Source organism: Rattus rattus, chromosome 15 (assembly GCF_011064425.1).
Source record: "Rattus rattus isolate New Zealand chromosome 15, Rrattus_CSIRO_v1, whole genome shotgun sequence".
Lineage (NCBI taxonomy): Eukaryota > Metazoa > Chordata > Mammalia > Rodentia > Muridae > Rattus > Rattus rattus.
The window spans coordinates 8815762-9047721 of record NC_046168.1 but is presented as its reverse complement, the minus strand read 5'-3'; the positions used below and the strand labels follow the sequence as shown (position 1 = coordinate 9047721).

The 231960-nt window shown below is 44.2% G+C and overlaps 1 protein-coding gene and 1 non-coding gene across 2 annotated transcripts; one reads left to right on the top strand and one right to left on the bottom strand.

The window, feature by feature from the left end:
* Positions 1-4189: 4189 nt before the first annotated feature.
* LOC116885074 lies at positions 4190-4291 on the top strand. The gene has a single exon (XR_004385948.1). It is a non-coding gene; the product is annotated as a small nucleolar RNA U13 (small nucleolar RNA).
* Positions 4292-12924: 8633 nt separating this feature from the next.
* LOC116884500 (nucleotide exchange factor SIL1) lies at positions 12925-180975 on the bottom strand. Its single transcript, XM_032885630.1, has 7 exons — positions 180844-180975; positions 126196-126309; positions 108035-108173; positions 41606-41726; positions 34121-34220; positions 18664-18855; positions 12925-13065 (listed from the first exon to the last, which is right to left on the bottom strand). The coding sequence occupies exons 2-7, from the start codon at positions 126298-126300 to the stop codon at positions 12940-12942; spliced, it is 783 nt and encodes a 260-aa protein (XP_032741521.1). The 5' UTR covers positions 126301-126309; positions 180844-180975; the 3' UTR covers positions 12925-12939.
* Positions 180976-231960: the final 50985 nt, after the last annotated feature.

The following is a 231960-nucleotide window of genomic DNA, read 5'->3' as shown; positions in this document are numbered from 1 at the left end:
GAGCCATCTCTCCAGCCCCTTAGTGTTGTTTTTAATGTTTTAAGTGTGCATGTGAGTAGTTAACCAAGCAAATGCATGTGACAAGCAAAGGAGAGCTTTTAGGAGCTGGTTCTTTCCTTCCACCATGGGCTCTGGAGATCAAACCCAGGCCATTGGGTTTCTCCAGCAAATACTTTCACTCCCTCCTGGAACGGTGTGAGCCATTTATTGAGGTGGCCATGTGACGAGGAGCTGAAGGACCTTCTGTCTGACAACCTGTAAAGAACTAAATTCTGCTCACAATCACACGCGCTCAGAGGAAGATGCTTCCCAGTTAGGTACCACATAAGACTCAAGTCCCAGGCGACAGATGCACTGGGCTACAGAAGTGCAAAGGACATATATGTTAAATCATATGTGGACTTCTAACTCACAGAGACCTTGGTGTCATACCTGTCCATTTTTATAGTAATTTGTTAAGTAGTGATTAAAACACAATGACCAAGAATATACATTACAAAAATGTAGGGGCGATGCTCTATTAAGTGACATATAAGTAAGCTCATCAAAAAGTTGCCACAGAAGTATATTCCATGACCATCTGAATAGACGGGGAAGGAAACAAAATTCACTATAAATTGCTAATGAAATTGATACACACACAACACACATTTTATCATACCTATCTAAGCAAATATAAATACATGTGTATATATATATACATATACATATACATATATATATCACACACAATACAATTAATTAAATGCCAGCAGCATGCCTTATCATTAAATACACAGCTATAAATGAAAGCATGTGTTAGGCTCACTATAGTAGAAAGGGGGAAGGCCTGACCTTGTTTTAAGCATTTAAGACTTCAGTAAGGGTTTGATTTTTGCTTATTTGGGTTTTGTCTGTTTCTATCGACAGTCAGCAGCTATTTCCAATAACATTCAGACACACCTACCTTTTGGGAACAAACATGGTATATATCTTTTAATCCTCTCAACAAGGCGGGTGGGTAGCATGGAAAGGTTTGGAGAGAGGAGAGAGGAGAGAGAAGAGAGGTAAGATGCAAAAAATATAATTATATTTTTAAAGTTAAGACTTCAAGTTATTATAGCTATATAATTTTGAAGTTTTAACCTCAAAAAATTTAAAGATTTGCTTTTTATGCATTCCAAATAAGGTCTTGTTACACAGCTCCCTCAAAAAAATCTTCTCAATAGCATAAAAAAGCAACAAAATTTCTCATCCTACAGGTGCTAACACAGAAGGTTAACATCTGAGGTTAGCCTGAACTACATAAACAAGATCCTGTCTCAAAAAAAGAAAAGCAGGAACCATTAGAGCAAAAGCTGAGAAAGAGAAAAGCTACTGAGGTCTGGGAGTCAGAATCACTGAAACTGACTTTGGCTTTGCTCACTTGTGTAGAGAAAAGCAACTATGCCAAAGTCAAGCTGCTTCCCAACGTGGGAATCTTCCCCCCTTTACCCTAGGAGTTTAATGCGTGGGTCCCGTTAACAGGAATCAGAGCAACCACGTAAACAAGAACTGCACACAGAGGCACGAAGAATGGGTGAAAAGCACAGAACCAGACCGGAGTTCAAGTTTCAGTCTAGCCACCATGTTACCTGACATCCCTGAGAACCTGGGATGAGCTGAGAACGTGTTGAGCTGTGGGCTTTGTGTGAGATGGATTATTAATAATTCTAGGTACCTGCCAGGAGATATCAATCTTTTCCAAAAGGAGGAATTTCCTCGCTGGACTCAAATGATTCTATAAACAATGAGTAGGTCATGTGTGGTGGCTCAGGCTATAATACCAATTAAGGAACGGCTGCAAGTTTGAGGCCGCCTTGGGCTATATAGTGAGTTTAAGGTTTCAGGGACAGCCTAAACTATAGATCCAGACTGTCTCAAAACATCAAAAGGACAAAAGCAAGCAAGCAAACAAAACATGAGTAGAAAGGAACAAACAAACACCAGAGGGAAGACACTGCGGTGCAAACAGCAGCTGCACATGGGCTACAGCCAGAGCACAGGCACAAACACTGTCCTCCATACAGGCAGCCCTGCATGCGTGCACAGTGAACATGAGTCTGTGAAACACACACACACACGCACACACACACACACACCAGATTTTAACTAACAGAAACAAAACTTCTAAGATTAGAATTATAAGCCCTTGGCTAAATATTTAATGGACAGATTCCTTAGTAGACTTGACACAGCATGGGGAATGTAGGTAAACAGAAAAATGAGCTACAGAAAATTATCTAGACTTTAGCGGAGATGTGACATAGAAAGAAACTAGGCCACAGATTAGAACCCAGGACAACCAAGTAAGAAAGCCCAACGTACAGTGGGTTGGAGCCCCAGGAATAAGAGAGACAGCAGAGAGTATTTGAGAGATTGCTGAGAACAGTCTGGAAAGATGAAAAAAACAAATTCAGAATGAATAAGTTTAACAAATTTTAAGAAGGAAATATGTCTTAGTCACAATGAAGTCACAACACATATAGTCATACAAAATAATACAAACTTCTGGAGGAACTCTCAAAATTAGATGGAGGAGGAGGCGTGACATTTTTAGAGAAACAAAATGAAGTTTGACACCTCACATATGTGCATCTCTAACACAGTAAGGTACATAATAAATATGTGAACATATATCCACATGGATACATATATGTATAACATGTATATAGGTATTGACTTATGACGGGCTTACATTTCAGCAACCCCCTTCTAAACTTAGAAATGTATTTGTTACCCCTATTCTTCTAAACAAACAGGTAAGTCGGAATGTGAGTGGGGGTGGGGGGTGGGCTTGCTGCTGTACCAGTTCTGTGAGCCAGGGTAAGAAGGATCAGACTTCACAATATGAACTGTGGTCTGCATGAATGCATATTGTTTCTGTACTATCACCAAGTCTTAACATAGTGGAAGGAAGCGGGTTATGTGTTCTCGGAGAACTAAATGCACATTCTTTTTGTGCACATATATTGAGAACATTTACAGAAGAAGAGTATTTATTATATTAGTCAGCTTCACATTACTCTAATGAAATATCTGAGGGAGCCAATTTATAAAGAGAAAAGGAATATTTTTTGATTCATAATTCTAGGGTCCCAGCCCATTGCTCCCAGTTCCTGGTGAGCACAAGTCACACATACTGGAGCAAACCACTAAATTCATAAGCTAGGACGCAGGCATAATCCAATTCCAGGGAATACCTCAATAGCATTACCTCTTAGCGCCCCTCCCCTAGGGGCTATCTCCAAAGAGTGCTATCTTGCAACCCAAGCCTTTCTAAAGACTTTTATTATAGATGGTTGTGAGCCACCATGTGGTTGCTGGGATTTGAACTCAGGACCTCTGGAAGAGCAGTCAGTGCTCTTAACCGCTGAGCCATCTCTCCAGCCCCCGACCCAAGCCTTTCTAATACACAGACCTTTAGGGGGCATTAATCCAAACCACAACAGAAAATTAACCATATAGAAGATCCCCACTTCTTTCAAATGTCTAATAATTAAGGGCACTTTTCTGGCTACAGTCTCAATATTCATAACAAAAATAGTGACTATAAACTTTCCACTATAGGGCCCAGGAGTGAATATGGCGGTTTAAATAGGTATGCCTCCCATACACTCATGTGTCTGAATGCTTGCTCTATCGGGAGTGGTACTATTAGAAAGTGTGGCCTTGTTGGAGGAGGTGTGTCACTGTGGGGGCAGGGCAGGCTTTGAGGTCTCCAATTCACAAGCTCTGTCCAGCGTGGAATCCAGTCTCCTTCTGCTGTCTGTGGATCCAGATACAGACCTCTTGGCTCCTCCAGCAGCAAGTCTGCCTGCATTCTGCCATGCTTCCTAAACCTCTGAAACTGTAAGCCAGCCCCAAATTAAATCTTTTATAACAGTAAAAAAAAAAAAAAAAAAAAAACTTTCCACTATATTTGGAAATTCAGAAATATAATTTCATATGAACCAAAGAAACCACAATTAAAATTTAAATAATTTCAATTGAACAATAATCAAAATGCTACATATGAGATTTTCAATTCAATTAAAGCAATAATTAGCAGGAAACTCCTAGAAATGAAAAATACAGTCATCTAATACTAAAAATTTCATGGCCATGATAAACATATTAAACCCACTCAAGAATCATCCATGAAGACAAAAACAAAGACACTTAGGAAGAGACCCTCTTGCGTTTTCTAAGTGTAATGAGCGGGTTTTCAGCCACTGTGTGAGATGTGTCGCCTCAAATTTTGTCATGATGTCAGCACATTATCCATCTGACATGGGAAAAAGAGAAAAAAAAAGAACACTTGAGAGATGTTAGAAACAGATGGCCTAATATCATCTGCAAATAGAGAATGTGGGGGAGAGCCAATGAACCACATAGTACTGGTAATAAACCAGAAAATTTCCATAGCTCAAGTCTGTGGTTTAAAACAGCACACCGAGAGCCAGAGAGGACAAATTAAAACAAACCATACTTGGACAGATAATGATGAAATTTGCTGACAATTAGATATGAATAAAAACGTTCTAAATGTGAAGCTAACTGCCCCAGAAGGCACAGTTACAAACTGGCAATGTGCTTCTTATATGTTTGTGGGCCAGACTTCAGCGGCCATCCTCAGCTACAGTTATTTAAGATACCTGGCCTACATGAGACACTGCCTCAAAAAATAAAGTGGAGAGCTGGAAGATGGCTCCACAGTGAAGAGCACTTGTCACGTTCAGTCCCCAGCATCACAACTGCGTCACTCCAGTTCTAGGGGTTCCAAAGCCCTCGCCTGACTTCCATGAGCACCAGGCATGCATGTGACACACATATAAATGCAGGCAAAACATGCATGCAGACAAAATAAATCAATTTTTAAAATAAAAATAGAGAACCCCTGAGGTAGAAACAATGATCAAACCCCCAGCGTGCCCCGCCCCCCGCAGGTATAAGAATGAGTACACACATGTGCACAAACATATATATGCCATGTAGTCATTTAAATGAGAATGGTCCTTAGGCTCATATGTTGGAATCCTTAGACCTCACACCTGCTGTAACTTTTCAGAAGATTAGGAGGTGTGGCCTTCTTGGGGGAGCTGTGTCACTAGGATGAACTTGGAGGTTTCAAAAGCCCAGTCACTCTGTTTCTCTGCTTTCAACTTGCAAATCAGTATAAAAGCTTTTAGTGCCTGCTACAGTGCCTGCCTGCCTGCCTGCCTGCCTGCCTGCCTGCCTGCCTGCCTGCCTGCCTGAATGGTCATGGACTCACCCTCTAAAACTATAAGCAAGTCCCCAATGGAATGCCTTCCTTGATATGTTGACTTGGTCATGGTGTGTCTTCACAGCGATAGAAAAGTAACTAAGACATACCACATACACATATCCACACATACAAAGTTTAACTATATGCTGCATAATAAAAGATATGTAGAAAATATAGTATTAATGAAGACTGAAAGAGATAGAAAAGATACACCCAAGAAAATACAAGGTTAGTAGATGTATTAACATCAAACAGACTTTAAGACAAAAGTAACTTCCACAGGGGCCAAGACTTCTAACTAAGGACACAAGGTACAGGCAGGAAGCCCCTAGAACCACATGGGTTACATCTAACAATAATAGCTCAAAACGCAGCCAGGAGATGTGTAATTACAGGAAGAAACTGAAACAGCCATAGTGTCGTGGTCTGGGGTTTCAGAATATAAAAGGAAGGTGGTTTTCACACGAGTGTGTTCCAGAGCTGTCCTGGGTGAAGAACTTCGGCAGGAATATTTCTCTCTGTAGTCAAAGCCGTGTGAACAACTCCTTCTGACTAGAGGACGTCACTTTCTGTTCTCTCATTCAGAAGCCTTAACTTTTTTCTACTGTGACTTTTGAGCTGAAGCTGGCCGTGTGCAGCCACTCGGGGATGGCCATGTCCCTCAGGCACTGTCTACTGCACTGCTCCGTGTTCTGTGCCTACTAGGACTTAAGGTTTATTTGAATTTAGAATTTCTGTACTTTCTTTCAGAGCTATCACATAGAGGTTTGATGTTACTAATTTCCCCTGAAGTTATGCAAGGATACTGTCCTACCATTTCCTGACTACTGAATTGAGCGTGTAAAGAAACATTTAAGTATTTAATCCAGCATTTCCAGGTATTTTGGCTCTTGAAACATTTAGATAGAGAAATCTCCCAGGTCCACTCTGCTTTGTTTTATTACTGTTTTAAATTTTAATTAATTACAAAAATAAAACATACTCAGTAGAAGAAAAATTAAAAAAAAAAAAACGAAATATAGAAAACAAGTTCCTGCTCTTGGTGACCCCCTTCTCTGATTTTCAGTGATTTTAGTTTTTATGCTAGACCATTTATGCTTGAAGCAGTCACACAGACTCACACTCTGTGAAGAGCTACCCATTCTCACTCCCCAAAGATTCAAGTTTGCTGGGGAAGGAATAAAGGAATTGGTGAGCTACGAAGACACCGATGTATTAAAGAGTCAGTTTAGGTGTCCAGGGAGCGAATGCTAATAAAACTGAGGATAAAGAAAAGGATGTTGAGGGTTGGGGCTAAGCAAGAAGAAATTACAAGGAGCTTTCAGTAGTGAGAAGTCTGGGGAGGCAGGGGAACATCGCAGAGGACAGTTCATTAGCAGACAGGACCTCCCTCCCTAGGGCTCAAGGCAGCGGGTGAGGCTCTCAGCTCTCCCCATTTGTCACTTACTGTCACCTGAGGACACTAATCAGCGTGTGAATGCAGCTTAGGAGCTATGGCCATCCAAGTGCCTGCGTCAGTTTGGTTATTACACTAGTCAGTTTATTAGAAACATGACTGAGCACCTCCCTTGTCACTGGAGGAGTGTAAAGAATTAAGAACTGAGGTAAGAAGTCACACTGGTCCTACAGGTCACATCTAAACTTTTATTTAAATGCTGGCAACTCCCATGTCTGACCTCATCCCAATCTCTAGCCTTCTATTTTCTGGGCCTTCAGCCAGTGGGGTAACCTCCTCCTTTCCACAGCCTTATGTTAAAGGGTCAGGGTGTGGTGTCTGAATCACCCACTATTACATCATTAATAATAAACACAGCACTCTCCACTCAGCCCCCATGGTTATCTCTGAGATGTGTGAATGGCTCACTTCCTAGGAGCCACTGCCATTCACTTGTTTCTTCATTTACTCTTCCTGACCATAATTACTTCCTGATTGTTCATTTAATGCCAGGCTCTGTATATATAATAGCAAATTTAAAATGTAAGGAATCCTAGCCTCTCAAGTACTATCCAGTAGGGATATAAATAAGTAACCAAACAACTACAGAATTGCACACTGAGACAAGTACTCTGAAGAAGCAAGAGGAATATAACACACTTTAAAAGGACTGAGAGGCCTGGGCAGAGGTGGCCACACTTTTAATCCCAGCACGCAGGAGCCAGAGGCAAGCAGAAGCAAGTGGATCTCTGTGAGTTTGAGGCCAGCCTACTCTACAAAGAGTTCCAGGACAGCCAGGGCTACAGAGAAACTGTGTCTTGGAAAAACCAACCAACCAAACAACCAAACAGCCAAACAACCAAACCACAACAAACCAAACAAACAAAAAAAGATCTGAGAGAAATTTTGGAAATTTCTCAATATGAATGTAAATTCAGTTACAAGGATCAGTATGATGATTAACTGTGATTTAAAAAAAACATTTAATTACTTTTTACATGAAAGACTGAAAATGAATGTCTCCAAACAGAACTATAGAGTCTCCATGACATCAGAGAGGACACAGGCTCTGTCAGCTTACTGGCTCCTTGTCCTTTCCCTTCTAGCCTCACTGGTACTCACTGCTGTTACTCCAAAATAGAGGCCATAGGGCAAGAAGCAGAGGGGGAGGCCCCCTGAGCTCTCTACTCATAGGAGCAGAACCCTTACAGAACACTTTCTACCAATGCCTCTCCATGTTGTGTCAGTCAGAAGTGGATCACACGCCCATCTCTAAGTCAGTCCATATCCACAGAGAATGGGATTACCGTGCTTGGTTTAGACTATTCATGCTTCATTTCCCAGCACAGAGGTGGGGGGTGGGGGCTTCTTCTCACTCTGGATGAGATACTGAACTTAAAATGTCAAGGTTCTTTAAAGTCAATGAGAAAGAGAAATGGTTTAGTAGAGAAGAATAGTGGAGATAAAAATCCATAAGAGCCGCTCACCACTAGAGAGAGAGAATGAAGGGGGAGACTCAAACACCATTCAAAAGTTTCAACCTGGAGTAACTACAATAACTGTGACAACAATAACTGAAAAGAGAATGTGAGAAGAAACAATAACGAATTTGACTTTTTCCTCATAGAGTGTGAGATTCAAACAGTCTGGTAGAATCCAGTACGAGGACAAGTACTGGACCCAAACGCAGACTTAGGTGACTCACGATTAGAGGACATCTGAATCCACAGGAAGAGGTCATTAGGGGTAGGTACAGAGGCCAAGGCTGGAAGAATCTTGGCGAGTAGCTACAATTGGAAGGCGGTAAAGGGTGATGTTGCGATAGGAGAAAAGGAGGCTGGACATGTAGCTCAGTGCTCAGTAGCAGAGCACATGCCCAGCCTGTGTGAAGCCCTAGACTGCATCTCCAGCACAGGAAAAGGGAGGCAAAATAATCAATCCCAGACAAGAGTCTATAATGACATAACAGCCAAGAAGTATGGTTTCCAAGGGACGTCATGGCTAATATCATTAACTGTTATGGTATTGATGATGGCAATGTACTCTTGGTAATTTTCACGGACGGAGGGACAGAAACCAGATTGTAAATATAGTGGGGTTAGGTACATTGACAGAATGCAACTTGTTATCCTTTTTTCATTCTTTCAAAAAGGTTGGTAAGTCGTACTGGAGGTAGAACAGAGTAAGTGCATATTGAATCCCTTAGTGGACTCGTGTGCACATGCCTCAGGGCACATGGTAAGGCACACAGAGGGTGATGGGAAAGCACACAGGGCACTGGCCACACAGGGACAAGGGTGAGCAGCAGCATGGAGACCTAAGATGAAGACAACTGGGCATCGTGGCACTTGCCTTAATCCCAGCCCTTGGGGGTTGGACTCCTCTGTGAGTGTGGGGCTAGCCTAGTCTACAAAGTGAGTGTGGGGCTAGCCTAGTCTACAAAGTGAGTTCTAGGACAGCCAGTGGTACACAGGGAAACCCTGTCAAAAACAGACAAACAAAAAAACCAACAACAGAGAGAGAGAGAGAGAGAGAGAGAGAGAGAGAGAGAGAGAGAGAGAGAGAGAAACTGAGAGAAGGAGAGAGAGAGGGAGAGGGAGAGATCGAACATTAGAAGATACTGAAATACTGAAAGAAAATAGGAAACAAAACCAGCAGGAAGTGAGAAGAGAAGATGCAGCTTGGCAGAGAAATTCACTGAGGGATGTGATCAAAGAAATCTGGGAATTAAAGGCTAAACACAGAGGTGGGTCATCATAATAAGACACTGGCCAGATACTTAAAAATTAATTGTAAACAGAGCTGGAGTGCTGGATCAGTGGTTAAGAGGGCCCGAGTTTAGTTCTCAGCACCCACTTGATAGCACACAACCATTCTTACTCCAGTTTTGGGGGAGCTAATGCCCTCTTCTGACCTCCTTGGGCGCCAGGCACACATGTGGCACATATATATGCATGCAGGTAAAACACTCATATACATAAAATAATCTAAAAGTAAAAATTGATTGGTAAAACCTTGGGAAGAGCACAGACGAGGACAGCAGAGCACAGGGCGGACGTGTGCAGAACCGCACAGACAACAGCACAGGGCAGACATGTGCAGCACAGCACAGACAACAGCACAGAGCGGACGTGTGCAGCACACATTCATTCTCTCACGAAATGTCTACAAGCCCAGATCTGCGAGGAGCTTGTGAGGTAGATGCCAAGGAAAGCAGTTACAGAGCATACCTTCTCTGTGGCTGATGGTACATGTATATTCCTTCATGTACTACTAAGTTAAGTTTCATCATATCATACACACTATGAACGGTTCAAATAAAAGCATTATGCTTATGTGTATAAATGTATAAAAATTCACACACATGTAAATAAAATACAGGTCATTAAAGACAGATACAAAATGACAAAGGTACGTGGGAAGGGAATGCAAGAACCGCAAACCCGGTGCTCACTGGAGTAAGCACACCAGGTCAGTTCAATGCAAAGGCTTGGTACAGGGAAGAAAGGAAAGAAAAACAGCTGACCAGCTTGCAGAGAAGCAGCAAAACCCGATTACTGAAGGCTGTTATGGCTTCTGAAATCACAAGGCTTTCTAAAACTTCCTTTCTACAAAAGCGAAAAGGACTTGTCTAGGACTCTCAGTAGCTCCGATTGCAGACAGACCCTCATATGTGCCACCACGGGGTGAAATCTGCTCACAGAGAGGCCAATGAAAATAACATGAAGAAAGTAGCAATGAAAATACAAATCTGCTAATGATCAGCATACCGGCGTCTGCATATGACACACAGACCTTCACCTACCTTGTTATGCTTGGGCAATAAACAGCAGAAAATGAGTATGTGTGACCCTCAATTGGGTGTTAATCATGTTTAAGTAAAGGAACAAATTCTATTTCAGTAGCCATGTCAATTCTATTTCTGTCAGACTTTTTCTCATCATGGAATAATTGGTGTTTAACACTGGGGAGGAGAGCCCTTCATCCACAGAAATGTGCATGGAAGGACTTGTTAAGCAATTAACCCAGGTAAGCAAATAGACACTCTCAGGAAGCAGCAACAGCAGGAGAGACATGGTGGGACATAGACAGAATGACAGAGTTTGTACTGTAGGAAGAAATGATACAAGAGCTTCCTTACAGGCAAAACTGATAGGAAAACACAGGCGCTGTTCTGATGAGACAATGATGATGCCACAGTATGATGGGCACGTGCTTACTATATTTTTTTTTTTTTTTTTTGGTTCTTTTTTTCGGAGCTGGGGACCGAACCCAGGGCCTTGCGCTTCCTAGGCAAGCGCTCTACCATTGAGCTAAATCTCCAACCCCTTACTATATGTTTTTATTTGTATTCACCTTTATGAAACGCACTGGACACCTATTATTGTTCCCAGTTCAAAAGACTGCCCACAAGCCCATGATTCCAGGATGCTACTTCTTGAATGCCCTTTGGCAAAGAGCTAGCTCATCTAATCACTGTGACTACACATCTGATGCCTGAAGCAGTTAGGGAGGCGCAGAGCCGATACTTAGGACATCAGAAGTAAGTAATGCATATCAGATGACAGCACCGAAGCCAGCTCTCTGCACAGAAATAGTCTTACTTGTGTCAGGCTTCTCTTTGAATAAAACACTGACATTTTCCTGGTGTTGGGAAGCCTGCTGCCGGCTTCCAAAAGCTCTGGCGCCATACCATGCGGTCGCTGTAACAGCCTTCAGTGAGCTGTCAAAAACCTAGCTAGAACATTCGACTACAGTAGTGTGCTTGCCATCAAAACACTAAACTGTACTATTTTATATTTATCTATTAGAGTTAGTGAGCTGTATGAATGCCAACATGGTCTCACACTAACATAGTCCAGTCATGGAGAGGTCATCAGAATACCACACATGGACGCAGCATCTGGGTGAGGTATGGTTTGCTAAGAATGTCTAAATGCATGCTTCTCAAGTCAGAGTCCCCTTTAACAAGGAATTGGTATGAAGATGCCACTGTTTCTCCAAAATCTATTTCCAGAAGCAATGGCAAGAGAATATGCAGGATATCACATTCATATTGCAAGTAGTTTGGAATAAGACAAAGATTGCAAAAATGAGTCTAGATGAAGGGGTTAGAGTTTGAGTTAGTTCCCTTCCAGCTTGAGAAGCAAAAGTGAACCTGAGTAAGTCCTCAGGCTCTACAACCTTATGAGGGGAGATGAAGCCATAGCTGTGTCCAGCAGCTGGACAGGAGAAACTGGGTGCTTTTTGATAAAGTTTGGCTTTGGAAAGTGAGGTCAAGGGACATGGAGTTGCCCTGGAGGCCAGAGCCCGATCTGTCTACAGCACTACCACAGGACAAGGAGCCTGATGGGTCAAGGCCGGCGTGACAGGGCTTGCTTGCTTGCCTCTTCCTTGGGACAACTGTCCTTCATTTTGCTATGAGAAGAAAGGATCAGACTAAGATTCTAATTAAACAAACGTGAGAATGAGTGAAAACAAAGTCTCATCAAACAAGCTGTGCAGTGGTGTTCAGAGCGGCCTTCCTCCAACCTCAGCACAGCCTATCTGAGCAAGACCGCACGGACCGTTGCCACTCAGAGCAAAATAGAGTAACTGTTTCTATTTTAGAAATACAGATGAGATGGTCTTAGGAGCAGACATTTTGAAATGGACATAATGACAGTATAAAGATATCCTGACCTTTTCAAATGAGTAAAATTACTTGATTCCTACATATTTCTCCACAGCCATTCTTTCAAGAAGCTGTCTACTGCTCATCTTGCCTGGTAAGTTTTCCAGTATGAAACAGACTGAAATACTAAGACTCCATCCAGAGAATGAACTTGATTACATGACTGGTTCCAGCAACCAGGGAAGCCACATCCCCCTCAGAAGGCCTTTCTTGGTCAGATTCAGCACTTAGTCGTTTGATGTGGCTTCACTGTCTGAAGGATCAACTCCAGTAGCTTATTCCCATTTCTCACTACTTACTGCATGTGGCCGGTCCATTTACTCATCTTACTAAAATAGAAACTATGACCCAAGGTCTGCTATTATATATGTGTATGTACACACACACACACACACACACACACACACACACACACACACACACACACTTCTATTTGGAGTAGAAGCTGACTTGCTCTAGCCTCTCCAGCGCCATATTGACCAGTGACTAGAGAGGCACTGTGTGACCTTTCCTCAAGCCGAGTAAGGCAAATGGCTGTAGCCAATGGCAACCCATCCATGCTGCTCACCTGGAGAAGGCGGCCCCCAGCACGAAAGCAGCATACTCCTTCACCAGGGGTTCTGTGCTGTTGAGCCCATTGATCACCACTTGAAGGCCACCAAAGGACAGCAGGTCCTGTGCGTTATCCATCTGCAACGAAGGCATTGCTTAGACAGGACAGTCTTCAGGGAGGGAAGCACTCTCCAGCAGCTATCTTTAATGACTAGCAAATACAAACGTAAAAGACAGGTGAGAAGAGGCAGTGGCCTTCTGAGTAACTAGAAAGGTGTATTAAAACAGCCTAAGTTTTAAAGGAATCTTACATTTGAGAACTTCTCATCCATGCAACGCCATTTATGAGCACCTGCGTGGGAATCCGCGGAAATGGCACCTAGCTCTTGCTCATGCCAAACATGTCTCCGAAAATTCTAATGCGGCGATGAGTCACAAAGCTTACTCCAAACATGCAAGCTGTTAGCACAAAGAATCTGGCATCATGGCACCACTAAACAGTGCCACACATCCCCTGGATGTCCAAACACAACGGAAGCAGTGGAGGGAAAAACCCTGACTTTCAAGTAGAAACCAGGTCCTATAAAAGGAGCCCCGCTGATGGTGTAGGCGTGGCGTGGGAGGGGGTGAGTGCAGAGGTGGGGGGTGTTGGGGATAGAGTGAACTACAAGAGTACTAGGGAGACAAGTAACAATATTATCCTTTATTTGGTAAGGCTGATTGAATCTGAAGACATTTATTTTAAAATCTGTACAAAAGTCAGTTTCCCAAAGGTTTTGGCCTAGGTCTGCTTCACTAATCATGGCTACATCGGCAGTGCTGAGTATTGTTATGATCACATAACTGATAAGTTGAGTGACTTCAATCAGTGAACCCAAGTGATTGTACAAAAGGTCTCATTACAATAAAAATCAATACTAAATAATTACATATATTCTAGTTTGAGATGACTAGTTAAGTTACTATATTTGCATGCATACATGAAAAGTCAGAATCTTACTCTCGCTACCCCCAAAGGTGACCTCTTGCCCTTCTGATACATAGTACAGCAAATCAGGAAGTCTCAGAAGCGAGGGCCCAGCAGCAATGTAATCAGTGCCTACCTCTTTCCTAGAACTCAGAGCTGGTTCCTATCTGACTCTGTCCCTGCTGCTGCCTCCTTACTAGAAAGTCTGTTCTGAGAGAAAAGGCAAGTATAAAACATAGTATCTGGCCTTTTCATGCTTTGGGGTGGGCCTGGCCTATTTTTATCACTTGGACGATCACTGTCATACATTTTGATAGGATGCCTATAAAAGCAGGTTTTCCCATCCTCTGTTCCAGTGACTAGAAGAGCAGAGAGCATAGAGTTAGGTGTTCAATGATTAACCCTTGAGTTGAAGAATAGAAATTTAAATGATTCCCAAAATAAAACCCCACTGTAAATTAAAAACAAGAACAAAAACAAACAAAATAAAACCAATCTATAGTGCCTGTGCCAACACATGGGCCCTGAGAAAATAGGCATCCAGTATGAAGTCTAGCTGCCATGGACCCAAGGTCACAGCTAGGATTTTTCTGTTCCAACCTGTCCCTATGCAAGGATGACTACAGAGCCAAAGCCCAGATAATAAGGGAGACGTAGAATGGGGCACTTTGCTGACACAACTTTCTTCCTCATACAGTTGGCCTTAAAACTTAATTTATACCTTCTTTGTTTCAGGTTTCCAAGATACAAACTCACTTCTCAAAATCCCATCAGTCCACATCTGGGATGGTCGCTTACTAAGACCTGACAGAGCAGCTGGCCTTTCTGTTGACTCCAAAGCGACAACAGAGCCCAGAGCCACCCCGAGGGTCTGTTGTAGATTCTGCACATCTGCACAACAATTCCATGAGCTACGTATGCATCATTGGTATTTCTGCAAACACTCTGAAGGTGTTCCATTATTATTTGACTGGTGATGAGAAAGAAAAGGTTCATTCTGGCCCACTCACATACCAAAAGCTGGGTTCTCCCCAGAGTCACATAGAGGATACCCAGAACTTTTCTCAGGCTGCCTTCAGGATGGGGCAAGAGCCATGGACAGGAGTGTAGGAAGAGGAGGCATCAGGATGGGATGGAGGCAACCAAGCTAGCACTGGGAAAATCCAGAGCCTCCTAGATGATGAGAGAACAGGAATCTGAGAAGGAGAGTTGGGGAAATAATGGAGGAGTCACTGAGGAAAGGAAAAGCAGATTCTCTGCCCAGGGCAGATGGGGGCACACAGAGGCCTTCCTCATAAATAACTCACAAACTGTTTTCTACACACAAGGTTTTGCTTTTCACATATCCCGTTTTAATAATTAAAATATGGCTGCAAGGAATCCTTTGGCAGACCCAGTTCAGGTCCTTGAAGCCCCTGGCTCTTTAGTTCCCTATTCAGTGAAGTTAAGAGTGAGAATAAACTGAAGGTCCTGGCTGGAAAAGTTGTCTGCCTCACAGTTAGCATTACATCACCCAATTCTCCACCACAACTGGAAAGCAGGATGAGCTATGTATTCTGGAATCTCCCTGAGAAATCACAACATACCAGGGCACATTAGTGCACTAGCCCCAGTCAGTGGCCCAGAACACTGAGGAGGACACTTTTGCCAGTGGAGTGGATTTGTCCTTGACCAATGGAATGTTCTGTGGTGACCTCTGGTTGAGTCTGGTGATGACCAAGGAACTGTACAAGTGGGATGGGACGACACCTGAGGATGGCACTGCCAGGTGAGACTGCAGGGGGAAATTTTGCTGCTACTGGGTCATTGGTGGCTTAGCTTTTGTGTAGCCCATTCTCTTCTAGGCATGATAAGCTAGTGATTTTAGCTTTTCTTATGAACTAAAGCAAGACCCTTCAGAAAGCTAAGAACTAAAGATCCACTCAAGTACATTAAAAATGAAAAACATAATAAAAGTTGTCAGCACCAGAACAAGACTGAGCTGGTCAATAACCCCTAGAAGCCTTGATCCTTAATTATCTCTAATGGAAAAGCTAGAGGGTGTCTTTCACCCCCAAAAAAGACTAGGAAGGGGAAAGAAAACTCAGGCTCATTTTTTTCCACCTCGTAAGACGGTTACAGTTTTGCTATTTGGAATCTGAGAAGGAAGAACAGGAAGAGGATGAAGAGCCACCCTGAACCCTTGCAGACAGCACAGATGCACTCACCACAAAACCCCAAAGGAAGAAAAGTTCTCGTTTACAGAGAACAACGTCACTGTGAGGGGTGGGGCTGGGGCACAACACGTGCTTGGTTATGACTTCACAGCTCCTTGGGCCACCATTCCTACAGCTTCCCATCTGCGCTCTCTTCCCACCCAAGCTCCCTACCGTGGTCAGGCTCTCAATGCAACAGTTGGAGGGGCTGTTTTCCCTCACTCCGCCACTGGGCTCTACTCCTGCTTTCTTATGGCCTGTGAGTTTCTACTGTCTCTTCCTTTTCTCTCAGATCCACTCAGAGTCACCTTGTAGTTCCTCAAATATACCACGCTTGCTCCCACCTCCTGCCCTCCAATTTCTCTACTGCTCTTCTTTTTACTTTTTGGTAATTTTATTACCTTTCAAACAAATTATTTGTTAAACCTGCCTATCTGCCTCTGCTAGAAAATAAAGTCCAATTTTGTTCATAAATGCACGTCAAGTGTCTGGGCCTCAGCAGACCCTCCATAGGGTCACTTGTTGAAAAAAATGTTAAATAAATAAATACTTTGCCTTAGTTCTTCTTCTCCTCTAGCTTTTGACCTTCATGCAAAAGGTACCAGTGTTCTATGAGAAGTACACTGGTCAAAAGTCTAAAAGCTTAGAATTTAGGAATAGACTGAACTTTTTACAAATCCTAGTTCTCATTCAGTAGCTGGTTCATTCTCAATAATCACACCATCTCCTTGAGCTCCATCGTCCTCATCTAAAAAGTGGGATCTTGTGATTCCCCCTGACTCGCTGGAGCCCAGGAATGTAAGACCATCCTGGATAACAGCGAGACTCTAACTCAAAACCAAAACCAAACAAAAAGGAAAAAGAGACTAATAGTGGTACCTCCTCAGGCCCAGATGGGATCAATACATACAAAGTCCTTGAAGCAGTAGATCGTCTAGAGTGCTCAATGTTAGTATTAGATGTTTGAATGGTTACTTTCTCACACTAAACTCTGGACCAGGGACAATCACGAAGAGTAAAAGGATATCCCCCGCTTTACCTCTCTGACTCCCCTCTCCCCTCGTCTGAGCTCTAGTTCCTCCAATCTCGTCCAGGCCTTCAACCTTACCAACTCACCTCTGCCCCAGAATCTGTGTGCACTCTGCATGCAAAGTTCCAATACAAGGACCTTTCCTACAGCCCTAACAATAAGTAAACCTTCTTCGAGTTTCTTCCTTTTTTCTTTGTTGTTTGTTTTTGAGACAGGGTCTCTCTGTATATCCCTGGCTGTTCTGGAGCTCACTGTATACACCAGGCTGGCCTCGAATTCACAGAGATCTGCCTGCCTTTCAAGTACTGGGATTAAAGGCATGTGCCATGTCCAGCCTCAAATTAAAATAAATAAAAAAAACAACAATTTTATTATTTTTTGAGAATTTCATACATATATAACATTCTCTGATCACACTAATCCCTTCTTCTTCCCCTAACTACTTTGAAATTTACCCCCACTGCCTCCTAATTCCATATCCTTAAAAACAACAGAACCTACTGAGTCTAATTTGTGCTCCCATGTCTGCATGGGTGTGGGCAGCCTGGTCGACCCACCAGCGAGCATAGCCATAGAGAAACCTTCTCCCCTCCCTCAGCAGCCATCAACTCTCAGTAGCTTCTCAAATGGGGTGGGGCCTGTGAGGCCCTCTCTGTGTAGAGGGACGTTGTACGCCTGACGTTGACCGGCTTGATTTCAGGCCTGCCTTGTAACCACAGCTCCTGTGGGCTCATGAGTGAGAACAGAATCATTATTTGTTCAGAGGACACTGTCACTCCTGTGCTCACTGTCTTCTGGCTCTCATGGTAATTTTGTCCTCTCTTCCACAATGATCCCTGGCCACTGTGGGGAAGGTGAGTGGAACACAGGTAATATGAAGGGGAAAGGGGGTAATGGGGAAAATACTTCTGACTTTGTAAACATGCTGTCATAACTATTCAACTGTACCACTATAGCATGAAAATAATCATAAATACATCAACAAATGGGTGTAACTATCACAATAAAACCTTAGGTACTAATATAGACATTACACCAGATATTGCCCATGTGCAACGCTGCCATCACCTCCTTAAGAGTTCCTCTTCTTCATCTAGCTAACGCCTACTCCTTCCTAAACCTCAGCCTAAGAGGCATCCTATGAGAAGCATCTTTTATTGACTCTAACTAGTCAGCTTGTTCTAAGTTGCCCTGTGACACATCACCCACATCACCCTTTGAAGCCCCTATTATGGTTTAAATTAGCTCACTGTTTGTTAATTTGCTCAATTGTTCATATTTGTTTCCCTTTCCAGACTGTAAGTAACACAAGATTATGGTAATTTTGTCTTAATGTTAAAACAAAACAAAACAGGTTCAAGCAAAGAAGTGGGTTGGGTTGTTCTGTTCTTTAAGAACAGATCTAACTGCCATAGACACTGGTCCACATTAAATGTCTGTCATGGAAAAGAACCACTGACATTGTTTTCTCAGGGTTTAGAGCAGGGTTTCTGTTTGGAGCTATTGATTAAAAAGCTGGGTTTACAGGAAAGGAAATACAGTACCTGATGGACATAGTACTCAAGATCAAAGAGTGCAGCAACCTTCTCTTCTAGGCTAGAGCTGGAGCTGTTGAACTTGTTTATCAGCCGAACCATAATCTGCATGTCGGTCTCAAGAACAACATTCAGCTCATCAAATTCCTTCTTCAGCTCCTCGATGGGGCGGAAGAGCTGCTTTACGGTGGCCTGTCTTGCCTAAAGAGAACAGCAAAGATGTGATTAGTTCAAGAGGATGGAGACCTCTCCCTAGGATCTGATAGTGTACCGTGGATGCCCATCCTTACCGAACTGCCATGCCAAGACTGGGGGTCTAATCTGTTGGGAGTGGAAACACTGACACTTTCCAAGAGACTCAGAGAAAAAGCCACCAACGTCTACCCACATAGGGCTCTTCTCCCAAACCATGCATAGGGCTCTCCCGGGCACTCTTATTCAAGCCTGGGGGGATGGAGGCTTCTTGGTGCAACTACAGAGCTCAGGAAGAACAAGACAGGTTCAACCTCTAGCCTCCCAGGACAGCTGCAGTAGAAGGCGAGGATCCATACCATGGCTCTCTGCCTTCCACAATCAGAGCCCTGGCCTTGCCCTGCCTGGATGGGAAGCCGGGGGAAGGGAACTGTGGGTAAGAGCTGTCAGAACAAGAGCAATTTGCAGATGAAAATTAAATCACTGTCATTTCTGTCACTCCAACCACAGGTGCACAATCTGTTCAACTGTTGAAATGGCTGAATTACTGTATGTACTATACTCAAATCTCAAACAATTTTCTCTCAATCCTCCCTACCCCACACACATATAAAAATCTTTAAAATGAAGTTACGTTGGAGGGGAATAAAAGACTTTAATTGGGTATTTTATACATGTGGCACTTCACTTTCTTCCCAATTTTAGTGGATAGTTCTTATAAAGAGAGTCTGAAAGGTGGCAGTGGTTTATGTAGCTATCTTACAAGAAAGATTAAAAGGCACAGGTATTTATAAAAAGCAGGATGATGAGCAGTTGTCAGCTCCAAATTATTCATCTATTACCTATGGTTTCTCTCCCTGGTCTAAGTATTCTATAGAAACACCAACCAAAGGTATGAATCACCCTCTCTTAAAAAAGATGCTCCAGCAAAGTTATCACATCTTGGAGGTCCACACTTCATCTTTGGGCTAAAACCCTGTAAAATGCTCTTGCAAGTCTCAGGTAGAGGAGTCTGGACAGTGAACAAAGCCAAAGAGGTCTGGGAAGGCTAAGTCACTTCTTAGAGCTAGGGAAACAACAAACATGTGACCTCTCAGGTGATGTCTGTGAGTTCAAGGCCAGCCTGGTCTACACAGTGAGTTCCCAAACAGCCAGAATGACATAGTAAGACCTTGTCTTGGAAAAAGAAAAGTAAAAGAAAAAGAAGAAAACAAGTGACTTTTGCCTCACAAAGATGATGTTTTCTGGCTCTCAAGGGGGCCTGTTAAAGGAAAAGAAAAAAAGGGGGGAAGAAATGTAGTCTGAAATAAGTATAAGCTCACAGGAATTTATAAAAAGAGTGAGAGTGTCATATACTCTTTACCTAGCTTCCCCCAATAATAGCATCTTACATAATGATAGTGTAACATCAACAGCAAGAAAGGACACAGGTTCAGTCGTCTTATAATACGATATAAAACATACCGTGCCACCGTTCACATGCACCGATTTGCATGGATACTGTATGTGTATATGTATTATTCTATACAGCTTTATCCAGGTTGGCGATTTTTGTGGGCACCAGTACGATCAGGCTACAGAGCTGTTCTATCCCTCTGAGGAACCCCCCGTTCAAGCTCTTTATAGCTACATCTTGTGCGCCCACTGAGTCCCATCCCGAAGCCCTGATAACCGCTGGGTTTTTTTTTCCTCCAGCTCTATAATTTTGACATTTGGGGAATGTTATATAATGGAACCACACAGATTGGCTTTTTTAAGATTGGCATTTTCTTCACTAAGCACAATGCCCTTGAGAGCTAACCCAGTCACTGCCGGCATCAAGTGTTCCGTTCTCTGCTGCTGAGTATTCCAGCACACCTGGACAGTAATCATTTCCCTGCTTAAGAACAACCGAGCTGTTTCTACCTGTTGGCTGTCAGGATAGGCCTGCTCAGCAGGAGAGAGGCCTCGGATGGTAAAGAACTCAGCACAGCCTGACAAACTGAGTTTGATCCCTGAACTCAGGGGGAAGCAGGGAGCCGGTTCCTAAAGTTTACACTCAGACCTGTGCATTGTGTCACGTGAACACTGGCGCTCTCTCACATGTCATAGACCATAAGTAAATAAATCCAATGGGCATAAACATGTGAAGCCTCTATGCAGATTTTTGTTTAAGCATATATATCATTTTTCTATGATAAAGCCATATAAGCACAATTGCTGGCTGATATGGTAAATATGTGTTGTTTCACTAAATCTGTCAAACTGTATCCCAGAGAGTAAATACCATTTTACATTCCTATAAACTATGTATACATCTTCACCAGTATTTAGTGCTATCATCATTTTTTTAATCTACTAACACATATTTACTAATATCTCTTTATAGATTAAAGTTGCTAAACAGGTTTTCATGGGATATCTGCCATCCACACAGCATCTTTGGCAAAATGTTTCCTTTCCCTTCCCATTTCTAAGTAGGTTCGTTTTGAACTCTTGGAACTTTGAGGGTTGTTTGTATATGTAGGTAAAAGTCCTGTTTGGCTGAGTATATAATTCAGTGGTGGAGAGGGCACTTGCACAGACATAGCACACAAGGCTCTAGGGTCAGCCCACACCCACTGAAAACATGTATGTGCTTTGTCAAACAGACACAGTCCTTCCTGTGCATGGGTTTCACATGTTAGCTACCACCATATAGTAACTGCAGCCATCCTAACCACAGTACGCTAACTGCAGCCATCCTGAGCACTAATTTTTAGGGCTGAGGATGTAGTTTAGTTAGTAGGGTAGTTGCCCAGCATCCACAGGGCCCTGGGTTTGATTCCCAGTGGCACATAAACTAGATATGGTAGCATATACCAGCAGTCCTAGGACTCAGGAAGTACAGGCAGGAGAATCAAGGTTCAAAGCCACCCCCAGCTACACTTTGAGTTTGAAGCCAAATGAGATACAAAACTAAAACAGGGTTGGAGAATGTAAACATTGTATAGTGGAGGGATGTGGTATGGCTCTGGTCAGGAGGTAGAGGCAGGGAATCTCTGTGAGTTCAAGGCCAGCCTAGGCTACATAGTAAGATGTTGTCTCAATAAAATTGCATATTGCACCCCTATCAAGTGCTCACAAGTGCCCCACACTCCACACTGACACAGACACACAGACTCACACAGAGAGAGCCCCACCACATAATTAAAAATACGTTTGTTTTCAATGACGTACTATATTCTTTGTTAGCTTTGGCAATAACAACTAAAATGAACACAACACACACAAAGCCTCTTGGGAGGTTGAGACCCAGAGTAGGAATTGATGGCTATCTGGGCTACACAGTGTGTTCCATACCACCCTGGACTACAGAGTGAGGAGACAATAACAAAGTTTTAAGAGGGCTGGACTGAGACCGGCAAGATGGCTCAGTGGATAAAGGCCCTTGTCACCAAGTCTGATGACTCAAATTTAGTTCTCAGAGTCTAAGGAATCTACAGGATAGAAAGAGAAAGCCAACTTCCAGTGTAAGTCAGTTGTCTGCTGACCAGTGCACACACGCACACACTCACTCTAAATCAGTGGTTTTCACCCTTCCTGGTGCTGTGACCCTTTAATAAGAGCTCCTCATGTTGTGGTGACCTGACCCCCAACCATAAAATTATTTTGCCACTTAACTGTATTGTGCTGCTGTTACGAATCGTCACCTTAAATATTTGCCATGCAGGTTGTCTGATATGCAACCACTGTGAAAGGGTCATTAGACCCACAAAAGGTCATGACCCACAGGTTGAGAACTGCTACATTAAGTAAATATAGTGTAAAAACTTAAGAAGGGTTGAAGATGTAGCTCAGTGGTACATATGAGGCCTTAGGCTTGATTCTAGTACTAAAAACAAGTTAATAAGACAAATTCATACAGTGATAGAAAGGATAAGTGATACCAGCCAACCCTTCCTGTTAGAGAACCTTAGAAGTGTCACAATACGGACAGCTCACAGGTAAAAGTCTAGGTGCTAAGCCTCCGGGAGGGACCAGCCTCTGCAAGGCAGGAGAGGCACTTGCTTCAGGCCAGGATCTACAGTAAGGAGCCAAGTGGGGTGGAGACTGCTCTGCTCTTTGGTAAGGGTTTTTGGTCTTGTCTTTTTTTAAATCAAGAAATGAAAACTTTAACTTTCAATGTTTGGGGTATTTTAAATTACAGTACTAAGTAAATACTGGTGTTGCTACTTTTTCATTTCTGAATACCTTTATAACACAGGAATTCCAGCTTGAGTGATGCCCTGGGTTCAATTCCCAGCACCATGTACATTGGTGATATTAGCTCGTTCCCATAAGTCCAGCTCTCAGGGGGCAGAAACAGGAGGATCAGGAATTCACTTGGCTACACAGAGTTTGAGGACAGACTGACCTTGTCTCAAAAAACAAACAAAACCCCCAAACTTCTAACATTTCAAAAAACTGCTGGGATATAATAGAAATTGCATGTATATATCTTACCATGTTGAACATTCCAGTTCATGTACACAGTATATCTACTTATTGAAGTTTTTAATTTACCTATCTCATTGTTCATCAACTCCTAGCCTTCAATATAGATGCTGTATTTGCCTTCTTGGCTTTATATTTAAATATTTCACTTTGGGGAGAATAGAAATGAAATTTGTTTTTTATTTCAATTTTCATATATCTATAGCTAGGATATAGAAACACAACTGAATTGTGTTGGTTTTAAATCCTGTGACCTACCAGAATTCACTAGGTCTAGAGGATATTTTGTTTATTAGGTGTTCTCTGAGATTTATACTTAGAAAGTCAATGTCATCTGGACATGAGCAGAGTTGGTTACTTTTTGTTTCTGTTTTCCTTCTCCAGTTTAAATACCTGTTCTTTCTTCTCTTTGTCTTACTGACTTGGCTTGAACTACTTTGAATATGTGGTATATTAGTCAGGTTTCTCTAGAGGAACATAACTTATAGAATGAATCTATCTATATATTTACATATACATAAAATATATATAATATACATGTATTTAAATGTGTATTTTAATATATATTATACATATATAACATATATATATAATACACATATATAAATTAAAAAGGGGATTTATTAGAATGGCTTATAGGCTGTGCTCTGGCAACAGTGGCTACCTATGAACAGGAGTTCCAAGAATCCAGTATTTCAGTTGCTGAGGCTAGATATGTCAGCTGGCCTTCAGTATACACAGGGATCTGGAAGAAGTGGGCTCTAACGCCAGAGAAGGGATGGACTTGCCAGCAAGCATGAGAGCAAGCAGGCAGAGAGAGGGCCAGCTTCCTTCTCCTGTGGCCTTATATGGGATGCCAGCAGAAGGTGTGGCTTAGATTAAAGGTGGATCTTCCTATCTCAAAGATCTACATTACAAGTGGGTCTTCCCACTTCAGATAATTTAAGGGAAAAGTCCCTTATAGGTGTTCCTGGCCATTTGGGTTTTAGTTAATTCCAGATGTAGTCAAGTTGACAACCAGGAGTAGCCATCCCTAGTGGTGAGTGAATATTCTTGCCGAGTTCACTGGCACAGTTAGCCTCTCACTACAAAGTATATTCAATATAGTTTTTTTCTCATCAGTCTCTTTTATCAAGTTGAGGAAGGTTCTATTCCTGGATTTTTCAGTTTTTATCATAAACTGGTATTGGATTTCTGTCACACTCTTAATATCTGAATTGATATATGATGAGGTAATGTTTCTTCTTTAGCTGCTGACTGTGGTTACACTTTTGGGCTTTATGTTTTTGTTTGCTTGTTTCTGATTTTGGGGGACAGAATTGTGTTACATAGTCCAGCTGGCCTCAAATTCACAGCCCTCTGTGCTAGGCTACAGGTATGCACTATCATGCCTAGTCTGACTAGCTTTTGTTACACAGGAAAGAATATTTTTAGGTAGTGTCCCTTTCTGCAGCCCTTGTTGGAACTCCATGTAGATCAAGTTGACCTTGAACTCGGAACTCCCTCTGCTTCTGCCTCATGAGTACTGGGAACACTGCTGTGTGCCACCACCACTCCATGGCTGAATCAACTTTTCCTTCTGTAAGAAACCCCATTCACTCGCAGTGTTTTATTTCTTTTCTAAGTTGCTGATCTTGATTTGTCTCTATCTTATTGGAGATTTTTGCATCTATATTCATGAGGAATATTATTCTGAAGGGTTTCTTTGTTTTGTTTTTTAAATATTTTCTGGTTTAGGTAGAAGTATAATACCAGCCTCATAAAATAGGTGAGGAAATTTCACTTCAGCTTCTGTTTTCTAGATGAGATTGTGCAGAGTTGATGGTAACTACTTTACAATGTTTGGTAGATAGTGCCAGTAAAACTTTTTAAACCTAAGGAATTCTTCTGTAAACCATTCTCATTACAAATCAAATTTCCTTGCTGGCTACAAGCCTCTTCCCAGTGTTTCTATGTAGGGAGCACATACTTGATCCCTCGCACTGCTGGGGACTGGACTGGGAGCGGTAGGCGGCCAATCCACTGTTGTACTGCAAGCTCCATCTTCATTTCTGACATCCTGGTCTCTCCTGCACTTGTGCTCTCCTGCCTCTGCCTCTCAAATGCTGGGGCTGCAGGGTTAGCAGAGCCTCAGCACCTGCATTCGTACCTGTGTTCAGGTCAGTGTGCCTCTGTAATGCAGATGTTTGCAGATGTTCTCTTCTGATTCTTTTATGAGCAGAGAAAATACTCTATAAATTCATTTCCTTAATGTGGTTTAGATACATTGCTAACTCCAGGCACACTCTAGACAGGCAGTGGTGGCACACACTTTTTTTTTTTTTTTTTTTTTTGAGCTGGGGACCGAACCCAGGGCCTTGCGCTTGCTAGGCAAGCGCTCTACCACTGAGCTAAATCCCCTCCAGGCACACTCTAACTTGATGAAAGTTTCTAGTACTCGGCTTTCTCATGTTGTGTGTGTGTGTGTGTGTGTGTGTATTTAAGATTTAAAAAAAAAAAGATTTATTTTATTTAATATATAGGAGTACACTGTAGCTGTCTTCACACACACCAGAAGAGGGCATCAGATCTCATTACAGATGGTTGTGACCACCATGTGGTTGCTGGGAATTGAACTCATGACCTCTGGTAGAGCAGTCAGTGCTCTTAACCACTGAGCCATCTCTCCAGCTCCTCTCATGTTCTTTTCATTCGCTTTTTTAGAAATTCTGGGAAAGGAATGTTGAGGTATCTAAATGTAACTGCAGATTTATTTGTTTCTTCCTTTTAATCCTGTCAGGTTTTGCCTCAAGTATTTGCTGTTGTTGTTTTTCCTGAGACAGGGTTTCTCCGTGTAGTCCTGGCTATCCTGAAACTTACTCTGTAGACCAGGCTGGCCTTGATCAGAGATCCGTCTGCCTCTGCCTCCCGAGTGCTGGGATTAAAGGCGTGGGCCATGACTACCCCCAAGCTGCCTTACTACTTTAGCACAAAACAAAAGTGAAAAACATTAAGATTGCCATGTATCTTAGCAACTTAACCCTTTACCATAATGCAACATTCCTCCTTATCGCTGGGCATTCACTGCTTTTTAACAAGTAATGCTTGTACAATTTACATTCCATTCTTTCATCCAACCTACCCTCCTCTACCATTGTATTTGAGGTTTCTTTTAGGAAGCATATATTTGTGTTGTTAAAATTCCATTAAAAAATAAGATACATACAAAACCAATTCATTTGGTATGTTTTAGTTGGCGATATACTTTTTTTTATTTTTTTTTTCTTCCAGAGCTGGGGACCGAACCCAGGGCCTTGCGCTTGCTAGGCAAGCGCTCTACCACTGAGCCAAATTCCCAACCGGCGATATACTTTCAATTCTCCCGTTTTCAACCCACCTCTTCTGGTATTATATTTGAGTTTTGGGTTTTTTTTGTTTTGTTTGTTTGTTTGTTTGTTTTATAGAACTTATATATTTTGGTTTTAAAAATCCATTTGGTAAACAAACAACAAAAAGAATAAGAAAAAATAATTCACTTAGTAGTGCTTTAATTGCTATAGACTATTCACATTTAACGTAATCATTGAAACATTATATAACTCAAGTCTGCCATTTCTGTTCATCCTGTGGGTGTCTTTTGTTGGTGGTGGTTTGTTTGGGTTTGTAGTCTGGGCTGGCAGCCTGTAGCCCAGGCTGGCTTCCTGTGTCTACCCTCCCCACTCCCTGTCTCTGTTCTTTGATTTTTGTTTACCCTTTGTCCTTCCTATGGCAACATTTTAAAAACAGAACTCCATTTGGTTTATTTATAGTATTTTTGAGTGTGCCTGTCTTTGGTTTCATTTTAATGCTGATTTTCTAAATACTACAATATACCTAAGGAACTAATATGCTACAGGCACCAGATCTTAAACCGAGTGAAATAGAAACTCTGCCTCCAGTCATGTCACCTCCTTCCACCATGTCTTAAGATATTCTCAGTGGGCATCAGGAAATGGATTGGTTGATGTTAATAAATGCTTGCTTTTAGAATAAAACATTTTAATGTTCAAAAAAATAATCTATTTTTCTTGTTTATATTCATTGTTCTTTCTCTCTTCTTGATGTTCCAAGTTTCCTTCTGATCCCTTCCTGCCTGTAGAACACGTTCAGTGTAGATACACTGGCAATAAATTCCTTATTTTCCTTTGGTCCTGAACACTTTCTTCATTTTTCCCTCAATCTATTTTGAATCTACTCAGATTTTATGATTTTTTATTATCTATTTCTACTGACTGATTCTTTTCCCTGAGACTTATAATCTGTTACTGATCTAATCCAGTGAATTTTAAAATTTTATTTATTGTATTTTTCAATTCTAGTCAGCACTTCTTATCTAACTTTCTATGGCTTTGGTTAGTCATAGTAACTATGGCACAAACAAGTTAGATAGGAAATTCAATACAATTCTTTCTTAAAAATATTAATACTTTAATTATATGTATTGAGGGGTATATATACACATATGTATGTATGTATGTATGTATGTATGTGTGTATGTGAGTGTGTATATATGTGTGTATGTATGTATGTGCGTATGTGAGTATGTATATATGTATGTGTGTGTATATGTATGTGAGTATGTATGTATGTGTGTATGTGAGTATGTATGTATGTGTGTATGTATGTATGTGTGTATGTGTGTATGTATGTATGTATGTATGTGTGTATGTGTGTGTATGTATGTGTGTATGTATGTGTGTATGTGTGTATGTATGTGTATGTATGTATGTATGTATGTATGTGTGTATGTGTGTATGTATGTATGTGTGTATGTGTGTATGTATGTGTGTATGTATGTATGTGTGTATGTATGTATGTGAGTATGTATGTATGTGAGTATGTGTGTATGTGAGTATGTATGTATGTATGTGTGCATGTGAGCATGTATGTATACACACATGAATGCAGGTGCCTGTGGACAGCAGAGGTATTAGATCCCTCTGGAGCTGGAGTTACAGGTGGTTGGGAGCTGCCTAATATGCGTGCTGGGAACCAAACTTGGGTTCCTCTGCAAAAGCATGCTTTTTTCTTTTCCTCTTACCCTTCTTTCCAGTCCTCTCATCAAAACAAACAAACAAACAAACAAACAAACAAAACCTCCTCAGAGGTTCCACCTGCACACCAGAGAAGTTTTATTATGGTATACAGGAACTGTTCTGTTTTACCACAGTTGTCTTTAATCTCTTACCTAATTTATAACAAACTTTTATTTCAGGAAAAAACATAGCATATACAGTTCAACATTATCCACAAAAAGTCTTAGAACTTATTCCCCGTGGTAAGAGGTGAACTACTGTAATTCTATGTGGTCTGTGTGGCATTTGAATGAAAATGACCCCCTTAGGCTTAAAGGAAGTGGCACTATTTCAAAGGATTAGGAGGTGTGGCCTCGTTGGGAGAAGTGTGTCACTGGGGGGGTGGGCTTTGGGATTCCAGAAGCCCAAGCCAGGCCCAGTGGTTCTCTTTCTCCTATTGAAGATCAATCAGTATGTAGAGCTCTCAGCTCTTCCAGCATCATGTCTGCCTGCATGCTGCAATGCTTCCCACCATGATGATCATGGACTGAACTCTGAACTGTAAGCCAGCCCAGTTAAATGTTTGCCTTTATAAAAGTTGCCTTGGTCATGGCGTCTGTCCACAGCAATAGAACATTGACTAAGACTCGTGTGTGTGTGTGTGTGTGTGTGTGTAGGCCTACAGGAAATATGACTCCTCCCAGGGACTTAGCAGAGGTGCCCATGGACAGCACTGGTATTAGAGTCAGGTGGCTTGGCAGTGTATAAGAGCACTGACTGCTTGTTACCCCAGCACACGCTCCTCCCACCTTGTCCCCGTGTGTTCCTGAAGGCCTCTCTTTATGTCCCTCTTTCTGCTTTTTTCGGTCCCCCACTCCTGTGCCCTCACCCTTGTGACTCTGCTCCTGTCTGTCTGCTTCTACCCCATCTCCAGGTTCTCACTCCCCTCCCTTTCCCCAAATAAACCTCCATCATACAGGGTCTGTGGAATGGCATGATTTCTCAGGGGAACACCTTGGCATGGGCCCACCAGCTACCCCTGCCCACCACTGCATTATACTTTATAACAGTGTGAATGCTGGTCAGGTTTTTCTGGAGATAAATGATTATGTCCATGACATTTATGCAAATTTTAACTTTTTCAGATCTATTCTGTCCAAACCACTGCCTGCCTTTCACCTTAGGCTGGGAGGGTAAGAGCACTTGGTTGTTATCACTGGCTGCAGGACCTTGCGAATGGAAGAATAGCTCCCCCTATTGGCCTCTACTGACGCCACATTTGTAGGGCAATTGATATGCTTGTTTCTGAAAGTAGCTCCTGCTGTTTGCTCGCTTACCACACTGACCCTACCACAGGGGGCAGCTAATTGTCTGCTGCCACCAGGGTAGGAACTGAAGGACAGATTCTCTATGCAGCCCCAATACTACTACCTCATCAGAGAGAAGTAAAAAGCTAACCAGGGGTGCCAGAAATTATATGCAAGCTCCTCACTGGGTTTCTGCCCACACCGCCCCAGTCACAACCAGACTCTTCACCCAGGGGGAGGTGTAGGCCTGCTCTTACTGGTTCCATTCAGGTGAAGCAGAGTCCTGACTCATAACCGCCATTGTGGTGAGGTGCAAGTTCAGGCTTTCAGTTAATTCCTGCCGACCCTGGAACAGGGATCAGAGTAGAGTGTTGCTGCCACCACCAAGAGGGAGGTAGAATTCTAGACCTTTACCCATCTCCACGGGTAATGAGCATGCAGTACTGGTGGCAGCTGGGGTCCTGAGACTTTGGCAGAACTAGGACAGGCACTGTCAAAGCCTTATCTTTGTAGACTACTCCTTCCCTGGCTAGAAAGAAAAGGCTTCTTTAAATGTCTTAGAATCTGCTGTGTAAGCCAGCGTGCCAGCACATGCCAGTACTTGGCACACGGAGGCAGGGAAGCCACATGTTTGAGTCCAGCCTAGGATACAATGCATTCTAGGTCACCCTAAGCCATGTACCGAGGCCCTGCTGACATTTCACTGCGTGAGATTCTCCAGTGTCCAGGCTAGAATATGTAGGGCTAATAGAAGACACCGACATGTCATTCCTAAAGCTCCCAAAATCCCTGTCCAATCTGCAACTGCTTTATCACCTTTTAGAAATTTCCATACTGGTTATATCTGGGTTTTAGTTATCATTAGTGGGGAAATAGGAAACATGGGCTTGTCACAGAGTTAAAAGTTAAAAAAAGTCATGGCATTTTTTAGACATAAATTTTTTTTACTTATATTTACTTAGTGTGTGTATGTATATGTGTATGTGTACATACATGCATGCCATGGCATATGTATGTGTGCATGTGTACTGGCTGGTTTTGTGTGTCAACTTGACACAGCTGGAGTTATCACAGAGAAAGGAGCCTCCCTTGAGAAAATGCCTCCATGAGACCCAGCCTTAATGCATTTTCTCAACCAGTGATCAAGGGGGGAGGGCCCATTGTGGGCGGTGCCATCTCTGGGTTGATAGTTTTGGGTTCTATAAGAAAGCAAGCTGAGCAAGCCAGGGGAAGCAAGACAGTGCCTAACATTGCCCCATGGCTTCTGCATCAGCTCCTGCCTCCAGGTTCCAGTGCTGACTTCCTTTGGTGATGAACATCAATGTGGACGTGTAAGCTGAATAAACCCTTTCCTCCCCAACTTGCTTCTTGTTCCTGATGTTTTGTGCAGGAACACAAACCCTGATTAAGACAGCATGCTGGCATGTAGATCAGAAGAGAAACTCGCAGAATTGAGCTCAGGTCATCAGACTTAATGGTAAGCACCTTTCTACACTGAGGTATTTAGCCAGTCCTGAGCAACTTTTTTGAGAAGCAAGAAATTTTATCTAAATTAATTAAACTATCAATTCAAGAGAACTGATACCCTCTCTCCTGCAAATTTCATGTCAAATCTGAGAAACACAAAGATATGGTCAATATTTGACAGGATTGGTTTTTTGTGCTCAGAGCAAAAGCATCATTGTGTGTTTACAAGGCATTACACAAGATGGACTTAAAAATTAATTAGTTAAAAGTATGTAAAGGTCTGTAACCAAGAGTAGGAGACATGCTTAAAAAACAAACAAACAAAAAGCCACAGACCTACTTCAAGTTAATGTGCTTGTCTCTGAGCCAATGCTGACAGGGAGCCGAGTCTGTCTAGATCAGTTCCAAGTGAAGGCAGCAGCCCGGGTCCCAGGGCAAAGCCAACAACCTGACTGATTCCAGACTCCTGCATGCAAACAGCCAGGAAAGAGGTGGGCTGGTGGCTCACTCCAGCAGTGCTAAGGTCTTGCTTTTGTGCATTCTGTGGACCCCTTTGCAGAGGGAAACAGATTCTTAAAAACAGCAATGGAAAATTTTCATCTTTGCCTTTCCATTTTTCAAATCTTTTAAAAAATTACTCATGCTTTTCTATGCTAACTAAATTACAAAAAGAAATGTCATTGTCTGAGAAGGAAAATTCAATAGTAATTCCCTAAGAAAATAGAGAAAAGTAAGGTTAAGTGGGTTTTCATCCACAGAAGATATGGAACTTGGAATATTTTCTAAGTTCCTTACAGACCCACATGATGCCCAGATCGAAAGTGACAGTAGGAAAGGTCTAACTCCCTTGTCACAGGCACCAATCTTGAACCTGGCCTCCCATCTGCTGGGTGGCAGGTTTGCTTTTCTTCCCCAGCTCCAGCAACCCTGTGCTGTGTAAGGTAGACTCCTGTGCATAATGACGTTCCATGTGCTGCAGTTGTCCTCCTGCCCCTTCCTCCTTTATGTTTAGACTTCTACATCTTATTGTTTTATGTATATGAGTGTCTCTCCTGTACTTGTGCATGCGTGTACGCCATGTGTGTGCCTGGTGCCCACAGAGGTCAGAGAGGGCACTGAATCCCTTGGGACTGCAGTTACAAAAGGCTGTGAACACCCATGTGGATGCTGGGGATCACACCAGGGTCCTCTGCAAGAGTGACAAGCACTCGTCACCATGGAACAAGTCTCCACCCCACCCTCGCTTCTAACATGCATTCTATGATGGACATGTGATTTTGGTAAGATAACTAGAGACATGAAGGTATTGGTGTGGCTTGGTTATTTGCCGTAGCCTCTATATAGCCCAAGCAGGCCTGGGAACTTATTATGCAGCCCTGGAGAGCCTAGAGCTCGAATCTTGCTGGGTTAGTAGTCTCTAGACTGCTGCGATTATAGCTCTGGGATTACTTATGTAGTCAGCTTGCTTGGTACCTCATATTTCACTAATAAATATCTCCATCTTGACTGCTGTTGGTCCTATGATTCCAGAAGTGTTTTCAGATACATGAGTTCCTGGCTGACTTCTATGTCAAGTTCTACTGATCGATATATTGACTTTTTGACATCTGAGAAGATGGACATTCTGAATTAGTTTGTGATTAGTTTTGTTAAGATGGTATTAAAAGGGTAACAGCTGTCAGCCTTATTGAGTTCTGAGGATAAATATTATTAGGTAACACATATAAAAACTCAAATGTCATAATTTTTGCCTCAGCCTCCTGAGTATTGAGATTACAGGTGTGTGTCATTACATCTGGCTTTAATATGTCTTAAAAAGGTCAACACTAGCTCCACTCTAAAGGTTCATTAGTCTCAGAAACTCTTCTAAAGAATCTAAATGATTCCTAGGACCCACATGGCAGAAAGAGAAAACGGTCCTCTTAAATATTCTCTGTCTGTGCACCGGAGCGTGCACCGCCCACAACCCCACAACATAAATATATAAATGTAGTTTAAAACATGTTTAAATCTACAGGACCGTTTTGAAGTAACATACAATAGCCAAGAACCTAATGCTGCCCTTTTAAGATTCTCCAGTGCTCAAGGGAAAACGGCCAAGAGGCAGATGAGGGCAAAGGGATTGGGAGAGGACAAGAGGGAGGAGAACCTGGGTTACAGAGCAGCTGTCAGAGAAGATTCCGTCAGGACCTCCAGGAGGTGTACACAGAAGTGCTTTGTGACATTGCCTGGTATTTGAACTCACGGCAGTCCACCTCAGTAGTATTTTGTCCTCATTTGAGCTGTATCGGTGTAGAAGTTAGGGCACACATTCTCCTGCTCTCCCTCTCATACCTTAGCCGGTGCAGAGATTTCAGGCTAGGGAAACTGCAGTCATCTTATTGACCCACCCAGATTTTATGCTTAAAAAACTAGAGGCCCCCAAAAGAAAACATTTGCTACATTTAAAAAAGACAAAGATTCAGGCTTCTTCCTCTCTTGTCTGCCTTCTTATCTGAAAAGAACTAAGTTTGTTTTCATTTTATGCAGTGAGTGCTTTATCTGTGAGCATGTCTGTATCACACGTGCGCACGGCCCGCAAACGCCAGAAGGCAGCATCAGACCTCCCGGAAGTGGAGTTAGAAACAGTTGTTGTTGTCAAGTGGGTGTTGAAAGCCAGCCAGCCCCTCACGTTCCAGCAGTATAGTGCTTTAAACCACTGAGCCCTATTAAAAACCAAAACCCGAGATTGGTATTGTATCTCACTGTTAAGGAGGCTCTGGGTAGTAATCTCCTTTGTCCCACAATTCCCCCAGACAAGCAGAACACTGGATCCTAACCGAAACACACACCCAAAAACCAAAACCAGAAATGCTCTGTGCAGTTTTTAAAAATAGTATATAAAGGGTTCTAATTTGTCATAAATAGCTTCTTAAATTAGTTTACAATATTACTACTCCATGCCTACTATAAAAGTTTCCAGGTCCGATCATTCACTCCTGGCAAGAACTAACTAGATAGACCATCACATACCAGTTCATCCTTTGAATTCTCCATCTCTGTCCCCTCCTTGAACTTGGCCAGTGCACTCTTGAGGTCCTGAGAAGTGTATGTGTTGGTGTTGATGTCCAGCCTGTCCACAGAAAAGCTGAGAGTCAGAAGGGGTGTACTTCTCCAAGAAAGACAGTACTTGTTATGGGTGACTGGCACCCAGAGAGAGTAAGCTGGCCAGGCCAGTTCTAACTTTCAGTACACTGTCAAACCTCTGCCTTAGGGCAGCCAGGATCCAACATGTCAACTGTAATTGAAGCCACATGGTTTTTGTTTTGTGTTTCATGAGACAGAAGGCAAAGGCACAGGGCAAGCAGAGGCTGACCCTGGAAAGGGTCAGTGCTAGCAGAGCCCCCAGGAAGCACAGAGTTCAGAAGACACAGGAGTAAGAGGCACCCTCACCTATAATCTTCAAGGAAGCAGAGCAACAGGGGCCTGAGACTTCCAAAATGTTCCAGACTTGATTTGACAAACCAACTTGTTTAGACAAATGAAACGGGTAGACGCACACGTTAAAGCCAATGTTTGAACACAGAGGTGTATCCAATCTAACAATGAAAAGAACTGAGAGACCTAGGAGTAGAACCAACCACCACCTTCTGCAGTCATCGTCCAAGAGGATGGAGCAAAAGAACCAATGTGGCGGTAGTCTCAAGAACCTGCAGAGACTGGAAGGTCTCCTCCCACACCTCCTGGGGCTGACCAGGTTCAGCCAGCATCTTAACCAGTTAGAGGGTCTCTTTAGTGAAGAGGGTTACATCTCAGTTCATTCAAGTGAACAGAGGCAAGAGCATGGGCTGGGCAGACATACATGGGAGTCACTGACACTGAACCGGACTGCAGCTGTGGTTAAGTTAAAGACAGAGCAGGGTTTTGTTTTTGTTTTTGTTTTTCTCATTCACAACTGAGATTGTATTGGGTGAGAGGCAGAGTACACAGGCATTCCAATTCTTTCTCCCAAAACCCCAGACAGGGTTTCTCAGTATAACCAGCCCTGGCTGTCCAGGACTTGCTTTGAAGACCAGGCTGGCCTTGAACTCATAGAGAGTCTCCTGCCTCTGCCTCTCTGCCTCTCTGCTGCAGGGATTAAAGGTATTCACCACCATGCCTGCTGACCTTCCAACCCTTAACACATGTGCCTAAACTCTGAAGAGCCAGGCGCTGGTTCTTCTAACCTAGTCCAATAATGTTCCAGCTACAAACTTGGCAAATTTTTCCTAAGACCTCACACAACAACCAAACACTCATAATCCTCAGTTCCATGGGCTCACAATTTCATGCCACAGACAGTATATTCAAATTTTCCATCATTCACAGCACATTATCACAATTGCTATGAAAATGGATTTATGTGACCAGGGACATTACAGTTCTGAGAGGGCAAGGAGCAAGGAAGGAGTGATTTTTAGTAACGATTCTACTAGAAACATAAGACCATAAATAAATCTTAAAATATTCTAGATACAAATGCACGACTAAGACTCCAAATTATTGTTTTGTATGCTTTGTACTGTAGGATATAAAACTAGACCCCTCTGCGGAATGTTTTGGTGACCCCTGAAACAGTCAGTCACAGCCTCTCCTGACTCAGTATCCTGGTATTTTTGAGTTGTACCATCATCATCATCATTACCATCATCACCATCACCATCACCAAGCAGCAAATAATTTAACCTCTTAGAAAATCATTTACACTTAAAAAATGGGATGAGGTGGGATTCCCTCACCTTTTACAAATGTTTCCAGAGCCACTGAAAACTCATTCACAAATGCGTTGATAAAGGCATCCCTCTGACTGACAGGAACGGAGCAGAACACGGGTGGACACTTCTAGTTGACTGACACGACTAGCACAGCTAGTCGGCTTCTTTTCTAGTCCGGGGCTGACTCCGGTGTCCACTGTCCTCTGGGCATCTTCCACAGGCAGATCTGTAGTTTGCTGCCCAGCCATTGCAGCCTGTATGATCTTTGCTCCCCAATTCCCTAGTTTGTACTTTTTTGTCCAATGATTTATCCCTTCTCACAGCCTTTCTCCCTCCTTCTTGTCCACCTCAGCAGGGGCGAGCATGGCCAACAGCCTTGTGGAGCAGCACTGGGCTCTGCTTTTGCACTCATCCATGCTAACCTTCTTCTTGGACAATGGGGTGAAGGAGGGTGGGAGCTGCACCGCCCAGCTGACACACAGGTGTATGGCCTAGCCTCCACCACACGGAACTCATAGGTGCTGGGAGAACAGGACTGAGCAGACATTTCAAAGGAAAGGGAGGAATGGCTGCCGCCCTGCTCTGTTCCAGGTTCCATCAGCTTAACCTTTATTAGTCAGATGTGTGTTCAGGGCTCTCCTCATTCAGCTTCGTTCATCAAAGAGTCTTTAGGGCTCCAGAGTAAATGTTCCTTTCCTCTAAATCTTAGTTTTCAACTAATTTATTATAGCTAACCATTCCCATTTCCTGAGCACCAACTTATGTGTCAGCGGGTGGCTACTCCTTTAAAGGTGTATTTTGTTCAAATGATTAGCATAAGCTCTCAAAGTAAGAGAGAGATTAGGTTCTCTCTCCACTGCTAAGCACATGAAGAAAACACTGCTCTGTCCCCATCCATGGGAGCTAAGGATTCAGGAGTTGTAAGAGGAATAGATTTCCCTTCCTCCCCTCTCCTCTTCTTCCTCCTCTTCTTCCTCCCCCTCCCCCTCTACTTGTTAAGAAAAACTCTATTTTGCCTTGCATCTAATGCTTGCCCAGCACATGAGAGACAGAGGTCAAAGGTCAACCTGGTCTTCACTGCAAGTTCCAGATCAGGCAAAAACAAAACAAAAGACAGGGTGCCTCACTATCAAAGTCTGGCTAGGCTGGAACACTGTATTAAATAAGGCTGGCCTCTACGCTGCACTTGAAGCTATACTGAATCTTTGCCTCCGAAGGCTGCCTTCTCTTTCATTTTTTTCCTGTTTACATTGCCACTCGCTCTAACGATTCTGCTTACCATGCTGCTAAGACTGCTCTGGTTTTGGTGTTTCTTTGGGGGTTAGAGGGGCAAGGTCTCATATCCCAAGCTGGGCTCAAACATGCCATGAAGCCCTGTGTATGATCCTGAACTTTTAATCCTCCTGGTTTTATGTCGTACTAGCCATGGCCCTGCAACGTCATGCATACAGGCAAGTAGTCTACCAACTGAACAGCACTCCCAGCCCCACAGCTGTCCAGTGTTGCTCATTAAAGTCAGTTACCAACAGCTGATTGATAATCAAACGTCTATGTTCCTCCAACAACCAGCAGCATGCGCACCACCTGTCCTCCCTCCTCTAACTCTGCTGGCAATTTACCATGCTCACCCGACTCCTCGTCTCTTTAATGATTCCTCATCTCCTACCTGAACCCTACGTGCTAGATGCCTCATAGTTAGGTCCTGAACAACCCTCTTTTTTTCTATCTCTAGAGACATTAAAATACTTCCCTGACAGTGATGCCCACACTAAAAGCTTTAGCTCAAACTCCTCCCTTCAAACAGCAGGATCTTATGCAATGACCTGCTAGGGTTAATCTTGATTTTCATGATTAATTTTAAACTTGATTTCATGAAGAAATAACTAGGGATTTATAAAGCATACCTCTGAATGTGTCTGTAAAGGAATTTCTAGTGGCAATTAAATCAGGAGGGCCCTGCCCTAAGGACTTAAATTCTTGATGGATTCATAATACATTTGGGATTGGAGATGGAAGATAGAAGGTAGGTCCTAGTTCAAGACAGAGGGACACTGTGAGGGAGGCATGTCCTAAGAGCTGCTTCTTCCTGCCATGATGGTGCGACACTTCTGAAACTTGGAGCCCAAACAAGAAATTCCTTATTTCTCTCTGTTTGCTCACAGCAAAGGGGAAATTAGCTAGTATATAACTTTCCCACTCTGGTCTCTGATGTTTTTTGCTCAAAACAACAAACTATTTATTTCTGGTACAGGTTTGGTACATGGCATGTATGTGGCACTTAGAGGACACTTTTCAGGGGTTCTCTGGTTCTGTCTTTCCACCATGCTAGCCCTGAGGTAAAACTCAGGTTTTCAGACTTGGCAGGTAGTGCCTTTACCCTCTGAGCCAGCCAGCTAGTCCATCCAAGTGAGTCTCAAATGTTTAACACACACCTCAAACTTACTTAATAAAAAACATGGGGGTGGGGGCTGGAGAGATGGCTCAGAGGTTAAGAGCACTGACTGCTCTTCCAGAGGTCCTGAGTTCAAGTCCCAGCAACCACATGGTGGCTCACAACCATCTGTAATGGGATCCCATGTCCTCTTCTGGTGTGTCTGAAGACAGCTACAGTGTAGTCATATACATAAAATAAATAAATATATCTTTAAAAAAATCATTCATGATACTTATCTCTAAAAACATTTGGCCCAACTGTTACATTTCTATTTCAAAAACAAAACAAAACAAAACAAAAACAAACAAACAAAACAAAAAAATCCCCCACACCTCTAAGCACCCAGAGGCTCAAACTCAAATGAGGCCTTTTTCAAAATCATCTTCACGTCCTTCAGTCTCTACATCCAACTCTTCAGCAAGTCCTTTTAGCTGCATGTCTAAGCTATGTAAATTCTCCTCTGTCCATTATGAAGCCCTGGACTTAGTCAGCACTGTGTCTTGTCCTATCTCCCATGCTGGTGGTCTCTGCTTCTCCCTTCCCTAGTTTCTTTCCAGACATGGCGGTATTTGTTAAGCGATCCTAAGTCGCTCTTGCCTGAAATGCTGTGGTCCATTCTACTACATCACAGGGGAATGAAGACCACCCAGAATGTTCCCTAATGCTCCACACACTGCACCAACCCACACACAGACCTCTCCATTCTCATCTCCTGTGTCTTGAATCATTTCCGAGTTTCTCAAATCTGACAAACCTGGGGTCCCTTTTGTGCCACCTGCCTGAAATGCTGTAATTCCCAGACTTACAAACCAATTCTTAGTAGGATTTAAATTTTCTTTAGCTTTCAGTTCAAATATGTTGATGAGGCCTTCTTCCCAAATCACCCTATCTAACATGGTCTCCTGCAGAGACTCATTACCTTGGCTCATTTCTTCCCTAGGACTTATTATAATTTGTAATGATCTTACTCATATGTTTATTTTCTTGGTTTTCTGCCTGCCAACCTGCACAGGGCCTCCACTCACATTATGGAGGCGACCACTCCATCTGCTTCTTACTGTTTCCCCAGTGCCTGCCACACAGGCATTCAATAGGCCTTGTGAAATGAATTAGTACAGCAGGAAACAGTTTGTCACGGGCACCTCTCTTCACCACTGCACCATACACAGCATGGCAAATGTCCAACCTGAGATGGTACAACTCAGACGCAGCAAAGGCTGTCTTTCCTTCCTCTAATGTAGAAGGAAGTTCAAAGAAGATTCCAAAGCAAAGAGACCTGTTCTATGAAGATTCTGACAGGATGTAGGGTCTCTGCACAGGCTGAGAGCCCACAAGCATCACAGATCTAAGTAGCAATCTAGCCTGCAGGACTAGTGGAAAGCCTTGGTCCCCATCTCTCTCCAGCACACTTGACTCACTGAAATTGGATAGAAAGCTGCAAGCCTTGTCTTCCAAAGCACACCATCAGATAACCAAAATAACCGTGCTGCTCTCTGGACACCGGCTCTTAAAGCCTCGGTTCCCAGGCCACTGCTTCACAGCCAGGGAAATATTGTCAAGTAGAGCTGGGGGAGGGTGGGGAGCTCTGACAGAAAGGGGAATGCCGGCATATCCTAGAGGCCATTCTAGGGCAAAGCGCTCAGAAACAGTCCAAAGGAGAAAACTAAAGAGGAAAAGTGGGGGGGTTGGGGATTTAGCTCAGTGGTAGAGCACTTGCCTAGCAAGCGCAAGGCCCTGGGTTCGGTCCCCAGCTCCGAAAAAAAAGAAAAGAAAAAAAGAGGAAAAGTGGGGACAAGTGTTTCTCCTTATGGTGTCTCTACATCCCACATGGAAGGCTTTTGCTCTCAAGGAGCAAGGACAACCAGCAAGTTCTCCTGCTGTAGATCTGCAGTCAGCAGGGTGGAGATGGCATAGAAAACAACAAACCAACAGCTCAAAATTATTCACGTTCCTAGGTCAGTACTCTTAAGACCCTGGAGGTTGGCTTTTTCATTACAAAATAAGAACTGGACTGCATGTGAGAGAAGAGTATACGTGCACCCATGCCTTCTGGAGGTGGAGTTAGCATGGCTGTGTAACGATATCTGATTATCCTTATAGGACTGGGAGACAGGAACAACTGTACGACTTGGACCACTGCAAGTACAGGCCTAATACAGAGATGGGGAAGAGGAAAGAACTTGCCCAGGTCGGGATGACAACAAATATCTCCATCATAACATAAATTAGAATTTTCTAACTGTAGAACTGTCCAACTTTGCCATGAGGCTTTGTGGGGTGAGTGCCACTTGGTTAAAGGGGCACAGGACCAAAGGTCAGGTGTGGCAAGAAAGAGGGTCTAGACATCCTTGCCAACCATGTCAAGTTTCCTTTCCTCTCATTCAGGAGACACCAAGCCAAAAAAAGCTTGTTAATTCAAGGCAATTAGAGGAAAAATAGAAACTGTTAATTCTCTAAAATCAAATCCCTCAAACTGGTTATTAAAGTTAGGAAACCTATAACCATGTGGGAATGTGGAAGCTTCTCCTCACAAACCACAAGAAAGCTTATTTTAACACTGATTAACATGAGGAAAAGTTAGTCTGAATTAAAGACTTCTAAAGGCAATTTTATTGTTCACCAAGGAAGAACACGGCAAGGCAGCAGGCCTAACAGGCTTGTTTGAATGAATCAGTGAGTCATCTGTAAGCCACGCGTTAATTGTCGGCATTCAAATGGGTGCTCTTAAAAGACTGGGGAAACAGCCTCTCTTCTAAAGAAGGTTAAGCATTCCCCTTATACCCTTTTTTTTTTTTTTTAAAGATTTATTTATTTATTATATATAAGTACACTATAGCTGTTAGACACACCAGAAGAGGGCATCAGATCCCATTACAGATGGTTGTGAGCCACCATGTGGTTGCTGGGATTTGAACTCAGGACCTCAGGAAGAGCAGTCAGTGCTCTTAACCACTGAGCCATCTCTCCAGCCCCCTTATACCCCTTTTAAAGGGATCTATTTTCTCTGCGAAATATTTCTTTCCAAAGATAATGGAAGTAAACTTCCGTAAAACCCTGACAATTTTATCACAAATTCTACACTGTTAAATCTCAAATAATAATCATAATGCACATAGCTGGTCATGCAGCACATGCCTTTATTCCCAGCATTTGGCAGACATAGGCAGATCTCTGACATTGACCAGCCTGGTCTACAGAGTGAGTCCCAGCAGGGCTACACAGAAAAACCCTGTCTCGAAAAAACAAGCCAACAAAACTCGCCACTCAGGAATTTGGGTAGCATCACTAGTGCAGTCACTCGGCCTCCCAGTCCTAAGAGCAACACACTACCTTCTGCCTCTTTTAAATCCTTTCCAATTACTTTGGAATTTGTCTTCTTGTTGGAGTTTCACCTCGTTTACTCCAGTCTGTAGGTTCATTCGCACATGGGATCCTGCAGGAACAGCCTGACCTGAAAGTCAAGAAGAGAAAACTTGTATGGGATTCAGGAACCTTGGTGGGACACGGGTGGAATACCTGGCCAACACGCCAACAGGGGCTAACACGCCAACAGGACTGGGCACTTCCTGGAGATCAGAGTACCATCTCCAGTTTACTTTTTTGACACCCACCCCATCTCTCCTCACTCCCACACTCTATTCACACTGATTCCTTTTACTATAACAGAATCTGTAAGACCCAAAGCAAGGTAGTCAAAGGACCCATAGTCTCGAGATCAACATCTGCTTATTAGAATGTGATAATCATGTCTATTTTGTATCTTCTGTGAATTTGACCAGTAAGCTGTGTTGTTATGTGCACTGGGTAAACAAATGGTATACAACTCCTCGGCTAACCATCAAGGCATTGAGACATTATTCCTTTTCTCTGAAACATCCTTCTTGACCCTCCCTAGACAGTCCCGCAGCATCCAAGACATCCCAGAATTCGTAAGCTTTGAAGTTCATCACACTCCTTTTTAAAACCAGGCTTTTTTGGATCTCTTTTCCCTGATCACAGGAACTGTATGTCTTCTTTTTGGATTTCCACAGCCTGTAAGCTAGAGCTTGGTACATAAAATATGTGGCCAATAATAGTTAAGAATGAGGGAAAGGAAGCCAGGGTACATGCACGCCTCTAGTCCCAGAACTGGGAGGCAGATGAAGGGAGATCTCTGAGTTTAAGACCAGCTTGGTCAGTTCCAGGCTGCACAGAGAAGCCTTGTCTCAAAAAAAAAAATTGAGAATAAATAGGTAAATAAATGAATGAATGAATGAATGAATGAATGAATGGTAAGTAGCTCCTGGAAGGCAGCAAAACACAAAAAGCCAAGGAAACGGGGAGCAGAGCTGAGAGAAACTGAAAAAACGACACCCACTTATCTCAGAGGAACAGAGCATTCGCTGGGAAACAAGTGTCGTGAATGCATGGGCTGTGTGTATGAATGCACAAGAGCACTCAGGGACAGCTTACAAGCAACTGCAATATCGCACAGAACAAACGGAATGCTACATTCACCCATTCAGTCATTCACAGAAAACGCATTTACCAGGCAACTACTGCACAACACACCCGCATGGCAGCTTCTAGGAATATAAAAACAGTATTTTCTAGGAGTAAGAAAATGGCATATATATGTTCTCACCATGTAAGCCTAGAACTCATTATGGATCCCAGGCTGGCCTTGAACTCTTCTTGATTCTCTTGCCTGGGCCTCCTAAGTGCTAGGATTACAGACCTGTACCATAACATCCCACACAGAGATGAATATCAACGGCTGCAGGACTGAACATTTCATAGAAGGAGCGTTTTAGAATCTGGAAATTTTTGAAGCAATTATGATGCTTCTAAAACTGGGAGTGGTAGCATACATCTCTAATTCTGGTAGAAGCATGAGATGGATGAGAACTTTTCTGAAAGAAAGAAAGAAAGAAAGAAAGAAAGAAAGAAAGAAAGAAAGAAAGAAAGAAAGGAAGGAAGGAAGAAAGAAAGAGAGAAAGAGAGAGAGAAAGAAGGAAGGAAGGAAGGAAGGAAGGAAGGAAGGAAGGAAGGAAGGAAGGAAAGAAGGCAGGCAGGCAGGCAGACAGACAGACAGAAAGACAGAAAGACAGAAAAACAGTCCCAACACTTGGACTTTGCCTCTGCTTTCTCTGCAGAGAATAGCTGGCACATTGGCACTGAATTTGATTCAGGAACAGAAAAGGAAAACAGGCATGGTAATAACATCAGTAATGCCAATACTCAGAGCCTGAGGCAGGAGGATTTGGAGTTTGATGATAGCCTGGTTATGCACTGCAGTATGAGGACACCCTGAGCTACATGGTGAAACTTTTAAATAGGTGGTAACAATTTGACAAAAAAATTCCTTATAAGAAAAATGCATAGTACACGCTCTCTCAGGATGACCACATGCACCCAGAGTCTAAAAGAGTGCTGTCCCAGCAAGAGTCGAAGCTTTCTCAGCACTGGTGCAACTATGGTGGGTTCTGAGTTACTGTAGGCACTCTGCCTCCAGCCAAGGTGCTGGGTGTGCCATCACCTGCTGTCACTCCACTGTAGCCAGGAGTGGCTGTGGCTTTGGCTAAAATACACAGAGCCTACAGCTCATCTAATGATCTCCTGACAAAAGTGTGTCCAAGTCAGAGCAGGGAAATCCTTCCCCGGAGGAGCTTTCTAACAAACTTTGGCTGGGATCCACACTGGGGAAAATGAAGGAACCTCATGTGCAAAGGCTTCATCCCAGAAACAGTGCCCATGTCAAGAGAGAGGCTGCACCCACGGGAGTGGTAAGGCTCTGGGGCTCCTGTGCTGCTGCTCTGTCAGGAAGCCTGGTTTCTTTTCCTGGGACAGAGAATTAAAACTGAGGTATCTGTGACGTCATGTACCTGTAATCCCAGAGCTTGTGAGGCATGGGCAGGAGAAATGCCACAAGTCCCAGGCCAGCCCACGCTTCATGGTGAGTTCCTGGTCAGTATAGGTTGCAGAGTAAGACTGTCACAAGGGAAATAAAAACACACAAAAATCCTAATGACCTAAGATGGTTCCAAAGAGGTGGGAGGCTAAATTCTGGCAAAAATAGAGAAGGGGCAACTTCTCTTCTGTTCCTCAGAGGTAATTCTTTAATATTCCTCTCTGGACGTATGAGGGGAGAGGCTACTTTACCCAAAGAGATCTCAGACTAACAAAACAAACACAACCCCTTCCAGATGTGTACTACAGAGATTTGAAATTCACAAAATAGCAGTTTGTTCTCAGCTGTACACAACCCAGACTATCCTGGATTTGCACTCCTCCTTTGCCATCTCCAAAACCTTCTCTGTCCCACCCCCTAATTTTATGAGACAGGTCTCACTATGCAGCTCTGGCTGTTTGGAACTGACCTTGTAGACAAAGCTGACCTCAAGTTCACAGAGATTTTCCTGCTTCTGCCTCTGCCTCTTGAGTGCAGGGGCTAAAAGCATGCAACATCATGCTTGGCTGATAAGTCTAATAATGTGTGTGTGCGTGTGTGTGTGCGTGTGTGTGTGTGTTTTTCAAGGCAAGTTTCTCTGTGTAGCCCCAACTATCTTGGAATTCACTCTGTAGACCAGGCTGGCCTTGAGCTCAAAGATCCACCTGCCTCTGCCTCCCTAATGCTGGGATTAAAGGCATGAGCCACCACTGCCTGGCTAATAAAAATTATTTCAAGGAGAAAGGAAAATAAAAATCCCCAAGAATTAACAACATATTCTTTTCTCCAACTTTCCAGAGTTGCTTTTGTCCAGACTATTATCATCTGGACACTATCTAACTTCCCAACAGCGTCCCCTGCTTGTGTGTGTGTGTGTGTGTGTGTGTGTGTGTGTGTGTGTGTGTGTGTGTGTGTGTGTGTAGAGAAAGAGAGAAAGAGAAAGGGGAAAAGAGAGGGAGAATTAATGAGTATAATCCATGTAACCCTTCCACTTCAAACCTTTTGATGGCTTTCTTTGTTCCTGGGGGTTTCAGGGGGGCGGGGGATATCAATCCTTACCCTAGTCAGTGGGGTCCTTCAGTGACAGCCTCCTCAGTCTTGTCCCCCTTTTCCTTTGCTCCACTCCATGGAAGAGCATGATCCCTCCATCAGAGACCCATCCTCTCTTCGCCTGGAATGCTCTGTCTGGTGTCAGCCTCCATCTCACCCCCCCACCCTAGTTAAGGGCCACTCACTGCCCTGAGCAGCTGATGGCTCATACCCGATCTGTCTGTCCAAATGGTTTCGCAGCACCACCAATCATTTTTTACGGCATGTACCGCAATCCATATTTATCAGTTTTAAACGTTTATCTGGTTAAATGTTCATTGTTTTCTTCCTAGGGATCACCTCATACAGTGAATGCTCAACAATTATTTGTTGAGTAAAAATTTTAATACAGAAAGGGAAATCTTTGTTGATTGACAGATTTTTACTAGAGCAAATAGATTCTTAACAATTAGTCATGTTAAGAGTTATTCTTGGTAGTAAAGAACTCATGCTTATAACAATAGTGATTTTAATTTTTTTCTGATCTTGGTCTCAGACAGAAACAAAGAAAGAGCATGAATGCATAAGCTGCAGACACACCAGGTCAGACTCTGCTAAGATAGCCCTGGAAGAAAATACAATCTTATGAGAATAATTATTTTATTTGGAGAAAATTCCAAAATTGCTCTTTTCACATGAGTCACCACAGGGGGCAAGAGGAAGCACAATAGCATGGACTCAAAATACAGGTTAAGTTCACTTAATCTATGAAACCAGTTGTGGCAGCAGCTGCAGGGGCAACAGAAAATACAGCATTTCAAATGTTTCCACCCTGCTGGGAAAAATGCCAACTTGGAGTGTGATCTGACCTGCATCTCTTAGCTTATGTAAAGGAAGAAAAAATAGCAAACAGATCAACCAAGCACTGGGAAAGAGCAGAGACTCACAAGACAGCCTGAAAAAAGGAGGAGGGCTTGGGACGGAAGATAAGACAAGGGGGAAAAGACTGGGGCTCCAAACCAGTAAAGCCCAAAGCCTACAGTGGCTGTTGACCCACGTTGCCTCGCTGGCGCTAGATTCCAAACCTTAGATGCCAGCCCACAGAGACTTCATTCTAAGAGAGACACCTCATGCTCTGCCTCCCCTGAGACTGTCACTGTTTTCTGTCACAGGCCAGGGCTCAGGCACATGACCCACGCCTTTCTCATCTGTGGCAGACTACAACACTCCAACCGTGTCTGCCCCTTACTACACCATGTGACCCTGCACTTCTTCCTAAATCAGTAACTCAAGGCAGAGTGCAACTTTCCAGTGAACTTGGCTTAGGACATGCTTTGGCTAACAAGAGACTAACACATGTGCCATTTGGAATAGGCTCTTATCCCTTGGGTTTCTATCATCACCATGAGAAATCCTGTCACTGCTAGACCTTTGTCCAAAGCAAATGAGAGACCAGGGAGCCAACATGGATGCAAACTACAGACTGGAGGGAGGTCATACCACGTCTAGCCATAACAAGCCTTGTCAAACTTATCTGCACAAATTTACTTTGAGCTATTTTTAAATTTGTTCAAAAAAAATCGATAGGACAGCACAGTTTCTACATGTTCCAAATGCCCTTTCCCAAAGTTAATATCTTATATAGTCACAAAAAATTAATAATAGTGTTAAGTAATTAAAGACCATTTTCAAACCTTACTAGTATTAACATAATCCAGTTCTAGAAGTTACTGGGTTTTGTTTTATTCTCTTTTCTTTATGTATGTTGTGTGCATGTAGCATATGTATATATGCATGCTCACCAAAGTGTGACTGCATATGTGTAGAAGTCCAAGGTTAATATCGGAATCTTCCTCCCACCTTATTCTTTAAGCCAGGCTCTCGCAAGCCCACAGCTCACAAATAAGGACTGTCCCCTTCGCTAGGTTACTCTGGGAATCCCCTGTGTGTTAGTGACTTTCCTATTGCTATGATAAATCACAACGACCAGAGCAACTTATCAAAGAAAGGCTTATTCAGGCTCTGTGGTTCCAGAGGGATAAGAGTTCCTCCCAGAAGGAAACTGTGGCAGCAGAGAAAGCTACCAACCTCTCACAATTAGAACCACAAAACAGGAACCTGAGAGAGGGAACTCAAAATGGCCCTTTGAAACTTCAAAGCCCAGGTGACATACTTTCTTCAGTGAAGCTTCACTTCCTAATCTTCCTCAAACAGGCACAAATTAGGGACAAGGTATGGAGGACGTGTCATTGACATCTTCACACACAGTTGTCAAGTTCCAAGGCTGGAATTGCAGGGGAGCCACCATGCTCACCCCCATTTATGTGGGTTCTGGAGATCAGAGCTCTGGTTCTCTTGCTTGCAGAGCCATCTCTCCAGCTCAAGAGTAGTAATTATGTTGCTGCTCCAGTTGTTTCATTTTAACAACTAGGAGAACTTCTTCAGTTGGCCCTCACATCATTTTAATAAGTAGCTGCTTCCTCAACACTATTTTCTTTTTCTAGATATTTCTTTACCCAGTACCATAAGTTCCAGGTTTGCCTCATAGTTTCTTTTTCTTGGCCCTCATTCCTTATTGGGGAACAGGGTTTAGAAACCAAAATTAATGACAGAAATGTTCATTCCTACTAGGAGCCATTGCTCCTACATCTCTGAGGAACATGGACCCCTCATCATGTATAAAGTAGTACACACACACACACACACACACACACACACACACACACACACACACACACACACACACTTCTGCTTGTCTGTGTATACGTGCTTTTGAGATAGGGTCTCATGAAGCCCAGCTGAGGATGACTTGAGCTTCTGTGCCTCCTGCCGCCTCCTTCTGAGTGCTGAGGTCACAGATGTGTGCCACCATGTCTGTTTATGTTCTGCTGGGGATGGAACCCCATGCTTCATGCTAGACGAGCGCTCCACCAGCCATTATCTATACATATTTCAAAACTTACAATTTTTTACTGATACTACAGACTCCAATCTAACATAACAGAGCCGTCTGCCTTCTACCTTTTTTATCTATGACTATATTTCCCCACCATGAGAAATCTGGCTCTCACTGTCTATGATAAATTGATAATACATTTAATTCTACAATGTAAAGCAAATAGTTTCAAGACAGCTCAGTGAATAAATGTGCTGGGCCCTAACCCTCACAAACCTGGGTTCAGTCCCTGGGTCCCACATGGTGGAAGAAGAGAACTAACTCCTACAGTTGTCCCCTGACCTCCGTATGAGTCATGGTATATGCACCACACGTCTACATGCATACACACAATAAAATGCTATGAACAAAATCTTATTTTTTATTTTTTATTTTTTATTTTTTTTATTTTTTATTTTTTTTTCCGGAGCTGGGGACCGAACCCAGGGCCTTGCGCTCCCTAGGCAAGGGCTCTACCGCTGAGCTAAATCCCCAACCCCGAACAAAATCTTAATGTCAACCCCTATCTTTGTGAGGAACACATTTACCAAGCACTAGATCCCAGCACTGACGTGCAGCACTTTCGTCTCTGGCTTCACACAGTCAGGTTGTCGTTTCTTCCTGATCCTCTTTGGCATGGCTAAGTCACTAAGTCTGTGACAGGCGGCTCATTTTGGTATTTACATTCCTGCATGTGGTCCCATCCCTCTCCATCCCGCATCCTTTACCTGCTTCTCTGGGAGGTATGTGAAGGGCACGTGAGCTGCTCGTTGTAAGAGTCAGAGCTACATAAAGGACTTACTGTCGCTTTAAGCTACCAAGCTTTCAAGAATTATGTTTGCAGCAGCAACTCACCCCAATGGTTCGGAAACATGGAAATTAAGAACAACTAATAATGATTCGCTTTAGTATTAAAATGTCCTTTTGCAAAATGTGATAATGATGAAGACAGATGGTAGTTGGTTGTTTCTGAACTAGAGTCTTTAACTCAGCAAAGTAAGAGGTAGGCTTTGGTCCACAGAATTTTCTTTTGAAGTTTTTCTGCTCCATGAAGCATCGTGGACTAGAAACTGCCCCTGTACTTGGCCTGCCTTCCTAGAGGTGTTTGAGAATTATTCTCACCATTACTTTTCACGAGTGGACTTGATAGTATCAAAAGTATCTCTCAGTACACTTGTTGAAAATTTTTATTTGCTCAGATAAAGAATGCTGTCCTTGTAATCCCTGTGTAGCAATCAGTTTATCAGATGTAATCTAATGACCGCAAATATTTCCAGGGGCCAGGACAGCCTTTAAGTTCAGAGCTGAGAAACAGTGCCAGCAAGGCAGTTCTGGAAAGGACGAGCGAATAGAGTCAGGAAGCCTGAGACCACGAAGCATCTGGGCAGAGGGATCTGGGAGAAGAGCAGGTAAGAAAAGGTGAACCCAAGGGAAAGGAACAACTGCCTGTGGGGTTAGGCTGGGAAAGAGACGAGTGAGAAGGGCCATCTATCAGAACACAGGGAACAGTAGGGCCTGTCAAGTTTGCACATTTGAAAGCTCAACAAAATATAACTAATAAATAGAATTCAGTCCACAGGTGCCAATTTGTCACCACTGGAAAAGATACATTTCACCCATTAACAAATGTTGCTTGACTCAGTATTTGTTCTAGCCCTTTCTAGGGCCCAGTGATTAAAAATTTGTCCCTCATGGACGCATAACTGCAGGGACCTCCTAGACTATAAGGCTGTGGCATCACCTGGCTGCCCAGCCTCAGCAGACACAGTGCCAGCTAAAAGGGATATTCGCATGCCTGCCTGCTAGCAGATGCTTTGTCATTTGTGGCTTCATGAAGGAAGAGCCTTCATGTTCTGTACGTTCTGTGGGCTCCCGCTAAGAGATTCTCCACTCCAGGGGCAGTTAAACCTGGATACAGAGGCATCAAACTATAAGGGTGGCCCCACTGGCTGCATATCATGAACACTTACAACAATAACAAAATGGAGACCCTCAGCTCAGTATCCTGACCTCAGAATATGCTAACATCAAGATAGAACAACGCCTGGGAGCCACTGCCTGCCCCAATCAGAAGCAGGGACCAAAACCACAAGGACAAGAGCCCTGAAAACCCAGCCTCCAGGCAGCTCCTCAGATGCTGGTCCCCACTGTAACACAAGGCACACATCCACATACTTTAGCAACAAGAGGACACAGGGCCAATCCAGTGAGTCTATCTCCCATCAGCCTGCTTGTGACTTTTGAGTATCCGGGATTCTAGTTGACCTGGCTGAGCCCAATTGAGGCCTGATCAGATAGCTTCCTTCTTGCTCAAGGAACTCACATGCAAGGAGTATCCCCCCATTCCCCGCTCCAACCAGTACAATTGGGCTTTCAACACACCACGTCTACCTGCTGTCATCCAAGGAGTCCCGCTTTCAGTGCCGGTAGTGGGTTGCATCACTTAGTGCAAGGCTGCTGGGTTGTTAAACTCACTTGCTGTGTGTTGTTTCCATTTCACTGGTGTGTGAACAATGACCACCTGTGACAGGACACACACCCCCCCAACCCCCCACCCCCGTGGGCCTGGGACTGTGCTGCCCAGGCATGCATATCTTTGGTGGCCAGGTGAAATTAACCAAATCTCTTTGCAAGCTTATCTATCAAATAAAAAGGAGCTGCTTTCCCTAATGTGTCTCTCTTTGTAGAGAACAAATGAGAGTGTTCAGAAGAAGTAAAATGTACTTCAGGAAAGCAGCCCAAAAGTCCTCAAAAGATAAAGTCAACCCACATGAAACATACTTTTTCTTTTAAGTTCTGCAAGGATTTATTAAGAGTAAAATTTTCTCATTAAATAACTGAATTTCTGAAGAGCAGGGACCAATTACTTGGGCCCACAGCTCGGGTTCAGCTCTAGGGCACACAGTAGGCCTTCTGCACACAGACAGGAAGGAATAGAAAGGCTATGTCATGGGAAGTAACACTGCACGCTTTGCCTGCCACCAACTCTCTAACAAGGGCTGGTCTGCCCTGAGACAGCCCAGGCCTGGTTGCCATGACTACCACAACCCTCTCCTCCTGTCTTTGCCTTTTTATTCAAGCCCCACACAAGCCCTGGCCAGGTCTCTGGCTGCACACAGATGAGCATCTCTGTCTCCAAGGCACTGGACAAGTGACTGAAGAATGTGCACAGACCTCTCGGGCGCTGACCCTAAACTGTAACGTGCTGCTGTTTTTTAAATGACACTTTTTTTTAAAAACAACAAACACTTAATAAGATATTCTGGGTTGTGATTATACTGACACATTTTTTTTGAAGGACTAAACAATGACACACCAAGAAAAGTAAAAAATTTCACCAAAGTGATATTTTTTCTGTAATCTGAGTCATAGAATCTAGACTCTGCATGAGGTCTTATAAGGGCTCTCGGAGGTGGCTTCAGTGTGAGCAGAGCTCGCTCTCTGGGCTGCAGTAAAGCCCCTAAAAGAGCTTTCTCATCAACATTTATGATTTTCCCAGAAAAAAACCTTCAAAATCTTACTGCTATGCCCAAACCAATGTCGCCTTTCCAGTACCATGGCAGACAGATGGTAGCTGGCCTCCAAGCTTTACAATCACAGAATTCAAAGGCAAGCATCTCTATGCTTGGTTGTCAACTTGACCACATCTGGAACTAACTAAACCCAAATTGCTGGGCACACCTATTGAGGAACTTTTAGGTAGCTGGATTATTTGCAGTTGAGAGACCCACCTTAAATCTGGATCATTTGAGGTCAGTAGATTCCTCCTAAATCAGGGCCACACCTTCTCCTGGCAACCTATGTAATGGATGGGGTGAAAAGAAGCTTTTGCTCTTTGCCTGCTTGCCCTCGTTCTGTATTCACTCGCATTAGAGCCTGCTTCTTCTGGATTCCAACCTATACTGAAGAGTGACTGAGACATCCAGCCTCATGGACTGTGGACTTTCTGTTGGGAGACAGCCATTGTTGGACTAGCTGGACCACAGCCTGTAAAGGTGCTCTAATACATTGTGTGTGTGTGTGTGTGTGTGTGTGTGTGTGTGTGTGTGTGTGTGTTCATTCTAACAGTTCTGTTCCTTTAGAGAATCCTCACTAATACAATCTCCAAGGACAAATACTATATAAGTTACTTAGAAAATTTCCTGTTGTGGTTGGGAAAGGCTCCATGGGTAAAGGGCTTGCTGTGCACATATGATCCCCTGAGTTTGGACTCTAGCACTCACATAAAAAGCCGGGAGTGGTGGTGGGCTTCTGAGACCCCAGCATTAGCAGGGGCAGAGAGAGAGGATCCTAGAGGCTCATGGGGGCAGCCAATCTAGCCAAAGAGTAAACTCTAGGTTCAGTGAGAGACTGTCTCAAAAAATGAGGTGGGAAGCAATAGAGGAAGAACTACAGTGTTGGTCTCCTTATGGATACACATGGCACACCCAGCCACAAACACATGGACAATGACAGCAAGAGTCCTGTTAGGACAGAAGAGTCTGAAATAGGCATCACATGGAGGGCTCTGCTCAGTATAAATGAACATAGCAAGACCTCTCTACAACTAGTTCACCAGTGAACATTTCCTGAAGCCTAAGCAAGAGCCTAATGCTTTCTGAACATTCCTTCTATTATGGTCACTGTGTGTGCTCTGGGGCATTTGTGTTGGTACCCACCAAAAAGGACATACCCATCAACAAGACTAATCTAGGCTACTGATGTCTAGTAAATAAATGGGGTGGGGGGAGATAAGGACACCTAAAATCCTGACTCTAATTCCCGAAGGCAATGTCTGAGCATGCTGAAGCATCTGGAGCTCAGCATATAACCTGGGAGAGCTCGAGGAGCAAAAGGTCATCAGGCTATTTTCACAGCCTGCTCAGACACAACAGAACCTCAGCTTGGGGAATGGATATGGAGTGAGAAGGCTGAGCAGCAATCAGGACCAGAAAAACTCAGAGTGCTACCACTGTTCCAATGCCACACAAAGGCATCCGACTCTTAAACACACACAATAATCTCTCATGCATCAGCCCATTTAATAATTTCAGGGGTAAAATAAAGGAGACAGAGATGAAGGAGGCAAAGCCACCCATGGTGCACCTGTGCTTAGACAGCTCACTGCCTGTGTTCTCACCTCTCTCCCCTTTCTTACCTTACAAGACCAGGCAAGCAAGTCTAGCATGGACTGCAGAGCCCCCTAATGTGGGCACATGGGCTTTTACACTCAACAATGGCTACCTAGTTTCCTGGTAGTGTTTGCCATTTACTGCCACATCTCTTTGTAAGACACATTCCTCATCCACTCCTTGTTCCCTCATCTTCACAGTATCCTGAACTTACTCAGACTTCACTGGAGAGAGAGAAGAGAAGGAAAGAGGGAAGGGAGGGGAGGGGAGAGGGAGTGTGGGTTAAGGAGAAAATTAGAAAAAAGGAAAGGAATCGCCCACAGAGCCACAGCAGGGGGAACCACAACTACACCACAAGCACAGCTCGCTCAGTCCTCTAAACCTGCTTCTCAACTATCCAGTAAAATCAAGGTCATGTTAAAAATTCTTACGACTGAACTGCAGCAACAAGCTTCACTTCATAATGAAGGGGTGAAAAACTGACACCCTGAGAGTGAAGGAGTTAAATGTGTCTGTTTCTCGGGGACCTGGGACCTGGGTTTTGCTATTACTCATTTTCCAGAGGAGACTCCTGAAGACTCCACAGTACATGCCTTTCCCACCCAGGCACAATTTCATTAGCAGCTCATTAGCAGGAGTGACACAACCATTTCTGACTCTTGTTTCTCATAATATTTATTGGTTAATTGACACTTTAAACATAGGTTGACTGACAATCAAACAGTATTAAACCTGCTCATTATCAATGTGAGACACAAAGGCTGCATTCTAAACGTGAGTTTTGTCCTCATTTGTTTCCCTAAAGGAGAGATCATAATTGAATGAGAAGGTTAAAAGACCAAAGTGCCAAGGTATGGAGATTTAATTTTGAATCTCTCTCCCCTCTCCACCACATCAGTCCCAGGAGTTCTGCCTTCATAATCGGCACTGTCTGCTCTCTTTATAGCACTTGTTACTTCCATGGCCAAGAGTGGTTCTAGGAATTATTCAAAACAGTATCTGTAATTCCTCTACCACAAAAGAAGCCCCCGAGTCCCTCCGCTTGTGTGTTCTCAGCAGTGCAAAATAAGGAGATCCACAGGGATGATCACAGAGGCAAAGTTCCTAGAGTAGAATTTTTCTCTAGATTATGCACAAAGAATAGGATCCCCTACTCCCAGCTTCCTGGGGTACAAACCAGACTAAGAGGAAAGAAAGGTAGAACAATGGGTGCAGTGTAGAAAAGAGATATAAAAAAGCTGGCTTCAAATCCTTACCCCTTTCCATTGTGGGCACCTTAAATAACCAAATGGGGTCACTAAACTTGGCCTTCCTTCACCTATGAGAGCGTGTATGTGTGTGTATATGTATGTGTATGTGTGTATGTGTGTTTGGGGGTCGGGGGAGTCCCAGTTTGCTTTTTCATCCTAACAGTTTGGACCATGGGTACTGAGAGCTACTAAACAGTGCTAGGCTTTCTTCCCATCTGCACTGCTTGTTTCCCTAGACAGAGCAGCAGCATGGAGCCATGCAGATGACTTGAGCAACTGCTCGCCCGAGGCAGCAAAGGGAATGGTTCATGAAGACGCTGCTCTACCACTTAACAGCTCTAACTGTTAGTCTAACTTTGGACTGATGATCTGTGACCCATCTGCAGAGCAGGCATCATGGTATCAGTTTGACGGCGTTAATAAAGTTCAGCATGGGTGTAAGGAGTATGTGCGGGAGATGGGTATGGCTGACGATAGGAGCTCTCAATATGGCATTTACCTGTTTCTGCTTGGTTTGTCAGGTTTCCCAGCTATGAGGAGAGAACAGTGCCATGATAGATGCTCAAACCTTTAACAGTTCTCAACAAACACCTGCTTAAATTCAGTAGAGTAGAAGTGAAGACATGGTTTTTGTAGTATTTTCATGCCAAACTGCCATATTAAGGCTATGGGAAAATCAATACCAATGAAAGCTACAGGATGTCCAAAACGAGAAGGCAACAAATAAGCCAAGCCAAGACCACATCAGCCTCCTGTGGGCCACCAAACCTAGCTAAACACCGAAGAGGTCAAAGCCAGGAACATAGCTTACATAAAGCTGGGGCGAGGATTCAAATATGAACAAATGCCAACAACAGGAGAGAAGTTTCATGTTTCCAGTAAGCTCAGTTCAACCACAAGCTTAAGGGAGTTTTGTAACAACGAACCAAGGAGATTAGAAAACAGCTGCCCCACGTTGGCTTTCTGCTCGTCACTGGGTAGTGCTGGCAGGGGTCCACCCATGCCTGGGCAAGGAGGCTGGGATATTCTAGTCCAATGGGCACAGAGACAGCAGTCGAACAAGCCTGCTGGTGTACACACTTCTGACAAGCCACCTGTTCCACACCATCAGAGCAGCTGCACAGGTAACTACACCCCCAGTCCTCAGCATCCGGCATGAACTTTGCAGCTGTTGTTTGGTGATGTACACCCCACCTGTTGCGTACTTTTACAAGAATCCATACAGTACACCATGCCACAAGGTGTCATTTCCATGGCACCTTCCTTTGTCCTCCCACTTAAACTCTGCAGGAGAGATGTCAAATCTCTGCAGTGAGCCCAGCATCTTAGGAAAGAGACCCGGGGCAATCATGACACCCAATCCTTACTAAAATGATGTTTTCTCCTTGTACCAACACCTCCAGATACTGCAGTCAAGTGGCAGCCTTGCCAACAGCCCCTCGCTCTTCCTTCCATTCTCTCTGCTGTCCTCTTAAGTACCAATACCCCTGCTAATGTGCAAGAGGATGTCAGCCAACAGTCAGGAAGAAGGGTCATATCTTCCACTCTTTCCTAAAGAGGAACGCAAGTTACTCTCTAAGTACATACATAAGCATGGCTACTTGGGGCTTTGGCAACACCTTGTCAGGAAGGATAAACATTAGTAAAATGCTTTTGGGTATCTGGCAATATTAAATCTATTTGTCCATTTGACTTACAGGTGCCACTTGTAGTTCATAGAATGCAAACATTGATAAAAGTCCACAAAGATATTTTAAAATCAAACAATACTTAAAAAAAAAAAACCCCTAGGAATGAGATACCTGTCAAAAGAGAACAGAGACAAGAGCCATAACAGAGAATGTCCTCTCAAGTTAAATCAGTGAGGAGTAACACTGGATAAAATACAAAGCACAAGGGAAAGAAAGAAAAGAAAAAAGATGTTAGAAAAGGAACAATGAAGATAGGCAAACAAGATCCAACAGGAAGAAGACAATCCAGACAGGAGAATTCCCAAAGCCATACTTCTTAAGAAATCTCACTTCACATGAAATGAGCAATAAACTTTCCTCTAGTTTAAAAAAATTCTAAATTAAGAAAAATATTTAAAACAGCACAATGTATATTTGAGAATAATGCCCAATAAGACATAATCTGGAAATCACTGGACTTTAAAGAAAACAAAAAACAATTGGGGTATTAAAAAGAAAAATAGTTACTTCTAAAGAAAACTAGGTTATCATGAGTGATTTCTGTTTCCTTTTTTGTTTGAACAGCAAAGCTACTGCCAGCAGGAGATGGAGTATTTAAAGAAAGCAAATGAGAGGCAAGCCATTTTTGAGTATAAACACCACAGTTACACACAAGAACACACGTAACATTGTCTCAACGAGCCCGCCTAAGGAATTTATCAGGGAACACAATGCTGTCAGCCAGACTAGGAGTGGAGTTGAGCATTACTTACACTTATTTGTAGAAATGAGATTAAATGAGGGCTAAAAAGAAAGTACATAAACACACACTGACAATTTCAATTCAGTACAGCTGCTTAAGAACAATGTGAATGCACAGACACACACAAGAGGCTTCATACTGTTTTCAATAATCCTATCAGAGGATATTCTCCTCCTTCATAATCGGCACTGTCTGCTCTCTTTATAGCACTTGTTACTTCCATGGCCAAGAGTGGTTCTAGGAATTATTCAAAACAGTATCTGTAATTCCTCTACCACAAAAGAAGCCCCCGAGTCCCTCCGCTTGTGTGTTCTCAGCAGTGCAAAATAAGGAGATCCACAGGGATGATCACAGAGGCAAAGTTCCTAGAGTAGAATTTTTCTCTAGATTATGCACAAAGAATAGGATCCCCTACTCCCAGCTTCCTGGGGTACAAACCAGACTAAGAGGAAAGAAAGGTAGAACAATGGGTGCAGTGTAGAAAAGAGATATAAAAAAGGAGGTTCTTTCTCCTCCTTTTTATTCATCTCCTTCCTTCTTTCATTGATTTAACCCACGGGCTCACATATGCCAAGAATATGATAAGCTACTGAGCTATAGCCTCAGCTCCCAAAGTTCTATTTCCTTACTTAGAAAAGATACTTAATTTTTTTCTCAGAACAAAGGAGGAGATATGGCAAAGGCCATCTAACACTGAAGGCCCTTTGAAAAGCCATATGGAAACACACCACTGTGGAAGCTCCCTAATACACATTTATGAAAGGAATTTAAATGGCATCACCATATAATGGGGAAGACAATGGCCCTTATTAGACAGTGTATGCTACCAATCTCCAGTGCCAGGAATGTGTTACCTCTTACTGACTTGTCAGTCAAAGAGGTCCCATGGATCCCCTGCAAATATCACAGGCTAGAGCCAAGGTTACTGGCTACTCTCCACAACACGGTGGGTAAGACCCTACCGCTAAAAACATAATTTACTTAAGTTATCACATGTGGAGAAATTGAGGTTTTGCCCAACTAGCAGCTTCACTCCTACTGACTAATATTCATGCAGAGCTAGGATGTGCTCTGCATGGTACTGGAGGCAAAAAGTAACCATCACTATCTCAGCTACGAACACCGCCACCCTCAGTAGAGACCTGCAGTAGACACGCTGGGGCTACAGCGTCACAGGTGTTATGGGAGCAAACAACCACTTCAGGAGATGGAACTCATAAATGACATTGCAGAAAGGCCAAGAACCTGAGACTAGATAAGTCCTGGAGTAGGGAACCTACTACTAAACCTAGTAGCATTTTTCAGCTAGGGGAATAGAGCAATAAAATGACTCTAGTCAGGCAGTGGCGGTACATGCCTTTAAGCCTAGCAGGAGGCAGAGGCAGGCGGAGCTCTGTGAGCTCAAGGCCAGTTGGGTCAACAGAGCTACACAAAGAAACCCTATCTCAAAGGGAAAAAAAGACTCCTAATGGCATACCACTATACCCAGTTCAGTATATTGCTCAACCCTCGTCAGAGAGGCTCCTTCTTGCAATAGGTGATAATTAACGTAGGGACTCACAAATGGGCAATGCAGAGAGTGAGTGAAGAGAATAAAGGACTTTGACCACTCAGGCTGAATGAGACATCTGCATCAAATCCCCTCCTCAGGGCTCAGGGTTCTCTTAAGGAGAGGAGGCAGAAAGACTGTAAGAGCCAGAGGTGAGTCCGAGGGGACAGCAGACTCCAGACACAGCAGAGCTGATACACATAGATTTCAGAGACTCACACACGAGACCAAGGAGACAGCATACTCCAGACACAGCAGAGCTGATACACACAGATTTCAGAGACTCTGACACATGAGACCTGTACAAGTTCAAACCAGACAAAACTCCAGCACTAGGGGAGGTAAATAAACACAAGGTCCTACCACAAACCAAGAAGCTATTTGCAACTGATACCTGCTGGGAAGGGGAAAGTCAGTTTTCTCCAATGAAAACTGGGTATATCAACCACCCCAGGGCAGGCCCCATGTCCAGAACTACTTGGCCAATACAAAACAGACTTCATGTTTTGTTTTTTTGGGTTTTTTTTTGTTTTTTGTTTTGTGAAGTTTTTGGTTCATTTCGGTATTCTTTGTTTTAGTGGTTTTTAAAAATGTATTTCTGCTTTGGTTTTTGTTTTGGGGGATTTTTAATTTTTTGTTATGTTTTTGAGAGAGGAAGAAAGAACATAAAATTGGGTAGAGAGGGAAGATGGGGAGGATCTGTGAGGGGATGGCCAGTCTGTCCCTTAAATCTTCAGCAGGGAAGCCAGTGTGAAGGGTAATTTTTCCCCATGCTGGTAGTAGTGTGGTCAGGAGGTGGCAAGATTGGTTGGTCATAGTTTTGTTTTGGAGGCAGGACCCACTGTCCAGCCAAGCTGGCCTGAAGCCCACTGTGTAGATCAGCTGTCCTGGAACTGATTCATGCCTGCCTACATAACCACAGTGCTGGTATGAAAGGCGTATGCCATTACATCTGTTTTGGGGTGTTTTGTTTTGTTTTAGATTGTTTTAATTTATATGTATGAATGTTTTGCATGCATGCATGTGTGTGTCCCATGTGTGTGCCTATTGGATCCCTAGAACCAGGGTTACAGATGGTTGTGAGCAGCTATGTGGATGCTGGAAATTGAACACCAGTCCTCCATAGGACCAACGAGTAGCTGAACAGTGGTGGTGCATGCCCAGTAAAGAGTAGTGGGTAAAAAATATGATTAAAACATACTATATTAAAAAAACAAGTTATATTATATTATATAAAAACAAGTTTCACTATAAGAATTTATAAAAGGAAGGTTTATGGTTCATTAAGCTCAATGCCTTCTTTATACTTTAATAGTTTTATAATAATTAACTAGGGCTTATTATAACTCAATAGTAGAATAGCACAGCATAATATGAGAACATAGGTTCAATTCCTAGTAATACACAAACTTAAATAAAATAGTGTTTTAACAGGATATGCACAAATACGTCTCTGATGAAAAAGATGGACTTATAAGGATTTCTACTTGCAAAATTATGTTTCTATTGTCATGACTTTTTATAGTAACTGTCTATTATTATAATTATTAGAAACTTTTCCTTTAATTTTGAAAGAATTTTATAATGTTAAATTTATGCCCTTTGAATAAATATATAAATGAGTTACTTCAAAAATGCAAATGTATAAAATGTGCCATATTTTTAAAAGAAAATAAAGGAGGGCTGGAGAAATGGCTCAGCGGTTAAGAGTTCCGACTGCTCTTCCAGAGGTCCTGAGTTCAATTCCCAGCAACCACATGGTAGCTCACAACCATCTGTAATGAGGTCTGGTGTGTCTGAAGACAGCTACAGTGTACTCGTATATATTAAATAAATAAATAAATAAATAAATAAATAAATAAATAAATAAATAAATCTTAAAAAAAAAGAAAATAAAGGAAGTAGCTGTCAACCAACCGACCACTTATTTAATCTCTCACCAGGAGAGACTCTCTAATTCTAGAGAACTCAACACCCTCACACATATACATATGTGCAGGCGAAACACCAATGCACATAATTTTACTTTAATTTCAAAAAGATAAACTGCTACAGAAGCCAGGTGGTGGTAGCAACACCTTTAACCCCAGCACTCAGGAGGCAGTTGGATCTCTTGAGTTGGAGGCCAGCCTGGCCTACAGAGCAAGTTCCAGGGCAGCCAGGGCTACACAGAGAAACCCTGTCCCAGAGGGTGGTGGGGATGCTCTTTACCACTTAGTATGTCTCCATGTCTCCAGCTAGGGTTTCTGGTTCTTGAGACAGAGTCAAAGTTGCCCAGATAGGTATTTTAAAAGTAGAAACCTCTTCCCTTCGTCCTCTCTTGCCTTCAGAGCTAAGCAACTCTGGCCTAAATATAATGCTAAGCACCCATTCCTAGCAAACAATAGAAATTCATCAGTGAGAGTCTATGGGAATTGTCCATAAAAGCTCTGGCAGGAGGGTGTTCTGACCAATCTAGCAGAGTCCTGCACACTTGTGCCTTGAGAAAAGGGATATAAGCATGACCGCCTAATCATTTCCAGCCCCAAGAACTTTATTTTTCCATCTGCAACATGAGATGTCTCAAAAAAAAAATTAAAAGGATTATAAGTCCAAAGTGCTCCACAGAGGGAAAGCAATAATCCCAAATGTTTCCAAATGTACAGCAGCCACCGAGACGCACGAACCACAGTGTGCTTAGTTTTTATGTTTGTCCTAACTGCAATATTGAAACTGGTTCCCTCGGGCCGACCTGCTCCTGAGTGCCCTAAGCACTCCCTCCCCCTTCCCCAGCTCTTCAGACACCAGTTACAGCATGCTTCAGAAAATAAAACACACCGTAAGATAATGCCACATAAACGCTGGAGTGTTTACGGGGAATAAATGTCAAGGTAGGGCAGGAATATTTACAGGCTGTGTGGGAGGTGGTGATCCTGTGTGTCAATGCCCTACTATGCTGAACTGGTTTTGGTTTTAGCAAGTGACTAAAAAGTCCCATGTTCATCATTGTCTATGACTATGGTCATCAAAGTGACAGAGGCCACAAGGACCTTATGTGGGCCTAGCTTCCAGGCGTCTGAACTTCACAAGCTCTCCCATTCTAAGGCTCTAGTTTTACAGAACAGACACAGTGGCACATGGAGAGCAGGAGAACTAAAATCTCCAACAGAACTCGATAGAAGCCATTCTCTTAACCTCATGACCTGTCAGAAAATCTAAATCTCAAGTCCTTCTAAGAACCCCAACTTTCAGTTATTCATTTCTGCAAGTTGCTTCAAGTGACAGAAAGGGAGCAGCTAATTTACAGTCCTATTACTTTATTCTGGCCAGCCAGATTTCCAAAGACATCAGCTTACTTCACTTTATATCATACAGAACGCAGTCCTGGAGTCAGCACCAAGACAGCAGCTCACTCTCGGGGCTTTGCTGACATTTATAAATGGATCCTGTTTCTCTCTTGTGTTTTATGTTATCAGCTAAACCTGCCAGCTTAAATTATTGCCTTGTAACAAAATCAGAGTTATCTATTACTCTGGTATGTATACATTTCTGAAGCTTTGTACCTATATCAAGTTCTGCAAGGGTAGAAAACAAGGCCATAAATAAACAAATGGGAAACAGAATGTGTTACCATTACTTCAGCGACAGAAGCTAAAAGTCAAATGCATTATATGGAAAGCCGCTAAAATGGCTGAATGTATATAGACCCTGGGAGCAGCAAAACTCGATACTGATAGTCATTTATACACTGTCCCATCCCACAATCACTCTCTTCAATCCCTGTGTCACACACCTCAGAGGCCTCCATTCACAAGGGTAAAGGATTGTTTTTAGGGTTTGTGACAGGTGGGTGGACAGTAAAAACTGGAAATATGATGTCAGAGTTATAACCAAGCCATCATTTCACCAGCACAGTGAAACAAATTTCCTTATAACTGGTATGGCTAATGGTCACAGTTACTCAAAGACCACTGTGACCCAGCATGAGCAATGACAGCCACCACAAAGAAGAAAAAGTCATTCTTCCTGCCAGGCTAATTCCAACTCCTCACCTCCTTCTGCATTCTACAGAATGCAGGAGGTATTTTCTACATTCTCCTGGGATTTTATGTTGCTTAATATACAATTCCTTTAAGTACAAAAGTCCTTCATTAGTTCTAAATAGCTTCAAAATGATAAAATATAATTGTCATATATTTCAATCCCTTTCTTCCAAATTTTCTATTATCCAATCCCTAAGACTACTTAATCCTTTTTATTTTCTGGGACACTTTCTATGTCCCAGTCTCTTACAGAATTTCATCCTGCTGAACTGTTCCTGTGTAGATCTTGATTCCTATCTAGCAAACGTTCTCTCAAGGAATTTGCTGTTTAATCCTTAGCCTTGCTTAGCAGTGACCACCTGAGCTCAGAGGCTGACATCAACCACACAGTGAGAGGCATTTTCCTCTCTGAATGAACTGCAAAGGCAGAACAGTGTGCACTACCCTGTTCAGAGGTAACAAACCGGCCATGGATGCACTGGAATCTGAGAAAGCAGTCGCCCCTCGGATCCTACTAATCACACCCCATTAGAATCATCCTGGTTGATTCTTCAGGCAATGGTACTGAAAACTACAAGGTCCACCTTGGGAGGTGAAGGCAGAGAGTAAGGAGTGGTGACTGTGAATGTCTTCCTTCTTTCAGACTCACTCTGCACAAACTAAACACAGGGCAAGGGGCACCTGGGAGATGGGGATATTCAGTTCATGGCCCAGTGTCACTTGAACAATGAGAATGTACTTTTCCACACCATCCCGCACTTGCATTTCTGGGTACACATGCATTCTTGTGCTATTATGGGTTACTGTATATTTTTGTGTCTCTAACTCACCACGCCTGAAAGTTTATAAGAGATCAAGTTGTAACTGACAAAAAAAAAGCTTCCCAATATTTCTTTGACATTTCTGAAATAATATAATAAAAATTCAATTATGAAAGTCCTCTTAACCCTCCTGGAATGCCTGTGGACTTGGGTTTCATAAGATATGTCCTGAAAGCCACGTGTCTGCCCAAATGAACCTCTAGATTTCACCAGACTACTCTTCCCTCACCTCTCTGTCACCTCTCTGTCAGAGCAAGTCAGAGCAGCAGGTGAGGCCAGCCCACAGAGGCAGCCCTGTGACGCTGTGGTTCATCTGCTGAGCAGCTTGACAACCTGCATGACAAGTATCACACACGGGGCACACGGAATCCAGGCAGCAAACCTGGCATAGTACTTTCCATTATAACTTTGTTATTTATTTGATTTTGTCTGTTTTCTATATAGGGTCACACGCACTCTGCAGCACAGGTAAACAGGGCAGTCCTCCTGCCATAGCCTCTTGAGTGATGGGACTCAGGCATGAGCTGAAACTCCCAGCTCTCTCATTTTAATTATATTAGAGTGAGCTCTCACTTTTTTGGTAGGCTATCCTTCGATTCCAGAGCTCAAACAATCCTCCTGCCTCAGCCTCCTGAGTAGCAGAGATTATAGGACATTTGGTGACTTTAAACCAAGCAGCAAAATGATGATGATGATGGTGATGATGAAGAGGAAGAAGAGGAGGAGGAGAAGGAGGAGGACGAGGAGGAGGAGGATCAAGCAGCTTTAAAGAAATTCTGCACAGAGAGAGGAGGTTGTGCTCCACACCGGCCAGCAATGAGGGCAGATCAACTTCAGGCATCCAATTTCTAAGCCAGTACTGTTCAACAGAACTTTCTAAAACCACAGCAGTTTTCAGCAGCCACACTGTCTAGTACAGTAGTGCTTGGTCTCCTGTGGCTATTCAGCATTTGGAATGTGACTAACAATATTAAAAGACTACCTTGTGAATTTTTTGTGGCAATTAAATTTAATCAAAATAACCACAAATGGCTAGTGACTACTATATGAGAATGTAACAAATCTTCATTTCATACATCCTGCAGAACTGAAACACTAAGGACCCAGTGATAAAAGAGGCTATAAGAAGATGATGTTTTGGGAGGCAAAGCACAAGCCAGAATCCTGGGGCCTTGCAGTAAATCTCTAAGACTCAAGTCTGGTTTACAGCACTGAGCAAGTGCCTCCTCCTGTGAGTTCCAGCTCAAGAGCTTCCGAGCCAACGCGTAAATAAGAGCAGTGGCTCCCCATAGGCGTCATGGGAGACCAGTGATCCAGTAGAGCCACATCTCTCCTGAGGACAATGATAGGCAATAAAGCCAACCCCAGCTAACTGTCACCAGCACAGACCCACTCCCTGAAACAGAAATGCCCAGGAGGCATCTCCATAAGGAAGGAAGACTGAGTATAACTGAACGCAGACATAGACAGTGGATAAAAACAAGTACAGAATACCCTGCCCTCCCAAATAATTCAGAGAACTTTCTAATGAGGGGCACAGGGACTGACCTGGATTTCTTCAGACCCAGTAGTAGCCAAAAGAACACCACAAAAATTATATTCTAGTGAATAGTTTCTTAGGAGACTAACTAAACCCAAAAGATTCAACAAAGAAAACCACTTTGTAATCACTCTTTTCACATGAAGACGTGATTCCGTCATTTCCGACGTGCGATGGAGTCACAGTCGTCAGGGAGCGAGTGCTGGCTGTGACAGTGTCTTCTAATAATGTCATTTTAAAAAGGTTTATTTTATAAGCAGTGTCTGAATGCATGCAGTGTCCTTAGATGCCCGGAGAGGGTGACGGATGCTCTGGAACTGGAGTTACAGGTGGTCCTGAGCTGCCTCTGCCTGCTGTGGGTTGGGACCTGGACCCAGGTCCTCTGGAAGAACACTCAGCCCTGATCCACCTCTCTGCACTGACTGCTGCTCATCCTCATCTCCTACCTCATAATCCAAGGAAAGAAAGTGAAAGGAATGGGAAAACTTGGGACTTCTAATTTTTCTCATATAGCCATGAGCAAGATTTCTTAGTAAATCTCCAAACTCTGTGCAGAGTTACCATCTCAAACAAAATGGCACGTGTAACTGAAGGCTGAATGAATATGTTTAAAGGTGAAGCTATTAGATGAGAGGAGAGGGAAGATGCCACACCGCTGTACTTGGCAAGAGGCTGTGAATGATTTATTCTTGCTCCAAATAAAACTATGTATAAACATAGAACTTGCTGGATACTATACTATACACATTGGACAAGCCAATGGCAACAGTTAAACAAGTCATTAGACATTTTTATGTGTGCCTGCATAAGTCTGTATACACCACTTCGGTGTGAATGCCCATGAAGGCCAGAAGAGGGTGTCAGACCTGCTGGAACTGGAGTTACAGACAGTGAAGAGCCACCTGATATGGGCGGTAGCACAAACCTGGATCCTCTGTAAAAGCTGTTCTTAACTGCTGAGCTGTCTCTCCAGTCCCAATTATTAGATTTTTGTTTTGTGTTTATACAAGATAGGATTTGTTATGTAGCCCAGGCTGGTCTTGAACTAGTAGTGATCCTCTTATATCAACCTTCCAAGGGCTGGCTGGAGTTACAGACACAACTACCAGCCTAGATTTTTAAAGACTGTATTCTGATAAACATATGCAATGTATACAGTATGTCTTGATTGTATCCAAACCATTTCTCCTTTACTATTTAACACACTTCCATCACTCTCACTTCTTCATCTCCTGGCATCACATCATTTTTTAAAAGTATATAACTTCCTGAGTTCAATTAGTGCCACTCGCATGCACATGGATGTGAGGTCATCCACTGAACATAGGGTGTGGCCACCAAAGGTCACACCATCAGAAGAAAATTGACTCTCTCTTCCCCAGCAGCCATCAGTTGCCAATAGTTCTTCAGCTAGAGGTGGGGCTTAGGACCTCCTCCCTATCCTTGCTGGAATGTGGCTGGCTTGATCTTGTGCGGGTGACCATGGCTGCTATGAGCTCATGAGTACAGTGACAATGGCACATCAGAAGACAGCAGTCCCCTTCATCCTCTGGTTCTTAATTTCTTTCTCAGAATTTACTTAAAAATCCATGAGCTCCTCTTCACACTGCCATATTCCATATATTATGGAGACAGACTGACCATAGCATGTGAGGAGCTGTAGGTTGTCTTGAAATTTTCTATGGTTTTCGAGGCAAGATTTATCTGTGTAGCCTTGACTGTCCTAGAACTTAATAGACCAGGATGGCCATGAATTTAGAGACATCTGCCTGCCCCTGTCTCCCAACTGTCTGGATTAAAGGTAGATGCCCAGCATGTCTTGTTCTTAACCTACTATTCAGTCTCTGTCCCCACCTCAAAAAAAAAAAAAAAACTGACAAAGTGACTATAGTCAAAAGAACAGGTCTCTACATCCATTCTGCTAAGGCAATTCTATATTATACTATCTGCTAAGGCAATTCTATATTATACTATCTGCTAAGACAATTCTATATTATACTATCAGCTAAGACAATTCTATATTATACTATCAGCTAAGACAATTCTATATTATACTATCAGCTAAGGCAATTCTATATTATACTATCTGCTAAAGCAATTCTATATTATACTATCTGCTAAGGCAATTCTATATTATACTATCTGCTAAAGCAATTCTATATTTTACTATCAGCTAAGGCAATTTGATACAATACTTCCCATTTTAAAAGGAGGAATGCTCAGTAGATTTGTGACCCTAAGAAACAAATCTTTAAAATCCCTTCTTGTAAGCCCTGAGATTTTATTAGGGGTCTATAAAAGCATCAGATTACAAAAATAAAATAAATCCCTGCATTTTCTGAAACATTTTCTGATGTTAAAGGCATTGTACAAAACTCATGTCTGTTATAAAAATGTTCTTAAATCAGTTATTACTAGAACCATGAAAAAGCTTCTTTTTTATCAATCAATGTAACTATTGACTGCTTACTGATGATAAATGTATAATTTATTATCTTATTTCCCCCTTTATCTTAGTTATGAGGATACTCAGAATATATCCAAAATGCTACTTATATTTTTTTTTCCAATTCCATTCTTCTGGTTTGGAAATGAAGTGTTCCTCTCATGTGTTGAAAACTTGGTCCCTAGGTATTCAGGGAGGTTCTGGAGACTCTAGGAAGTGGGGCTCAGGTTGAAGTGGCCAGGGTGCAGGGGAAAGGTATGCTCTTAGGGGCTGTAGAATCATGTCCCTACCGCTTTTCCGTCTCTCTTCTTCCTGTCTGCCAGGACATAAGTAGCTTCTGCTACTTGTTCCTCTATCCGGATATTCTGGCTTTCCCAGAATCAACGGAGTCAAGGATTATTGACTAAAACCTCTAACCTTGTGAGCCAAAATCAATCCTTCCTTCCTTCAGATTACATCAGGTAGTTTGTAATATGTACATATGTAAGAAGTCCTCTATATTGTTCTGATCATTAAAAGTGACTTAAAGTCCTTTTTATTAGAAGGCAGCCTCACGGAGAAGTACAGTATAGTACTAACCAATATTTTTACAATATGGGGCTAATAAAGATTCACTAGATTGGTACACTAGACTAAATCCAAAGAAGGTGAAGTGAATTGAGGCAGGCTCTGGGAAGAATGAATGCTACAATTTAGATCTTCACTGTTCCCAGAAAGGCTGAGGACGAAAGCTTAGACTCAAGGTAATGACACTGGGAGTGGGGGAACCTTTAGGATGAAGAAGTCAGGTATCATGGCTCACACCTGTAATCAAGTTACACTGGAGGATGAGGCAGGAGTGCCATGAGTCTAAGGCCAGCCCAAATTCCAGTCAAACATGGACCAAAAAGTGAGACAATATCTCAAGAAACAAGGGGGCTGGGAAAATGCCTCTACTCAAGCCTAACCCAGAACCCACATACAAAAGCTGGGACTGACATCATGCTTGCAATCCTAGCAATAGGAAGGCAGAGCGACAGGCAGTCCCTGCAGATCGGTGGCTCACAGGTAGGTCTAGACTAATTGGAAAGTTGTAGGCCAGTGTGAGATGACTCAAAAGAAGAGGGTTGGGGGCAGGGAGAAGGACAACATTTAGGAAACACCACCCAAGGTGCGCCTCTACACTCCATGTGCACCTGTGTGTGTGTTCCATGACACTAATAAGTACGTGCATACACTAAGCAAAACAAAGACCAATGTCCCATCAAGACAAGAGAGTGACCTAGAAGTATGCCCGTGAAATGTCTGGAGAATACCACACTCAACGTTTCTCAGTCACGAAACGAATGGGTTCTTTACTCCACCTTTATTCCACAAGTGTTTCTATCACCATGTGCTCAGTGCACACCCCAGACAATTGAGCCAACCACCACAGACTAGAACCTGGGACCCCAAGCAAACCTGTGTGTGGTAATTATCTCAGGGGTTTTTAACAGAAAGCTGCCAGCATAGAGTGACTCAGGAACAGTGCGGGTGAAGGGAAGTTCAATTTCATTCTTTCAAAACAGCACATCTGGACTGAATAGAAATTCTAGATAAGACCAATGTAGTTAAGATGGGGGTGGGGTGGCTGCAGAAATGGCTGCTTTTGTAGAGACCTTAGTTCAATCCTAGCACCCACATAGCAGCTCACAACCACCTGTAACTCAAGTTCAAGAGATCCAACACCTCCTTCTGGCATTCATGGGTACCGGACACATGGGTACCAGACACATGGGTACCAGACACATGGGTACCAGACACATGGGTGCCAGACACATGGGTACCAGACACATGGGTACCAGACACATGGGTACCAGACACATGGGTACCAGACACATAGGTACCAGACACATGGGTACCGGACACATGGGTACCAGACACATGGGTACCAGACACATGGGTACCAGACACATGGGTGCCAGACACATGGGTGCCAGACGCATGGGTACCAGACACATGGGTACCAGACACATGGGTACCAGACACATGGGTACCAGACATGCCGACAAAACATAACACCAATCAGACAACCACGTGAATCAGAAAGAAATAGAGGAGGAAGCGGGGGACAACGTGCTCAATAACCTGCCCATGTCTTAATCTTTCCCACAACATGGTGTGCTGCTGTAAAATGGAGCTCCCACAGACCTAGTAAGTGGCTACAAGGACCTTAAAAGACAACTCTGGAAGGGACAGAGGTCACACATGCTAAGAAATGCATCAGTCCAAGCTACTAACACTTAAACCCTTCTCACAGCAGGTGAGAAGACCTTTTTCCAAGGAAAGATGGGAAATGAGCAAAGCAAACACAAGAGAAAGATCATTTGGTCCAAAATGGCATTAAGTGGTCTGCCTAAGACTTGAGAGAGCTCACATCATCCAGCAGGAGCCCTGCAGACAGACACAGTATTTGATGTTTCCCTGTCAGCTTTCAGTCTTGCTTTGGCCCCAGTTTTCCATTCTAAGGCCCTGCTCTTCCCTTTCCAAACAGAAATGTCTTATCTCCTTGCCACTGGGTCTTTAGAATATACATTCGTTGTTTTACTTTATGGAGGCTGACAGTTAAGTGTGCCTTGAGTCTCAGAGAATTTGTAAACAATATAAGAACTGTTAAGGCTTTGGGACTCTTGGATATGGACTGAATAAACTTTACATTGAAATGGACAGGAACCTTTGGAGAGAAAGAGTGTGAAATTATGCTACAAAGAGATGCATATAGGTACACAGTTGGCGAGGGGTAGACTTGTGGTGGGAAACCTTGACTGTCAACTTTATTGGATGGAAAAACACCTAGAATTAGTAAAGCACACATTCATTTTCTTATTTTGCAAGAGGCCTGCCTTGTGGTATATCTGTGTGAGTGTTTCCTGAGAGGATCAACTAAATGGAAGACCAATCCAGAATGTGGGCGGAATGATCCCATAGGCCGGGGCCTGGATGGAATAAAAATAAAAGGAGAAAAAGATTACTTGCTAGCACAGATATTCATATTCACTCACTCATCTATCCATCCATCCATTCATTCATTAATATTCATCCTTTCTCCCTCCTTCTCTCCTCCTGGCCTAGCATTAAGATCTGGACCAACAGTAACACTATTCCTACCATGTCTGGCTGACTGCTCCTCTCCAGTTACTCGGTAACAGTGATGAAAAGGAACTAGCACACCGGAAGTTTATTCCTCCTGGCAATCCTGCAGTATTGAGCCATACATGAATTGCTTCGTCTTGAGGGACTGTTGAATCAAATTAATCTAGTACTGGGTCAGCCTCTAGGCTGCTGTATAGATGCAGATTCACCTCAAGATCAGTAGAAACACACAAGAGGTTTCCAATTATATCCTCATCAATCAATCAATGTGATCCTACTCAGGAAGCTAATAAGAACTAAAGGCTCATCAATCAGCCCCATCAATCACAAAGCTCTAGCCACACAAAGAGCAGAGTCTTCTAACCTATGTGAGCTTGAAGGTCCCACAATACCTGGACATGCCTAGGCATGGCGGAATGCTCAACAAACAAAGGACTTACAAGGACTGCTGGCCTCACGTCCCAGACCGAGTCCAGCAGGGACACAAGAAGCCAAATAGCAGAGACTGTTCCTGACTCAGGAGCAAGGAAAGAGGACAATGGAAACCCATAAGGGACTGTAATCCAAGCACCGACTTCCTTCTTAAAATTGCTCCTCTCGGGGTTGGGGATTTAGCTGGGTTCAGTCCTCAGCTCCGGAAAAAAAAATTGCTCCTCTCTGGTTCTTTGGTAACAGTGATGAAAAGGGACCAGCACACCAGAAAACATCGCACGTGGGAGGAGACAAGCAGAAGCACCTGCTACCACGAACCCAGGGAGAGAACCCTACTTGTTTTACTTGCATTATCTTTCCGGTTACTATAGAACTAGACAATCATTATATTTTTAAAGTATTAAATATCATCCTAAAATCTCTTAATTACTACCTTTCTTCAAGGATAATCATTAACAGAGCATAGTTTTCTAAAAATTTTATCTTTATACATTCATCTACATTTATTAGTACTAACAATTTCTTCAAGAATGAAATTATACACTGCCAGGCAATGTGCTTTATCATTGCCACTTGCCTTGAGCATCACTTCGGCAGCACACATCCCTCTACCTTGTTTTCATACTGCCACGGTATTAACTGCAAGGCAAAGAAGACACATCCATATGCTTTTAACAGGTAGAAATTTCATAAGCTAAGGGGCTAAGAGGTAACTATAGGACAGTCCAGGATAGAATCAGGGGAAACAGAAACCGGTCTGGAACTCCTCAAAACTGAATGAAATGGTGTGCCAGCTAGTTTTATCATCAGCACAACACAAATTGGGAAGAGTTAACCTGAATGGGGGGGGGTGCCTAGATCAGACAGAACTGTGGCCATGTCTATGGGGAATAGTCGGATTACTGATTGAGGTGGAAGGACCACTGTAAGTAGGACTAATTTTCTGGCAGGCAGTTCCGGGCTGTGTAAGAAATCTAACTCTGAGAGAGGGAGCTGGTAAGCAACATTCCTCCATGATTGCTGCCCTAACCTCCCTCAATGGACTGTAAACCTGGACGTGTAAGCAGAATAAACCCTCTCTCCTCCCCTAAGTTGCCTTTGGTCATTGTGTTTATCATGGCAATGGATAAAATGAGGATAGGTGCGCATGCAGGATTATAGGAGTGGGGGAGACAGAGAATATGGGGCTGAGAAGCCACAGCTCAACTCTCTAGGTAGTGGGAAACCACAGGACTCAGAACAAATGGTTCGATGGCAAGTGTGTGAGCTGCACCCATTAGCAGAGAGGTGTGTGCTTAGGAGCCACAGCTGAGAAAGAAGTCACAGGACAAGAGGACAGCACAGGGGAAGTAAGAGATGGGCCACAGCAGAACAAGGTGACTGCTGAGACTGAGAACTTGGAGGAGAGGGGGAGGAACACAACAAAGATTCAAAGTGAGGTACCCGGGAAAATGGTGACATAGTAATTAAACAGGAGCAAGTCTAGAAATACCATATCTGCTTTAAGTCTATCTATAGGTATCAACATAGCAGATATATATATATATATATATATATATATATATATATATATCCCACAAAAATATGGACCGGAGTCCAAGGGCTGAGTCAGAGGCAGGAAACCCAAGTTTGGAAGTCATCTGTATGGCAAAGAGGGCTGGTGCTAGAAGGTACCAGGGCAGAAAGTAAAGAGAAGAGATAATATTCACAACAACCTTGATGTATGACTACACCTAAAAAGAAGGAAGAGGAAAAGGTATCAAGAAAGAGATAAAAATGGATGTCTGAGAAGTAACATGAAGATGCAACTACATACTGACTAGGCTCATGCCTGTAATCCCAGAGGCTAAGGCAGGAAGAGTCCATATTGAACTCCAGGCCTCACAGGGCTACAGAGTAAGGACATGTGTCAAAACACATGCATAAATGCACCTACACATGCACCTAGTTCAGAAATAAGAGTCACAAAAACACCTATAATTTCTCTTCTTTCTCCAATCTTCTAGCCTGAATAACTGCAGTGATTAGGTCTCGATACCATCTAAACCTCAAACTCCCACCCAATAGCCATTGTTTGTTTCCTAGTTCAACATTATCCCTTGATCCACTGTTCAGCAAGTTGAGGAAATGAAGGAGGCTGGCAATATGTCTTGGAAATGAAAGGTACCATGAGGCTGTGTGTGGAAGACCACAAAGACATTGACACAAAATAAGAACCAAGACAGTGGCTGACAGTTATAGACCTAACAGCAAAAACAAGCTAGGAACTGGCAGAGGTGGTAGGTGGATGGGGAGTGGGGACAAGTAGGGAGTAACAATCAATGGAGTGAGAAGGCAGTTACACTGTTTTAAGGCTTGATGATGGAGGGAATGGGAGGTAGGGTCCTGAGGCTTTGTAAAAAAAGAAACAACCAGGTCTCTGACAGTTCTCAAGACAGCAGGAAATAGACAAAAGAGAGAAATCTCAAATAATCAAGAGGAAGAAGACACACAGGGAATGCTAACAGTCCACACCCTCCACTGCCCAGCTACATATGACAGAGCCCTGTTAGCCATCCACTGCCTTCTCTCTCTTCTTCCAAGCCAGCTGAGGCAGTTGGCACCCATGGCTACTATAACTGGAGTAGCTCCACCCCTCCCTGGAATGCTGTCTCTGCTCCCTGTTCTGTCCATCATCCTCCCTTTTCTGGTTGAGCAATTATTAAAATTCCTGTTGAGCTGCTACTGCTAAAGAGCAGGCTGCTCTGAAAAGCTGACACAGAACCTGACCCTCACTTCCTGCTGCTGCTCTCCCACAATAGTCCTTTCATTGACTCAGTCAGCAAATATTTGCTGACTGCTGACTAGGTGCCCTTTCCTTTCTGCCATGTATCTGACAAAGAACAGTGAAATCAAAAACATCATGAAACATTTCAAACTTCAAACCTGGACAGTTGATTGGCTGAGAATAAAGCCTTTCTAATAAGGGAGTTTTCGTTCCCCATGGGAACACATGCCCCTGTCCTCACATGCAATGGCTCAACTCATTCTACCTGAGAAACAGTGTAACTTCTGCACCAGCCCAGCTCGCTCCTATTAGCTCATTTTCTAAGAGAAACTTCAGAGGTAGTGAAGGAAAGAACCCTTCTGAAATCAACTTCCCATGGGTCCCAACCCCGGGCTCTCCAGCTGGGCTCCCGACTACACTGCTGCTGCTAGCACGGCAAATGTATCCAGGCTCCTTCCCAAGGGAAGATTGTGCCAGCTACTTTGTCTGTCTCAACCGTGGTAGAAAGCTACTTTGCACAGGGTCTTGACCTTCTGAGCAAACCAATAATTGGTGACGATGCCAGGAATGGGTATAGCATTTTGGTGAAGTGTAGGTAATCTGAAAGACAATATGTACTCCAGAATATCTCAGTTTGATGGGCAGAAATTCAGACTTACATCAAGTCTGACTTTGCTCAATCCTTCTCTTTCTCCTTTTCTTGAGAGGTTAATCCTTAGTAATTACATGGTAATCCACCATTTGCTTCCAGAGAACCCAACACCCAAATACAGGACACTATTTAAACTTGAGAACCACATATATGCTGTGGTTCTGATTAATGAAGAGCTCTAAGCTCTGGTATGACTGGAACACCACAGAAGAAAGAAGAAGCAACAATAAACACCCATTCTGTGTCTATTCAATATGGGCAGGACTAAAACACCCTTTGCACACTAAAATAAACAGTGGGCCAAGACATCAACAGAATCAGTTACCACCATCAGTTATGACCATGTCCTCCAGTTAGCTCGCTCTACTCACTCACTACTTTATAGTCTTTGCCATTCTGTAGAACCTCTGACTCTAAAGTACACTGAGAGGCACTGAGCAGAGGCCTGTCTTCTGTACATAGAACTGACAGAAAGTAGCAGACAAGAGTCTTCTCAGCTATCTGCGTTCAAATGAATGCAGCCTATGCCTACCTATCCTCTCTCCTCAGGCTTGCGCCTGGCTTTAAGTAGTAGAGTATTTCTGTCAGCATTTACATGTGGTCTCCAGTGCTTCTTATTATTGAAATAAAAGGTTATGCAGAGTCATTAGCAGGTGAATGGACACATAAGTTTCTTCATATAATGGTATATCCATAAAATATTGTTAAGCATAAAGTGAACAAAATATTAATATATATGTTGTATCACGGATGAGTTTTAAAAATATAAATAAGTCACATAACAGAAAGTCAAATGTGACTCCAAATAGCATATGAAATAACCAACCAATAAGTCGTGAGTACAGAAAGAAGCTTGGTGGTCTGCCAGGGAGAGTTGGTTAGAAAGGGAGTAACTGCAACAGGTATGGAATTTGCCTTTGTGATAATGAACATGTTAGCAGCACAGGCCACTATACTTACACACTGAATGCCATCAAAACATGTGGTCTTGTTATAAGTTGATTTTGTTTTAAGTACTCCATCTCAATTTAAGGGGGAAAAAAAGGACAAAGAAAAACCTCCCTGTGCCTTTCTTAGCATCACCTTTTCTTACTTTCCTCCGTTTCTCTTATACCTGCCACTCACCCAGACCCAGACCACTCTACTCAACACCCCAGGACAGCCACTGTGGTTTCTCACTGTCACCGCAAGAGACTTCAGAGGGCCCCTAACACAGACAGCAGAATCTCACCCGGAAAGGGTCTGCCCTGGCTTCTGCACTGCACACCTTAGAGCGGCACAGCACCTACTGGGACACCTGTTCCTGGCCAAGTCCCATTGCCAGGGTACCCTTTCTACCTCACCTTTGAGAGCTGAGATTTCTTAAAAATCATACTTAGCTCTCTTTGGTGCTAATCAAATCTTAATCCGCAAATCCCATCTACACACACAGCATAGCATAGCATAGCACAACATAGCACAGCAAAGCAATAAAACTAGAAAATTTTACAAGCTAAGAAATATATTGCAAAGACTCTATATTCAAAGAGAGTTTGGTTTAGTAATATAGTAGATAGAATGGATCAATGAAACAGAAAAGGAAATTTAAAAACAGACTCAATTGAATATGGAAATTTAGTACAAAATGATAATATATAAAACTTAAGGGAGGATGCTGCCCTTCCAAAGGACCCTGGTTCAATTCCCAGCACCCATTCGGTGGTTCCTGAGTCTCTGTAATCCAGTCCCAGGGAATCCAAAGCCTTCTTGTTTCCTTGGACACCAGGCACACATATGGTGCACAGACACATGTAGGCAAAACATCCATACCCATATAACAAAATGAATAAATAAAATAGAAGAAAGGACTTTTTTAAATGATTTCTCTCTCTCTCTCTCTCTCTCTCTCTCTCTCTCTGTGTGTGTGTGTGTGTGTGTGTGTGTGTGTGTGTGTGTGTGTGTGTGTGTGAAGTGTATGCATGTGAACAGAAGCAATAAGGGTGCCCTTACTCTTCTGATTCCTCTGAAGTAAGGACCATGCTGGACAGGAATTTGTTTTCTCGGCTAGGCTGGAAGTCAGTAAGCCCCAGCATTTGTCCTGTCTGTGACTCCAAAGCTGGCTCACAGGCATGATCAGGATGTCTGCTTGTTAATTAGACGGCACTAGGATCTGAGTTCCCATCCTCATGACTGCATGCAAATGGTCAGACCACAGAGCTATTTTTCCAGTGTTGATCAGTCATCAGCTTTGTCCCCTCCCCCCCCTCCCTCCCTCTTCTTGATTTTTTGTTCTTGTTTTAGACAGGGTTTCTCTGTGTAGCCCTAGCTGTCCTAGAACTCACTCTGTGGACCAGGCTGATCTCAATGTCAGAGACCTAACTGCCTCTGCCTCTGCCAGGATTAAGTGTATGCCGGCCGCTACCACCACCCAGCTTCACTGATCAAGTTTTTAATAAGCAGTGTTAGAATAACTTCATTGTTATATGAAATAGGCAACCTTAATTCCATTCTTTATGTTTGTACAGCAAAAGAAAGCCAAGACAAATCAGGTTTTTAAGTATGAATAATAAAGCCAGGAAAAAACACAGGTGAACTGCTTTACTACCTGGGAATATGCTTAGCTTTACTAATTATGATTTGAAACCCAAAAGTAATTAAAAGTAGATTTGCTTACACAAAATTTAAAAAAGCAAAGATCTTTGGGAAAATATCATAAGCAAAAACAAAGACAAATGACAAGCCAGGTAAAGTATTTAATAACATAGATAAAATTAATAGGTGACATAAGGAACTTAAAGCAACTTTATTACAGATAACCCAACATGAATAGGCATTTCACAGAAAGAGAGACAGTATGTCTTTGTGATTGTTAATATTGATTATGACCGTAAGAGGATCTAGAATTACTAAGAGACAAGCCTGCAAGGGTCTAATGAGGCAGGAAGACGTACCAGCTGTAGATGGTGCTTTCCATGGGATGCAATCTTAGGCTAACACAGCAGAGAAAGTGAGCTGAGCACTTCTGACCTTACTCTCTGCTTCCTGAATGTGGACGCCATGCAACTAACTGCCTCCAGCTCCTGCTGCCTTGGTGGGGAGAGTACAGCAACTGGAATGGTTGGCCAAAATAACTGTCTCCTCCTTCCTTCAGCTGCTTCTGTCAGATGCTTTGTCAGAGCAGTGAGACAATCACTAATACAGCCCTTTAAGAATGGAACGGTAAAATGATACTGCAATGGGATAAGCCTATGGGCTTACTTCAGAAACGCAGGTACTTGGGAGAAAAAGGGGAACAGCTCACAGTGGGGAATTCAAGGACATGTGATGAAATTTTGTGTTTTCCTTTTAACCCAGTATCTGACTTCTAGGAATCGGTTGCAAAGACAAACTGGCAACAACCTAAATAAAGCTTGGAAGTACATTTCCCCCCAGAGCCTCCAAAGGGGAATAAATCCTGGCTGAGTCTTGGTTTCAGAATATGAACTCCTCAGCTACCGAGTACCTGGACTTCTGACCTACATAAACTGAGATAATACACACACGGGGTAGGGTTTGAGGCCACTGTGCTTGTGGTAATTGGTTTCTAGGCTGTAATTAGCACTGTAACTGCCCTGCAGAAAGCACAGGAGTGAGAGTAATGGTTGTGTGTGACCTGCAGCCACTAGGCTGGCCGCAGCAGCGTCAGGCAGGCCTACAGTGCTGTGTGAGGCTTTCCTTGCCTGACGGTCCACTGGAGACGTGGGGGTGGACAGAAGGGGAACAAAGAGTCACAGTGGGGAAGCCCTGGCATGCTGCTCTACAGGTGGCTTCAGAGCATACCCTCACTGCGACTTCCGCTTCACCCTCAAGCATTCCTAAGTCCCACTGCAGTTTTTGTTTATTTTTTTCTATCTCCCTCCTTCTCCTGCCTTCTTTTCTAGACACTCAGACTTCAAACTGGACAGCCTTGAAAAACGAAAAGAAAAAAAAAAAGAAAACAACCTTAACAAAAAGGTAGCCCTTATTTGGTACAAATTTCTTTTTAAGTTTTCCTTTTATATAAGTCTATTTCTGCAGATAATTGAATCCAACTGTGATATTTGAATAGCTTGAGGAAAGTACATTCTATTTTACTTGCAAAGGATGAGAACCCTTGGCCTCTTCTGTAAGATAAACAAAATGGAAGGGCTTGCAAGATGCCCTGCTTATTTCTCTCCAAAAGGAATCAACCCCAGGCCTAGTCCAGTTCCTGTGCCCTGCAGGGAGCAGGCCTTTGTCTAGTGAGCACCAGGTACGAAAGCACAGCACCAAACCCAGAAGGTAAACCAGCTATGTTCCTGAGCCCAAGGAATGTGCAAACAACAGGAGCTAAAAGTGCACTGTGCACTTTATCCTTCACAATGTTGTTGGTGATCGCTTCAAATATATGATGAGATAAATTATGTTCCAGCACAAGAAAAAAGCAGACACTATGAACAGACAAAGCCAGCAGTCCAGAGCTCAGTCCAGGTATCTTCCTGTACCAGCCCACTTCCTTTTCCCAAACATGCACCCATGTCATCCAGCGACCCCCCCTCCCAAACACACACACACACACTAACTGTGTGAGGGACATCACAGGGCCACAGACGCAGCCCTTTCTGTTGCTCATTCATAACAATGCCCTTTTCCTCACTGTCTCAAGGATTGTTAAGTCCATACTTTCAATTAAATATTTATTACTATGTGAGGTATATTTTTTCTAGGTTGCCCTACATTTAGTCCACTTGAGATCAAGTGGTTTTGTCACATCCACACATAGCCCTACATCTTGTCATGGCTGAACTGGAATCAGAAATCCAGTCCTGGATCATCAGTTTAAACCATCGCTGGAGGGACGGAGGTATGCCTCATAAATCAGGAGGAACATTTGCCGCCAGGACATTAGGAAGTGAACCCACCCACGTGCTCCTCTCCCGGCGGGTGAGTGTATTGAAAGCATTTCTGACCTCCCTCCAACAGGACTCAAATTTCTATGCCTAGTAAAATAAAAAGGAAACCAGGGTCATCCCCCAACACTGACAGTGAGAGCAGCTGGAAATCTCAACAGAACAAGGAAGACACAGATACAAACACAACGCTCAGACAGAGGAAGGAAGACGCAGACGCAAACACAATGCTCAGACTGCTGAAGGATGAAAGGATGATGCAGAGGACACCACGCTTTCACCGAAGAACCATATTTATGGAACATATGTTAAAAGCCAAGTATAGTCCTGACTGCTCAACAAGAAAGATGCACTGTCCCCTCAGAGCTGCCACTCTAATGCGGAAACAGATGACAAACAGCTAAAGTAAAATACCAGTGTTAAATCTTCAGTGCTAAGGAGGCGTAAATGTCAGGAGGAGATAAAGACAAGCCAAGACCCCAACTGCTAGGGGTCTCAAAGCCAAGATCTGTTTGAGCTTTGAAACCCAATCTCCAAAAACAAAATCAAAAACTTTTTTTTTCATGAGTGAGCTGGAAATCTGGGCACTGAGACACACTCCTGTAATCCAAACACTTGGGAGGCAAAGGAGGAGGATCAGATAAGCTCAAGACCAGCCCAGTACACATATCAAATTCCAGGTCAGTCAGGGCTACACAGAGAATCTCTGGTCTCCAAAACAAAACACTCATTCTCATTCTCTCTCTCTCTCTCTCTCTCTCTCTCTCTCTCTCTCTCTCTCTCTCTCTCTCTGTCTCTGTCTCTCTCTCTCTGTCTCTGTCTCTCTCTGTCTCTGTCTCTCTCTCTCTCTCTCTCACACACACACACACACACACAAAAGGAGGGGATGAAACTAAGAATATAGCTCATGAAATAAAAGGTGGACATTCCCTACCCTTAAGTGGAGTATAGAGAAGATTCTTATTGTAGATATGAGGGAGAGAACAGGCAGAGAGGCCATCCAGGCTAAATATGGTCTGTAGACTAGACCAAATTATGAGAGGGGTGAGGGAAAGGGAGAGTGAGAGAAGAGCCAATGGCCAAGAGAGGCAGCTTGGGCCAAGAGGCCAAGAAAACACAAGGCAGAAATGGCAAGTTTCTATAGGATTGAGAAGCAGGGGAAGGGGAGCAAAGCTCTAGGGCCAGAGAAGTTTAAGGTAGGAGGCGTGGTGAGAGGAGCTGAGAGGGGCTGAGAGGAACCACAGGGACAGTGAAACTTGTCCCAGGCTTGAGACCCAACACACTGCTACCACCTCACCTTCTTCTGGCCCATGTGTCAGAACTGAGCCAGCAGCGCCAGCACACCACTATTAACTAGACTTAGCCTTGTTCTTTCCTAGTGTCCATCTCAGAATGCACAACACACTCGCATGTTACGGCTTCTCTGGTATATGACAGCTTCTCAACCTTGTGTTGTTTATGACCAGGATTGGGAATGAGGGCTGTTCGTAGCAGGACTCTTGAGCTAGTCTCATTTCTCCTGTTGTGATAAAGCATCCTGACCCACTGGGCAATGATGGTGCATGCCATGCACTTAATCCCAACACTCAAGCCGCTTTGGTCTACAGAGTGAGTTCCAGGCCAGACAAATCTACACAGACCACACACCTCTATCTCAAAGAAAACAAGCAATAACAAGCAAACATTCTATCTAGAGATCAGTTCAAAGTTTATCTACTGGCCAATCTTCATAGGGCTGCCATTAAACCAGGAAACTATGAGAAACTCCAAGAGCTCATCTAGGACAAACATGAAAACCCATCTCAATTTCTAGAATGCCTCACAAAGGCCCTCTTTACAGTACACCAATCTATACACCCAAAACCCAGAGGGTAAACAACTCCTCATGACCTACTTCTTTTCCCAAAGTTTCCCCAACATGAGGATCAAGCATAAGCTCTTGGAGAAAGGATCCCCTAACTCCACAGGCACAAGTCTTGGTGCTGACCTTCAAAGTGTACTGTTGGAGAGATGAGGAAGCCTGTAAACAGAAAACCCAAATGCTGACCAAGTCCAGTCAACCAACTTTGGGGAAGGCCTGGAGTCCCCTGCCACCTAAAACTTAAGGACCACTGGGTTCCTGCTTCAAATCAGTAAAGTCACAGGGTCCAGGCCTGCCCTGGTAAGTCATCCCAGCTGTGTCCAAAGTGCCATCAAGAGGGACAGTGGACTGTTGACTGACAGCACCCCCATGAACTAGATCACCCTCCAGCCATCCTCTTAGACCTGGCCATGGACAATTGAAGAGGCCCAGGATTCTTGGCCCAACCACTGCCATCTCTAATAGGGAGCCCCAGGTAGTCATTACAGTATCAAGGCGACCCATCCTTCCTTTTGGACACAGGGCCACTTGATTGGTTCTGAAAGAGTTTTGAAAACCCACCTCTCTTCATTTCCCTATCACTGGGATAGGAGAAAGCCTTACCAACCTCACCAGATGCCACCACTTTCATTTTTAGGGGTGTTCCTCTCCCCCATTCTTTTCTGGTGTGTCAATGTGTCCTGTCCCCTTATTGGGAAGGGATCTTCTAGCCAAAGTGGGTGCCTCTATTTCCTTTGCTCCCCACATTAGCCTGACCCCCAAGCTCACCACCTACCCTTCTCCTCCCTCCTAGCCACCCAACTACTGATTCCCACACATCATTTTCTTTGCCAGTCTCCCAGATAGATCCCCAAGTCTTGGATACCCCAAACCCCTTTGTTGCCACATGCCATTCCCCTGTGATCAAATTACAGAACCCTTCCTAACACAACACCCAAGCCCAGACCCACTCTTGCTCAGAGCCTCAGGGGACTTAAATCTATCATCTCTGATTCTCTAAGAAAAAACAACTTTGATAACATCTTCTCCCTTTAGTACCCCTATTCTTACAGTTAAAAAGCTCAATGGGACCTACTGCCTGGTTCAAAATCTCAGCTCATCAATTCTGCAGTAGTCCCCGTCTATTCTGTCATAGCTAACTCTTACACTAACCCCTCAGGGATGGACCTCCCCTTTCTCAGTCCTGGACTTCAAGGATGCAATCTTTTCTATTCACCTTGACACCCAGTCACAAAACTGAGTTTTCATCTGGACTGATCCTGACACTCAACTGTCTACCCAACTCATCCGGACTGTCCTACCCCAGGGATTCTGGGATAGCCCACACCTATTTGGCCAGGCCCTGCCTCTGATCTATACTCTTAGTCTATGTCAACTCCTGCTATTCTAAATTTCTTGTCCAGTCGAGGCTATAGAATCTCACTGTCTAAGGTCCAACTGTCTACCTGTCAATTCCCCTCTGGGAATAACCACTACCACAACTCACAAAGCCATAGAAAACACCTAACCCTATCCCTGGAAGTCTCCTCTACTGAAAAGGAGATTTTATCATTCCTTCTAATGCTCCTGGATCCTCTTCTTTTCACTCCTTGCCTGCCCCTGTGTAAGGTGGCCCCTTCTCCCACTCATTACCAAGCCCTTTCAGAAGCTCCAACAGGTCCTCCCTCATCAAGGCCTGACACGAAACCACCCACACCTAAACTATCCTTTCTCCCTTATATAACAGAAAATGAGGGATATACCCTCAGGGACTGTGGTAGTTTGAATATACTTGGCCCATAGGAAATGGCATTGTTCGGAGGTGTGGCCTTTGTAAAGGCAGTGTAGCCTTGTTAGAGGAAGTGTGTCACATGGAGGTGGGGGTCTCATATGTATGCTAAGTCAAGCCAGTGAGTCTGATTCAGGTCTTCTGGCTGCTTTTGGATCCAGATGTAGTCTGCTGGATGCTGCCATGCTTCTCACCATGAGGACAATTGACTGAACCTCTGAATGTGTAAGCCAGCTCCAATTAAATGCTGTCCTTTGTAAGAGTTGCCTTGGTCATGGTCTCTTCACAGCAATGAAACACTAAGGCAGGGTCCTAGGCCACTAACTGGCCCTTCCTTTGCACCCATGGCACACCTGTCAAGAAGAATGAGCCTTACCATCCATGCACTTCAGCAGCTGCTGAGCTCCTTATTCACCAAGTGGGTTACCCACCACTATCTTCTCTCCTCACCTTCTAAGGTATAAAGACTTACAAACTGCTTCTCTCCTGGGTTCCTTCTCCAGTTGGCATTAGAAGAAAATGCCACACTTACTTTTCAATGATGCCTACCCCTCAACATCTAAATAATTCTTCTTCCCTGACCAAAAATAGACCATTCCCATCTCATTCCTGCACTGAACTCTCAAAGGAACTACTGCCCCATCCCTAGAATATACAGGAGACAGGAGGGCACCCTGCCTCGGGCCATCTATACCTGGTAGATAGATGGCAGCTCCTTTTTACACAGTGCCTGAAAAGCAGGCAATGTCATAGCGTCAGAGACTGAGGTGGCTCAGGTACAGCCCTTCGGCCCACACCACTAATAGCTCTCACTTGTGCCTTCCAAATGGCACATGGATAATCCCTAAACATCTACACAGACTCTAGATATGCCTTTCACATCCTCATGTCCCACACTGTCATCTGGAAAGAGCACAGACTCCTTACAACAAAAGGAGGATCAGTAACAAACAGACCAAACACAGCCATGCCAAAAGCCTCCCATCTCCCCCAGGCTATAGAAACTGTGCTCTGCCGGTCCCACAAGACGGAGAATTCCATCATCTCTAAGGGAAATAACTGAGCCAATGAGGTGGCTAGAGCAGCAGCCTTTGGAGGCCTGGATCCATTTTGCCTACGCTAGGGCCTCCTTGTGTTATAGCCACATCTCTACTATCACCCTCTGACACGAAAAGATCCTGTCCTAAGAGCCAAGCCTGTCGTGCTTCAAGGAGCATCTGCAGCCCACCCCTGAGGATTTGCATTTCTTAAGGGCAATTACCGTCTCTTACAAAGTCTGTCAAATGTCAGACCCCCAACTCCAGTTATCACAGCCCCCCTTTTTCTACTCACCAAGTCAGAGACTCTCTCTCAGAACCTATTAGCAACTTGACTTTATCCACTCCTGTCCCTGCAGTCTCTCCCACAACCTCATCAAATAAACTTACCTCCCATTCACCAACTGCCCCAGTCAGTTGCCATAACACCCTACTGCTTTAAGGCATCCAGGACACATTTTACAGGGGCATTTTACACTTTTTACACATTTTTTTTTTACACTCCAGATTTTATTCCCCTCCTGGTCCACACCCCCAACTGTTCCACATCACATACTTCCTCCCCAACCCCACCCCCAGTCTCCACAAGGATGTCTCCGCCCCACCCACCGCACCAGACCTCTAAACTTCTTGGGGCCTCCAGTCTCTTGAGGGTTAGGTGCATCTTCTCTGACTGAACCCAGGCCCAGGAGTCCTCTGCTGTGTATGTGTTGGAGGCCTCATCTTAGCTGGTGTATGCAAACTGGTTGGCGATCCAGTGTCTGAGAGATCTCAGGGGTCCAGGTTAATTCAAACTGCTGGTCCTCCTACAGGGTTGCCATCCTCCTGAGCTTCCTCCAGCTTTTCCCTAATTCAACCAGAGGCAGAGGGGTCAGCAGCTTCTGACCATTGGCTGGGTGCACGTATCTGCATCTGACTCTTTCAGCTGCTTGTTGAGTCTTTGGAGGGCAGTCATGATAGGTCCCTTTTTGTGACTGCCCCATAGCCTCGGCAATGGTGTCAGGTCTTGGGGCCTCCCCTTGAGCTGGATCCCACTTTGAGCCTGTCGCTGGAGGGCCATCACCTATCTTAGACTGCAACAAAACCCTGACTCTTGACATCTCACCTCGGCCCAGTGCCCCACTTGCCTGTAACGCTTCGACTCTGTGGTACTCAAGTCTACCATTGCCTACCTGCTAGCTGGTCAGGAGTTTGTGCGCTAGTATTTCTCTTCCCCAAGTTGGGGATGATAAAATAAAACAAACCAAACCAAACAACACAACTCACCTTGACCCAATTTAGAGGGGAAGGGTTGACTGTAGTCACCCTCAGTGACTCGGCTTCAGGAGTCACCATGGGTAGTATGATTTTCTCCCTATGCGCATGTGCTATGCCCCTTTAGTAAACATAGGCCTTCACAACCTGCTTTCTTTCGTCTTTTTCCTCACTCAGAGGCAGCTTTGTATACCCCTCTCCCTCAATCATCTCTCATGTGAGGTCTGTTGCATGATGTCACTTTGTGGCATTCCTTGGCCACCAACTGCTGTAAAAACAAACAAACAAAAAACAAAAAACAAAAAACAAAAACCTAACATAGTACATGACTGTGGGGAAGTCAAAGTAGGAACTTGAGACAGTAAGAACTTGGCCTCAGTCAGAGCAGAGATGAGTGTACTGTGCACCTGCAGTGCTGGGCCCTAAGACCCCTGGGACAGATGGCTGAGATTTCTATTAGCATTCAGAGTGGATGCTGGACACCAGGCTCACTGAGCACTGCATGTACCTGTTACAGAGCCCTGGTGTCACTGAGCAAACACTTCTCACCCCCATCCCCTACTCAGCACCTGGCTCTACTCTACCCTCCCCTGAGCCTCACATCCCTTCCCCAGCTTCTCTGATTCCTATGTGATCCAGCAGTTCTGCCTGGTGGCTATCATAAGCTCTCTTTGTTCCCCTTGGTTCTTCTTTCTTCTCTTTGTCTGTTTGCCCTCTTTTCCACCCCATCCCCACTTATCACTTCTCTTCCTCTCGTGCTCCCCCCACTCCTTCCCTCCCATGGCCTGGTCTAGCCTGGATTCTTCCAGATGCCTCTTCTGGCCTCTGCAGGAATGTGGCAAACATATGGTGCACAGACATACATGAAGACAAAGCACTATACATATAATTAATTTTAATTTTTTAGAAACTACTGAACTACTTTGGTATGTCTGATACTTATCCATGATTTCTGTTACTGGGTTTGAAAAAGCTTGTCACAGAGAAGTAGAGCATCCTTATTCTATCATAACAGTGATACAGCATGCCTGCCCAACAATACTGCTGATGTTACCATTGGTCTCTTGGTATTCTTGATGCAAATAGTAGTTACCAAGTTTCTAAGGTTGACGGTCACTGTTATTTCCATTCCTCAAACCTATTTGTGGGGAGAGTCATTGGTCCAGCTGACTCAAGAAGATTCAAAGCCCCACCTCCTGGAAGGTAGCATATCATAGATTATTGGGGTTTCCATTTAAAGGATCTTTTATCATTCACTTACTTATTCAACTGTTTGTTGTTTAGATTATAAACATTTACTTTATACTTTGGATTATAATCAATACTGGGTATGGTTTAAGAGTGTCCCTGGTGGGGTAGGAGTGATATGTGGCTTTTATTTCCAGAATTCAGCAGACAGGGAAGCAGAGGCAGGAGGATCACAAGTCTGAGGCCAGTCTAGACTACATAGTAAGTTTCAGACCTGCCTCAGCTACATAGCAAGACCTTATTTAGGAAAAAAAAAAAAAAAAGAGTTCCCCAAAAGCTGGGGATAAGTTGTGAGCCTGGTTCTCAGTAGGAGTGCTAAGAGATGGTGAGCTCTCTAAGAGGCAGGGCAGAGGCTATCATAATCCGGGCTGATTGAGGAGGGAGCTAACACTGTTCTCTTGGGATCCTAGTTAGATGTACTGCTATAGAAGTACAGGATTGACCCTTTCTGTTCCCTGATCTCCTGTCTTACCATAGGGCCTCTCCTACTCACAGCTGCTTCAATCCTTCATGAGGTCTTTGCCAGAACAGAACCTATGTCAACATGCTGCAGTATGTATGTAGAGGTCACAAGACAACATGCAGGAATCAAGTCTCTCCTCCTATCGTGGGGGTCCTGGAAATCAAACTCAAGTCATCAGCTTGGTGGCATTCTTCTTTACCCAGTGAGCCATCTTGCCAGCCTAAGCTTTAGGTAGTTCGCTATAGTAACAGAAAATGGATAGATACAACTACCTTGGTTATTTTGCTCTGAAACTCAATCCAGTTTCTGCTACTAGAAGACATCTTTTCTGAGTGAAGACCTAAAGGAGCTGAGGAAGCCAGGCACAGGGCTATGTAGGGAAGGACTGCTGTGTCTCAAGGTTGGTGAGTTGAGTATGTTCAAAAGACAAGAGAAGGCCAAGTAACTAGAGGACAGGAAATGGAAGGGTATCACCAAATTAAATCAGAGGTAATGGTGAGGGAGAACCCACATCATTGGATGCTGTAGGCCAGTCAAGGGCTAACTCTTTATGTAAGAAAGAACATTAAAGGGTATTTTTCAGCACAGCAAGATACAGCAACTGGCTGAGAACTGACTGTTGACAACAAGGGAAGGAGGAGGACCAGATTGGAGTCTACCATAATAAACAGTAGAGATGATGGTAGCTACTTAGAGTGACGAGAATCAGTCAAATTTGTGATGTATTTTGAAGATAGTTTTCAGGATTTGCTGCAGAAGTTAGAGAAGGAACAGAGAATGGATACAAAACTTCCAATGTAACTGAATGAAGAGTTACCATTAACTGAAATGGGGAAAATTACAGGAATTCAGCTATAGAAACAATAAATTTTAATCACACAGTCATGTAGAAATTGTCTAGTAGGCAGAGAGATCTCGAGCTCAGAGAAGTCAGGCTTAGAGATTTGGGGGTCATCAGCATGCAGACATAAAGCCATTAAGCTAGGGGAGCTCACCGCGGACACAGTATGCACAGATACAGGTAGAGGGAATCCAAGGGTGGGCCTGGAGGCACTGTTTTAGGTACTGGGAGAAACTGAAGCTTTAATCAAAGGCAGAGTTGGACCTTTCTTCTCACTATATACCTACTATAGCTGTGGATTCTGTGAGACTGAGGGCTTCCGATATGCACCTTTAGCTTTCCCTGGTCCCTTATAACTCTGCTCCTAGCTCTGCCCTCCACTGCTCTACAGCTGGCCATCATTATTAAACAGTCACGACTGCCATCACCCACATGGAAAACCCTCTCCACTCCACGTCATCGAGTTCTAGCTATTTTTAGGCCACAACTATTGTCCTATCTTCTCTCTGAAATTTATCTAGTACAATGATCTTCCTTTCCACAACAGCCTTGTACTACAATGCCTATAATGAACCCTACAGCATTTTGTGTCTATATGTCACTTAGTACCCTACATGGCTGGTGAACTTTACTTAAAACGAGAGGGGGAAGGGAAGGAGAGATAGAGGGGGGAAGGGAGGGAAGGAGAGAGAGAAGAAGGAAGGAGGGATGAGGAGGAAGAGGAAAACAGCCTTCTCTGTGCCATCATCCTCTCCCCTCAAGCCAGCCTTAGTTAGTTCTTGCCATGTAATGAGTGCTCACGAATGAGGAGGCGTCATGTCAACTGCTATCCAGATATCCAAAGTTGTATGTGTCAGGGCCTTGCTTGTATCGCCCCTCTGTCTGTACTGGGCAAGACACATGTAATCAGTCACTCAATAACTGCTTACAGACAAATAGGTTGATGACAATGCCTCTGTTCCTGTGGACATTACAATCTTGGCGCAAGACAGTAAGGATATGTATTTTGCACTTGTTACCCTGACTCATTGGAAGCTAGCTGTTTCCCAGTCAAACCAGAACAATCCAGGGGCCACAGAGAGACTATATCCCAAGGAGTCTGATGTGTGATGCAAAACAGGCTGAGAAATGCTCAAAACCTCATATGTGCCTGATACATGTACAGCCACAGCTCTGAAAGATGCTACCCTGCTGAGAGACCAGTCAGAAATGCTAGTCCTTTTGTATTCCCTTTCTAAGAACTTAGAGAGTATGGAAATATATACAAGAATGTTCACTGAAGAATTACTTACAAGGTGAAAAGCTGGAAGCTACCCATCATCAAAAATCAATAATCAATTCAGTATAATTTATGTTGAATTAAATGCCATGTTCTTCCTACACCCAGAAAATGCTCACCACAGACATAATCATATACCACAGGCTCTAACCTTTAAGATTCTCTGCCTCAGGAATGGAGAGATGGCTTAGCTAAGGTAATGGGGGACTTCTGCTACTACTGCAGAGCTCTAGAGTTTGAGTCCCAGCATTCATGTCATTTACAACCACCTATAACTCCAGCTCCAGAGAGTCTGACACCCTCTGCTAACTTCCTCAGATAAACACACACACACACACACACACACACACACACACACACACACACACACACACACACACACACACACTTTAAGAAATCTTTTAAAAATATCCCTCTTAGAAGGAGAGGAAGAATGGGGATGGATTGTGGGAGGGGTGTCCAGGAGAGGGGCAGTGAACAGGATGTAATGTAAATAAGTAAAAACATAAAAATTCAGGATAAGGAATAGATAGTTTGTTTTATGTATATTTTAATATACATGTGTTGGAAATTTAAAAATATATAGCTTCTTTGTAAACATATCAATATCTTTTGCATAGCTAATAAGTATATATGGGAATTTAAAAAAAGTGACTAAAATATTGATGCTCTATACCAGAACGAATGTATGTATATACATACAAACATGTATAATGCAGATGTTTATGTAAGGCTTCTTTTCCATTTTTTTATAAGTTCAGTTCAATAATTTTTAAAAATTTTTATTTTTCATTTTTATCTTTATTTTCATTTATTCTTTTCCTTTTATTGCAAATAAATTCTTTTTTCCTGTAAAAAAAAAATATCCCTCTTGTTGTGTTGTGGTGGTAGTGGGTCACTTAATCCCAGCACTTTGGAGGCAGAGGTAGGGAGATCTCTGAGTTAGAGGACAGCCTGGTCTACAGAGTGAGTTTCAGGACAGCCAGGGCTACACAGAGAAAACCTGTTTCAAAACAAACAAACAAACAAACAAACAAACAAAAAGCCTCTCTCTCATAGTATTTATTTATGTGGGGCTGCTAGTCCATGGCCTGGGTTAGAGGACAACTTGCAGGAGCTGGTTCTCTCCTTCCAGCATCTGGATTCAGAACTGAACTCAGATTATCAGGCTTGTCACCATTAACCTAGTAAGCATTCCTGCCAGCCCTTGTTTTGTTACTCATTCATTCGTCCATTCATTTAGAAATAGACTCTCATGTAGTGACCCAGACTGGCCTGCAACTCATCATGTAGCAGAGGATGGTCTTGAACTTCCGATCCTTGTGGGTGCTGAGATGACAGGCATACATCACCATGCCCAGTTCAGTGCTAAGGATTAAACCCAGGGCTGTGCATATGAGGTAAGCACTCAACTGAGTACCGGCTCCAGCCCCCTGCTTTCTTCTTTTCCTTCTTCTTTGCTTTCTTTCTTTGTTTCTTTCTCTCTCTTTTTCTTTTTTCCTTTTTTTCTCCTTTCTTTGTAAGACAGGATCTTGCTTTGTAGCCCAGGATGGCTAGGAACCCACTATGTAGCTAGCCCAGGCTGCTCTCAAGCTCATGAATGATCTCTGGCAGCCTCCCAGGTGCCAAGATTAGATGGATGCCACCAAGCTCGGTTTAAACAGCTTCATCCATGAGAGGAAGGCACCAGCCTTACAACGGTGAGCCCAGAATGGGAGCACTCGGACGCACGAGAGCCACAGTGCCAGTGTTCATTTACAGTTGTACAGTAGCACTTGGGCAATTTTGCTGTTGTTTTGTTAAGTTTCCCTTTGTGTTTTTCTGTTTTCTAAGTTTTCTGCTTTGAATACTTACTACTTTTTCCTCACTGGGGGTGGAAGAGAGTCATTTTAAGAAACAAACATATAAGAGCCAAGTTTTCAACTTTCTAGGTATCCAACTGCCAAGAGGCTGCTACTTCACACATAAAATGCAAGAATCCTAAGACTCAGCCCCCCAATGGCCCCTTCCCACAGCTCCCTCCTTACCCTTTCCCCCACACACCCCTACAGCCAAGACAGAAGCAACTGGTGAATCTCCAGGACTATAGCTCCTGATGGGTAAGATCCTCAGACCTGTGGCCTTGAATTCTGATACCCCACACCCAGCTAATCATATACCCTAGTGGCAAATACACAGGAATGGGAAGAAGGTGACAGAAACAGACAGCAGGTATCACTAATACAATGCTGTTGTCCCACTCAACGCCTCTCTGCCTACTATCTAGGATTGGGTTCTTCTTTTCTATCTCCTAGGCATCACAGAGACGCACTAGAAGCTTAGACTAGATTAATGCTGACTGTGCACCACGACATTCATCTTTTGCCTTTTTCTTTTTCTTTCTCTCTCTTCTTAAAAGGTGATCTTGCCTTTCCGTTAGTGTAATGCACTGCACTAAACCAGTGTGCCAGTCAGTCTGCAGAGAATCATTGAGAGAATGAATTTGAATAATAAAAACCAGAACAAGGCAATGCCTTGGAGAGAGCCCTGGTATAGTACCTACAATTCAGAACCTCATTTTGCTGCCTAATGTAGTCGTTGGAGACATTAGCCTAATTTTTGCTAGGAGAGTCCAGCAACACAGCAACACTAAACATGGACACAGAGGACTGAGTTCCACTCAGAGCAGAGGGTGAAAATGAAATTAGACTTCACTCTGGTGCAGAGGGAGGCAAATCACTGCTCCCATCCCCCAAGTCACTGCCAACCATGTTCAGAATGAAAACACAGTGATTCGTATGGGAGGGAGCGTAGGTATTATGTCAAGGAAGGGAAGTCTCCCATGAGCACTTATGGACGTCTGTAAAGCTAATTTCAAAGGACATTCAATAACTGCACCCCACACAGATAGTGTCATTGCCAAGCAGGACTTACTGCAGGGATAGAAAGGCTCCAGAACCCGGGGCAAGTCAGTTAGCTGGGGCCAGAAGTCCTCAGAAAGGAAAGGAAGAAATCCTACAAATGCCAGTGTGGAAGAGAAAATTTCAGTTTGGTATGTCCAGTGTGCTGATCCAACCACACGCATGTGGTTTCAACAGGAGCTTGCCAGGGGCTCTGCTGAAAAATACCACACCGGATCCTGCAGCAAAGGAATGCACATACAGGGAGAACCCAGTATCAGCAGCAGCTCACGTCCAGCACAAGTCTCAGTGACCATGTCAACAGTGTGAGAAAAACAAGGACACTGGAAATCAGACACTGGGAGTGGCTGGTGGTAAGACTGTCACATTTTGTTTGAACAGGTTCCCAAGTGGGCCAAAGCATTCTGCTACACTGACACTGCATTTATCTTGCGATGAGCACGCAATACCTCCAGCCCTCAGCTGTTAACCTGAGTCCACCAGTGAAGCCCTGAACATATATGAAACTGTCCAACTACTAGAGGTCAATCCTGACTGAAGAGAACCTGCTTGGGAGGAGAGTAAAAGGAACAAAAAGCTGAACCCCCAGACTCCATGCAAGAGGCCTATGCAATAAGGGACCAGCACAGATGAAAGGTAGGACTTGTTCTTCATACACAGCATGCTTGCAGGGCCGCCATCATCTCCCTGTGGGTGAGGACTGAGTCATGATGACTTTCCTTTTCTAAACATTTGAAGGATTCCTCCATTTCAGGAGGAGAAGGTTGTGAGGAGAAGGTGATGAGAACAAAGTGATAGTCTGAAATGGGAAGAACTCATTTCATTCTGTTAGAGGAGCCTCCCCAAAAGACAGGGAATCCATTCTGAAAGAAACTGTATAGGTGGGGGTAGGGCAGCTGTGGCTTTGGATGGAGGAAAAATACCACTGCTGTGAGACTATCATTGCAATGTGATAATTTCCCTCTAAGAAGCAAATCTTCCCATAACTATAAATCAATCCCTCACTGCAATTTTAGAAATATACTCCCCTCCCCACCCCACCCCCCAAAATCAGCTATTACCAGAAACTCTAAATGTTCAGCACTTGAAGTATAATTAGGGGAGATTCTGAATGGTGCCCTGAGGCAGGTCATACAAGAACAGGGTAGACAGGAGTTATATACACTTAAGAAGCTCATTTAGGGAATGGGCTGTGCATAATGCATGCAGGCCCTGGAGTATGGACTCTCCCTCCCCACAGCCTGCTCCGAGGCATGCTAGAAGTTGCAACATTAGCAGATGGCTGCCCCAGTGGCGATTGTGCATGCTCCAATGGCCACCTCTTCCTGTCCACCCTGAGCTCAGGCTCCGCTCCCACAAGGAACGGGGAGTGCTAGTAGACATTAACACCAAAGAACAGTGCCTCTCCCTGGGGAAAGTAAACATTTCCGTCAGAAGGCAGAAGCCAGCAGAGGCAATTTTTCTCTACGCTGGGAAAAGGAGCTGCAAACATAAAGCTGCTCATTCAAAAGAGACAGATGATCTCTGCAAGCCAAGCCGTGCCAAGCCGGCTGTAAAGCCTGCACGTCCATCAGCACAGCGTCTGTGGGCGGAGGGAGAGGCAGCAGCAAAGAAAACCATCTCAGGGCTCTGGCCTCAGAGGCCCAGGAGTCAGGTTAGGCAGTCTTCCTCCAGTGGGTTCCAGCCTGAGCAAAGACCCAACAGAAGGGTTGATTTTTCAGAGGATCCTCTCTCCTACCGCAGGCATCTCCAGCTCCCCACAGTCCCTACCCCAGTACCGTCCATCCTAAAGCTCTGAGTTCGGTTTGAGGAGGAGGGAAAGTGCATCCTGAGCTAGGCACTTCTCTCTTGCACCAGTGTCCCCCTTTTATCTTTCTTCTAGTCACATGTAATGAAAAGAGAAATAACAGCTCAGTAGTCTTATGCCTAAAATAACCAACACAGAAATAGAGTTTATGAACTCCCCCATAATACAATACATAATTCAGAGCCCAGTCATTTGTCATAGTATTGAGTAATCCACATGCATCCCAAGGGGCTGACGATAAAATCTGAAAATCAATAGCAGAAAGCAGAACACCTCAGCGACTCAGTTAAAATACAAAGAACAATTTTTAGCATTGATTTTTTTTTTAACTTAGAAAACATGAGCTGCTGTTGGTAAATACTTGTAAGGGAGTTACAGGCTAGAACAGAAATATATATTCCATACCCCCTGACAGCTAACTTCAAAGAAAAATAAAAGGTAAAAGACTCGCATTCTCCCAATGATAATAATGGCGTTCTTCTACACACCCTGCTATTAGTGTGACAGAGATGGCCACATCAGTCTTAAGAAGAGCACTGCAGCTTCTACACCCGAGAAGAGCAACAGAACACCTGCTCTGTGCAAGAGCAGGCACTTAAAACAGGAAGGAAGGGAATTATTGCAAAGCTGGGTTTGAACTTCTCTTTCTTTCTTCTGGATGATCAAACAGTGAGCGTGGGGGTAGGAACTGCAATCTGCAAACATATTGCCATAGTGACTGGGAGCTTAGATAGAGGGATAAAACAGGCAGAATTTAAATCTCATCAAGGGACTGAGACGAGGGCCCTGATCACTCAGGTCTGCAGAGTTCTGACACTAAATGAGCGCCCTCCTCAGCAGCTGATGTGCCTCACTGCTACCAGATCAGACTGAGTGCATTGGTCTCTGACCAATCACCTGCCTGGAGTAGCCATCTCCTAAGGATACAGGAGAGGCACAGGCACAAGAGAGGCTGGCAATGGCCCTTTACTAAGAGCCCTCACTCTGCCGTGAGGGATGAGATGCCATGTGCTATCTATCCTAAGGACGGGGCTATGTTGTGGTCAGTTCCCTCTTTACCAAACAGGTCTCCTAGACATGTACATACTGTAATTTACCTGTTTATTCTGAAGCAATTTCAGACTTCCAGAAAAGTAACGGGGGGAGTAGAGTTGTCACATACCCTTCACCTGATTCCCCTGATAGTAATATCTTATATAACTATAAACCAATTGACAAAACTAAGAACTATTAGCACTGATAAAGCAGTAGGAAGCTATATTCTTTATTTGGATTTCACCAATTTTCCACCTTCTTCTGTCCCAGAATGTAATCAAACATACAACACTGTATTTGATTTTCTTCTTAGCATCCTCAGCCTGTGACAGTTCAGTGTCTGCCACTTTGTAAGATTTATATTTATTCACATGTGTATGTGTCTGTGTGAATGTATACCTCTCCACGTGTGCCTGTACACGCACATTTATCAGAGGAGGGTACTGGCTCCCTCCGAACTGGAGTTACAGATATCTGTGGGATACCTGGCTTGTCACGTAGGTAATGGGATCTGAATTCAATTCTCATGATTGCTGAGCAAGTTTCCTAATGCAGGAGCATCTCTTCAGCCCATATTTGCCTCTCTCTGTGTGTCTCCCTGTGTCTGTCTCTCTGCCTCTCTGCCTCTGTCTCTGTCTCTGTCTCTGTCTCTCTCTCTGTCTCTCTCTCTCTCTCTCTCTCTCTCTCTCTCTCTCTCACACACACACACACACACACACACACACACACACACACACACACACACACACACACACACACACACACTTTTGTTTTGTTTTGTTTCAGAGACAGGATCTCACTACGTAGCACTGGCTGTCCTGGAACTCAGTGTTTAGACCTGGCTGAGCTCAAACTGCCTGCCTCTGCCTCCTGAGTGCTGGGACTAAAGGTGGACAACACTATTCCTTCCTCACATTTGATATTCTTGGCCTACACACCTCAGTGTCTGGCATTCTTGACTTGAATACTGGTCGGCTGTTTTCAGATTATACTCTACTCCATTTTGGAATCTGTTACTACACAGTGTTGAACCAAGAAAATGCTGTACCATTGAGCTATCCCTTCAGCCCTTGCCTCAAGTGTCTGATAACTACCCAATTTTAATACAACAGAAACAGGAGGAGTTAATATTTATTTTGGAAATATTAAGTATTTAATACCTTGTTCATATTATTTTCTCAATAAATGAAAGATTTTTAACTATTTTATAGCTGGGCATTTTTCTATTAAAACTATATATTTACTTTTCTGTGTATGGGAGCCTACATGATTTTATGTGTACCACACATATACAGGTGCCCACAGAAACAAAAAGGGATGTAGGATGCCCTCAAAATGGAGTTATAGGTAGCTCTCAGCTACCCGATGTGGGTGCTGGGACCTGAACTTGGGTTCTCTGCAAGAGCAGTGAGCGCTCTTAACTGCTGTGCCACCTCCCCTCCTCTACCACAGAACACTTTTTAATGAGAAAATATTTCATTATATGTTTGATTAAATCTTGGTGAATTAAATAACTTGCCCAGGGCTACACAGCCATAAAAGACACAGGTCAAAGTGTAAAGCTAGGCGGCTGTGACACTCGGGTACCACATCAACAACCAAATGCCAAAACTCCCAGGCTCTGCCCTTCGCTCACCCTTCTCTACAGAGCTTCAGGGACTGAAAGGGAAGGAGGGGCATTGTTAGGTTTGTTTTTCTTTTCCAAGGGAGACAAACTTAATTTTGGTTTTAGTCTTCACGACCAGAAGATTTCTTTTTCTTAGTAAGAAGCAGACTGCTAGTTTAGGACAAAGGACATTCTCCAGGGACCTCACTCTGGACTGGCATCAGGCAGGGGAATATAAGGATCATGAAGGCATACTTAATTCAAAAGAACTCTTATATTTTATAAGCCCTTTGCAAATATGTAGAGCAGGGAAGTCACAGGGTCTAAAAACGAAACACACTAGAGAGACAGTTCAGCACTTAAACGGCTCTGGGGCTCTGGCAAGGAACCCTGGTTCCATTCCCAGTATCCACATTGGGCAGCACATAACCCCTTGACCTTGTGTCAGGAGATCCAACAAACACCCATTCTTGGCCTCCCCAGGCACTTTGTATGCACATGCTGCACATACATACAGTCAGGCACACACTCATACACATATAATTAAAACGTAACTCTGTTTCAAAAGAAAAATAACACCCCTGAGATTGCTGGTTCCCGTGTCATACCCAGAATATCTAATGACAGGCAACCCAGGCTGGTGCCCGTCTTCAGCCTGAGGTTCTTCCAGGCTGAGCACATACCATTTACACACACAGCAGATATGCGTCAAGGGACCTGGCCACAGGAGACAGACTAGGAAATACTCCAGCTACACTTCAAGATTTGTTTTTAATGCTATGACTTCAGATCACTCAGTTCCACAGACTTGATTTTCCCCAAATCCCCTCTCTGGCAATGCTAATGTGTTTCTCCTCTCATTCTGACTGATCAGTGAAATGCATGGCTGGAAGGACTGGCTTGGAAGTCATTTCTTTGATGCTAACAGAATTGAGAAAATATTCCCTCAGCTACATACATCCCATCTATCCATCCCTGCCACCTGTCACTCAGCTGCAGGTAGAGGCCATTACAGCAAGGCAGGAAAGGGGACAACAAAGGCAGGCTATGAGAGGGAAAGAAAGACAAGCTGAGAGCATGAGAACCAGAGGGGGCCTGGGGAGATGGCTCACTTGATAAAGTTCTTGTTGTGCAAGTATGAGGTCTGAGTTCAGACCCCCTGACCCTCATAAGAAAATAATGAATGATGATGTCTAAAATCCCAGTGCTAGAGTAGCAAAGGCAAGCAGATTCCTAGAGCTCCCTGACAGCCTAGCCATTAGTGAACTCCATATTTATGAGAGACCCTGTCTCAAAAGCTCAAGTAGAGAGCTGAAGTACTTCTTGCACAAGCATGAGGACCTGCGCTCAAACATCCAGCACTGTGGACATGGCCATGGGTAAGCCTTTAACCCCCAAACCATAGGAGGTGCACACAAGAACACTGCTGGGGGCTCCTGGCTACCAGTCTAACTCCAGGTTCACTAAGACACCCTGTCTCAAGGGAATAAGGTCGAGAGTGGTAGAGCAGGACACCTGACATCCTCTGGCCTCCACACATACACCACACACACACACACACACACACACACACACAAATAAGGAAGCAACTAAGGACAACACCACCTCTGGCCTCCACACATATCCTTAAACCTATGCAGACACACACACCATATGCACACAAACAAAAAGTAGGGAGGAAAGAAAGGAGCATTTTGTCTAGTCACTATAAAACCAAAACACTGACTGACTGTCTTAATCACAGTCAGATAAAGTTTTAAAATAGGTAGGGAACGTCCTAGATTTGAAGCCAAACAACTCTAATCACTGTGCAGAGAGAGCCACCTACCACACTGTGTTTGGGGTCACCTGAATCTAACCCCAAGACCTAACCCAGAAAGCAATGGAGGACAGCCAGCCTGAAGAGCTCAGGTCTCCCTGAGTAACTCCACAGCCTCCAAATTCACACTGCTTTGTTCTCACATGGTCCTCCGCAGATGCTGTCTGGCCTTTGTTCGTCTGTTTTGCTTGTTTACTTGATTGCTGTTTTGAGACAGAGTCTCATACGGTCCAAGCTGGCCTTGCACTCCAGCTCACTATACGTAGCTGAGAGCAAATAATATGCACAAAAGAACATAAGGGGGAAATCAAGAAAAAAAAGCAAAAGATACTTTTCTCCTCTACCCGACTGCTAGACCAGAATTCCTGTGTCTTCTTAACTCTCAGCCATGAAAGGAAGTAAACAACCCGTGCTCCTCGTCTGTCTAAAGCAGGAGACGAGAAACCAAAGCAGGCGAATGAAGATGTTCTGGAAATATGGAGGCTGTTGCTAAGCCTAGGAGATTTCTTTCTTTCCATACTCCTGGGGTGGGGATGGACTGTTATAAATATAAGCGATTACTGTTCCATAAACACTCACCTCTGCCCTGATAAACTAATTACAGCCACAGATAATCAAATTTCAAATTTTTTAATCCAAAGAAATAGTTCCCATCTTCTAAACAACACCATTACACAAAACATAAACATACTTTTCTGGGAATTTAAAAATATTAAATAAAGTTCAATTTTTGGTTTGCCCAAATTAACATAGTGTGGGAAATAAAAGAATATCGGCAGATGTTTGTTTATGAGCAACAACAGTGAAAGCCTTGACATCCACAGAAGCACAATCAGCGCAGCTACAGCCCAAACCACAGCAGGCTCACAGAGCCGCCGCACTCCGTCCTGCTCCGCTGCTTCTCTTTCTAGGCACACTGGAAAAGCAGCGGCTAGCAGGATACAGATGCCACTCCGACATGCCACTGTCAAGGTTCTCACAGCGTCCCATGGGTACTCCTGTCTTCACAAAAGGGATAGCCAGAGCTACCTCACAGGCGGTCTTATAGCTCCCCAACCTGCCTACCTGCCTGTGCCTCCTGAGTGCTGGAATTAGTGTTGCTACCACTGCCCTGCCCTGCCCTGCCTGAATTTTAAACCCATCTGTACTAAATCTTTTCCAACACATACCAAAATCTCTCTTCAAGAAGCGTCAATGACTCTGCCTTTGGGAAGTCTTTTCTTCAAATACTGTTATCACAGAGCCTCATCCCTGTCTGGGGGCGGGTCCTCCCTACACCATAAGCTCATAGAGGCAAGCCTCTGCTATGCCTTCCATAGAGTTCCTACATGTGTTCCGTAAAAACTAAGCATGCAAGAAGTTCTAGAAAAGGGTCTCTTGTTCGAGCTCCAGGCCACCTGCATGCTCACCTAGAACAGTGAAGCCAACGCTAGAGGACGAAGGGCAGCTGGAGCTACCCAGATTTTCTGACCTGAAGCAGAGTCCTTGGCATGAAGCTGATGCTGGCATTGCTAGCTAGTTCTTGGTGGTCCCTGCTCAGTCTAAGGTTTCCATCTCCCCCATTCTGGGAGTTGGCCTTTGAAAGCTGAGGCTGTGCCACTCTGAGAAGTGGTCCTGATTAAACCATGGGGAGAACAGGCAGATGAAAGCAGAGGTGGGGAGGAAAAGGGCCATCGCAGAGCATTGAGCATACAATACTTGTTAAAAAGCGGCTGGCCAGCAGCTGCTGTCTATCACACTCCAGCCCACAGACTGCACCCTGGACCCCAGCCTGTCCTATCTAGGCAATAAGGCCAAATCCTGGGCAGACATGTTCTCATGGCACTGCAGAGCCCAGCCAACAGTACAGGGTGCCCTCAGCCCTGCAGTACCCACAGTGGGGATAGCAAGTCTTGCTGTCTCTGCCTCAGCCTCTTTGGTGTGGGGTGAGGCAGATCTGGTTCTGAGGGAAGGCAGGATAGCTATCCAGGCAGGCTAGAGAAGAAACTTACCATCAAGAGAAATGAGACCTCTCTGAAATGAAGAGATCTAAAATGTCCTTATAGTCTTCTGGGGCCCTCATATACGTCAGCCTGCCACTCTCTCTCCTTTCCTACTGTAGGGCCATTTTCAGCCTTGAGGAGCCTGGCAGCCCGTCTCCCTCAAAACATCCTGATACACCAGGCAGCTTTGTGTGCTCCCACCTCCCTGGCCCAAACCCGCTGTCACCTCGTACCATGGCTACTTTCATAGCCAGAGTTCAGGTTAGAGTTCTGAGTTTTCTGGTCATTGAAATCGTTTAGCAGGAATTCAAATGTCTTTTGGGGTACTGATGATGGTGGAATATTTTATGTTGTTCTTCTGTATTAAAAAGCCGGTCCTGGAGTTGTAAAGTTTCTGTCCCATGTCAGGCAAGCCACCTGACTTTGTGGCAGGAAAAAAAAAAAAGCAACGCAGAGCAGCTCAAAACATTAGACTATTGGTTTCCTTGAACTGCCTAAAATATTGCTAAGATATAAAACGTCTTTCAAAATTTTCAAGACTATTATATGAATTTTCTCTACCTTGGGATTTATAAGTTTATTAGGGAGAGTTAAAATCTGTAAAATCGCCAGGCAGTGGTATTTGTGCATGCACTTGGGAGTCAGGGGCAGGTGGATTTCTGAGTTTGAGGCCACCCTGGTGTACAAAGTAAGTTCTAGGATAGCCAGGGTTACAGAGAAATTGGGTCTCAAAACACACAAAATGAAACAAACAAACAAAAACCAAAATAAAACGTATTAACTTAAAACTTATTAACACAGGGTTGGTAATTACATAGGTAATCTTAACATTCAGGCTGTAAAATTCAGCACATAGACAGCACCATCAAACAAAACACCAAGTCCCTCAAAGTTCATAGTTCTGGGAAAGTCTCCAAATACACTAACCCAGCTTTCTAAGTCCTGCGGTTGTGCTTCTAGTTAGCTGAATATGTCAACCCAAAACACGGTTTTCATGCTTAGAAGCTCACCCTGAGAAAAGCTGGGCAGACACTGGCTATAAGAATATATGTCTAAGCCAGGTGCTTTTAATCCCAGCACTCGAGATCAGAGGCAGGCAGATCTCTGTGAGTTTGGGACTAGCCTCGTCTACAGAGTGAGCTCCAGGACAGTCAGGGTTACACAAAGAAACCCTGTCTCAAAAAACCAAAAACAAACAATGTTCAATGATAAAAGCTCCCTATGATAGGCAGAAATGCCAGCTCCTAGGGTCTCCAAGGAAGATGATTGGGCACAGCCCTTCCTTAATAACACTAACCACTGGGCAAAGCTGCCACATGACATGCCAGCTGCCAGGGGCTGCCCACACTATGAACGCCATTGAGCTGACTGCTCTACTCTCCCTCACCAAAGAGGGTCAGTTTTTCCAAGTTCTTCCTCCACAGGAAACTCTCTCAGACCTTTGGCTTTGGCAGTCAAAGGCCAGTGCTGTCCTGTACAGCAGCTGAAGATGTAAGTCTGTCCTGTGTGGCAGCCAAGGACCTATGACCTCTAGCCCAGTGAAGACTACCATGGAGCCTAGGTAACTCTCCAGATAGCTGGTATGTTGGTCACTTTAATTAATACAGAGGCTATTTGGATTATACTTCCTATTAGAATGTATCCTCCTCAGATCTCTGATGGGACGAAAGGCTAACTCAGTTCTGTCACTTTCCTACAGCTATAAGCTTTGCTGAAAAAGGCAGACACCATTTTCTTCACACCAAAAGGAAAGCTCACAAAACCACTTTCAACACAACTTTTACTATTCCTTTACTTTAAAGTAACTTGCTTTCCAAAGGCTGTTCTTAATAATTAACCACTTAAATGTGTCTAATGAAAACTAGCTGGATAAAAAAATTAAAATTTATATGAACTATAAGTCTAAAAATAAGTTATAAACATCTTAAGTTGTAAAAGCCTAAATAAGTTATGAGGGTCTAAGAAAATAATTTAATACATAGAACTACAAATCATGAAGGTATAAAAATAGTTTAAATGACATTGCAGATTTCCTTCACCCTCTATGCTATTGTTCAGAGTTTTAACATTAATCAGTGAAGGGCTGATAATCAATGAAGCACTGACTACTATTGTCAGTAACGAGGTCCAGTTGCTTTCTAAATGTCAAGATGCTTCTCATCCTGCTGAAAGCCCTCTGTCCACTCTGTACACTCAGTCCTCTGGACAGACAAAAAGAAAACGCTCATGCTTGTTTACCCGAAGCCTAGCTTTTGCTACGACTTGAAGGCATGGGTTTAATCCAGCTGGTCCACAGATAGCTATTAGCTGCTTTGTCTACGATATGGATTTCAGGACAGCCTACAAGCAATGGTAATGTGATTTCCAGGGAGTCAAGAAAGTCATTAAGACTTAGAGCCATCTCTCACAGGTCAAACGGACTCCAAATAAGTGCTCCTGTCAATCAATAGCCTAAGCTTCCCTGCCTACTGCCTACTCCTGAGGCAAAAGCTCCAAATATAAAAGTTCCTTTAAGTTTTTAAACTTCTGTTCCTGCAGAGTTCCACTGGGCTGGTAGACACCATCCAGAAATCAGCTGCAGACTTCAAACTGCTCCAAAGGTGATCTACAACACTTCAGCTCAAGTAGTTCTGAGCTTGCTGAAAACTGACATAAACCATCTGGTCAATGTGACTGTCCTCTGTCTCTTCAGCTGGGTCAGATGCAAACCAGATGGTGCTGATGGATATATCATTGCCCTAATCCCTTCTCGGCCTTTGACCAACACCCCAGCCTTCCTGGGCCCTGACAACCATATCCTAATTTCACCAGAAAGCAGTCACAGAACTGTACCTTATCCTCAACAAAAGGCAAGATATTAGATCAAAAGGAAACTCCCTGGCAAAGGGGACAAAATGGCTACCTATAGTACCTGTTGGCATACCAAGATTATATGGTCTTAAATTTTTTATTTTTTCTGTGCTAACCAAACAGATATATATGATTGGGCCATGCATCTTTTGACGAATTACAAATTTTGCTTCCCCTCCTAGATAAAGAATGCTAAGACTTTATCAAGTATTTGACAGGGACACATAAGACAAGGAATAACGCTGAACCAGCCTGCCTCCATCTTGGGCCTGAAAGCTATCTTATAGTAAAGACAAACTAGGTTAATTCCTAGGATTGGGTTATGCCCCACTTGTAACCTTAACTCTAAATGGTTCTGTTCTGCCTGTTCCGGGAAATGGCACCATGCCTTTGTCCCACCTTGTAATGAGCATATCGTTATGATCACCGAGTTATGACTACCTCATCTTTGTTTCAGGAGGTTGTTATGGTCAACTTGTTATACTTAGGTTCTGTTTCTGTAACCCCACCTATTTGCCTGCCAAATCCCCCATTTGGAAACCCCTACTCCTGAACTATGAAAACCCTTCTCTTCCCCATGTCTAATGCTGGTCTTTTGATCTCTGCCTTTAGGGAGGGATAGCCCATGTGCACGATTTTTTTAAAAGCTTGCTTTAGTTAATTTGGCCGTGGTGACTTAGGTCAGTGGTCGTTCTCCTTGCGTCTGTGGGATTAACAGTGACATATGACAAACCTGCACCACCAAGGAGCAAAGCAGATGCTCAGAGTAAACAATGCTTAACAAGGCGGGAGGGAGGTGACAGTGTTAGAGGAAGAAAAAACAGATACAGCTAGAAAATGAGCAAATTCTATTCTCAGGGAATCCCTTGAAGACTTGAAAGGCCCCAAGCTAGGAAAAGAAGGCACTGTACATGTGAATGAGCCAAAGATTAGCTCTGAGAATCTCTTCCTGAAAGGTTGCTCGCTATAGCCACTTGGGCCAAAAAGGAAGTAGAGTCAGGTATGAATCCCAGCACTTCCGAGGCAGAGGCAGGTGAATCTCTGTGAGTAAGAGCCCAGCCTGGTCTACAGAGCAAGTTCTAGACAGTGAGACCCTATGTGCGTGTGCCATTACCTCCTGGTGGCAATAAAGAAGTTCCAGATCTGTACCCTCATAAGCTACAAATATTTAGGTATCGACTGCCTTTAGGCTTCTGCTAGGTTCCCACCTGTGAACGTATTAGAACTGATTCCTTGCACACACAAGTGCTGTCACAGAGATAACAAACCACGCAGCCCCTCTGAAGCTGCAAAGGCTCAAAAGCTCCAGAGACAGCCTTGTCACCCCAACCAGGGTCAGGTGCTCCTTCAGACAGATGTCCAGAGCCTGCAGGAAATCAGGCTCCTCTCTTAAATACTTGAAACCAGAGTAGTTGTCTATTATAAATGAGGATTTTAAAATTCAATCCCCTCTTATTGCTCGTGCAGATCTGAAATGATCTGACCAGATGGCTGGTACTCTGTAATTCTTGGATTGCTCTCATCAGTTGATGATTTAGATTTTTTTTTCACTTTTCCACCCCTTACATGAACGTGTTCTTGCACAGGCTTCCTGCATGCCCCAATTGACTGGGCTCTAACACCAATATTTCAGGGATTCTTACAGCTGCCTTGAAGTCAAATTGGGTCAATAAGAGGCCTCGGATTGAAAGTGGCTGTGCTTTCTTGAGCCCAGAGGGGCTGATGAGCAGCATTGACAAGCATGAAGGACAGGGTGCCATTGTCCAGGTGTCTTTCTCATCTCCACTTCTCCTTCAAGTCACCAAAGGGAGCAAAGGTGTATTTGTTTTAATAACAACATATTGAATATGTTCTGTATGTCAAACCCTTTAAGAAACAGTTTACACACACACTCACACACACACTCACATACACATACTCACACATTCACACACACATTCACATACACACACACACTCACATACTCTCACACATACTCATACATACTCACATTCACACAGACTTACATACTCACATTTACATACACACTCACATTCACATACACATTCACACACACACACACACACACACACACACACACACACTTTGCTTTATTCTTATACCACTTAAGTGTAATTCTTATTTCCATTCCTATTTTGAGATGAGATTTTAGAGATTCTGAGTAACCTGAGTGTCCACAGCTCAGAGAGAGCCACAGTCAGGCCCAGCATCATAAAACTGCCCAACTAACTTCCCCACGGACTCCTCAGCACAAGAGAAGGCCTGGCCTTGCCACACCAATGGCCTTCTGTTGTTTCTGTATTGCCTGCGAACCTATAAGCTACAGGGCACAAAGGGTTCATATCCAGTTTGTTCCTTAGGAAGATATTGTGGCACAGTATGGGCATAAGGGTGTCTGAGTTTTGACACTAGGACTTATTGGTTGCTGTTCTGAGTAATCTCTTTGTGCTGCAAGTGAGTTTTGTCTGTAAAAGTTAGGAGAGCTATAGCAACTACCCTCAAAGGGTGCCTGGCAGAGTCAATGCTTAGTGAATGTGAGCCATTTCTCTCTGGCATAAGGTAGGGTCTCAGAAAATGCTCAGGGAAGATAAAGCCATCGAATGTGGCTGCAATCAGTGTTCCATAATAACAAATGCACAGGCACAAAATTCTGGAATCCAGGAGCACTCAGCTCCAGGACAAATCTCAGTTCCCTGCCCAGAACCAAGAGGACCTGCCAGCAAACAGCTTTCCTGCTTGCTTATGCACAGCTGACACTGAATCCACACTCAAAGGCTTGCTGTGGCTCTGTTAGGTGAGGCAGATCCCAAAATAAACCAAAGAAAAGGAGACAGGAAAATCACTTCCAGGAACAAGCAACTCCCAGTGACGACAGTGACAGTAATAACAGTGGCAGGCAGACTCCAGGGGTGAGACCTGTGGTTGTCTCAGTGCCCACCTGGCCCAGTGGGAAGACATAAGAAGTCACGTGTGCCAGGCTGCAGCAGGCAGTCTGGCAATCTGCCTTCCAATAAGCCCAGCCCATAACCCAGACAGCCCCGTTACCCTAATAATCTTCCCTCTGAGGCAAAAGGAAATCAGAGGTATGGCCTTCCCACCAAAGGCCAAAGTCCTTCAAACGGACGGGCAGAACTGCTTGGTTGGCTGAGACAGGGTCAGTAAGTATCTATATAAACTCACCCTTGTCTTCAACATCCCCGAACAGTGCCCACCATGTTCCTGTGTCTGCCTCTGGCTCTCAAGCAGGAAACACTCTTCTAAACATTCTGTTTGCGCTCATCCCTGCTCCCTCATCAACACTGCTATTGAAGGAGGAAGGGAAAGCATGTGATAACCCTGGCAGTCTTTCTTTTATATCCTAAGCCCCGTCCTCAGGTAAGATCACCAGGAAAAGAAGGCTGCATGTCCATGCACCCTCAGTAGTGTCCAATTCCACAAGTGGACTAAAGATGCGTACAAGTAGGGAATTTACTCTGAAAACTAGAATATCCAAACCGAGTGATACAGTCGGTAGAGGACTTTGAATCTGCAGTGTGCTTTAGTGGCAATAGCCTTTGCAGCAGCTTTAAGAGAATTCTGTACAGAAGAGTCTATAAGGGGCTCTTGAGAAACTACAAGCTAAGGGTGTTGTCAAAGGAGCATCAGTTCCATGCAAGTGCTTCTCTCTAGCTCCCCAGCTCTCTCAGGGCCCGCTCCTCACTTAGTCCCTGACTCTTCCTTCCAAAGAATGCGTGTAGGGGCTCTTGAGCCACGAGCAGCTGTGCCCCTGCCAGAGGGCTAGCACAGCTCAAGGCATGAAATATGAACGCTGTTCTGCCTGCAGTGCAGACCAAGGGCTTGAAGGGGACTACTGACCTAACTAAAGGGACAGAAGTAGAAGTAGGGGCCCAGAACGCCAGCCTCCATCTACTCCGCACACTTGCCAGTTTACAAGACTACCAGTAACCTACATAAAGCCAGAGGACCATAGCCACATCTTCTACCTCCCACTCCTGAGAGCCTCTCCGAGCTATTCCCCAAAGACCAACCGAATTCTGTTCTCAGGGAAGCTGAGAGGACAGGCAGAGTTGGACCTGCTGAATCCTCTCTTATACCTCTGTTCCTAAACTATCCTTTGCTGAAGCCACGAGCTCTCCCTTGGCTTCTTTGGGGCTTCATCAGTCTTCTGCAGCAGCTCCTACCCACATGCAAGCCTAGCAGTGATGCTGGGGGCTGGCACAGCCATGCTATCCCTGGCAGCACAGCAGCAGCGGGGGCTGTGAGGACATGGTGCTGAATACCAGAAGGACCTGATGCTATGCGATGGCTGCTGCCACAATACAGAACACAAGCTGCCTGCACTGAGAATAGTCTGAGTGTTGGCAGAGCAGGCTCCAGCCCAGGACAGCTGGAGCCTTGAAGGAAGAGTAGGAAAGACAGCGGATCAAGGCTGAGGCCCATGACATTTGACCTCAGGTGAATAACACAAGTCATCTAACCTTTGGAACCACAACATTTCCACTGGGAGGTAAAGACAGTAGTAATTCTATTCCTGTGAAGTTCTAACATGGTGTGCACGAGGAGCTTAGCTGTGGGCCTGAATATAGTAAACATTTCACAATTTGGGGCCAGTCATTATCACTTGAAACCCTGGACTCAGGGTCATAAAGGGGTTAGAAAGTTGTTCCCTCTGAAGATGCCTCAGTTATGATCAGGCAAGGACCAGCCCTTTTGCCTTGGCTCAGGTTCCTTTAACAGAACATTCGGGCCCAGCACCAGAGCTCAGGACTCCCATGAACACTATTTCAGCAGCACTGAGCCAAGCAACAGAGCCCAAAATAACATGTGCAGAGCAAGGCACATGGCACTGCCTCTCCTGAGCTTCCCCAAGTTTCCCATCACTTGTTCAGAAAGCATGGTCACCCACCACAGACCTCCTTTCCAGGGCATTCATATACTGCACACTGCTCTTCTGAAGAATGGAGGTCCCCAAACCCCATGGCACTGCAGCTAACACTGTGATGATCACCATGAGCATGGCCGCTTCCAACCTTCAGGAACAAAGGGCATTTGTGGCTTTAATTCAGAGTTTCTAAGGAGCAGAGCAAGGCTGGTACCTGGTTGAAGAGCCTGCCACTCTTGGGTTGGGTTTAACACCTCTAGGACTTCGGCATCCAGCTCCTCCTCTCTTCTGGTTTCCTTTGTATCTGAGTCCTCGTGGGTACTCTTCTCTGGGTTGGTGAGTGCAAAATTATTCTGAGAAAAGAAAATACTGCATGACCCACCACTATAAGAAGAAAGAACCAGCTTGAGGCGATACACTCTCCCCGCATACCCCTCCTCATCTTCAGACACGTTTCAACACCTACAATTCCTCTCACAAGGTCAGCCTCAGAACCAGCACATGAGGCCAAATGGTTAAATGAACACAGTATATATTCCAGTATATATGGGAGTTTTGTACATGTACAGGAATACCACCAGAAGATTCCATACTCTTGAAGTAGTTAAAGAAAATACTAGGGAGAGGGTTAGCACTGTTTTTACTTTCTATTTAACTGCTTGGTAAACAGGCTGGTGGCTGAGTTCTAATTGACTCCCAAGTAGTCTGGCAAATCCCCTGGAGACCAATAGGGCATAAATGTTCTGAAACATCCCAAAGCATGGAGTAAGTTACAAGTGGTAATGTGGGATTCCAACTGGGCCAAGGCAAGAACATATCCCAGTTGGAAACTGCTTGCCAAACCTGCTTCTCCCTGCACCACAGACATCACAGACAGGAGGACAGAGTCCGTGAAGCACTCTGAGCTGGGAACATCAGCACCAAGTGTTCATTGTCCCTTCCTGCTCTCCTGCTGTTTAATGCTTATTTTTATTTTATGTGTATAAGAGCCTGGAGGAGTTGCCTTTGGGACAGCAGGAGGGGCCACACTAGCACAGGCACACAGGGAGGCGTCCCCAGCCTGCGAACTCCCCTTTCATTACTCCTCATCCACTTCCCAAGTCCTACTCTAATAGGGTCTTCCTTAGAGTCTTCCTTTGAGGCACATCTGTGTGAGTCCTTCACATCAACCTCATTTTGATTTCTCGACAACTCTAGCCCTGCCTGGGTAGTGCTGCATGCGAGTACTTCCTCCAGTAGCCTCCCAGCACTAGAAAGGAGCCTGCCTGGCCCTCAGTGCCTCATCTTTAATTAGCTGTCAAAGGAAGGGTTAAGGTGTTAAAATGTTGCTGATAACAATACAGAGCCTCTCCAAGAATTTTCACATTTAACAAGAAATAAAAGCATGAAAATTAGATGGAAGAGTTTCATACCTTGTTACCTTGCTAAGGGCCAGAGAGGAAAATGTCCTAGACAAAGGCATGCTCTTAAATCATTCCACAAATTAATGAGAACACTGACTATGGCATAGTGGTAAAGAACTGGAGCTCTCTGTCATAGAACACAAGTTCAAATCCCATTTGTGTGTGTGTGTGTGTGTGTGTGTGTGTGTGTGTGTGATTCTGGGCAAGTTATTTAACTTCTAAAGGAGGTCTTTAGTTCATATAATGTAAGCCCCTCGCTCTGAAACATGGTACCTGTCATCATCACCACCACTACCATCATCACCACAAGCACCTTACTTATAAAAGCAATCTAAGCTTCTAGATCAGAGAAGTCTGTGCTATGACAACTTAGAGTAACTTCACAGTACGGTTTCACTTAGAACAGTAGAGGGGAGGTCACTCTGTGCCCCAGGAGTTCAGCCTACCTCAAATCCCTCCTAGCTTTCAATTTTAAGTCTATACAAAGATTAATACAAAGGGGGGGGTACTGGAGAGATGGCTCAGTGGTGAAAAGCACTGGCTACTCTTCCAGAAGATCCTCGTTCAATTCCCAACACCCACATGGCACCTCACAACCCCAATCTCAAGGGATCCAGAGCCTGCTTCTGATTTCCATGGGCACTGTACACACAATGTGCACAGACATACCTACAGGCAAAGCATTCATGTGTGTTAAACTAACAAAAATGTTTTTTATTGAATATTTTATTTACTTTCAAATGTTATCCCCCTTCCCAGTTTCCCATTCATAAAGCCCCTATCCCATCGCCCCGCCCCTGCTTCCATGAGGGTGTTCCCCACCCACCCACCCCTTCCTGCCTCCCCGCCCTGACATTCCTCTACACTGGGGCATGGAGCCTTAGCAGGACCAAGGGCTTCTAAAACTAATGTTTTTAAAGAAATGAAAAATGGTGTGTGTGATCCACAATGCACATCTATCAGCATAGCACTTGAGAGCTGATAGGTGTGACCCACAGTGCACATCTGTAAGCATAGTACTTGAGAGCTGAAGTGACAACAAGAGGGTCAAGAGAGCTCAAGTCTAGCCTCAGTTATATAAGCAAGTGCAGGCCAGTCTTCACTGTATAAGATCCTGCCAATGGGAAAAGGAAGAATGGTAAGGAGAAAGAGGGAGAGAGGGAGAGAAATAAGAGACAAAAGAAGAGAGAGAGAATATGAATTAAAAACAGAATAGCAGATGTATTTGTGAGACTACATTAGAGAACTTGTCAGGAAGATGTGGCCATCCAGGATTTCCAATTACCTAGTCTCCTGAGGCAGGTACTGGGACTATCCTTTACAACTGTATGCCCAAGTCCTAGCACACAAGACTTAGTTTATAACGGCTGAGTGAGTGTGTGAGTGAGTGAATGAATGAATGAATGAATGAATGAATGAATGAATCATACTTCATAGGCAGGTGTGACTTTGGGGCTTTAGATACTGCAGACAGGTAGCAGTATCATATTTTAGAATTAAGCCTACTTTATCTGCTAAAGGAATATCCAGAACCTATGTACGCTAGGACCAAGCCACGCTGGCCAGCCCCTGGTCAAAAGTGCTAGAGCACAGGATTAGAACAATAAGCATTTCCTCAGAGCTGTGTAGATCAAATACCTCCAGGAGCCAGGCAGAAATAGGTGAAGATGAGCGGAGTGGGCCAGGTGAAAGTAACAGGAAGCACTGGACCTGTGGGATGCGACCCTCCCACCTTCAAGGTGGGAAAACTGCTAATTAAGGTCAAAGTCTACCATTGACTGAATAGCCTTCTGGGACACGCATAATGGGGATTCCCTTGTTAGCAGCTTTTCTCCGTATCTGACCTTGTCTGGGATTTTCTAAGCTCCCACATTTGTCTCTACCTGAGAAATGGCACACAGCCTCAATGAGTTTATAGGATCAATTTCCTTTCTTCTGACAAAACCTGTTCAGTCAGCATCTGAGATTCCTAAAATGCTTCCCCATGCTAATGAAATATGTCAGGAACCCTAGACCCCCAGCTGGTGACCTTTGCCTATCCTGAAGGTCCCTCCCCTCACACCCCTAACTTCATCAGCCTTCAATCACCCTAAGTAAAGTTGATCTACCTACTGACGAGCAATCCCAATGTGGTCATTCACCAGACGCACTCACAGGGCTTCCAAATCCCGTTTGACATCTCCCCCTGCCCTTGTGGAAGGAATCAGTGGATCCACAAGAGCAGGGAGACTCACGCTTCCCTAAGGAAGCTGCCGCTCTGCTGTACATGCCTGCTATACAACTTGAACACAAACCGAAATCTGGGTTTTTATGTGACCTGTTCTCATTTTCAGACTGCTAAGAAGACCAAACTGAATGCCTGAGCTTTGAATTGCAGCGTTGCATTAGTACCAGGAGGTGATTTCAGGATGTGTGACAGTTAGCAGGAGAATAAGTCTCATAACCCAGGGCCTTAGTGAGGGTTTTACTGCTGTGAACAGACACCATGACCAAAGCAACTCTTATGAGGAAAACATTTAATTGGGACTAGTTTACAGGTTCTGAGGTTTAGTCCATTATCATTAAGGTAGGAACATGGCAGCATTCAGGTAGGCATGGTGCAGGAGGAGCTGAGAGTTCTACATCTTCATCTGAAGGCTACTAGCAAAATACTAACTTCCAGGCAGCTAGAATGAGGGTCTTAAAGCCCATGTCCACAGTGACACACTTCCTCCATCAAGGCCACACCTCCTAATAGTGCCACTCCCTGATCTAAACAAATACAAACCATCCCATTCTACTCCCTGGCTCCCATATGCTTTTCAAACACATGAGCCTATGGGGGTCATACCTAAATATACCATAATGCAAAATACATTTAGTCCAACTTCCAAAGTCCCCATAGTCTATAGCAGTCTCAACAATGTTAAAAGTCTAAAGTTCAAAGTCTAAGATTCATTCAGTCAGTTAACTGTAACCCCCAAAGCAAGAAAGGAAACCAGATGGGCAAACTCCAAACTCTGCATGTTAATGTCTGATGTCAAAGCAGGTTTCAGACCTCCCCTCCTTTTTCGTCTTTGTTGACTACATTAAACTCCTTCTCCTGGGCCGGTTCCACTACCTGTCAGCAGCTTTCCTTGGCAGGTGTCCCATGGCTCTGGCATCTCCAACATCTTAGGTCTACAAGTCAACTTCAGATTCACAGCCCTTTGTCCCAATGTCTGGGATCCACGCATGATCTTCTGGCCTCCTCCAAAGGGCTGGTGTCACTTCTCCAGCTCTGCCCTCTGTAGTACTCTAGGCTCTGGGATTCCACTCCATTGCTGCTGTTCTTGGTGATCATCCTATGGTACTGGCATCTCCAATACATTGGGTGGGATCTTCTGCTTCAACTAGGCTTCACCAATAGCCTCTCATATGCTCTCCTCATGGTGCCAAGCCTAAACTTCTTTGTCTTCAGACCTGGGACATCAACTGCAACTGAGGCTGCACCTTCACTAATATCCTTCCCTAGCCCCTCACAGTGCCAAGTCTCAGATGCTCACCATGACCCCTTCGTGACTTCAAAATCAGTACCACCTGGGTGATGCTTACACATTACCAAGTTCAGTTGCAACATGAGGTACAATCTTGGCTATCTCTGGAACACAGCCTCTTTGTGCTCTCAGAAAACACTTCCCAGATTTCACCTCAGTGATGCTGGTCTCTTCTTCATCACTGCTAATTTCTTAGCTCCAGCTAACCAGCACCAATTGTCCCAGTAACCCCTTCTACTCTTGACTCTAAAGCCAGAGCCACAGGGCCAACACTGCCCAGCACTGCTGCTTGCCGAGCTGGAACATGGCCCCTTGTTCTATTATATTATCACCAGCTTTCTGTTTTCAACTCCCTTACTGCCTATGCTTGGTTGTCCTGGAACTTGCTCTGTATTGCTTGAATTCAGAGATCTTCATGGCTCTGTCTCCTGGGATTAAACATGTGTACCACCATGCCTGGACCTAAACTTAGCTGGGTGAAATCTTGCCTCCTTTCATCTGTTAACTCCTAAAATATAGGATTTAGTTCCGTTCTATTTCCTGATGTCCTGCTAATACTCAAACCATGTATTTTATATTTTTCCTTTCTCAACCTGCTCCTTTTCAATAAAGTGCTCTTCATAAGAGTAAACTTTAATAAACACCAATAGAATTTATACCAGGCTGTTTTGGAACTTCCTTTTTCAAAGCAATTAATCTAGATCTCCTCACCTTAACCTCAGGCAGACTCTTCCGACAATGGCAAAAAGCAGCCACATTCTTCACCAAAATACCACAAAAACAGTCTCTGGGTCGCATACTGAAATTCTTTGTTTGCCTCCTGCCTACCACTCCTACCCCTCCACAGGCAAATGCTGCAACTTGGAGGGAATGGTGTAATTTGGAAGAACATGCCATTTACTGCTCTTCAAAATCCAGACAGGGCTGGTGGTGTTCATGCTGATGACTCAGGAGATAGGAAAAGCTTCTGTTTCTGGATTTCATTAACAAAGGTAACAGATCATCCAACAACAAAGCTACTGCAGGTACCTGATGTGTTTTCCTCCATAATAAAGGACCAAAGCATAGAAACAATAGCTTTTGCACTAGTATTTGAAGCACAGCACTTGGGTGTGGTAGGGATGTGGCAGGGACATCATAAAGAATGAAGATCAATCACGGTGAGGTAGTTTGAATATGCTTGGCCTAGGGAATAGCACTATTAGAAAGTGTGGCCTTGTTGGAGTTGGTGTGTCACTGTGGGTGTGGGCTTTAAGATCCTCTTCCTAGCTGCCTGGAAGTCAGTCTTCTGCTTGCAGCCTTCAGACGAAGATGTAGAACTCTCAGCTCCTCCTGCACCATGCCTGTCCAGATGCTGCCTGTTCCCACTTTGATAATGGACTGAACCTCTGAACCTGTAAGCCAGCCTCAATTAAATGTTGTCCTTTATAAGATTTGCTTTGGTCCTGTTGTCTGTTCACAGCAGTAAAAACCCTAAGACAGACACATGGTCTTAATAAGGAGAGAACAAAGTATACACAATTTACTCAAAATCAACTCCAACTACTTGGTGGCTAAAGAGCCAGCAGGAGGCCCCCACAGGTCTCCCTAGGGCCATTGACACCAGAAGCATTTACTGCTGGAAAGGCCTGTAGCTCTCACAGGTCCTGAGCCCAGACTTGGGAGCTATCGTAGGTTACCACAAGCATGATCCTGTGCTTCCCTCACACAGGCTTTGTCCAACCAGGATCCTGAGAAGCAGCTGGACAGCTGCTCCAGCAGTTTTGCCAACTCAGCCCTGGAGGCAGAATGACAGCCAGCATTGAGCAAGGTAGCTGGTGAAGCTAAGGAAACCCATCTGTGGTCCTATCCATCTTCCTGCAACCCTAAGCAGTAACCAGGCCCAGCATTCTCAGAGTCTCTGCCTACTGGAGGCCCCAAAAAGCACACAGAACCTATCTTAGGCAGATGGTCCTTTGAAACACTGTCAGCAATACAACCTTTGGTCACATACAAATACCCCTCTGGGCTCACTAGTGCAACCCAGCCCCTGTGAAGTACTCAGACACATGGCCCTTGCAAATAGATAGGAATCATGGCTCTGCTGTGATGCCTTGTATGTACAGGCCCTGTTGAATAGCCAAACTCTCACATGACCTGTAGAACAGTCATCCCACACTCACAGCCCAGAGCTACTACCAAACTCACCTGAGAGAACTTAGGTGCAATCCAACAACCCCTGCAGCTGAGGCCACAAGCATGCCACAGACATTGTCTACGTGGATTACAGCTGAAGAAGCCACATGCTCTAGAGTACTCATCTAGAACCAAAGCCAATGCAACCTATCCTGTGGGATTAAATTCCTCAGTCAAAATATACCACAGGTTGAATGGAGTAAAAAATGAGACTGCTGCCTATAAGAAACTCATCCCACGAGTAAAATGGACATCGACTGACTGAAGAGATGGAGGGAAAATATGCAAGCAGGGAAAAAGGAGCAAGAGTAGCTGCACAGGTATTAGATAAAATAAGGCAGACACTTTCAAACACAAATAAGGCCATCATATAATAATAAATGAACCAATTCAGCAAGCTGAAATAGCATTTATAAGTGTATGTAGACCCAATGTTGGAATATCCAGTTGTACAAAGCAAGCTCTCATACATAATCATGGGGACCTTAACACCCACTTTCATCAAAGGAAAGATAATAGGCAATCAATGAAAAAATACTGGAGTTGAATTATACTATAGGCCAATTTAACAGATAATTACAGGACACTTCATCTAACAGTTTCAGTATATACACTTTTCTTCTCAGAACATAGAATTTTATTCTGGATAGATTATATGTTAGACGACAAGTCTTTAAAAAAAGATTATAAGAACTACAACCTGAAAAGACCTGTATTTTTTCCTGCTCACAATTGAATAAAACAAGAAATCTATAGAGACTTTAGAAATTGTATAAAGGGGCCACCAAGATAGCTCAGCAGGCAAAGGCACTTGCCACCAAGCCTGACTACTTTATATTCAATCCCTGGGACTCACATGGTGGAAAGAACAAACTGACTCCCACAAGTCACTGTAGGCTTACACCATGCTAAGCACATGTGAGCATGCATACACGTGCGCACACACACACACATACACACACACACACACACACACACACATGTACACACACACTAAATAAATATGACAAAAAAAATTTAGAAGAACTTATACAAATACAGGGGAGGAAATTAATATTATTTTAAATGAACATCGGGTCAATAATGATTTTTTTAAATCAAATTTTCTTGAAACAAGTGGAACAATAAACACCTGTAAACCAGCACTTAGAAGTCAGTCAGGAGGATCAGCACATCAAGATCTTCCTCAACTACACAGTGATATCAAGGCTACTCCAGAACCTATCTCAGAAAACTAAATAAACAACAAAACTTCTTGAAACAAATGAAAATCAAACCATGATATATCAAAACCTTTGTGATACTAAGAGGGGGGTTTACAGCAACCTTTAAAAAAAAGACTTTAAACAATGTAATAGTATAACTCCAGAACTAGTTGAACCCATAGGTGGTAGAAGGTAAGGGAAAAAAAGAGCAGACCATAGCAGAGATTTAAAAAAAAAAAAAAAACAGACTAAAGAAGAAAAACAAAATATCAGTAAAGAGTTGTGGTTGGTTTTATAAAACTTGATCCCATATAGCCCAAGCTGGTAGTGACGTCAGTAAGTAGCCAAGGCTGGATTTGAACACCCCTGCCTCTCAGGTACTGAGATTACAGATGCATGTCATTATGCCCAGCTCTGGGTTAGTTTTCTTGAAGAAAAACAAAACTGGCAGAATGTTAGCTAGACGAATCACAAATGTTATGGTTTTATCTGAAGTTTCCTCAGTAAGTTCATGGTTTGAGCATCTGTTTCCCATTTCACTGTACTACTTTAAAGGCGCAGGAACATTTATGAAATAAGGTTCTACTAAAACAAACAAGTCACTAGAAAAAGGACTCTGGAGGCCGTAGACTCTGGTTGTCATGTCTCTCTTTCTGCTTCCAGTCCTCCACAATGTCACCAGCTTCCACTGCATGTTCCTATCCCACAGTCACTCCACACATTCAGATCACCACAGACAGCCACTCCATGAGGCCACCCATCCCTGTCAGAATGGATCCAAAGCCCCTGGAACTATCCTTCAAAATACAATTCCTTTCTCTTCTCTATCAAGCAATTTGTTCACAGCAAACATGATTAGTGATAAAAGATAAAAGAAATAAATAAAATGAGAGATTTAAAAGGGGGATATTGTAACAGATACTACAGAAATGTATTCTTATATACAACTAAATACTAAAAATTGGAAAATCCACAAGAAATGGATTGATTTCTAGACACACAACTTATGAAGCTGAATGTAGGATGATGTCATACAGGTAAAGGCAGGTACAAGATAGAACGAAGCCTGTCATTGGACGAGAAGGAAGGATGGATGGGAAAAAGGCTTTAGAGGAGGAGATGGGAGCGGGAGAGAAGCGGCAGGAAGAACATGGAGGCCGATGTTAAGATTCCTCTCTGCACCTCTACAGTTGTTAAGAATACTCTTATGGGATAGATGTGTACAGGGCTTTGTGTGTCTAGATGAGCAAATTATATAGTATCGATTGGATCAGAGGTAATTGTGTTGTGCGTTCTTGCATGTGGTGATTTAAGTTCAAGTGTGTGGTGGCTGGAGACATGTGTATGGTGGCAACTGCCTTGGGAACTGGATGGGTAGAGAGATTGTCACCAAGCTCAGAGAGAAGCCATCGGCAGTGTGATATGGGATGGAGCAAAGTGGGTGAGAGGTTTTGCTGACAGAGATGAAGATGTCTACCAGAGATCTTGGGGCACTGTGGTGCCGTACCTACTGTGGATAAAAGACAGCATTTTTTTTTTTTATAATTTTACAGCAACAGTTGAACATAACATAAAAAGCTTGAACAGATTAAAAAAAATGAGATTGAATCAGTACTAAGAAGCTCTCCCATCGAGGACAGGCATAGGTATTGCAGGACATTTGACTACATTGTGAACTCTGAGATTGTTATTTAATTAAAAAATACTAAAAGAAAACAACAACAACAATGACAACAAAAATATGTTTCTAGTTGTGGGGTGGCTCAGTTCTTAGCACACATCTTTAATCTCTCTAGCAGGAATACAGACACACGCTTAGAACACAGCTTTAATAAAAAATAATGAAGGTAAAATTAGTTTGTAGAAGAAAGCAGCCACGTTTGAAAATGATGTCTAGTTTTGGGTGACAAAGTGATGAATCAGATTTGTCAGAATAGAATATGGCCAACTCTAACAAGAAAAGAAAAGAAAAAAAAAAGAAAAGAAAAGAAAGGGAATCTATTAACAGAGAGCAGCATAAGGGGTTGGGGATTTAGCTCAGTGGTAGAGCGCTTGGCACAAGGCCCTGGGTTCGGTCCCCAGCTCCGGAAAAAAAGAAAAAAGGAAAAAAAAAAAGAGAGAGAGAGAGAGAGAGCAAAGAACAGGAAAGAGGGCAGATTTCACTCAGAGTTTCACAGAGACAGGTTAAAGAGAGAACAAGTTAGACACAGGTGAAGACAGAATAAACCAGAGAATGAAAGGAAGCCAAAAGATTAGAGAAGATTGCCAGAGTTAGTGTGAGGTCACGTTCAAGAGAGGCAGAGAGAGGCAGAGACAGACAGACAGACAGACAGACAGACAGAAGATTGCCAGAGTTAGTGTGAGGTCAGGTTCAGGAGAGGCAGAGAGAGGCAGAGAGAGGCAGAGACAGACAGACAGACAGACAGACAGACAGACAGACAGACAGAGGCAGAGAGAAGCCAGACTGAATCAGTCATCTGGGAGAGGAGTCTGAGCTAGAACAGCTGAGGTGAAGCAGCCAGCCGGAGATCAGAAAGAACAAGAAGGGTGAGCAGTAAGTCTCAGAGGCTGAAAATATTCTAGATAAGACTGATTGTATGGAGGACAGAAGCTTCTAGAACTAGGCCTAGGTTTGTAGATGGAGGCAGTGAGCCTTGGAGAAGACAGTTATTTCTGGAGAATAATAGTTACATTTTCACATAGGATCAGAAGGCTTCAAACCTTCAACAAACTAAAACCAATCATCAAACTATTCCAAAGAACTGTCTGGTTCAGGATCCTCCCAAACTCATTCTGTTAGGCCAATTATGTTAAATATTAAAACTAGATATGAATACAACAATCCAATGAAACTAGAGACCAATATACTACATGATGGCATAAATGTGAGAATTCTTAATGAAATAATGCCAAATCAAACCCAACAGTGTATCAAAAACAAAAAACAATAACAATTAACAACAAAAGCGAACCACAGGGCTATTGAGCTTGCTCACAGGCCTGGTGACCTGAGTTAGATCCTCAGCTTCCAAGGCCGATAAAGAGAAATGATAGCCTCCTAGGGGGTTATCAAATAAGATTTATTCCACACACATATACAAATAAACCTAATTAATCACATCAACAAAACTGAGGACAAAACCACACAAGCATCTCAGCAGATACAGAACTGCATTTAATAATACTCAGTGGTGCTCAGATTCAAAAGTCTAAAACAATTAGTACCTAGAAGGAACAGCTTTTTACACAGTAAACCCACAGTTAACAGCACGCTGCAGCAGAAAGCTGAAATTGTTTATTCACAAATCTGGAACAAGGCAAGAAATAAAAAACATCAAAAAAAAAAAAAAGGTCAAATTACCTATTTGCAAAAGATGTGATTTTTCTATATAAGAAAACTTAGCCCTCGTGCGCTGTCCCCCCCCCCCAATCCCCGAGAGTGGGGAGGAGGAATTTAGCCAAGGAAATGAAGAGTTTCTACAGTTGAAAATAAAAGAAATTGAATCTCCCATCCCAGGAAAATGGAAAGTCAGCTTACATTCAGAGGCCAGATGTATCAATGGCAAAATGTCCATACTGCCAAAAGCGATCTACAGAGTTGATTTTACAGATTCAGTCTTTTAAAAGGACTGCAAAATTCGTGCTGGCTAGATGGCTCAGCAGGTAAGTATGCTTATCACCAAGCCTTTATACAACATGAATTCAATCCCCAGGACTCACATGGCGGAGAGAACTGACCTCTGAAAGTTTTCCTGACTTCCATGTGTCATGAAACACATCTCCAACACAAATACACACTCAAAATAAACAAATAGGGAGAAATTGATTGCAAAACTTCAGGTGGAACTCAGTCAGTATGGCTTCATATGACTTTAATCCCAGTACTTGGAAGGTGGAGGCTGCCAGAATCTCAGTGAGTTCAAAGCCAGCCTGGCCTACAAAGCAAGCTCCCAGACAGCCTGGGATACACAGAGAAACTCAGTCTCAAAAACGAAACAAAACAAAACAAAAAAACAAAAAACAAGGTTGGGGATTTAGCTCAGTGGTAGAGCGCTTGCCTAGCAAGCGCAAGGCCCTGGGTTCGGTCCCCAGCTCTGAAAAAAAAGAAAAAAGAAAAAAAAAACAAAAAACAAAAAACAACAACAACAATAAAATCGTGTGGAACTACAAACACCCTGTGAACACAATCCTGAGCAAAAGAACCAAGCTGGTGAGGGCTGCTAGGATGCGTCTCTGCCGGCACAGTGCCTGCCCAAATGTATGGTGGCCTGGGTTCCGTCCCGATCACCATATAAACTGGACATGGAGCACACACCTGTAATTCCAGCATTAATGGGGTAGAAGCAGGAGGATTCAAAGTTCAGGGATCATCCTTGGCTACACGAGGGGTTGAAAAACAGCCAGGATACAAGATACCTCATTAAAATAGAAGAGAGAAAAGGAGGGGGAAGAGAGAGGGAGAGAAAAAGTAGCAAACTAAACAAAATCATAGGGAAGCACATGAGAAAACTGGGCTGATCCCCAAACACAAAACTCAAACACTGGTACTACAGTTTCTACACAGATAACCTCAGAACAGACAATTTCAAGAATGAGACAAAAGGAGCCATAAAGATAACCCAGTTGTTAACGTACCTGTGGCACCCCTAGAACCCATATAAAGGATCAACTAAGTTGTACTCTGATTGTGCACACTCTATAGATGTGTCCCCACAGGCAACATCATAAATACAATAATAAAGAAATTAAAGAACTGGAGAAAAACATTTGCAAGATTCTTAGCCACCAAGAGGTTACTGACCAGAATATGTAAGGAAACCAGACAAACCAACATGAAAAAATTCAATGGGTAAATGGACTGGGTTGCAGCTCCTTGTGGAATGCTTAGCTAACATATAGAGGACCCTAGACTTCATCTCTAGCACTGCTCAGTAATAGGGCACAAAGCCCTGGTTAGACACAGTTTAGACATAGCTAACAAGTATGCGAAGATACTTGGTATCACTGTGCTGCTAAGAAGGGAAGTCCACAGGCTTGCATGTTTGGAGGTTTGGTCCCCGTTGGTGAAACTGTTTGGGAAGCATTAGGAAGTGTGCTCTTGTTGGAGGAAGTGTGTCATGGAGGGCAGGCTTTAAGCTTTCTCAATCCGTTCCCAGTCTCTGGGTGGTTTGATAAGAATACTCAACCCCAGGCTCATACAGTAGAAAGAGTAGTCGTCAGGCTAAGGAGGTGTGGCTTTGTCAGAGTAGGCTTGGCCTTGTTAGAGGAATGTGTCACTGGGAATGCACTTTTAGACCCTCAAAGCTTCATGTCTCTCTGCCTTTTGATCAGGAGCTCTCAGCCCCATGTGTGCCACCGCTGCCACCATGATGATAACAGACTGACCTCGGAAACTGGAAGTGAGCTCCCGATTAAACATTCCCTTAGTAAGAGTTGCCATGGTCACGGAGCCTCTTCACAGCAGTAGAACAGTGACTAAGTGTGTCTCTCTCTCTCCCTCTCTCCCTCCCTCCCTCCCTCCCTCCCTCCAATGCTTGTAGATCAGATGTAAGCTCTCAGCTCCTGCTCCAGCACTATGCCTGCTTGCACACTGCCATGTTCCTGCCATGACGGTCATGGACCCTAGCCCTCTGGAAGTGAAAACTCCTGATACACTCTTCCATAAAGATGCCTAAAGCAAACCAGAAATAAAAACAACAATACATTATCATTCTACTGAGTTAGAAAGGCTATTATGAAAACACACACACACACACTCTCACACACACAAAAGATGATGGTGAGGATGTAGAAAGGGGGAATTTTCACACACTGTTGGTAGAAGAAATATGTTAGTGTGCTTATCAAAAAAGTTAAGGGTTTCCTGGCACAGGATCTGTCGATCATACTGCTGACCATTCACAGAATAACCGAAATCTGTGTGACAAAGAAATTACTGCACTCGTGTGTTACAACCGCTAAGGTACAGATCAACCCAGGTGCCCAGCAGAGGATGGACAGTGAAATAAATAAAGGGCACGTATTCCATAGACAAGTCTTCAGCAGTTTGATGGGACTGACTAGAGGGCGCTTTGTTAAGTGACATTAGCCAGGCACAGAAGGATTGTTTCCTATTTTTATGTGGCACCAGGAAACAAACCCAAGGCCAGGCCAGTGCTGAACCACACTCCATCCCTAGACCTCACAGAAAGACCACACGTCTTAAACACATGGAGGCTAGAGAGTTGCTTTCACGACAGGGAACAAAGAAAGGCACGCGGGATGGGGAGACGGTTAGTGGATACAGTGCTATTAGATAGAAACCCTACAGGAGAGTACAACAACCATGTCTGACAAGTTAACTTGGTATGCCAAAATAGCTAGGAGACAAGAGTTTGAATGTCCCTGAAATGAAAAATTGATAAACATCTAAGGTTAGAAACCAGGCAATCATCACCCAGCCTGGTCATTACACATTTTACAAATGTCCTATCCTCATAAATGTGTATGATTACTGCATTGATTAAGAATAAAATGCACCCATGGAAAGAAGCAACAGCCCTTAAGCCCTAAAGAGGCCTAACATTTTCAACAATCTTTTTCCTCAACATTTTTTTTGTAAGAAACATCATTTCTTATATCATCTTTGAATCAGATTTTAAGAAACCTCAGACTTTAGTGGAAAATGACGTAAAGTCGGTGCTCTTGTGTTCAATCTGTTCTCTCCATTCACCAGATCTGGCCCTGAGTGACTAGACATTTCCTAGGACTCACAGAAAGTCAATGGCATCAACATCCCAAGGCTGGACAGCCAACTCAAAAGGGAATTTCAGAAGAGACTCTGTGGGGAAACTGCGTCACAAGGATGGGATTACCAGGATCATGGAGGTTACCATTTATTAGGCCTTGATCAGAGGCCATGCCCTGGGGAAACTGCTTCCCATGATTCAATTCAGCACAGCCTCACTTGTGAAGGACAGACTATCCCCACTGTACATATGAGGTGAAGGATAAGGCCTACTCACATCACACTGCTCAGAAGCACAAGAATTTAAGGTCTGGACAACTTGACTCCAAAATGTAACTTCATCTTTGACACCAACTTTCCTTGATTTATGACCTGTAAAAACTTTATGAAACTGCTGCCATGTCGGAACACGGAATACTTTGGGTAAGTGAAATCTTTTTTCCCAGGTCATAGTCACTCAAAATGGCTCCCAAATAAGTTATCCCTTTAAGATGAGAGCTGTGGGGTTTTGTGTCAACAACACTGTGATAGAGAGACTTCTAGGGTAACATTCCACACCCATCCCTTGGAAAATTAACCACTGGAATCAACATTCTATACTAAAAATAATGTCTGGTATTTATTTGCCATATGTACTAGTGCCCGTGCTGGTATTTATCTATATAATCATACTTAATCTCAATAAAAATTTGGAAAGGAGATAGCAACAAGTCTCTCAGATGAGGAAACAAACCTCAGACATGGTCACAAAAGAGACCATAAGGATTCTGTTCTTCTCACTAAGCTCCACGGCCTCCCCACCCACTGACAGCATTTTAGAAGACAGGAACCTCACATCACAGTCCTTCAACCCTTATACTCCTCCTACACTGTGGCATCCAATTTAACACTCCTGGTTACTGTAACAAAATGCCTGATAGAAGCCACTTTAGGAAGGAAGGGTTATTTTGGCTAGTGTCTTAGAAAGGGATACAGCAGGGGCTGAAAGGTGGCTCAGTGGCTGAGCACACAGGCTGCTCTTCCACAAGACCAGCTTGCAAGTTTATAACTCACATTCCAGTGGGCCCGATGCCCTCACATAGGTCCACATGCAGGCCAAATACTGATGCACATTAAGAGAAGGAGGGGTGTCCAATCGTGAGGAAAGGCATTCAGCGAGAGCTTGAGGTAAGCACTTTCCCTGCATCCTCAGTCAGGAAGCAGGGAGGTAGAACTATCGGTCCAGCTTGCCTTCTCCTCTCCATGTAGTCCAGGATCCCAACTCACAGAAAGGTGTTGCTAGCAGCTAGAGAGGGTCTTCCCACCTCAATTAACCAACCTAGAAACTCCTTCATAGACATGCCCAGATGTTTGTCTCCTGGGCAACTCTCAAGGTTGTCAAGGTGACATCGAATATTAAACACTCCCACAAGGGAGTATGGCATTAGGTACTGGGTAGAGAAGTCATCCCCAGCTCACACAGATACACACAGCTATCCTGCTGTGGACAATTCCAGGTCAGCAAGAACAGTGCTTGGACTCCAGGCTCTGAAGAAAGGGTCATCAGCACTGGTTCCATTTAGAACACCAGCAAGGTGGCTGGCTGCACAATTTGGATTGTAAATGCCATCGGGGCAGCACTTTCACAGTATGAGAGAAAAGATGCTTTCACTCCTACTGCTCTTAGCACATGCTGAGAGATTATGACAAACAGACACAGCTTAGGAACAGACAAGGATAAAAGCAGCTTCTCTTGATGGAGTCAGTATTAACATTTTTCTGAGACTAGACTCAATAGAGCTAATATAAATGGGCCAGAATAATTAGGGTTCTGAAAGCTCATCTATTTGGTTAGACTATTATCCAGAAGGGACTTGCTAACAGTCCTTAAGTAAATTCATCAGCATGCTTTGTTAATCGTGCATCTGCTTTAGCTCTCAACAGGGAACACAGGGGTCCTCCTGAGCTCTAAGTTGAGAAGGGGACACATTTCTGATCCTTAAGACTCTTGGGTGCCTTTCTGGGTAATTTTTATTGCTAAGCTATGTCAGAGACATCATGTTGTAACTAGTCCTATCCTGGGATTCCATTGTCCTTGAAAAGCAGAGAGAGAGAGAGAGAGAGAGAGAGAGAGAGACAGAGAGAGACAGAGAGAGAGAGAGAGACAGAGAGAGAGAGAGAAGGGGTGTGTGGAAGTGGAAGGGTGGGGTGCAGAACAGGACCAACAGGATCTTAGTCAGAGCACATCCAAAGCTCAAAAGGATTTGTGACTCCTATCTGCACATTCTCCACTCCACAAAGGAGGTGGGGTGGGGAAACAAACCACTTCACAGAGAAGGTGGAAGTTTGCCTGGAGCCAGAGGAGAACCTAAGCAGAGCAGGGTCGTTATTGAATTCATCACAATTGTCATTTGCACTTCAAGGGCCTCTAGTTCCAAAGCTTTACCCAACATTTAGTAAGAGCCCCGGGGGGTTGGGAAAGGTGGCCAAGGAAGGGGCGACACAGGGAGCTGGTCAAGGGCAGCCTATTTTAGGAGACAACCCAGGGGGAAAGAGCCTGTTAATGTGCCACTGTGGGCAGGCCAGACTTCTTTTGGCAGTCTCTAGCTACCTATGACAAACGCTGCAGCTCTGAACAGTGAGGGTTCAGTTAACCAAGACAGGCCTGGGAAGAACAAGAAAAGGGAAAGTCATATCTGGACAGAAGAGAAAGCACAAGGAGAAAGGAGAGGAAGGAGCAGTCTGCTTCAAGCTGGTATTGGCCGACATCGAGTTGTCAGGATAGTTTTGACCTCCTCCAGCTCTTCTTCATAGCTGTGTGATTCTGACAACAGTACTTAAGTCTCTGACTCCCGTCTCTTCCTTTTCGGAATGAGAATTATTGCAGTTGCCTACCGTACAGGGTTGCTGGAATGGTTAGGTAAGAATACACACAAGAGGGCCGAGGAGATGGCTCTGCGGTTGAGAGCACTGGCTGATAGAGCACCCAGGTCCAATGCTCTACGCCCACATGGCAGCTTATACCTGTAACTCCAAGACTGGACACCTCGCACAGCCTTACATGCAGACGAAACACCAGTGCACAGAAAATAAATTCTTATTTTAAAAAAGAATACATTTAAAAAAGAAACAATCCATTCCGTGCTTAGTGCACGGAAGCTTATTATTTATTACTGTATTATCGTCACTGTTGTCCCCATTGTCCCTCCCTTCCAAGGGAAACTGCCACACCCTTTAAACAGGAGTTAAAGGAACTAGAAATGTGAAAACTGTTTCCATAAAACAGAAAACTCTGAACCTATCCCATCTCACAGTGGTCTTGGGGACAAGGGGCTGTCTCAGGCCTGCTGTAATCTACAGAAGACACTTACTGAGTTCTGACAACTGAGGCAGAAAGTTAAGCAGGAAGCCAACAGCAGCCCCAGCAGCATTCCTCGAGGGGCCATCCTAGTTGAAGGCAGGTGCTGAGGAGCCATAACCAGGACCTGAGGGTACAAGCACAGAAAACAGAAGGTCAGGGCCTGGTTCCTTCCCATTATCATGAGTCCCGTGTAACAGCACTTACTCCACAAATGTCAGACAGCTCTTGCACAGAAGTGTGACAGGCCTTCTACTGTGGCTCCATAAATCCCTGCCGCTCCCAGCTCCCGTCACTCGTGTTTTGCCCTGATTAGCAATGTATGTGCATAACAGCCCTGGCCCTCCCTTCCCCATTGACAGTACCTGGGATTATAGATGGTGCTACTGCTACGGTGGAAATAAGGAAATCATCCACCTGCACTACACGTGAACAGATACGGGGCCAGGTCTATATCAGTACCTGTAGCATCCACTTTCAACAATACCCATTATCACGGCTGACAACAGATAGTATCAGCATCCTGTAGCAAAGCTCAAATTTCCAAGCCACAAAATCTTCTTCTGCACTGCTTTTTAAATGACCAAACAAGTCATAGCATAATTTTAGTAGGTGTTAACAATTTTAAAACATAAGAACAGAAAGATGTCCTGTATTCATGGATTAGAGACAATACTGTGTCCAGGGGCTAGCAATCACCTATAACACCACCTTCTGGCCTCTGCAGTGCCTACACTTCTATGTTCATACCCATGCACTGACACATAGTACATGAGGTTAAAATAAAATAAACCTAAAACAAAACAAATACAAACAAAAATTTTGTATTTAAGCCAGGTAGGAGGATCAAGAATTTAAAGCCATCCTGGACTACATAGTGAGACCATGTCTTTAAAAAAACAACAAAAGGGCTGGAGAGATGGCTCTGTGGTTAAGAGCACTGACTGCTCTCTTCTAGTGTGTCTGAAGACAGCTGCAGTACATTCGTATAAAAAAAAAAGTTCTTAAAAAACGACAACAACTCTGAGGTCCACATCATTAAAAAAAAAAAAAAAGACAACAAGAAGCTACAGATAAAACTGCTGTACAGCCAGATATACACCTATGCGAACAAAGCAGGAGTTCAAGCAGCTACTTGTGCAAATGTATTCAGAGACACTATTCACAAGTCTTAAAACGTAGAGCTAACCCAAGTGCTCACCTACAGATAAAGAGATTCAGATTCAGTGCTGCATGCCTGTAACCTCAGCAGCGGGGGTACAATCAGAAGAATCATGACATCAAAGCAGACTTAACTATACAGTGAGTTCAAAACCAGACTGTAGATGTTAAGACCTTGTCAAGACACACACACACACACACACACACACACACACACACACACACACACACACACACACACTGGACTATTAGTAATATAAAAAGAATGAAATTGGGTGCATACTGGAACACAAAACCCCAAAATATTACATCAAGTGAAATAAGCCATATACAAAAGGCCAAATATCATATGATTTCACCTTCATGACAGATCCAGAAATCATAAAGAAAGGAAGGAGCATCTGTCAAGTGGGTGAAGGAAAGGGAGAGTGGAGAATTATTTTTAATACAGAGTCTCTGTTTCTAGAGTAGTAATGAAATGTGTAATACAAGTTGGACATCAAGACAACTCTACCCAAGCTAGCACATAATCTAGGAGAGGCCGGAAGAGAAACGACACTAAGTCAGAGTGACACAAAGCTCCGAAGGATTCGGACTGTATTAGCCCAGACCCTCGGAAGAGGCTTCACACGGAACATGAGCCTGGTGCCACTGTCTCCAGGCAGGCATTTGCACAGTGTGACTGATTCGGCTACAGGGGAGTATTTCTTGTATCTCAAGACTACGCTGTTTACATTTCTCCTGCCCTGCCATGCCCGACCCTGCTCCGATTTGCTGGTTCTGTGACATTACTGCAGCAAAATGGACCCACTCTCCGAAGTTATTGCCCTTTGACCAGCCCATGTCTTCCCAGGGGCAGACAGAAACCTTCCTTCCCTAAGGACATCTGCAGCCTGAAAGAAAACATCCCTGCTGGACCAGCACTGTGCTAAAAAAGCACAGCCAAACGGAAAAGCAAAGGCTTAGGGCTAAAAATAGCTGCTACATCACCCAGCAGCAACAGCTTCTGCTTTCTGCCAGTCTCCCTCTCCATTTTTTTGTTTTTTTTTTTTTTATCACAAAATGGAACTGCTGAGTGCCACACAAGTTCCTCCCAGCATCCTAGCTTCCTGGGGGCACCAATCATACTGAGGGACAGAGAATGAGTTCACGGCAACTGCACTGTTCTAAGCAGGTGCCTGTCCATAGCCAGGGTGATGGGAAGGGGCCAGGTGGGCTAAGGGTGGTCAAGGGAAGGGGCTCCACACTGAGAGAGGCTAGGGAGGTCAGGGAGATGGGTCTCAAGAGGACACAGCCCTGGATCTACCAAATGCCTTTTATCCTTCTTATCCTGCAACCTTGACTTGAGAGCCAGGATAATGTGAGGGACCTGACATTAGCAGAATATAAAACAAAAGAAAATAGTCAGGCATGTTGGCTCACTTCTGCACTCGATGCCCTTGGAAAGCTCAGTCAGGAGAATGACAGCAAGCCCAAGGCCAGTCTGCTGGACCACAGAATAGACACTATCTTAAAAGCAAAGAAGGGAAGGGAGAGGAGAAAGTAGAAAGCACGCACACTAACCCCAAAGCCACAGATGTCCTTGTGTGACAGTCTCATGCATACATGCATGTGCACACACAGTGCTCCTTTCCTACAGCCAGAGGTAAACATGGGACTGGCAATAGGAAAGACAGATGAGAAGGAAGAAGTCAAGGGCAAAATGAACAAGAGGCCCAGAAGAGACGGAGGAACAGTAGGTTGGAGTGGCGGATGCACACATAACAGCTTCCTCATCTCCTAGAGTAGGAAGGGGACAGAGGGCAGAGGAAAGGCAGCTCCACAGAGCTCTCATCGCCTGTCTCCTACACACACTCATGCAACAACAATATTTTCTGTCAATACAAAGGGTGAGAGATCAAGTGAAAGTGGATCCTTCATCTCCCCTCAATAACCCCACAAGGACCACACAGCTGACCTAGTTATTGCCTCCATTTCTTTTCCCACAAGAGAGTAGGCCTGGGGCTAGGAGTGCGCCATTGGGAAAACAGAGGAGAGATCAGGTGAAGTGGGGTCAGATCAAAGGAATATGCTTCCCAGGCTTTGGGTGGGAGGGGTGGATATCCAGAGAACAAATACAAACTCCGTAGCATGTAGGGGGGGGCTAAGTGTCTGCCCTTTAAGGCCTGGCCTGCACCCATGTCACTTGGTTTTGGTAGAGAGAATGCAGGCAAAGCTTGTCCTGAGCTTTGGCTGAAGCCAACTGAGAGGGAGAAAGAGCAAAGTGGAAGCAGACACAAGCTGCATTTTGCTATGATGATCTGGGAACCACAAGCAGGAACCCAGGCATCTGGGACCACAAAAGAAAAGCTCAACATGAAGCCAAAGTCACGGCATCCCACTGGATCCGAGAAGAGTACCCTCCTCCCAGAGCACTTGCCACTCACAAGCCCGAGCCCACCCTTCAGGGCCTGCCAAACAAACCCTCCATCCTGCTTGGCCTTCGCAGAGAACAGATCTGCAAGCTTTACATGCATGGCCTTCATCCAACTCAAAGCACCACTCAGTCCAGGAAAAGGGAAACTATTTCAGTGTCTCCCAGTAACTTTTTCCTTAAGTACCCTCCGGGCTCTGAGACAGGGAGATAATAAGGTACGTGAGCTGGCCATTTGTAGGCAGTGCCTCTACTTAAACAGAGACCAGGTGCAATCTGTAGTGTCCGTTTACTGTAGCCCAGAACAGGCGCTGGGGAATGGATGAGGGGAGGTTGCCAAGCTCCCACCTCCCTGGCACCTCATGCTGCTTTGTCCTCCACTCCCTTCACACAGACTGGAGAAGTCTGGACCCTGTGTAAACAGGACAACTTCCAGTAACTTTAGTCTTTTCTGAGAAAAGAAAACAAAAGAATAGAAAGAAGCCAGTAAAGGGGGGGAGGGGAGACCGCTGGGTACCAGGCAAGTTCTGACAGGGCTAGCTGACCCAGGCAGATGGTGGCTGCTCCAAGCCACAGGAACAGTGCACAGGAGGAACCAGGGAAATGTGAAAATGCCCAATGCACAGTCAGCCACATGAGCAGCCCACCTTGGTGTCTCTGGTGTTTGGTGCTGCCTACAGTATATGGAAACATTGTTTTCCTCTATCTTCTTACACATACAAAATAATAAGTGTAATAAAAAAGTTAAAGACACAATTTTGCTAAGCTGTTTTTTAACCTATAAAATGGGCATAGTAAGAGCTTCTATGTCAAAGAACAGACAGGAGAATTAAATAAGTAATACATGAAAAGTGTTCATAGCACCTGGTACTTAATTGTCCTCTACCACTGGTACAGTAATTAATGTCGTCCCTGACCCCACAGCCAATCAGGGCAAGCCACTAATCTAGAACTCACATTCTAGAGCACACACCTCTTCCAGCTAACCCACAGGCTTTTGGTTGGGTACCTGCTCCCTGTAGGTGAGGACAATAGATCTTAGTGAAAACCCCCACACCAGAATTCAGATTCAGCCGAAATCCCAGGGTAGACCTAATGCACTCAGAGTTTTCTCGGCATACTAGCATCCAGACAGCCAGACCCAAGCACACAGAGCTACCAGCTGCAGGAACAGCTGTGAAACCATCCCGTGCTTTGCAAACTGAAGGTTAGAGATGAGCTCTTCCCACAGACACATTCATTACTATTTATGGGCTGTAGAACGCACACAGGCACTCACCTCTCCACAAACAGAAGCCGCCACCTAATTTAAGCAGGCAAATATGAAACGTAGAGAGGAGACTGAAAGGACAGCCCTGGCCTGGAAGAGCCATGTACCAAGGCTTAAGAAAAGAGTAGAATGTTAAAGGACGACTTGAAGGACTTAAGAAAAGAGTGGAATGTTAAAGGACGACTTGAAGGACAAGAGAATTAGGTTTGGAGTCGTCAAATAGGCTTTCTCCCAAGATTCAAAGCAAGCAGAAAGTCACGAAGGAATGGAACAAGAGTGTTGGAATATCAAAGGAAATATGGTTGCCACTGCAGCCTACCTACTAGCTGGCCAGACTGGACTCAGAACTGGCCCTCTGTAAAACAGGTGCCCCAAGGAGAAGGCCACTCCCAGGATGAAGCAAATAGGGATTTCCCTCAAATCCAAGGCAGCCAAGGGTCAAAGTGAAGAGAGACTGTTGGAAGACAGACACTTCCAGTGAACACAACAAGCCTTTTTCTGCCCAGATGCCACTTTCCCAGTCTGAAGAGACAGCCCCAGAGGCCTTTCCAACAGCAGTACAGGACAGATTCCGGTTCTGCCAGAGAGCACAGCAGGCCAAGAGAGCTCAATGAGCCCAACTAGAACCAGAGCCCTGGAAGGAGAGGGAGACAAAACAACATGAAGAAGTGGAAGCAATGAAGGTGCAGGCTTGACTTGAAGGTGGGAGGGCGTGACCTACCTCATGCCCACTCCAGGAGGATGAAGTACATATTTTCAAGAAAGTGGCTAAATAGATTATTGGAAATTATGATTTCAGAGACAAAAGATAATGGCTCTATCTAAGAACAATCAAGAGACAAGTAAAGTGATTGCATAAAAGAATGCCTTGCCTGTCCCTCTCCAGATTGGTCACAGCCTTCAAAGAATCTGAATGTCAGAAGCCAAGCCTCAAGTTTTCATTTGTAAAATGCAGAGGGCAAGGAAGCCACTTAATCAGCCACAGAGCACAGAGTAGATCCATGAACAAAAAGAAAGGGGAAAAGGGTAGGGCAAGGATCTTGGTGCCATCAGAATAGGAGTGGGGAGTGAAAGCGGAAACAACAGAAGAGCCACTGTTGTATAGAGAAACCTCAGAGTACACAGGAGAGCAGAGCAAAACTAGTCCTCGGGCCCACTTCAGGTCAGGAAAAGAAAGGCAGTAGGCTAAGAAACCAGAGGGGCAACAGATTAGTAAGGGGTAAGATTAGTGTGTAGAATTCTATAGTCCAGGAGAGCAGAGACTACATGGATGAGTCGTGCTGCTCCTAGAAGCCAAGGGTTATTAAGTGAAAATCTCAGTGCCAAATACGGGATACCTTCCCATGTCAGGGAGGTCCCAGATGTACCCAAAACAATATAGGCTTAATGTTATTGCTCTCGACTACACACCATAACACAATGGTAAGACCTTCATGCTGAAGACATCACATATTGAATATAGGACATAAAGAAATCAAGCTGGAATTGACCTGAGAAGGTCCTTCATGCTGTCTAGCCTTTATACTGCTGCAAAGAATCATCATCACTGATCTTATCCAACAGTGGGCTAAACCTTAGTACTACAAAACCAGCTTACCACGCAAGCTGTGACCACTGGAGCAATAGAGGCATGATGATACAGGGAATCAACTGCTTTCTGACTGACTTTGAGGCCTACTCCACAGGAGGGAATTCATAACTGGTACTGTAAATCTGCTCAAAAGTTCATGATCAAAGAGGTCATAGGCCCTAGTGGGGAATCTCCTGCTGTTGTTCTGCAAAATGGACCCGCTAGCAAACAGCCTTTACATATGTTTACAGCCACAGATTAGTGCTGGGCTCAGCCTTGATCAGAAAACCTTTCTACAGAGGCAGACTCATATCTGGTCAAAGGGCTAAGAAACACTGACTGCTGAGCACTGTTGAGTATTCCTAAATGGAATCTCAATCAATCAGTCTCTCTCCTTTTCCTTCCCCCCTCCCCCTCCCTCTCTTTCCTTCTCCTCTCTTTCCCTCTCCCTCCCTCCTATGATTCAGGAAATATCACCAAAGATGGGTCAGAAAAAGAGCCAGAGGATGAGGAGGAGTGCTCCCTGGACATGAGATGTGGCTATCATACTCATGAACCCACAGAGACTGTGGTTACCTGTATAAGATCCATATAAGACCAAGCCAATCAACTCCAACATGGATAGGAAGAGGGGTTCATAAAGCCCCACCCTCGCTGAAGAGCTACTACCAGTTAATAACCACTGAGGGAGCTATATTTCTTCAGTGGTATAACCACTGGTAAGTTACTTATGTTCTAGTAAATAACCCAAAATCTATATACTCATAAAGCAACCATAATTAAACTGAGTCAAGAAAGAAAGAAAAGAGAGAGAAAAAAGAAAGAAAGAAAGAAAAAAGAAAGAAAAGAAGGAAGGAAGGAAGGAAGGAAGGAAGAAAGAAAGAAAGAAAAGAAAGAAAGAGCTGGAGAGATGGCTCAGCGGTTAAGAGCACCACTACTCTTCCAGAGGTCCTGAGTTCAATTCCCAGCAACCACATGGTGGCTCACAACCATCTGTAATGAGATCTGATGCCCTCTTCTGGTGTATCTGAAGACAGCTACAGTGTACTTATATATAATAAATGAATAAGTCTTTAAGAAAGAAAGAAAGAAAGAAAGGAAGGAAGGAAGGAAGGAAGGAAGGAAGGAAGGAAGGAAGGAAGGAAGGAAGAGAAAAAGAAGAGAGGAAAGAAAGAAAAGTAGGAGAGGAACTTGTTGGAAAGAAAGGGAATCCAGAGGAAACAGAAAGAGAATATAAATGGGTAAGGAGGGAGGTATAATCAAATATATTATATGCATTATAAAACTGTTTTTTCAAGACTCGGTTTCTCTGTGTAACTCTGGGTGTCCTCAAACTCACTTTGTAGACCATGCTAGTCTCACACTCACAAAGATCCACCTGCCTCTGCCTCTGCCTCTCTGCCTCTGCCTCTGCCTCTCTGCCTCTCTGCCTCTCTCTCTCTGCCTCTCTCTCTCTCTCTGCCTCTGCTCTCTGCTCTCTCTCTCTCTCTGTCTCTCTCTCTCTCTGCCTCTCCCTCTCTCTCTGCCTCTCTCTCTCTCTGCCTCTCTGCCTCTCTGCCTCTCTGCCTCTCTCCTCCTCTCTCTGCCTCTCCTCTCTGCCTCTCTGCCTCTCTGCCTCTCTGCCTCTGCCTCTGCCTCCCAAGTGCTGGGAAAAAATTGTCAAAGAATAATTAAAAATTTTTTTTAAAAGAGAGTAAGAAAAGGAGCTAGAAAGATGGCTTAGCAGTTAAGGGCGCTTGTTCTCCCAGAGGGCATGAGTTCAGTTCCCAATGCCCACATCGGGCAGCTCAGAACCATCAGTGACCCCAGCAATGACAGCAATGCCAAGAGATCAATCTCAGTGAGGAGGAATTGATGCATTGGGTTTGGCAATGAGGCAGCAAGAGGGCCATTCAGTCACAGAGGAGCAACGTGTTGTTTTAACTTTGAATACTTTGGAGTTTGGAAATTTTCAACATTCCACTGGAGTCTTAATAAAAAAAAAAAAACAAAAAACCACTCTATAGTATCAGAGAGGGATTCTCCAATGCTATAGATCAGGTTCCTATGACAATATATAGCCATGTCCCAATGCACACAGTCCCAGGGCAGTGAGGAAACAGTCATCCCATCAGAGAAATGGGGCAGGGAGGCAAATTCTCCAAGGAGAAACTCAAGTCAGACACGATTCTACTGATTCCGAGTCCTTAGTCATGTCCAGTCTACTCAGAAGCATCTGTTCTTTATGGAGTTGCACTGAAGCAGTTGAAGCAGTTGGTGCTGAAGAGAACCGAACCAGACTCCTGCCCTGTATTCCAACACAATTACTAAGCCTCTCAGAGGACAATCAATTCTGTCAAATAATAGCTACACCTACACTCATAGAGCACTGTGCATGTGCTGAGCTGAGCTCATTTACCTGCCACAGCAGCCCTCTGAGGTGGTTCTGATATGCTGCTCATTTTACCCTGAGGGACCAAACTTCAGAGGGTCAGTGACTAGCCCGAATTCATGCAGCCACAGAACAATAGAGTGAGGATGGAAAGCCAGTTTGGCCCCAGAACCAGGGCTCTTTCCATGGGTCATGCTCTCTTTACATTGGTCTGTGAAATCAGCCATGGAAACTGAGTCCACCATTTTATCTGTTCTGCAATAGTATAAATAAAAAACTCACACTTTATGCTATGAGAGAAATTTTTAAATGAGCCTACTGGGGCCCTCTTGTGGATAGACCTTTCTATCATGTCCAAGTCTCTCTCTCTCTCTCTCTCTCTCTCACTCTCTCTCTCTCTCTCTCTCTGTCTCACACTCTCTCTCACACACACACACACACACACACACACACACACACACACACACACACACAATGTGGGGAAAAGCCTCTGCCTGGTCACTGTGCCTTCCACTAAATAAGCCATGGAGAATCTCCTTTATAATTGTTCCATGGCTCTCTCTGCCTGAGGTCCTGAGAGTGATCTGCTGGTGCTAACAATAGCAGTCACAGTTACAAGAAGCTCTACTCCATCTCATCTCTACTCTAATATGACTCTGGGTTGATTCAGATCCCCCTGACTAGCAGTGTGACTTTGAGCTAGATGATTGACATTGTTAAGTCTCATATCTTTAAAGAAGGCTTGCAAGTAACTAGTTAGTTGCATGGTTATCAGACTAAATCAGATAACAAAACATACAGAACAGTGCCTGAGACAAAGCGGAATTTCAAATAATCTTGCAGCTAAGTTGGGCATGGTCATACAAACCTTTGATCCCAGCACTCTGGAAACAGAGCCGAGCAGATCTCTGTGAGTTTGAGGCCAGCCTGGTCTAAACAGCAAATGCCAGGCCAGCAAGGCCTACATAGTGTGAACTTTTCATAACAAAATAAAAATGAAAAACCTTGTAGTTAAATATCTATTAATAGAGAATATTCTGGGCAAAGCAAAGTAGTAGATTCTGTCACCATCCAGGATTGCCTCTGCTTGCAGCCCAGACCTGAGTACAAATCACCCACAAACATGGACAACATGATGGCTGGGGTGCACACACTGAAACCTAAGTGATACTGGCTGCCTCTGAATCAGTGCCAATTGGTTAAAAGCAGAAAGATGCTTCCGAGTCCAACTTCCTGATAACGAGGCCTGCCTCCACACGCCTGCTGCTGCTCTTCTATCTCTCCAGACTATCATGGATTTTAGCAGCAGCCACGGCCAGCACAGCAGAGCAGGAATCAGAATTCATCTTTCCTAATGCCTCTAGGCTTCCAAAGGACAGCAGAGTCTCTTAGTGGGACCAGAAGATTCTAGAGGGAGAGAAAACTTTCAGTTCATAGTTCCAACCGGCATACCAACCCTTATTCTGTGCCAGTGTGGGTTATAAGCACTCAATAGTCATACTCATATAGATACAGTTCATATTCTTATATTTTTATGTGTATGAGTGTTTTGCCTGCATGTACAGAAATGCACTGTAGGGGTGGTTCTGATGCTGTCCTGATCCCCAATTGGTTCTTGATCTGTCAGTAAAGAAGCCATAGGCCAATTGCTGGGCAAAAGGAATAGGCGGGACTTCCAGGTCCTTGGAGGCAAGAGACAGACACAAGGGAGAGGAGTGCAGCCTGTGGCCGCTTCTATAGGCAGACGGTCGGGGTGTTTAGCAGGGATTAGATGTATCTGAGCCACTAAAGTTTAGGGCAGGTGGGAGGTTCGGGATAAGAATATTGATAAGGGCACACTTTTCCAGGCAGGGAAAGTAGCGCCCAACGATTGTGTCCAAAGGCAAGTTGAAATTGTCAAGTGTGTGTCTGTGTCTTTTATCGGTGATTCTGAGAAGCTGGGTGGGGGCTGGTTGTGTGGCCCATTCCAGGAGCTTAGGTGGGATGGCGAAAGCTACACCCAATGGTGAGCCACTGCATACAGTGCCCTCAGAGGCCAAAATTGCAAATCAGATAACCTGTAACTGGAGTTATGGACAGTCGTTAGGCGCCCTGTGGATGCTGGAACAAGGTTCTCTGAACCAGGCTTTCTACATCTAAGGCTCAGATGATACAATTATTTAAAACAAAGTTCACTGAGAAAACATGAGAAACCAGACACTGTTGTAGCCTGCATGAAATATGACTTTCTAATTGGAAGACAGGCGACAAGTAGGGCGTTCCTTAACGGCATTTACCTGCAAAAACATTTGTGGCAATATGAGAGGACAGACATCGAGCATAGGGCTTTTAACTACCCATGTAGGCTTTGACTATCTGCAGGTAACTGAAACATTATATTTTACTTTTAAGTGCCTGAGAGTCCACAGCTATTTATAATACCACATCTTTAAAAATCTGAAAGGGAGATGAATTTTAAAACATGCACATTTACATACGTGGGCAGAAACACACACACACATACACACACACACACACACACACACACACACACACACACACACACACACACACACACACACACACACACACACACACACACAAGATCTGATGCCTCTCAACATAACTCAGAGACCCATAACTCACGGGTTTCACAATCCCACCCAACACCCAGAGAAAATCCAAGCGCCTTCTCCAAAAGATGGTGGGAGGCTGGGTAGGTAGCCAAGAAACAAAGAAACCTAAACTCAGCACTTGGCACACAATTAAGGAGCAGAGGATTTTAAATGCATTGTTTCTGGCTCTAAATATATCTACATTTATTACCAATTTGGGATCAGAAACTACATTTAGTTCTGCCGTGACCACACGCTAAAAATACTAAGCAGAGTATTGCCTAGGAAACGGCAGCCCTACTTCAAAACTACCTCTGCCACGTACCCAGGACTAGCCTTCCTGGGCTCTGCTCAGATACTCGTTTTAGTAGAATTGTCACTATTCTGCCAAAGTCTCCTTTGTATCTTAGAAGACAAGGATGGCAGTGGTACAAGTCTGTAATCACAGCACTTAGGAGACTGGGCAGGAGGACATTCGAGGTCAGAGCAGACTATATATTGAGTTCTAGTGAAGATTCTTTCAAAAAAAGATGAGGGCAATGGGGTGATCAAAATACAATATGCACATGTATGAAAATGTCATAAGGATATTCCTTGTGTATAATACATGCTCTGTAAAGTTTGAGACATTGAAAGTGACAAAAATGGGGGGAGGGGGTGAAGCCATAATCCTACAAACAGGAAGAACACAAATATAAGGTCAGCGTTAAGCTCCAGGCCTGCCTCAGAACCACAGCAGGGGACAGAGAGAGACAGAGAGACAGAGACGGGGGGGGGGGGAAGAGACACAGAGACACAGAGACAGGAAAGAAGGAGAAGAGAAGAAAGAAAGGGAAGGGGGAAGAGAAGGAAAAAGAGAAAAAGAAAGAAAAGAAAGCAAAGGGAAAGCAAGGTTCCCTAGTTAGCATTAACTGTCAACTTGGCATCTCTTTTCAACTTGGTTGTCTGTTACGTCTTGTTAACTTAAGTCAGAAGGCCGCCATGGCCAGGACTCTTCCCTGGGCAGGTAGTCTTGGGCTCTATGAGGAAGCTAGATAAGTAAGCCAGAGATCAAGGAAGCAGGCTGCATTCTTCCATGGTTGTGCTGTGCCTTCTGGACAGAGAATGAGTTCCTGGATTGGAGGAAATGCTGTGTGGAATAACACGCAGTCTCACTTTCAAGGTTCTTGACCTGACTCCCTTTGATGATGAACTATGACCTGGAAGTGTAAGATAAAACTCCTTTCTCCCCTAAGTTGCTTTTAGCCCAAAGTATTTCAGCACAGCAACAGAAAGAAAAGTAGAACCTTGGGCTCTCTTTGGTAGTCAAGTTCTACGTCTCAGACTTGTCACAGCTGAAGCCCATCTGACTAGCTAATCCATAAGAGTTAGGCATAACTGCCTGCCTAACCTAGTCCTTGATCCTCAAGGTCCAACACTGTCTGGCACTCAAAAAAAATCTGTCAATTGCGTAAAAGCAAAAACAATAAAAAAAAAAAATCATGGGATAGCCAATGATTAGCCATTTTAAAAATTGTTTAGAGGACTGGAGAAATAGCTCAGCAGTTAAAAGTACTGACTGCTATTCCAAAGGACCTGGGTTCAATTTCAAATACTCACACAACTGTTCACAACTGTCTGCAACTCCTGTCATAGTGATCTGATGCCCTCTTCTGGCATCAATGGGCACCAGCACAGACATGGTACACAGATATACGTTCAGGCAAAACACCTAAACGCATCTATTGGGATCAATAAAAACAGGTAAAGAAAATATTACCAAGGAGATAGAAATAGAATGATCACTGAAAGTTCAAGGCCAGCTAGAGCTACATAGTGAAACCCTGTCTCAAATGCACTCCTTCTCAAAATACAGAAGAAGAAGTATATATATATATGAATTACTCATTTAAACAAAATATGTGTGGCCATATCTATGATCATATAGAAACCTAAAATTATAGCAAGCAGTGCTCAACAAAGTCTTTTATCCTAAAATGTTAATATTCAAGAAACATTTGATTCAAGAAATAAGCTCTCTTTCAACGATCTCTTGGATGACTCCTCAGGCCTGCTCGGCAAGTCCAAGATCAGACCATCTACCTATCACCACAAGGAAATATAGAACACATAGAGAAAGCTACAACTTAGCCCTATTTGTCAGGGCAGCCTCCAGTGTGGGCTTAAAGAATCAGTGTGACTGGCTCCTGGAAAAGTGGTCAAGAAAGAACTGTCAAGGCAAAATATGAAAACGTTGATCTTACCCAGCTTCAAGACTAGAACTTCAAATAGGGAGTGCGAGGCAAAGGATGCCAAGACCTCACCTTGTTAAGAGTGGCAGCAGTGGGCAGGACGTGGCTCAGTGAGCAAAGCCCTTGACATGAAACCATGGGGACTTGAGCTTAAATTCTTAGAACCCACATTAACACAAAACAAAAAGAGCTGGACATGGTAGCACATATGATTCTAGTGCTCCTGTGAGACTGGGCAATAAAAACAGGAAAATCCTAGGAAATATATCAGTCAGTGAGTCTGAATGACATGTGTGGGGAGGGAGTGCTCATAAACACACACACACACACACACACACACACACACACACACACACACACACCATACATAGATGGTTTAAATAATAAAAGGTACAGTGCTCAAATCCTTCTCAAACTCTTCCAAAAAGCGTAAGAGAACATTTCCTTTTTCATTATTCTATGAGATTAGCCTAACCCTGATATAAAGGCCAGACAAAAACATTATAAGAAAATTATAGGCCCCTCCATAGGCATATAGATGTAAAAAACCATACCTAACTGAACCTAACCATACTAACATACCGTTAGTAAACCATATCTAGTAGCATATTAAGAAGCTTGATCAAGGGCTGGAGAGATGGCTTAGTGGTTAAGAGCACTGACTGCTCTTCCAGAGGTTCTGAGTTCAATTCCCAGCAACCACATGGTGGCTCACAATCATCTGTAATGGGATCTGATGCCCTCCTCTGGTGTGTCTGAAGACAGCTACAGTGTACTTACATACATTAAATAAATAAACAAACAAACAAATAAATAAATAAAAAAAAAGGAAGAAGCAGCAGCTTGATCAAATGTATCAACATGATCAAATCGCATTTGTCCTAGGAAGTTTAACCAAAGTGGGAAACATATGATCATCTCAACTGATAAAGGAAAAGCGTTAACAAAAACCCAAAACCCTTTCTGAACAAAGGCAACTGAACAAAGGAAACCAGAATAGAGTGGAACCTCACCAAACAATGAAGAATACACGTGAAAAAATATAGGGAATGTGATGTTCCTGGGTAAAGACTGAAAGTCCTTCAGCCAAAATCAAGCACAAGATACCTGCTGGGACACTTCAGAAAAAGCACCAACAGCCAGTGCGATTGGAGGAAGACATCTAAATGAAAGGGAGAGGAAAATTATCTCTATGGAACACAACATCATCTTGTGTGTTTTAAAAAAAAAAAAATCTAGAGAATCAACCAAGATTCTGCTAGAGTTCTTAAATGAAGAAAAAAAAATAGTTACCAAAAAGGAATGAAGATGGGGCTGGAGGCAGCTTGGTGGTTAAGAGCACGCACTGCTCTTGCAGTGTCCAGGTACCAGCACCCACAGCTAGCGACTCACCACAGCCCGGAGTTCCGCTCTGACAGCAGACTCCTCAGACCTCCGAGGGCACCTGCGCTCACTGACCCACACAGACACAGGCAGGAATACATAATTTAGAATTTAAAAAGAGAAGCTGAAAGGTAATGTCACTTAAAATATCACCAAAAACAATAAAATGCTTAGGAATTAATTACCAAAAAAGGTGAAAGACTGCATACTAAAAACTATAAAACACTGCTAAAGAAAGTACCTAAATAAACAGAAAGACATCTTGGGGTGGATCAAAAGATTTAACACTATCAAAGTGACAATTCCAAAAAAAAGAAAGAAAGAAAGAAAGAAAGGAAGAAAGAAAGAAAGAAAGAAGAGAAAGAAAGAAAGAACAAGTCAACCCAAAGCAACACACAATTCTTCCCAGTGGTATTTTTTATGGAAATAAGAAAAAAATCTTCACATGGGATTTTAGAGGACCCTAAATACGCAAAAATCTTGAAAAAGAACAAAGTAGGAGACAAAAGTTGAAGAATTTATACAAGTTCCTATTTCAAAACTTACTATAAAGGTCAATAAAAAATGAAGAATTGACATAGGATAAACATATAAACCAATGGGGATGAACTGTGGGGACAGAATACAACACATGTGCATGTATGTCATCTCAATGTAGAATATGTTTTTGATGCAGAAAAGATAAGTAGATGCAGATGTATACATTTAATTGTTTTTAAATTTTATCTTCAAAAGCTTTTCCACATCAAAAACACATTCTAGATTGGAAAAAAACAAAACAAAAATACAAGTTTAGGATATAGCTCAGTTGGTAAAATGCTTCCTTGGCATGTGCAAAGCCAGGGCTCTCATATGCCCAGCACTGGGGAGAAATGTTTGCAGATCAAATTTGATAAGATAATATCGGGGTACTGGAGAGAGGGTTCAGCAGTTAGGGGAACTGACTGCTCTTCCTAGACCCAAGTTAGAATCCCAGCACCCGCACGGAAGCTAACAACTCTAACTCCAAGGCTTGATAATCCCACACAGATATACATGCAGGCAAGGCACTAATACACATAAAGACAAGATTTGATACTCTCACACAGATATACATGCAGGCAGGCACTAATACACATAAAAACAAGTTTAACTTAAATGTTTTAAAAAGAATATAGTATCAGAATACATAATACAACTCAACAACAGAAGGACAAACTCAATTTAAAAATGGGAGCTTAAACTTTGAACTTCTGATCTTTAACTACTACAGGAATACAGCCCTGTCAGAGCACATCCGAAAGCTTAGGTTCTATGCTAGGGCTGAAGGGTAACATGGCATTAAAAGTCCTCAGTCTCAAAGTTTATGTCCAACTATCCAAATGGCCTCATTACAACCCTGATTGGCACAGCAAGAGCTTGTCCATTAACAATTCACTGCATCAGCACTACAGAGGAGAGCAATCAGCGTGGGAAACAGCTGATTATGTCGGCAGCTGTAAACTGAGTGTTGTCACTTCTCCATGTTCAACTATGTCCCAGGTCTCAACAAAGAACCTGCATTTGTCCAGTATCTATGTCAACTACAGTAACCAAACTTGAGTTCAAGAAACGGTATTAAAAACACCTAGGAACTGACAGTTAAATAACTGTTTACTAGGAACAGTTTAACACTTTCACCTCAAACGTCCCGTGTTCTGTTAGTTACTTCAGGGTATTGGACAACAGTAGGAAGCACACTGCTCTGACGAGTCGTACCTGGGGCTCGACTTTGGCACGGTATGGAGGAGGAAAAATGCATATCCCTGGGGAAACACCAAGAGTTGCTCAGGTTTTCTTCTAGAGTCTCTTAATGAAGTGGGTTCTCTTTACAGCTTTGCCAGTCTCCACAGAACAGAACATGACCAACAAACATTCTGAGCATGGAAAAGAACCAAAGGCAGCTACAATTTTTTTTTAAAGTATAGTTTTTTAAAGTACACATAAACCCAAGAGAGTTATTTTTCCCATCTGGTATCTGTTCTTAGGAATAGTATATCAAGAAACATTCATGAATGTGAATAAGGGTTTGTGACAGCAGGTAGGGTCAAGGGGCCTTGCAAGATGCCACCAACCAAATCCCAGCCTGCCAGGCGTCACCAGCCTGCAACTGACAGAGGTACAGCTAGCCAACAGCAGCATCCACGATGGGAATTTGCAAAGGGATTCTGGGTTCCAATGAGTGAGCTTGTGATGGAGATGCCAGCAGGACCTGGAAGTCCCTTTGTGTCACAGTAAGCTTGGGGACGGCTCAGCAGCTAGCCTTCTCCCCAAACTAGATCAGCTAAATGAGAACAACACGCCACTGACCTGCTCAAGGCCAGTCCACTTTACCAATGGCTTTTAGGCAGAGTATATCTGGCTAAAAATCAGAAATCATTTAAAGCCTATAGTTTAGGTGTGCCATAACACAATCCCAGGGAGTCATAAGTAAGACATCATCTTTTTTTTTTTTTTTTTTTTTTTTTTTGGGGACCGAACCCAGGACCTAGCGCTTGCTAGGCAAGTGCTCTACCGCTGAGCTAAATCCCCAACCCCGACACCATCTTTTTTTAATTTTTGTTTTATGTACATAGGTGTTTTGACAGCATGTATGGCTGTATACCACATGTGTGCCTGGTGCCTGTAGAGAAAGAATGAGTCAGACCCACTGGAACTGGAGTTACAGATGGTTGTGAGCCCCCATGTAGTGCTAGAAATCAAACCTGTATGTCTGCAAGAGTGCTCTTTAACCACTAAGCCACCTTTCCAGACCCAAGATAACAATTTTAAGAACAACAAGGGTATGAGAGATGCCCAGTCCTTTCCTCGTCTCAGCATTATAACAAGTAACTCAGCTCATTATCGCTTCCTTACAGAAGAGCTCCCTCAGTCTCGGTTGACCTTACTCTGTCTCTGTTGCTCAGCTCTCTCTGTGCCTTCCTCTATTTTGCCTAAGAGCTTGTCAGATGAGAAGCAATTCTTCACAATTATTCCATTCTGCCTCCAACCACTCACACTCTTCTTGTGGTGACTCTCAAACTAACAGCAGCAGCAGCAGCCTCTGGTAATGCCAAGAGAAAATACGAACTTTGAGAAGTCTGGTTAATACTGCAGGCTCTCACCATGAGAAGCAACCACTCCCATAAACAACCAGTAAAGACACAAGCCCTGGATTCAGAGAAGCCAGATGTTTAGCTTGTAATTCACAGAAATGTGGAAAGCATCCAAAAATCACAAAAAAAAGTACTATGCCCACACAGCACTGATGTACAGGCTACTTACTACCTGAGGCTTACACCCACACAAAAGCCATCTCAACCCTAGATGTGTAGTTAACAAGTCAATCCTAAAAACGTATTTTTGCAAATTGTTCACCCTCTCAAACAGCACTATAAAAACAAAAATTCTTACATTATGAAAAAATTTAAAAATTGGAACATTTATATCCAGTTGTTACTTCGACACATTCAGCTGGAAGATAATACACTTCCATAGGTATTGTCAAGGCCTGCAACACCCTAAATATGTACCAGATGCTAGGGTATACAGAATACGCAGAGATACATATCTGCCCTAGAAGCTCCCAGAAGGACAAGGGACACACTAAGTTAGAGTCCTGCCAAAGACAGCGAGTGCAAGCATTGTATGGGGTCATAGAGGGCACACCAGAAGAAGAAGTAAGCTTGGAAGATCCAAAGTGGAAAGCAAGTTAGCCAAAGACAATGAAGGGAACAACTCGAATAGAAGCTACCCTGCGTTTTGAAGACTTAGAGACCCAAAACTTGGTGCATGCATTCATTTCAATGAATATATGCTAGAGCAAAGGCTGAGGAGCGACAAGTAAAATAGACAAGGACCTTTCCCACACAGACTTAAGTTCTGAATACATAACTCACTGTACTGTCCTAGCAAATCTCTGGAATCTCTCTTTTCAGAAAGGTCTTAAAGGAGAAAAAGAGGGGTAGAATGAAGCTGGCCATCTAGGTAGATGGATCAACATAGTCTGTGACCTCAGCTCATGAACGCATTCCTTAGCCTTGTAATTCAGAGGTAAACAGATTTGGAGTTGGATCGCATTATCTATTCACAGAGACATAATGCAGTGAATGGTTGGATCATCAAAGCTACATGGGATCTTCAGCATAACCTTCATGCTGCCTCAACCTGAAGGATAATCCTACCTTAGTCTCCTGTTTGTTTCACACTCAAGTCCAAAACTGAACCCTTGTTTTTCACTCTGTATGCCTGATCCTCCTCTGGAGCTGCCCAAATAAGTCAGAAGCACATGCACGCTGGATACCAGCTTTCCCTTTCCTTCCACCCCTACTTATCAACTACTATCAGTTTATTTACCAAGCGTTCCAATTCCCCATGTTCCTGTTCAAACCCCTAAGTGATGGAAGCCATTCTCATTTTAAGAGAGGGCAACCCCCTAGAGGCTTTCAATAGGTCAGACTCAGGCAGAATACCACAGTGAGGAGGCAGGAATCATGCAGATTTTACTTGCTTAACCCAGGGTTGCTGGAATAACCAACGTCTACTCTCCTGAACTCTTAAAATAGCTCTCAATAAAACTCTCTTTTCAAAGAGTGGGGCAGGGACTGAAGAAAAAGTCATCCAGAGACTGCCCCACCTGGGGATCCATCCCACATGCAGTCACCAAACCCAGTCATTACTGCTGATGCCAAGAAGTGCTTGCTGACAGGAGCCAGATATGGGTGTCCCCTGAGAGGCTCTACTGATATAGATGAGGATGCTTGCAGCTAACCATTGGACTGAACAAGGGGACCCCAATGGAGGAGTTAGAGAAAAGACTGAAGGAGCTGAAAGGATTTACAACACCATAGGCAGAACAACAGTATCAACCAAACAGACCCCACCAGAGTTCCCAGGGACTAAACCACCAACCAATGAGTACATATATGGAGGGAGCCATGGCTCCTGCCACATCTGTAGCAGAGAATGGCATTGTCTAGTGTCAATAGGAAGAGAAGCCCTTGGTCCTGTGAAGGCTCATTTTCCCAGGGTAGGGGAATGCCAGGGCATTGAAGTGGGAGTGAGAGGGTGGGTGGGAGTGGGAGTGTCCTCATAGAAGCAGGGGGAAGGGAGAGGGGGTATGGGATAAGCGGGGAAAGGCGATAACATTTGTAATGTAAATACATAAAATATCCAAGAAAAATAAAAGAAAAAGAAAGAAAGAAAAGCACTCACAGCCCGTTGAACAGTGACAGATACCAGAGGCTTCAGGGAAGATCTGGCCCTGCACGGATTCTTTAGAAATGTCACTGCTTTAAGAGCCCAGAACCTAAAAGTGGGGCCTATGGTCATAGAACTCAAATCCCAAGCAAAGAAAGCATGGCTTGACACAATGACCCTTCCCTGGCCATGGAGACAAATTCCAAGGAGAGCCACTGAGCTGGAGTCTGCACTCCCACCTCATCCTCCATCATCCTCCATCCTGCACAGCCAGGAGGAGAGTCAGTAGGTGGAAACAACACATCTGCCAAAGCAGATGTACAAGGCAATCTTCAGAAGGATATGGGTATCCACAGCATGCTGGATCTGTTCTCCAAAACAAATACAAAACAGAGGAGAGACCCAATCAGTCTCTCAGCCTCAGCCCACTGGAAATGTTTCCTCCACCCTATTTCATGAAATTGGCCCTCATAGTACTAAGGAATAAATGTAGCTGAATGAGCAGCCCTGTGAAGAAAATGAACAAATAGCAGAGCGAGAGGCCAGAGGAGGAGCAACAGGAAAGAGAGGAAGAAGCTCCTAATCACACCATCTTTCACATATCCCAGTGCCTCTGAACACAATCTGCACAGGATGCTGGGAACACACAGGTGTGCCCAGACTGAAGGGAGAGAGCAGAGAAAAGCACGCTCACTGCTCTCCCTGGCTCGGCAGCTTTCCAAGTGTTTCTTCACAGCCTCCTGTTTTCCTGACATTAAACCATGCCTAGCAGCAGGTAGCAAATACAAACTTCACTTTTTAACATACCTGGTACTTCGGGGCCTTATGATTTCTTTTCTAAGGAGCCCTCCTCCTTCATCTCCTTGATTAAACATTGATTTCACTTGGCTTTCACTAAGTATGTACATGGGGGAAACAGATTCCCAGAGATAACTTGCCCAACAACAGGACTGTGCGAGCCCCAGTGACTGCACAGTTGGGTCTCAACCCACTGCCGATGGAAGAAAATTAAAAAGCTCACAACGTGGAGTTTAAACTCCAAGCCAAAAGGAATTACTTTCCCACAAGCGTCTCTGTTGGAGTTTTGGTTAATAGAAAAAAAAACTTTTTTAAAGGAAAGGAAAAGAAACCCCAAGGATATTTAACATGAAACTTAGAAATTCTATATTTTTCAAACTCCCTTGCAGGGAGAAAAGGCAGAGAGGCCTTTATTTCTCAGTCCTACTTTTCAAGACTTCTTCTGTTGATATGACATTGTTGTAAAATTTTTCAATTTGTAGAGAGCATGGCTAAGGAATTTTAAGCTGCTGTGCAGACGCTGTGCAGTGAGACAAGGTTTGAGCAGTTGCTCTCCCGCACGGAACGCCAAGCTCAGCAGCACTGCCTTGGGCGACCAGGCTGAGATCAAATGCCAGGCCCTCAGGCCTGTGGCAGGCCAGCCTCCTGACTCAGATCCCCATACAGGTGGGGATCTGGAAAAAACAGGTAGCCCTCATTACTCTGTCAAAGGATCCTGGGGTACAAAGATCAGCAAATGAACACTCCTTGATTACTCAACAGCCACTGCATGAATTCAACCCTATCTCCTGCTTTATTAAAAAACTGTATTTTTCTATGACCCTCAAAACTACAGACTGTGGGAGCTGGAGAGCTGACCCCATGGTAAGAGCACAGCTGCTCTTCCAGTGGTCCTGAGTTCAAAGCTGTGAAGGCTACTCTTGGGTGTCAATTTAACTATACCTAGGATTAGCTAATAAATGACTTTTTGCTTAATTTGAAGTGGGAAGATTCATTTCTAATCTGGACATTTGAGATGCCTGTAGTCCAGGCCATACCTTCTACCTAAGTATGCATCTGGAAGAAGGATGTTTGCTCTTTCTGTTTGCTTTTACCTCACTAACGAGCCCACTCCCTCCCTAGCATTGGAGCTTCACTGGAAGCTTCAGGATTCTGGAGCACACTGAAGCCCAGCTGAGACCGCCAGCCTCATGGACTGAAACACCACTTTCCATTCATGGGCAGCCACTGTTGGGTTAGCTGGACTACAGCCTGTAAGCCACTCTAATACATCCCCTTCCAAATACGGAGATTCATTCTGTAACTTCTCTTACCCTGGAGAACGCTGACTGACACACAGACCAAATTCTTCACTCCAATCCTGCACCGCCCAGTCAAGGTCTGCGGCTCTGTCTTCTGCCCTTACACAGCCTTTTCTCCACTGCTCTGACACCATCTCCTGCCACCAGGCTTTTGCATGTGCCAATCATGTTGCTTGGAATGCCATGTCCTCCTAGCCTTCACCTGACAAATGCCACTGGGTTTCCACTTGTTCAAGAATAATTCAAGTTCTTTTTAGCCTCTGCTTTGCTACTCTCTTCAGTTCTTTTCCCCGGCATTTTACATGGGTCTCCCTGCTTCTGCCCTATCCTAAGACAACCTGCTATCTCAAGAGTCTTAGATGATCACTTGATACTTATTTTAAACTCTGTATTTATACAGAATGCTGATGTAGCCCAGGTGGTAAAGTGCTTGCTTAGCATGTGTAAAGCCCTGAGTTCAATGTCCAGCATTGCACAAATCCAGTATGGTGTGACACACCTGTAACTAGCACTGGGGTAGCAGGAGGAGGAAGATTAGAAGTTCAAGGTTATCGATGGCTACACACCCAATTCAAGGCCAGCCTCAGTGAGAGATTCTGACTTTTTAAAAAATCTGCATTTATACAGAACAGGAGTTACAGTCCCGTCTATAATGAAGACTGTACATAGAGGGCGCAAAATACCAGAAAAAAATTAGAAGTGCAACAAGCCACCCTCCACACAGCCTTTTCCCTACTGCTTCCTTTGGTTCCTTCTCACTGTCATCTTGACACAACCTAGAATCACCAAGAAATAGTTTTAATTGAGGAATTGTCTAGATTGGTTTCATTATCAAGCATGTCTGTGGGAGACTGTCTTAATTACTAACTGATATAGGAAAACCTGGCCTACTGTGGGTAGTACCATTCCCTTTGCAGGAGGTCTAAAGCAGAACACAGGCAGCATTAGTACATGTATTTCTCTGTGCTCTTGGCCACAGATATAATGTGACTAGCTGCTTGATTGAGTTCCTGCTTGGACCTCTCCTCAGTGATTGACAGTAGGTAACCTGGAATTGCAAATCAAATAAACCCCTCAGTTGCTTTCTGTCAGGTTATTCCACCATTCAACAGAAATAAAGCTAGAACAATAGCCCTCAAGTGGATGTTGTCAGTTCTGTTGCTTTCCAGAGAGATTTAGCACACATATACCCATTCACTGGCATCTAGGCATTGATCCTCTGGGCCTGTCCTGGATCTCTGAATGTTAAAGTTACTCTATATAGCTACCCATTCATTTAATCAATATGAACCTCTTTGAACCAAGAATCGTGTTCCCTATAACACTATGCTCAATGCCCTGTACATAACATGCATGATCAATGTTTATGATTTAATCATGGTAAGAAAATCGAATAATCCACTCCTGTTCAGGAATTCCAATACAACAACAACAACAAATTCTCCAGTGTAGCATGAGGTCAGGGCCTGCCTTTCCCACTTCAAGCCTCTTAAATCAATTTAGTCCATACCAGAGAGACCTTTACTCACGTAAGGAGGTTCTGACACAGTCTTTCCACCATCATACCAAGAGAGAAACCAGTGTTGTAAAACACCCTTTTAATGAAGGAACTTACAGCCTGTTAGTATAGATGAGGGGAAAATTTCTCAAGGAACCAGAAATAAATGGAAGGGAATAAAAGAACAGAAATTAATGAACACTGTAATTATCCCCTGAAGCTGCAAATCAGAACAATTCTCTCTAGAAGACAAGTATGAAAAACAAGATAGGATGCTTCTGGGATGCATTCATGAAACAGCAGGTAACAGAACAGATAAAACGTGTTTGCAGTAACTCACCAGGGACAGCTACCTTTTGGCTAATAGCTATCAGGCACTGAATACCACTGTAAAAAATTATATGCTTCCTTTATTATGGAGTTACAATTATCCATGGGAATGCAGCACATGGCCATTTTGAATAATTAACTAGGAATAATTTTATATCCCCACTTATTCTTAAAAATCTAGGCAAAAGCAGACAATTTTTTTTAAAAGCCAGATTATACCTCCCTATCTTAGATTGCTTCAGTCAAAACAAGAAACTACCATGACTGGTGTCATAAATAACAAACATTTATTTTCTCAACACTCTGGAAGCTGGAACCTTAAGATATGGGTTGTAGACAATTCAGTTTCTGGTGGAAGACCTCATTCTAGCTTGCAGAGAGAGAGAGAGAGAGAGAGAGAGAGAGAGAGAGAGAGAGAGAGAGAGAGAGAGAGAGAGAGCTGCCTGTTTACAATGTCCTAATACAAGAAGGAACCAAAGGAATCTATTTTGAATAAAACTTTTCAGTAGGGGGTCAAATAAAGTTTCAAGTCCCCAAGACCCCCCTGGGTAACTGACATCCTGGTTGGCAAATCAAGCAATGCTGGGTGAGTTGCTCTGTCACAGTTGAATAACCCAACCAATGGGAACAAGATAAATGTACCACAAAGACGTGTTCCAAAGGAAGTCCTCTATTCCTAAATTCTCATTGGTGGAATAACTTGGCAAAGACATGTATGGTTTGGGAGCTTAGACACTATGACATTCCAGCTCAGGGTCACAGTTCAGCTCCAAGTCTGTTCTGCAGCCATGATCAATCAGTTTCGGCCCAAGTACAATAATTGTCATCTGCTTAAATAGCTACCAAGATGAACATGCAAAGACACAGTCAGCATCCAAGTCTGCTGTTGTCCCTGACCACCTCATTCAAATAAAGATCTTCCTTTGTGTGGACTCCTGTGCCTGCATGAGTTGTTTTGGATTTTCAGTCCAAACCAACCTTTCCCAAATGTATGCACAGAAAACATGAGAGAGAGAACACAAGAACCAGAGTAAGTGAGTAAGTGTAAGAAGCTCACTGGTGGGGTAGGGAATTTAGCTCAGTGGTAGAGCAGTTGCCTAGCAAGCACAAGGCCCTGGGTTGGTCCCCAGCTCCAAAAAAAAAAAAAAAAAAAAAAAAAAAAAAAAGAAGCTCACTGGTGGGAACACTAATCCTAGGGAATCAAGGCCACACACCCAGAGCTGGGACACAGCTTGCAATGCATGACTTGGAGGAGCACATATTCAGACTATAACACACTCTGAAAGAAAAGCCCCCATTCCAAGAAAGAAAGAGGGAAGCCTGGGAAGAAGTAACCTGGGAAACATCCACTTACAATGGGAGTGACCAGGAGAGTGATGAAGAGAACAAGTTTTATGACAATAATGTTTTATTGTATGTATGTATGTATGTATGTATATATATATGTATGTATGTATGTTTTTCATGACAGGGTTTTTCTATGTAGTTCTGGCTATCCTGCAACTCAGTGGTCTGTAGATCAGGCTGGCCTCAAAACTCAGAGATCTACCTGCCTCTGCCTCCTGAGCAATGAGATCACACCACTGCCCAGCTTTTTTTTTTTTTAAGACAATGTCTTGCTATGTAGCCCAGGCTAGCTGCAAACTCTCAAACTAGCAATCCTCTTGCTTTACCCTCTGCCCTAGTTTGCTTTTCTGTTGTTGTGATGAATGTGACCAAAACCAAGTTGGGAGATGAAGAGGCTTATTTTACCTATGCTTTACATATAGTCCATCATGGAGGGAAGCCAATGCAGGAACTGAAGACAGGAACTGAGGGCAGGAACCTAGAAGCAGGAACACTTCCCTGGGAAGCTCCCTTGTTGTGCAGGCTGCATTCTTACACAACCCAGGACCACCTCCTTAGAGATAATACTGCCTGCAGTTCACCAGATTCACCCAAAGCGACCATTAGTCTAGAAAATGCTCTACAGACCACTGTAATCGAGGCCATTCCCTCAGCTGAGATTCCCTCTTCCAAGGAAACTAGTCTGTCACCCTGGCAAACTAACCAGCACTGCAGGGACTTCCTGACTGCAGGGGTAAAGGGGTGCCCTGCCATGTCTAGCATGGCATCCTGAGTCTGAGAGGCAGACAGAATTGTTTGGTAAGCTATTTTTTCTTTTTATAATGTAAGGTTAATTCTGGTCTTGGAGAGATGGCTCAGAGATTAAGAGTACCAGTTGCTCTCCCAGAGGTCCTGAGTTCAATTCCCAGCAACCACAGGTGGCTCACAACCATTCTCAATAGAATCTGAGGCCCTCTTCTGGCATGCAGGTATACATGTAGAATACATAAAATATAAATAAATTAAATAATATATATGGTTAATTTCATTGTATTTATTTAGGTTTCTTTGGGGGGGTGCATTAGTGAGATCCTATTTCAGAAAAACAAACACAGGGCCAGCAAGATGGCTTAGTGGGTAGAGGTGACAGGTGGCAGGTAAAGGTGCTGTCAGTCAAGCCTGATGACCTGGTTTCCATCTCTAGAACTCACATGGCAGAAGAGAATCCATAAATTCATAAATTGTCCCCTTACCTCTACATCAGATGGGTATGCCCAGTCCCCTGCTCTAGAGCATACTGAAAGGTGAGGAATCCAGCATCCTCTCTGCCTCAGGACCCCCAGAGAATCCCACTGTGATTTAGGAGCTGTGATTTCTGACTGAAGTAATTCTGGTGAGATCCAAAGGCTTTCCTATTCTCCAAGACAACCCCACAGTCCTCAAAGACCAGCCTCCTTAACAGACCTTGCAGTGGAAAAGCCCTCTCCTGGCCACAAGGGATCTCTGGCCAGACAACTACTCATGGGATCTGCAAGCCTGGGACAGCCTTAGCCTGCTCAAGCACTGCTCCCAGCTGCTATTCAATCTACACATCCTATAGCAATTTCTCTTCCTCATCTCTTCTGGACAACTGCCAGACCCACAAGCCCACAAAACACCAGATTGAGCCCAACAGTTCCACCTCCAGATATGACTTCCAGCTCCTATCACCGGAAGTCCTCAATGCCCTTAAAACTCCTGGCCAGGTAACACAGACCTTCTAATAAAGTACCCCAGATATGTTTCTCTTTGCATAGCACCCCAGAGGCACTCCAGAGACACCCCAGAGTCCTGGTCAGACTAATGAGTGACAGACAGGACTAATGTGTCATCCCTGCACAGCTCAAAAAGCTACAGAAAAAAAACCAAACAAACACCCTGCAATTAATTACCTGAGACTGGGTTTGTTGCTTCACCAGAGGGAAATGTGGCAAGAAGCCATAACTGACTATTACTGGGTTAAAAACTAGGATTGGAGGGAGACAGTGGAAGTGAATACATGGATATGCTTAAGATACATTGTTGCATTAAAAAACAAACCAACAAAAACAAACAAACAAACAAAAAACCCATGACTTCGAGTCTAGAAAAGAAACAAGTACTTATCCAGAATCCTACAAGATAAACTGCTCCAAAAAGCAAACCCACCAAGAAAACAGAGACTTGGTTCCAGTCAAACCAGAAGCAGCAGAATGACCTAAACCCTGTTAATGAAGTCAACAGCACTTTCCACAGAGCTGCCACTCTCCAAGCCCAGCCTCCATCCAGAGCAAAACACCAGCCAGCCAGGACTCCCCTCATTTGCATAGTGGAAATAGCTAGGGTGAGGGATTTCCCAAAGTCTAGCAAAAACAAAGGAATTTCCGAATACCTCTGGGTACTCCCCAGCCTACTGTCTCAGGCAGGTGGTTCCTCTGTTTCTCCATGCCTGCTTCATTCTTGTGCTACACTCAATAAATGTGCTTTCTTCTAAAAGAGAAGAAAAAGATAGAGGTAGAGCCAAGACTTGACAAAAACCAGGAAGATGGTGACAATGAAGACAAAGCAAAAGACAGATTCAAAGACGCTGCCTGAAAAAGCTTAGAGTGATGTGGCCAGGAGCCAAGAGACTCTGGTAGCCACTAAGAATAGAAAGAAACAAGGATCAGAATCTGCCATACACCTCCAGAGGAAGCACAGCCCTGCCAACATCTGGTTTCTTGCTGGTAGCAGCCATTTCTTCTGAGAAGATAGATCTTGGCTGTCAGAGCAGCCACAGGAATCTAGAACAAGCAGTTAGTAAAGCCAGGCTCTGATCCTGGGTCCTAGGACTCCAAGCTTGCACTCTCAGGACTATGTATTGCTCTTTTCCTGCAAACAGCCTTCCCAAATCACCTGTGAGTGTCTCTGACAAGACCTGAAGCAGCCAGGACTGACAGCTCTTCCTGCAGAGGAGCCTCCCTTTCTTCCACTTAGCAGAGACTGAGACAACTTCTTGGTGTTCTCGTGAGTACATACAGAGCATCCAACATCCTCACGAGAAAGCACTGCCTAACAAAGGGTCTCACCTAACTGATTGTGGGCACTTAACTGTCATCCGCATCCAGCAGGTCCTAGCTTGTGATGCTCCACTCCATCTAGTCCACAGCTGGATCTCCAGAGGGGAAGGGGTGTGTCAGCCCCAGGCAGTTCACCTTCCCTTCTGCCCCAAAAGAGATTGCTGTTCTGTTCACCACTTGGAGATGCTAAGGAACACTAGGTGGCCCCTCTCTGGAAGCCTTCAGGTTGAATGCCAGAACTGAATAGACTGGAATAGAGGGGCCTCAAGTTAACCCACTCTGGAATTAACGAGCAAGTTAAATACAGTGTGTCAGGACAAAGTTATCGTAAAATACATTTTAGGACTAATTTTGACAAGTATAGTTCAACTTTACTTATAACACTTCAAAGTAAAACCAAGTGTGGTGCTGTACACCTATAATCCCAATACCTGGGAGGCAGAAGCAAAAGGATGTGAAGGCGATGGCCATCCTAGGGTACAGGAAAGAAAAGGGCAGGTGGCAAATACATCAATATTTTGTTTTGTAAAATATAATGATGTTCTGTCTATGGCTGCTATGTTATTGACTCTTTGTTGATGACCAGTTTGGGGTTCCTAAACCATCAGTTTAGTAGACTGACAAAGGGAAAACCTAGAATCTACTAATGTAGTTGTAACTAACAAAACACATGACTGCACTCGAACACAGACAAATACGTAAACGATAAAAAATTCATCCTGAGAAAAAGAATAGTTCATTGCAGGAGAGCAGTAGGCTGGGCCATAACTAGATCACCGCCCACCAAACTTTTGTGTTTGTATTTTTGAGACAGTTCAGTGTATTAGGCTGGCCTCAAACTAACGATGTATCTGAAGGTGATCTTGAATAACTTATCCTCCTGCCCCCATCTCTCAAGTGCTGGGATTACAGACATGTGCCACCACAGCCAAATACGTCAAACTGTCTGCCTGATTCAAAGGAACTGGGGGGTAGGGCTTACAGCTATCACGTGTAAAGACCTTAGAGGGACAAATCCACAGATCTTTGGTTTGAGTCTCTACAGTGTTCAAAGTCTCAGAGACTTCTAATAACTATCCAGAAAATTTCTTCCATTCCTCACAAAGATCATCTGGAAAATACTTAATCCCTTGAAAAAGTTTGTGAGGAGATAAGTAGACCTGGCTTGCCCCCTGCCAGATGACCAGTACCTAGACACAGTCTACCACAAGAAAATAGGAGACAGTCTTTATGTCCAAGTGAGAAAAACAAAACAAAACAACAACAACAACAAAAACCTTAAAAGGAAGAAATAAGAGGACAAAGTTCAAACTCCTGTTCATTATGTATCAGGAGGTTCTGGGTTTTTAAGCTTCTTATTAAACATTCTGGCTTCACATTCATTTTCTTTGCTTAGTCCTAATTATGGTTTGAGCTCTTTTCAAATGAGTCCCCAAAGATGTTGAAAAAATTAACTGAAAGGTCAACTTGTTTCAAGGGAACTGCAAGGAGCCTCCCTGACATCTTGCTCTGAAATGATACTTTGTAACTTCATAGGCTAATACTCCAAATTAATCAAGGTAAAGAATTCACCATTTCCCCTGGTAAGGCTCTACAGCTAGAGGGGCAGAGAGAAGACTGCTCAGAGGGGCAGAGATGAAGCATCCACTCAGCAGCATGTGAACAATAACTGTGGAGCACCAGCCTTTAAGCTCAGCAGCTGGGAGACGGAAGCAGGAATACTGTGAGCTTGAGGCTAGCCTGGTATTACCATAGCAGGTTCTAGGCCAGCCAGGGCTACAACACTGGGACCCTGTCTCAAAAATTAATTAATTAATAATAATCTTGAAAACTAGTCCCTAAATTCTACCCAGTCCACCTGACCAGAACTTACACCAGAATTCCAAAGCCATATGACACTCTAGGATGCTGGACAGTGAGGAACTAGGGCAGCAAAGCAAGGGGACACAGAAGAACTGTAAGGAAAAAAAAAAATAGGACCGGAAGTCCTGCTGCTTCTCCTGAAAGGCTAGGAAGTCCTGAGTCAAGTTTCTGAAAGGTTAAGACCATGAAAGGGAATATTAAAATAAATTGAGAGAGAAAGCAAAAAGAGATCAGAGAAGGAGAGTCTGACTGTACCAGGTTTGCAATTTGTCTGCTGCTTTCAGAGCTGAGGTTCTGAGTACCAGATTTTTTTAAGGTTTATTTTAAGAGCTTTGAGGCCTCTTGGGGGAAAAGAAAGTCACTAATTCTATCTTTCAGAGTCTCTGGATTTTGCTGCAAAGGAAGGCATTTGCATGAGGATGAGCTCTCTCTTACAGAGGAGTCTTCCTCAGAACTTGGTCATGCTCCTGCATGTGTGAGCACATGTGTAAGAGACATCTGAGAGCTGTTCCCACAGCAGGCATGTGCAGAACCCGGAGCAGAGCTCAGAAGCCAGTCCTCCAAATCCTTGTGAAGACACAGTGGCAGCCACAGTGGAGCTCTCACCTGAGAGTTAATCTGAGTACGGGGAACCGATGAAGCCCAGACGAAGGTGTGCGATTGTTCCTTCTAACACAACAACAAAACAGTGACCCAATTGAAAAACAAACAAAAAACAGAAAAAGAGAGTAAAATAGAAAGCTTGATTTTATATCACCAAAATTTAGGCTGCCATCGCCCTGAAGGGGAGAAGCACCTTCAGTTTGGAGACTCAGCTAATCTGAGTTTACAGAACACGGAATCCTGGTTAGTCAAAATGGGGTGGGAGATGCATCTTCCCATTCCAACCACCTCTCTACAATCATTAAAAAAGAAAATGAGAGGCTGGAGAGATGGCTCAGTGGTTAAGAGCACTGACTGCTCTTCCAGAGGTCCTGAGTTCAATTCCCAGCAACCACATGGTGGCTCACAACCATCTGTAATGGGATCTGATGTCCTCTTCTGGTGTGTCTGAAGTCAGTTACAGTGTACTCACATACATAAAATAAATAAATAAATCTTAAAAAAAAAAAAAGAAGAAGAAGAAAGAAAGAAAATGATACAAGCTCTGCAGAGGTTACCTAAAAGCCTGTCAGAAGACAACTGAAAATGTCTGAGAAACAGCACTTCTTTGACCAACTGCAGCAACAGCACATGGACAGGAAATGGAGTCAGTGAAGGAGGAGAAAGGGATTGAGACCACTTAGCTTAGAAAAGACAGGAGAGGGCAAAAGAATCAAGAGGAGATTTAATAATGATTTCTAAGACCAGAGAAAGTTGCTTGTGAGAGACTCTCTACCTAACACCCACCGTCTGGTTCCAGAACCTCCAAAATCCTGCCTTGCTGGCTTCTACTTGACATTCTTCCGTTAAAAGGAAGAGGAAACATGGTTTAAAATGAACATTTGGAGAACTACAAACCGAAAGTTATCCCAGACAAAGCATGGTTAGTAACAAGGCCAGTGAGAAAACTGAATGCGGATGGAGTAGAGGCACGAGTGGCCACGTCCCCTCGGTCAGCCACAAGACCCTCAAGGAAGGGGAGGAAAGAGAGGAGGAAACCGACCAGAGGGCTGCTGCTCACATGAGACATAAAAAGTCCAACATCTAAGTCAGGTGAGGGAACAGTGTGCTTTGGACGCAGGACGAGGAGAAGGCATGCTTGGCAGGGGGCAGCAACAGTAGAACTCAAGTGACTGTTTACCCAGACCTGCCATGGCGCTATCTCGAAACCACGCAGAACCTTTACAAGCTAACCGCCGCTGGAATCCGCCAGATACTCTCTTGCTCTCAGCCATCTGTGGGTGCTTTATTCCCTAAGGACTCCGCCTTCAGTGCCAAGAGCATCTGCGTCTCAAGTGTTTGCAGAAGTGGCTAGGGCTCCACTGCCCCTAACCAAGCACGGAAAGGAACTGCCTGGCCCTTTCAGATGAGCCACCATCCCCCGCAGCTCCTCTGCAGCCCTCATGGTCTCTGGGCTCACAAGGCCAGATCACCAGAGAAGGGTTAACTGGCGCCGGGTTTCACTCACAGCCAGTACCTGCCATGGAAACCCACTGCACAGAGAAGTAGCCCCACCCTTCTGACTGTGCCATGCTTCACCCTGCCACCCTCCACTCTGCAAGTGTGCTTCTGTCTGGCCACCATCAATCCGTCAATTCTTGGCTAATGACCTTGTCTAAGAACTTCAGCAAGACTACAGAAAGTGTCAGTAGAAAATCAAGAGTGAGGTAAAATTTCCATGTCCTGGTGTGCTTTCATGTTTGTTTTATTCCAAGCAAATACATTAAAAGCTTGCCTCCTTGTAACACAGAACCTAAAAATCAATGCTCAAAGCACAGCCACCATAAACTCTTCTTTCCGATAACAAACGTCAGGAAAGAAATGAGCTACATAAAATGAAGCAGGCAAATCAGAATGTGCCCACTATAAGGGTGGGGAGCACTCAATAAATAAAGAACTAGAAAGATTATTTTTATTTCATTTGTTTAGGAAACAACACAGTATGAATATGAACGATTGTAATCCCAGGTTCTGAGTTATAAAGGAACGCATTGTCATTTACAAGTCCATCCAACAATTGTTAATCATCTAGTTTATGCCCAATACCACTCCAAACAACAAGAATACAACCGTGGGGCAGCAGGCACACTCGCTGTGCATAGAGCAAGCAGAGGGAAGGAAGGCAGTCAACAAGCAATCAGACAAGGATAATGCCAGGTGGTGCTCTGGTTTACATACTAGCTTCAGAAAAAAATTATATTAAAATCTGGTAGCTGGGCCTGGAGAGAGATGGCTTAGCAGGAGTACTGGCGATCTCTCCAGAGAACCCTCATGCTGGCTCACAACCAGCTGTAACTCCAGTTCCAAGGAGACCTGATGCCATCTCTGGCCTGACAGGGAACCCCAGTGCCAATGGCTAAAGAGGTTCAAGGTTAAAGTAGCTCCCACCCAGAAATGACAACTAACAGAAAGTAACATAGCAGGTTACAAATGGCTCTGAAGCTGTGAAACATTAGCAAGTGATAGATCCGAAAAGTCTAGGTCTTCTACGCAGGTGGAATGATGCCAAATTAGACCGCTGGGCCTACTGAGCAGCCAGCTAGCCCTCACAATGCATTGACTATGACACTGAGAGAGGGTCTGAGTCAAGAGGGAAAGAATATGTTTTATTCATTTTATTATAATTATTAATGTATCTAACTGTAAATATTAGTGGGGTCTCCCTAAAACCCTTGTATATAAATATATTGTGCTTTTATTACATCTTACCCTCCCATCTCTTCCCCTACCTTTTATCCCTCCCCCAAATAGTCCAAAAACCCACTCACAGATTGAAGAAAAATAAGCAATCTATTACAATACTCCTGTTCAGACTCTCATTCTCCTTTTCATCAAAACCTACCCAATGTATTACAAATTCAATCATCTCACTCCACAGCCACAAGCCCTTGCAAGGCACTCCTTCTGGACAACTAAATGTGAGGTGTCTTACACGGCTGGCCTGTCTGGGTCACACACATCCTCTCTTGGCAGCAGTCACTGAGTAGAATACCAGAAATGAGCTGGAGTTGTTCTCCCCATGGTGTAGTCAGAGGATTGAGGAAGTAGGAGGGACTTGTGGTATAAAACAAACCAACCACACACACACACCCCAAAACAAAAACAAAAACAAAAACAAAACCCCACTGGACCAGAGTCAATGGTGCTGGCCAACTTCTACATCCACACCTGGTCACCCACCTCCTTTCAAATTCTGTGCTCCAGCTACAGTCTCAGTGGCTCAATAAGCTCCACACCCCTAACTATAACAGAGTTTCGTGTAGTCAACAGTAGGCTTGAACTCCTGACCCTCCTGCCTGTGCCCCAGTGCTGGACCATAAGCATGCACCACTCACTCAGTCGAGATGGTAAAGCCTGCTGTCCACTTAATTGAGCTAATACACAGGAGAAAGTAAAGCACACTGCTGTCTACATTTGTGAGGCTGGACATGGAGGTATCAACTATTATCTCAGGAGGCTTAAAGAGAGGACAACTAGAGGTTTGAGGCTAGTCAGCTACAGAGCTATACCTTAACTCAAAAGAATAAAAACCAGCCCAGCTGTGGTGACGCCTTTAATCTTTTAATCCCAGCAGAGGCAGGCAGATCTCTGTAGTGAGAATGCTGGTTTTAAACCCAGTCATGCAATGGGATATGGTTTTGTTTTAATCCCTGGTGTGGGATATGGGGCTGCTTCAGATTGTCCACTGCAGCTGACTGTGATTTGTCTCCTGCTCTGGCAGGGAGGGGCATGATTCTGCCACCTGAAGACAGTTTGCGTTTGGAATTCTGGGAATTCTTGAGAGGGTGTGAAAATGTCAGAGCTCTGACAGGCAGGGGACGCTGCTGCTGCCCTGCTGCTGGTTCTGCTGCTGTGGTTTGTCAAGTGGCCATAGCAAAAAGATGAGAAGAAACTGGATATCCTGATAACAAAGATGGACTTGCTCCAAGAAACTCAATGCTCCTAATCAGCAGGAGTCTAAAGGGATCCACAACCTCTTTCCCCTCTAATCTTCTTTCTCTCCTGCCTAGTGTTGGGGAGTTGGAAGGGATTCGGGTAAAATAAGGGGAAGGGTGGTAAGATATAAGGACTCAATAAAGTAGCTCAAAAAATACACCTATAGATCTCTGTGAATTTGGGACCAGCCTGGTCTACATAGTGAGTTCCAGGACAGTCAGAGCTACATAGTGAGACCTTGTCTCAAAACAAAAACAAACCAACCAAACAAACAAACCAGATGGCTCGGCAGGTAAAGACATTTGCTGCCAAGCCTGATGACTGGAGTTCTACTCCCAGAATCCACATGGTAGAATGAGAATCAATTCTGAGTGCTGCAGCACAAATACATGCACGTACATGTGTGCGCACACAAACACACACACACACACACACACACACACACACACACACACACACACCACAAATATAAACTAGCAAGCTGACAGACTATTGGAAGGTGGGGCCTAAGTGAAGGAAGAATCTTTACGGAGCATGTCTTATCCTGACACCTTTGTCGTTGTCTGCTTCCTGTCAGGCATGAGACGAGAAGCTTCTAACCACATGCCTTTTCACATATCCTGCTCACTCGAAGTCCAGAATCAGTAAAGCCAAGACTATGGACTGCAATGTCTAAACCTATAGGCCAAAATTAATTGTTCTTTAGGTTGTTTTTCTCAGGTACTTGTCATAGGAAAAGAGTGGCTGGGCCTTTCCTGGGCCTTTGCCTGAAGAGCGCAACCCCATGCTACACTGTGTAGAGCGTTGTTTGTTCTTCATAATTTTACTCAACCACCACCTCAGGATAGCCTTCCTTGACAACGATCCATGCCAAATATTTTGAAGGAATGCCACTCCTTTCTCTCAATACACTGTTACCGTTTTCTTATTTGTGTGATGGTTTTGATTAATGTGGACATCCATAAATACACTCTAATAGGAACTGTATCTGAAGAGTTCATGAATGAATCTCTGGGCCTCCAAGTATGGGGAATGTAACAGACATTCTGTATAAGTTTATTATTAAAAAGGCAAAACTTCAGAGACAGGAAATGAAAGTTTCCAAATCAAAAGATTCTACTTAGAGAAGCTGTTCTCCCTAAATGACCTGAAGCCCAATCATTTCTCCCTTCCCCCTTCTTTTCCAAATTTCTTACAGAAGTTACTTTCTATGTCCTGCCATTCTTCCAAGGGCGGTAGCCATAGTGACAAGCTGGCCTACTGCCAAAAATAGTCTAAAAAGATATCACCTTGTCTGTGTGTTCTATCTGGCCCTCCAAAATAAAAGTCCACAGCAGAGGCCAAAGCAGAAACACAAAATCCTTTACCCAGTAGAGACACAGAACCAAACCCCCAGCCGCCCTTGCAAGACATGAATGGTGCCCGGGGCAGGTGGTGCCCCCACATGACCTACCCAAAGGAAAAGGGAAAGGAAGAAAGGTTGCAGAGGCAGGCACGCTGCTCCCCAAAGGGACTTTAAACTCTTTCTTTACTTCTTGTAGAAAGCATAAATGTACAAACATTAACTATCAAAGTGTCCCCTGATGAGGCAGCTTCAGAGGACTATAGATCATGGCTCACAAAGCAACATCGGCAGCTCGGAAGCTCATACAAAGCTCTAATTGAGGCCAAATTCTCTTCTGCTGAAGCTGGAGGACCTTCCCCCTACTTTCTCATTCTTGAGATGGCAGGAGTGGGATATGGAGAGACAGAAATATTTACTGAGCACGACACAGTGTCAGGTATCGTGAAAGATTCTTTAAAGATATAGGAATAGTAATGCAAGTCAGGAACATATACGTGGACTTTTGATAAACTGCAAGATTAAGCAACTAGTCCAATAGCAAGGCCAAACAACAAACTGGATCACCCTGAATCCAAATACATTTTTGTAGCTCAGTGCCGTATTGATCATGTGTCTCTTCCCTTTACCACCATCTTCCTAGCCAGAACTTGGAACGCAGCTCTTGACAAGTGCTCTAGAAAAGAAAAGGCCTGTCTTCCCCACCAAGACCACCACATTGACTTGGACAAGATGCAGTGCATCTACATTTCCTACAGCTTGCCATCTACAGCTATGTGATAGTGTAATAATCACTGGGAAGTTATAAATATCATTCATTACCAGAACCCAACAACAAGCCAAAGTATCACCAAAGCTCACTCTAGAGAACCAATGAGGTGACTGAACTTACAGAGCATGGGTAACTGTTATGGTTTGTATATGCTCAGCCCAGGGAGTGGCACTATTAGGAGGTATAGCCTTGTTGGTAGGTGTGTCACCATGGGTGTGGGCTTAAGACCCTTACCCTAGCTGCCTAGAAGTCAGTCTTCCACTAGCAGTCTTCAGATGAAGGTGCAGAACTCTAATCTCTGCCTACATCATGCCTGCCTAGATGCCACCCTGCTCCCACCTTGATAACGATGAACTGAACCTCTGAACCGGTAAGCCAACCCAAATTAACTGTTGTCCTTTATAAGACTTGCCTTGGTCATGGTGTCTGTTCACAGCAGTAAAACCCTAGGACAGTAAGGGATTGTTTATAGAAGCACAGATGACCATGAAGCAATCACACTAGAGAGTCTTCACCCAGCATGCATGACAGCTTCCCCCATATGCATGTAGATGGAGTCCCCTTCAGCTAACATTCCCCAGCCTAATATTCTAGCACCTTCCAAGATCCCACATGCAATTAGGTCAGAATTATATACAAATACTTGGAAGGAGTGCTAAAACCTGAAGTGAGGGTCCAAAGGCCCTCCCCACTCCCTCTCGATATGAGGGAGTGTCAACTACTAACAAACTGGATCATTGGGATGGTCTTTCACAATCAAGGACCGCTGACCTAATGAAGAACATGGCCACTCTACAACACTGGATGAAGCGGGGTTTCCTTAAATTTCTAAAAGAGGTCCTGGAAAGATTACTGCATGATTTGGAACACATACTGCTCTTACAGATGAATCAAGTTCAACTTTCAACACCCACAATGGATGTCTCACAACCACCTGTAACTCCGGCTCCAGAGAGATCTGATGCCTCTGTCCTCTACAGATACCTCTACAGATACCTCTACAGATACCAGCATTCATACCTACAGACTCACACACTTACACTTTTAAAAATAAATCTTTTTTAAAGGCCAGATGTGGTGGTGCATACCTGTAATCCCAGCACTCAAGAATTAAAGGCAAGTGGATCTCTAAGTTCAAGACCAGCCTGATCTCCCTTGCAAGTTTTAAGCCAGCCAGAGCTACACAATGACACCATGTCCCCGAAATAAAACAAATGACCCTCCCCCAAATAAGAAGTCTCTGCCTTTCCCAGGAGCCACTGCTGCTATGCTCTGAGATGATAATCCTGTAGTCCAGAGCACCTTAACCCAGTGTCGGCTGTGCTCCCAACACCTCCTCAGAAAGTACTTGCAGGGGATACAACCCCATCTGAAGTCTCCACAGCTCTTCCACCTATGTAGAGAAGGTAACAACTTCATACCTCAGTTGTCATCTCCTACAAGGAATAATACCCACTCATTGTGCTGTAGTTCAAGGTCAGCCCCTCCCCCGTACTTATTTCAGAATCTGCCTCTTATCAAAGTCTATGTCAGCAGATTATTATAATGATAACTATTATTCCATTATAATAACATTATTGTGCTTTTTTTCCTGCACTTGACAATCTGTTGGCTGATAGGTTAAACTGGTACAGAAGCAATAATTATGCCAAGCCTTCTCCTTTCCAAGCAAGCCTCTAGTGTGACTCTTCACACTAAGTCCAAATAGAGCAAATGATCAGCCCAATGATGATAATGGGGTGTCTGGGGTCACTCACCAGGCCTTTGGAGGTGTCTGCACACCTGCCCACTGTCCCAGGAAGACGAAGGGATTGAGGGAGGCACAACCAGAAAACAATTTACTGTGGAAAACACCAACCAGGCTGGATGTGTCACACACCATATGCAGAGGAACAAGCAGTCCCAAGTCACAATGTCACACCACAGCAAGAGAGGGTGAAAAGGACAATCAGTTTCTCTACTGGGTATTCTCAAATAAATGGTTCCCAGAGAGCTATTCTGCCTGCTTCCCCATACACATTTCTTGGCAACTGCCAGTGAAGCTGGCAATAGGGAGAGGAGGGAAAAACAGAAGGCTATCTCCGGGCTCCTATTTTGAAGCATAAAATCAGCATCCTGGCCACAGTGCCTTCTTTATGCAGAGCCCACTAGGGGCTAGATGGAGCCCAAAGCAAAGAGGCAAATCAGGAAGCCTGTCAGCCAAAGTCCCTGAATTTACCTGTCACACTGTTTATGACAAACAAGGCTGGAAAAGCTATGACTCTCTGACTGCAGAATATCAATACTCCTGAACTACATATCAGCCCTATTAAAGCAAAGACCACCCACAGCAAAGCCAGCTAAAAGCATAAGAGAAAACAAATCCCACCAGGAGACCAGGCTTGGCCTGCTTTGTCCTCTACCCTGTAATACACAGGCTTTTTTTTTAAAGGAGGAGAGGGGGTGGAAGGTTATTTGAATTTAAATTACCAGTGAACACTATAATTTGTGTACAAGGAGAAAAGGGACATTCAGGAATGCTAAGCACAGGCTCCGTGGGACATGTGTGGCTGAGGCAGTAGTGGCCCTGGGGGCTTTTTCCTTTTGCTTCAGCAAACTGCTTTCATCTCTTGGGAGCAGGCAAGCCAGTAGGCAAAGCCCATGCAACACAAAGAGCTACTGTCCCCTAGGACTAGGGAGAAGATTGCCCTCTCAGGAGGAAATTCATAGACAACCACACAGAACGAACAAGATTAATCAAAAGTCAGCCAGCTAAGGAGGGAGCTCAGAAAAGTGTTACTAGGACAAAGACCACATCTGCCTTATTTACCACTACACAGTAGCCAAACAAACCTGACACACAGTGGGTGCTCAGCAAATAACAATAGGTTAAATGCTAACTGTAAAGGATACTGGGTTGGAAGAGATTCACAAGAACTAGAATCTGTTACTAAAATCTGTAACAGAAGGACCTTGGCTTGCAAAGAAAAAATAAAGGAGATTTTAAAGGTGAGTATATACAGCTGGTGTCCTAATATGAAAGGATATTCTAGTCAGATTGCAGATACGGCCCTTGAAGGACACTGAGGAAGAGTGAAGAGGTAAGACAGAAGAGGGGATCAAATGGCACAAAACACTGACCATGTGCCTACTTACTATGTATATACCTGAAGCCTCTATGGGGTGCAAGTGAGGAAATAAGAGCAAAGAGGCTAAACAGCCTTTCAAGTCTCCCAGCGAGCAACTGGCTTGAACCTGGGCGCAGCCAATGCAATGACCCAAAAGATTTCTACCACACTGTATCTGATTGCCTCCGAAGGCAAGCTGGCTTTGACTTCTTATAAAAAGAATGCTCCTACCAATCCACGCAAATCAACTTGGTAGCCATGTTTCTGGAGTTTGCTAACTGGAATTACTGATTCATACTTTTTATGAATTTCAAATGTCTATGAAAGTCCCTGAAACTACAATCTGGGAGAGCAGCTAAGTCTGCAGAAGCCATAACTAAGCTATCAGCTGGTGTACAGCTGATCATGGCTGGGGAGAGCCTGAGGGCTGGGGAGATGGCTTAGCTGGTAAAGCACCTCCTGCACAAGGATGAGGGCCTCAGTTTAATTCCCAGCACCCACATAAAGGCCATCCTTAGTGGAGGCCAGGGAAGGCAGAGATAGGCAATGCCAAGGAGAGTGTCAGCCTGACTGGCAAGACCCAGCTCCCAACAAAGAACCCTGTCCCAAAAAGCCAAGGTTGCTAGCAAGGTGGGGTGGTGGCAGGGGTGGCGGGGGTAGGGGGGAAGTATGCCTTTAATCCCAGCATTTGGGAGGCAGAGGCAAAGATCTGAGTTTGTGGCCAGCCTGCTCTATGTAGCAAGGGTATACAGGACAGTCAAGGCTACATTGAGAACTCTTGTCTCAAAAAAAGTGACTAGCTTCTGATGACAGCTGGCATCCACTTGACATGTACCTTGACAAACATGCACCAGCACACACAAGAACACACACACAGAGGGAGAGAGAGGGAGAGAGAAAATATGACCTCTACACACCCTAACAATTTTTTCAAAGATTGAAAAAGAACTTCCCCAACTCCCAGCTGTGTCAGTAATGCACAGAATTGTTTGAAAGCTTTAAATTTTGATGCAGGTAGAAATAGCAGAGGTTGCATGCCAGTGATTGCTGCTTGGTCCTTAGAAACAAATGAGCCTTCCCACCATGGTGCTCCTGCATCCCAGAGTTTGCAGAGAACGTCCCACCCTTGGCCTCGGGAGTGGCAGTCATGAGGGAGGGTGATTTATAATCCGTATGTCTCAAGAGACCAGCAATACAGATAAACTGGTGTTTCTAGTGGAGGTGAATGACCTGCACAAATCCAGGGACAGCAAGGACGATTAACACTATGTCTAAGGAGGGCTATTCATTTTGCCTTCTGTAGAAGGACTTCCATCAGTTAAACGTGGGTCTTTAAAGCTTAGGAAAGCTGATGGTTCACCCAGGTGTACAACAGCTGCTAGAAAGACCTACAGGAAGAGGCCACCCAGCAAAGGAAAGCTTCATTCGTACAGTGAGGAAGGCCTCCAAGGAATGTCCTACATGCCAAGCCATGTTGTCCAAATATTAATCCAAACCGATCCTTCACACTTTATGTTTTATCCAAGGACTGCATGAGTCCTTCCAATTCTATTCCATACTCACCTCTTTGCTAAAAAGATTTGTAACTGGTAACAAAGCCCTCTCCCTAATAGCAGCAAAGTCTCAGCAAAGAATAGGTAACCAAGCTGTCAATTCAAACTCACCTAAAAGATTCTATCCCAGTGGAGCCTTAGTTTCGCCTCACTCTGACTGTCTTCCAACAGCCAATGTAAATTAGAGTCCTGAGTCAGGAAGGCTTAAAACAAAAGCAGAACATAACATGAGGATTTTGCTCCTGCCCCAGCTAAGACAGCTCTGAGAACCCAGAGAAAGATGACAACCGGAACCCAAGAACAGAGCAAAGCAGTGGACATGAGGGAAGGCCACTGAGCAGTCACAGCACTGTCGCTGCCGCTGAATGGTCAGCCTCACACGTTTACTATAAGAAAACAAAGATGCTCTAAGTATCACATAAAATAGCACATGTGTAAGTCTTTCTTAAAATAAAGTATTTGAAAGGCCTTCAAAACAATTCGAAAATACTAAACATATTTTAGGCCTGACTGTCATCCCAAAGACCCTTGAATGATAAACTCCAAATCCAATCTTGTCACCTCAGAACTACAGTCTATAGACTCTGGGTCTATGTATTTGCAGAGAAATTTACACCTCAGGTATAAAGCTGAGTGAACTCTAATAAGAACTCACATATAGATCTATACAGCAATGTTTTGAACATTAATGAGGGCTGGAGACGTGGCTTGGCTGGTAGAGTCTTTGCGCAGCATGCACAAAGCTGGGTTCAATCCCAAAACCTCATAAGTCACATGTGACATTGCACACCTGTGATCCCAACACGTGCAAGGTGGAGGCAGGAGGATCAGAAGTAGTTGAAGGTCATCCTCTGCTACATAGCAACGTGGAGGCCAGGCCTGCTTATATGACTCTCATCTTTTGGGAAAAAAAAAAGCCAGACATCATGGTATATGCTTGCTGGTTCCATTAAAGGCAGAGTCAGAACAACCCAAGAATTCAAGGCCAGCCTACCCTCCAGCTAGTCAGGGCTACAGAAGGAAACAGTGTCTAATAGCAGCAACAATAGCAGCCAGGGAGATGGCTCAGCAGGTAGAGGCGCTCATACACAGACCTGCTGTCCTGTGGTCAATCCTCAGGGCCTACAAAATGGCAAGAGAGAATGGACTCTAGAGAGTTACCCTCCAGCCATCCTATGTACACCATAGCATACATGCAACTGTACTCTCATACAAAATAAAATTAATGAATACAAATTATTAATAACAGGAGAGGGATATAGTTAAGGGAGAGGGCATGCCTTGGGCCCAATTCCTAGTATCAGTAATACAAACTTGAGGGCTGGAGAGATGGCTCAGTGGTTAAGAGCACTGACTGCTCTTCCAGAGGTCCTGAGTTCAAGCCCTAGCAACCACATGGTGGCTCACAACCATCTGTAATGTGATTCTATGCAGATGTACATGCATATAGATCTCACACATAAAATAAATCAATCTTTAAAAGCATCTCCCTAAATTTAAAAAATGTTAAGTTTTTTTTTTAATTACAACTTTGAAAATACACACAAAGATGTATGAGGAAAAGCCGAGTCTTCCCTCGTTCCCATTCCCAGTCATCCAGATCCCTCCTCACCAGAGACATCATCTGTTTTCAGTTTCTCTTATGTTCTTCCAATGACATCTCAATTGGCTAGTTTCTGTCTTGGTTGGGAATCACATCAGCAGCAACATTCCCCTTCCCAATAGGTAAAGCCAAACAAGTAAGCACTTCCAGGAACTGCCAGAAATGTGAGAACCAGCAGGGAGGTCTTGCCCGGCAAAAGCTTCCATGGCGGAACAACTCCCCTGGACGCTGTGCTGCGTTGCCCTTTGGCTGGCCACATTTAGGCCATCGTTTCATCCACTTCCTTCCTGTGTCTTTGCTCATGCAGGGCTCTTCATGGACTGTTCCATAACCCTGTGCTACACCAGCCTGAGCACTGCAGCTCAGGAACTGTCAAATGTGCCTCAGCAGAGACTGGGCCAAAATTCACAGACCTCTCAAAGACTCATCTTTCAAAACCTACTTTGGGAGCTGAAGAGGTCGCTTGGTGTGAAAGAGCACATATGGAATGAGCATGATGGTCTGTGCCTTTAATCCCAGCACTTGAGAGGCAGAGACGGGCAGATCTCTGTAAATTTAAGGCCAATTTGGTCTACAGGGTGAGTTCCAGGACAGCTAATGCTATTACACAGAGAAACGCTGTCTCAAAAGATGAGAAGAGAAGAGAAGAGAAGAGAAGAGAAGAGAAGAGAAGAGAAGAGAAGAGAAGAGAAGAGAAGAATTTAATCAGCTGGAGAGATGGCTCAGCTGTTAAGAGCACGGCTGCTCTTCCAGAGGACCTATGTTCAATTCCTAACACCCACATGGCAGCTCACAACTGTCTGTAACTCCAGTTCCAGGGGCTCTGATGCCCTCACACAGTCATATATGCAGGCAAAACACCAATGCACATAAATAAAAATAAATAAATCTTTTTTAAATCTTTTTTTTTTAAAGACCTGAGTTAGGTTCCTAGCACTCAAGTCAGACAACTTACTGCCTGTAAGCCAAGTTCTAACAGATTGGATGCCACCAGCCTCTGAGGGCACCTGCCCTCATATGCACACACCATACACGGACAGGGATATACACAGTGTTATATTGTAAGTTGCTTTTCATAACCCAGCAAAGTCAGAATACATGGGTGTGGGACAGAGAACTCCAGCGATGTGCTACAATACCAGCCCAAGAGCCTGAGTTACTGTCTATTAAAAAATTAGGCATAGTAAACCAGAGCCAGGCTTTCACCAAAACTCCCTCAAAAACATACAGGTATGTCCTCTACTTTTATTCTTCTATGAATATGCAAATTCCGGTCTCTATCCAAAGGTCATGAGCAGGTAGCCTATAGGTGAAAAACAGACCACGGAGACTGTACCAAAAAAAAAAATATATATCTGTTTCTAGCTTCTCTTGTCATAAGAATGAGGTCATGAGAGCCATGCTTGCCCAAGACAATGACAAGCTAACAAACAGCTTCCCCTCATGAACCACTTAAACACTCCAATCTGACACGGGCTCACCCTTTTTGTTGCTTCATACTGACGTGGCCCTGAAAATATTTAAGTTGAGGACTCCTATTCAGTGAGGAACAGAAGAAACTGCTCAAATGAACAGATACTTAAACGGACCAAACAGCAGAATTCTGTATTAACAAGTTTTTATCGGGGGTTGGGGATTTAGCTCAGTGGTAGAGTGCTTGCCAAGGAAGCGCAAGGCCCTGGGTTCGGTCCCCAGCTCCAAAAAAAAAAGAACCAAAAAAAAGAACCAAAACAAAAAACAAAAAAAAACAAGCTTTTATCGAACACCACCTCTGTGCCAGAAACTGTGCTGGGGAGTGAGTACCAACGAGGATAAGGAAGGCACTCTCTAAAGGAGTGTCTAATCCATAAGCATAAGACAGAGTCTAAGAAACCAGGCGGCTTTGGGTACGGCAGACTTAAGAATAGAACACGGTGAACTCACTACCGCTGGGCACCAGAGAAGGAGGATTTTAACAGTTCTCAGCTCTCAGGTTTCCAAGTATTAATTCAATGACATTCATGGTGTCTACAATATACGCATCATTATGCTAGGAGACACAAAATAAAAGTACACCCCATGTCCTTGAGCAGCTCACACAATAAGAGACAAATAACTAACCAGAATAAGGAGTGCTGGATTCAATTACCAAGGTGTTGCTATGTGATACCGATAAGGAGTTAATGGGGCTCACCAAAGAAGGCAGCTCTGCAGCATAAAGCAGGGCACCCAGAATGCTCTGGCAAAAGAGCAGGCAGGGACACAAGCACATGGCATGCTTAATGCAGCACATGACTGGCTTGTCGGGAGCAGGGGGACAGGTGAGTAACAGTGCACAGTGTAATCCAAGTTGTTAGCCAGGGAAGCACGGCCACAGGCTTGGAACCCCAGGACAACTTACTGCAGTGGGTGCCATGGAGAGCATCCAGGTCTGTGTCACTGTGCAACACTGGAAGTCTGCAAGCAGCAAACCAAAGCAAGAGATAGGAGCTGGTTTCTGTAATGACTGAGAAGCACAGTAGCAGGACACGGAGCAGTAAGACGAGGTAAGAAACTGCAGAGGCTTGCCAAGAAGTTTAAAACAATGTCATTTTCTTGAAAATTCTCTAATTCCATTTTTTTTAAACCAAGTCAGACTGGCTTCCCACAGAATAATGAGATTTCACCCAGCTTCATTCCAAAGAATAAGGCATAGGCGCTACAGTTACGGTGCTCAATTTTAAAAAGTAAAATAAACTGGTTGAGATTAGTGTGGTAAAAATGGCTTCAGGGCATTTTTATCTATTTCCATTTATCAGTTATAAAGACTTTAAATTGTTTTGATTTTAATAGAATCACACTCTAAACAACTCAGCTAACCAATCAGACCTTTTGGGTTTGATAAAACAGTGTCTTATGTAGCCAAGGCTAGCTTCAAATCCAAAAATTATATAAAGATGTCCTTAAGCTCCTGATTCTCCTGTTGTACCTCCCAAGTGCTGGGATTACAAGCATATGCCATCACACCCAATTCAGATATAAATATTTCTTTATCGGGAGAGAAGATTGAGATAAGGTCTCTGTGCAGCCTGACTGTCCTGGAACTAGCTTATGTAGACCAGGCTGGCCTCCGCCCCAAGTGCCTAAAGGTGTGCGCCACCAGACCAGCTCGTCCTAAGTCTTAAATAGAAAAAGTCAACTTCAGCACAAAGCTGTGCCTTCCTAGCCCTGTACCAATGGCCAGAAACGAACAGAGAAATCCGAAGAAAGCTTTTACTGAGGCCTAGAATCTCTTTCTATGATCACTGCTTCACATCTGGCTGAAGATCAGAAAGCAAGAGACCTCCTCCACACAGGCTCTGAACCAGCCAGCCCAAGTCCAGAAAATCTTCATCCTATAGACTACTGACAGCAGGGCTGTCACACTGTACCACAGGAAGCATTTCCCACATCTCTTCTCTCAGCGCAGCTACAAAAGGAGGCGTTGTTAACCCGTTCTATAGACCTGATACTAAGGCTTACAGAAAATAAATCTGGTAGCCAGCAAATAGCATAACACCACACACCCAAGTAAGTCTGTTTTAAGCTTTTCTGACATGTACTCTTTCTTGTTCCCTTTCTTTCTCTTTTCGGGATGTATTCAAGGCTTGTGTAGGTCACCAGATACAGTTCACTGGGATCTGCAGTCCTATTCCTAATAGAAATCAATGCAGTCTGGCTAGAGTACTATTTCTGACACAGAGAAAGACTCAAATCGTATTTCTTCTGAGGAAGGGGCAAGAAGGAAGATACTCCTCGTGAGCAGAAAACAAAGGAGCATGTTAGGAAGCCCTTGGCTGTGAGACAGTAGGTGAGGCAGGGCTTTCTCCTTCCCCACAGATTCCTTTTTTCCTATTACCAAAGATTTTTAATCACAAAAGCATCTTGCTTCTCTATAATGTCTTCAACAATCCTAATAATTTCTATGGCCACCCTCTGTTAGCCCCGTGGCTGGTGTCCTGGCTCTCACTAATACCAGAATCCCAGCAACGTAAGTAGTTTTAAAGAGGTACGTGGCCCATTTAATTTCCCTAGGGCTCACTTTCATCATCAATAGAAAAAACTCATCAATCGCAAAACCAATGCATTGAAAAACTAGAGAGGTATCTCCTGGCTGTAGAGCCCCAAACCAAACAAATGAACACAGAGACAAGGGTTACAGATGTAGCGCAGCTGGTAGACTATTTGCCTAGGTACTCAGAGTCCTGGGTTTGATCCCAGCACATCAACCCCTGTGACACACTTTAGAGGTAGAGGCAAGAGGATTAAAAAAAAAGTTTCAAAAAGTTCAAGGTCATCTTCAACTATTAAATGACTTAGAGGTCAGTCTGGGCTATATGAGACTCATCTAAATAAAACAATTATCAATAGCTACACACTAAATAGGAACCATGCTTACAAGGGAGTGGAGAACTGATCTCTTCCAGCACAGAGCACCATGAGCAAATGGGTCTAAGGATGGAGACTTTACATCACAAACACGATCAAACCCAACTTCCTACTGACTATAAGACCAAGGTTGCCTTTAAATACCTAGCTTAGGAACTGGTCCCTGATGCAGCAGGAATTCTTAACCTCTGGGAACTGTCTCAAGCTTAAATGCCTTTAATTTCATGAGATTTCCACAACAGAAGCAGCGATCTGACCAAACTCTAGAAAACTAACAGGCTTCAGTCCACTGGACCAGCATTGCTCAGTCACACCTCCAGTTTAATTGGCTGTAAAAAACTAAGCTTGAGACAGTAACCAGAGGTAAGGAAATGTCCACTTAACTGAGGCACGTGCCTATAATCCCAGCACAAAGAAGGTTGAGACAGCAGAATCAGAAGTTGAGGTCAGCCTTAACTACAGGCTAGCTTAAGCTTAATAGCAAGATCCGGACAATAAAATATAAAATTAAGCCAGGCACAGTGACACATACCTGTAACCCCATCAGAGTTAGAGGCAGAAGGATGAGGAGTTCAAGGCCAATCTTACTACATACTAGATTCAAGGTCAATATGGACTACAAGAGACAGATACACATACATATGAAATTAAAATCAATACCTTTTGGGAGCATCTCAGGTTCCTCTTCCTGTTTCTGAACTCTTACCATACAATGCGGAAGGGGCAATAGACGTGCTGAGAGAGAAGTGGCTACACATAAAGGTCGGCTCACCTGTGCCACTTACTTGGCAGTGAAGAAAGAAATGCCGATCAACAGACATAGCAAAGCCCCTTGGTGAGCTTCACGTCCAGAGCAGCCCTCAGAGGTGTACCTCCCCGTTTCCCTGTGGACAGGAAACGTAACCTAATCCTCAGATACTACCCACCCAGAGAGTCCAATGGAACACAGGCTGGGCTGTGAAGACAGCACACAAGGCACAGAGGAGCAGGTGGTAAATCAACACCTCAGAGTCCAAGGTCTGGAACCGAGACAGTGAACAAAGCCAATTCTAGCCTCTTTGGAGGAGCCCAGGTAGAAGCTCTGGCCCACTCCTCTCTGACTGCACTAAGGACTTGAAATAAACAATCCGCTTTTGTTGTTCTGAAGTTTGGAAACAAGGTCTCACCTTTCAGTCCAGACTTGCCTGGAACTTCTTATGGAGCCCAGGCTGGGCTGACATGATCCCCCTGCCTCAGACTCCCAAGGGCTGGATATAAGGATAGGTCATCAGGCCTATCTTAAAGGCATCAATCCCCAACCACTTTTAAAAAGAATAACTTCTGTTTTGAAGTACTAGGAATAATCCTAGTACAAAGTCCTATCTTATAAACATCTAAAAAATAAAGGGGTGGGGGAGGTGGCATAGCAGTTAAGAGCACTTGATGCTCTTCTAGAAGACCCAGGTTCAATTCCTAGCACCTACATGGCAGCTCACAACTATCTATAACTCCAGTTCCAAGGACTCCAACACCCTCTTCTGGCTTCAGGCACCAGACATATACATGGTGCACAAACATACATGCAGATAAAACATTCACGCACATAATTTTTTAAAAATTAAAAAGCTGCCAGGCAGTGGTGGCACACACCTTTAATCCCAGCTCTCAGGAGGCAGAGGCAGTCAGATCTCTGAGTTTGAGGGAAGCCTGGTCTACAGACTGAGTTCCAGGACAGAGTTCCAGAGCTACCCAGAGAAACAATGTCTCAGGAAAAACAGTTAAAAAGCTAGAGTCCACCAATCCTGCTACAACCTGGAACTGGTGTTGAACTATGAACTGAAGGATGACAAGCCAATCAGTAAGTTAGAAAATGGAACCAAAGAGGAAATTCATAGCTTTGACCCTCCTGAACACCTCCAAAAAACTAACTTCTTTCCAGGATGGCCCTTAGCTGCAGCTAGTCATCTCATTAAAAAAAAAAAAAAAAAAAAAACAGCCCAGCATGGAGGCACAGACAGGCAGACAGATCTCTGAGTCTTCCAGGCTACCTGGTCTACAGAGAGATTCCAGAGCAGTTAGGGCAGTATAGTGAGACAGTGACTCGATAGGAGAGGGACTAAGAAAGGGGCTGACTGAGGGGAGTAGGGAGGACCATAAGACCATCTCATCTTTGAAAATGAGCACCTTAACAAGAGGAACCCTTCACTTTAATGTCCCCCAGCATGTCCCCCAGGGCCTGCCTTGAGAAAGGTGAGTAGAACGTCCTGCTGATGAAATCTGAAGCGGGAGCTAGCTTTAATTGACTGTGCCAAGCACTGTATGCAAAGACAAGCTCTTACTATGCTGCCCAAGTCTGTCTATAGCCCAGAGCAAACGTCCCTTGCAGGCATAACGAAATATGCGCCTCCACCCTGTTTCTACCTTAGCGAAAATACTAAACCTCAACTTCTCCTCCAATAAAATAGTATGATGCCCCTCTTACAAGGTTAGTTTAAGATGGATGAAATATGCCAGGAGGTGATGGTACATGCCTTTAATGCCAGCACAATCCCAGCACTCAGGAGACAGAGGCAGGCAGGTCTCGAGTTCAAGGAAAATGTCTTAATTAGGTTAACTGATGTGGCAAGATAACTCTGAACATGGACAACCACAGGGGTCTTTGCGACCTCCACAGCCAGCAAAGTGACAACCCCCGGGGAAACAAGAAGGCAGATTGGTTCAACGTGACTCAGTAGCTGGTGTTGGTTCAAACTTCTGGAATCTGACCCTCGGTGGTTTCCTTTAAGCATGTTTAAGCACAGCACAATTTGGTGAACACTTATTCTGTGGACAATTAACCTAATCCTGCATTCACAAGCAGATAACAGGTTATGCATTCCTTCCCTTGAAGGAAAAACCCTGTGTGTTTAACATTCCAGGTTCCCCTAGCGCTCATCTGTAAGCAGAGACCTTCTTGCCTCCTGCAGACACCATCTCGTGGTCTGGACCATGAACTGTACAACCGTCAAGCGTGGGCTGACTAGTAAGTGTGCATGAACTTCTCTCTGCTCTTAACTGACACTACATGACTCGTGACTTCAATTTTTGTCTTGACTTCCCCAAAACAAAGGGCTGTAACTCAAAATTGTGAGCTAAAATGGCCTTTCTCCCTTAAACCTGTTCTCACCAGGGCAATTTATCGCAGTGACAGATTAAACGACTGCTGATGGGAGCCGGAACAGACTGCAAGCCTGGCCTGACGGAGGTCCCCACTGACGGAGGTCCCTACTAATGTCTCCTAACGCCAGGTTAAAAGACTGCACAGGTGTCAAGAATGGCTCTTCAAAAGTCAAGAAGAGCCCATGAGGTTCTCCATGTACTTGAGCAAAGAGAAGCCATTACTAATAATAGAAACTAGAAGAGCCCATCATCTGAACAACAGATTATCAATAGTGAGACCCATAAATAAAATGAAAAAGAGGGCAGAAGGGGCTGGGGATTTAGCTCAGTGGTAGAGCGCTTACCTTGGAAGCACAAGGCCCTGGGTTGGTCCCCAGCTCCAAAAAAAAAAAAAAAAAAAAAAAACCAAAAAAAAAGAGGGCAGAATACTTTCTCTTCAGACCACACGTAATTAAAATATGAAGCTCTCCACTGACAAGACTAAACCTTGACGCTTAAGTACATCGTCGCTCAGAAAGGAGATTAGCACCACACAGATGGGTCTCCAAACCGACCTAATCTAGAATTAGAGATGCCTGTGCTGCAGGCCATAGGGTTCGATCCCCAGGACTGAGAGAAGACGAGCCCACAACCTCCTCCACTCCTAGAGTGAAAACCTTTGTGCGCTCCTGTGTCTGGAGAGCTTTCATGACCATCATTCCACTTGCCCAGCCTTTTAAGTAGTCTTCCCATTTTAAGCAGTGGAAAGGGGTGAAGAACTTGCCCAGGGTCATATGGCCAATAAGTGGTAAAATTAAAATTCTTGTTTACCACACCTATTATGTCCTCCTCCAAAGAACTGTTCATTTACCCACTGGGGAGGATAAAGCAGAAAGAAAAGTTCACAAGTTTGAGGCCAACCTGCGCTACATAGCAACCTAGGCTACAAAGGAGAGGTCACATCTTTAAAAAAAAAAGAAAGAAAGAAAGAAAGAAAGAAAGAAAGAAAGAAAGAAAGAAAGAAAGAGAGAGAAGGAAAGAAAGAAAGAAAGAAAGAAAGAAAGAAAGAAAGAAAGAAAGAAAGAAAGAAAGAAAGAAAGAAAGAAAGTAACAACAACAAAATTCAGGCGGGGCAGTAATGCCAGGAAGTAGTGGTGCACACCTCTGATCCCAATACTTGGAAAGCACAGGCAAGCCTGGGATCTGAGTTCAAGGCCAGCCTGGTGTACAGAGTGAGTTCCAGGACAGCCAGGGCTACACGGAGAAACTTTGTCTGAAACATGCTCCACCCCACAAGAGATTAATTAATTAATTAATTCAGATTGGCTTTCTGAAGAGAGGCTTTCCCAAGGGACTGGAAGACAGCCTCCATAACAGCTTCCTTTAGGAAAAGGAATGAGAATAGACGGGAGGCAAAGGGTGGTGGTGAACATCTTTAACCCCGACACTCTGGAGGCAGAGGCAGGCAGAGCTCTCCTAGTTTGAAGACAGCCTGGTCTACACATTAAGAATTAAGACAGGGCTGGGGGGTTGGGGATTTAGCTCAGAGGTAGAGCTCTTGCCTAGCAAGCGCAAGGCCCTGGGTTCGGTCCCCAGCTCCGAAAAAAAGAAAAAAAAAAAAAAAAAGACAGGGCTGGAGAGATGGCTCAGCGGTTAAGAGCACCCGACTACTCTTCCAGAGGTCCTGAGTTCAATTCCCAGCAACCACATGGTGGCTCACAACCATCTGTAATGGGATCTGATGCCCTCTTCTGGTATGTCTGAAGACAGCTACAGTGTACTCATATATAATAAATGAATAAATCTTTAAAAAAAAAAAAAAAGAATTAAGACCAGGACAGCCACAGCTCCAGAGTGAGACCCAGTTTCAAAGAAAGAAAAACGTTTTAATCAATCTGAAGACATACTAGTGTCAAGGTCTTATAACCATGTGCCATTTAGTTTTCAGGAAAAAAAAAAGTGAGATGCTAATGTGACTGATCTCTGACAATTTCTAGGTGTGGATTTTCAAACCTGCTTTGGAAGGTAGCCATATCACTCAGATGCTGCCCACCCTCAGCCCCCAAGGCCACACCTACACACAGCACTGAGAGAGTAGACTGGAGCTTCTGCTGTGTTTGCTATTTCAGAATCCATTTTGTTAGTTTTCAGTTTCACTTAATTGGCCTTTTTCCCTGTCATGAGACATACCGGGGCTCAAAGCTGGCCTCAGTAGAAATGAAACAGCCTTCAAAATAAATAAAAAAATAAAAAAAAAAACCAGGAAAGAGGAAGAAAACAACATTAAATGTCATGCGGATTTTTATTTCTGAGCTGTCATGTGCCTACTAACACACTCCCCTTGCCCATTATCAGTAAAATATGCGGTGTTTTCTATTGCCAGCTTCCCTAAAAGAGCACAAATATTAATATGCAGGTTGAACTTACTACCTGAAAGAAAGGACAAACCTGATATGGCAGGTTCATCTTAAGCATTCGAGAGCCAAGTCCCAGCGGAAAACACTGACCAATTTCTCCCTCATAAATAGCAATCCTAATGTTACAATATGGTTTCCACTAAAATCTTATCTAATCTCTAAATGTATTTATCAGAGAAACTTTTGAGTGCAAAGCTAAAAAGGCCATACACACAGAGAGAGAACACATACACACAGTCTTTCACACTCTCAAAACAAATACTGCTAGTATTTGTAAACACATCAGTTTCTTCTCTTAGCAAACAGGGAGGATTCATTTTCTTCCTGCCTACCTAGCGTGGGTTAATCTAATCTAATCATTCCCTCAAAGAAGTTTGCAGTTTTGAGTGGGAGAGCCAGCTGGATTTGAACAGAAACCAGGCATTATACATTTTAAAAACTGATTCCTCATATGGGTCATAGAGATTAGATAAACAGAAGGTCTCAAGTCTTCTGGGCTGAATTGGAACTCTGTAATCTAAGGATTACACTGAAATCTCGATGCTCCTGCCTTACTCCTTCGTGCTGGGATTGCGGGCACACACTATAGTGTATACACCTAGTACGTGTGGAGCTAGGGATTGAATCCGAGGCTTCATCATTGAGCTACATCTCCAGCCTTCATCAATATATACTTAAAGGCACCTAACAGTGCAAAAGGGAGTTGTTATTTTCTCAGCTGTTGGACATTTCTGAAATCCAGTTCTTTCCCATCAAAAGGATTCAGGGGTCATCTGAATGGTAATACTGCTATGTGAGCAGCGGGTGCCTACATAATACTTCATCCGAAGTTCCTGGAGGAGGCCTAGAGATTAAGCACAAAGTAATTTGAAATCACAATAAAGTCTATGCCCTTATAACCTGTGCATCAAAATAAAGTTTTACATCTAACGGAGCAAATAAAACACGTAAAAGAGGAGGTAGAATACCAAAGAGGTAGGGCGCAATACTATACGTCAAGAGGTACCGACCAATTACCAAAAAGTCAACCCTGGAAGTGTCTCAGAGAGCAACATCTAATTCATCCCTTCTTTGGACAGATGTGGGAAAACTGAGACCGAAGGTAGAGAATAAAGAAGGAAACTCAAAACATGTGCAGGCCAAAGCCACTGCCCCCTCTTCTGGCGTCGGAGGGGTCACTGCGCCGCTAAAAGGAAAATGACAGAGCACAGCTTTTGAGCTGCCAGCCTAGGGTGCAGTGGGGCATCTCGCCTGCGAGGCACTGTGGTGGATGTGGTGGGACCCGGGACACTGTGGGAAGGTGCGGAGAGCGCGGGAGGGAGGAGACCGCTAACGGCAGGAGGCCGGGCCGGCGCGGTCCACCCTGCGTCCCGCTCCAGGGCCCGGGGCCCCCACCTCCCCTACCTTCGGCTTTCCACCGCAGCCTAGGGGCAGACACAATCCCCACAATTCCAGGCGGCTGCAGCGGCAACCAACTCCTCCTGCGCAAACGCCGTGCCAGTGGCTGCCTGAATCTGAAGGCGCGTGCCTATTACGTCATTCTCAATCTTGCCCAATGGTAACCTGCCAGAACAGCCTCCAGCATCTCTCATCCGACGCGGCATTGTTAGCCCCGCCTTCCTCAGCTGCTATGCCCCGCCCCTAGCGTCTTCCTCCGCAAAAAATTGCTGAAATTTGTTCATGTCCCTCCGCTGGGAGCTGTATCTAAAAAGAGCTACCCGTGGGCCTGCTCTTGTTTCCCACCTAAAACTTCAGTTTCTTGTTTAATTTCCCAAGATTGTAACTTCTTTCTAGTGTAAGGATCTTTAGAAAGAAACCTGAGTGGGTGGGAGGTAAATATAAATCACGATGTTATGACTCAAGTTTGTGACACACATCGAATCTCAAGCAATAAATAGTCCTTTGAAAGATGGATGCAAAATAGAGCACCTGTAAGTCACTAGCTTTATATAATTGTGTTTTGCGTATGTTTTAAAAATGATCAATCATTTTAACGATAAATAGGGCCCCTGCATTTCTAATCCTGTCATACCACGACCGTGTATTTGCCAGGTGATGCACATACACAAGATTAGAATTGCTGTCGTCTTACAAATAGAACAAAGCTCAAAGAGGATGTTCTATTTTGCTTCCTATTGCTGTGAGAAAATACTTTCACAGCTCAGGCCCACCATCCTAGGGATGGTACTGCCCACTGTGGTCTGGACCTCTCTTCAGTTACCAGTCTCGAAAATGCCCACACACATGCCCAAAGGCCAATCTGCAGACGGGCGGCGGTTCCTCTACTGAGGCTCTTCCTGGGTCAAGTTGACAACTTTGAAGCTCTGATAGGATAAAGGGCCTATTCTGTGACAAGGTCACAGAATGAAAGCGGTAGCAGATGGATGGGACACTTCCAAAGTAATGTTGTTGTTTTTTATGATTTATTTTTATTTTTATGTTAATTGATGGTTTGTTTGCATGTATAACTGTGTGAGGGTGTCAGATCCCCTGGAACTGGAGTTACAAAAAGATGTCAGCTACCATGTGGATGCTATGAATTGAACCCAAGTCCTCTGGAAGAGCAGCCAGTGCTCTTAACCACTGAGCCATCCCTCCAGCTCCATAAAGTCATGTTTTCTTGCTACTATATCACATATACACAGCCTTATTAAACCTGACTGGTAAAATAGTTGCCAGTGGTTCCGGGCCACTTTTGAGTGGAGAAAGGGATAATCCAAGGCAGCAGTGTCCTCAAATAGCAAATATTCCCCAAGATACAACAATCTATTTATTTCTGGAATTCCTTTGCATTCTTAGTATATTAGGTTAGCTTCCAGCTTCCAATTTACCCTCTTAATTATGTTATTTCAAGCAGGTGGGAGATTGACTTCGTAATCACTGGGCAAAGCCTCAGTCAGTAGCTAGGGAGGGAGTTGCTGGGTGAGTAGCACCAGTGAGAGATGATAAACATTTCTTTGGGTTCTTGACAGGAAAGAACAGAGAACAGCTTACTCTCCTGTGCCATGCTCCTATTGCCTTGTCACCGTAAAGGAGAACAAACTGCAAACCACACGCACCAGAAAAATTCCTTCTGTCCTTTTATCAGGTACTTGTCTCAGCGATGGAAAAAAGTAAAGATACAAGGGAATACATTTATGCAGTGAGAAATTTGGCTTCTTTAAAAACCCAGTTATGTTGTGGGAGTTGTTTTTGTTTTAATCCCAAGGATATGGGGCTGCCTCAGATTGTCCACAGCTGCTATGGGTTTTGTCAGCTGCTGATAGTATACGTTTGGAATTCTGTGGACACTTGAGAGGAGATAAATGCAAGAGCTCAAAGAAGGCTCTTCATGGCTGTTCCTCCGCTGCTGCTGCTGGGTGCTGCTGCTGCTGCTGGGTGCTGGGTCCTGGGTGCTGGGTGGTGCTGCTGCTGCTGCTGCTGCTGCTGCTGCTGCTGCTGATGATGATGATGATGATGATGATGATGATGATGCTTTCACTTATCGCTTTTGCATTTGCTGCTTTTGCTATTGCTATTGCTAGATTGATGGTTGGAGATATCCTGACAACAACAAAGACTGGAGTTGCCCCTAGGAACTCAAGCCCCCTAATCAGCAGGAAATAGTCTAAGACATCCATATACCCTTTCCCCTCTAACCTTTCTCTCCTACCTTGTGTTGGGTTGGAAGGGATGTGGGTGGAATAAGGGTGGAGAAGGGTAGTAAGATATATGAACCCAATAAAGTAGCTCCCAAAATGCACCTACAGATCTGAGTTTGGGGCCAGCCTGTTCTACATAGTGAGTTTCAGTGACTATCATAGTAAGATCTTGTCTTTTAAAAAGGCCTTTATTTTTTAAATTATGTGTGTGTATCTGTGTGCCTGTGTCTGATATGTGCACATGGGTGCAGGTGCCCAGCAAAAGCTAGAGTTTACAGACAATTAATTGTGAGCTGCCCAATGTAAGCGCTAGGAACAGAACTCAGGTCCTCTAGAACAATTCACGCTCTTCACTGTTGAGACATCTCCCCAGCCCATCCTCCCCCGACCCTTTTCTGAGTGAAGCCTCTCTACATATGCTATCTGTCCCATAGCACTCTTGTGAGACAGTGGGGAAGATTTTGTTCCCATTTCCACAGAGGCAAAATCTCTGAACCCTTTAGGGATGTGGCATCCAGCTATGGCTAGTGGACATTGCACTGGAAAGTTCCTCAGTGCAAGAACAGGAATGGTCCCAGAAAAGCTAAGTCAGATAGCCAGTATGGAGAAGCAGGTCTCTTAGGAGAATTCCAAAAACGACCCAAGGAAGCACCTTTATTCAAAAGTGGAATCCACCTCTGCCTGGGCTGTATTCTGAAGACATAGGTCTAGCCAAGGCAGGGTAGAAACCAGCTGACCTCTCCTCAGACATGGGCACACATGAGCCTTTATCAGCAGCTTCATTGGTGAAATCAAGAATTCTAGTCTCAGGCCAGCAAGATGGCTCAGTGGGTAGAGACACATGCTGCCAAGGCTGAAGACCTGAGTTTGGTACTAGGGCCCCCTGTGGTAGGAAGAGAAAAGCAACCCCAATAAGTTATCCTCTGGTCTGCACCTGCATGAGTGGCATTAGCATGCTCACACACGTGTGCACATACACATGAATAAATGAATAAGTGTAATTAAAAGAATTAAAAGCAAAAATAAACCCAAGTTTCTGTTTAATTCTAGTTTCTATATCTAGGACACCCCTGACTGCATTGCTGAAGGCCTCAGAGAGCAGGAAGAGGGATGAAACAACACAGTATTTTAGCCCTTATGAAAGGAGTATGAGAATTTCTTGATGGCAGGTTCCTATACGCTAAAAGGCTTTGGCAGCTCCAAGGGGCTTGGGCCAGCAGAAGGTCAGTAAATTTAAACTGCACTAGCTCTCAGCTAAATAGGCCTTTCTGATTCAAAGGGAACACACTAAAAGACAGAGAGCCAAAGGACAGACAAGATTTTGAAGTATTTTCACCAAATAACATTGCACCCAGGCTGAAGCAAAGCTCCAAGAACCATGGCTCCATCAACACAAGAATTTCAACCACACATCTGACAAAATGCACTGCCTACAGACACCCACAGAAGCTTAGAATCACACACTCAGGGCAGGCACAGCTACAGTGCAGTTCAAGTCACTCACTGCTGCATAACAAAGCATCTTCGAACTTAGTCTCTTAAAACAATAATAATTTATTTAGCCGTCTGGGCAGGAGACAGCAGAGAAGCCTCAACTCTATCCCAGGAATCACCAGCTGGGAAGGCTCGACAAAGGCAAGATGCTCAATCACCATGGGTCCAGCAGTTGACACTGGCTGTTGGTTGGAATCTCAGCGGTTGCTGTCATCCGGGATGCAGACAAAACCCTGCATGTAGCTGCTTGGCCTCTTAAATCCATCCTCAACTGCTACAATAGAACACCACAGACTGGGTAGTTTGTAATAAGCAGGAATTTATTTAGGCCATGGTTCTGGAGTCTGAAAGCTCAAAATGGGAGAGGTGATGTGGTGAGGACCTTCAGGCTGCATCATTCCCGAGACAGAAGGGCAAGTGGACATGTGTGAATGAGCAAAGCAGAAGGCTAGACCTGCTTTGTAACAGCTCACTCTAGTATAACTGCCCACTCTATCAATAAAAGCATTAATTTTCTATAGACCCCACCTCTTAATACCATTACAATGGCAAATAAATTTCAACAGAGGACATTTGCATCACCGTGCCCTTCCTACAGATTGGGGGAGGGGGTTCGCAGGGGGAGGGGAGGCTACTTACTGGCTTGTTCCCCAAGGCTTGCTCAGCCCGCTTTCTTATAAAACCCAGGACCCCCAGCCTAGGGATGGCACCACCCATAATGGAGTAGCCCCTCCCCCATTGATCTTTAATTGAGAAAATAAAGTTTGGCTTTAATCCTAGCACTTGGAAAGCAGAGGTGGGCAGGTTTCTGTGAGTTCAAGGCCATTCTGCTTTACAGGGTGAGTTTCAAGACATCCAAGACTTAGAGAAATTCTGTGTAAGGAAGGAAGATAGGAAGGAAGGAAGGAAGGAAGGAAGGAAGGAAATACTTTACAGCTGGGTCTTATGGAAGCCTTGATGTTCCCTCTCTTCAGATAACTCTAGCTTATGTCAAGTTAGCATTAAACTGTCATCAAGTACAACACATAATTAAAAATATATCTAAAAAAATACAACTAGTCAGATCCAGGTATGGTAGCACACATTTATAATCCCAGCACCCAGGAGACAAAGGCAGGTAGATCCCTTCAAGTTCAAGGCAAGTCTGGTCTACAAAGGAATTTTAGGAGCCGGGACTGCAGAGCAAGACTGAACGGAGAAGCGGACCACCTGGAAAGCTGATGTGTGGTGATGCAGGTTTGTAGTTCCACACAGAGGCAGGAGATCAGAAAGGTGAGGTCATGCTTGGCTACATAGCAAGTTTGAGGCTATCCCAGGATAATAAGAGGCTGTCTCAAAAAAAGAAAGGAAGGAAGGAAAAAGGAAGGAAGGAAGGGAGGAAGGAAGGAAAAAAGGAAGAAGGAAAAGGAAAAAGAAAAAGAAAGGGAGTTGGGGATTTAGCTCAGTGGTAGAGCGCTTGCCTAGCAAGTGCAAGGCCCTGGGTTCAGTCCCCAGCTCCGGAAAGAAAAAAAAAAACCTAACTGGCCCAGACAATTGAAAGCAGTTGGGATGAGGCGAGTTAACTGCCGAAGTTCTGTACAGTTCACACCCTGCCACTCATACATGCCTGGAAAAAGTCCTAAAAGCCAGGCCACTGCAGTCTGCTGTGCAGCTGTTCCTACCCCTTGGATTAATCTCTCACCATCCTCCCACAAAAGCCAAGGCTGCATCTCCAGGCGGGGGGCTTTAGTATAACTGGCCACTCCAGAATCCTAGACAAGTTGAGTCCAGGAGCTGAGCACACAAGCACAGATCGGGGTCAGCAAGCTAAGGATGGGAGAACCTTTCTCTCCCCTGACATCTCCTTCAAAATGGCACCCTGTAGGCTGGAGAGACAGTCAGTCCAGGCAGTAATGGCACCGGCAGCCAAGCCCGAATTTGGTCTCAGGGACCCACGTGGTAGAAGAGGGAACCGACCCCTGCTAATTGTCTCCTCATGTGTGTAGCACAGGTGTCCTGTGCCTCCCAGCCCAGCACAGATTTTAATTGTAATATAACATTTTTAGTTTTAAAAATAAAGGACTAGAGATGTAGAATACTTGCCTAGCATCCACTGGGCTTGGCATCCTCAGTGAAGAAAGGAGAGGTGAGAGAGGGAGACAGACAGACTATGTGTACAAGTGACGTGCTCCACCCAGTGCCTGACACAGTAACGAGCAAACTAACCTTAGCATAGCTCTGTTCTCTTTCCTGCCTACTGGTTCTGCAGACATCACACTCACGTGGCTGAGCAAAGTCAAATAGCACACACGTACATGCTTGGGTATTGAGGAGATTACACAGGGGACTCCAGTTTACAGAGCTACTTAACATTCCAAGTAACGATCTTACTTTCAGACCTAAACACGCAACGCCCATTATACATTCCTAGGCCGTCTGGCAGCTTTTGTGGAAAGCTTCTAAGAAGGGGGTATCACTCAGGTAGTCAAACCTCCCTCCGGTGACAAACAAACCACAGAAGGACCTAGCAGTATACAAGTGTCTCTCAGACTGAGGGCTCTGGGGGCTCTCCGGGGGAACAAAGTGCTTCATTCCCTGAGTCAGAAGGCTGACAAGCCTGTGGTTTTGGTAGAAGCATCTTTATTACTCCATACGTTGGAGACCACAATGGGCTGATGCAGGCAACAAGAAGCTGGCTCCATCCACACAACTATGATTCATTCCTATTTGTTTAGCCATTGTGACTTCCTATTCCCCCACAACCTCCACAGAGACACCCAGGGAGGGAGCTGCTGACACCAAGATCATTATGGAATTATGAGTCTCATCGAACCATCATTAGAGCCACCACGGGGAAATAAATCTTCCTTGGCTGGAGCTTGATGTAGAGCCATAGGAACTCAGCTCCACTGTCCTGTCACGTGCTTCTCGGGAACAGGTTGGTGTACGCTGAGAAATGGAATAACATTGAGCCATCCGCTAGGGCGGGGAACCCAGAGCCTCTGGCCTTATCTGCTCCCCACTCCGGGCAACGATGACAATAACCTATCATTAAGGAGAACATTACGGCTTACGTGTACAGCCTTCTCATATCCCTTATGCTGTTTAATTCTGTGGGATGCAGGGTTTATTGCTCTTCATTAACCAGAATGGGAACTGGGGTTCAAATGTGCTGATGCAGCCCGGTGCTGGGCATAGGGCAGCCCTCAGATTAGAATGGGTAGCATGGAGTGCTCCCTAAGGCTCCAAGTAGACGTTGGCCTGGATTTAACTCAAAATCTAGTACTTTTTATATTCAAATGAGCCCAATCCCACCCATCAGAGCTCATGTTCCCATTGATATGTTATGAACCAGGATCCAGTGGAGAATGAACACACTAAGTCCTGAGGTAAAGATGGCCTCAAGTCCGTTCTCACCATATTCGTGGAAAGTGAGGTACACTTCCGTTCTCTCTGAATCTGTGCTGACCTGTGACCGATAAAGTACAGATGAGATGATGGCATCCCAATATAAGCTTAGCCTCAGACCTGCCTTAGCTCTTCTGTAATAGCTGCGGCCACCCTGATAGAGGTAAAGGAAGAGGAACCCCACCGACCCCACCCTTCCAGGCGCACTGCCAAGACCCACATGCATGAATGAAACTGGAGGCCTGAAGCTCCAGACCAGATTGTTCTCCGGTTGACTACACCCAATAGGTCAGTGAGCACCACACGGAGCAGAATGATTGGCCAGTTAAACCCCTCCTGAAATCCTAACTCTTGGAGCTGTGTGATGTTTGTTTTTTTTTTTTTTTTTTTTTTTTTTTTTTTTATTAACTTGAATATTTCTTTTTTTTTTTTTTTTTTTTTTTTTTTTTTTTTTTTCGGGGCTGGGGATTGAACCCAGGGCCTTGCGCTTCCTAGGCAAGCGCCCTACCACTGAGCCAAATCCCCAACCCTGAATATTTCTTATATACATTTCGAGTGTTATTCCCTTTCCCTGGTTTCCGGGCAAACATCCCTTCCTCCCCCTTCCTTATGGGTGTTCCCTCCCCACCCTCCCCCATTGCCGCCCTCCCCGACAGTCTAGTTCACTGGGGTTCAGTCTTAGCAGGACCCAGGGCTTCCCCTTCCACTGGTGCTCTTACTAGGATATTCATTGCTACCTATGAGGTCAGAGTCCAGGGTCAGTCCATGTATAGTCTTTAGGTAGTGGCTTAGTCCCTGGAAGCTCTGGTTGCTGTGACGTTTGTTTTAACACATAGGGTAACATGTTTTCAAAAGAGATCCAGGTAATAAATACTTTCAGCTCTCTGGTCCATAAAAGAATCCCCATTGCATACTGTTTTTACTTTATTTCTCTTTATTTTGTTTCGCCACCACTTGAAGATGTAAAAGGGTTAGGGGGAAAAAACAAAAACAAAAGCCAGTAGGGTGTTGTGGCATACACCATTTTTTTTTCCCAGCACATAGGAAGTTAAGCCGGGAAGATCACAAATATAGAAACCCTGTCTCAAAGACCTTCCTACTGACAGTAAAAAACTTCCTTAACGTGCTAGCAGCTCTGTAAGCGTAGGCTATAAAACCAGGCACACTGGCTCATTTGGAAAGTCCTAGCTACTCAGAGGCTAAGGCAGGAGGATCATGAGTTTGAGGCTAGGCCAGTTACAAAACAAAACTCTTTCTCAAATAACAAACAAACAAACAATAATAACAATAATCAGGCTCTGAGCTGGGTCTAGCATGTGAGCCCTACTTTGGTAAGGTCTGTCTGCCGCCATTAAGACCTGACGGGAGGTGGGGGTGCATACTTTAAAATCTCAGCACTCGGGGTTGGGGATTTAGCTCATTGGTAGAGCACTTGCCTAGCAAGCACAAGGCCCTGGGTTCCGTCCCCAGCTCAAAAAAAAAAAAAAAAAAAAAAAAAAAAAAAAAAAAAAAATCTCAGCACTCAGGAGGTAGAGGCAGACAGATCTCAGAGTTCAACCAGCCTGGACTTAAAAACAAACTCCAGGACAGCCAGGACTATACAGAAAAGCCTTATCTTGAACCAAAACAAAACAAAGTTCCAACCAGACATGGTGGTGCATGCCTATAGTTCATGACTATAGGTAGAAGCAGAAGAATCAAGAGTTTAAGGTAATTCTCACCCACATTGCAAGTTCAAGGTCAGCCTGGGTTACATGAGACCCTTTGTCAAAAGTAAAAAAGTAAGAGGAGAAAGAGACTCTTAAACTGGGACGGCCAACATGACCAATAGACTTCTGCCAAGATAATACCAGGCAAACTCATGGCTATGTTACTGGTAGTCAGGGTCTAGACTGTGTGTTTCCAGGTTCTTGGCATCATGTTCAAGAATGACATGAAGGCATACAGAATTTACAACGTAACAAGAATACTCTACTCAAAGCAAAGGGACAGTACAGATTACAAATGAATACACAGTACAGTTCCACGGGGTGCCACAAGTGAAGCACACAAAGACCTTGATTATAGTTTGGGGTTTCCCTTTATAGGGTTCAGGAGAGGTAGGAGTTTAGTTATTAAAAGGTTTAGTGAGAGTGTTTCTGTTTTGACTGACAGATAATTTATTTGGCCTTGTTTTTCTACTGTACATGCCCTTTCTCATAAAGCACTTGATTTTAATCATCTACACACTCAGTTGGGCACAGGCATAAGAGGGTAAATAGGGAATTCTCCCCTAAAAGTTCACATGCACACAAAATACAGTCTAGGCCAGATCAGCACCCCCATCTTCATACCTGGATTGACTAGAGTGTGTCTTGGTCTTCAGGTAGGTTAAGGGAAAGAGAAACATGTTCCATTGTTCGAAGTGGAGCTTGCATGCAGCTTGATACACGCAGGGATCTTGGGTTGATAACATGTTCCTAGGTGCATTGTTTGGAGTGTGTGTGTGAGTGTGTGTGGGTGGGTGTATGAGTATGTGTATGTGTGCGCGAGCCCATATGCACAAGTATAGGTAATGGCCTCGGGATTCTAACTGCATCATAGGATTCTGAGGGTGGAGAGATGGCTGTTGAGTTAAGAGCACTGGCTGCTGCTCTTCCAGAGGACAGAATTTGATTCACACCACCCACATGACTGCTCAAACTTGCCTGTAATTACAGTTTTGGAGAACCCACTGACCTCTTTCAGCTTCCATAGTCAGTGTATGCAAATGCTATGCATACTTACAAGGAAAAACACTATACACAGAAAATAAAAATAACATGAATCTTTGATTAACACCTTTTTTTATTTTTTAAAAGATTTATTTATTATATATAAGTACACTGTAGCTGTCTTCAGACACACCAGAAGAGGGCATCAGATCCCATTACAGGTGGTTGTGGAACACCATATGGGTGCTGGGATTTGAACTCAGGACCTCTGGAAGAGCAGTCAGTGCTCTTAACCACTGAGCCACCTCTCCAGCCCAACATCTTTTTTTAAAAAAGAAAAAATGGAATGTGGGCCTGAGAAACAGTTCAGTGGGTAAAGAGACACTTGCTGCTAAACTGATGATCTGAGCTTGAACCCTAGGATCACGTGGTGGGAAGAGAGAACTGACTCCATTAAGGTAGACTCTTGTGTTTGAGTGCCTGGCCACAGGGAGTGGCACTATTAGGAGATGTGGCCTTGTTGGAGAGTATGTGGCCATAGGGGAAGTGTGTCACTGTGGAGGTGGGCCTTGAGGTCTCCTCTGCTCAAGCTATGCCCTGTCACACAGTCTCTTTCTGGGACCTGAGGATCAAGATGTAGAACTCTCAGCTCCTTAAGCATCATATCTGCCCGGATGCTGCCATGCTTCCCGCCATGATGATAATGGACTGAACCTCTGAAACTGTAAGCCAGACCCAATTAAATGTTTTCCTTTATAAGAGTTGCTGTGACCATGGTCTCTTCACAGCAGTGAAAGTCAAACTCAGACATTCTATGACCTCCAGTGGCACACAAACCCATGCACAAGCACACACACAATTAAATAAACAAATGTAATAAAAAGCAGTGCAGAACTCCTTTTAAGAAAGGAATGATGGTGTATACACAGCCAAAGCAAACAGAGTCCCAGGTTGCTAAGTTATCCCTACGCTTGCCTGCCTCAGCCATGGAGCTCCAGTATCACCAGGCCTAGATGGTCGGCCATGTCTTGGTTCTGTTCTCAGCTGAATTGAATAGTTCAACAAAATTCTGCACATAGCAAGACGAGTCAACGCATCTTCTATCCTCTCAAGATGGATTTCTCAGGAAAGAGCTCTAAGGGATGGGATGGTCTTAGTGGCCCTCACAGACTGAGCATGTGTCACTCTTCTTCTGTGTGGCTGCCATTGTGTAGCTGAGGCAGGAGGATTATGAATGGATATGTTTAACCCCAGCACTCAGAAGGACCACCCGCAAGTTGGAAGCAAGGTGGCTCTACATGTGAGTTCCAGGCCAATCTGTACAAGACTTTGTCCTCTCTCCTGTTGGCTTATTTTTTTTTCAAACTCTACCTTAATAAGGGTTTTTAAATGCTACAACCTCTCTTCTAGCCCACCATCCACCAGAGGTAGTGGAGGTGAAAGGTTATTAGGACACAGGGGAAATGGACTTGTTTGGTGTGACTCAATCTTTGTTATCGGAAGTCCAGTCCTCTAACAAAACACCAACAGGAACCAGCAACTGCAGTCCAGTCTGCTCTGCTTCAGTCACCACCGACGAATCAGCACTGACGGCCCCATCCAGAAGAGACTTCCAGGTTTGCCAATCGGCCTGAGCGGTGGAAGCTGCAAGAAGCGGGTGGAATATCATGAGAAGTTCTTGGGGAGTTACTCTGCGAAATCACGACAAAGAGATCAGCAACGTGATGCAAGGTGAACCGAAGCCAGAGAGTCGTCAGCAAAGGCCAGTGAGGCGGGCAAGGAGAGCCAGTGCCAAAGGTTCCTCCCACTGTCTGTGGGGTCAAATTTACTTTCTTTCTAAACATCACGCATCCTCTCGTGTGTCGGCTTTAGCAAGCCATCTTTTCACCTGTCTGCCCCAGCAAAACATCATATGACATAACTGAGTTTAAAAAAAAAACAGAAACTATCTAAAATTCCCTAAAAACTAATAATAATAATAATAATAATAATAATAATAATAATAATAATAATAATAATAATAATAATAAAATTCAGTTAGTTTAGGCATATTTACAACGTTGTAAAATACCATTAATTCCTAAACACTTTTGTCACTCCAAAGACAAAAAAATTTTTTGCATGTGGTTTTTCCAAACAGGATTTCTCTGTCCTGTCTGTCCTGAAACTCACTTGGTAGACCAGGCTGGCCTCAAACTCAGGGATCCACCTGCCTCTGCCTCCCAAGTGCTGGGATGGGATTAAAGGTGTGCACCATCATGCCTGGCTAAAAGAAATTATTTTTAAATTTTATTTCTTTATTTACTCATTTGTGTATGTGTGGGTATATGGCATGTGTGTAAACACATTTACGTGTGAGAGTCCACATGTGACACAAGCCCACATGTGGAGGTGTGAGAACAACCATGGGTGTTGCTTCCTGCCATCTAGTTTGAGGCAGTTCTCTTGCTTTGCCACTGAGCTACGACGTACTTCAGACCAGCAGGTAAAGAGCTTTCATGGGTATTTCGTGTTTCCATCTCCCATCATGAGTGCTGGGATGACACACTCAGGCCATTGAAGCCAGCTTTTAAATGGGTTCTAGGGATCTGAATTCAAGTTGCCAGACTTTCGTAGCAAACACTTTTACCTGCTGAGCAATTCCCCAGCCTCTGAAGAAAATTTATGCTCTATACAAATGACTTCCACCCCCTCTTCCTCCAGTCTCCAACAACCACTAATCTACTTCCTTTCTACATAAATGTGCCTGCTTTATCTGACAACTGGAATCATACAGTAGCCAAGGCAAGCTTCGAGCTTTCCAACCTTCTACAGCAATCTCTGAGTGACTAGGAACATAGGCATAGGCCGCAAGGCTCAGTCCCACCAAACAGACTTAAACCTGGTGGACTTAAACATGAATTATATATTCTGCATCTAGTGCAGAGGAGACAGTTGATTTCACCAGAACCACAAAGGCGGAAGAAAGAATTATAGTTCACTGGGAAGAAGTGGGATATAGTTACCAGGCAGAGGGCAAGGTGTCCTCTGCAGCAAATCCATGCATGGCAGCTACAAATAACTCCAGTACTGAATAGCCAGGGACTATGTCAAACGTACAAATAACTACAGTATGGAGTGTGGGAGCCAGGGACCGTGTCAAATGTACCTGCTATTTCATCTAGTCTTCACTGCAATCCTATGGAGGTGGTATTCTCCCTGCTTTATGGATATGGAACTGAGCTTGAGAAAAGTAGAAAAAATTGCCCAAGTTTATACAGATATTCAGTGATGTTTTTACCCAAATGCCAAGCGTCCAAGAAGAAAACCTAATAATTTTTGAATTGTGTTAAAATATATATGCTATTAGCCATTTTATTTTGTATGCCCAATATCAATGTTCTCAACAGGGAAGAGCCTGTGTGACCAGAAATTTCTTTTCAGACCAAGGAAAAGAAAAAAAGAAAACAAGTTTTTATAATGGGAAGGAAAAAGAAAAAACCGTTGACAGTTTTTTCCTCTAGATTTCCAAGTAAGCGTCCCAATGTTGTCAGTCTGTGACATGAGACTACATAGCTATATTTCTCCCAAGCCCCCCTTCTTGTTGTACCTCTCATCTTGCTCTAACAGGCCTAGAGACTCAGCTTTCAGCTACGCTCTGCCTATGGGGGATCAGCAAGCGCAGAACTCCACACTGTGCTCTTCGCCTCCTCCGGCTATGATTTACAAGAGCTCTCAACTCGAGCTCTTCGTTGGTCCTTATGGTGGGGACTTGGGGCCAGGGAGCTCTGCCTACCCAATCTCTGCCTCTCTAGACAAGAGCCCAGATGGTGTGTGATGGGGGTTGGAGGATCTGTTGAGGTAAAAACTTGAAAGGCTATAGGAAACCAAACTCCTCAGCTTATTCCCCCAAAGACCAGCTTCTGGAGTGCCATGGCAGAATAACTATATATTAAACCTTCTGCCATATCGAACTTAATGCTAAGTAAGCTTCAGGCTTACAGCACCACACTGACTCCTCCTGGAGAGACATGGCCCCTGACACTGCCTCCTCTGCAGTACATACCCATCTCCACCAAAGCACCTCGAATCCCAAGCTTTTGAAAGATTTACTGTCAGTGCTGCAGACAAATAAGTGAATAACCAGCAGTTGATTCTAAAGACAGGATGCTCATTTGCATGAGTAGTTGTGCCTCGTTTGCATTGGATTTGCATGCATTTGCATATCACGTCCACCCTGTCAGAATGTATATAAATCCTTTATACTTTCATTTCTTTTTTTATTTTCTAAAAAGCCCCACACCCCCACATCCTGCCCAGACTGTCTGATAAAATTACAGGTTGAATATTCCTAGTTTGATTGTTAAGAGCGTATGTGTCGTGTTGTAAAGCTTTCTAACTCCAGCAATCCACAGGGATCTTGGAACCTTAGTTGATAAATTTCATTTATTCATTCAAATAAAAAAGTAAATAAAAATTAAAAAGGAAGGCACCCTGGTACATGTGTGTAATCTCGGGGTTCACGAGTTAGAGGCAGAAGAAACGTCATGAATTTGAGATCATCCTGGCCTACATAGAGAATTTGAAGCCAGGTTGAACTCCATAAGAGACCCTGCCTAAAGAAATAAATACTAAAATTCAATATTGCTCAAATAGTGCATGCCTGGCAACCGGGAAGCTGAGGCAGGAGGACTGTGAATTTGTGATGTAAAGTCTTTTTTTGAAATGCTTTCATTACAGTTATGTATGTGAATATGGACGCATGCATGTATATACCACGGGAAGCATGTGGCAGTCAGACAACTAGGAAGAGTCACTCTCTCCTCTGATCACGTGGGTCCCAGAATCGAACTCAAATGCCTTTGTTTACTGAGCTGTCTCGCCAGCCTGACATCTAGTCTTTTCTTGAGACATAATCTCATTATGTAGCTCAGCTGTCTTCAAAGTCTCAATCCTCCTGCTTTAGCCTTCCAACTGCTGGGATGACAGATATGCGCCATTATGCCCAGAAAAACAAACCAAAAACAAAAACCCACATATTTATAATTGCCAAGCGTGTTCTAAACGCAGAGGATGTCTATATAAACAATGTAACTATAAAAACAATTACAACATCACAAACTAAATGCTGTCATTTCAGAAGATCATTTGGCATAGCCAATCACTAACTACACGTGCAGCCAGGTGCCGTGGCCCATAACCGTAATCCCAGGATTGAGAGGTAGAAACAGGACCAGAAGTACAGGCCAACCACAGCTACAGAGCAAGTTTGCGGACAGCCTGGGTTACATGAGACCTTATCTCAAATAAATAAGTAAATAATTCAAGTGCAAACCAGGTCACTAAAACATCCTGAAAGTCCTGAATCAGAAGGTTATCTGGCTATTGCACAGTATACTGACATTATTAGTCAAAGATTAATCCTGGGGGCTAGAGAGATGGCTCAGTGGTTAAGAGCACTGACTGCTCTTCAAGAGGTCCTGAGTTCAAATCCCAGCAACCACATGGTGGCTCACAACCATCTGTAATGGGATCTGATGTCCTCTTCTGAAGACAGCTGCAGTGTCTTCATATGCATAAAATAAATAAATCTTTAAAAAATTAATCCTGAAAAATCAAATAATAAACTTTCCTAAATACCAAATATTCACGAACCCTAGGTTTGGAAAACACCAACTGGAGTAGCATTTTTTAAAAAAAATTCAAGAGCCAAAAAGATGACTCAGTTTGCAAAAGCTCCAAACCTAAGAACCTAAACTGGATCTCCGGGCCCCACCTAGTGGGATGAACCTATTCCACACAGGTGTCCTCTGACCACACACAGGTGCCTTGATGCAGTCAATCATGCACACGTGTACATACACACACTAAAGTAAATAAATAACGCTATACCGCGTTCAGACAAGGGCTTCTCTTCCGGGCTGCTTCCATGGTCTTTTCTGGAGACTCAACTGTCCTCTACAATCATGATCTCCCTAGCGACACCCGGAAAAATGGAATCCGATCAACAGGAAGTTGAGCATTTTGGATTTGTGTGTATATCTGTGTGTGTATGTGTGCGCGCCCGTCTGTCTGTCTGTCTCTGTCTGTCGGTCGGTGTGTGTGTGGTTTTGGGGATTTTTTTGTTTGTTTTCTGTTCTTTGGAATAACTTGTTTTACACATCACTACTGAGGACTAGAAATGTATTTGTGGTTGTTTTGGCTTTTATAATTTTATAAAGTAAATATTTGGCTTTCTCCTACAAAAAATACAAAGTGAAGCTACAGAATCATTCCAGGTGGATATTTTAAGTCCTTATTGACAGGCCTTTGACAGGCATAACCAGCAACATGGATTCTTTCTCTTGTTCAAAGGCTTCTTTATAATAGCTGTTGGCTTTGTTTAAAGTGTTTTTGGATCCCTCCTAAATTTATCTAGAACTAGATCATTTCTAGATAAATTGGAGAAAGCAACTATGTAGTATAACCTGTGAATTTGAAGACTCACTCAAAATTGTAATATTTGGGGCTGGAGCCATGACTCATCAGTTAAGTGTATGTCAGTTCCTAGCACCTACATTAGGAAGCTCACAGCCACCTATAGCTCCATCTGCAGGGCATCTGACACATCTGGCTTTTTCAGGCACCTGCATTCATACACACACACACACACACACACACACACACATACACACACACACACACACACACACTTAAAAATAGTTGAGCAGTGGTGATGCATGCTTTAATCCCAGCACGAGGGAGGCAGAGGTTGGTGGATCTGTGAGTTCAAGACCAGTCTGGTCTACAGAATGAGTTTCTAGACAGTCAGGGCTACACAGAGAAACTCTGTCTCAAAACACACACACACACAGGCACACACACACACACACACACACACGAAATCTCAAAAGAAAAGAAAAATAAAGGAAGAAAGAAAAAAAGGAGGGAGAAAGGGAGGATATGTAGTTATGGGAAACCCAAAGAGAATTGACAGAGAAGCAGAGAGAATGTCTAGCAGAACCTGTAAGAGTTCCAAGAAAGGTGAGCCAGCAAAATAAGGCACCGGAGAGAGGTCAAGTACAAAGAACCCTGGAAAGAAGTTGTTGGATCTAGCATTTAGCTCTAGGTGTGGCTGTGCATGCATGAAATCCCAAGACTCATGATATGGAGGTAATAGGATTAGGAGCTCAAGGTCAGCTTCAGCAATGTAAAGAGTTCAAGGTCAGGTTAGGCAGCCCAAGGCAACCCTGTCCCCAAAGCAAACAAACTCTGGCTTTCTAAGGATGGAACTGGCAGTTTAGGGCAGGGACCCCAGCTCCCAAAGCCTTAATGATTAGTCTCGGCCACCCATTGCAACCTGCCAATTAAAGACATCCAACGACCTCCATCCAGAAGCAGAGGCAGGACTAGTCCCACAAATTCAAGGCCAGCCTGGACTGTATTGCTAATTCAGCTACACAAAAATCATACAGAGAATCTTTAAGCACGATGTTTCCTGGCCCTTAGTCACACAATATTCTGGTTCAGTAAGTGCAGAACAGAGCCCAGGGATCTTTCTTTTTAATAAGGGACTCAGCTAATGTTAAAGCACCGATTTGGAAAATTGTTGGCACTTTCAGATGAAGCAAAACTCTTTGACCTGCAAATCCACTCCCGTTTTCCCCAAAGAGAGAGGAATATATGCCCATAAAAGGATGTGAAAGAGAGGCCCAGAGCAGCATAATTCACAATAGTTAAAACCAGAAACAGCTCCACGTGTTCATAAGAGGACAGTGGGAGAGGTTATAAAGAAAAGCAGCAAAGGTTCCAATGGTGGGGAAATCAGACACTGAAGCCGGTGACCAGAATGCTGTGGGTTTTCCCTGGTAGCCTGGAGGTAGGACCTGAGAAAATGAACCTGGTCAGTGCTAGAAGTAGGGTGGGAGGAATGGAATGAGAGGACACAGAGGAAAGAGGGGTAAGTGTGGGAACAGATACAAAATGACCATGGCTGTCTTCATCTGAAATAAGTCTGAAACTCCCCAGTCCAGAGGTCCCCTTGAGCCCTACCCACCGAGCTTATGTTTTTCTCGCCTTCTACTTGGATGTACGGGTAGGAAAGCCGACTGACCCACTTTGCACACTGGGATGGAGGTTTAAAGGAGGAGAGGAGGGGGAGGTGGCAGGCAGGCTTGAGGAGCAGTGGCAGATCCATGGAGAGGCAGGGTGTGTGTCTTTGAGACACTAATGGGACCTAAAAATCTGAGACATGGGGTGGGGTGGGGTGGAGGGCGAGCCCCAGTTTTTATGGCCCTCTTATCAAGGTGTGAGGAATCTGTCATCTGCAGGATATAGTAACCAGTAGGCTGAAAAGTTAATTAGGCTGCTCCATATAAGAGGGGAAAAAAGAGAGAGGGAATTCTGTCTGAGCAGGTGTCATACTAACTCGGCAGGAGGCTAGGTGCTGATTTGAATGTGCCAATATCCTCTTCTTTCTCTCCCAGTCACAGCTGGTTCCAAGCTGCTCTCTGGGGAAGGGCCTCAGACAAGTGCAGTCTTGTGGGGATGCGAAGGAGGCTTTTCTAAGGAGAGAAGTCCAGGAAAGGAGAGTGGAGGCGGCTGACTGTACCATTCCAACTCCAACTTCACTTCCTCTGTCCCTGGAGACACCGTGGAAGCCTAGGGGGAAAATTCAACACTTCTCAAAGGTCTGCTTCCTGGCTAGCCCATGCCAAAGGCCTCCTGATTACCGCTCCAGCAGCCCTGCAAGTCCAAGAGTGGGTTCGTTCTTACTCGAATGGCAAGTGGAGTTTGAAGGTAGGAAAGGGTCACAGCGCCAGTGAGGGCTCCGGTGCAGGTAGTCATGGCTTAGTCCGAACTAAACTTTTGTTTATTTGTTTGTTGAGGCTGGGCCTCCCGTAGCCCAGGTTGGCCTCGAATTCCATCTATAGAAAGCGTCACCTGGTACTTTTGTTGCTCTTGTCACCTCCCAAGCACTGAGGTTACAGCTTCAAACTCTTTTTTACTATAATGAGTAAAATGGTGCTTTTTGGCAGCAAGGATCAACCAACCCTACCATCAAGGGAAAGAGCTGTAGAGTGCTGACTCGTAGGATGGGGTGCAGTTTCCTCCATTCCTAGGGCACCTGGTGACAGAGCATGAGGAGACTGTCCTCCACCCGGATAGTAATGACGAAAGTGAACATGGCCGATTCCTGGGATCTCAGAAGTGCTAAGCAGGGTAACGCATCATCCTATGTACACTATTGAATGTTTATGCTCACAGCTCCAACAACCATGCTTCCAGGTACCCACGCACCATCTAATAGACACTGATCTCGAACTAAACCAGAACGAACCTGTCATCAGGCATCAAAAAAATGAACAAACCGCTTTGTCTAATCCATGGAGCTCAGCAGGAAGACAGCAGGGACCTTGTGTATTCGCAAACACATCTAGACTCGTGGGACAAAATAGAAAACAAAATGGAGACATGGCTTTACTCTTTTTAATCTTACTTCTCTTTTTAAATTTTATTTGCTACTCAGCCACAGCTGACCTTGAACTGGCAATGTAGCCCAAGCTGGCCTCAGACTGAAGGCAATCCTCCTGCCTCCTGCCCCTCATTTTCCCAAATGCTGGTATTTAGGCTTGTACTACCATGCTCAGACTGCCTTCTTTTGTTTCTGTGTGTGTATGTGTGTGCGTGGGGGGGGGGAGCAGGGGGAGAGAGAGAGAGAGAGAGAGAGAGAGAGAGAGAGAGAGAGAGGTATGTATGTACAAGGTCTCTCACAGAACCTGGAATTCATCAATTAACCAGACTGACTGACTGTCAATGAACTCCAGGGATCTGTTTGTCATCAGCACCCAAGTCCCCACTTCCTCCCCTCAGGCACTAGGGTTACATGGCCAGTGGGGGTGGCTTGCCCAATGGAAGCTTTACCTCTAAGCCATCTCCCCCCACAATACCTCTATCTAGAGTTCATTCTTGTAATCTCAACACTTGAGAAGACGAGGCAGGAAGACTGCCATATGAGTTTGGGGCCAGCTTGAACTACAAGCTGAATTCATAGGTCAGGCTGGCCTTATCTAAATAGAGAGAGACAGAGACAGAGACAGAGACAGAGAGACAGGCAGACAGAGGTGCTCTGAAGCCAGGCATGGTGATGAATCCTGTAATCTCAGCACTTGGAGGCAAGAGGCAAAAGGATCACAAGGTCGAGATCTCAAATAGAAAATGGAGTGAAACCTGTGATTTATAGATGAGGTGTGGATGAGGTAGGGCAGGAAGCCATGCACGCTTTAAGGGAAAGAGTTTGCTAAGCAGAGAAATAAAGAAATACTAAAGTCTTGAGATCAGAAGATGTTTGACATGTTGAAGGTGAGTAAATCAGGGACAGCACAGGTGACAAAGCTACTTGGAAAAGTAGGAAGGAACCAGATCCTGAAGAACTCTTATTATTTATTTAATTTTTGAGACAGTCTCACAATGAGACCTTGAAATTATGATATAGCCCAGACCAAACTCAAACTAGATAGCCTCTGTCTCACCTTCCTGAGTGCTAGGATTATAAACATAAGCCACAATACTTGGCTTGTTTTATTTTCCTTTAATTGATGTAAAAGCCATATAAAATACAATTTACCATCCATATGTGCATATGTGTGTATAATTTGGGGAATCAAATCCAGGACTAGTGCCATACAGAGGCCAGAGGTCAGCATCTGGTGTCTTTCTCCAGGGTCTCTCACTGAACTCAGAGCTCACCAACTGGGCTAGACTGGCTAGCTAGCAAGCCCCAGGGATCGCCCTGTCTCTACCTCCCGCTTCGAGATTACAAGGATGCACAATTACAGCCCACTTTCTCCCCATGAGTACTGGGGTCCACACTCAGGTCTTCATGCTAGAATGGTACTCTTCCCCCTAAGCCATCTCCCCATGTTTTACTGGTTTGTTTGCTTTTACAGTTTGCTTGTTTGTCTGTTTGCTTTGAGACAAAGTTTCTTTGTACAGCTCTGACTATCCTGAAACCTGCTCTGTAGACTAGGCTGGCCTTAAACTCACAGAGATCCGTCTGCCTCTTCCTCCCAAATGCTGGAATTAAAGTAATGCAGCACACACATACCACACACATATAAATACATTTAGCACCTCTGAATTGTAATGCTAAATGTATTTAAACACAACCAATTCCAGATCTTTGTTTTGTGTGTGTGCATATTTGTTTGTTTGTTTGTTTTTAACACAGGATCCTATGTAACCCAGATTGGTCTTAACTCGCTATGTAGCCCAGGATGATCTTGAACTACTGATCCTCCTGCCTCAATCTCTCGACTGCTGGACATATGTTGTAGTTCACCACATGAAGGGGCCTGCTGCAGGGCTCATTCTGGAGCTGGAGGAGAGCAATGGGCAGAAGAGGAGGGTATGTGAATTGTGGAAGCCAATCAAACACCCAAATGGGAAGGTTCAAGACAAGAGGTCTCAGAGGATAGGAGAGGGAACCATGTTTTGAAAGGTTGAAAAAGCTAAAGGCAAAGCTCCTCAGGACAAGGGGTCAGAGTAGCAAGGCCCAGAGTGTTACCTCGGTTTACCCAGTCCTTTGGCACCACCATATTAATAAAAAGAACCCTGAAGTGCTGGTTCACTGCAAACAGGCCCTTTGATAAAACTGACCACTCACAACCGGAGGCTCCAACAGCAGACAACAGGACAAAGAAAGTTCCTTATTTTCTTAAACTTTACAAGGGAAGGGTCTCAGTTTAGCTGACTGGTGGAGGCAGCAGTCACCTTACAAGGCCATAATTTAGGAAGCAGATTGCATTGTCTCACTCAACCTCGAGGCTGCTACAGGCTAGGAGTTTAGCAACTCCAGGAAGCTATTAGATAGGATGTAAGGTATGGCAAATTGCTTACAGGGTCTGTGATCTAACATCTCCACTGTCCAGGCATTGTCTTCAAGGCCCAAGGTTTTGTCATGCCCAGAGGCACGAGTCTGTAGGGGAACTGGGCAGGCCCACCTGCAACCACCTAAGATTTTGGAGGATATACACAGCTGCCTCTTTTAAAGCAAAGTACGGAGTTTGGGTCCCTTTGGGGGATGGGGATGGATTTTCACCAGAACGAAACCTAGGCCAGAAGTAGGGACCTCACATCTGTAGAACAATTAGTTTGGTTGTCACCGCAATTATCGCATTGGCTCCAGACAAAGCCTAGTCACAACTGAGGGCAGGATTTTAAATCACAACTTTCCAGAGCCTCATTTAGTAATTGGTTCTGATTACAATGTTTAATGGGGAGCAATAAAATGCTCACTATTTATATTACAATAGGCAGAGAAAAGGCTCAGCTAACCAGGTAATTGACAGATGATATGGAGACCTGGTATAAGGGTCAGGAAAAAGCAGGAGACTGGAAAGGTTTTGTTCATCTCTGGTTTTTGGCTTCTTACTAGTGATGCCCGCTTGACTGTATTCAGGAGAAATTGCCCTGGTCCTCATGAAAGCCCAGAATTGTGCTTCCCAGAAGCCAGACACTGAGATAAGAATTGTCATTTAATAGGATTTTCTACAGCTGGCTAAATCGTTTGCTAAGTGAGCAATTTCGACCATCCTTCCTCTATTCACTAGCGGGGAGTTAAGCTTGCTTTCCCTCTAGCTTGAACCCCCACCTCTCACAGCCTCATCCCCTCCCCAGCCTTTAGTTACAAAGATGGTCTTGGCTGAGACAGACAGAACCAACTGTAGCAAGAGTGGCAGGGCCGAGCTGTGATGAGCAGATCACGCAGCTGTAAGAAAGTCACAGTTAAGGAGGGTTATGGCTCAGCTAATAGAGTGCTTAACCTGGCATGCAGGAAGCCTTGATGTTCAATCCTGGACATCCCAGAGAACTGGGCATTGTGGCACATGCCTGGAAAGTCCAGCACTGGAAGCGGAAGCAGGAGAAGTAAAAATGCAAGATCATTCTTGGGCACAGAGCTTGAGGCCAGTCTAGATGGGATGAGATCCTGTCAAAGGGAAAGAAGAAAGGGACTGAGGAAGGGAACCCCATGCACCCCAGAGTAGAGTTCCACTGGAGAGCATACCCATCCTCCACAAGCCACTATCTCCTGAATAGAAGCCAAAGTACATGTCACCCCCACCATTGTAGCTGTCTAAGGGTGGGGCTTAGTTGATAGAGTGTTTGCCTGGCATGCGCAAAGCCCTGGGTTCCATCCCTAGCTCTTCATAGAATGGCCAGGGTGTCACACGCCCGTAGTTCTAGCTCTACAGGTGGCAGGAGAATGATCAATGTTCAAGGTCATCTTCAAATTCATAGTATGGTATAGGCTAATCTAAGCTAGTGAGGCCTTGGTAGACAATGGAATTCACGTCTTTCCCTAACCTTCTCCCCATTGCTTTGTTTTCTTGAAACAATCTCCCTATGTAGTTGTGGCTAGCCTCACACTTGCCATGTAGCCTAGCTTGTAAAGTTCCTCTTGCCTCAGTCTAGAGTAAGACTACAGGAATGAGTTGCCATGACTGGCTATAAATACCCTCGTTTGTTTTGTTCTGGAGATGGAACCCAGAACCTCAAGCATGGTACACAAGCTAGTCTACCACCAAGCTATCCTCCAAGCATCTTTTCATTTTGAGACAGGCTTTTCAGCAGGGGCCTTGTATTAAATCTTATAAATCAAGGGACATTTAGTATCTCTACAACTACTAGGTATTTGGAAGAGATGCTAGAAAAAAATGCAGGAATAATCATGGCAATGGGGAGCTGGGCCATCTTCTGATATACGAACTAAAGCTAGGGTGAATCAAAGCATATCTGACGAGGGAGAATTCCATTTCCCAAGATCTTCCTCCTGCCCAGTCTATGACTCTCCTACATCTGGGTTCTCCGCCATCTATGGATGACCGTTCCTCCCCTCTTTGCTTCCTCCTGCTTTTCCTGCTCCTCCTCCTCTTCTTTCCTCTCTCTGCATACCCCTCCCTGCTCCTTCCTCTTTGGGGTGTCCCAGTGAAGATGGAGGATGCTCTGGTTTGAATGTTTGTTTCCTCCAAAGTTCATGGAATCTAATATTGTTGTGACATTCCTGAGAGACGGGATGTTTCTGAAGTATTTAGAGGCTAAGCATAGGGGAGCACAGCTATAACCCCAGTACTGGGGAGGCCAACGCATAAAAAGTATGAGGAAAAACCATTATTATAGCTAAGATGTATGATTGTTGTATTTTAAAATAATCTTATATTGTTATTATTATTACTATTATTATTATGTCTCACTCTGAAATGCTGAATAACTTGGAATTCATTATGTAGACCAGGATAGCCAAGAACCTTCTGTAATTCTCTTGCCTCTGTGTCCCAGGTGCTGGGATTATAGGTGTGCATTACTATGCCCAGTTTTATGTAGTCCTGGGGATTGATCCCAGGGCTTCGTGCACACTACACAAGCACTCTACCAACAGCAATGTCCCAGGCCCCAGCACTCTTACGACAATAAAAATGTGAGTACTTTGCTACCAAACTTCATCTCTGCCACCTGTTGACTCCGTGTCTTAGGAACTTATGGGCTCTAGTTTTCTTTCTTTCTTTCTTTCTTTTTATTTTTTTGGTTCTTTTTTTCAGAGCTGGGGACCGAACCCAGGGCCTTGCTATTTGTGAAATGAGCATTAGGTCATTACAAGTATGAAGTTCATTACAAATATGGGTAAAGAACGTAGCCTGTAGCAAGTATTTAGCAAATGCAAACCATAAAGAAGAGCTAGAAAACAGCAGTTAAAGAAGAGAACTGAGGGGCTGGAGAGATGGCTCAGTGGTTAAGAGCCCTGACTGCTCTTCTAGAGGTCCTGAGTTCAATTCCCAGCAAATACATGGTGGCTCACAACATCTGTAAAGGGATCTGATGCCCTCTTCTGGTGTATCTGAAGACAGCTACAGTGTACTTATATATAATAAATGAATAAATCTTAAAAAAAAAAAAAAAAAAAAGAGAACTGAGTCAGGTGGAGGTGACTCACACCTTTAATCCCTCCCAGCACTCAGGAGGCAGAGGCAGGTGAATCTCTAAGTTTGAGGCTAGCCTGGTCTACAGAGTGAGTTCCGGGATAGCTAGGGCTACATAGAGAAACCCTGTCTTGGAAAAAGAGGGAGGAAGAAGAGGAGGAAGAAGAGGAGGAAGAAGAGGAGGAAGAGGAGGAGGAAGAGGAGGAGGAAGAGGAGGAGGAAGAGGAGGAGGAGGCAAGTTGAAAGAAGAACCAAGTGTTTGATGACAGCCTGGGCTAAATAACAAAGCACCAAAAGGCACCCTCTTGGTAGTGTGGTGATAGCATAACCCTGCTTGGCCACATAGAAAGTTTGAAGTCTGGGCTTTAGGAGACACTGTCTAAGAAAGAGGAAAGGGAGGAGGAGGGGAGAGAAAAGGAAATGGGAGAGAGGGAGGGAGGGAAGGAGGAAGGGAAGGTGTGTCGGGTGGGACAGAGAGAGACAGAGAGACACTAACTCAATTTACCACAACTGTACAGAAGAATCAAGCCTTCATAGGGGGAAAATCCTCCCAAATGAGCCAATAGACTCAACAAAATCGTGGATAAGATGTTCAGAGTCAAAGGAAAAGACTATAAGTGGAAGGAGACTTTGAGTGGCCAGATGGAACAGGGAGGTGTGGACTCTGGTCCCCTCCCCTACCGTAGATGATTAAAAGGATATGAAGCTCCCTCATCTGGAGAAAACTGGACAAACAGGGGCAGAAGTCTGAAGAGCCCCTGTAGAAGGGTTCCGCCTGTCCTTTGTGGACTCTGAGCTGTCACTCACAGTGACAGGCAGGACCTGTTCCTGGTGCACAGTAAGGAAACTGAGCCTTGGAAGCTCCTCCTTGCTCCCCTCAGGCCCGCCCAGCCCACCGGTTGCCCCTGAGCTCTTGATCTCCCTCCCACCAGACCTCTTTTGGGGAACAGAACCCGTTGCTCTGGGGGCAGAGCATGCTGCCTTCATCACTCCTCCCTCTAGTGACTCATTCCCAAGACTGGGGGTGGCAGGAAGTGCCAGGGCCAGAGAACTGCAGCCCCATCCGGCTGGCAGCTTAGAGACATCCTATACTCTTCCCTCCTCCCTCCCCCGCCACCTCCCTCACTTCCAGCTCTGACTCTTGACATTTCTAAGTAAGAGACACCCACCTCCCCCAAAAACTCTTCTTGCCTTTCTATTGCCTCCTCCAGAACTTCAAGTGCATCCCCCAAAGGACTGCTGGGTTGAAACAGCCTCATCCCAAGAGAACCAGGCACAACTCAGACCTACCGCCCTTTTCTGGGGAAGGGCGCGAGGTCTTGAAGGGGATGGCTCCTGATCTAGAAAGCACTCTGGCACTTCAAACGACAAAGTTATTTTCCTACACGCTCAGCTCTTCACATGCCCTGTCTCATTTATCCTCACATCAACCCTAGGAAGCAGACACTGTTTCGCTGGAGAGCTGCAAATGAGAACTAACTTCAGGGAGGCTGAGGCTCAAACCCACACCTTTCCTCCGACACGTAAATGACAAGGTTCTCCTACCAGCCTTGTGACCACAGGACAATGTAGGCCCTTTGGAGAACAACCTTTGAGCAATTGTGGGTAGCCCGTGTCATCCTCAGGCTTCAGTGCTGCTGCTCCTCCGGGACTGGGGGGGAGGGGCTCCGACTAACTGCTCCCCTGCTTCAGACAGACCCATCCCACCCTCCACTCCAGTGAGCTGGAAATGGTAAGAGCTGCTCAGAGAATTTCCAGCCCCCTTAATCTTCCTATTAAACCTACAGGACAAGCAAACATCTGTGTGGCTCTGGGGTGCCTAGGGACTACCTACCTAAAAATAGGACAGAGAGGAGAGAGCCTTGCTTATAGATAAAGACAGCAAAAGGAAGCTACAGACACACAAGCCTAGGGTTAGCTCTGGGTTGGAGGCAGAGCTGACATCTGTCAAACCAGGAGCACAGAGATGGCTCACATGACAGCAGAAATAATAATACCCTTGAATTATGTAGATAATTTTTCAGGCACTCCACAAACATTCGGTCCTCTAGATGACCTCCTAGGACCCAGGAAAGCAGAAAGCATCTTTTATTAGCTGCCACGACCTGCCAAAATGTACCCTAAGAGCAGGCAAGGTAATGAGCGAGTTAAGCAGATTGATAGCTTTTACAGCGGCTCTGTCTTCAGGCTCCTTAGATGCCTTATTTCCATTGGATCGCCGCATTTACATAACAGTGCAGGGCGAGAGACCCTGATAAATCTTCCCTGCATGGGGATAAATACAGTGGAAATGTATTTTTGTTGACAGCAATTTGTTTTACTACACCACGGCCCTTCAATTTGGGAGAAAAGAGCAAGGCTATTGCTTTATGAAGGGAGGGAAGGAAGGAGGAGAAGAGGAGGGACTACGGATGAGAGAGCCAGAACCAGAAGAATGAATAGAGGGGGAAGATGCTGAGGGAAAGAAGGCGGTAGGCAAGACAGACAGAAGCAGTCGATAGAAGAAGGCCCACTGTCTCCACAGCCCAGACTCAGCAGCAGACATCGGATGGGCGCACAGAAGCCAGGCTAGCTGCTAGGGAGAGTGAGAAAGATGCCAGGTCATTTTTGTGTTGCTGTTTGTTTTTTTTAGACAGCCTCACATGCCAGGCCAGACTGGGATTCCTTAGATAGCTGAGATGAACTCAAACCGTGGGCCCCGTGGCTGAAACGCCGGGACTAAGGGTATGTGCCCCCGTGCCCAGCTAAATTCCCAGGTCTTTAGAGGCTGCGCCAGACTCCTGTTTTTGTCCTTAGTTAGGAGAGGGTAGAGAAATAAGGAGGGCCACAAGGTTCCTTTTGAGCTCACTTTTGATGAAGTTTCAAAGTCTTCTAAGGCTTGTATCCCATGACACCCCATAACCCTCCCTCTCCCCACAAGCCTTTATTCAGAGAATAAGTGTGCCCTTGGGCATCAGAACTGAGCTCAAAGACTCTCCAAACACGAACTTAACTGAATATATTTAATCCTGTAACCTTTTCAGTCCTCCTGTCTAGTCTCTCTGCAGCTCAGGCTGCCTTCAAACTTACAATGCTCCTGCCTCGGCCTCTCCAGCTCTGGAATTACACACATACACCCCCATTCTCAGCGTCCATGACTTCTCTATAGATCAAACGGGAACCTATTTATTTATCTGATCGATATTTACAGATTGTGTCCCACACATTGTGCTTATCGGGCTGATTGTGCAATAGAAAACAAGTCCTTTGCTTCAAAGGGTGCGCGGCCTGGACTGACAGGAGAAGCCAAGGCAAAAAGGGTTTATTCTGGCTTACAGGGACAGGGTTCATCATGGTGGAGAATAACTCCATGTAACAGGCAGGGAAGGAATGGTGGCAGAAACAGAAGAATGGTTTGCCTTAGACCCACTCAGGAAGTGAACAGGAAGTAGGCCAGGCTATTCCCACCCTTTCTGGCCTACTTCCTCCAATGAGGGTCTACCTTTTAAAAGTTCTCAACTTTCCCAAACAGCGCCACCATGTGGAAGCCAACTCCAAATGGGAGGGTTTATGGGGGATGTTTCATATTCAAACCATACAAATCATACAGTACCATACAAACATGAGGACCTGAGTGGATCCCCGGAACCAGGGATGGCAGCAATACATGCGACCCTGGTGCTTAGTGGGCAGAGACAGGCGAATCCCAGCTCGCCTGGCTGAAATGTCAAGACCCCAGTTCAGTGAGAAAACTAAGGTAGAGGCCCAGGCACCGTGATGCACACTTTTAATCCGAGCATTCCGCAGGCAGAGGCAAAAAGGTGAGCACCTCCAGCATAATAAGAAAGAAAAATGAATAGTGAACGAAGAAAAGAGATGGCAGAGAGGCATAATACCAACAGTGTGGAGGCAGAGACAGGAGGGGCCTGGGACTTGCTGGCCAGCCAAGTTAGCCCCATCACTGCGCTCCAGGTTTAACGTGGAAACCTATTTCAGATAATAAAGTGGAGAGGTAGCTCAGCCGCTAAAAGCACTGCCTGCTCTTCCAGAATTCTTGAGTCCAACTTCCGCCGCGGCTCACAGCTGTCTTTGACTCAGCTCCAGGGGATCTGGCGCCCTCTTCTGGCCACTGCAGGCATCAGGCACCCACATGGAGCACATGCAGGTTTACCTGGACCCTGGTGGAAGATAGGAAGGAGAAAACATGGAGGGTATAAAGGTTTAGGACCGTGTCGAGGTTGCTAAGCCCTTTCCTTTTCTTCTCCAATCTTAGTCTCATGGTCAAAAGAAACTCATACACCCATATCGACTCCTCTGTCTCATCTAAGCACTCTGCCACACGTCATAATTTGATCCGCATTAACTGTCTCCTGGTCCTCTTTCTCTTTAGGTCACTATGCCTCTCTTGAGTCTTTTCCCAACACCAGTCCAGGTCTCTCACGGCTTTGGCTTCCTCACATTTGTTATGAAGACAGCGGTGAAAGACTATTTTGTCTCCAGAAGAACAGCTTGTGTAAGAACTTGAAGGGCCTGGTACATTTTCGTGAGTGGTGGTGTCATGTTTAATCTAGGACATTACGTTGTGAGGGAAGGGAGAGGAGCCAGATGGCCAGGTGAAACGGTCCTTGATTGATACGTCAGTCTGTGTTGTGCTATTCTAACACAATACCTAAGAGTGGATAACTTATAAACGGCAGGGGGTCCTTCCTTACAGTTTCAGAGGCAAGACTCATGGCTAATATCTGATGAAAGTCTTCTTGCTGGAGTATGCCATGGCAGACTGCAAACAGTAAGGAAGCACGGAGGACTGGAGATGGAGCTCGGTTGGAATAGTATTTGCCTCATATTACAAAGCCATGGTTTACTCCCAAGCCCTGGGTGAGCAAGGTGTGGTGGGCCACACTCTAACTCCTTTATCCCAGTGCTTGGAGGTAGAGGAAAGAGGATCTGAAATTCAACGTCGTCTTGGCTATGTAGTGAGTTCAAGGATGGTCTGAGATGAATGAAATCCTTCCTGTCTTTTACTTATTTTCTTTTTATATTTAATTATTTTTCTTTCATGTTATGAGCATTTCGTGTGCCATGCACAGGTAGTGCCTGCAGAGATCAGAAGAGGGCATTAGATTCCCTGGAACTGGAGTTTCAGATGGTTGTGAGGCATTTGTGGGGGAGGCTGGGGGGGCTGGGAAAAAAATGGTCTGAGCATGGTGGTGCACACCTCTATCCCAGCACTCAGGAGGCAGAACCAAATGGGTCATTATGAGTTTGCGGTTAGCCTAGTATAATATAGCAAGTTCCAGACCAGCCTGAGCTATATAACGAACCTTGTCTCAAAAACAAGGATGTGGAGAGGGGTGCTGGGAAGTAACAGTAAAGTGCTTGCCATCCAAGATGGGATGAGGATCTGACTTTGGTCTTCAACAAGAGAGCCAGGCGTGGAGGCATAAATTGTAGTCCTAGCAGTGGGAAGCAGAGACCCAGAGACAGGCAGATCCCTGGGGCCCACTGGCCAGCCAGTCTAGCCATTAGATCAAGCTCCAGGCCCAAGTGAGAGGTTCTCTCAAAAGGCAGGCTGGACAGCTCCTGGGGAATGATGCCCAAGCTTGACCTCTGGCCTCCACACACAGAGGCTAGCATGTATATATGGATCTGCATACACACCCATGTGCAAATATACTCAAGAAGAACAAAGAAGCATGGGAAAAGAAGAGAGCAAGAAGAGGGTAAGCTCACTTCTCTAACCAGTCCACTCCAGGAACACTGGATCCATTCCAAGCAATCTAAGACCTAGTCACCTCCCGCTGAGCTCTGCCTCCTGGCAATGTTACACTGGGAATTGTTCCCAGTGCATGAGCTTTGGGGACAGCAGTGGAGGATTCTGCAGTGTGGGTTATGGAAGCCATAGAGGACTTGTGAGCATGTCAGATCCCACTCCCCTCCCCCTCGGTCCTCTTCTGTTGCATCCTGTTCTTTCTGCTCCATTTGGCTGACACCAAGAACACCGACAACATAGAGAAGCTTCACTAGGGGATTTTTCTGCTCACATTAAGCTCATTTCAGGCTTTCAGCACCAACAGGTGAGAACGGTGGCTCCATTAAATTATTTGCTCTGAATTACAAAACAAGGAAGAGGCAGAACCCAGTCTCTTAACCATTATGTTAAGTGACTCATGCTCTCTACCTTAGTCTAAATCTTTTCTTTAGGGGAAAAAAATAGAAATATCTGTAGGATGCCTTTAGGTCTGTAGGCAGAAGAGAATAAGTTAGGAACTTGTCTTATTTTTAAAATTACATTATTCTGGGGTTGGGGATTTGGCTCAGTGGTTCTGCGCTTGCCTAGGAAGCGCAAGGCCCTGGGTTTGGTCCCCAGCTCCGAAAAAAAAGAACCAAAAAAAAAAAAAAAAAAAAAATTAAATTATTCTAAAATTCTCTCTCTCTCTCTCTCTCTCTCTCTCTCTCTCTCTCTCTGTGTGTGTGTGTGTGTGTGTGTGTGTGTGTGCACACATGTGTCTGCACACTGGTGTGTGGAGATCAGTGGACAACCAACAAAGGTGTCAGTTCTCTCCACTATGTAGGTTCCTGGGATTAAACAAGCTATCAGGCTTGTTGGCAAATGTGGCAAGGACCTTCCCCTAATGAATAAAGATTTCATGGGACCAATCACTGGGTGAGGAGTAGGCAGGACTTCCAGCTCAGAGTGGGGAAGAGAGGAGGAGAAAAGGGACTTGAGGTCTTTTTGGAGAAAAGATTCTGGAGACAAGATGTAATGAACTAGAGGCCCTCCGGTTAGATGGCAGATCCACCCAGATCCACCACCAGAGGGTTTAGCTTAGCGTGGTTTACTAATTAGGATGTTAGCTGTCGCACCTAGCGATTGTGTTACCTGTTGATTCTACACTAAGATTGTGTGCTGTTTTCCTTCACAAGGTGACTCAACTGAGTTCCAGAGAAAGGTACGGTGGCAGGGCACCCCAGCCAGCCACGGAATTTGGATGCATGGGGCAGGCATGGCAGTGACCCACCATGGGAACATAGCAAGTCAGGTGGAGAGATTTCAGGAGCTCCAGGCCAGAGAGTCAGGAGATGAGAACAGCCCGCCGGTTAGCCTGCCGGTGTCCCGTCTAGTACGGAATGGTGCTTTTTTTTTTTTTTTTTTTTTTTTTTTTTTTTTTAGTATTTCCACTACAGGCAAATGCTTTTAACTGCTGAGCCATCTTGGGGGCCCAAGTGGCCCATTTTAGGGTAGGGACATTCAGATTTTGTTGTTGATTTTTCACAGTGCCAGGGATCAAATCCAGAGCCTTGCACACAGTAGGCAAGCATTTTACCAAGGAGCCAACCCCCCCCCCCGAGGGGTTTTCAGATTCTCATAGAATACATTTAGCCAAGCAGACCATCTTCCTACTCTCCCCATCCCTTGCCTGGGCTGCCTGCTCACTTTACCTCTCACGCCCTTGTTACTTCCATGGACACCGTTTGCACATCTTTGGGGCTTTATGTGATATATTTGTTCCCTCCTTGCAGAGGGTGGCTATTCCCCGTCTCCTTCCTTGGCTCTAACAAAAGGAGTCTGGTCTCATCCTTAGATAGCAAAACTCTCAAAGATTAGCACCTCTGGCCCTGTTTCCTACCATCGACTTCTGCGCCCTCTCACAATCCAAAGATATACAATCACTCTTGAAACCAGAAAACATCTCTAAGCATCCTCAATTCAAAAATGACCTTTCCGTTCACTGACATCATCTCCACTCCCCAGATGACCTCCAGAATAACTCTCCCTCTGATCTCACCTCTTCTGTCTTATAGAAAGCACCGGGAGAGGGTGATGCATGGTACCACTCACCTTTAATTATGGCACTTGGAAGGCTGAGGTAAGCAGATCTCTAGGAGTTCAAGGATAGTCTGGGCTACACGGTGAGTTCCAAGCCAGCCAGGCTTACACAGTAAGACCCTATCAAGAAAGAAGGAAAGAAGGAAAGAAGGAGTTGAGAAACAAAGGAAGGAAGGAAGGAAGGAAGGAAGGAAGGAAGGAAGGAAGGAAGAAGGAGAGAGACAGAGTAATCTAAAATGCAGTTAATCTTATCACTTCCCTTCTTAAAACTTTTCAGGGGCTGGGGATTTAGCTCAGCGGTAGAGCGCTTACCTAGGAAGCGCAAGGCCCTGGGTTCGGTCCCCAGCTCCGAAAAAAAAAAAAAAAAAAAAAAACTTTTCAAAGTTTTCTCCACTCCAGAATAGCAGTTTCAAGCTATTCTGCCCACCCCAACCCATTTCTCTTGCCCCTTTCCTTCTAAGAACACTCACTGCTGGTACACCAGCCACAACTCCTAACACCTTGGCTCAGCTTTTTGAAACTTACTTTCTCTCTTGACCCTGCATGGTGCTTACTACATCTAGATTCTTTCCCTATTTTTCCAGCTAAAGTCTACTAAATCTTTATGGTGGTTCTCAACCTAAACTCGGTGCTGGATAATTCTATGTCAAATTGACACAGGCTGTCATCTGGGAGGAAAGAACCTCAATTAAGTGACTGCTTCTGCAAGAACTAGCTATGGACAAGCCTGTAGGGCATTTTCTTAGTTAGCGATTGATAGGGGAGGGAAGGCCCAGCCCATTGTGGGTGGGGCCATCCCTGGGTCAGTGGTCCTGGGTTCTATAAGAAAGCAGGCTGAGCAAGCCAGTAAGCTGCACCCCTCCAAGGAGTCTACATCAGCTCCTGTCTCCAGGTTCCTGCCTTGCTTGAATTCCTGTCCTGACTTCCTTTGATGATGAACAGTGCCGTGGAAATCTAAGCTGAATAAACCCTTACCTTCCCAACTTGCTTTTTGTCACGGTGCTTCAACACAGCAATAGCAGCCCTAAGCCAAACTCCCTCCATTAAAAAGCTTCCCATGGGGCTGGGGATTTAGCTCAGTGGTAGAGCGCTTACCCAGGAAGCGCAAGGCCCTGGGTTCGGTCCCCAGCTCCGAAAAAAAGAACCAAAAAAAAAAAAAAAACTTCCCAGAACTCTTAGACTAGGCAAGCCACCACATTCCCTGCTATAACCCAGGCTTACCCCCAGTACAATGTCAATCCTGTTTGCTATTACTTGTTTACTGCTTCTTTGTCTCCCACATTCAATGAGTTCAGCAGTTCTCAACCGGTGAATTGTAACCTCTTGGGTCGGCAGGGGGTAGGGGGGAGATCACATATCAGATATTTACATGACAACTCATAACAGTAGCAAAATTACAGCTATGAAGTAGCAATAGAATAATTTTATGGTTGAGGGTCACCACAAACACCTGAAGGACTATACGAAAAGGTCATAGCTTTTGGAAGGTTGAGAGCCACTGAACTAGTTAGAAGTGAGATACATACATACATACATACATACATATATATGTATATTTAAAAAACCAAACACACATGTATCCTAGTTACACACATGTGCATTGGTGTTTTGCCTGCATTTGTGTCTCGGGGGAGGGTGTCAGATCCTGTGGAACTGAAGTTAGAGACAGTTGTGAGTTGCCATGTAGGTGGTGCTGAGGCTTGAACCTGGGTCCTCTGGAAGAGCAAACAGTGCTCTCAACCACTAAACCCTTAGTTTTCGGTTTTGTGAGACAGGGTCTCTCTATGCGGTCCTGGCTGTCCTGGAATTTATGTAGCCCAAGTGGACCTCAAACTCATAGAAATCTGCCTGCCTCTGCCTCCAGAGTGTTGGAATTAAAGTCACCTGCGGGGGTTGGGGATTTAGCTCAGTGGTAGAGCGCTTGCCTAGCAAGCACGAGACCCTGGGTTCGGTCCCCAGCTCCGAAAAAAAGAAAAGAAAAAAAAATAAACATAAAGTCGTCTGCCACCACATCTGGCTCTCAATTAAGGTATTTTTAGCAACATAACAACAGCACTGTATCTGGGCTGTTGCCAAGAGTCCAGCAGGTCATAGCAATGACTGCTGAATGGGTATGTGATTTTTTTTTTCTTCATCTTCAGGGTACAATTACAGAGGCCATGTAGTTTTCACCTACAGCCTCATCCCCTAGTCTAGTTACAGACGATTAATTGGGTTTTCCTCTTTTCTTTTCTTTTTTTTTTTTTTCGGAGCTGGGGACCAAACCCAGAGCCTTGCGCATGCTAGGCAAGCGCTCTACCACTGAGCTAAATCCCCAACCCCTCCTCTTTTCTACATACTAGGACTGCATTTTTATGTTTTCATCCCTATTGCCTTATACAGAGCTCAGAATCCATGTTTCTGTCGCTTTGTGTGCATGTGTGTGTATGTGCATGTGTATGCTGGTGCACAAACACATGTGCGCATGGGGAGGCCAGACATCAGGCATCTTTCTGTATTGCTCTTCACCTCTTTTTTTGAGACAGGGCCTCTCCTTAGACTGCCTAGGCTGGATGAGGACCTGTAGGGCTCTGCCCGTTTCAACCCTTCTAGTGTTGGGCTTGCAGATGTGTGTAGCCCAGATGCCCTGCTTTTGTTTTATGTGGGTGTTAGGGACTCCAACTCAAGTTCTCATGCATACAGGACTGGCATTTTACCAGCTGAACCACCACTCGCTCTTTACTATTAAATTTCTCTGCATGTGTGTCTCTGTCTCTCTCTCGGTGTGTGTGTGTGTGTGTGTGTGTGTGTGTGTGTGTGTGTGTGTGTGTGTGTACTATGTGCATTCAGGTTTCCTCATGGGCCAGAGAGGGCATTTGATTGACTAGAGCTGGAGTAAGGTAGCTGTGAGCCTCCCCATGAGGGGACTGGGAGTTAAACTAAGGTCTTCTGCAAGGGCAGCAAATGCTCTTAACTGCTGAACCATCTTAACAGCCCACTCACTCAGTTGTTTGTTTGTTTGGTTTTTTTTAATAACTGTTTATTGAGCCTCTATTATGTGGATACACTAGGGAACAAAAATAGGCAGGGCCTGTCTTCTAACTGACATTCCATGTGAGTATCCAGTGAACCTCTCAGTCCTACTGAGAAATCCCTTTCGTCTCTGGAGATAGGAAGCAGGGAGCACAGGTGCTGGAGAATGAAACTAAATTCCTTTGATAAACTCTGGACCTCCCTGTGTCTAGGCCCAGTTGGAACTAGCCATCAAGCAGGGGAAGGGAGCGGGGAGAGCCTCCTGGAAACGGCCTGAAACTCTGAATCCAGGCGGTATGTTGGTGTGTCGGCAACCCAGTGCCACGGTCTTTTCACTTGTTTGGTAACAAGGTTTCTTCCTTGTACTGGAGCAGAGCAGAGAAATTGGTCTCTAGAGGGGAAAACATAAAGGGATGGTGATGACAGAGAAAAAGGGAGGAGGAGAAAAATGTAAGGAACAACGGAAGGAGACAGGCGCAGGGAGGGTCTTCAGGAAACGCTGGGGTCTGCAGGTTGGGTCCCAGTCCAACCGTGGGCAGGCAGCACTAGGAGTAGCTTCTCATTTGGGTCACGGGGTAAGGGAGCGGGGAGATTTCAGTGTTTCTAAGCCCCGGAAATTCCTAGGTGTTTTCCAGTACCTGGTGGTTCACCTTCAGTCACCCTGGCTGCATCTGACCCTCCCAGGAGTTCTTCTGGGACTGGCCATCCCCTGAACCTAGGGCATAACTCCCTGCAAAGCCTCCAAAGCCAGTTAAAGGGGGGGAGGGGGGGAGAGTCCCTGCAGTCATCGATTTTGGTCTCTATTAGAAAAGGCGCCTTTTAAAAAGGCTCTCTGTCCAACACCTGTTTCCTGACTGAGCGCTCAGGCCCTGATCTCTGAGATTTCAACCTGACAGCATCTTCATTTGCAATCACAGAGCAGAAACCTCTACCTCAAGAGCCTCCAGATGCTAAACTAGCGCCTGCGTTCCTTCCAGGGCCCTGCTCGCTTCTGAGGCTACAGCACCACCTGCCGCTCATCTGAGGAAACCGGCTGAGACTGCAAAGGCCCAGGAGCCTGGGAGGAGGGGGAGGCTGACTAGGAGGCTGGCTCTGGGCCTCAAGAGAACCGACTCTTTGTTCTGGACAAATCCAGCACTGGCCCTCAGGGACAAGGCAAACGTTTTGATCATTGTCGTCAGTCATACATCTTAGGCAAGGCAGGATGCCTAGCTCTTACAAAAAGGAACTTGGAGGTTCTGAAAGGATATCTGGATCTGCCGATTTTCATAAAACTCCAGTGTCCTCTCAAGGTTAATTTACCCAGAGGAGTACCAGCCTGCCTTTGAAATTCTGTAGACTTCCTCAAAGTGATTCTTGTTTCTGTGCGGGTTTGAGATTATTGCAAGTCGAGTTAATTGGATGGGTAAGATAATGAAGACAAGCGTAGAAGAATCAGACCTTTGGAAAAAAAATATAAGGAGCTTGCTCTTGCTGAACTCACGCGGGTTCTCAGCCGCTCTCTTAAGCTCGCCATCTGTGTGATTCCTATTGCGGCCTCTTCCCAGAGAGAGTTTTGAACTCCAGTGCTCTGAGAGCCACACAGCTGAAGAGATGGTTAATTTGAAGTTGTTATTATTATTATTATTATTATTATTATTATTATTATTGGTGATGGTGATAACATGTGCTGAGTTAAATATTTGGAGATCAGAGAACAACTTTTGGGAGTCGGTTCTCCCCTTCCACCATAGGCTGTAGGTTCCAGAAATCACTTACCCACCGTGCTATCCCCCTGTGTTGTGTTAGAATTGAGGCTCGGGTCCGGACAGACCACACCAGGTCAATGCAGTTCCATGTGGAGAGGTTTATTGGGGGGGGGGGACAACAGAGACAAAAGGGGAGAAGAGAGAGAGAAGGAGAAAGGGAAGGGGGGCAGGAAGAATCTGCCTTTTATTTAGAACTGTGATGTAACCACTCCCAGGTAAAGATCGAAGGTAAACCAAATGGATGCTGGGAATGTACGGCCATTGCCATGGCAACAGATGGTGCCTATGGGTGATGTCACTGCTGATTTCAGAGGCAAAAGCCAAATCCTGATGCCAACACCCTGAAGAGGTTTTACCCACCGATGCCTGCCCTTGAAGAAGGGTCTATAGACCAGCCTCTACAACAACCTCTAGTGATCCCCCTTTTCTGATTCTCAGGCATTTGGAGTCCGCTTTCACCTGGTGCCAGGATTTATCTGTATGGCCAATGGCACATGGCAGGAGAAATCCTGTTTGGTTTCCAGGATTGTTATAAAAGACTTTCCTGGTTTCTTCTTGGTCACTTCCCTTGGTCTTGTTGATCTTTGGTGCTGGAGAAGCCAGTTGCTATGTAGTAATCAGCCTTATGGAGAAATTCATGTCAGCAGCCATGTGCACGACACTAGAAGCAGATCCTCCAGCCCTGGACAAGATCACATCGGCTCTGGAATTGGAGATTTAGCTCAGCGGTAGAGCAATCTCCCAGCAAGCACAGGTCCTAGGTTTGGTCCTCGGCTCCAGCAGCGAGGGAAAGACAAAATTACAAGATTACTGTCCAGTGACTGCTGAAGGCCCAATGGGTGACCTTAAACCACCTCGTCTGCCACCTCTCAGAAACTTCTGAGATAAACACTTGCATTTGTTATTTTAAGCCATTAAAGTGTTGGGATAATTTGTCTTGTAGCAACATAACAGACCCGCCATATGGCATTTTTATTATATCATCTTATACCTTGTGATACCTTATATCTTATGATACCTTATAAATCTGGCAATGGCTTATAAATCCAGCTGGAGTCTCTCCCCACAGTCTGGCCTCATCTCCTGATTCCCGGCTGCCTCTCTAGCTCGCTCTCACCCTTGGCTCAGCTCCAACTCTGGCCCTGTGAACTAGTTTGTCTTTCCTTTTCCAGACAGGGTATAAGTCAGGCTGGCTTTGAACTCCTACTGAAGTCGGGAATGCGCCTGAACTCTTGATTCTCCTGCCTTTCCCTCCCATGCTGGGATCACAGGTATGAGCTACCTCACCTGCTTTATGCAATGCAGAGGATGAAACTCTTACATAGGCCAGGCAGGCACTGGGCTGACAGAGCCCCAGCCCCTTCAGGTCTTTCCTCAAATGTACTTTCCCAGAACAGCTTTTTCTCCTTTTATTCTAAAATTCATTTACTTTTTGTTTTATGTGCATAGGTCTTTTGGCCACACGCATGTGTGCCTGTTGACCTCAAAGGTCAGAAGATGGTACACACAAGACCCTTGAAACTGCTCGTCAGATAATCGTGTGGTGCTGGGAACTGAAACGGGACCTCTGCAAGAACAACCAATACTCTTCACCACTGAACCATCTCTCCGGCCCTAGAGTAGCTGTTCCTGACCCTGCCCTGTTCTTTTAAAACGACATTTTAGGTATTTGTGTGTGAGTGTAGGCACAGGAATGGCTAAGTATACTTGTGGAGTCAAAAGACAACTGTGAGGGGTTGGTCTTCTCCCACGACTGTGTGACCGTGTGTGAGTCCCTTTATCCATTGCACCATCTCACTGGCCCTTCCACCATTTTTTTTTTTTTTTTAAAGATTTATTTACTTATTTATTATGCACACAGCACTCTGCCTGCATGTTTGCCTGCAGGCCAGAAGAGGGCACCAGATCTCATTACAGATGGTTGTGAGCCACCATGTGGTTGCTGGGAATTGAACTCAGGACGTCCGGAAGAGCAGCCAGTGCTCTAACCACTGAGCCATTTCTCCAGCCCTCTAGCCCCCCATCCCCTTCTTAAATTGCAACCTCCATGTCTTCCTATCCTATTCTTTAGTTTACTTTTTATTCTTAGCTCTTATGATTACATAATATACATTATGAAGGGAAAAGAAATAAAATTTATGTGTATGTTATTTCTGTTCCCACGCATCCACTAACTAGAATAAAAGCTTCGCAAAAGCAAGAATTTGTATTTTCATTGATGCTTATTTTTGCTCTCTTTCTAGTATGTGTAATAGTGTCAAAACATAGTGGACTTATCATATATGTTTAGGTAACTAGAAAAAATTTGGATGTTTCAGCAGAACTAAGCTGTCCTAACCTGTAAATTGTGTCCTCTCAACGGCAGTACAGGTCTGTAGGAGAAATAGGCAATTTCTGCCCAGTGACCACCTAGCCATTAGCATGAATGGAGCACTGGGTTTGATCAATACTTACAAAACTAAGTATTATGGTACACAAGTGTGATCCCTACACACACACACACACACACACACACACACACACACACACACACATACACACACACTAGAGGTAGATAGATATAGATAGACAAGAAACAAACTTTAAAGGTGGAAGCTGCCTCCCAGGGAATGAGGAGTATCTGCTTGCACAGGTAAACACATACTCACAAAGAAGAACAGAAACAAAGTAAAATCTAATACAGGATGTGACAGTTCATCTTGATTGTCAACTTGAGAGTATTTAGAATCCCCATGGAAACACACCTAAATGAAAGTATTTCCAGAAAGGTTTAACTAAAGAGGGAAGCTCCACCCTAAGGTGGGCTATGGCATTGATCTCTCTTGGTTTTCTGTGCACATGAAGTAAAACCAGCTGCCTTGTGATTTCTACACCATGATAGATGGAACCCTTAAACTGTAAGCCAACCCAAACTAAACCTTCCTTACCAGAGCAACAAGAAAAGTAACCAGCATAGACAATAAACACCTTTCTAAAGTGTGTTACAAAAGCTCAGGTCCAGGTTAAGATCTATAAAGAAAAAAACCAGTCTAAGATATGAGTGAAATGTGTGATCTACTCTAGCCTTCCTGATCCTTCACACCTAAAACGTTCAAATCCGTGATGCTAGTGAACACCTTTTGTCCCAGCACTCTGAATTTCTGTTGAGTTCAAGACCAGCCTGACTTTTTGATCAAGTTCCAGGACAGGCACAGATATAGAAAGAAACCCTGTCTTGACAAATGAAACAACAACAGCAAAAAAAAAAAAAAAAAAAAAAAAAAAAATCCCCCAAACCTTTCAAAAAGCAGCTAGATTTGACTTGGTGTGGTAGTGCACACCTTTGACCCCAGCACTTGGGAGGCAGGGATAGGTGAATTCAGGCCAGCCTGGTCTGACTATGGAGTTCCAGGCAGCCTGGGCTACAGAGAGAGCCTATCTCAATCACAAAACAAAACAAAAAGTTTCAAAAAAATTCCACACACCCAAACAAACACCTGTCTACACATTGGGAAAGCATATATATACATACATATATATATATATATATGTATATATGTGTGTGTGTGTGTATATATATATATATATATATATATATATATATATAAACTTGAAAAGCAAGTTGCTCTGTGACTAAATAGAATTAATACTTTAGATCAAGAAGGGATGCCAGTGTTCTTGGAACAGAGTGTTGGTAGAGTCAGTGATCAGATACATGATAAGATCCAACAGTATGTACAGAAACTAGGAGGAAAGAAAGGGGGAGAGGGAGAGAGGGAGAGAGAGAGAGAGAGAGAGAGAGAGAGAGAGAGAGAGGAGAGAAAGGAGGGGAGCAAAAGATAGTGAGGATTTAGGAAAAGGAGAAGGAAGGAGTGCTGTGGAGAGAACTCTAGCCTTTAAGTCCTTACCGTGTGACTTGTAGAACAAAGGGAACTGAACTTTCCCCAGCATAGGGCACACAGGAGAAGAGCCTGGAGTTCATAGCTGCCCAACCACCCTTGAATGTTGCCTCTGTCAACTCTGGCTGCAAAGCATCAACAGAATAGCAGGGACCCAGAGTATGCTTTAATCCCAGCACTCGGGACACAGAGGCAGGCAAGTCTAGGACAACCTGATCTACAAAGTGAGAGGCAGACCAGTCAGAACAACGCAGTGAGACATTGTTTCAAAAACGAAAAATTAAATTTGGTCTTTGTGAGTCTTGCTTATTTCACTTATAAGATTTTCAGTTCTGTTTTATTGTGAATGTCATTAATTTCATTGTTCTTTATAGTGGAGTAAAAGTCTGTTATACAATATGTGTTACATTTTCCATATACTGGCTATTGAGAACAGTGCAGCAATAAGTGTGGATTCGTAAGGATCTCTGTGATATCCTAACGTACTATAGAATTCTTTAGGCTTAAGTCCCAGGAGTGATGCAGCAGGCTTGTAGTAGATCTATTTTTATATTTTTGGGGAACCTTCCTAGATTCCACAGTGCTGAATCACCTTCCACCAGCATTTGTTGTACTTTTGCTTGCTTTCTGTCTCAAAACCATTTTAATTTACATTTTCCTGATGGCTAAGGTTGTTAAACATTTTCTCAAATATTTATTGGCCATTTACATTTCTTCTTTTAAGAATTGTCGTTTTGGGGGGCAGGCTCAGCATTTGTAGCAGGAACACTGGGGCCACCTCTATGTAACTGCTGGGGGCCTTGCATCCTCAAAAGCATCTCCTGCAGGAAGACATAATTGAGGACTGCCTGAGAGACCAAGGATTGCTGGTGCAGGCAATGCCGACCAATCAGGAACTGCTGTTTAGGAACAATGCGTTCTTGGGACCAATGGGGAACAGGTGGAGGGTATTAAAGGAGCTTGCAACAGTGCTCAGGTGAGCTGAGCACTCTCCTGCTGCTGGAGTCTGTGTCATTGACTCTGTGCCACCTCACCCCCAAGCCCCAAGGGCAGTGAGTAATCCAGGGCACAGGCAGCAAGCACTGACTGCTCTTCCGGAGGTCCTGAGTTCAATTCCCAGCAGCCACATCATGGTGGCTCATGACCCTCTGTATTGGGATCTTTTTTTTTTCTTTTCTTTTCTTTTTTTCGGAGCTGGGGACCGAACCCAGGGCCTTGCGCTTGCTAGGCAAGCGCTCTACCACTGAGCTAAATCCCCAACTGCAAACAATTAATCTTTTAAAAAATGTCATTTTGATTTTTCAGCCCATTTGTTGATTGTACGATTTGAGGTTTTGGTGATTACGCTTTACTATTCTTAATAGGCTGTAGATATTAATCTGATAGATATTAATTAGATATATAGATAGCAAATATTTCCTTCCATCTGTCAGGCTGTCTCTTTGCTGACAATTGTCTCCTAGGTTGTGCAGTTGCTTTTTAATTTCGTCCTACTTGTTCGTCCTCAAGGTTCTGTGCTGTATTGCTGAGACCCTTTTCAGAAACCTTCCTGTCCATATCTGTGTCTTGAAGCATTTGCCCTGTTTTCCTCAGGCCAAAGTACCAAGTTAAAGTTGTCGAACCATTTTGAACTTTTGGTTACACAGGGACCTGTTAGGTTAGTGAGAAAGTAATTACAAATACATAGTGCACAGGCGCGCACACACACACACACACACACACACACACACACACACACGAACACACAAACTTTACTCATTTTTTTTCTTTTTTTTTTTTTTTTTTTTTTTTTTTTTTTTGGAGCTGGGGACCGAACCCAGGGCCTTATGCTTCCTAGGCAAGCGCTCTACCACTGAGCTAAATCCCCAACCCTCTCATTTTTTTTCAAATTTAGAGTCAGTGTCTCAATGAGTTGCCTAAGCTAGTCTGGAACTCAGTGTATAAGCCAAGCAGGCTTTGAACTCCTCATTCTCCTGCCTCAGCCTCTGGAGTAACTGGTATTACAGGTCTTTGCCAGCAGAATGGTCACTTGTTTGTTTGTTTGTTTGTTTGTTTATATCTGTTTTGGGATAGGGCCTCATTTAGTTTGGGTTGGCTTCAAACTATACAGCTAAAAGGATGGCCTTGAACTTGATGCTCTTGCTTCCATCCCCCACGTACCAGATCTAAAGGCAGGCAGGTCCATATGTGACTCATCTTACCTAGTGCATTCCGGCCCACTCTGACAGTAGCACTACATCCCCAGCCCACATCTACTCACTTTTACAAACGTCATTAATTTGTTTTGTGTGTATATGAGAATGAGCATGTGTTTAAGCATTCATGGGCATACACGTACCACTTAGAACATGTGAAAGTCCATTTCTGTCATGTAGGTCCCACGAATCAAACTTGGGTCATCAGGCTAGGCAGCAAGCACTTTTACACACTACACAGTCTCAGTGACCCACCAGCCCCTATAGTTTTTAATTGTGAAATTCAACGGTAGGATACAGAAGAGAAAAGATCTGACAAACGGGCATTTGTGTGGCCCGTTACACGACATTGCATTTGATCCATATATCAACTCTAAATGAGGTTACTGTACCTCTGTGTGAGCGTGTGGATTTTGATGTGTGTTTGCTCATACGTGCTGGTGCACATGTGTGTGGGGAAATCAAAGGACAGCTTTGGGAATTGTTCTTCCTCAGGAGCTGTCCACTCTTTTGTTGGAGACAAAGTCTCTCATTGGCCTGAGACTTGATGATTAATCTAAAGTGGCGGTCCTGAGAAGCAGCTCTGCCAGGATTACAAGAGTTTGCCATGCTTGAGCAGTTGCTTCTTGATCCTGGCTTCAAGACAGAGCATTGGAGACTTTTTCCCCTTAAGAACCTGCATTTGCGCTTTGTGTGTTTTGTTTTTATTTTTATTTGGGGGCCTCATGGGAGAGGGCTTCTGCACTCCTTCCTTTGTGAACCCCACTGTGTTTCTGTATCGTCCTTTTCCTTTTCCTATGTTGTAAGTTACATTTTCATTAGGCCCCATCACATCTTCTTTACTGTAAAGTTATTAAAAGGCTGTTTCCAAGTGGGGCAGCTAATGATGTTCTAATTATTGCAGACATATTTTTGAGATGTAAAAAAATTTAAAGTGAAATGATAAGTCTTGAAGGGGAGTGAGGAATAAAATGGATGTAAACATTTACATGGGATGCATTCGGATTCTGCTGTGTGTATTGTCTTTTGGTTGAAACAAATTATGAACAGTGACTAATAATAAAAAGTCAATACTCAGGGTTGGGGATTTAGCTCAGTGGTAGAGCGCTTGCCTAGGAAGCGCAAGGCCCTGGGTTCGGTCCCCAGCTCCAAAAAAAGAACCAAAAAAAAAAAAAAAAAAAAGTCAATACTCAAAAAAAAAAAAAAAAAAAAAAGAGTTTGCCAGCAACTGGCTGGTGGCATCGCCATTGTCCCACAGCACTTACTTTATTGCCTGAGCTGTCTCCCCCACCCAGACTCGTATTTTATTTTATTGGTTTTTTTTTCTTTCTTTTTTTCAGAGCTGGGGACCGAACCCAGGGTCTTGTGCTTGCTGGGCAAGCACTCTACCTCCAAGCTAAATCCCCAACCCCACTATTTTATTGGTTTTACAAGACAAGTTTTCTCTGTGTAGCCCTGGCTGTCCTGGAACTCACTCTCAAGGTGACCTCCAACTCACAGAGATGTGCCTGCCTCTGCCTCCTGAGTCAGTGGGATTAAAGGTGTGTGATACCACACCTTGCTTAGATTCATATCTTTTAAATTAAAAAATAAATTAAATTGTACATAAGAGGGCTGGAGGGATGGCTCAGCGGTTAAGAGCACTGACTGCTCTTCCAGAGGTCCTGAGTTCAATTCCCAGCAACCACATAGTGGCTCATGACCATCTGTATCGGGGTCCGATGCCCTCTTCTGGTGTGTCTGAAGACAGCAACAGTGTACTCATAAATAAAATAAAAACTTTTTTAAAAAAATTGTACATAAGAGGCCACTACTATTCTGTAGGCTGACAAAAAGATTGCTGTAAGTCTAAGTCTAGTCTGAGCTACGCTATGAATTCCTGGACAACCTGAGCTTCAGAGTGACTACCCCCACCCTCATTCCTGTTTCAAAAAAACATTTTAAGTGGGAAGAGGATAAACTATATTAAAGAAAAAGATTTGTTTTGTTTTGTTTCCTTAAGAGATCGCATCCTGGTGCATTGTGTAATCCTCCTGGCTCAGCATGTCTGGAACTGGGACTACGGGTGAGGTGCATGCTGCCATGCTCAGATACTATTCCTGATTCATAGGTGAGGGAACTGAGGCCCAGAGGTCACTTATCTCAGAGTCAAACTACTAATTTGTGAGTAGGGTAGTCAGAATCAAACCCAACTTCTCTCTACCTGGGGACTAGAATATCACACAAGGCCCTGTGTTTTCTTACCTGTTTGGGTAACAGGCTTATTTTCTCATAAACATACCAGGCCTCCGGTGATTTTCACATCCCCATTTACTGGGTAGTAATATATCAGAATCAGAAAGATACAGATATATCCCTGCCAGCTTCCCGGGGAGCAAATCTAACCCCACCATCCCTGAGGCCCATCTTCGTCAGGCTGCAACTCCATAAGAGCAAAGACCCCCTGTCTTTCTATCCCCACTTCCGGTGCCTCGCACAGGGCCTGCTGCATGTTGAGTGAATAACGAAGTCAAAAACAGACTCTAAAACGTGAGATGAGACAACCTGTGATGAGCTCGAGGGAAGCTGGGGTAAATATTTTAAAGGGCAGCATTTAGTTTGAGGAAAAAGCAAAGCAAAGGGGGAGATAGCCAGGAAGGGAATGAGAGGGTGCGAGATAGGAGAACTCAGCACAAACATCCAAGATAAAAATAGCCTCCCAGCACTGTCCTCTTAAAATTGCTTTCTATATTGGAGCCTAAGTGACAAGCGAGATCGCCTCTGTAATTTCCCATGTGTTCAGCTTAATGAATTTCCGGCAAATGGTTTCAGGATTGGAAGGCCAATTTGGACAGTGTGGGGGTGGGGGTAACGAGAAAGTGAGGGGTATGAAAATAGACTAACAAATTGAGTCTAGCAAGTAAATGAAGGGGTGATGGGAGACATGTGAGGGGGGAGCCGAGTTCTGGAGCTTGTTCAACTGTGTTCCCTTACATGCAACAGAAAGAGAGCCCTAAGTCCCAGGCTGTCTTGTGACATTTTGGGTTTTGTTTGGTTTTGTTTGTTCTTTGAGACATGGTTTCTCTGTGTTGGCTGTCCTGGACTTTGTAGATCAGGCTGACCTTGAACTCACAGAGATCTGCCTGCCTCTGCCTGGGGTCCAAGGCTGCCTTGTGACTATTATTAGCACCTCACCATCTTTTTATTGAAAGAGCTATATTTGTTTATATGGAGTTCATTGCCATAATAATTTAATTTTAAACATTGGAGAGAGAAAAGAGACGTTGGCTCTTTTAAGTCCTACATGGTTTGTATGTAGTAAGTACATCAAACATGATGAATGGAGCCATCCTAAGACGCTGAGTTAGGGAGTGAAAGGATGGGACAGCGGAGCTCTTCCAATCTGCTATGCCACTGGACCACATGCCTTCTGTTTCCCCAGAGACTGAGGAAGAAATGCGGCAAAGCAACAGGACACATAGTGAAAGATAAAAGTTTTAAAGTTGCCCCCCTAGACACAAAGTTTAGAGCAGAAAAAAAAAGAAAACAGGTTAGGCCCCAGAATTGTATGTTCCAAGAAGCCTCTCCTAGGGCTATAGAATGGATAATTACATTGGCCAGCTCAACAGCTTTCTCCCAGAAACTAGCTGACCATAAATCTTAGAGAACAATTTTGAGAAGCAGGAAACAACGTCTCCTAAGAACTAGCGGACCATGAAGTTAAACAATCTGAGAAGTAAGAGACAGCTTCTCTTAGGAAACAATCTTGGGAGACAGAGAGTTCTTCCTTGTGATTTTTCACTGTTATTCTATGACGCCATCCCTGCCCCCTCAGGTTGTGGTTTCTCCTTTAAATACCTCTTCTCCCAGCCTCTCGGGGTCGAACTCCACTGCCCCTGTGTGGGATAGGAGTCTCGACCCCAGTGCACTGGTTGCTATCAATAAACCTCATGTAATTACAACAAGGACGGTCTTGTGTGAGTTCTTGGGGGGGTTGCGTCATCCCGAGACTTGAGTGAGGGTCTCCCCACTCCGGGGGTCTTTCAATAGGAAAAAGTCCTCTCTAGTCCTTAAAATTGGCAAAAAACAAAACACATTAGCAGCTTATAATCATAAACAGGAGTGCAGATTTTTCCAGTCCCCAAGTATTTTTTTTTCAAATTTATTTTCCATATATGGGTTTTTTGACTTTATGTCTGTATACCACTCACATGCCTTGTGACCTCAGAGGTCAGAAGAGGGCAGCAGATCCCCTCAGACTGTAGCTGGGCCATGTGGGTGCTGAGAATGTAACCTGGGTCTTCTGGAAGAACAGCCAGTGCTCTTAACTTCTGGGCCATCTCTTCAGGCCCTTGGTATTCTTTTCTTTGTTGTCTTAATATCTTTACTGATTTAAAGTATACTGTCATCCACAGTGGTACACACCTATAACTCCAAAAGTTATTGTAAGACGATCACCAATAGTTCAAGGCCAGCCTGAGCTACATAGTAACTTGGGGGGGGGGAGAGAGAGAGAGAGAGAGAGAGAGAGAGAGAGAGAGAGAGAGAGAGAACACATGCCTTTAATCCCAGTCAGCACATAGGAGGCAGAGGCACACAGATCTCTGGGTTTAAGGCCAGCCTGGTCTACATAGGGAATTATGGGACAGCCAGGGCTACACAAAGAAACTTTGTCTTAAAAAACAAAACAAAGAAAGGAAGGAAAGAAGGAAGGAAGGAAGGAAGAGGGAAGAGAAATGCTGAACAGTTAAGAGCCCTTCCTGTTCTTCTAGAGGACCTGGGTTCTATTCCCAGCACCCTTTAATCCCAGCACTCAGGAGGAAGAGACCAGTGGAGCTTTACCACATCAAGGTGAACGTTGTGAACACAGGTGCCACTGAACTTGGCTGCTAGACTGCTCTCACAAGCAGCCATACCATTTTACATAGCTACCAGAAGCACTGGAGGGCTTTAATCTCTCTGCATTCTTGCCAATCTAGCTCTGTGTTTGAGACATAATGAGGCCACACAGAACCCCTATCTAACTAGCTCTGTGTTTGAGACATAATGTGGCCACACAGAACCCCTATCTAACTAGATGAAAGGCTCTCCTGTAAACACTTAGGGTCAGTGAGAGAATCGGCCATCTCTAGAACTCTCCCGGTCATGCCAGCTGCTAAAACCTTTATGTGTAACATGTGATCTTCCCACTACACTGGAAACACTGGGCAAACAGAAATCTCTATCTCTCTGACTCTATGACCTTATCTGCATCTGTCGAATGGTTAACCGAACAATTACTTAGTATTTTTCTGCTGATGGTCCCTGTTGAGGTAGAAGAGGAAAAGAGTAGCATGAATGGCAAAGGGGACCAAGGAAGAAACAAAGACAGTGGGTAGAGAGAAGAGAAGGAGGAGACGAGGAAGAAGCAAGAAGCTATTAGAAAATAGTAGTAGGGGTTGGGGATTTAGCTCAGCGGTAGAGCGCTTGCCTAGCAAGCGCAAGGCCCTGGGTTAGGACCCCAGAGAGGAAAAAAAAAATAGGAAAAAAAAAAAAAAGAAGCCACGATCCTCCTGGGCCCTTCAGGGTTTGACCCTGCTGCCTTACAGACGCATGTGGAGCCTTTTGTTCCTAACAAAGGAACGTCCTGGTCCTGGACTCGCCTGAGTGGTACAACTGAGCAATAATCAGTTCCTGTCTTTTCTTCCTCTTTCTTTGCTCCTGAGGGCATAAGCCAGTTTCCACTGTGCTTCCTGGAATTTTCTATCCAGTGAACTTGGGGTATGTATTCGGTGAATCAAATAAAAGACTGGCATTCTCATAACACTAATGACCCCAGTATGTGTTCTTTCTTTCTTTCTTTCTTCCTTTCTTTCTTTCTTTTTTTTCTCGGAGCTGGGGACCGAACCCAGGGCCTTGCACTTGCTAAGCAAGCGCTCTACCACTGAGCTAAATCCCCAACCCCATGTGTTTTTTCTTAAACCTTGCAAGCCTACACCTGGTTCTTGGTACCATGGTGATGTGGGCACCAACAAGGGACTGGCTCCTCCGGACTGGACTTCTATTCTATGGGCCATCATCCCTTGCTTTCCAACTACTCACAGTGTTGGTCTGGATGTGTTCCTTCTTAGGCTACATAATGAGTTCGTGGCCCAGCTGAGCTACATAGCAAGGCCTCAAAGATCTGGGATTTAATTCTCAGCACTGTGAAAAAGAGAACTGTTTCTTCTTTATTTTATTATGATCCCTATAGTCTTGTCTCTGAAGGTATAAGAGACAAAAATAAAGGAAAACATTGGTAATACATGTAATAGCAAAAAACCTACATATACATAAATCAACCATTTCCATGACATAAGAGGATGCGTATTGTTTGTTTGATTTTAATTTTCGAGTCAGGGATTTTTCTGCGTAGCCCTGTCTTTCTGGGAACTAGCTCTGCAGACCAGTCTGGCCTTGAACTCACAGAGATCTATCTACTCTTGTGTGCTAGGATTAAAGAAGTGCACTGCCACCAGTCGGCTGGATGTGCCTTTTAAAGTTTTTTTTTTTTCTTTTTTTTTTTTTTTTCCCGAGCTGGGGACCAACCCAGGGCCTTGGCGCCGCTAGGCAAGCACTCTACCGCTGAGCTAAATCCCCAACCCCCTTGATGTGTCTTTTTAAAGGCAGACTATGGATTTTTTTTTTTTTTACTATGAAATAAATCATAATCCAGATTTTCCCCCATAGGACACTAAATGGGGTATCCCTAAAAAGAAGTCGACTACCTTTCTACTATGACATTAGAACAGGGCTCACCACAAAGCCATGCTCACAATGACTCTACTTTCTTTTACACAATTCTTGCCTTCTACTTCTACCTAGACTAAGTTGTGAATACAATCGGCACCAGGTGATTGGTCTCTTTCTCCCCAAAGACCCTCACATCTCCCTGTGTTCAATTACTTCCTGCCTCCTCTTGAAGTCATTCATACACCTGTGCACACACACTCTACCCTCCTCTTTCCCTCTTAGGAACTCTGCAGGTAGTCCTGCCTTCTCTACTCTGTGGGTTTGGAAGGGAAGACAGCAAAATATACGAGCCCATGCACTTCCTTCTTTAGCAGAGCTCTGCAGAACAATTACCCAGCCAATCTGTCAGGTTTAACAGGTTTCATAAACCTTCCTTTTACGAATATATACTGTGACCGCTGGATGCTGCATTGATTATGACAGAGCCCCTGCCCTCCAACCCAGCACTGACCATGTGACCTTTTAAATTACCGTATTTATGTAAGCCTTTCCCTAGCCAGGGGCAGTATCCAAGTCCATCAGACCTGGGGAGGAGGACTGGGGATTGCTATTTTTCCTGTAGTATTTTGGCTCCATAGCCTAGGGTCTCTTGTCGGAATCAATTTGGAGCAATATGCGTTTCCAAAGGGGTATGCTAGGACTGTGATGCACAGGACCCCCGCCGCCACCCCTGCCCCTTCACTATGAAGGAACTGAGGAAATAGATAATAAATCGTGTTGGCAGATGCCAAGGACAGCGACTGATTCCAGGAGGCTTGCCTGACTATTATTGACAGGTGTAATAACATTAGCATCTCGCTAGGAAAGGAGGATAGGTTGGAAGACAGAAAGCAAAATTTGAAGGAGTTACAAAGTAGATTCAGAAATTACGATTGATCGGTGGTCCTCGCTCCTCTGGGCCCTGGCCAGCATTCACCAATTGTTCAACAGGATAGAAGCATAAATCCCTACAGGGTTAAGGCAATGTTAGTGTTCAGAAG

Excerpts from the sequence above, each read along its gene's own strand:
- LOC116884500 (XM_032885630.1), bottom strand. The coding sequence starts at position 126,300 with ATGGCTCCTCAGCACCTGCCTTCAACTAGGATGGCCCCTCGAGGAATG. Across the intron at positions 108,174-126,195 it reads GCCTCAGTTGTCAGAACTCA|AATAATTTTGCACTCACCAA; the intron begins GTAAGTGTCTTC and ends TTCTTTTCTCAG. Across the intron at positions 13,066-18,663 it reads TTGAGTACTATGTCCATCAG|ATGGATAACGCACAGGACCT; the intron begins GTACTGTATTTC and ends CCTTCGTTGCAG.